General features: G+C 41.2%; 1 protein-coding gene across 1 annotated transcript; it reads left to right on the top strand.

Annotated features, from left to right (window-relative positions):
• Positions 1–19,483: 19,483 nt before the first annotated feature.
• On the top strand, positions 19,484–227,574 carry Col14a1 (collagen type XIV alpha 1 chain). Its single transcript, XM_052747825.1, is given in 49 exon segments — positions 19,484–19,652; positions 39,736–39,872; positions 48,667–48,783; positions 53,368–53,511; positions 58,846–58,935; positions 78,371–78,526; positions 79,362–79,481; positions 82,438–82,602; positions 88,199–88,360; positions 95,043–95,194; positions 96,462–96,591; positions 98,183–98,328; positions 102,692–102,821; positions 105,103–105,242; positions 111,864–111,908; positions 111,910–111,991; positions 113,148–113,287; positions 114,216–114,348; positions 115,617–115,676; positions 117,099–117,250; positions 123,608–123,737; positions 125,561–125,683; positions 128,022–128,171; positions 131,114–131,230; positions 139,058–139,204; positions 142,840–142,896; positions 146,507–146,646; positions 147,950–148,073; positions 148,348–148,491; positions 149,657–149,821; positions 150,446–150,484; positions 152,989–153,127; positions 153,626–153,768; positions 155,617–155,726; positions 159,033–159,191; positions 167,393–167,470; positions 170,536–170,622; positions 172,382–172,435; positions 176,782–176,877; positions 178,102–178,155; positions 178,456–178,509; positions 191,827–191,880; positions 192,308–192,379; positions 199,920–199,955; positions 200,896–200,962; positions 204,051–204,239; positions 220,332–220,409; positions 222,563–222,718; positions 224,239–227,574. Coding segments are annotated over 48 exon segments (5,394 nt in total). The 5' UTR covers positions 19,484–19,652; positions 39,736–39,784; the 3' UTR covers positions 224,319–227,574.
• Positions 227,575–244,269: the final 16,695 nt, after the last annotated feature.

Here is a 244,269-nt window from a genome sequence, read left to right on the forward strand (position 1 = left end):
GTTTTGTGCCTTTCCTGGAACTCACTCTGTTGACCAGGCTGGCCTCGAACTCACAGAGATCCTCCTGTCTCTGCCTCCTGAGTGCTGGGATTAAAGACATACGCCACCACCGCCCGGCTGTGTTTTAGAATTTATGTGAGAGTATAGGAAGTAATGTCATAAATTGTGTATGTGTGTGCGCATGTGTTTCACAAAAGATGTAAAAACACTGATATATTTGGTGACAGGAGCACATTTTTTTAAACATAAACAAGGAAAGACATATTTTTGGAGACTGAGACAGCCAAGTTCCTTGCCAAATTGTTATTCTTGTGAGAGTCCAGAGCATGCTGGCTTGCTCATCTGCTGCTCTTTAGTGGGAAGAAAGACCTGGGAAAGCTCAGAGAATCATGTTTTCTGTTAGAAGAAAGCTTGTGTCTCCTAAAGCTTAGAACTGTGCATTTCAGCTGCTCCCTCCCACGGTGGAGCGGTCTCTGCTGACCTGCTCAGCCGTTTCTCACATTCTACCCGTTATGGTGCCTTTCTCATCTCTCCATACCTAGGAAATGGGAGAGCTCTTGTGGAAAGAGAACAAATGTGCTTGACTTGGAGTTGTGACACTTGGAGTATGTAGAAGATGCCGTTTTCCCCCCATATGGTTCATACTTGACATGTGACGAAGGACCTATGTATCAGGGAGACTCCTGGGAAGAAGACAAGGGTGTCATCTGGTCACTGTGAAATGGAAAAAGATTAAACCCCGAAAGAATGTAGTATCAACTCCCTCTGGCAAGGATCTTCCACTTTCCCAGGCTTGCTGCCCAAACATAGAATGAGCCTGCCCCTTGCAGGTGTCCGTGTATCTCGGAGGGAGTCATCTCATGGCGGCGGAACAGCAGAACAAGCTGGCTCAGTATCAGAACAGAGAGGGGGAGGATGGAGAGAAACTGCTATTCACTGTTTCTCCAACCCTATCGTTTGCAACTAGACTCTTGTTTCCTGGAACTTCAACTTTCGCTTGTGGAGCAGAGAAAGTTTGAAACTGCTTTTAAACTCGGAAACAACACAAAACGAAACTAGAAGTTGTAAAACTAATTTGGCTGATGGGATGGCTCAGTGGGTAAAGGCAATTGTTGACAAGCGTGAATAACTGAGTTCAATTCCTGGAACCCACATGGTGGGGTGGGGGAAGAGAACGTGTTATCGCAGGCTTGGCAGCCAGGGCCTCTCACAAGGGTTCCAAGGAAGAGTCCCTCTTCAAGTTGTCTGGCAGAGAGAATGGTGTGTGTGTGCGTTAGAGTCTATCATCATTTTGCCTTGTGTTTGTAATTATTTTTTTATTTGTTTGTTTAGTGTGGGGGCGGGGTAATGTACTTGTGTGTTCATAAATAGTGGATAATTTTTTAAAAAGTTATAATGGTGTTTCTGCATATTTGAGGATCTAATAGAAATATCTATCTCCTTCATCTCTTCAATGTGTGTGTGTGTGTGTGTGTGTGTGTGAGAGAGAGAGAGAGAGAGAGAGAGAGAGGAGAGAGAGAGAGAGAGAGAGAGAGAGAGAGGAGGGAGGAGAGAGAGAGATAGAAACACGCACAGAGAGAGAGAGAGAGAGAGAGAGAGAGAGAGAGAGAGAGACCGAGAGAGAGAGAGAGAGACCGAGAGAGAGAGAGAGAGAGAGAGAGAGAGAGAGAGAGAGAGAGAGAGAGACAGACAGACAGACACACACACACACACACACACACACACACACAGACAAGCAGACAGGCAGACAGATAGACCTTACACCCTATGTAGTCCATACTAGCTTGGAACTCACAATCCTCCTGTCTCAGATTCCTGAATGCACCACCATGCCCATTTCTGGATAGCCTTATTTTCAATATTTCCCTGAGTATTTTCTCATTTTGTTGTTGTTTTAAGACAAGGATTCATGTAGCCTAGGTTGGTGTCAAACTCCTGTTACAGTTAGTACTAGCCTTGAACTCCTGATCCTCTCTCTAGCCTCTATTTCTTGAGTGTTGGGATAGTAAGTGTGTGCCATCAGATGTGGTTTCTTCACCACACACTAAAAAAAAACCCCTACATTTTAATGTGATTTTGTTTTGGTTTTTGAGACAGGGTCTCTCAACATAGTCCTTGCTGTCCTGGAACTCACTAGTACACGAAGCTGAACTTGAACTCAAGAGACTGGCCTGCCTCTGCCTCCGGAGTACTGGGATTAAAGGCGTGTACCACCATGCTAGGTTTTATGTGATTTTTATTCATTCGTTCATTCATCCATCTATCTATCTATCTATCTATCTATCTATCTATCTATCTATCTATCTATCTATCTATCTATTTTCTTTTTTGATACAGGGTTTCCTGGAACTCACTCTGTATACCATGCTGGCATTGGACTCAGATTCACCTGCCTTTGCCTCCCAAGTGCTGGGATTAAAGGCGTGTGCCACCACCACCCAGCTTTATGTGATTTTTATCATTGTCTTATTTTAAGATATAAATTAGCTGAGGGAGAATTGTGCAACAAGGATGTTAGTTTAAGTCCACAAGTTAAATTCTCTAGGATTATTTTTAACATTTTCTTCATGCAAATTGAAAAGTTTCACGTGGTTTGTTTCTAGTAATCTGATCTTTTTTTCTGTGTCTACAGTAAAATGACACTTTCTTTTCCATAAATGTGTGCACATGAAGGATATTGATTTTACATTCTAATTTTATATCCTACTATTTTTCTGTATTGAACAATTTCATAGTCTTGTAACAAAATACCCAAGACACATAACTTATAAAGAAGAAAAAGCAGATTTAGTTGAGGTTTTGGAGGTTCGAGTTTGGGGAAATGCAGCCTCATAGTTTTTGGCCACTTGTGACAGCAGCATATTATGATGGGAGTGTGTGTTGTAGTGAACACTCACATCAATGCTATGGTAGCGGTAGGATGTGGGAGACTCGGAGACTCAGAGACCCAGAGACCCAGAGACCCAGAGACCCAGAGACCCAGAGACCCAGAGACCCAGAGACCCAGATTGGGTTTCACAATTTCCTTTGGTGACATCCACAAAGATCTGCTGCTGTGCCAGGAGTCCTCACTTCTGAAAGGTCTGTGGCAATTCCTAGTACCCCCATCTGAGTCCAAATCTATCTATATCTATATCTATATCTATATCTATATCTATATCTATATCTATATCTATATCTATATCTATATCTATATCTATATGAACCCTTGAAGGACACTCATCAGACTATACTATTTTATAACTTTAAAGATAGTGTATGCATGCATCATCATTCATTTTGTTTGTTCTAAAAGTCCATTTCATTTAGCTAATGAAAGGTTCCCCCCTCCCATTTCTTTCCTTTAAAGAAACGAATCTCTTTTATGAATATGGGTGTTTTGTCTGTGTGGGTGTCTGTGCATCACGGGCCTGGTGCCTCTAATGAGGCATCAGATCCCTGGAACTGGCATTATAAATGGTTGTGAGCCACCTTGAGAATGCTGGGAATTGAACTGGGTCTTCTGCGAGAGCTGTCATCTCTTCAGCATCAAGATTTTTCTCCGTAGCCCAGGCTGAGCATAAACACCAGCCCTTCCTGCTTCTACCTTCCCAGTATGGGGAACTCAGGCCTGGAGCACTACACCTGGAAGGGTATCTTTTTTAAAGTGTCAGACTTTTCTTTGCTGGAAGCTCCATTTTTTTTTTTTTTTTTTACTTCCAAAGTTACTTCAATATTTTTATTATCGCTTTACTTGCTCATATTTTGTTAAAGTTTTAGTTCACTTTGTATGCTCATTAATCTTACTGTGCAAAGTCTTTGCAGATGTAGTGCTATTGTCCTCTTGTTTTATTTCTGCTGGCTTCGTCTCCTTCTTTTTTTCCCTATGGAGATTGAACTCAGCCTTGGGTGTGCTAGAGAAGCACGTTACTATTCAGCTGCAGCCCCAGCCCTCTGTTGACTGTTGTTCAGTCTTTTGTGTCCTTATATGGTACATAATTCTTTTAAACCATGTATTTAATATACTTACAACCCTGAAAGTATCTGAAGTCTGCATTTTTAAAGTCAGTTCTCCCAGAAAGGCCGTTTACTTCTGCTAGGTGTTGAGGGTCGCCATCAAGCAGAGATCAGTTTAACAGAACTCAGCCTTTCACGTGTATGTGTCTGAGTGCATTGTATATGGGTAGGTGTGCACGCCTTGTGTGCACACACATGTGGAGGTTACAGATCAGCGTCAGGTGCCTTCCTCGTTTGCTCTTTATCGTATTAGCTGAGGTAGTGTTTCTTATTGCACTCAGGCCAGCAAACCCCAGAGGTCCTCCCAACTTCACCTGTTCAGTGCTGCGACCACAGACACCCTTACGGGGCTGTGGCCAGCTCTTGTATATGGACCTAAAGATTGAACTCAGGTCCTCATGCTCACACTTTATCGACTGAGCCATTACTGTTAGGATTCTGCCACCCGAGTTATATGACCGCACATGCGCAGTTCAGTAGCTAAGTAAGGGGGTCTTACGGTCATCAGTGCACTGCGTGATTGTGCAAAGGTGTGCAGTACGGTCATGCAATAAGCTCCGTAAGCCCACTTGCGCACGTGCAGGGAAATCCCTAAAAAAGTCGGACACAGACTCCTCCCCTCTCTTCCACTCTCTCCTCCTCCCCTTCTGCACTGTCTTCCACAGGCCTGGTCACTCTCTTCTGTCCCCTCCCCCTCCTTGTAATAAAGCTCTGACTGATACTGGGTTTTGTCGTGCCTCGTGGTCTTTCTCGAATGGTAAAAGCACCGCTTAATTTTTAAAACCAACAAATACCCCAACCTCTAATGGTTATACATTTCCTGGGAGGAATCTCCCATCACTCGTTCAGTCCTTATGGGTGTGTGTGTGTGTGTGTGTGTGTGTGTGTGTGTGTGTGTGTGTGTGTGTGTGTGTGTTATGCTCAGAGCAGCCCTATGCAGCGTCTGTCTTTCATGGGTGGAGCTTCTCAGGTCGTCTGCACTCAGTGAAGGTCTCCTAGAATTCTTTCGTGGGGGTCCCTAGCCTTGAACTTGAAAAGCTGCCAAACAAGACTGCTTCCTCTCCAGGGTTTGGCAGGTGACTCTAGACCAAAGTGCTTGAGTGCTGATGTCCCTTTTATGCCTTCTGATTTTTATTACACCTAAGGTTTTTTTGTTTTTTGTTTTTCTTACCAGCTTAAAAAATGTTGAGGTTGTTTTAAAAAAAATCTATAGATTTTGGGTTGTTTTCAATGGGAAAGTTGTTAATTCTCATGTTATCCTATCGTGGTTATTTCAAAGTATAGTACATTTTAAAGATGGCATGGTAGCACATGCTCAGGACAAGGAAGCTTGTAGATCAGGAGTTCAAGGCCAACCTCAGCTATACAGTCAGTTTGACAAGGCCAGCCTGGGCTAAACAAGAATCTCCCATTCCATTTTATTCCCCTTCCTTCCTTCCTTCCTTCCTTCCTTCCCTCCCTCCCTCCCTCCCTCCCTCCCTCCCTTCCTCCCTCCCGCCTTCCTTCCTTCTTCTTTCCTTCCTCCCTTCCTCCTCCTTCTTCTCTCCCCCTCTCTTTTTCTTTCTTTCATTTTTTTGGTGGTCCTTGGCATTAAATCCAGAACTCTGTGCAGGCCAGGCAAGTGTTCTGCCACCACATCCTCAGCCTCTGAGGACCTATTTCAAAAAACAAAACAAGGGGCTGGAGAGATGGCTCAGAGGTTAGGAGCACTGGCTGCTCTTCCAGAGGTCCTGAGTTCAATTCCCAGCAACCACATGGTGGCTCACAACCATCTGTAATGAGATCTGGCGCCCTCTTCTGGCCTGCAGACATACATGCAGGCAGAACATTGTATGCATAATAAATAAATAAATCTTAAAAAAAAGAAAAAAAACAGCAAAATTAATTAAAATATATTTTAATTTATTTGTTTTTATTTTATGTGCATTGGTATTTTGCCATGGGTGTTGGGTCCCCTAGAACTGGAATTACAAACCAGTTGTGAGCTGCCATGTGGGTGCTGGGAATTGAACCCAGGTCCTCTGGAAGAGCAATCAGTGCTCTTAACCACTGAACCATCTCTCCAGCCCCTAAAATATATTTTAAGTTAGAAAAAAATATATAGAAAGTATGTTCTATATTTGATGATGTCATAATGAAAACCATCATCTTGTACAATTAATATATGCTGAATTTAAATGATGATATAGACATCTATTTATAAACAGATAAAATGATTCCATAATAGTCACTGGTAATAAAGAGTCATAAAATTGTTGAGGTATGAGTTCATCATCATAAAATATTTTGAGCTCCTTATATGCAGAGGAAATAGCTTTATGTAAGACTACTAATATCTGTTTAGGGGGTTGAATTCTGTGTGATTCTTTTATTTCTCCCTTTATAATTTCCCATAATAAACATATATTATTGGCTAAAATATTAAAATCTATTGAAATGTTGTATATTTGAAATGAAGCATTTAAATATTTCACAGAAATAGCGAGTCTCAATACTATTTTTTTGTAATTTATCAGCTTTGACATAAAACCCACTTTGTGTGCATAGAAAAGCATTAGTTTGCTTGTATGTTTGTTTTGGCCTTTGAGAAAAATTCAATTGGGTAGAGACTTAGTTTTCTGTAGAGCCATTTGATTTTTGGAAATGAGAAGCTTTTGCCAGTAAGGAGGCTGTGAGTGTGAACAAAGGCTGTAGCTCTCCTGGGATCCTTCAGTCTGAGGAGTTGAAATGCTTTAGATGATATCTTGCTTGGAGGCAGGAAATAGAGCTGATAATCTCCCCAGGGTTTTGCAGAGGATGGTCCTATAATGGTGTGGGTGTGTCCCCTGGCTGAAATACCTGGCTCTTCCCTCACTTACTTCCTTATAGAGAAATTTATTCCAGATGAAAAATAATTTTACAGCCTTCTCAAAATTTATCTTGTCAATGGGTTTTTCAAGAATTGGTCAGGAAACTGAAATTGAGTGTGGAAATAAAGATCGGAGGACACACAGACCCTTTCCTAGGTAGATGTGGGAATGGCGGTGGGGAACATTTTTGCCAGATGAACAGTACGTAAAAGCAGCCGCTGTAAGACAAGGAAGTTTGGGAAAACAGAATATGTCTGAGACTCCAGGGAAATTCCTTTTGTATACATCATCAATTTGTATTTAAAAAATAAGAAGGGGGGGCCGGGCGGTGGTGGCGCACGCCTTTAATCCCAGCACTCGGGAGGCAGAGCCAGGCGGATCTCTGTGAGTTCGAGGCCAGCCTGGGCTACAGCACGAGCTCCAGGAGAGGCGCAAAGCTACACAGAGAAACCCTGTCTCAAAAAACCAAAAAAAAAAAATAAGAAGGGAAGAATGTGTAAGGTCACCCGAGACGATTGCTTTTGTTCCGATAACCCACAGTGGTGATAACTGGCAGCCATTTTCATTGTGCAGTTCAATCATGTAAATATGTACACCATCTTCCTTCAGATACAGGTTTGGTAAAATTCACAACCATGGCAACAGAATTATTTACTTTTCTAAGATGCAGGTGGGGCTTGATTCTGAATAAAGCAGTTGGAAGTTCCTGTGGCCTTACTAATGGGTGTTAATTGCACTCGGTAGCTACATGGCTCGCTACATGTGCCCTTTTCAATCACGGACTTGAACTCTCTTGGTTAAAAATGAGTTTTTGATCTGTGTAGAAGGAAAAGATTTTCCAGTTTTGTTCAATTCCATCACCACAAGCTGTCATAAATTACTTCATTATCTCAAGTGCTGATGGATCAGACTTGGCAAGGGTGCTTCCTAGGAGGTTTGGAAAGGGATAGAGGATTGCAAGCATTTCTTCCTTAGTTTAGGGCTGGGTCCCTGGACAAGATGCTTCTGGGCAAGGAACATATTCAACCCTTAAAGGACCTGGGTCCTTCTCTGAGTTCTAAATGAAGTGTTTGTCTTGTTTGAGGACTCAATCAGAATCTTGAAAGTTGACTGTATAATTGTTGAGGTCTTACTTTTTGGGAGTCTGCCATGTGGTCATGAAATCCCAGTTTTTCTCTCTTTAAATTTATATTTAATTTTTGAAACGAGGTCTCACCATCTTACTCATGATGGCCTCACACTTGTGACCCTCTTACCCCTGCCTCCCAAGTAACTGGGATTGCTGGAATTCATCACCAGACCCACTTAATTCCTTTATGCTTCCATTTCCCCCAACCTTCTTATAAGCACATGTTTATGGATAGGATCATCCTCTAGAGTTTATTTCATGAAGCTTTGAGAGCAAAACAGTCATCACATAAAAACACTCTCAGTATCACGCTGAGAAATAAGGCTCCCACAGGGAGCACCCAAGAAGATCTGATCTGCATGCTTGAGAAGTCCTCCCGAGAGTGACAGCTGACCATGTCCTTGTTCTCTTGAGAGATCACCTTCTTACACAAACAAAACCCCAAGACCTCTCTAGTATTTGCAGCTAGCTATAGTACTGGAAGTGAGTGGAGCCAGCGGAGTCTCTCTGGCCTTTTCCCTTGACTTCCTCCAGGACTGTACCCGTTGGTCGTGTTCACTGTTCTGACGCATCACAGCCCTTGCTACTGCTCTCTCACTCCAAAGAGGTTTGCATTTGTGGTTTTCTTTGCTCAGCCAGGTTCCTTGCTTCATGCCACGTGCTTCCCTGGACCATCCTGGACAACAACAGCTTGTGTTTGTCTCCAATCCTTAATGTTATTCTTCTTTCCAGCTAAACTGTTACTTCTCTATTGTTTTCTGTTTGCCTCCACCATGGCTAAATTCCAAGTAGCAGGTGCTTCTTTACTCCCTGTCCCTGATAGCCAGAATCTCAATTGGTAGGACTGAGGTGGTAAATGAGTATTTGTTGGTTGAATGAATATCTCAATAAGCACTCTGTTCTTGAACTTTGGGCCACCTGTATTTTTAGACAGCCAAATGTGTGCCACACGTACGGTTAGATGGCTGATACATGAAGACAACCATGTGGGGCACAACTGACTGAATTTATTCAAATCAATGTGGCAAACACTTTGTGAAGAAAGCCTTATGCTGGAGTTGATATTGCCACATCTGGTTCCTTGAAGGAGGCTTATAATTGATAGTATTTGGAAAATGACAAAGCAGATTGACCTGCTCATCCAACTGGTACTTTCTCTTCTGGTTCCTGTTGAAATAAACTGAAGTTGACAAGTCTTTTGTGAGGCCCTACTATGAGTCATGTGCTGTGTTACTGGTGATCTCTGTTGACATGCTTCATTACAGTGTCTGTCTTCTACCTTTAAAGAATGACAAATCTGGGTTGGCAAGATGGCTCAGAGGTTAAGAGCACTGGCTGCTCTTCCAGAGGTCCTGAGTTCAATTCCCAGCAACCACATGGTGGCTCACAACCATCTGTAATGAGATCTGGTGTTCTGCACTGTATACATAATAAATAAATAAATCTTAAAAAAAAGAATGACAAATCTAATACACAGGGGAAAAGGCAACTTTGGAGGAAAGGGTTTATTTTGGCTTACATGTCCTGATCACAGTCCATTATGAAGGAAAGCCAGGAAAGAATTTAAGGCAGGAACCTGCAGGCAGGAACTGGAGCAGAGACCACAAGGAATGCTGCTTACTGGCTTGCTCCTCATGGCTTGCTCAGCCTGCTTATTTGCTTGCTTGATATTTTTAAAACATATTCTTTTATGATTTAAAACAAAACTTAAATTTAAATATATTTTGATCATGTTCTTCCCTTGCCCCAAGTTCATTCAGATCTTCTCCTCCTTCCTACTCACTCAACTTTAAGTTCTTTCTCAGAAAACAAACTAAAAACCCAATACACAACAAAGTGCCTCAAACTTAGAAATAAAATACATCACCCAAAAGAAAAAAAAACAAACAAAACAAACCCACCAAACTGTAAACAAATAAAAACACACAGAAAAAAAATCCTGTGAAGTTCATTATATGTTGGTCAACTCCTCCTGAACATGAGATCTGCCCTGGAGTGGTTGATACACCAGTATCATTCCAGTGGAGAAAACTGATTTGCCTTCTCCTAGCAGGTATAAACGACAGTTCTGTTGTTAATCTTTACCCTAGTGGCTAGGTTTATATTTATTTATTCATTCATTGATTTTTCTAAAAACATAACAAAATACAATATAATGAGATAAAATTGAAAATTCTCATTGAAGTGTGACAAGACAAAGCAACAGGAGTAACAGAGCCCTCAAGGAGGCAAAGAATCAGAGACCCACTCATTTACACACTCAGGAACCCCATAAAAACACTAAACTGGAAGCCATAACATATACACACAAAGAACTGGTGCAGATCCATGAAAACCCTGTGCATGCTGCTTCAGGTTCTGAGTTCAAATGAGCTTTGCTCATGTTGATTTAGAGGACCTTGTTTTCTTGGTCTCTCCCATCCCCTCTGGCTCTTATATTCTTTCCACCTCATTTTGTGCAGTGTTCACTGAGCTCTGAGGAGAGGAATTTGATGGAGACATCCCATTTAGGGCTGAGTGTTCCAAGACCTCTCTCTTCTCTCTGCATAATATCTGGCTGTGGGTCTCTGAATTGGTTCCCATCTTCTGCAGGAGGAAGCTTCTCTGATGATGGCTGAACAAGGTACTGATCATATTTGTCTTTCTAGGTCTGAGATATATCACTCAGGATGACTTTTTTTTTCTAGTTCCTTCCATTTGCTTGCATGAGCTGTTACCTGTTCTGTTGTTCTTATCTATTCTGACAGGTATAAGATAAAAATATCAAAGTAGTTTTGATTGGCATTTCCCTGATGCCAAGGATGTTGAACATTTTGTTAAGTGTTTGTCAGCCATTTGAGTTTTTTTCTGTTGAGAATTCGCTGTTTAGATCTGTACCCCATTGTTTAATTGAGTTGTTAGTTTTCTTGATATCTAGTTTCCCGAGTTCTCTATATATTTTGGATATTGACCTTCTACGATGTGTAATTGCTAAAAATCTTTTCCCATTCTGTAGTCTTCCTGCTTTCTTATACAACACTAGACCCCCTGCCATGATGGAACTGTGCCCTATGGAAAGTGCCCTATATGCTTGCCCACAGGCCAATCTGGTGGGGACATTTTCTCCATTGAGGTTCCCTCTACTAAAATGACCCTAGCTTGTGTCAAGTTGACAAAAAACAAAAACAAAAACAAAATCTAGTCATTATATGCATGTTATTTAGAAATGTAGAGACTTGAAAATGTCAGATGAAATGGAAGAGTAAAAGATGTTGTTTCAGTAGAGTAAGGTAGTATTATTTACACTTTACACATTTTCAGTATTGCTGACGTTAAAAGTTGAACACATGAATTGAACACTTGGAGACAGGGTCTCATGTAGCCCAGACTGGATTCAAACTTGCTATGAAGTCAAGACTAATTTTGAAGTGACCCTGTTTCTATCTTCCAAAGGCTGGGATTACAAATGTATGCCAGCTTGCCCGAGTTATTTGGTGTTAAGGATTGGACTCAGGTCTTTGTACCTGCTACATAAGTATTCTACCAACTGAGCAACATCCCCAGTCCTGAATTATTTTAATAAAATAATGATTAAATAAGCAAAAATAAGCCAAGTGAGCTCTTCTATCACGGCTAAAGTCAAAGGCACTAAGTAAGGCCCTTCTTCTTATGATAATATTGTTATAATTGCACAGAGCCTTGATTTTTGTTATATGGCATCGATCTAGCAATATCTGTCTGTCATCGGCTCTTTTGGAGGATGTGGACAGGGTAAATAATTCACTGTAAAATGAAGAGGGGTTGGCACATGCATAATTGCAGGCCTGCTCTAGCACAATTGTGCTATGAATAGAACCTTTTATGTAACATACACTCCCTGACAGCATGCTGTCACACATGAAAAGCTTGGCTGCTATTAACGTCATGACTTTGATCTGGGCCACGGGGTTGAAAAGATGAGGAATGTCTTAATCACTTGCTCAAGAGTATGAATGGCGATTGTGAGCAGAGGACTGTAGGACCACAGGACAGAATGAGTCAGCATCACTCAAACCTCGGGAGTGATTTTAATCTTGCAGAGCTAATGTATTAAACTAGGCTAATGAACTTGAACTTGAATGCATTTTGTAAAGCAAAGTAAAAACATGCAAGGTATCATTCATGTTACTTGGAAAGGGTCAGCACATCGCAATAATAAAAGCTCAGACCCAGGATTTAAGACAGTTAAAGTCTGGTGTTAACTTTCTGTTGACACTCTGGGTGAACCTGGGCAAGCTTTCTTATACTCTTGGTGCTCCTCAGGATTGGTCAACTAAAAGCAGCCTTCTTTGAAGTCCTCCTATTAGCAGGGAAAGAAATCCAATCCAGCATATGGAGGGTGGCTCATAGCAGAGACAGGATCTCCAGAAAGAGAGGGACAGGTGTTTGGGAGAGCTGGGCAAGGCTGTTATTCAAGGCATTGAACAACCACCACACCACAGGGGCAACTTAATCAGAATGGATGCCGGAAACTCAACTTGAGTAGGTATCTGGAGACCCTCGGCTCAGTTGCTGGGTCAAGGGGAGAACATGATCATGATTCCAGGAAGGCGGTGGAGAGGCCATTCCGGGCTCTGGAGCAGCAGTTACTCAGCAACCACATAGCAACATTATACTATCTCAACATGCAGGAAGTTACATTGGTAAACTCCTACAGGAAGTTGGAGGTACATCAGGGTATGAGGTTATTGTTCCTTCAGGCCTCAAAGTTTGGATTTAATGAGATAAAAAAATGAGCAAACAGTAAAACACTCATTAACAAATGAATGGATAAAGAAAATGTGTATGCTGGGTGGTGGTGCATGCTTTTAATCCCAGCACTCAGGAGGCAGATGCAGGTGGATCTCTGTGAGTTTGAGGCCAGCCTGGTCTACAGAGTGAGTTCCAGGACAGGCACCAAAACTACACAGAGAAACCCTGTCTTGAAAAAGCAAAAATAAAAAGAAAATGTGGTACATTTATACAATAGAATTTTATTTAGCTCTAAAGGAAAATCATACCCAGGAAAACAGAGCTGGAGTTCACAATGTTAAGTGAAATAAGCCTGAGTCAGAAGAAACAGAGCATGTTTTCTCTCCTGTGAAGAATGTAGATTCACATACATGCGCACACACACACACACACACACACACACACACACACACACACACACCACGTAGGACATAAAAGTAGGAAGGGTAATGTGGGAGGGAAGAAGAGCTCTAAAGGAAGGGAAGGGGTACAAGAAGGTCATGGGATATGAAGGGCACTCATGAAAAGAGAAGGAGCTATTGAGATAAGGAAGTGGAACAGCAGGGGTCGGGGGCAAGAGAGAGCATTGTGTGTAAGTGAATAAAAACAAAGTACAATTAATGATAAATATACATGGCGATGTCACACATCTCTTTCTATGCTAACCAAACAATTGATTTAAAATGTCAGCATTTTCTTCTCATTTCTGTATCCCATCATATATGTGCTGGGTAGTCTTACGTTAGCTTGATACACAAACTAGAGTTATCTGAAAGGAGGAAATCTCAGTTAGAAAGATGCCTCCATGAGATCAAACTGCAAGGCATTTTCTTAACTAGTGATTGATGGGGAGGGCCCAGCCCATTGTGGGTGGTGCCATCCCTGGGCTGGTGGTCCTGGGTTCTATAAGAAAGCAGGCTGAGCAAGCCACAGGAAGCAAGTCAGTAAGCAGCACCCCTCCGTGGCCTCTGCATCAGCTTCTGCCTCCAGGATTTTGTTTGAGTTCCTGTCCTGACTTCCTTTGATGGTGAACAGCAATATGAAAGTGTGAGTCAAATAAACTCTTTCCTCTTCAATGTCCTTTTTGGTTGTGGTGTTTCATCACAGCAATAGAAACCCTTACTAAGACAGTATAATAATCACATTTGAGGCAAAGACTACCCACTTGGTTTTATTTGGAGCTCATATCCACCTTTGGCTAGGGGAAAACAAGGATCCCTGAATAACAGTGTACACTCTAATTGCATCCAAGGCAGTTGAAGCAATCTACCAAAGGGGCTCAGGACTCCATTATTCTAGGGTGAGATGCAAAAAGTATTTAACAGCTGGTATAGCATGAGTCAATTAGAAGGAACATGGTCCCTTCGATGTGGGCAGGGTCTGGAAATATGCTATCATTAGCTATATATTAGCAACTGCGCCCATGCAAGATTTTAGCAAATGCCAGAGGCTCTGGAGAAGGAATGAGCTAGTCAGTATGGAGAGTGGATATGGAAACAGGGACTGGGGACTTGTGCCGTGGCTATTTATGGCAGGCATGGTATGTTATTAGCAGCTGGTGCCCATCTACAGCTTGCATATGAAGGGGAAGTGGAGGCTGGGCTTAGGGGAAGAGTTATAGCTGGCTGTCATAGACGGGCTATGTTGTGGGATGTTCTGTATGGCAAATGTGTTGCTGATTGGTCAATAAATAAAACACTGATTGGCCATTGGCTAGGCAGGAAGTATAGGTGGGACAAGGAGGAGAATAAAGCTGGGAAGTGGAAGGCTGAGACAGAGAGACACTGCCAGCCGCCATGATGAGAAACAGCATGTGAAGATGCCGGTAAGCCACGAGCCATGTGGCAAGGTATAGATTAATGGAAATGGATTAATTTAAACTGTAAGAACAGTAAGCAAGAAGCCTGCCACGGCCATACAGTTTGTAAGCAATATAAGTCTCTGTGTTTACTTGGTTGGGTCTGAGCGGCTGTGGGACTGGCGGGTGACAGAGATTTGTCCTGACTGTGGGCCAGGCAGGAAAACTCTAGCTACAAATGGCATCCAACGTGGTGGCGAGAGTTTCCACCTAAAAACCTGAAAAAAGATTCTAAAACGGAGCTAAAAACAGCTTCCTAATTGTCTCTCTCAAATGAGCGGCAGCTGCCGGTTTGAGCTACTGGCGGGTTCCTAGTGTGCGCGCTGGACCTGAAGTATGGCAGGAATGAGGCCTCTGCAAGTGGCACATTAAGCTGCATGGTGGATTTAGACTTTGCTAGTACAAAAAAAAAAAAAAAAAAAAAAGAGGTTTCTGGGCTACATGCTGCTTGGCTAAAAGCATAGACCCACGATAGCTCCCAGAGCTGGTGGTAAAGTACTACCGCCATGTTGGGAAGCTGAGGTGGGCGGAGCCAGCAGCCACAGCTGCTGCAGTTTAAAGCAATAGATTCACAATAAGACAGATTCAGATGTAATAGTTTACAATGTGTGTAAAATATACGTAGGCTTGAAAGAGACAAAAAAAGGTGATATATACAGTTATATAAACAAATACATAGTTTTAAAAAATAAAGTCTTTAAAGAGACAGTAAAATTAATATAAAAAATAAGCCACATAAAGATGAATATTACACAGAGAATTGGAATTGTGTTGTCTTTGGGATTTTTAACTGCAGAAAAACATTTGATTGTAAAAGCTGTTGAGTTATGCCAAAATGTATATTTTAAAGGTATCTTGACTTCAAAATTTGGATATAAGGATATGTTGCTTTGGAAAAGAGTCTCTGCTTTTGTTCCCACAGAAAGCCAAAGGCTATGGATTTGTTCCAGATTAAGACACATCAGGTTTGACCAGCCAAGACCCCCTGAAAGGTCTCCGATGGCACCATGGCCCAGATGATCCAACATCCAGAACTGTTTCAAGGTGACTGGCTCAAACGATACACCCTCACGGACTACTCCATAATCCTAAAATTTTCTTTGTGTCCCCATAAGATACAGCGCCCCCCTCCAGCAGGAAGTAGTAAGAGAAGCTACGCCCAAATTCCCAAATTATATGTAATTTTACTTTGTTAAGGTTAAAACCTTCCTTTCTGGAAAAAAAAGAAGGGGGGAAGTGCTGTGGGATGTTCTGTATGGCAAATGTGTTGCTGATTGGTCAATAAATAAAACACTGATTGGCCATTGGCTAGGCAGGAAGTATAGGTGGGACAAGGAGGAGAATAAAGCTGGGAAGTGGAAGACTGAGACAGAGAGACACTGCCAGCCGCCATGATGAGAAACAGCATGTGAAGATGCCGGTAAGCCACGAGCCATGTGGCAAGGTATAGATTAATGGAAATGGATTAATTTAAGCTATAAGAACAGTTAGCAAGAAGCCTGTCACGGTCATACAGTTTGTAAGCAATATGTCTCTGTGTTTACTTGGTTGGGTCTGAGCGGCTGTGGGACTGGCGGGTGACAGAGATTTGTCCTGACTGTGGGCCAGGCAGGAAAACTCTAGCTACAGGGTTATGGTAGAACACAAGAAATTCATTCAGCCAGGAACAGGTTTTATGCGACATGCAGGAAGTGTGGTGGTATTATTGGCCTTTGTAATGACTAGGAGATATAGCAGTGCTGGGGATGTCTTTCTGTATGCTGTGAATGTGTTGCTCTGATTGAATGATAAGTGAAGTGCTGATTGGCCAGTAGCCAGGCAGGAAGTATAGGCGGGACAAAGAGAGAGGAGAATTCTGGGAACAGGAAGGCTGAGTCAGGAGACACTGACAGCCACCTCCATGAGAAGCAAGATGTAAAAGTACCGGTAAGCCATAAGCCATGTGGCAACTTATAGATTAATAGGGATGGGTTAATTTAAGATATAAGAACTAGATAGCAAGAAACCTGCTGTGGCCATACAGTTTATAAGTAATATAAGCCTCTGTGTGTTTACTTGGGTCTGAGCAGCTGCAGGAGCCAGGTGGACACAGGAAAACTCCAGCTACATAGCAGGATTTTCTTTGGACTGCCAGCTCTGAAATAATGACACAGAGACCTCTTATTAAATTATGAAAGCTTGGCCGGGCGGTGGTGGTGCACGCCTTTAATCCCAGCACTCAGGAGGCAGAGCCAGGCAGATCTCTGTGAGTTCGAGGCCAGCCTGGGCTACCAAGTGAGTTCCAGGAGAGGTGCAAAGCTACACAGAGAAACCCTGTCTCGAAAAACCAAAAAAAAAAAAAAAAAAAAAAAAAAAAAATTATGAAAGCTTGGCTTTGTTCCCAGTTAGCTCTTACAACTTAAATTAACCTGTTTATATTAACCTACGTTCTGTTTGTTACCTCTGCTCAGTACCATGCCTCCTGCTTCCTCTGTGTCTAGCTGGTGAATTCCTCGCCTCTTAAACCTGCTTCTCAGGTTCTGTTCTGTCCTGGGAAGTCCCACCTACGGCTGTTCAGCTCCTTATTAAACCAATCAGAAGATGCCTTGGCAGAGACACATCTTCACAGTGGATAAAAAGATTATCTCACCACAAGGAGATGAGGTGGGTGATGCTGGAATTTGGTTGATGCCAGCCTGTCCTGCCCCAAATGCCAGCAACATTTCTATGGAGACACATGGAAATGACAATCTCTGGGACTTGAGCGATGGCTCAGCAGTTAGGAGCATTGGCTGCTTTTCCAGAGGACTGGAGTTGGATTCCTGGCACCCACATGGTGGCTAGCAATGGTCTCTAACTCCAGTTCCAGGGGATCCAGCACTCTTTCCTGGCCTCCACAGGCACAGACATACTCTAGGCAAAGCATCAGTACACAGAAGAATAAAAATAAATCTTAAAAAAAAGGAAATGACAATCCCAGTGTGGAAATGTAACTTCTATTGATTATAGGTTAGATCCACAAGTGCATGTCACTTAATTACATGACAGAACCCTAAACTATATAAAGACTTTCCTTACACAGGAGTAGTAAGCTCAGAAAAAAGAGATTTGCCAAGGCCGTGGGTACAGAGCTTTTCAATTCAGGTTTAAAATCAAAGTCTTTTCTTGCAAAGTGCAACGCTTCAGGAGGCTTCAGGAGGAGGGCCACTCTGTGTGTGCACATGTGTGTGTAAGTGCGTGCGTGTGTGTGTGTGTGTGTGTGTGTGTGTGTGTGTGTGTGTGTGTGTGTGAGCACAGTTCTAAGAGAGAAATAGGATTACAGTCAAGTTAGGCAAGGCCATGTTCCCAAAGTTCCCAAGTGCATTGGGAAGCTAGAATGTTGGATATCTTTGAAAAAGTCACAGATATTCCTAGATAGTATTTTCTAGAGCGGAGGAGTCTTGAAGTGGGGGTCTTCTTGCTTTGTTGCCATGACTCAGCTCTCAATGGTCCATCAGAATCTGACTGCTGGCCTTAAGATAGATATACTCTGAATTCCACTTGTCAGTCTTAGGTCTGTTTCCAGGTCCCAAACCCGGTTCAGACACCAGGTGGCGCTCTGACCCCAGCAATCCCGCGTGCAGGTCCTTGGCGTTGATGCGGGTCTACTGGAAGTTGTAGCCGCCGCGGGAATTACACTCCCTGAAGCGCAGAAGCAACTTCGCTCAGCAGCCGCCTCACCCTGAGGCGTGAACTGAAGCCAAGGCTGATCCTCACCCAGGGTCTCAGGTGAAGATCAGAAACTAGGCAGAGAGGCCAACAGCACGCAAATTCGAAGAAAGCATAGGTGACTTACAGCAGCTCGAAAGGCTGGAATGTCTCAGAAACCACCTTGAAAGGTGTCGAGCATCCCCCGCGTGCGCTCCCAGCAGGACGTTCCGGAAGCAGTTCGGGAGCTTATGAGAAGACTTCTTACTTTTCTCTACCTCCTGCGCCGGCAACTGATGAAATTACACTCGTTTTGGTCTTTTCTCACAAAGTATGGTATTGCTAAATGGTCGGCATGTATGCAACTCCCGCTCTCCCATTTGAGCCAACAACTTCTAGTATGAAGGTGAATACCTGGGCTTTTTTTAGCCTCACACAAAAATGGGAAGATGACCTTTTAAAGAGCACTCAGAAGGCCGGAACTCAGGCCCAGGTCCCCAGAAACCCAGGGCTCTGGAGTGCTTGTCCCAGGGCAGGACTTCTCAAAGGGCGTGGCCTGCATGGATCAGGACCCCCAGGGTTTTGATAGAGGCTGAGTCCCTGGGATCCGCCCAAATCTACTGACTACAGTTTGTGCATGGGGAAAGGAAATCTGCAGGTCCAACCGCACGAAACTGTCCACATGTAGTTTTTACGACGAAGAAAACCCTCCAATTTAACATTCCTTCAGTTGATTCCCCTGCACATAAAAGTCTACCTGCGGCGGCGGCCTTGCTGTGCTGGCCTCTTGGACTTAAGGGACAAGGGAGAGGAGACCCTGTGGGACGACAAGGCTCATCTTTGGGGATGGGACCTTTTGGAGCTTGGGATGAAATCAGGAGTGCTGGAGATCTCTCAAAGGGACCTGGGCTCTGGTTTAGGATCTGGGAGCACAGGCCACTTGCAGGGGACCAAGCGGCTGGTCATCCACGCTCTGCAGCCGGCTGCCACGCGCACCTGGGTCGGCTGCCAGGCCTTGGGGGGAACTTGGGAAGCGTGGGGCGGGCTCCTCTGCAACTGGAGCGGGGCGGGGATGCTGGAGAGGAGGAGGGAAAATGGGGTCTGTCTCCCCCACCTCCCGCCCCCGAGGCCACCTTCGGCTTTATAATTGGCTCGCTCAGCGGTTCCTTTCCTCTTATCTGATCCTGGGCGAGAGGCGAGGAGGGGAAGCTCTGCAAGGGAGGAGGCGGCGGGAGAGGGACAAGGAGAGGACAGAGTGAACGACAGGGAAGAGAAGCTAATTAAGAAAGGGTACTCCGAGGGAAGCGAGCTAGGGCAGTGGTCCGCTAAGAACCAACCGGCGGCGGCAAACCTTCCCTAGGCGCCAGGCGGTCCCCAACCTGGGCTGGAAAGTTGCCCTGCACAGGTCAGTCTGTCTTTCGCTACTGTTCTTTGGTTCGGCTTTGCATCATCTATAGGTGAAGAAAGAAAGCCGGAGAGAGTGAGCCACCTGCAGACGAAAGCGATTTCCAGGATCGTCCACAGCACGTGTGCCCGCAGGATGGCCTGGGGGACCTTAGGGGTGAGATAGGAGATCGTGCACACAGATGCCTCTCCGGGGACCACAGGGCAGAGAGATTGCAGGCGCTGAGTGACCGATATGGGGACAGCAAAGCAGCCCTCCGTTTCTCTCTGGGGATTTCCCCATGGTGTCCGGGTGCGGTGGGCGCCGGGCAGGAACTGGCTGCCTTTGGCTGCCCTACAGTGGTAGCTCCAAGCGTGTTCTTCTGGCAGGGACTTAGGGATTTGTGTGGAAGCGCTGTGTAGGCATAGAGCGCAACGCTGTTTAGATTCTCCTTTGCTGGTGCCTTGGGAGACTTGTTCATGGAGACAATTCATCCAGACATTCATTGTACTGCTGCACATCCTGGCAGCTGTGGACCAGGCTCTGAACGGAAAGAGGAGCAGCTAGGCAGAGCTCATAGAGCGTAGAATGCTACCACGCTCCTCCTGTTGCTGCTTTGAGAGGAGCCGCCGGGCTAAGATGCTGCCAGAACCCTCTTCACTTAATTTCCCTTTTATCTTTCCGAACTCGTCTCTGAGTTTCCTTACACTCAAGCCTCTGGGCATCCAAGGCGTCTGCAGAAGCTGGGCTTTGTGCACAGTGTGCACAGGCAGGGGCAGGGCGAGTTTAGGTCAGTAGAGTACCCTTGTTACTGAGTGGCAAAATTTGGAGTTCTGCAGACTTGGTGCTCTGTGGGAAGCTAGTCTTGCGGCTGGAGAGCTCAGGGATGCTTAGCCTAGGTCCAGGAGAGCTTTCAACTTGCCCAAAAGAGCGCCCCTGAAGACCCTTGCATGCAATTCTCACAGTAGCCCGGATCCCCACCCTCATGCCCTCATCCCTCCCCATCAGTCCAAAAATGGCTTCTAGAACTGCCTGAAGTCCCAAGAAAGATTTTCTTGTTAGGCAGGGTCATATGTAGTCTAGGCTGGTCTAAAACTTTCTTTGTAACTGAGGGAGGCCTTGAGCTCCCAATCCTCCTGTCTCCACCTCTCAAGAGCTGGGATGACAGGTGTGTGCCAACACCTGCCTTTAGACTCTGCCGGAAGGTTTGGGGAGTTCCTGGCTGGTGGCAGCTGGAGAGGTGGAGTGGGAACAGGAAGAAGGGAAGTAGGAGTCAGCCTCCTGTTGCATCACAGTAAGGAGAAAGGAAAACGAAAACGAGTTTTCTCCATCCTCATTTGCTGGAGGCCCTGGCACGCAGCTTCTACCAAGGGCCAAGAGGGCACTTCTTTATTGGGTGAAGTAGCAAGCAGGCTCAGGGCGGTTGGAATGAGGAGACTGGGTGTTCTGTCACTGATGAAGGATTCCAGCTCTGCATGTAGCCTCACTGTTACATTAGAGATGTGTGGGTGGGTGGACGGATGGACCGATGGATGGATGGATGAGATTTAGATTGGCGGTTAAGAGAATAATGTGAATGGGCTTTGGTTGAATCTAGGCTCAATGCCATATTTTGGACTTTCTTTGGTGGGTTTTTTTTTTGTTTTGTTATTTGTTTTATTGGGACAGGTTGTCACTCTGTGGCTCTGGCTGGCCTGAAACTCATCATGTAGCCCTGATTAGCTAGGACCGTCTTGCCTTAGTTCCCTAAGTGCTGGAATTACAGGCTTACACCACCATGTCTGGTTCCTTATTTGTATTTTTTTTTTTTTTTTTTTTTTTTTGGTTTTTCGAGACAGGGTTTCTCTGTGTAGCTTTGCGCCTTTCCTGGGACTCACTTGGTAGCCCAGGCTGGCCTCGAATTCACAGAGATCCGCCGGCCTCTGCCTCCCGAGTGCTGGGATTAAAGGCGTGCGCCACCACCGCCCGGCCCTTATTTGTATTTTAAACAGTTTACTTGACAATCATTCCACACCGGATACAACCCACACATTCGGAATGTATAATTCAAAGGCTTTTAGTATATTAGAGTGGGCAGTCAACATCACAAATTAAGAATGATTTTAGGTGCCTGGAGACTTGGCTTAGTGATTAAGAACACCCATTGTTCTAGAGGGTCTGAGTTTGGCTCCTAGCAGGGGCATCTGGTGGCTCACAACCACCTGTAACTCCTACTTCAGGGGATCAGACAGCCTCTCTCTCTCTCTCTCTCTCTCTCTCTCTCTCTCTCACTCACACACGCACATACACACACACACACACACACACACACACACACACACACACATCCCCAACACACTACATACATACTCACACATCCCCCCACAGACATCCGTAAACACATCCTCACACACCCACATGCCCCCCCCCACTCACACACAAATACACACTCACACACACTCAAACACACACACACATCTCCACGTATCACATATACACACACATCCCCCCTGCACACACACACACACACACACACACACACACACACACACATTCCCAACATACCACATATACACTTACATATACACACACACTCACACACACATACATCCCTCTACACATCCACACATCCCCACACACCATATACACATATTTTAAAAATTTTAAAAAGAAACAAATGTTTTTAGTATTTCCAAAAGAAAACCTTCACATGTGGACAGTAACTTCCCAATTCTTTCTGGACTGTCACTTAGTCTCTGGGGATTTCATATGAATGGAACTATACTACATATGGCCCTTTGTGGTTGATCTTTTCCACCTACTAAGATATCTTTAGGTTTTATCTGTGGTACACAGGGTATCTTTTTTTGTCTTTTAATAAACATGGGACACTCTCTCTTTCTTGAGGAGCCCTGAACCAGAACAATCCTGAATCTCCATTGCAGCCCTGACCTCCTACAGGTCCCTTGGAAAGGACAGGAGCCACCCTTGTGAGGCCTCTTAATAATTAATTCTCTGGGCAGGGTTCCTTGGAACCTGTCAGTGTTCCTGGAGTAGTTTTGGATGCCTCCCAGGCTTCAGGATGGATGGGAGGAGCTCTTTGGCCCTGATCCTGGTGCTCTAGCAGTCCAGCTGAAGATTTGAGAGAAGTCTCTAGCCTTCCATGCTGTTCAGAACCCTCGGGGGCTGGCCTCCAGAACAGGCTGAGCAAACTAGAGCGACTAATGTGCGAGTCAGGGAAGCCCCTCACTTACTAGAAAGACCCCACAGGGCACGTTCCCTTCAGATCTTACTTCCCACTGCCCCCTATGAAGACACAAAGATCCTTTTCCTTTTTCTTTTTTTTTTTGGAGCTGAGGACCGAACCCAGGGCCTTGTGCTTGCTAGGCAAGCGCTCTACCACTGAGCTAAATCCCCAACCCCTTTTCCTTTTTTCTTCTCGCCTGGTTGTAGTTGACATCGTCTGTAGAGATGCGACTTCTGCTACTTTGCAATCACTCTCAGTTAAATTCAGCCCAATGACCGCTGTTTTCCTGGACCACAGAGTATAATCATCGACAGCTTCTTTAAGTCTTCATGAATCGCTGCACACTGGGGCTGTGCTGTGTGAGCACCACCGAGCTAACACACGATCTGCGACTATGGCGTGCGTGCAGGACTCACGAGATGATCACTCCAGGGACTGGCCGTGGAGGGCGGGGGAGGGAGGCAGGAAGAAAGTGTGAAGGGAAGTGACAAAAGTTTACTTTTGTCTTAGAAAATATGCCCTTGATAGTGTTGGATGTCCAGAAAGCAATCATTCTCTTTTACTCCTCATAAGTAAATAAACGGTGGCAGGGGTCCTGTTACTCTTTTATACATTAAACTTTGAGTGTAGGCTGCTTCCTGTTCTCATGGGGATACTTACCCGTGTGTGTGTGTGTGTGTGTGTGTGTGTGTGTGTGTGTGTGTGTGTGTGTGTCTGTCTGTCTGTCTGTCTCTCTGCTGTTTGTCTGTCTGTGTTAGAAGCTGCGCTACTCAGCTTTCTGTCACCATAACAAAATACTTGAGATAATTATAATGAGCGAAGATGTGCTCTGGCTCATGGTTTAGGAAGTCTTGTCCGTGGTGAGTTGGCTCTGATGATGCTCTGGGCCTGTGGCAGGGCAGTACATCAAGTTGAAGTGCACAGTGGAACAAAGCCATTTACTTTGTGACCCAGGGAGTGAAGGGAGGGAAGGGGAAAAGTCCTGTCTGAGACAGCCTTCTGGAGACCCCTCTTACATTCTACCCCCTCCCAGAGGGTCAAGCCTTTAATACGTTGGTCCTCTGGGTGACATTCATAACCCAAACTGGAGCAGAAATACTGGCACATTCCGAGTGTTTATTCCTTTCTCTGTGAAAAAAAACACAGTATCTTCTCATTACTTCGGGACATAAATGCTATTTCCCGAAAAAGCCACCAAACTCCAGGGAAATACGGTATCTCCTCTGGGGTCACAAATCTAGCAAGCGACAGGGAGATGATTAGACAAAAGGCGCATGGAGTCTGACGGGTCCACACAGCTTTGGCACTTTATCTACCAGTTTCTCTGCTGAGGGATGCAGTAGGGAATGTGTCTGGAACTGGAGTGGATGGCGTAAGCTGAGGTCACATGCTCTGGTCACTGAGGCAGAGGGATCTAGGGACCGCTTAGAACCAAGCTGACTTCTAAGAGTCTGGTTGATGAAAGCAGTTTCTTTATTCTCCCACTTCGTTCTCTTCTTCTTTCCTCTTAAAAAGTTCTATAATTTTTTTCTTTTCTTTTCTCTCTTTTTTTGGATCCTTTATTTTGTGGGAATGCGACGGGAAAGGAACATCTGTGGGTCGTTATGAGAGCCAAGAGTACAAGCCGGAGTGTGGGGCTTAGAGACCCAAATTCTACCAAGGTTGAAAAATGTAAACCCCAGCATCCCTGCGAGGCTTCCTCTCTTCTCCCTATGTGTTGTGTATGTATGGGCTTGTATGTGTGCATGTTGTGTATGCAAGAGTGTGTGGGTGTGTATGTCTGTCATGTACCCATGTGGAGGTCAGAGGACAACTTTCTGGAGTTAGACCTCTCCTTCTACTGTCGGTGCTGGGGCTTGATCTCAGGTCACCAGGTTGGCACAACACACAACGCACACTTTTACCTGTTGGGCAATCTTGCTTCCCCTCGCCTGCCTCCTTTTAAGACTGTGTAACCCCTCTGCTGCTGCCTATGCAGCTATTGTTAGCCTCGAACTCACAGCAGCCTTCTCCTCTCAGCCTCCTGTGGGCTGGCAATACAGGCATAAGCCACCATGCCTGGTTCTAAATCAGTTGTCATCTCGCATTTTTTCTGTTAGTGGCTGCTGAAATTACCCTGACAGATGTCCCTAACTTGAAATGTTTAGGGAGTTGCATTCCGATTCTTCTCCCAGATTTTACTTGAGCTGCTGGTGGGAATTACTGCTAGCCGTTGCTAGGTCCATCAGAATGACTTAGGGCAGGTCTGTGTGGGCAGTCAGGGGACACTTTATTGAATAAAGAGATGCTCCTGGATGGCTTTCTGTCTCTGCTTTGGGGTGAGGAGCACACTGAATTGAGGTTAAAAAAAAAAAAAAGAATTTGATTGTCTTCCTCTCCAGCTCAGCATCTTGCTGTGTATAGTCACTATGCTAAATATTCAAAAACATTATTGCATAACGCATTTTTGAAAAGAGAAATGCAGCAGATAACTACAGTTCAGCGACAGCACATAAAGTGGAAAACAAAGGTTAGCCTCATAGGCACCAGGGGAAAGCCTTCTGGCTTTCGGTGGGAGGACCAGGGAAGCCTTTCTGCATGGAGATGTCCGAGGTGAGGAGTGAGCTAATCTTCTGCTGAGGATAGTCACAGGCTTTGATGAAGGTAAGCTCCCATTTCTTTGGTGGCGGAGCTCTGTCCTTAAAAAAGCAAGATGAGAGGAAAGACAAAAGCCAGATGATGGGACATTCTTGTGTCAAGTAGCTGCCACTAATTTGCTGTGCTTCTGGAATGGCTCTGGCTTCTATCTCAAAATTTACACATCTAGTTTAAGAATGTCGAGGCAGCTGTAGCTCTCTCTCTCTCTCTCTCTCTCTCTCTCTCTCTCTCTCTCTCTCTGTCTCTCTCTCTCTCTGTGTGTGTGTGTGTGTGTGTGTGTGTGTGTGTGTGTGTGTGTGTGTGTGTGTGTGTATGTGTGTACGTGCTTGTATGAATGAGTATATGCTCAGGAGTGAATGAGCGTGGAGGTCAGAGGTCAGCCTTAGGTGTTATTCCTCTGGAGCCATCTACGTTTACTTTTGTTTGAGATGAGGTCTCTCATTGGCCCAGAGCTCACCAATTGCATTAGTTTGGCTGGCTAGACATCCTCCACGCTCTGCCTCCCCAGCACGATTACAAGCACATGCTACCATGCTTGACGTTCTTATGTGGATTCTGGGGCAGGAACTGAGATCCTTTACCTAATTAGCTATTTCTCCGACCCACAGAATGGCTGCACTTCTGATTTGTATCTGCTCTTGTACAACTGACTAGCTCACAAAGCTGTTGCTAACCTCGTAGGACAAATTAGCAAAAAGTGACAACCCTGGAAAGTCCTATGTTATTGAAGAAGAAAACTGAGCTTTCCTCTGGGTCATCTGGCCCTGAGGCTCACAATTGGCGGGTGCCTGCTAGTTTCAAGCACTGTTTACCTGAAGCCAATTGTAAGTCGTGCAGCATATACATGCATTATTCCCTAATCACTCATTGATAATTAATCAGTATTTATTGATTGCTTATTGTATGTATTGAATTTGCTAGATTATATTTTAAAATGTCATCCAGAGGTCTCCCTGTGCCAACATCCAGAAAGGTAAAGAATTTCTAAGGCCACCAAACTAGTTGAGGAGCTGCTGTTTCTTGGCGAGCTGGTTGATGGTGCCACCCATAAAACTGTTGTCAGCCCCAGATGAGATTAGTTTTTCTTGGTAAGGCATCCCTCATGAAGAAATCAGGGCAGTTCTTTGACATTTTGGAAGCAGTACTGTGAAAGTGAGCTTTAATTGTCAACTCAACACAGCCTAGAGTCAGAGGGACTTACCGAGGGATTCCTGGATCAGGTCAGCCTGTGTGCATGTGAGGGTTTGTTTTCTTCTTCTTCTTCTTCTTCTTCTTCTTCTTCTTCTTCTTCTTCTTCTTCTTCTTCTTCTTCTTCTTCTTCTTCTTCTTCCTCCTTCTCTTCCTCTTCCTCTTCTTCTTCTTCTCCTCCTCCTTCTTCTTCTTGTTCTTCTTTTTAATGTGTATAATTGTATAACATGCCTGTTTATGTATGTATCCATATTTATATATATGTGGGCACCTGTGTGCATGCATGTGTGTATACAGGTCTGATGTTGACCTAAGGCATTTTCTTGATCATTCTCTGCCTGGTATATTGAAGTAGGGTCTCTAACTTGAACACAGATCTTGTGGCTTTAGCTACTCACTCTTTTCATCTTACTTTGGGGTTCCACTGTCTCTCGTTCTCCCCAAGATGGGATTGAAGGCCACTGTCATACCCTCTTAGCCCTTATGTGGGCGCCGGAACTGTAGTCCTTATATTTGCCAATGCTTTGCCCCACAAGCCATCTCCTCAGCTTGAGGTCCATATCTCAAACAAACTAACTAACTAACTAACTAACTAACTAACTAACTAACTAACTAACTAACTGACAAACAACAACCAAACAACACCACACAAACCACAAAGGAACCCCTACAACAATCAAACAGAAAACGATGAACAAATAATATTGGAAAGGTGGAGTTGAGGCAGACATTTTAAAAATCATTTTGTCACGCTCCCCCAAGTAGGAAAACTCACTCGGATTGTAATCCCAGTCTTCTAACAGAGAAAAGTAAGCTGTTCTCATTGTTGGACTTTGGATTTGCATCAGTTCAAACCTTCTCTTTTTAGAAGGTGTGCCAAAGAATCCAGTTTTAGCTTCTGCATGAAGGCTCTTTAAATATAACAATGAAGACATCTGTTACACACCTCTTATTCTTAGCTCTCTGGGGCCTGAAACATGCTCACATATGCCCGTTCCTTCAAAGGTTCTTTGCACAAACTTGTCCACCACTGCAAAGCCTTTTTTTCTTAAGAAACCTGTGAATGGCTCTCGGGTCAGGTGGCCACATCATCAGAAAGCTGATCATTTTAACCTGCATAGAGCTCTATCCAGAGAGAGATTAAAAAAAAAATGGATAGGAATGTGTTCCGAACCGTCTACAGTAGTTCACATGATTGGTAATGGCTGCCTTTGTAATTATCTGCATCCTCAGTTTTGGCTTCAACCTGTCTGCCAAGTTGGCCTTACACCCTTAGTCTGAGGGAGATAGAAGTTTCTTTGTTTGCCTTCTTCCTTTAGCGTCTGCCGAGGTAGCGAAATCACTGCTTATCACCACTTCCGTTTCCTCTCCGTTAACCTGCTGCCCAGGGGCCAGAATGAGAACTCTCTGAGTGCTATCTGTGTAGTGCGGTGATCATCTTTCTTTTGACATTAGTTTTTAAAAAGGAGTGTGCCAGGCAATGGTTTTCAGGCCAGCATTTTCCTCCCTTTATGCAGTCCCCCTCCCCCACCCCATACTCCTGCTGGTCCCCTTCTTCCCCCGTCCCCTCCTGCCTTCATGTCATATATATTCTATTACCATTTTTCTCTCCTCTTACTTACCCTTTTTCTAAAGATTTATTTTATTCAGATGAGTGCTTTGCCTTCACGTATGTCTGTACCACGTGTGGGTGCTAGGAACTGAGTCTGGTTCTTCCCAAGAACAAGGGCTCTTAACCACTGAGCCAACTCTCCAGCCCGAATGTTCTCATTTCCTTTTCCTTTTTTTTTTTTTTCTGAGACAGGGTGTCTCTGTGTAGCCTTGATTGTCCTGGATCCCACTTTGTCAACCTGGCTGTCCTCAAACTCAGAGATCTGCCTGCCTCTGCCTCCTGAGTGCTGGGATTAACGACATGAGCCACCACACCGCCCGGCTCTTACGTACCATTCTTAAGACATTATTTCCCATTTCATGGTTCCCTCTCTGGTTTTATGATCCATACTCCACCCTCCACACACATATATGAAAATTAAAATCTAGTCTTCGCATGTAATTATGCAGTATCTGTCTTTCTGAGTCTAAGGTGCTTGTTGGATGGAGTATTTTCCAAGTCCTTTGATTTTCCTGCAAATGTCATGATTTCATTTTCAGAGACAGACATTGTCTTACATATATCATTGACAAAGAAACACGGAATGGCTGACATGCTGCCCATCTTGTGCTAATGTTCCTTTCATCCCATTTCATGCTTCTGTTAGCTTTGCATTTAGCTTGCAATCTTGCTTCTTAATGGAATTGTAAGTGAGCTCCCTAAGGGCAACACATGGTATGATGTTTTGTACCTTCTTTAGCACCAAGAATTCCACTTTGGTTATATAGTAGGACTCTCAATAAGTGCTGGAATGATAATTCCAGTACCATAAATAGCTGTCTCTCTCAGAGCCTGGGTCACAAGCATCTGTGTATACCAGGTGGCTAAGAGCAATTCTGTTTAAGTTTGTAGGGTTTATAAACAATGGCTGGTGGGAATGCTCTTCAAGATTTGGTTGTGTATATGTATAAGTTGTGGCAAGAGATGTAACCGTTGAATAAACATATGAAGGACTTTTGATAAAACCGGCTGTATGCTAAGCTGAGAATTCTTTGAGAGCCTGTAAGCACTGGTTAACAGCTTCACTTGGGTCTTTGCTCTGTATTAAACCTCACTACACAAATGAGATCTGATAAAACAAATACACAAACTAGAAGCATGCTAAATTAGCACTGATAGGGCTGGTTTAAGGCTGTTTGTAAGGTTATGACAATGTTTTGACCACACTTATGCTATGCAATATCAGCTCTCCCCCATTTTGATCTGTACCTTCTGCTTTCAGAATTAAGTAGCCATTTCTGACATGGTGTGTTTAAGAAGAAGAAGAAAGAGAAAAAAATAAAAGTAGAGTTACTTGTTTATTCAGACTCTCGGGCAAAGTTTCAACAAATGAAGATTTGACATTTTTTGGTAAATGTTAAAATATCTCATGGCATTTAAACAGAAATTGAGACTTTTCTTGCTCTACTTCTCTGTCCAGAAGTTTGGCAACTTGGCAGAAAAGCTTGGGAAAATTAAGATGCTCTTGCTAATCCTAATTTAAAGTAAACAACAAAAAGAATTTAAAGACAGGCTCTGCATACAAGCTTTATTTCCACTCTTATAAATAAAACCATTTACCCTCAAACTGATAAAAGGAGTGCAGTAGGTACTTAATTAGCTAAAATGTTTGAAATATATTCACTTACAAAGCTACATGTTAATTATTGTCAGTCAGCACCAGGACACAGGAACTTCAATGCTTTGATAAAAACAGACAAAAGGCTCTTGCCCTGATATGGCTGGAGAAGGGACCTTTTTTTCCTGGGTAAGAACAGTCTCACATGATCTTATGCGCATAACCTAGTGTGAAAGAGCCTATGGGACAGATGTGGTCTCTTTCCTTGACTTATTTACTTGAAACCTAGGGTTACCATGCTTGGGGAAGGAATTATTAGAATGAATACTTCATCTGAGAAAGAAATTTTGTGGCTATATTTTTCTTTGCATCTGATGGGCAGATCCATGGATGATTAGCTGATTGAGGACATATTAAACTGAGTAGGCTGGGGCTGCCTATTGGAATCTTCTCAAGTCCTGTACACAAGGGCTGCTCAGTCCCTTTGGATTATTTAGCTAACCTGTAATAAATTAATTCAAATGCTGTACAGATAATACCACTGAATATTCCACCTCTTCTATGATTTCTTTATGAATGAATTGCACAAAGAAAATAGTTATATATTCTTCCAGATACACTATATCATTCTGACATAAAACCAGAATAGTGAGGCCGAAGTGTAGATGAGTTATACTACTTTAACAGTTTATAGAATTATGGTATTTTATGATTCTGAAGACACAGCCTCATATAGCTCAGACTACCCTCAAACCTGCTCTCTAGCAGAGGTCAGCCTTGAACACTTGATTCTGCAGCCTCTGCTTCCCAAGTGATGAGATTGCGGGCTTGCACCACCACTCCAAGGAAGATTTATATTTTATTGCATTCACCAAAGTAACTCTCGGGTTAAAAGGGAAATAAAAGCTTATGTAATGCTGTCAAAACATGTTCAGTGGCAAAGAAAGAATAATGTTGAATTAATGAAGGATTAAGCAAAACAATAAATGAACATAAAAAAAGAACATTTTGCTATCAACCAGAAGTTAAAACAGAAAACAGCCATTACTGATAAATGCAGAAATAAACTGAAAAAAAAAAAGCAATAGATTTGACAACTTATCAGACTCTTGTTCTTAAAAATTGCAAATTGGACATATCCTTAGCCTGTATATTTTTTTTGTCAGAAACATACTGATTTAGAGCTTATAAACAGAAAAGAAACAGTTGGAGCTGAGATAATGTGACAGTGTGTGAGCAAACATGAAAATCCATATACGAAGAAAAAAAATCCGGGGAGATATCAAGACCAGAGCCAAGAAGTGTAAAATTTAACTAGATCTAAGACAAAAGATAAGGAAAGCAGGGGAAAGGTTATGTATAAATCAGCATCAAGAAGGGAAGCAAGATCACTGGACAGGAAAAAGATGACAATAGACACTCTCCAGTTTTTCTTAAGAAGCTGGAATCATCTTGACACCAAGATTTCTCAAGGAAACTATAAGTCAACCTTAGCTATCGACATAATTTAGCTGCACACATTGGAATTAGTGTAAAAATGATCTTAAGGTAGCGCAAGAAGATACGTGAGTCTGGAAGGAAGCTCCTCAAGGAGGCTTTGCACTGCGGATGCTTGATTGGCAGCTGTTGAAAGAGGTCCTGTGGTAAGCCAATGCACAGATGGGCGGCACAAATTCAGTCCAGGTCTAGACGCTGGCGCCAGAACTCTGTGCAGGAGGCTCACACAGATGGACAGAATCTTAGGATCCTGAAGATGAATCATTGCCCAAGTCTTGCCTCATGCGGACCTGGTTTTGTCTTCAAAACCTTGGATGCTAAGTCACTGTTATGGGAATTTGGATAAAGCAATTAGTGAGCAAAGGGCTAGTTCCCGAGCGGTGGTGCAAGCCGAGACCTTCTCCTGGATCTCCTTTTGTGTGTTGTGAAATCCTAAGAGAAGCCACTCTGGCAGCATGTAACACTGCTTCAGGAGAGCAGAGGGCCCTTGGGATGAGTGATCGCTAAAGTATTCATTCATTGTGGGAAGTGTGCAAAAAGCAGTTGCCTCCCCCAGCGGCATTTTCAATGGGATAAGGACCCCAATATTAGCATCGCAGCCTATCTCTCCCCCCGGAACTGGAGAAGTGGATGTTCACTCTAAAGCTCTTCTGAGACAGTGCTGCAAGCAGGATGTCTCCTCCTTTATCTTCAGTCCCATGATGAAAAGGCATTCATCTGTAAGGTTCCGGAGTAGATCACAAAGGAGAATGACCCTGGAGGGTCTGGAAGAAGCCAGAAAAGCAAGATGAGATCTATGCCTCTAAAATGGGAAGAAAATCCCTAGGTTAGTCCTGACTCAGATCCAATTGACCCTGACATTCCTTATCCAGCAAAACTCAGCAGAGCCTTGAGACCATTTGTGGCCGCCACTAACAAGGCCATGTCCCAGGTGTCCCCACAAATGAGGCAGGAGTCTAACCTTAGGAAGCTCCTCTAAGGAGGTCGTGGGGCTTTATTGTCAATAGTCGCTACCTGATGACTGCACTGATTTCTTCCCTATCTATGGCATTTATAGACTTGGAGAGGGCTAAGACTTCTAAGGACCTTCTCCCTCACTTAATGAAGTCTTTCCACAGTTGATGAAAAATTATCTTCCATCCCTGCCTCTAGCCTAAAGCTTGGTTGCTATGTGTCTTGCTAGATTAGATCTGTTCCAAAGATAGAGCTAGCATCTTTCAGAAGAACATTCAGGCTGGACGGTGGTGGCACACGCCTTTAATACCAGCACTTGGGAGGCAGAGGCAGGTGGATCTCTGTGAGTTCGAGGCCAGCCTGGTCTACAGAGTGGGTTCCAGGACAGGCTCCAAAGCTACACAGAGAAACGTTGTCTTAAAAAAAAAAAACCAAAATAAAATAAAAGAAAAGAAGAACATTCAGGCCTGGAAGAAGTATCATGAGAGCCATTTAAAACATTTTTGACTGAATAAGCAACATGTGTTTGATTAAACACTCACACTCCAGAGTCTCTTGTCAAGCTTTGTAACCCAGGAGACATAAAGGGCAACTCTTAGTATATTCCAGCTACACCAGGGATTTTATCCAGACGTCCCACTATCAAAGACCTCAAAGTAGAAATAACAGAGAAATTTATATAAACCTGGCATGGTGACTCACACCTGTATTACTGGCATTCGGGAAGTTGAAGAAAGAGAACTAAGGTCAGCCTGGGCTTCATAAGGAGAATTGAAAAAAGAATTAAAAAACATCTATGTCAAAACCAAAAAAGCAACCAAACTCATGCTTTTCATTTGAAGACGAAGGACACTTAAGATAGGCTAGAGATTTGGTTCAGAGGTTAGGTGCACTTACTGCTCTTGCAGATTTTCGAACCCAGCACACACATGGGACCTCTCCCAACCACCTGTAACTTCAGCTTCAGGGGATCCAATGCCCTCTTCTGGTCTTTGAGGGCAATGGCACACATGTGGCATATGCGCACACACACACACACACACACACACACACACACACACACACACACACATAATATTTTAAAAAGTCTTAGAAAATAGCAGTTTTGCTCTTCAAGAAAAGTTATAGCAACTGTTACTAATGAACCATCTTTTAATTTATAAGTTGCAATTAGGTGACTTTAATTGATTTGATGTTATTTTTGTCTTTTTTTGTTTTTTGAGACAGGGTTTCTCTGTGTAGTTTTGGTGCCTGTCCTGGATCTCGCTCTGTAGACCAGGCTGGCCTTGAACTCACAGAGATCCGCCTGGCTCTGCCTCCCGAGTGCTGGGATTAAAGGCATGTACCACCACTGCCCAGCTTATTTTTTTTTTTTTTTTTGTCTTTTTTGGCCATACATCTACAATAGAGAACATGCAAGCACTTTAAAGCTTAAGACATTTAGCAATTCATTGGCGTTATAGCAGCTGACTTGTATTTAACTAGTCTCCTAGGACCTGGAGGGATGGCGATTTCAGCTGCTCTCATTCTCAAGAACGTAAATGACTAAGAGATCAAATGAGGAGTCACTAAGTGTAAGTTTGTGAAATCTTTTTCAAGGATGGAGCAGGATCTGTCATTTCTACTTCAAAATGGCCTGGTCCAAAAGCCAGGGCTACTATAGTTATGTGGATATTTAAAAAACAAGAATTGTCTTTTGTAGGTCTAGACTGCAAGGGTAAGTTAGTAGTATCAAAAGAATTCATGGCAGTGAAAGATCAAGAAGGAGAACATAAGGAAGTGTCATAAAGGAGTTGGCACTGATCTCTTTTTAAACCATATTTAAGTACAATTTGCATATCATGTTTTAGTTGGACAGTTTGTCAAGTTTTAGTAGAGCCATGTAATTATGAAGACATCACCACAAATACATTTTAAAGTAGCATCTATTTTTTAAATTAATTTTTTTAACCTAGAATATGGAATTACGGGCCTCATTGTACAGTTTCATTCATAAATATGTACTCTGCTTGTATTTATACCCCTACTCCCATGTTTTTCTCACCTTTTCATGATGCTCTTCCCTGCTCCCACGTCTTGAGTAGGCTAGTTTTTGAGGGAGGATCTCACGTAGCCTCTCCTCCTGATCTATTTCCACTTTCCAAGTGCTGGGATTACAGCTGTGAGCTACCACTGCTGCCTAAGAACTTCAACACCACCACCAAAACCTGAAAACAAACTACACCTCACCCCAGCTAACTACCAGCAATACACTTAAGGGGAAATTTTGAAGTTTTACTGTTAAAAAAAAAAACCTTAGTCATGCAATATGAAAAAAAAGCATTAGTTACAAGTGTGTTTAGCACAAGAAATGAGATTGGAAAAGATGTAAAGGTATGTATCATTATAAAGCAATGTATTTTTGTGTTGCAAATCGCCCATTAGACATCACAGCACTGAAAAGAGTCCATTCTTACCTGGAATTAGAAAGTTAAGATAACTAGATATAAAATTTGGGTTGAGACAGGTCATTTTCCCTGTACCATAAGACAGCAGGATGAAAAACATTTGGTTAGGTTATTTAATTGAACAAACAAACAAACCCTAAACTTAGTAAATAAAATTTAAAGGTTAAAAAATAAACTAGAAAAATGGTGCAAATAATATCAGTTAAAATAAATAGATAGTATATAAAGATTCTCACAATTCAGAAAAAATGGATATGACACAGATTTTGTTTAAAAAAATTAAATAGCCAAAGAATACCAAAGACTGCATTAAAATGATAGTCAAGCTTTAAAAATTTTTTGAATTTAATTATTTTGTTTTATGGGTACGAGTGCTTCTTGCCTGCGTGTAAAATGGTGTTTTGCCACCATGCGCACAAAGAGGTTGGAAGAGAGTATCCAAAGCCTTCGAACTGGAGTTACTTACAGATGTTTGTGACCCACTGTGTGGGTTCTGGGATTGAACCCAGGTCTTCTACAAGATCAACAAGTTCTCTAAACCACTGAGCCATCTCTCCTGCCCCTAAGATAGCCAATCTTAATTTTTTTTAAAGATTTATTTATCTTATTATATATACAGTATTTTGCCTGTATGCATGTATGCCTGCACACCAGAAGAGGGCACAAGATCTCATTACAGATGGTTGTGAGCCACCATGTGGGTGCTGGGAATTGAACTCAGGCCCTCTGGAAGAGCAGCCAATGCTCTTAACCTCTGAGCCATCTCTCCAGCCCCTAAGATAGCCAATCTTAATTGTTAGATGTCAATCTGTATTGAGACATGCCCAGGAGACCATAAAACAACCTTCGGGTGTGTCTGAGTGTGTTTTCAGACATAATCCCATCAGTGGTTTAATACATTCCAGCATTTAAAATTTAAATAGATTGCTGGGAGATGGTGGGACTTCCTGCTTGGTAGGAGGAAGTGGGTCACTGGGGTGTGTGCTTAGGTGCCGCATCTTTCCCTGGCCTTTCCAGTAGTCCCCTTAACTAGGTCTTTGTTTCCATGATCAAGCTGCTCTGATTTGCCAGCCTCTCCCTGTGATGGCTGACTGACACCTCTGAAACTTAGTAGAAAGAAACAATTCCTTTCTCTAAGTTATTCTGTCAGGTGATTTAGTTATAGCTGTGCAAAATAACTAATCCACTGGCTATGGAGGAAATCAAATTAAAACAAGAGTCATAATCCCATTTACTTCTCAAATCAGGTTATGCATTAACCCTCTGATGGTAGGAGTGATACAGCGTGGTACTTAGGTGCTGGTGGGAGCAAAAATCAGCGTAACTGTCCACACTACCTTGTGTAATTAGTTAAAAAAAAACCTCTTATCTTAGAGGGGCAAAGTGGCACATGCCTGCAATCCCACTGTCTGGGGCCTGAAAGCAGGAAGGTTATTAGTTCAAAGCCAGCCTGGATGACCTATTGAGACCCTGTCTCAAAAGACAAAACAAAATGTATATCTTGTTTTACCCAGCAGTTCCATATCTTGTATCTAGTGAAAGTCCGTAAGTATCAGTAAGGATGTCTATTGCAGTGTTTATATTAAGAACTTTGGAAATAACCTAAAATTTTCAAATACTGACAAATAGTTTATATTCTTAGGTTTTCTTATAGTAAAAACATTGTTTTTAGGATCTGTGATGGCTATTTTTTTGTACTTAAAATCCTGATTTTTATTTGTTTATTTTTATTGAAAAATATTTTCATATAACATTGATGTTTTTCTCCTACCCCAGTTCCTCTCAGATCATCCCCATTTCCCTATCCACCAAAGCTTATGTTCTTTTTTCTGTCTTTAAAAACAAACAAACAACAAAAACAAAAGAAATACATGTACACTCCCTGCTACAAAATAAAAATACAAACAGAAGACCAATAAAATTAAAAAAAAAAGTCCAAAGCAAAATGAGACAAAAAGTCCACAAAAAATGCCATTGAGTTTGTTTTGTGTTGCTCAACCACTCTTGAACTTGGGACCTGTTCTGAAAGTGTGATCAATATACCCAGTGTGACTCCACTGGAGAAAACTGATTTCCCTTTGCCAATGGTATCAGTTGGTTAGGCCTGGAAGCCTGTGTCTACAACGTAGAACCACTTAAGAAGACAGCTTCAATTGAGGGACTACCTAGGTCAGGTCCATCTTTTGGGGAATGTCTTGACTGCTAATGGTTGTTGGAAGACCTAGCTCTTGTGGGCATCAATGTTCTCTAGGCAGACAGAGGTCCTGAGCTAGACAGGGCAGGAGAAAGGTAGACAAGAGCATGCAGGCAGCAAGAGTGCATCCTTTTCTCTCTGCTCTTAGGTGAGGAAATGATGTGAATTAGCTGCCTGAGTTCCTGCCTAGACCTGCCTCCAAATGCTCAACTGTAACCCAGAACTGTAAGCTAAATAAACTCTTTCTTCCTAACCTGATTTTGGTCAGGATATTTTATCACCAAATTAGAGATGTAGCCAGAAAACAGGACCAGCAAGGAGGGATATTTTAAGAGATAAGCACATTGACATGAAGGGTTTCTCTGTGTAGCTTTGGAGCCTGTTCTGGAGTTCGCTCTGTAGACCAGGCTGGCCTTGAACTCACAGAGATCTGCCTACCTCTGCCTCCCAAGTGCTGGGATTAAAGGTGTGCACCAATACCGCCCAGCTATATATTCATGCATCGGATACTCTATGATATTGTTAAGTTGCCTTTGCTCTTATGAAGAACAATTTTATATAATAAATGGAGGAGGGAATAAGTGAGTGGATAGATGATTGAAGATGTCCAGTAGGAGAAGGCTTTTGAGACATCTTCTTATAGTTTTTAAAAGTACATTTAAATTACATATAAAAAGATTTTGTTAGGATGTTTTCATAACTATACCTATTTCCATCACATTTATATCCCCATTATGCTCTCTTATCCCTTCAACACTCTAACTGATCACCTTCTTCTACCCAATCAGTCCCCTTCTACATTCCTGTCTTATGAATATTTAAACAATGAGTTTAATTATGGCTACTTCCAGGAGCATAGGGGGGGTTATTATAGGAGCATAGACATCTTACCAATGGCTATGGAAATGTCGCCTTAATCTCTAAGAATTCAGAATTTCTCCAATGTAATGATTTAAAATAGGATTGTGGTCAGCAGACTGACCTTTTCTATTAATACCAAGCATAGTTCCTTTCTCCCCTCCCCCCATCCCTTCTCTCTATTTTTTTCTGCCCTTTATTTTTCCTGTCGTCTTCCTGTCTCTACATTCCTTTCTCACTCTGTTCTTGTTCCTCATCTTTCACTAACATTAAAAGAAATATATCTGGAAGAGTTTCTGATTCATATATATCAGAAACAAAAAGAGCTGTGAGAAAAGATCAAAGGATTGGAGATTATTCAACCTATGAGGAGAAAATGGAGCAATGACTTCACACTAGCAAGCTCTCTTTGATCACCAGTATAAAGGCTGTACTCATTTGTGGCCTGTGAGTAATGTAAGGCGGCAGGCGAGGTTTCACCTTAGTGTGATAGGTAGAGGACAGACGCACAACTGGAAAAGACAGTTTCAAGCAGACTATTCAGTTTATATTTGTCCTTACAGAAGAGACTCACAGTCCAGCCTGAATATCTCGCCCTGTTCTAATGCCCCCTATCCTCTTTCTTTTTTTTTTAAGCTTTATTTTATTGAAAAAAGTTTTTTTCTTGTTCATAAAATATATTTTAATCATGTTTTACCTTCTCCCAATTCATCCCAGGTCCTCCCCACCTCCCTCTCCACCTCCTTCCCCACCTCCCTCCCTACCAAACTTTATGTTCTTTTCCTCTTTCTCTCTTTACAAAAAACAGACAAAGACAGAACAACAACAAAAGCCAACACACACACACACACACACACACACACACACACACACACACACACACAGACACACACAGACACAGACACACACACAGACACACATACAGACACACACACAGACACATGCACATAGACACACACACAGACACACACACATAGACACAAACACACACAGACACACTCTCATAGACACACACACAGACACACTCATAGACACATAGACACAGACACAGACACATAGACACACACAGACACACACACACACACACACACACACACACACACACACACACACACACACGGCTCCACAAAAAACAAAAATCAAAATAAACAAAAGCAAAAGATTGAAAAGACAAGAAGTACCCAAAGCAATAGGAAGCAAAACGTCTACAAAAATAGCAGTTTGAGGTCCTTTTTGTGTTGGCCGACTACTTCTGGGCATGGGACCTGCCCTGAAACTCCACTGGAGAAAACTGATCTTCCTTAGTCAGCAGGTGTCAATAACAAATAGCTTCTTGGTAATGGGAAGGACTCTGTGTCCACCAGCCCCTCTGAGAGCTGCGACGCCATCTGGCTTGAACCTGGGCAGGCCTTGTACATGTTGCTATATTCTCTGTGAGAGTTCATATGTGCTTTAGTATGTTGTGTCTTGAAGACATTATTTGCTTGGAGTCATCCATCACTCATCACCTCTGGTTCTTACAATCTTAATGCCTCCTCTTTTTTTTTTTCTTTTTTCTTTTTTTTTTTTTTAAGGCAGGGTCTCACTATGTATCTCTGTTTGGTCCAGAACTCACTATGTCGACCAGGCTATCCTTGAACCTGTAGAGATGCACCTGCCTTTGACTCCTGAGTCCTGGAATTAAAGGTGTATGTCACCACACCCAGCTCTCCCAATTGTCTACAATACAGATTTTTCCAGAGGAAAAGAACTTTCTTCTGCAGTTCGTGTTGGAGAAGGAAGTCCCCAACGCTGTAGGGAGTTAATTCTTCCTGACAGCGCTACACCACAGTGGTCCTTGTGCTTCTCCTGGATGACAGCATAGACTGATTTTCCACCCTCTCTCTGTTTCCAGGCAGCTGTTGCACCTCATGTAAAAGGTCAAAGATACAAAAAAAAAAAAAATGAAGATTTTTCAGCACAAGATGCGGTACAGGCTGATTCTGGCTTTTTTGGCGGTTGCTTATTTCTGCACCATCGTCCGGGGTCAAGGTAATTGAAAAACCTGGGAGTCTAGTCTTTTGGGGTCTTCATTTTCACAATCTTTGGTTGGTACGACTGTGTTTCCAGACAGGAAATCCATTAGCTTTTATTTATTTTATCAACTGTAGCAATGGAACACACCACTTACAGGGTAACTATGTCACCAGAGACTGGGCATAGTCATTTTGGAGGAGTTGATTAAAGAGGGTGCTGAAAAGCTATCAGAGTTTAATCTGTGAAAACCAAGTCTGCATTTTGCCAGATCAGATATGTTAATAAATAGCAACAGCATATATGCATGTGTATCTTATTCCTGTCTTATTTCTCATAGAGTCTATAATACATTTATTTTATTTTAGTTTTTGGAGACCTAGTCTCTCTGTGTATCCTTGTCTGGCCTTGAACTCTCTATGTAGACCCACCTTCCTCTGTCTTCTGAGTGCTGGGCTTAAAGTTGTATGCTGTCATACCTGGGGCCTATAGTTATTTATATCACTTTAAACTTGGTTCCTTTTTTTTAAGTCCTTTTCTTAAAACTGAGCACAGTTTAAGATTGTTAAGCGTCTAGTAGAGGTTCCAGTTCTCTGGAAAAAAGAGTTTGTGAAACTCCTCTTTGCATTAGCAAGGTCTGCACTGTCTTAAACCCCTTTCTTATAAGTCTGTAGTTGACAAACTACCATCCATGGGCTTAATCTGGCCCACTGTCTGTTTGGATAAACTTTTATTACACATGGATTTGTTTACATATTGCGGGTGGCTGCTTTTATGCTACAGTGGCAAAAGATAGTAGTCGTGACAGAGTCTGTGGCTCTTCAAAGCCAAACATATCTACTGTCTGGCCTTCTACATAGGATTGTGCTATCCATGTAGTCAGTGCATATCACACACAGTGTGTCCACACACCACTATAACTAGACAAATGCATGATAATACAGAAATATGACTGCTGCTGTTGAAATATCACTAGAGCAGAAAGTACAGACGTGACGAGGTGATTTTAGGAATGTTAGTGTCTCATATCTGGAACTGGGGACTGCAAAAGTCAAATGAATGAACCACCACATCCTGCTTCTTCAAAGCAAGGCACACCTGTTTAAAAAGGCATGGAACTTGACTTCTTGCAAGTTGAAATAGTTGTGCACCTGGGACTGATGGCCATATTTTCAACCACTTCATTGAACACGTAGTGAGCAGTTAAGGAGGCAGAGTCTGCTCGTCTTATTTTCATTGGTGAAAGAATGTTTTTAGAGGCACCTTACTCCCTAAACTCCATGATACAAGACACAGATCCCTAGGAACATTAAAATGTTCAGCCATGCCACCTCAGTCTGGATTAATTGAGAACCTTCATTTGTGGATTGGAATAACTGGTTGCAGACATCTCTATGCAATATCTTCAAAGGCACACTACCAGATTCACCTTGTCAGCCAGATTCTGTCTCAAATGAACAGTTGAGGGGCACATTTTGTGTGTCTGTGGTTCAAGAACTAAGCTGAGAAGCTGAGTAAGGCTTTGTTTTGTTTTGTTTTGTTTTTTCCTCATCAAGAAGTATACTGGCCACTAGGTAGATAGAAGTATAACAGATAATCACAGTGCATATTCCATGGGGCTGTGGCAAAAAGCAAAAGCTGGAGACTAAATGGACCTTTGAACTGTGGCTAATTTTCAGATAATTTTATTTTGCAGAGATGGTAATATTGAGAACGACACAACCTGTGCTCGTGCCTAGTATGTTTCAGGCATAGGCAGGGCTGTCAGGCTGCCAAAATACCAAATGGTTCATAGACTGAGCATTGATGGCTGAAGGAGGCAATGTGGCTGGGGAGAAAAGTGTGGACGCAGGAATGAGAGGGAGAAGAGATGCAGCGTGTTTGCCGATTAGGTGTGCAGGCAGGCAGAAGAGAGGGAATGTAAGAGGTGACTCTGAGGCTCCTAGACTGAGACTTGAGAGGAGGGGACATTTGGTTCTGTCCCTTGTGTTGTTATTACTTCCATATGTTTGCACCCCAACTGCTTGGTCACCAGAGTTCACTAAAAGCAGTGCTCTGTGTCTCTGCTACGAGAGAAGGTTTCAGTCTTAGAAGGCATTGGTTGGCCAGAATAGACGAAGGAGGAATGGTAAGTGGAAGATACTGAGTTCAGTCTTAGACAAATATGTGGGACTTTAGGGTTTGGGGAGACATGCAGGTGGGTTTGGTAGGTGTGCAGCTGATGGAGTTTATAGGGAAAAGATTAGGACAGAAGAGTTTGTATTGAGTTGTACTGTACTTTGCAATTAGGACTAGAGAGCTTTGGGGCACTAGAGGTGTTGTTGGAGAGGGCTAGCTCCATGGAAGGATGGCCATGAGGCCTGCAGAACACTCTCAGACAAGAGTTCAGTAGAAGAAAAATGGCTGATCGAAAGCGTCCAAGGTAGAAGAAAGAAGAAGAGGAAGAGGAGGAGGAGGAGATCAAGGAAACTATAAGAAGAGTCAGGGACCTGAGGTGTCTGGAAGTGAGGGATGGAAGACTGTGGCTCCACGCTAAGCAGTCCAAGTTAGAAAAATGTTAGATGTCACTGGCTCTGGTGTCTGAAAATACACGAGAACTTCCAGAAAGCTTGTATTATTTCCACTCGGTTACATGCTTGAGTTTGAGCAAGGAAAAAACATACAAATCGCTTTACTGTATTGATTTTATATTTTTATGAGCTATATTGTAGTGAGCGCCTATGAGTTGGTCATTTTTTTTTTTTTTTGATATGACCCTGAAAAGCCATGTAGACATTGTGACACTGGCTTGGAACAAAATAGGAGAGATAGTCACTGTGGTCAAAAATAATGTACCACAAATGTGTTCACTTCCTGATTTCCAGAACTCATGAACGAGTTACATGCAAATGGGAATTAGGATGTCTGCTTACCTTGTAATGATAGAAGGGTGGTATTCACACTTTGTCAGAATTTCACAGTAATTATGCACTGCTTTCTAGCAATATTTGCTTAGGATGGTTAAAAGAAAGACTCATGGAGGTAAACTAACTGCCACTTAAAGCTCCAAGGCAAGGCTGGACACGGTGGCATTTGTAATCCCCGCCTTGTTATTTTCAGCCCGTACATTCATGCAGTTTGCAGCAGTAACAGGGAACTGATACAGTTGATATTAAAAGGGATATGGGAGGGTACGTGGAGGCAGGAGGATCAAGAATTCATCATCTTGACCTGCAGTCTTGTGCTATGTAAGACCCTATCTCAAAATAAAACAAATCCTTCAAGGCATATTAAATGGAAGATTTCTCATGGAGACTTGATAGAACTTTATGGAGACCCCCACATTAGCTCATGAGCACAGACGTTTTTGTGTTATGAGTAGTCTAACATATTTGGGAATTGAAAATATTTGCCATATTGTTGTCTTCATCATCTTTATAATGGACCATGAAATTATAACATATTGTATTATAAGTGAGGTTAAAAAGAACTACTAGCATGTTCCACAGTGAAATGTTCCTCAAATTTAATTATCCCTATACATAAAACAATAGTAATGGGTGATACATTTAATGGAAAACAATAAATGACATAAGAAAATTTGAATTTTTTCAGATATTTTAGAAAAACAGCCAAAATACTTCTCTACTTTTTAAGTTTTTTTTTTAAAGAATAAAAATCATGTTATCTCATCAATTTAGCATCATAAATTATATTTTTGAGACAGGATCTTGTTATGTCGCCCAGGTTGGCCTAGACCCCATAATTCTCCCACCTTAGCTTCCCAAGGGCTAGGAATTAAGTCATGTGTCACACCATGAATGCCTCTAGACTATGTTTTAAGAGAAAACTATTCACTTATGAATTCTACTTGCAGCATCTCTATCAGATGATATTTTTGATTGCAAAAAAATTAATTTTTCTTTGGCCAACTTAAAATGTATTTACTAGTAGATAACATGGTAGCTCATTTAAGCAAAATAGAAGTTAGACTCTCAAGCTCGGAAGAGAGACTTGCTGAAATCTAGCAATGTCTCACTTAGGGACCAGCTATTTTTTCCTATCAATCATGCCACTGAGATGAAACCAGCAGGCTACTGTTCTTCCTTTCCTCACTGGACTCCTGGGGCAAGTTTTGGATTCCTGGGGGAAGCCTGCTTGACCTGCCTTCAGGTGCTCTTGCATTTCTAAGCCTGGGGAGTGCGGCTGATTGACAGTTTATCTCGTTCAGTGGGAGGGGTGATGGTGCTCTGTGGAAGAAAACCAGAGTTCTGTTAGGTAAGAAGATGGGGTGTGGTCCTGGGCATTGACACACACACATACACACACACACACACACACACACACACACACACACACACACACACACATTATCTGTGGCTGTTTCCCAGTGTAAAATACAGTGTTAGAAACAACTGATGAAAATATATCATTAGCCATAAATCTTGCATAAATCATCACTTGTCAAAACAGCCATATTGCAACTGAGTTGAGAAAGAGGGGAAGAGAGAGAGAGAGAGAGAGAGAGAGAGAGAGAGAGACAGAGACAGAGACAGAGACAGAGACAGAGACAGAGACAGAGAAAGACAGAGAGAGACAGAGGCAGAGAGAAACAGAGAGAGAGAGACAGAGGTGAGGAGAGTCCTGTGAGAAGAAAGAGAAGAAAGAGCAGAAAATTATCCATTGAATAAGCAGGTAGATTATGGAATAATATAAAAATGCCTTTCCTCCCATAGATTCCTATGGAAAAACCGGCACACTGTTCCCTTCAAACAAAGCACAGAGCAACACAGCAGGACAAAGGCCTCCATGCTTTTAGTAACAAACCTCAGTAAAGAGAAGAAAAAAGTGGATAGCCCTCCTCATTCCCCTTTGGGGTGACGTTCATGTACACACAAGTATTTTCTGTTGAGCCTAATCTCATATCACCATGGAAGAGTTTGTTGGCTTCCTCTGCGCTCCAAGTGTGTGCCCCAAACAAAACTTTACACTTGAACTTGTCTTTTTGGGAAGATTAGTATTTGAATTGACACAGATGAACTTTTTAATGAAGCTCACTCAAGCGTTTGCTGGAAGTTAAGGACAGCATATATGAAATAGAAAGCACGTCCTTTGTGCTTGCAGAGGGAAAAAAAAATCCACACAGAGATTCTTGCTGTGTGAGATAAGGGCAATTATTTTTCTATGACTCTTCACAGAGTTTCTGTCAATTTTGCTTGCCCTTGCTTTGGCTCAAGTCCCAGTGCCTTCCAAAGGCAGGGGGTGGGGGTAGGAGGGAGCTGACTTTGAAATCTAGAACTGCTTCTTAATTAGCATTTAGTCTTTGCATGGTGTTTCTCCCCAAAGGCAAAAGTGTGTGCTTCATGTCTATCCAAGGATTTTTGTCTTAGTAATTGTCAGAATATTTATGCTTCTGTTGGCATTAGATGTGATCTGGCTTTTCACGGTCATCATGGGATGGTGGTCATATGATCTATTTGTAAGTTAAAGAGTTGACCTTGGCTGGACTTCGCTGTGTCACTTGCCTCACACTTTGTGCCCTTGAGGTCAGTGGAAGATATGTCGCTTTGAGTTCTAGATGAGCATCTGCATTTCATAAATGGAAACAGCCCAGGCTGTTTCCATTGTTTTCTGCTGGCAGCTTAGAAAGTTAGCTGTTGTCTAAAGAGATGCTGAGGCCCATGGACTCACACAGCATTCAAAGAATAGTGGCCTACGCAGGAAATCTTCTGCAGATGTCTACTGTCTAGCCTAGCAATCCTGAGCGCTATTAGCGTCTTGGCTCTCCTTGAGATTTCAGCACACCTGGCATGCCAGCCGAGTCCCCTGCATCTCTTAGAGTTGGCTTAGATCAAAGCCTCCGTCTGTGGCTGTCCTTTCTTATTTCATGGGTCCCAGGTAGGTCAGGTTGTCCTCACCAGTGCATTCATGCGAAAGTTTGTTGGTGATAAATGCCAACCCACTGATGTGATTGAACTCAGCAAGGCTTTCTCAAATTTTTAATTCATATTTGTAATGTTTCCCACAGGTAAGAAAAATGCAGGTACACAGAGATTTTTGATTTTGAGTTGAAGACTTAGGAAAAAATACCTTCTTTGTTCATTAAAATACTGGGTACTAAAATAGTTGTTCTTGTGAGAAATTTGTATTTTCCCATTAGCCAGAAAAATGTAAACTCTTTTTTCCCCATTGTATCAAGTTGAAACTATAAAACTAATGCTTTTGTTGTGCTGGGAACGGCCCTCTCTACTTACACATGGTTAAGGGCAAGTCTAAAGAGATACTGTTCTTGAGCAGGATCCTGTCAGGGCTCACTGATTTCACATGTCTGGATAGTTAAGATAAGTGTCTCAGTTTGGGTTTCTATTGCTGTGGTAAACACCACAGCCAAAAGCAACTTGGAGAGGAAAGGGTTCATTTCAGCTTAGAACTCTCAGGTCATGCCTCCATCACTGAGGGAAGTCAGGGCAGGTACCAGAGTGTTGCACGAATCCTAAATGGTTATTATAATAAAAACCTGGAGCCAGATATTGGGATAAATGCTGAAAGATCAGTGGAAACAAGCCATAGCCACTTCTCACCTTGCCAACTTCTCAGCCAATCCTGTCTCCACGAATCCTTAGACTGAATGTCTTTGAGTCCTCAGCCGAAAGGCTCTCTAGTTCCTGTCTCTTCACACCTTATATGCCTTTCTCTGCTCAGCCATTTCACTTCCTATCTCAACCTTCCTAGTGCTGGGATTAATGGCCTATGTGCTTTCCAAATACTGATAGCAAAGGCATGAGATCTCAAGTGCTGGGATTAAAGGTGTGTGACTCCCAAGTACTGGGGTTAAAGGTGTGTGCCACCACTGCCTGGCTCTGTTTCTCTCCTAGACTGGATTAATCTCGTGTAGTCCAGGGTGGCTTTGAACTCATAGATATCCAGTCAGATCTCTGCCTCCTGAGTGCTAGGAATAAGGGTGTGTGTCACCGCTTCCTGACCTCTATGTTTAATCTAGTGGCTAGTTCTGTCATCTGATCTTCAGGCAAATTTTATTAGAGTACAACAAAATATCACCACACCCCAGGCAGGAACTTGGAGGAGGAACCAAAGCAGAAGCCATGGACGGATGCTGTTTACTGGCTTGCTCCTTATGACTTGCTTAGTCTGCTTTCTTATAGAACTCAGGACTACCAACCAGCTCATGGGTGGTACACAGTGAGTTGGGCCCTTTCATATCAATCATTGATCAAGAAAATGCCTGATAGACCTTCCTATAGGCCAGTCTCATGGAGGCATTTTCTCAATTGAGAATCCCCCCTTCCTAAATGACTCTAGCTTGTATCAAGTGAATCAAAACACTGACCAGGACAAGTAGTAAGTTCTTTGTTTATCTAGCTCAGTGCAGGGCGGTTTTTTTTTTAAACCAAGAAACAGTGCATAGATTTCACTTGGCCAGAGACTGTCCTTTCCCAGTGTGTGAACTTGAATAAGGTTTTCAGCAGCTATTCCTTGGTTCCTTTATCCTAAAGTCAGCCTAGTGACATATTTTTGTGGGCATTTAAATGAGTTTTTAAACTCCATCATTAGCTAAAGGGAGAGGAAGGGGAAGAAATTTTTATTGGCCGTCTATTGTATTATATCAATTAATCTATTTAAAGTTATGATCTAGGCTTTGTAGAAAGCATCATTTTTTCTAAGTGTAAGGAAATTGACTTTGGAAGAATTGACCACCAGATTCAGGCTGTTTAGCTGATCAATGACAGAACTGGAAATCAAACTCATGTCCGAGCTTGTATTATGCCTCATGCCTTTTATGAATGTCTGGTTCCTTCCTCAACGCTGGGTCCCAAAGTAGAGAAAAGAAGACTGGCACAAAGTGGGTGATGAGTCCTGACATTCTGCTAATGAATAACTTTATTTAGATATTATAGAGTAAAAATGTCCGCGCCAAAGGACTTCTTTTGAAACCCTGGGGCATTTGCAGAAGGGTCTGAAATATATTTTGAAGTTTTAATGACTTACATGAAAGTAAAGAGATCTGAACCCTTTTGTGAAATTTCAAAAGATCAAATACTGTGGCCTGAATCATTATCATGTGCAACACACCCGATCTGCATAAATCAGCTTCTCCTGAAGAGTAGATCAGAGCTTAAAAAAACACAATTATCTTGCATTGACCCTGAATTTATGATCACTATCTCTAATATTTTATTTATTTACTATTTTAAAATTGTGTGTGTGTGTGTGTGTGTGTGTGTGTGTGTGTGTGCACATGAGTGCAAGTTCCTGTCAAGGTCAAAAGATGCCTGCAGATCCCCTGGAGCTGGAGTTATAGGTAGTTGTGAACCACCCGACACAGGTGGGAACTGAACTTGGGTCATCTGCAAAAGCAGTGTCGACTCTTAACCGCTGAGCCATGTCTCTAGCCCCTCTCAAATGTTTTAGAATGAATATTGTATTACTGTAATATGCCTCAAATAGTTTCCTCAACTATATCATCCAAAACATTTGATTGCCACAGTGGAAAACTTGAAGTTCATACATTTGATGATCCCAGTAAGATAGAGAAGTTTTCATGTCCCAAGTAGGAAAATACATCCTTGACACATCATGAAATCAGTTTGCAAGACTGACTGTCTCAGGTTGGTGCTGTCTGACAAATGGGTGTCCCTTGGGAGGAAAGCACACTCTCGAATCTGTCTTATCTTGTACACTGATTAATTCATGACTGGGGTTGTAGAAAGAACACCTTTCAAGGCTGATGAACTCTTGTATAGTTTGGCCATGCTGCTTTGACTTTTCAATTTAACTGTTCTCATGTTTAAGCCATTTTGTTTTTCCTTTTCAGTGGCTCCACCCACAAGGTTAAGATACAATGTAATATCCCATGACAGTATACAGATTTCATGGAAAGCTCCAAGAGGGAAATTTGGTGGCTACAAACTGCTTGTGGCTCCAGCTTCAGGTAAAGACAATCTACTATATTATCTGCAGCTTTAGGAACTTTTTACACATGGATGGTTAAAAATATGTAGTGCTGAACGTTGCTTTAGGATTGTGTGAAAGACTTGGTTTAATTTAATTTTTGAACTTGATAAATTCTCTTCTCATCGAGGAAATAATGTTTCCTGAAGTGTAAGGTCTGACTCTTGGGCTCAACCATGATTGATTCTACTTATGCCAAAATTTCCAGAATATCAAAACCCCCTACTACTCATGTTTCAATATATAATAAATGCTTTTGATCCATGGATGCTGTAAAGATACAATATGCCTGAGTGTACAATAGTTGTGCCTGTTGGAATAAGTTATAATTAATGAACTTTATAAAATGATACTTAGCAATTACACATCAAAATGTCAACTAGACATTGTGAAAATAAACTGTAACAAGTGAAACACAAATTGAATAGATTTATTGGTCATTACATAAAGGTGTGGTATAAAATTGTGGGTGAAATTTTCATTCACATGTTTTATATTTCTACTATACAGATAAAGTTAATCAAGGCAGGGCATGTAGGGGAATTGAATGGTTGTCATGGAGACACAGAGAATCAACACTGGATTTCTTGAGCACTAATTCTACTTCTGTTACAAGTAATGAGGTCTGGGCAGGTTATTTAGCCTCTTAGGGCCTCAGTTTCTTTTTCTGTAGAATGTATGAAACCATTACCACCTTTCCCATGAAAGCTTCCTGAGCATGCACATGGCATTTTCCAGAAGCTTATTTAAAATACAAAATATGAGATCCCAGTCCCATACTTCTGAATCAGTCTGAACTGTGAAAACATACCAAAAGAATTCCTGTAAAATTGGAGTTTGGGAAGTACTGATTGTGATGACCAAAGGAAGTAAAGAACACACGTAGAGCAGGGGTGCCATAGAGTGATTGCTAAGGGACTGTTACCACAGGGATGCTCTTCAGGATGACTCTCAGCTCCCATCCTCACACACAAGTACACAATAACTATCTGGTAAATCATGACCTCAAAAGATCAGTTACTCACTACTGTGATAGAATGCCAGACACAAGCAATTCAAGGGAGAAAAGGTTTATTTTGTCTCCTGGTTTCAGAGGTTGAGTCCGTGGTTACTTTGTCCATCCCCGCAGTGAGCATGTGTGGCAAAGGAGAACTGTTTGCTTCACAGCTGACCTGGAAACAGAGTGGGAGAGAAAGGCAATGTTGCCACTCAGCTGCTTTCTCTTTTTTTCTCCTTTTATTCTGACCTGGATCCCCAGCTCATAGAATGCTCCTGCCCATATTTAAAGTTTTTTTTCCTACTCAGTTAATTGTCTAGAGATACATCTGCACAGATGTCTACAGAGCTGTGCCTCACCTAGCTCTTTTGTGATCTAGTCATCTTGACAATGATTAACCATGACACCTGTAATACATTTTTTTTTTTTTTTTGGAGCTGAGGACCAAACCCAGGGCCTTGCATTTGCTAGGGTAGTGCTCTACCACTGAGCTAAACCCCCAACACCTATTTTTTGTTTTTTGTTTTTTTCAAGACAGGGTTTCTCTGTGTAGCTTTGGTGCCTGTCCTGGATCTCACGCTATAGATCAGGCTAGCCTCGAACTCACAGAGATCTGCTTGGCTCTGCCTCCTGAGTGCTGGGATTAAATGCGTGCATCACCACTGCCCAGCTAATACAAGTTTTTATAAATAGAATTCAAATAGGTGATGAAGATGGGTATATAAAGCTCGACTTCTTTCTGTTAAAGACTATTTCTCAACTGATTTTGTGTTCACAAGTGTGTAATCTGCCGGGCGGTGGTGGCACACGCCTTTAATCCCAGCACTCGGGAGGCAGAGGCAGGCGGATCTCTGTGAGTTCGAGGCCAGCCTGGACTACCAAGTGAGTTCCAGGAAAGGCGCAAAGCTACACAGAGAAACCCTGTCTCGAAAAACCAAAAAAAAAAAAAATAAATAAATAAAAAAATAAAAAAAACAAGTGTGTAATCTTTTACCCATTATTTGATTTAGAATTCTCAAAAAAATATAGGTACATGAAACACCTAGTTTCTAGCTTGGTCACTAATATTAAGCATTATAGACTCATTCCAAGTTATTAACTTAAAGAATTGAGGGATTCCCTATGTCAGGTCTTGAAAATACATTCTTAGTCAGTACTTTAATCTTTATAGATTAATTGCTAATTATACTAACTTTTTAAGCACCCCAACCAAACATACATCACTGAGGAATCACAGATCTTAGAACTGACTCAAGTGCCTTATGAGCCAAACCTCAACATGATCCCCCAATCCCCCCGAGACAGTGTGCTCAAAAGCTAGATGCCTAACTTCTGTTTAAATATCTCTAATAATAAAAATTATGAGTTAAAATATTTCTTAATGAATATTAGGTTTACTTATTCACTGTCCTTATTACAATGGCCAAACCCAACCAGTCCATTTAGATACACAAGAATCTACTTGATTAAACACAGCAAATAAAGAAGTTTAATAAATACATTTAACTACAAAGCATTCATGGACATTTTAGCACTGTGAACCACTGTCCAAGTCTTTTTATGCCAATCTTTTCCAAAGAATGCTCCATGGTGTTCTTCAGGGTACTAATAGCAGTTACATGTTGTAGAATATTATTTTAAGGTGTGTTACTTTTGTTTATGTTGCATTTGTTTAACTCTGTGAAGCTGTGTTACTGTGCCTGTGTAAAATACCTGATGGTCTAATAAAGAACTGAACAGCCAATAGTGAAGCAGGAGAAAGGATAGGTGGGGCTGGCAGGCAAAGAGAATATATAGAAGGAGAAATCTGGGAGGAAAAAAAGAAGTAGCCAGATAAGGAGGAGGACTCTAGGGCCCAGCCACCCAGCTACACAGCAAGCCACTGAGTAAGAGTAAGATTTACAGAAGTAAGAGAAGGAGAAAAACCCAGAGGCATAAAGACAGACGAGATAACTTATAGTCAAAACGTTGTTAGTGGTTTTTGCTCTTTTGGGGGGCCTGCCACCCAGCTCCCAAATAAATCACACACAGAGGCTTATTCTTAATTTAAAATGCCTGGCCTTAGCTTGGCTTATTTCTAGCCAGCTTTCCTTAACTTAAATTAGCTTGTCTACCTTTGGCCTCAGTGGTTTTTTTTTTTTTCTTTCTCTATTCCTGCATACCATTTCTCTCCTTCTTACTCTGTGTCTGGCTGTGTCACTGAGTGGCTGGACCCTGAAGTCCTCCTCCTTCCTAGTTCCTTCTTTGATCTTTTTTCCTCCCAGATTTCCTCCTTCTATATGTCCTCTCTGTCTGCCAGCCTCGCCTATCCTTTCTCCTGCCTTGCTATCGGCCATTCAGTTCTTTATTAGACCATCAGGTGTTTTAGACAGGGACAGTAACACAGCTTCACAGAGTTAAACAATATACCATGAACAAAAGTAACACACCTTAAAATAATATTCTCTAACAGATGAGTTTCAAATGATAAGGGTTTATGAAACAAAACAACTTAACATCTGGAACACTTAAGGAATTGGCTTTGGTAAGAGAAAACTCAGTTTTGTCCTTCAGCAGCAGGCAGCATGGATAATAGCAAAAACCATTTCAGATCCAGATATTAATTTTATTGGAATTCAATTAAAATTTAAAAATAATATATGCTACATTTGATTAATTAATACCTTTCTGAGGGCTGTTAGAGGGACAGAAGTTTTGAATTAATTTCCCCTTCATTTCAGATTAATTACTGCCAGAAATTCTAGGGAAAAAAAAGGTGTTTTGAAGCTTTGTATAGACACTCAGTATTTAACCAAAAGCATTTTAAAGAAAGTGTTAGATGTCTGTATAGTTTGATGGGGATTTTGAAATTTTTTTTTAATGAATCAATCTGACTTAAGTAGCCAGGCAATAAGTACTTCCTTCAGCACCTTGAGGCAGTGATGGCCAGATTTAAGATAATTAAGTTGTTTATGATTCAAGGATGCTTTGTATTACTCCAGGGAGCAGAGGCAAACAATATCAGCATGGCTAACAGCATTCAGTCAGCTCCTTGTGCCCTGTCCATGTCCATCCCCCCGCCCGCCCTGCACTTTCAAGAGGCGTTCCTCTTCTCTTTGAAGACTATCTGATGTTGAGCTTTGAAGACTATCTCATGTTGAGCTTTGAAGACTATCTCATGTTGAGCATCTGCTTTCTAATCTTATACTGTGGTTTCCCTTAGATAATCAACGAGATAGAGTGCTATGATGAAAGTCTTTTGTAACTGGGTTTTTTTTTTTTTTTTTAATATAACCTGGGCAAACATTTGTTATCTGAAGCAGAAAGGATATGCTGAACATGAGAATGAAAATTCCATTCCAGTTAAGCTCTGGGCACGCATATATTAGGTGTGTGTCTTTCAAGTGGCGTTACCTACCGTCTGATACCTATCAAAGTGTGTTGTGCACTGTAAATATATACAACCAAAATTTTAAAAAAATGTAATGCCTTTGCCTTTTAAAAGTCTTGAATTGTGGTTAATAAAAGTTCTCAGAGCATGCAGCTCCTTACAGCTGCGAATGGACTTACCTTTCTGTTTTATTACAGGGGGGAAAACCAATCAGCTGAACCTGCAGAACTCCGCGACAAAAGCCATCATTCAAGGCCTTCTGCCGGAGCAGAATTACACAGTTCAACTTATTGCCTACAATAAAGACAAAGAGAGCAAGCCGGCTCAAGGCCAGTTCAGAAGTGTGTATTGACAGTCTCTAAGTACCACCGGGGGCTCTCAGCTTAAAATACTATATGTGTGAGGGAGGCTTTTGAGATATTTTGCCTTTTTGACTTCCGAACAAAGACATTTCGTGAGTCTACCTGTCCTCAGGTTCAGATGACATGTTACACTGTTTGAGATTCTCCCATAGTCCGAAAGCTACCAAGAGGTTTTCAGTTTAAGTCAGTCCTGCCTCCCTTGTGATGGCACTCCAGCCTCCCGCATCCTAAATTGTTACAGCAGTACCGGAAATGATGTCCCTTAAAGTTGATGAGAAACAGGAAATGAGAGGAGCAGAAGCGGTCCATTGCTTTTGAGTGTCAAAGCTTTGTGATTGATAATTTCAAGAATTGTTCCTGCTGAACAGTAGAGGAAACCCCGGGGCTGTGGGACGCTTCCCCATTGGCTTTTCCCTCAGAGCATGTGAAGAAAAGCTGTTTATGCTCCGCTTGCTCCTCTCTGTGGGCCAGTCGCTGTGGCCCGCCAGCCTTCTTGTAGACAAACTGTAGGAGTGCATTCTGTGATTTAGCTCTTACTGTCACGGGTGAGATATGGGGGCATTTGTTCTGCTCATATAGAAATAATTTGTTTGCAGGACCTTCTTTCCCCTTTTGTATTTCGCTGATATTCTTGCTCCCTTATGCGATGGAGCTAAATCTCGTTTGGTTTTCCTCCCTTGAAAACTTCCATGGTTACATGCTGGAAAGTGGTGGTCATGATAAAGTCTTGGGAGATCTGGATTCTTTTTGAACAAAACTTTTTGATGCGTAAACAATTGTTTGGACTTTAAGAGCAGGGAGAACCCTTGTGCTGGTGAATTGATTTCTACAGTACCGCTTTGTTGTGGGGCCTTTATCCTCTCTGCCCCCTTCCCCTTTCCCTCCCTCCTTCCCTCTCTTCTATCTCTCTCCTCTTCCCTCCCTATTTTTTTTCTTCTTTTGAGACAGGGTCTTGTGTTGTAGATCAGGCTAGCCTGGAACCCACAATGTAGCCTAGGCTGTCCTGGAACTTGTGAGCCTCCTGCTTTTTTTTTTTTTTTAAATCTCCAATCCTGGGATTACAGGATTGTAATTTTGACACTCAAAAGAAATGGACCACTTCTCTCATTTCCTGTTTCTCACTGACCTTAAGAGATGTCATTTCCGGTTCTTCTGTAACGATTTAGGAGGCAGGAGACTGTGTGCCACTACACCAGGCAGGACAATTTGTTTCTAACTGATTTTGTTCCTACATGAAGGTAGCATCATTTATTGACTTTCTGTGTGACCTTCGGGCCCAACTTCCACTGAGACTTGTTTTTCAAAATTCAAATGTAAGCTGGTGCTGTGGTCTGTTTTGGAACACTTCTAAGCCACCAACTTTTCTCCTTGGAAGTATGTTCTGCTGGCCTCTGCTTGAATCAGCCTGCCCATCTTAACAGTGGTACCGAAGTGTTCCCCTTCCAGGAACAGATCTGCAGATGCCCGTGTTTGAACTATTCTCATTATTTCCTGGAATTCTTTATACCTCTAGCATTTCTTAACACGTTTTTTCCCTCATATTAAACCGACAGATGCATTTTGTTTTAGAAAATGTAAGTGGCCTGGGTCATAGCCCAAGTGTGGGTGGAGTAAAAGATGTAGATTTGGAAATAATCCATAAAGGATAAGATTTTAAATTGTTGGATGACAAAATTATAGGCAGAGATGCAAGGCAATTTTAGTATAGGTCATGTTTCAGGAATGGAAGGAGAAAAGGAATCCAAAGATGAGAATATAAAAGGTAGGGTAGTGGAATAGGAAAAAAATTGCAATTATATCTGCAAAAACTGTGAACAAAGATTTTTTAAAGAGACAGAATGATGATTAAGAATTCATGGAATGGGGTCTAAAGATGGATATAAAATTCGATTATTGAACCTAGTAAGAAGAAAGTATCTTAAAATTTTAATTATTATTCCTAGCTCGGAATGAAATTTCTTGGTTCAGAAAGACAAGGAGGGTTTTAAAGACTGGATTGCTAGAACTGAGGTGATAAGCTCTGGGCAGATGACAAATCTAGAATCCTTTTAGCAAAGGCTTACAAGCCAGTGGAAAGGCAGAGGAGGGGTGCTACTGAGACAGGACTGATGGGACCATCTTCTGGGCAGGATGGCAAGGATGGCTGGAGAAATCATCTCCCCTATGGAGCTGACCTGCCAATACATCTGCTCACTTCCTTCAAGTAAAACAGTTAAATGACATATCTTGCCATTGACTTTTTTTTTTTTTTTTTGCATTTTCACAGGGAATTTTATATGTACAGAAGTTTGACATTTGGTGATGACCTTGAAATCTTGGGAAACTTTAGAAGCCAAGCAATGGCAGGCAGAGTGTCAAGCATAGAGTACAGTGGGATGTAGCAGGAATCTTAAAAGTTCTTATTAATAAAATCAAACCTGAGTCAAGTATTGGGGTGAACGCTGGAAGATCAGAGAGGCAGAACAAGCCACAGCTACCTCACCTTGCCAGTTCCTCAGTTGATTCTGTTTCCTCAGACTGGAAGCCTCTGAGTCCTTATCCAGAATGAATCTCAGCTGAACTGTTGCTTAAAAGCCTAAATGCTTAACCAGCCAAATGCTTCTAGTTCCTGGTTTTCATGCTTTATATATCTTTCTGCTTTCTGCCATCACTCCCTGGGATTAAAGGCTCACTTCTTGGGATTAAAGGCATGTGTCACCATGCCTGGCTATTTCAAATGTGGCCTTGAACTCACAGAGATCCAGAGGGATTTCTGCCTCTGGAATGCTAGGATTAAAGGTGTGAGTGCCACCATTTTCTAGCCTTTGTATCTAGTGGCTATTCTGTCTCTGACCCCAGATAAGTTTATTAGGGCGCACAATACTTTTGGGAACACAATACCACCACAGTGGGAAATTAAGCTAATGATGCAGGTGGCCATGAGTGTACCAAAGGAGTAGGGGTAGTTTTTAGCCTCTGAATATTGTCTCATTAAAGTGACAAGCACTACCATCTATCTGTGGGAGACTGTGAGAGTCCAGCTCCCACCTTTCCCACATTTTCTAGGGTTCTTAGGAGGAAGAGAGAGGAATAAGAAAATACCAGATAGAAAGAGAGACCTAGTGGACAAGAAGAAAGACAGAAACATAGGACAGCTTTGGGAGGGTCTGGATCAATACCCAACAGCCTCATCCTTTATTGAAAAGTTTTTTTTTTTTTAATAATATGCCAACGGGCGAGGCAAAAGATCTCTTCCTTGCAAGATCAAAGCACACTGTACAGCCTAGTGTAGACCCTTCCAAACACCTGGTGACCACGCCCATGGTTAATCATTCATTATGCAGCCCTGCTTGGGTAAAGCAAGCTCAGATACTCTGACCCTGAGTAATTTGGGCCTCTACAACTATCAAAACTATTTTTGTCATTTGTATTAGTAATGATTGATTATATATAATAAGTTTCATTATGACATTTTCATACATGTTCATAATTTTTGTCATATTCTCATTCCATTACCTTTTAATGTCCCACCCTACTCCCACTGATTGCCTTCCTTATCCCTACTAGACCCAGTCTACTTTGCTGTCTTCTTTTCTTTTTCTTCACTTGCAAGTGTTCATTGAAAGAGTCATTGGTTTGGTTCAGGACCTCTGGTTTCTGCTACACTATTGGTGCTGGGCCCTCACTGGGGCTCCTCTTGGTTATCCTGCTGTTGCCCTGTGTTGTGGAGATCCTGCAGCTTTGGGTCTGCAGGACAGGTCCCTCCATGTGCTCCAGCAGATCACAGATGGGGTGGATGTTGGGGTGGGCTAACAAATAACCCTGGTTCTGGACCTGGGTTTGTTCAAGGTTGGTCAGCCTGCCACCCCTCTCTTGTCCTCACCACAAGGGTGAGTTCTTCTGCATTGCCTTGGTGAGTTCACCCCTTGCAGCCATGAGCATAGGACATGGCCCGTTTTCCTTTCATGTCCTCAAGGTAGGCGCTCCCACACCTACACCTTCAGGGCCACCTCTACTGTGTTGCCCAGGCTAGTGTAGGGGCCACTCTCCCAAGTGCTGCAGCTGATCAGGGGCAGGACCAGCTCTTCCTCTCTTATGACCTCAGAGCAGCTCTCCCACCTGTCTACGGCATTGATGGAGTGGGGAGGGCAGCTCTCCCCCGTCCATTCCCCCACAAGACAGATGAGTAATGGGGACAGCTCTCCCATGCCCACAACATCGGGCTGGCTCACCCACATCTCTGCCAACGGGGTTGACTCTATTGTGCTGCCCACTTGAGGTGCAGGGCCTGCTATCCCAAGTGTTGCAGCTGGTGGTGGGCTAGGGCAGCTCTATGGGTTTTCTTGAGGTGGCCTTGACCCCACTGGCTCCTACAAGCTTTTATCCCCCTCTTCCACAGGATTCCTCAAACTCTGCCTAATGTTTGGCTGTGGGTCTCTGCATCTGTTTTCATCAGTTTCTGGGTAAAACCTCTCTGATGGCAGTTGGGATAGACACCAGTCTATGAGTATAGCAGAATAGCATCAGGAATCATTTCATTGACTTTTCTTTTTCAGTAGTGTTTGGTTCTATCCTAGGTCTCTGGGGTATTCTGCTTCTGGGTCCTGGCCCTCATGGGTGAGACTCTCTCTGGGTCTCAAGGTGGGCCAGTCATTGGTTGATTACTCCCATAATTTCTTTGCCATCTTTACCCCAGTACATCTTATAGGCAAGACAAATTGTAAGTCTAAGAGTTTGTGGAGGGTTGGTGTCTCCCAATCTCTCCACTGGAAGTCTTGTCAGGGTACAGGAGATGGCCAGTTCAGGCTCCGTATCCCCTATTGCTAGGAGTCTTAGCTAGGGCTACCCTCATAGGTTCCTGGGAGTTTCCATTGCTCTAGGTTTCTAGCTCATCCAAGAGCTGTCCCTAGATTCCAGTTGCCTCTCCCAGTACTCTCTCCCTCCATCCTTTCCTCCCCTGATCCCTCCTGTTCCCATCCTCACCCCACATCCACACTCTTCCCCAAGTCCACCAGGGATGCCTATTCTACTTTCCCTTCCCAAGGAGATCCCCATACATTTCCTCCTCTAGCCCTCCTGTCACTCTGCTCCTGAGTCTGTGGATTGTAGCATGGCTTTCTTTTCCTTTCCAGCTAACAGTCACTTATGAGTGAGGACATTAGTCTTTCTGGGTCTGGGTTACCTCACTCAGGATGATAGTTCCATCCATTTGCCAGCAAAGTTCATGATGTCATTGTTTTTAATAGCTTAGTAATACTCCATTGGGTAAATGCACTGCATTTTCTTTTCTTTTCAAATTAAAACATTAACACTAATGTCTTTCTTTTGTTCCAGTTAAAGATTTAGAGAAAAGAAAGGATCCAACAAAGCCCAGAGTGAAGGCTGTGGACAAAGGAAATGGAAGTAAACCAACTTCACCAGAAGGTTAGTTATTTATGTGTTGAACTCACTTTGGGCGTGGCTGGCTTAATTGTACAGACAAAACATACATAGTTTTGGGCGTATCAGCAGAGCCATACAATCTGTTATGAAAATCGCCATTGGCTGTTTCCTTTGCCCCTTCCCAATGGTTGTCAGCATTCGGGTGGGTGTTCTTCCATTCACCTTTCTACAACTAAACAAGCATACACATGAAAGCTGTCCTGTCATATTCCTCATTGTGTCTGTCGATTCTTCACATTAGGGGCTTCCCTTGTGGATCCTTAGGGCAGGCAGGAGTCCATAGCAAACTGTCTATTCCGCTTTGTTCTCATTTGGGCCCCGCCTCCACTGTGCTATGTATTTTTAAAACTATCCAAATACTGCTCACACTGTAGCCCGTATTTTGATGTATAGCATTAATAGTTTATAATTTCCACTGGGTTGTCTTCTTTAATCCATGACTTACTTCAAATAAGTTATTAATTTTAAACATGTGGTGATCTTAAACATAGTCATTTATTATTAGTGTCTGACTTTATTGCACTATGTTCAGAGCATGTGGGATGCAGGGATATTTTTAAAAATCTGTTGAGATATTTTATTACTTAAATATGGCCAATGGTTAGATTCATTCCACATGTCCTTGAGAAAAATGTGTTTTAATTTCCCTCACTAATATTTGTCCACTTCTGTTTAAAACTGGCTATTTTAAATATTTGTAATTCTGGTGACATATAAATAAGAGTTAAATTTTCTAGGGAAAATTTACTTTTGTTATTCATAATGACCCCTTTTATCACTAGTCATTCAATATTTGTCTCAAAGCCCAAGTGTCTAAAATAATGTAGTTATACCCTCTTTATTGGGGATAGTGTTCACAAAACAATCCATTCTTGCTGTCACTGTATTTGTGCTCCCAGGTTTATACTGAGGAATCTTATGGAGAGGATTGAGTGGCATTTGAATATCCTATCTTATAATTGTTATATGTATTTATAACTGTGATGACATAAATTTGCTGAAATTACTGACAATTTTGGACTCATCGCTTATTCCTTTGCTTTGTATTACTTCACATTTTTCATCTTCTTTTCCCTCTATTTATGGTTTCTGTTCTCTTTATAATTGTTTTACCCTTCTACTGGCCTGGAAAGTGTTCATTCTTTTGTATTTCTTTGATACGATTGTATTAAGATTTAACATGCATATGAAACTTAACAACGTCTACAAGTATATGATAGCTTTAGCATATCTCAATAATCCTTATAATGCGTTCAGGGTACCACACTGTTTTCTGTCTACCAGTTATGGCTCCTACTTTGCTTTGTTACATCTTGTATTTTATCTCATGCCAATTTCACACAGCTCATGTTAGCCTGCATTTTTATGTCTATAACTTCCAAGTGAGAAACATGAGTCTTAGTATCCTAAATTTTTCTGTTTATGTGTGCAACCATAGAAATCATTTTAGAGTTGCCCATCTGTGCATACTACAAGACAGTCAGAGTAGACACACAGTCTGTTAACTGATGTTTGATATTTACTTTTTTTAGCGAATGGTATAGAAATGTAGATTCGAAAAGATCTGGGAACCAGGCCTGATTTCACAGATCAGTAATTCCAGATACTCTGGAAGCTGAGGCAGGAGGATTGCAAGCTCAAGGCTTGCCTGGGTTGCATCATGAGTAAAGGCATACCTGGGTAATGTAGTGAGACATTGTCTCAAAATAAAGAGCTATAACACAAAGCAGGGGTGGGTGGGATGTAGCTCAGGGACAGTGTGCTTGCCCAGGATGAGGTAAAGCTTGGAATAGTGCTTTTATTCACTATTCACTATGTTTTGTCATTCATTTTTAACATAGGTTAACTTGATTTTTTATGAAAAATATTGATGTGCTTCATTATTAAAAGCCAAAAGTTAAATAAAGGGCAATAAAAAAGTATCCTTCCTTCCAGCTTTACTCAGGCTAAGGAACCAAAGTCTTTCTTTTCCTTGTGTTTTTTGGGGTGGGGTGGGGACAGAGCTGGGAACTGAACCCACCCAGGACCTTGAGCATACCTGGTATATATTTTACTACTAAGTGACATCCTGAACTCCTAGTCCATTAGTTTCTGACTTATTTGTTTCTGTTTCTTTTTGTTAAAGTACATTCACTAGCATTTTAATGTGGTATTTTTTAAGTTCTCAGTTAATATTTGGATCGGCATTCTTTGCTTGTTTATGCTTAGAGAATATATGAGATAAAAATCTATGGATTCATGTGGCTTCAGAATTTATTATTTTTAGCTGTATATTACTAAATAGTCCTACTTTCTCTATTCTTTGCCTTAAATACCTTCCTCTTGACCTTCAAAAACCTAGGACAGAGTGACGTGAATGAAAAACAAAGAAGACAATAATACAGAATTGAAGGTGATAGGGTCATATGTTCTGAGGATGTACAGTCCACAGTGCGTGTACTCTCTTGGGGATATATTCATGGGGGACTTTCCTGAATCCATGGTCGGGGAGGTTTGTTGCAGTGATCAGGACCTATGTGGGGGGCTAGGACTCAGGGGAGACTTGGAGGGAGGAGGATGGAATTATTTTCAAGTGAGGTGTGTACAGGGGCTGTGAGGATCTCTGAAGGCACAGACTATAGGAGAGAACTGACTTATGAACTCCGGCTGGGTGTGGAATGGATGCCAGAGACCTAGAGGTCCCAGTGCTTCAGGGAGGTGGAGGCAGAAAGAGCTGAAAGTCTGAGACCACCTTAGGTTACATAATGAGTTCCAGGTCAGCGTGGGCTTATGGGGTGAGAAAAATAAAAGTGGGGCTTAGGAAGAAGAGGAAAAGGAAGTAGGTTATAACAGTGCAGGCCAGCTTTAGGACTCCCAGGAAGAAAAATGTGAGGGGAGGCCACTAACCACTCAGAGTCCCTCCCAGGACTTAGCATACACCCCTCCCAGGGTGAGATAGTCCTATGATTCACATCAAACTATGTTGTTCATTGTTTTCCCTACAATCTATAGTCTTCTGCTATGAGCATTTATACTAAGAGTAGCGCAGAAACAGTCAGTCCTACTTCACATATTTCAAAATTGTAACTTAAATGAGAGGAGCTCCAGTGTTCAGCTGAAACTTCTGGGCTGTGAAATAGTGACTTATTTTTAATACACTGTACATGTTTCTTCAATACTCAAAAGCTAGCTTGCAAACAAAAGTGGTATTTGCCTTTGAGCACAGCGCTGGCACGTTGACATGAATGGTTATTTCCCTACTGGCTGTCCAAACAGCTTTCTCTAGTTATTTTTGGCATTTTGCATAAAAACGCAGAACCAGATTGGAAAAGATTATGGGCCAGATAGGAAAAGAAGCATAAGGTTTCTTTCTTTTCTGCTAATGGGTTTTTTTTTTTTTCACTTAAGCCCATCAAGCCCCTCTTTTTCTACCCATGTACTAATGGGACTTGACCTGTTAGCTTCTGGTATCAGGTGAAGTCAGGTACTTTCACACGGAATTGCCTTAGACTGCCCTCTATTTTTCTTGTTCTCTGCTGTAAGGAGACTAGACATGTATTAATTTTTTCTTCCATACAACAGAGCTCTGATTTTCCAAGGAAAAAAACCCCTAAAAACATAAGATGGGTTTGTTCTTCTTTCCAAATTAACAATACTCCGTGGGCCAGCTCAGCCCTCTGCTATTTTTCTTAAGTGTTTTATTGGGGCACAGCTTCGCTCCTTCCTGACATATTGTCTGTGGCTGCTCTCCCACAATATCAGAGTTGAAGTGCTCCAGAAGAGATCATATGGCCGGCAAAGACTCAAGTATTTTGGCCTCTTCAGAATACAGTTGTTGATTTTTGTCTTAGAATGTTTAAAACTCTCAGATGTGTTGGGACCGAATCCTCCAATAAATTGGTTCCTTTTCTGTGGACATTTGGTCTGTTCTGTTATTTCCAATCAGAACTGCTTAGGATGTAATCTCCTTTATGAATCTGCAAAAGATTCCATTTCTTCTATGTCCACATTTTCTTTTCTTTTAAACTGGAAACGTGAGAACTCCTGTGTTAGTTGTGAAGATTGAATGAATTAATGTAAGTTAAATACTTAGAACACAGTGAGTACTATTAAAGCATTTATTATTAATATTTGAATGCTTGAAGCTGAGCACGGTGCTACAAGCCTATAATCCCAACACACAGAAAGGATAAATTGGAGGCCAGTCTGGTTTACACAGTGAATTCCAGGGCAACCTGGACTATAAGTTGAGACATCTTGTTTAAACAAACAAACAAACACAATAATAAAATAAAATAAACAAGACCCTCCCAATACTAGAAAGTATACTTATAGGTAAATCAATCAATCAATCAATCTATCTGTCTGTCTATCTATCTCTGACAAAGTCTTGTACACTTGAGGCTAGTCTCAAACTTGCTGAAACTGGTCTTGAACTCCTGATCTTCCTACCTCTAACTCCCCAGGGCTGGGATTATAAGTGTTTCATATTTGACTAAGAGGCCTATCTTTTATGTCGATTTGACAGTGATTGCACAGATAAGATTTGATATTTATCCCCTAGTGGGGCAAGTACTGAGTTAGCTATGGGATTAACTGATGAACATGATTGGTAGATGTCTACCCTCATGGAGTGTATGTAGCTCAGTGCAGCTCAGCACAGGTATCAAATGGCATCTCTAGACAAGGAGTCAACTCCGAATTATGCATAATGATTATGTTTGGGTGTAGTTAGGTCTTATGATGGTACTCAGGGCATATTTTCCCTCCTCCTCCTCCTTCTCCTCTCTCTTCCTTTTCCTCTTCCTCCTTCATCTTCCTCCTCCTTCTCTGTCTTCATCTTCTTCCTCCTCTTCCTTCATTTTTTTTTGAGACAGGGTTTCTGTGTAGCTCTGGCTGTCTTGGAGCTCACTTTGTAGACCAGGCTAGCCTTGAAATCAGAGATCCACCTGCCTCTGTCTCCCGAGTGCTGGGATTAAAGGCATGTACGACAAGCACCCTGCCATATTTTCGTTTCTTAGCATCACTTTTTGACACCTTTATGGTTCTTAACTTATAACAAAGAGACTGATTTAAAAATTACTACCTTTCCCACTAGTTTTCCAGGACTTACACAAGCCAGATTCAAGATCGTGGATTCATGTTGGAAACAGTGGGACTATTTGGGATTGAAACGTCAGATAGAGGTCAGAGGACTAGTTAAAACACAGGGATAAAGGTGGATTTTTAGGCCAGTTCTGGCTAAATCCTGACTCCATTCCTATAAGTGAGGGGAAAAGTTGGGGGCTGGTCAAAAGTGCGGTATTGGGGTTTAGAAGTGGACTAGACCATCACATGCAGCAGCAGCAAATACCTTCAGAAATTCTTCAGTGGGCAATTTCATCACTTTTTGAACAGGATAAAATATATTCACACATATCTTTGTATGTGTATATATTTGTATCGTGTAAGTACATATATGTATGAGCATAACCTCCACGGCTTACATAGGGAGGTTAGAGGACAGCCTCGTGTACCACTTTTCACCTTGTTTGAGACAGGGTTTCTTGTTCATGTCCGTGTATGCCAGGCTAGGTAGCCAGTGAGCTTCCATGGGTCATTCTGTCTCTGTCTCTTATCTTGGTATGTGAGAGCTGGGGTAACAGATGTGTGCTGTCTACCATGGTGGCTTTACCCGGGTTCTAGGGATTAGAACTCAGGTTCTCTTGCTTGTCTGGCAATGCTGTACCCTCTGGGCTGGTTCCCCACTGCTGCTTATGCAAACTTTGGAGGCAGAGTCTGTTACTCACCCTAGTTCTCGATACAATTGATGAGTGCAGTTAACAGGAGACACAAGAGGTGGCGGCTAGCACGACCCTGCAAACTGTTTTGTGGTAAACGTATCCGAATAGGAATACGCTGTCAGTTACTTATACATTTCATAGTAAACACAAACCAGCAACATCATCATCAATCAACATTTTCAAATATTATGTCCAGGACTTAAGTATGTGCTGTATTTTGTAAGACTGGCCATGTAGTAGGTTTGCATCCACCGGCATCATCACCAACAGATGATTCATGTGTGGGGCGTTTCCCCACCAACCCCACAGCTCCCCAGAGTTTTCTTGAGTGCGAGCAGCAGGAAATATTAGATAGAAGGATTTATTGCAGAGAATCTTGTGGAGATAAACAGAAAATAAAGGATAGCCTTGAGAAGACCTGGAACCTTTTCCAACGGGCCCCAACTGTCTCTGCCCCAGGGTTTTTATAGAGACGCCAAGGGGTGGAGCAAAAGACCTGCCCGCCCCCCCCCCCCCCCCCAGCACAGCCAAGTGCAGACCATCTCAGACACCTGCACTCAGGCCCGTGGTCCTAATCATCCTCTATGCGGACCTGCTGGGTAAAGCCACGAGGAACCGGAGAACGGGCTCCCACATTCATGCATGGCACTCACATTCTGATGGTTGTGACCTCACCAGGCAACAGGAATGCTGTCGGCACCATTAGAGCTGTAGGGCTGTTGTTGCATATATGGTCTGGTGTGGACTGAATTGTCACCGTGCAGCGCATGCCTGTGTTTCGGTCACTGTGACATCTCAGTCCAGCTTCAGTTGCCCTCTCTTGCTTCCTCGTCTGATTTCGCTTTTTTCTGGGATGGATTTATTCATGGGCAAGTTTCCCAGGTTAATAACAAAGGGCCTTGGGGGTGCTCTTCAAAGAGTTACATGGTAGCAAGACATTCCAGTGTCATGTGGGAGAAGGCCTGGTTAATGCTTTATTTACTCACTTACTCTCATTCATTCATTCATTTTATTACTAAGGATCAGACCCAGGGACTCATGGACACTAGATAAGCACTCAGTTACTGAACTACACCTTTAGCCCTAGTTATTTCAGAAGCTGTCTCAAGGGGAGTTGTAATGGTCTGCTCAATTCATATGCTCATTCCTGAATGGAGTACCATGAGCAAGGAGACATGAGAATCTGATTGGTCGGGATATACAAAGATTGGCTCAAGGTGAACTGAAAAGGAGATGCAGATGTAGCCCAGTGGGTAGAGTGCTTGCTTAGAATGCACGAAGCCCAGGGTTCAATCCTTAGCACCTCATAAAACTGAGCATGGGAGTCATGTCTGTATCCTGGCACTTCAGAGACAGGGTGATTAGAACTTTGAGGCTCTTCCTATCTATATGAGTTCAAGGCCAGACTGTGTTACATGAGACTCTATCAAAAAAAAAAAAAAAAAGAATAACTGAAATAAATGGCCTCAGAATGGACTTGGGAACACACACACACACACACACACACACACACACACACACACACACACACACACGTTCACTACAGAAAGCTGTATTCTATGATTGTCTGGATTGTCTCATAAATGTGCCCTCTTAAATTGCTTCTTTTACTGTGTTAGTTGCTTTTCCTTGTTCTGACTAAATACTTGACAAGCAGACATTTGAGGGAGGAGGACTCAGTTTGACTCACTGTCTGAGGGGATACAGGCCATCGTGGTGGTGATGCCATGGTGGGAAGTGGCCTTACGGCAGTGGGGATATGCAGTAGTTTACTTCTCACACTGTAGTGGATCTGGACACCGAGAAAGGAGAGGAAGCAAGATCAAGCTCTGGTCCTCCGAGCTCACTCCCAGTGACTCCCTTTCTCCATTACATTGCTGCCTCCTAAAGTTCCTGAAACTTCCCCAAACTGCATGGATAGTTAGGGACCAAGGAGTCAAAGTCAAACAAGTCTTTGGCGGACATTTCATACGCAAATCTTAACAGTCACCTCATGGAAGAACTGAAGATTAAAAACAACAGTGTAAACTCCTACACGGTGTTAAGCTGCCCACTTAGAGCTGCTTTTGCCTTAGATGCCCCTGGCTTCAGGGGAGTGACATTTTCTTTGCAAAACAGTGGATTAACACGTGCATCTTCAGTGGGAATGAGGTAGTCTCCAAAGGGGCAAAATTGGTTTTTGGGGTAGAGGTTGAAAACATGTTTTATTCCTTTTATGTCCATAGCTTAGATCTACATAAGCATACAAACAGAGACATAGGGCATGACATCAACATTCCATGAGGAGTCAATTAGGCGAAAGTGTGTCTGGAAGGTCTTCTTATGGGAAGATGATTTTAAAAGGTTAGGAGACACTGACCTAGTACAACCAGTGTGCAGTAGAGAGGCTCTCCTGACATGTCAGTCCCTCTGTTTCCCGTTTGCTCTCTGTGCTCTCCACAATGTGCTGTTGAAATACAGAGCAAAAGCAAAGCGTGTGAGTCCGACACAAGACAGTCAATGCTTCTCACACTTCCTGGAGTCTGAGTAGCCAGGCTCAGTAAGACATCAGACGACCAGCAGTTTGCCAGCCTGGATTCTGAGAGAGTAAATAGGAACATTATTGCATAGGTAGTTTTCTTAAAATTTATTTTTTTTCTTTCTCACTGTCTTTGTTATTGGTGCCAGTATGGCTTAGATAGCATGCAAGGCTTAAGGTCAAATAGTCCCTGAAATATCATCTTCCCCTGCTTCCTAGTTATGCAGTCTTAACTAACCAGCTAAACTCCAACTTCCCTGTTTCACAAAGGAGCACAATACTCACTATTAGCGTGTAGGACTGCAGAGGACAGTCTGTTCTATCACGCCTGCCATGTCTGGCTCATATTAGGCTCCTAAAGGAATTGTGTTTCCATTCGTGTCCCCTCTCCTCTCTCCACTCCTCTCTCTCTGTGTGTGTTCTTTTTCAAAAGAAAATATAGTCATCCCTCTGTATCCATGAAGACAGACAGACTCTTAAGAGCCCTTACGAATATCCAAACTTGAGGGTGCTAAAGTCCCTTACATAAATAAGTTTTTAAACATTTTTAAAAATGATCTTGCATGGGCACATAATACACATCTCCTCCCATGTTCTTCAGCTCTGAATTCTTCACAGTACCTAATGGACTAATGTGATAGAAATAGTTGTTATATTCTACTATCAAGGGAAAAGGAGAAAGGTGTACATGTTCAGTACAGATGCAATTTTTAAAGTACTTTCAATGCACGGTTGGTTGAATCTGTAGCTGCAGATTTGTGTCTTTAGGAGGCTGAGCATGTCAGCAACAGTGACTGTATTAGTGTCTCATGGATCTTCAAGAACTGTCTGTGGCATAGTTATCTTGTTTTGGACTTAGGGAAGAGGTTCTGAATCCTTGGAAGAAGATTGAGAGAGACCATGCTTATTAAAAGATCTTTAAATGTACCCGAAAGAAAAAAATTCCTTTCCCCATCTGTGCCAGGGGTTATAGGTTTTAGGCTTTTGAAAAAAAGGAGGCACAATACGCCAGTCAGAAAGTAACCACCGAGCCCCCACAAAGCACGCTCTATTTAGTTGTTCCTTAGATAGATCCTAAGGCACCAAGACCACATGGGACTGGACTTCTCCTAGTGCTAGACCTCCAGTTTTCTCATTCCTCCTTTACTGTCCTTGATAACACCTTTTTTTCCTCTTGTTCTCCAGTAAAAGTTATCATTTCCAACCTGTGACTTCTACAGTAGTAAGAATTCTTAGCTGCATCCAAAGTAAAGTTTCAGATTTCCACATTTGAAAAGTAAGTTGTAGTATTTAAATACATTAGCTATTTTGTTGCTATGAGTACTGTTAGTGACTCTGGCAGTGTCTGTCTCTCTCTCCAGAACTGTGGAGCCCTGTAGATGTAACCAACTTTCTTATTAAATAAGAAACACAGAACCAATGCAAAGAAGAAAGCCAAGAGGTCAGAGCTAAGAGCTAAAACCTTACCCTTCCTCCTGCGGTGGTCCTACCTCTCCGAACCAGAGCTACCCCTGTGTTAAAGTCTTTATATAGAGTTCCTGTTCTGCTTTCTCATTGGTTGTAAACCCAACCACATGACTGCCTCGTCACGGCCTGTCTGTATAGACCTCCAGGTTTTCTATGATTGGTATTGAAATTAAAGGCATGTGTATCCAATACTGGCTGTATCCCTGAACACACAGAGACTTACCTAGCTCTGCCTACCAAGTGCTGGGATTACAAGTGTACGCCACCACTGCCCTGCTTTCCTATGGCTTGCTAATAGCTCTGACCCCCGGGCAACTTTATTAACATACAAATAACATTTTAATACAAATAAAATATCACCATAGAGCCCCTCTGATCAGTAACTAAATTCTTGTCTAAGCGTGAATCTAATTAATCTTCAATAAAAACCAGGAGTCGGATATCTGGATAAAAGCCTGAAAGATCAGAGAAGCAGGAGAGCAGCCACAGTCACTTCCTTGTTTTTCTGATCCTCCAGTTCAAAATGGCCCTAATCCTGTCTCGGTCTTGCCTTATCACTTCCTCTTTCCTCTCTGTACAGTCTTCCAGACCTCTATGATTAACTGGTGGCTAGCTCTGCCCTTTGACTCCAAGCAAGCTTTATTTGTCAGAACACAAAATATCACACAACACTTGTCTAAGAATATTCTAGAACTCCTTGTCTTTGTCCCTGTGGAGCTAATTGTTGCTATCAAAAGGAGCAGGTGCTTTGGACTTAAAGTTGTTGGGGACTATTTTTTATTAGTGAATTAATCACAGAGGTGGCTGAGTTGCTGAGTTCATAAGCATTCACCTAGAACAACTAAGGTAAGCCTACAGCCAGATATTGAGCAAAAAAAATCTGTACAATTACATACTTTAGGAAGAGCTGAAAACAAATACGACTGTTATACATTGGCTCTAATGAGAAAATTTTATCTGAAAACAGAGCTGATAAGACAAAATGAGTCACTGTTGAGAAAACCAGGAAGTAACCAGGGATCTATACAAACAAAACTTCAAAACTGACTTCGTACAAAAGTTGTTAGGAAGTGCCATGTGTTTTCACAGGAATTCTAATCTATTTTAGATATCTTGATTTTGGCAGGTTCACTTTGGAGAAGGCAGATAAGGGGTGTGTGTGTGTGTGTGTGTGTGTGTGTGTGTGTGCATATGAAAAGTAAGTGGGTAAAATATGGGAATTGTTTAGGGGAAGAATAATAAGTGTGTTGGCATGAGGTGAGGACTAAATACAGACAGGTCAAGAGTAGTAGAGTTAAGTAAAGCTTTGAAAACCACAATGAACAGTTCAGCTCAGTTTTGTGGGCTGGAGAGGAAGCGGCAATCTTAGAATTTATCACTGGAAATTATTGGACAATCAGGTAGTTAGGCCACAGAGAAGGTGTTTGAGGCTCCTCACGTATTCCATCTGTTTTCTTTTCTAGAAAAAAATTTTAGACACGATTTTACTATGTAAGCCAGGCTGGTCTTCAACTGATGAGACTACTCCTGCTTCAGTTTCTTAAGTTCTATGGTGACAGCTATGTATCACCATGCCTAGTTCATCTGCTTTAGTTCACAGAGATTTTGCTGCTCCCCTAAGCAGACATCCTGTCTATAATTGAGTTGAAATCCGTCACCCATAGACCCCTGTGGGCATACAGAAACTTCTAATCCCCCTTCCAGGTTGACAGCCCTTTAAATATGGAAGCAGCTGTCTTCTCCCAGGCCCTTGGAGCAGGGGAGAAATGTGACGACGGCGTTGTTTATAGGTCTGTCAGTTATTGTTATGATTCAGAGCTCTGAGTGACAGCTGAAATGTTCTCTTGGCTGGTGTGCAGCGACTGGGCTTCACATTCCTGGAAGCTGTTGTGGTGTTCTGCACTGCAGGTCGACTGTAGGACAAACGCCTATGGATTTGATTTCTTGCTATGTGCAATTCCACAGCTTGGCAATCTTCGCCTCTTTCCTTTCCTCCATCCCTCTCTGTCTCTCTCCATTTTTTCTTTTGTGGTAGTATTTGAAGTGCATTTGGCTAAGCAGCCCAGCTTTGTAGTCAGCTCTACCTTTGGATTTAGACTTTGCATTTTCTCAGTGTATGGGGAGTAGGCAGAGTTCCTGCCCTCTCTAATTACTCAATCTCTTTTCTATGAAGTGGGAAGAACACTTCTCATATAGGATTGATATTGGTCTTTAATTGAAAAGATGTTTGTAAGGGAGGAGGTTTATAAGGAATGGACTTACAAAATCTTGGAGGCAATCAGCAAGCTGGAAACTCAGGAGATAAGAACGGTGTAGATTTAGTTCAAATCAGAAGACTGGAGCTTGTGGCGTCATTTCCAGACCCAAACCCAGCAAGCTCAAGGTGAGAAAAACTGCTGTCCTGGGGGTCTAAGCAGCTGGCAGGAATTCCCTCTTCTGCTGTCTCTGACTTTATTCAGGTACTGACATTCAGTTGATGTTCAGGTGAGGCCACCCTCAGAGACAGAGCAATCCACTTTAGTGTCTTACCGAGAACACTTTCATAGACACATTGAAACTAATGTTTGATCAAATGTGTAGGCACACATAGCTCAGTCAGAATTAATGGCGTAAAACATAATGGACATAAAGCAATCACTTCTCATTTCTGCACAGTTTTTCTAAGAAGTAAGACATTCCAGGAAGAACTAAGACCAGGCTAGGAAGAGAATACTGGGGTGTGCTGTGCTAGACCACCCATTAAGGATGCTGTGGTGGCTAAATTAATTGTCTATTGATTGGATGGAGAAGCACCTAAGAGCTTACTATAGCATGTTATTGGGGACGTCTATGACAATGATTTCAGAGGATATTAGATAAGGAGAGGGCTCTGACTTCATCAATAGATAAATTCCCTGATAGATTTGCAGTATGACGGCATGGTTGGGAGGAGATGGAAGGTAGAAAGTAGAGACAGTGTTGCCTTAAAGAATGCAGGTCACTGGCGCCATCTTGTTCTGGGTTATGTCATGTGTTGACTCTTTCCTACACTCCTATCCTGGCCTTCATGATGTGAATGACTCGGCCCTGCCATGTCCTCCCCACACAGTCAACTGAGACAGTTAAAACCATATTTCTCTTTTTCTCAAAGTCCTTTATGTCAGGTATTTTGTTCAAGCAATGAAAAAAGTAACTAGTGCAGATGCCTTAAAAGGGACACCTTCACCAAGACTGGAGAAAATGAGAACTGACTTTATTCTGGCTTAAATGAATGCCAACTAGAGCTGAAACATCCTTGCTCCATCCACACAAATGGGCAATTTCCAAAGTTGTCTCCTGTGCATTCACAAACACAATGTCTATGGAAACCGTAGCCTTGTGCATTGGAAAAGGTCAATTAGAAATTCTGGAATCCAGTCCTGCCTCTGATAATAACTATGGAGCCAGTCACTTGTCCTTTATGAACGTCAGCTTGGATTTTTGAACAGTGACGATAATCCTTCCTCTTGGGCATAATGTAAGAATCAAAATGGGCCAATATGCTTAAAAAAACTTATTGAACTTTGGGGAAATAATAAGATGTTTTTATTCTTTTCGAAAGATATCTCTTCTATGATATAGTTGGAGCCAGTGCCTGCTTGGTGACAGTTTTTAAGAGTTCCTTATCCATTTGGTAAGGATTTTCTTTCCCATTGTCCTGGGAAATTTGAACATCATCTCACAGGAGACTTAAGTAAAAAAAAAAAAAAAAAAATTCTGTAGCCACAGCTTTTTGGATGCTTCAGACACTGAATGACCTAGCTAGATATTTTTCTAGTGGAGTAAAAGAAAATAATTCAAAGCCACTAAATTAATCCTGGATCCTGATGAAATGATTATGAGGTTTTTTTCTGGCTCTCTAGTAAGTCAGGGTGAGTAAGAATAGCACATACTCCCCTTTTATGTGGAAGTAATTCTGCAACAGCCTCCCAGATCGCTGAGTGACTGCAGCCCAGTTTCCTAGTGTCTCTAGTGCTGAAAGTATAGGTTTTGTGAAAAAAGAGTCTTTTATTATTGTTGTTGTTTGAAACAGGGTCTCACAATGCACACCAGTTAGCCTTGAACTCATGATTTTTCTCATCTTAGTCTTCTGAGTGCTGGGGTTACAGATGTCTACCCTGAAGCCTAGCAAAGCAGTTAGTTTTAGGAACAAGATTTCATACTGTTCACAGTCATTCAGGAATATAGGCCCAGAACTGATCAGGAAGGGTCTAAAGAGAGAACCGTCGAATCTCTCCTCCTTCAAGGTATTATTCACAGTGTAGACAGGCAGACAGACGGGAATGTGAGAAGATATAGCAGTTCATTGTAAAGAGTCCAGTGAACAAATGCAGAGGACCTGAAGAGGGAGGAGATGAGTCTCACCTAAGGGCTGTGGGGAAACTTTTGCAGAGTTGGAATGGCTGCTGCTTGGAATTTGAAGGGTGAACAGGGGTTTACCTAGCAAAATGTCTCCCAGCAGATTTCTTGTTTCTATTTTGATCGACTTGTGTTGATCAATACTTGTCTTCATAAGCACATAAACATTTCTGTTTAAACTATAATTAGACTTTTAATTTAAAGACAATCAGAACAAAAAGAATTTTGTTATCCTTTATGAAAGGATTATGAAATCACCAGGATCTTCTAAACATCTTCTTGCTTGGTTATTCTGTGGTCACTTTACTCAAAATTATTTTACTTCTTTTTCTACTTATTAATTATTTCCAGTTCGCATACACAGACATGAGTTTCTAGAAAACAGGACATGAGTTTGAAATTCAAAATGTGCTGAGTTAGAGTCTGGAGGCTTGTACCACATGCTTGTATGGCATAGACACTGAAATTATTCTTCCTACATGCTAGCTAGGATTCTTTCTTTTTTTTCAAGCTGCTGCTTGATTCATTATTTTTAATGTCTACCCCCTTGTCTCCCAAAATCTTAGACCTACAGCCTTACCCATGATATATGGTACTGCCGCCATCCCAATCGCAGCTTTTCCTTCTCCCAGAATTTCATCATCTTGGCTCTATTGCTATTTATATCTTTTATTCGGGCTTTGAAACCTCATTGCACCACACTGAGGCATACTTTTGTGATAGCATGCTAAATGGAATCTCCTGTGGCTTATTGTACTTGTAATAGATGATAGTATCACCAGCCAGCAGTACCTGCTGAGGTTCATCCAGACCTCTGCCTTCCTGTGAAGTAGCTCACTTAGTTTTGTCGTCTACCATTCCACTATGTGTCAGGTACTCTTCCTCTGGCTTAATGGGTGTCTGTGCAATTCCCAGAAGTTTGCTTTTATGAACCATGTTACTGGTTGACTCTTGTCTCCTGTCTCGATTGTGCAAGAACTATGCAAGAGTCACAGACTTGCTAACAGGGTGACGGAGCATCAAAATCAGCAACTGTCTCGCTGTGGAAGGAACTGGAAGAGATGTGCTTCAAAGAGCTTGCAGCAATTTATTTTTTCGTTAGGGTTACATAAGAAGCCCCGAGGGCTCACATTGCTTATATTGGACCTACTAGTTTATATTTATTGTAATCATGACTAATTAATAATACTTGTTACTATTTGTCTTGTAATACCTAATTTTTGTAAACGTGACACAATTTGACATACCTGGGAAGAAGGAATCTCAATAGAGGAATTGCTTCTTTGTGTGTCATTTTTGCTGGTCATTTGTTTTCTTGATTCCTGACTGACGTGGGAGGGCCAAGTTCTCTGTTGGCAGTGCCGTCCCTGGGCAGGTGGGCCTGGACTATAGAAGAAAGGTAGTTGAGCAAGCCAAGGCCGAAAGCCAGTGAACAGTGTTCTTCCCTGGTCTCTGCTTCAGGTTCCTGGCCCAAGTTTATGCCTTGCCTTCCCTCAATGATGGACTGGAACTGATTATCTGAAATAAACCTTTTCCCCCTCAAGTTGGTTCTGGTCAGTGTTTTACCTCCGCACCAAAAAGCAAACCAGGATGTGTATTAACTGGATTTTATTAGGGATAAAATTAAATCTTCAGATCAACTTCAGCATAATTTATATCATTATTATGTTGAGTTTTCTAACTTATGAACACAGGAGTCTCTGTACATATGTGAGTGGCAGTTTTCCTTCAGTGTTTTCTGACTTGAACCAGTGTTTCTATGTACGTTTTGGTAAATATACATTTAAGCATTTTTCATCTTTAGAGCGTTAGTAAGTGGCAATGTATCTATTAATTTTTTGCCGGCTGAATGAACATATATTATATTTTACTATGATCTTGTTTTGACCACTAAAATAATTAAATATTTCTTTGTTCACTCATTGACCATTATTTCTTGTCCTCTAGAGTGTCTGCTCATGATTCTTTACTCTTCAAAGGAATGCTTTTCAGTTTTCCCGATTGTATAATGTTTCTTCTTAGCGTAATCTATCATTTTCTTCTTATTCTGTTTGTTTGTTTGAGATAGTCTCCCCATACAGCCCCAAATCTTGGTGATCCTCTTGCCTCAGACTTTCTAGTGATGTAGTTATAGGTGTCAACCACCATGCATGGCTTTAAAGAATTTTTTTAAAGTGTTTTTGTTATGTGAACAACTTTTCAAGCTTGAGTATCATTAAAGTTATCAATATTTTGACTTACAGTCAATTAATTTTATTTTATACTTTGGGCCTAGATATAATTTGTTTATGAGTGAGCTTAATCAAGAGCATATTTTCATTGGAAATCATTTTGAAAATAGAAAAGTTAAGTTTCCTCACTCTTCTGGATAAGAAGAAGGGATTTTCACTCTATCATCTTTCCTAAGCCTGGGAGGATAGTTCAGTGAGAGAGTGCTTGCCTCAGATGAGTGTGGCCCCTGGTTCAATCCCTAGCTCAGCAAAAACAGGCAGCCATGAAACCCAAGAAAGTGTAAGCCAAAAGAAAAATTCTAAAAAAATATTCTGTACATTTTCCAATTATCTAATAATATTTCTAGACGTTTTGAAAGAAACAAACCCACACCATTTGTGAGTAGGTGTTCTTCATTTAAAAACTAATAAAAAATGAGTTCTTGAAGCATAATAAGATAACGACTTCCCCAGATTATGACCAAAAGCTAAGGAATTTCTGTCCCATGGACTGTGGCAGTATCTGGTTTAGACTGTTTAAAGTTACAGTAGGGCTGAGTCCAGTGCAAAGCTGGTGTCTTTCTTCTATTAAATAAGGGGAATTTAGGGCCAAAAATGTAAGTAATCGCTCTGAATTGAGTTGTACTATTGAGCTTCCACAATGAAGACTGGAGTATTCCCTTGGCAAGCACATTTCCCAGCATCTGGTAAAAGGATCTGGGTCTTCCATGCATCTGTATGTCTGGAAAAAAGAAATCAAGCTCCTTTAAGTAAATGTGGTGTGGTAGATGCAAAGGCAAATTTGTTAAGCTGCCTGTCTCCTTTGCCAGCCACAGTAGTTCAGCTGTCTCTTTATGTTGGAAGCATTTTGTTTTTTCAGTTTTTGAAAATGTCATACACATATGACGTGTCTTGGTCATAGCCACCTCCCTCCCTCTTCAGCCTCCACCCTCCCCAGTACATCTCTCTCCCAAATTCATTTTTTTTGTCATGACCCACTGAATCCAATTAGTGCTGCCCATCTGCACATGGATGTAGTGTTACCCACTTGGAGCATGGGCAACCTACCAGGGGCCACCCACCCATTCAAGGTGACTCTACCTTCCTCAACAGTCATCAACAAACTGCCAGGAATTCCCCAGCTAGTGACAGGTATCAGAAGCCTCTCCTCACTTAATGCTGGAATTTTTTATTGGCTTGATCTTGCATAGGCAATCATAACCACTATTAGTTTATGTATATAACTGCCATGACATCTCCAGAAGAAGCATTCACAGTATATACCTCCATCATTTACATTCTGCGTTCTCTTCCATGATCTTCCCTGAGTCTTGGAGAGGGTGGTTGATATAGATGTCCATCTGTGACCATGCACTCATAGGCATTTATTTTCAGCATTTTGAACTGTTAAGTGTTTCTGGGCAGTGGTGGGCATACACCTTTAATCCCAGCACTCGGGGTGCAGAACCAAGTGGATCTCTGTGAGTACGAGGCCAGCCTGGTCTACAGAGTGAGATCCAGGACAGGCACCAAAACTACATAGAAGAAACCCTGTCTCGAAAAAGTCAAAAAAAAAAAAAAAAAAAAAAAAAGAGTTTCTGCATTAGCCATTCCCCACTGCCATAAAGAGCATCTCTGACCAACTTTGAGAGAGCACAAATCTGGGAATATAAACATGAATATTTAGAAGGCAGTTTGACACCATGACTGTTTAGCAAAACAGCAATAGGTTCTCTTCCAGGGCTGATGACTTTCCTAACCATGGGTTTTGACCATGCTCACAGTACTGCATATGAATTCCCTCCTTTGTAGCAGACCTGAAAAATTCAATCAAGATAGCCATTGCCCCCCACCCCCCAGCCCCCCACATGGTCTTGTCACTGTGGTACCAATGAGCACAATCTTGCCTATGGCTCATGTTCTTTCTGATTGTGATTTTCTGCATTTTGATTTTCAATATGCAATTATTTTTCAAATATTGTTATGTTGTCATTTTAATGTTAAGGCATAAACCAAGTAGGGATTTTCTGGATTGTCAAAAATTAAAATCAATAAGAGCATGTATCTGCATGCACGCATGGGCACACATACATAATTACTTCTATTTTATTATGAAAATCCAGCAAGGATGAGCAGTTATGGGTAGGATAACCCGTAGTATGAAACAATGCCAGATAAGACACTAAAAGTGCCATAATATTTTCAAGGATTTAGAAACCACTTTAGGAATATCCCACCATCTTGGCTCTGTGTGAATGACGATGGCTTTCACTTTTTCAACCACAGACCTGTGCTTTCTTAGATAACTATCTATGGTTGTGAAAACAGCTTTCTTCTCTTTCCCAGCATTCCTGCAGTGGGTGGGCACCATCCCTGATGGTCAGGCACTGGTAGTACCATGCCAACAACATGCTATCCTTATGGATCATTATGTGAAGTGCTCACTGAACTATTGAAAACACCAGTTACCTAGCCCATCTACATGGGTAAAATCTTACTGTCACAATGAAGCAATATGAAAATCTACAACAATAGCAACAAAAACACAAAATAGACTTGGGAGGTCCTTGAACCCTTCCTCCATTTTCTTTTTTCCAAAGGAGCATCTTACTTTAGCAAAGGTCTCCGTGCCATTTTTAGATTAAACACCTAGCCTAGGTTTATCTAGTATAGGCTCTTCAGGGCCTTTGCGCTTCCTGGCCATTCGCCCAACCCAGGAGGATGGCCCTACCTGACACTGGTGAGACCTTTCCTGGAAGAATCTACAGGCTGAAGCCCAAGGCTGGAAGATTTTGTACAGACACCACTTTCTAAAGCACACAGCAGGGTGAGTTGCCAGGTTGGCCTGAACCTGACAGCACTTTGCTAATGCTTTCCAGAACCCTCCATTCTGCTGCCAACCATTACTACAAATTTTTCCTTGGAAGAATGCATTTAAGGGAAGAGTTACAAAAAAGATGGCAGCGTTGATGGGAACTTTATTGTGTTCTTAGCACTAAGTTATCTGAGTGACACTGAAATTGACTCCCACTTCTAAAAGTTCCGACAGTAACACATGTGCTTTTGTGGTTTGCACTTTGCAGAAATAAAATTCTTCTGTGAGACTCCAGCCATTGCTGACATTGTCATCCTGGTGGATGGGTCATGGAGCATTGGGAGATTCAACTTCAGGCTGGTGCGGAATTTCTTGGAAAACCTGGTCACAGCATTCAACGTGGGCTCAGAGAAGACACGAATTGGTATACCTTATGGACCAGAGAAGCTAGTTGATATTGCAAAATTTCTGGGAAGATTCTTAAGAAATTCAGAAACCCTTTACGAAGCTACTTTCAAAGTTATTGAAGGATCAACTACGCTGTTGTTCCTGAACACACATATTCAGATCAATAAATATTTATTCCTAAAAATTTTACATTGTCCCTACAAATTTTCCAATTCATGCTGCCATTCACTTGACTATTGAAAACATTAATTCTCTGTGTTTATCCCTCTTTTTACTATTAATTATAATGAAGCTTTAGAACAGAGCTTGCATAAGAATTCTTCACACAGCCATCTGTGTTTAAAAGAAGCAGCCAAGTCCAGGGAAATGTTGCATTGAAAAGCTGGAAATAATATCTTGGCATTATAATCTTTGTCAAGGTAATTCTAGTTAAGATAAAAAGAAAAAAAACTCTTGTAAGTCTTTGTGTCATATTCTAAGCAATAAAATAATATACTTTCTATAAAAAGTCATAACTTTTAAGTAATTATTAAAGAATATCATTCCTTTGAGAATGAAAGGACACAAATCTGAAACTTTCATCTACACATGACCGGCCTTTTTGCATTTAAGTGCCAAATACCTTGTTATTCGATAACTTCTAAATAACTAGAAAATATGTGAACTCCCTCCACTCCTAGATACATCCATCTAGACTCCTTTAGCTGATGCCAGGATTTCTCTTTGAAAGCACATTGCCAGGCAAAGAAAAGGACGGTAGACAGATTATGCCTTGAGTCATCACGCTTTTGAGAGTGGTCATGTGATCTTGAGCAGCATGTAACTTCCAGTTTTCTCTTCCTTCTCTCCAGGATTGGCACAGTACAGTGGGGACCCCAGAATAGAGTGGCACTTGAATGCCTTTAACACCAAAGATGAAGTGATTGATGCTGTCCGAAGCCTTCCCTACAAAGGAGGGAACACTCTAACAGGTATGTTTTCTTCAATGCTCATTCTTAGCTAAATATTTTGCTGAAGAGCAATTATATTACTTTATTTTGCTCTTTTTTAAGAGGTGGCATAGTGTTTTTTTTTAACCATGTAACATCAAAAGCTCTTAGATGGCCTTTTTTTTTAATCAAACAGATTATTAAGACTTAATCTAATCCAATCCAAGATATACTGATTTTATACTTAGATTCTGAGGAGTGATGACGGAAAAATATTAAAAATGTTGGTTTTCCACAAACAACTACATTTTCTTTCTTTTTTTTAAGATTTATTTATTTATTTATTTATTATGTATACAGTGTTCTTCCTGCACGCCAGAAGAGGGCACCAGATCTCATTACAGATAGTTGTGAGCCACCATGTGGTTGCTGGGAATTGAACTCAGGACCTCTGGAAGAACAGCCAGTGCTCCTAACCTCTGAGCCATCTCTCTAGCCCCACAACTACATTTTCTATACAAGTAGGAAACTTGCTATGGTCAGTAAAACACTGCAATTCATAGCACACAATAGCCTTGAATCTGGACCCAGGTGTTGGCAGTGTTCATTGGCATGGTAGGGCATGATGGTACACACAGTGCTGTGTGCATATTACACATCCAGAAGTAAGGCTGCAGCGATACATTGTGTGATGCGATATGGATGAGTGCACCCAGAAACACCTCAGATTCATTACATATCATTTATTTATCCATCTATCTATATATCTAGTTATTTGTATTTTCTTGAGACAGTGTCTCACTATGTGGTCCTGGCTGGCCAGGAACTCTTTGTGTAGACCAGGCTGACCTCAGACTCATAGAGGTCATCCTGCCTCTGCCTCCCCAGTGCTGGGATTTAAGACGTGTGCCCTCTTGCCTGACTCATTGCATATTTGATTTTGAGTTAATTTGTGGTCCAGTGTATTCGGAAATCTTAACTGTTGGTGGACTTTTTTTTTTTTTTTTGGCCAGCCTCATGATCCCAGATATCTAGGGGTTCATGTGACCCACAGTTTAGGAAGCTAGGCTCTAGAAGAAAATGAAGCCATCATGGAAGCCATAACTGTCAGCAGCTGCCTGGTGTTTGCCATCTTGGTAGCCTCTCCTTTCTCTTTCTGGAGACAGGGTTGGAACTCAACAATCCCTTGCCTCTGCCTCCTGAGTGGTGGGATTCTGAGTGTGCATCCTCACACTCAATGTTACCTTATTTTTAATTAATGATTTTTCTTTATCCTTATTTAAAACTTCAATTACTAATTATCATGAAAATATTTGAAGACTTTTAACCCACTAGTATTTTTAATAAGTGATTAATATAGCAATATTTATATTAAAATTATGTGTGGCCTGAGCATAAGTGGTTTGTGTAGATGTGATTTATTTCGGATTATTTTAGTTTTTTAGTGCACTAATGAGTTTAATGGATAAAGTAGATGACATACAACAACAAAGGAACAGTACAAGGAGAAAGATGGAATTCAATTAAAAGATCCAAAAGAAATACTAGCTGTAGGAGGGGGAAAAAAACCAAATAAACATCCACTATAAAACAAATGAAGAACATATTTGATGGGTTTAGTAGACTGGCCATGACTCACGAAGAATCTCTAAGCTTGACGAGCTCTGTAACAGAAAAGAGGAAAAAAAAAACCCAAACTAGAAATCCAAGGACTATAGAACAGCTGCATAGACACACGGATAACAGGAATTCCAGAAGAGAAGGGAGAAGGATGAAGACATAATACTTGAGATAATAATAATATTCCCCAAATTAATGTCAAGCACCAAATTCTAAATTCAAGTTCCCCTTTCTTTCTTTCTTTCTTTCTTTCTTTCTTTCTTTCTTTCTTTCTTTCTTTCTTTCTTTCTTTCTTTCTCTCCCCCCCCCCCCCCCCCCCCCCCGCTTCCTTCTTCCCTCCCTCTCTCCCTCCCTTCCTTCCTTCCTTTCTTTTTTTTTTGATTCTGGGATTGAACCCAGGACTTTGTACAGTTTAGACATGGGTTCTACCATGGAGCCACATCTCCAGCACCATTTGAACAGATTTTAACCTTAGAAAAGCTGTTGCCTTCCACTAGCATATAGTTTGGATGCTCAGCTTTAGCCATGAAGATCTTAGTATGGACTTTTAGGCAAACTGTTGGCAATTTGATAATTAATCTCCTTGCCAATTGGAAGCATACCCTAGTGGAATTGTTAATACCTGTGTAGAATTATTAAACACAGATACAATATTGCATGTTTTCTTACTCCTTTCCAGGTGAAAATTGACCCAGAAAGTAGTGGCATGAGTTTAGACCTCAGTTGGGCATGTAGATTCATGGTTAATTCAGTGAAGCATGTGTGAGGCTCTAGAGTCAGTCTTGGTCCCCAAATAAAGGAAATGAATAAATAAGATCTATGACAAAGAAAAAGGGAGCAGTTTTATCATCTAACCTAATTCTTGATACTTAACAAGACTGCAGTAAATGTTTGTTGAGTGATTTGGTGGCCTAAACGATTTCTTGCAATAAAGAAGGTTGTTGTTTTATATATTAATTTTAAAAGAAGAAAAAGAAAAATGAAGAAAATATTTATTAAATAGCTTTGTGAGAGACAAAAATGCTTGTTAAAGATTGATCCACAGAAGTGTGTTTATTGTTAAGATGGATGAAATGTGTTATTCTGCAGTAATTAGACTGTTATTGCTATGTTTTCCATTCTCTGAAGAAAAGAAGTCTAAGGAAGAATCCAGACTGTGTTATCATCTATGTTGTATACTCCAATGCAATAGCAGGCTCTCTTTTTTATTACCTTTATTCTAGTGGATTTGGGTTTTTCATTAGCTCCTATCGAATTATTGTGGAAATGAAGGCTCACATCTAATAAAAACCCTTTTAGCTCTACTCATCACGGGGATACGATTTCCAAACCAGAATACTCTAATTAGAAATGTTTGGTTTGTGTTTATTTCTCCTAGGTCTTGCTCTGAACTTCATTTTTGAGAATAGCTTTAAACCAGAAGCAGGATCAAGGAGTGGGGTTTCCAAGATCGGCATTTTAATCACAGATGGAAAATCCCAAGATGATATTATCCCACCCTCTAGAAACCTCCGTGAATCTGGTGTAGAGCTGTTTGCGATAGGTATGCTTTCCTTTTAAAATCTCATTTAATTATGTATGTGTTTACTGCTTGTTTATTTAGCATGTATCAGTGGAAGTGTGTGTGTGTGTGTGTGTGTGTGTGTGTGTGTGTGTGTGTGTGTGTGTTCAGAGGATAACTTGTGATGATTGGTTCTCTGCTTCCACCGTGTGAGTCCCAAGAATGGAATTCATTGGGCTTGGCAGGAAGTGCCTTTCCCCTCCAAGCCATCTAACCAATTGTTTGTTTTTAAGACAGGTTTGGCTAGTAGCTGACATTGCTCTTGAACTTGTGATCCTCTTTCTGTTTGAGTGTTGGGATTACAGGTGCCAACACACCCAACTGCAGGATGTTGCTATGTGTCTCGAATGGTCCAGCTTCCGTTGTGGATATAGGTATATACCATTAGTGCAACATGCACTACTTCAAAAGCCAGAGGCTAGAGCACTTTCTGTATCAGGCTTTCTATCTGAGTCCAGCTTCCTTGCATTTAAAAGAAGAGTGATTCTGTCACGCACACCACAGTGTTTGGAACTTTTAAGACAAACACTGAGCACCAAACTTTTGAAAAGGCATATAGTGATGTGCTAAAGTTAGGTTCACATTTGTTTCCATTTAGTCAGTGAGGATTTGCTCTTCAGGGTCAGTTTATAGCTCTCTGCTAGTTGTACCAGAAGAAATCACTTCCCACATACTCAAGGACTTAAGAGGCCTGTAGTTATTAAAGACATGTGGTGTTGCCGACTTGCATCAAGCACTCTCAAAGCTATCATTTTATGAAAGAGGATATATACAACAGATCCAGAATAATTACAAAATATTTATATGATAAGCTTTGCCTTCAATCAAAATGTTTACAATTTCTCTGGCAAGAGGAAGGTCTTCTGTTTAACAGAGACCAATAAACTCTGGCAGAAAACAAAACAAAACAACAGCCTGATTCCCAAGGACACCGAAACATTAATCAAAATGGTGTAGCAAATCCCTCATCAGGGCTCTGAAGACACTTACAGTCTCTTGATATGAATGACCCACTTAGTTATATTTTACACAGTTAATTATTCTGCTGTCAATCTTTAGTCTCATTAGGATGTTCTTATCAAGAACCTGCTTCAGTCTTTTCATGGACTTTCTGTATTCTTCATCAGCAGAGAATACTTTCAGGTTCTACAGAGGTCAGAAAAGAACAGTGGATACAGTACTGAAATGGACTCCAGGCTTCTGTTCCAATCCTGCTTTCTTAGTTAGGGTTTCTATTGCTATGAAGAGACACTGTGACCATGGCAACTCTTATGATGTTTAATTGGAGCTGGCTTATGGTTCAGCGGTTTAGTCCATTATCAGCATGGCGGGAAGCATGGCAGCATGCAGACAGACATGGTGCTGGAGAGGTTACTGAGAGTTCTACATCTGGATCCTTAGGCAGCAGGAATGTAGAGTGAGCCACTGGGCCTAGGTTGAACTTCTGAAATCTCAAAGCCCACTTCCAGTGATACACTTCCTCCCACAATGCCACACCTACTCCAACAAGGCCATACCTCCTAATAATGCCACTCCCTATTGGCATATGGCTTCCACTTTATTCAAACTACCACACTACTAAATTGAAATAGCTAAGGAGAAGGTGTCTGGAAAGCTATACTTTAAAAATATACCCAGATCAGGCTACATATAGTGGTGTATGCCTTTAATTACAGCCCATGGGAGGTAAAGGTAGGCAGATCTCTTTAAGTTCCATGCCAGCCTGGTCCACACAGAGAGTTCTATACCAGCCAGGGCTATCTGTGAGACTCAGTACTTTGAAAATGCTATTCAGGATTGAGAACTACTGAAAGACCCATTAGAGTACCCTCTCCATGATGGCTGATCCATTTTTCTCCTCAGAGAAAGATCTTAAAAGATTCCTGTTTACACATTTTATTTTATTCTTTTTTTTTTTTTAATAGTAGAGCAGGTTGCTGCTTGGTCAATATTTTTTAGGACTTTTTTTTTAAAGAAAGTAAAACATTTAATTGGGGCTTGCTTACAGGTTCAGAGGTTTAGTCCATTGTCATGATGGTGGGAAGAATGGCAGCATGCAGGTAGACATGGTGCAGGAGAAGGAACTGAGAGTTCTACATCTGGATCAGCAGGCAGCAAGAAGAGAGCTTTTTTGTTTGTTTTGTTTTTATGAGACAGGGTTTCTCTGTGTAGTTCTGGAACTCACTCTGTAGACCAGGCTGGCCTTGAACTCAGAGATCCACCTGCCTCTGAGTACTGAGACTAAAGGTGTGCACCACCATTGCTGGCATAGGACTTAGTTCCTACAGTGTTTGACATGTCTGACAATAGTTGCAGAAACCATTGACACTGTATTCTTCCCTTCTTTTCCAACTCGCTGCTCCCTCTCTAAACAGTGAGTCACTGGAGGGTAAGATGGTACCTTCATCTCTCCTTCCCATACCCCACCCAGTGTCGACACTTGCCAAGTGCTCTGTAAAGGACCGGGTGGTCTAAAATATTTCAAAGATAGCATTCTTACTCTTTGCATTGAAAATCAAGATGCTCATAAATGGTGCATCTAAGAGAAGTATATTATTTTTGTTCAAGTAAGCAGGGGATATTGTTTTGAACTATACAACTGTTACCGCTGCATTTTCCCATTCATAGAAGAGGGAATAAAAGAGGTCCAAGGGAAAAAATTAAGAATGGATCATATTCAAACTTTGCTTTAGTTATTTTTATATCCCTGTTATTTTGCTTGCATGTGGTTGTGGAAGACAAGGTGAGTATTGTATCCTAGCGGTATGGAGGAGCCATCTCATACCAGTTTTCAAGAGCCAGCTGTCCAGCTGTGCACACTGCAGCCCTCATCTGCAACTTTTGACCTGGCATAGGTGCTTGACATAAGGCTTAGGTATCTATATTATAGAAAATGGTAGATACCGGAAATGAGGGCAGACAGATGACTGTTGAGTATTTAGCAGCATACTCCTGGAACACAGAAGGGCAATAAACCATGCTATCATTTTCGTCTTGGGAACTGATTCAGTTGCTTTTACTAGGCATTAACATTTATTACTCTGAAGTTGAACAGTGCATCTTTCAGAGCTGCCAGTGAGAGAAAAAAAATGCCTATACTCCATTCTTAGACTTGCTGTTCAGATTGTGGGTTATAGAATGCTTTATTCAAGACTCACTCACTTCACTGTGTGCCAGGCATTGTGGTGAACTCTGGGACGCAAAGATGAGTGGCGCAAAACTCCTGACTGCATAAATTCCTTCCAAGTCATCGCCACCATTTCCTTTATTTTCCATGCAGTTGCAACAGTCCAACTATTTTATTCATGAAGACAGGGAAGCAAAAATATGGGAAGGGAGAGAGACAAAATCTTTTCTGTCAAGTGTAGACTTGCAGGACATGAGAAAACATTCTCTCCATTAAGTTTTAGCACACACTCAACGTTATATTGACTTGGTTGTGTATTCTAGAAGTCCTTTGGCAAGAAACTTCAGATAGCATTTCTGTAAGTCCGTCATCCAGTAAAGAAAGCCTCTGCAGAAGAGCAGAGCAAATGGAGGATTATTTTGTGTATTTATCCTGAATTTTATGCTTTTGTTACTAATCCTTAGAAGAGTGTTTAAACACAACTTAGTGAATTCATCTAGATGTTATTTGAACTTCTCTGGAAACTTCCTGGAAATGAGCAATATTCTTGCTCGACTACTAAAGCTTTCTTACTTAGCATGCTGAGTGTGAAAGAAGTGTTCTTGGCCCAGCCAGGCATATAAGAAGTCACCTGTGCTGCTCCAGGTATCTCTAACGGGCATCTAAAGTGCCCCTCTGTAATACCCTCAGATGGTTGACACTGCAGGAATTTCTAAAGAAATCCTCCTTGTTTGCTGACGCTTGGAGAAATCTCCCCTCACTCCCATGAAACCTAGTCATGTGCCTCTCCTTTTCCATCTCCAAGTTCCTTTGCTCTTTGTGATGTACCATTGGAGAGGCAGTGCGGTGTCATGGAACCACCCCACGCTTTCCAGTCGCGTGTCCTTCAGACAAGTTCGTGAACTGTGCATGTGTAGAGCAGCACAAACAACAGTGGTTGTTGTGGGGATTGAGTGTATCGATGAAATGGACAACGTGGTGCTAGGGGCAGAGTAAACATACTGCAAGTGTCTCCAGCCACTGCCTTTTGTCCTATGATTTTGCACTGTCTTCCAGACACTCAGCATTCTGCTTTACCTGTGGTGATGGAATTCAATAGAGACAGTAGAAGGAACAGAACTTCCTTATGTGATCCATCAAAATTTGTAGAGATCACTGGGCAGTAAATTGTGTTTGAGTCCATTAAAAAATATCTTCACCCGTATTTCCCTGTAGTTTAGTACTGTATAAAATAATTATGTATATAAAGTTTTCATTCTAGCAGTATTTCTCAGTTTTATTTTTTTGAGGTGCACCATCTCACATTATAGATCAGGCTCGCCTGGAACTCACGATGTAGCCCAAGCTAGCCTTGAACTCATGACAGTCCTCCTGCCTCCAGAGTGCTGAGATTATAAGCATGCTTCTGAATGTAAATAAACTTATTTTGCAGAAGTTTAAACCTGAAGATGGATAGTTTTGGTACTAGTTTAGTTATTCTTGATTCTGCAATACTTGTGTGAGATAGAAGTTATGGTGCTAGAGAGATGGCTCAGTGGTTAAGAACACTGGCTGCTCTTCTAAAGGTCCTGAGTTCAATTCCCAGTAACCACATGGTGGCTCACAGCCATCTGTAATGGGATCTAATGTCCTCTTCTGGCTTGCAGGCGTACACGCAGGCAGAACACTGTAGACATGATAAATAAATAAACCTTTAAAAAAAAAGATAGAAGTTATATCCAGTTATCTTCCTGTTGGGGTGTATTGAGCAAAATCACTACCTAATTACTTAGGAAACAACTCACATGAAACATTCCCTTTTTCATTTCCTTTGGTTTTTAAGTAGAGCCTCACTATGTAGTACTACTTTTTGGTCTAGGATTCGCTCTGTAGACCAAGCTGGTCATGGATTCACAGAAATCTGCCTGCCTTCGCCTCCCAAGTGCTGGGAGTCAAGGTGTGTGCCATCACACTCCACCATATGCTTTCTTCTGGAATTAAAACTAAACACTCAAATGAATAAATACCGTGCATTCAGTATATCCCCTCAACCCTCCCACCCTGCCTTTTCTTTCACCTTCTCCTTTTGAGAGTCCCCCTCCTTCCCCTAAAAAGTTTGTTTTGTATTTTCATGTCATATTTATGAACAAGATTTTATATATGTACCTAAAATCTAGGACAATAAATGAGAAAAATGCAGTATTTGCCTTTCAGAGACTTGCTTAATTAATATGATTATCTCCATTTACATCCACTTTCCTGTAAATGACATACTTCCTCCCTGTGGCTGAAAAATATTGTCATGTATATATACCACATTTTCTTCAATGTTATTGGACCCATAATTCGATCCAACCATCCAAGTAGAGGACACTTTGGTTGTGGTAAAGACCGATTGGGTGAACTCCACTACAGTTGCTCTTTCTAATGGGACATCGAGATCATCCTCCTCCCTCTCATTCTCAATGGCAGGGGTTAAAAATGCTGACCTGAATGAGCTGCAGGAGATCGCCTCTGAGCCGGACAGCACTCACGTATACAATGTTGCTGAATTCGACCTGATGCACACGGTAGTGGAGAGCCTGACCAGGACTGTGTGCTCCAGAGTAGAAGAGCAAGACAAGGAGATTAAAGGTAAGGAAGACAGAGAGGTCCTATGGACGTGGGCAGCACAATGTGCACAGGTTTGCATCGTCTTCACAGGTCTCTAAGCACACACACATATCTAGCACTGTGCATACAGCCCTATCACTGTGGACACTGGACCGCACATGAGAGAAAGCACATCCACAGGTTTACCATGCTCACAGGTCTGTGACCGTGCACATAGGTCGGTCACCATGCACATACGTCGATCATGGTGGGCACATGGACTACAAAAACTCCTATTTTGTTTTTCAAATTGACTTTCTTAATACTCCATTTCTTTCTGGTGCCTGAGTCATCAGTCAAAAGGAGACATACTCATTGGCAGTCTTGTGAGGGTAAGGGACACCTGCTTCGACCATTAGGGACGTTTCTCTGATGGGTTAACATTTAAAACATTCTGTTCTTTAAATAAAATGCTTGATTTCGAGATAATTATATGATCACATAAGTTGTAAGGAACAGCACATAAAGAGCTAGCATCTTCTTTTCCAGCTTTCTCCTAATGGCAGCACCTTGTAGCACCACCATAGCTTCAGTGTGCAATGAGTAGCAATAGATTCAGTATGGAAAACATTTCCATTACAGGAATACTCCTGCCGCTGTTCCCAAACAGTCTCACATCCTTTTAGCACCCTCTTGCTAAATCTTGACAGTCAATAGAGTGGTCTCCATTTCTATTCTTTTTTTTTTTTTCATTTCAAGACTATGATACAAATTAAATTATTGAATATTCAGCCTTTGGGGATTGGATTTTTTTTTCATGCAGAATAATTCCCTGGAGATTTAGCCACAGTATATGTGTATCAATAGCTCTTTGTTTTCATTGTAGGGCTATCTTCTGTAGCATGGATAGGCCACCATTTGTTTAAGCATCTGCACATTCTGGATGCTTTCCAGTTTGAGGCTACTATGATAAAGCTGCTGTGAATATTTGTTTATTGATTTTTGTGTAAATATATATTTTAATTTCTCTGGAATAATGCCCAGGAATGCAGTGACTGAACAGTATCTTGAGTGCATGTTTAGTTCAGTTTGGTTCTCATTAAGAAACTGCCAGACTATTTGTAGAGTCTACAATTTATTTTCCAGTGGCAACATGTAAGCGATCCAGTTGCTATGCATTGACACTGATATTCATGTTCTTTTTGGTTTTCTTTTAATTTATGCCATCCTGGAAGGTTTATAGTCATACAACATTGTGGATTTTGATTTTGATTTTCATTTCTCTTATGGATGGTAATATTTGCTTGTCTTCTCTTCGGTTTGTCCTCTGAGGTGAAACACCTCTAAAGACACATCCATTACAAAGACATGAGGCATTTCCTAGTTGAACGTTGTGTACCACCATCAATTCGGTATAATTCTGTAGTTTCATTTCAGGCTCTTTGTCTGTTCCTTTAGGTCATCTTGACAAACTTTCTTCCAATAACAATTTTTAATTTACTGTAGCTATATAATGTCTTTAAATTGTGTAGAACTTGAGTTCTTCCATTTCATTATTATTTATTTATTTATAGATTTCCGTGACTTCTATGTAGACATTAGGTTACAGCCTTTGGGAGTTGATTCTCTCCTCTCCTCCCACTTTATAGAGACAGTGTCTCTCTTGTTTCTGCTGCTGTGCTATTTGAGGCTGGCTGGGCAAGACATTCCAGCCTAGTCTGCTCTCTCTCTCTCCCATGTCCCTGCAGGAATGGTGGGGTTGCAGATGCAGACCACCACACCCTTGGGTTCTGGGGAACCTAACCTAGGATGTGACTTGGGAAGCTTGTGCTTTTACCCATTGGGTCATCTTCTCAGCCCTTGATTACTCTTTTTACGTTCTTAAAAACTCTTTCCAATTCTTTTATTTATTTATTTATTTATTTATTTATTTATTTATTTATTTATTTATATTCATTTTACATACCAACCACAGATCCCCCTTTCATCCCTTCTCCTGCTCCTCCCGGGCCTTCCCCTCTGACCCACCCTCCCATCCCATTTCTTTATTAATCTACTAAATACTAGGATATCTTTATTCCATAAAAACTGTACTTGGATTTTTGATTAGAAATGCATCATATAAATTATCAGTTACCAAATATCCACTTGGGTGAAAGAATCATTTTTTTTTTGGTATCTGGTCCATGAATATAGTACACCTGTCCGTATAGTTAGATATGATTTTATTTCTTTCATTAGCATTTTATAGTTTTCAGGACTTATGAGTCCTATCCGCTTGTTTACTATAAAGACTTTGTTAGAATTGTACAAATTATTTAACTTTATATGAATGATTTTAATTGCATTTTTAATTTCAGTGTCCACATGTTTATTTCTTGCAAACAGAAATAAATTTGATTTTTGCTTATTTATCATGTATACCATATATATGATTTGAAATTACTAATTAGGTTAGAGGTTTTCTTCTGGATTTAAAATACTTTTTTTATATAGAAAAATCATATAATTTACAAATGCAAATCATTTGTTTTTTCTTTTTTTATTTCTGCAACTTTTATTTCATATTCTTACCTTACTGCATTTGCTATAATTTTCCACACAAAGTTGCATGTAACTATTGCATAGGGATATTGTTGCCTAATCCCCTGCTGTAGAAAGAACATTTTGGTTTTCAAGTAACTGGCCCATTTTATAAATGTTGGAGAATTGTGTAGAGTTCTTCACACTCTACCATTATATATACTCTTTTGATATCTGTAGGGTCTATAGTAATAGCTTCAAATTTCTCTCTGATTGGTGAGTGACATGTACAAAATTCTCTTACCTTCAGCCATTTTTTTCTTTACTACAACTGTGTGTCATAAACTGTGTTATTCCCTATTTCTCTGTATATGGTAGAATTATACTAGAAATTTTATAACTCCTGCTTCAATCATCAAACAGAGTATCCCAGGACAATGTCTCCAATAGCTCGGGGTACTTTTTGTACTTGCTGTGTTTCTGAGGATGACCTTGAACTTTTAACCCTTCTGCTTCCACTTTGCAGTACTGGGATTACAGGTGTGTGCCAGTTTGCCCAGTTTATGGGGTTCTGGAGATTAGTTAGACCCAGGACTTCATGCATGATAGACAAGTACTCTGTCAACTGGGCTGCATCCCCAGCTCATCTGTCTCCCTCCCTTCCTCCCTTCTTCCTTCCCTCCCTCCCTCCCTCCCTGCCTCCCTTCCTCCTTCCCTCCCTTCCTCTCTCCCTTCTTTTATTTTACATCCTGTCTGCAGTTTCCCCACCCTCCTCTCCTTCCAGTCCCTCCCCCAACCTCCCCTCTGCTCCCTGATCCACTCCTTCATTTCTATTCCGAAAAGGGCAAGCCTCTGCAGCTCACATTAAACGTAATTTGGAAAACTTAAGAGAATACATTTTATTATGTTTTCTTTATTTTGTGTTTTCTGATCCTTCTTTTTAAATAATTTTATTTCTAGTGAGAGAGCAATGTCCCTTTAGCCCCTTTAGAAAGATAGTCTGTTGGTGACAAAGTTTCTTCTTTTTTTTTTTTCTGAGAGTATCTTGGTTTTCCCTACATTGCTGACACATGTCTTTGCTGGATGTTGAGATCTTGTTAAACAATTTCATTTCTGAACATTTAGAGTATGTCTCTTCCTCTTGGTTTCCAGGGTTTTAGAAATAGTTTTCCTTCTCCAGGTAAGGGGTATTTCTTTATTTTAAAGATTTTTTCCCCCTCATATTTAATGTTCAGAAATTTGAGTGTGGTTGGCTTAGTGTGAATTCTTGTGTCTCTATCTTGTACAGAGTAAATTTTGTTTCTTCATATACTGCTTGAGTCCTAACTTCTTTTTCATCCTCCTTTAAGATTCTGATGTTATGAATTAAAGATTTTTTTTGTATTCCCACGTGTGGTTGAGTCTCTGTTATTATCACTTGTAGCTCTTTAAAAAAATGTTCTGAGACAGGTTATGTACCACAGACTGGCTTTGAACTAACTGTAGCTCACTTTGGCTTTGAACCCATCCTGTAACCAGGATCTAAGGACCTTGAATTCCTAATCTGCTGTATCCACCTCCTGATGTGCTGGGAGTGGTGGACCTCCACACCCAGTTCTACTGAGTTTTGAGTCTGATTGTTCTTTCTCGTTTTGACCATGCCGTTTCTGTTCCAGCAAATAAGCTTGTTGATTCTTCCCTCTGTCCACACTGATGCTGTTGAGCCCATTCATTAATTTTACTAATGACTTTTTATTTTCTGGGAGTTTTATGTTGTTTTTGGTTTCAATCGTGTTTTTCATTGTCCATTTGCACGAAAGCATTCCATGGTGGCTGCACTTTCTCTGATAGTACCCTGCCAAGAGTGGAGAGTGATACTGCATTTTTGCTAGTTGGATTAGAAGTCTGGATTACTTATTTTACCTACTTTAGTTTCTTAGGAGAAAAGGGCTACTTACTGGCCTGCTGTTAATCTACACCTTATTAGAGAAGCAGAAATCTCTCATTTTTGTTCTGAGGTGACCTCTACTGACAGTAGAGTGGGAGTGGCCTCCATATTGTAGGAAAGTTGTGAAAGACCTGACATACTACTATATCTCCCCATTTGAAGGGGGCTTATATCATGATTAACAGCCTGGGCGGAGCTTAAGCAGGCCCTTTCTGTGATCAATACTGCTGTCACAGATAGGGAGGATGGGATAGGAAGGCTTTCCTTACTCTCCATCCCACCCCGGCTTGGATGGAGGGATGGGGATGGATGTTGTGATACACTATGAAAACCAAATCAGAGTAGAATTTGGGGACCCATTCAGCCTTTGGATGCCATGGTAACAGTGTCAAAGAAGTAGAGTGCAGCTCTTTTCCTTAGTGCATGCCTGGAGTTACTGTCTGAAAGCTGTCCGTCTTTGTGTGCTAGCTTTTTCCTGGTCCTTTGGTAAGAGAGAACAGTCTTTGTTGGAATGGCTTTTGTCTGAATACATTGATGTTTCTATGTTGCCTGATGCTTTTACCTTTCTGTTAGGGACATTTGAGTGCTAAAGAGGAAGGAAAATCACTTCTGTGATGTTCCTTGGGTCCTGCAGTGCCTCTGGCCTCTACTTTTTTTTTTCTCTGACTTCAGTGTCTTTTTATGCTCGTCTTGTACATGATGTCCAGAATTTTTAGTTATACTTCAGTGAGGGTAGAGGAAAGTACACATACTCTGTCTTCTTGGGGATAAATTCATCATCGTTGTTCACTCCTTGCCCCTCACTGGTCAGCAGGTAACACCTGGTTCATAAGATCTAGGAAGAGGGGCAGGATCAAGGTCTTTATTTTGATAAAATAAGGAGTTTGTTTTTTATTTCTTGCCGTTGTTGTATCAAGGAGAGTTTCATTGTTATGTTTGGTTCATCATCATCTCTCTATTATTCTGCTTTCCATGGACCAGAGTTCTTGGGGAGGAGTTGGGTACCCAAGCTGTAGGATTGTAAACAAAGTTTTCTGACCTTCAGAGGGAGGCTATTTTACATCTGAGCTTTTCCCACATATCCCAGGCTATACAGACAGATCACACACACACACACACACACACACACACATACACACACACACACACACACACACACACACACAGATATACACACACACAGACACAGATACACACACAGACATATACACAGACAGATACACAGACACACACACAGACAGACAGATACACAGACACACAGTCAGACAGACACACACACAGATACACAGACACACACACAGACATACACACACACACACAGGCAGACAGATACACACACACACAGATACACACGCACACAGACACAGACACACAGACAGACAGGCAGATATACAGACACACACACAGACACACACACAGATACACATACAGACACACACACACACACACAGACATACACACAGAATCCTGTATATGTACTTGATAAGAAAGCATGTAATACTTAATTGTTCAAAACAATGCAAAATAGTTTTCCCATTGCCGTGGTTATTAAAATCCTTTTGAGTTCCCTAGAACTCTGAGTAATCTTAGCAATCAATTTCTTTATTCTCATTTACAAGTTGTGTTCCCTCTCTACTGAGATTTTACATGCCCCAAAAGCTTTATAAAACCATTTTCTCTATTTAACATGAACAAGTCACACACACATGTGACACAGAGTGGGTGTTCAGTATGTGTCAGTTTTTTTCTCTATTTTTATGTTTAGATATCGACCACTTGTTGACTGGACATCTTCAGTATAAATTATGTCCTTGTATCTGTGAGAAGCCAGATACAGTCTCAACTCTGAGAGCTACTTCTTGTTAATGTTGGTCTGTTTATTACCTGTATTGTGTCTTGATTTTCTCATCTACAAAACATGGGCAGTAATAGTAACGGTTGAGAATTAAATGACGCCTCCAAAATACTCAGAAGAGTGTCTTCTGATATGTGCACGTTCACTTAAATGCTTGTTTTCATTGTTTATTAACAGTTCTTGTCAAAGTCTCTGAGAATTAAAAACGGTTTTATTTCAGTTTGTATCCTAAGAATATGCCTTAGAACAGTTTCTAATGGACACTAAAATGTTTGAATGAATGAATACAAGACTTAATATGTCCACAGTGGCTCTGAGGGGCACCATAGCATGGGTAGTCACTCCTAACTATGGCATTTCTTAGGCTCATAGGAATGACTTGGGAAATCAGATTTACCTGGTGTATTTCTTTTATTTAGCCTCAGCCCTTGCTACTATTGGGCCACCTACCGAGCTGATTACTTCCGAAGTCACTGCCAGGAGCTTTATGGTTAACTGGACTCACACCTCAGGAAAAGTGCAAAAATACCGGGTTGTGTATTACCCGACCCGAGGTGGAAAACCAGAGGAGGTACTGTGGCAGTCTTTCCAAACTTCTCAATCCCTGATGTCTCTATAGTGGGCATGAAATACAAATGTATGTGCAGGACATTATCTGCTTAAATATTGTGAGTGATTTGAAATTCATCTCTACATGTCGGTAATATTCTCCATCTCTCCAAGTTGTGGAACCCACACCTTCTCTCATCCCATTATACAGTCATCCTCAGAATGGATCAAGTATTCACTTATAGCCTAGTTTACTTTTCTTCTCCAAATTAGCAAGTTCTAAATTGACTAAGATTTAAATCTACCCTTTTATATCTGGGAGTGATCAGGTGTTTCTGCGATAGTGAAGACCGTGCATTTCAAACTATGTGGTCATATGATGAGCTAGTCTTCTGGGATTTGGAATTTCCTGAGCGTTTGTAGACATTAGGACAATGGGAAGCCATCATGAAGCAGCTGTGGCCAGTGTTTTCCATCATGGCTAGTTGTAGGAGAAATAGGAGAAAACTATTGCCAATGGCTGTGCTCTTTCCCTTCCCTGCCTGGATGTAGTGATTCCCTCCCCTGCCTGAATGAAGTGATTCCCTCCCCTGCCTGGATGAAGTGATTCCCTTCCCTGCCTGGATGTAGTGATTCCCTCCCCTGCCTGGATGAAGTGATTCCCTCCCCTACCTGGATGCAGTGATTCCCTTCCTTCCCTGGATGCAGTGATTTCCTTCCCTGCCTGGATGCAGTGATTCCATTCCCAAGTTAAGACATGATGAAATCTCTGCTTCCTTTTGTTGTTCTAACCTCTGATTGACCTCAGAATGTTTCACAATATTCTTCTGTACCAAGAGTCTGTGGTTCCTTTTTACTTTCAAGAGTTACAGAAATTGATCCTGGAGTTTCAAGTCCTCTGGTCCAAAGAGAAAAATAAAGCCAAATCCTCCGAGTGGCTCCACTTTTCTCATGACTAACAAACCTTTGAAATGCTTCCCAAAGTTCCGAGGGGCGGGAAATTATATCTACTGTTATCGTGTAGATATGACTAGGAGAATAATTATCCCAGGAATGACACAATTAGCATTACATATGAATTAAAAAAAATGACTTTGGATGCATTCCATAAACGTGCATCCATTTATGTACAAAGACAAGGAGAATTGATCTCTATAGTGAAAATGAAGACACGGCACCAATAATAAAATATTTAATGAGATGCTCTTGCTGGAAATATTTTTTTGCTTTTTGGTCCCAATTCTGCATATAAGGTAGTTCATCTTTTCCTCACACTGTTCTTTCAACAGGTGGTGGTGGATGGAAGTGTATCTTCGATTGTGTTGAAAAACCTGATGTCTTCAACCGAATACCAGATAGCAGTGTTTGCGGTATCTGCGCACACAGCTAGTGAAGGCCTGCGGGGAACAGAAACCACACGTGTGTATTGAATTCCCCTCTGCTTTCAACATGCGCAGCCATGCTTAGGTGGCTGGTTCCTAAGTTGGGCTGTTCAGGGTGGCTAGACACCCTGATTGAAAGCCACAGGAAGGGGCTGTCATGATGTGTGTGGGAGAGGACGGTACTGAGGCTTCAGCTTTGCAGCCGTGTGTATGGAATGGATTTGACCAATCTCTAGCATGTTTTAGAGAGGACAGCAGGTGGTGAGGGAGGCAGACTCATTCATTCATTCACCAAACATATTTTTAGTAAACGTCTACTGTGAGCCAAGAATGGTGCCAAAACTTGTTCGTTAGAATCGAGAAGAAGTTCAGGACTTCTTTTCCCCAGGGGAGTATTGAGGGAATGACATCACATTTCCCTCACTATTCATCTCATCATAATTAAAAGGAACTGCTGAATCGTGATAGTCCCTTCATTGGCCGTGGTCACAACTACACATATGCATACTACATGCGCACACATACATACATGCATACATTACAGGTACACACTCAGAGGATCATAAAAAGGTAATCTTAAAACGATCATTTTTTAGTCATATTAAAGATTGTGTTCTTAATACATGCTGGGCACTGTGCCAAACTGGCCTAAGTAACTTGCATCTTATAGAACAATAGCTATGTATAACAACATTAAAAATAATGTTCCCAGACCATGGTGCTTTCCCCCTGTGCAGTGATGGGCTTTTGAATAACAGTAACCTGGAAGGCCAGTGTTGATGCTTCTGCTTTGTGGAAATACGTTTTCTCTTCTCTCAATGAGTTTTAAGTTAGCATACGAAGCCATGGTTTCCATTGTGGTATTTCAGACATATGCATCACATTTTGTCCTAAATTGTCCCCTTCCTCCGATGGCTTTCCCCATCCTGCCAGCCCCAGCTGCTTTCCTCCCACTCCTGAAAGTAGTCTCCCTTTGCAGAAATAGTCTGAGGGCCACTTTTCCTCTCATCGATGTTTCCAGTCTGGGGCAAGCTGAGTCTGCAAACCAGGGACATTTGAATATGTTAGTGCCGTGAAGTGTTGCAGGCACTCCAAAAGAAACCTGTGCAGATGGTCACAAGTGTAAGCAAAGTGCCGAACCTGACAGTGTGGTTAGAGAAACAAGTGCGGTCGTATGTGAGGGATCTCCAGTTGTGTGGTCATATGTGAGGGATCTCCAGTTGTGTGGTCATATGTGAGGGATCTCCAGTTGTGTGGTCATATGTGAGGGATCTCCAGTTGTGTGGTCATATGTGAGGGATCTCCAGTTACGCTTGGAAAGAATAAAGTTATGCTTCCACTAGTGTTGTTCAAGCCTTGAACTAGAGGTTTATCCCAATTTCTTTCTCCCAACTCTTGAAATATGATTGGCATTGTTGTTTTTATTACTTTTTTTTTCTTTTTCTTTTTGAGAAAGGTGTCACTCAGCAGCCCAGGCTGGTCTTGAACTCGAAGCAATCTTCCCGCCTTCTTCTGAGTGCTGGATCATAAGCATGGCCCAGCAGGCCCGGCCTCTTGTTTCTTTATTGCTCCATTTTTTTTCTCGAGGGCAGTTGTACATGAATCTTACACAGAGCCTCTTCTTGCAGTGGCCTTACCCATGGCTTCCGACCTGGAGCTGTACGATGTGACTGAGAACAGCATGCGAGTCAGGTGGGATGCGGTGCCAGGCGCCACGGGATATCTGATCCTCTACGCCCCTCTCACTGAAGGTCTGGCGGGAGATGAGAAAGAGGTAAGTCCCTGCTCTCAATTGCAGCCCCAGGACCTTGGACGCCCAGATAAAATTTTTATTGTAAAAATTGATCGTGTAAAATTCAGAAGATTCAAGCTCTCAACATAAAGACATAGGTGTAATCTTACTACTGATACATAGCCATAGTTTTAAAAACAGCTATTCATAAGCCGGGCGGTGGTGGCGCACGCCTTTAATCCCAGCACTCGGGAGGCAGAGCCAGGCGGATCTCTGTGAGTTCGAGGCCAGCCTGGGCTACCAAGTGAGTTCCAGGAAAAGGCGCAAAGCTACACAGAGAAACCCTGTCTCGAAAAACCAAAAAAAAAAAAAACCACCAAAAAAAAACAGCTATTCGTTATTTTGTAATGCTAAGGACTAAACTCAGGACCTCACACATGCTGGCCAAGTTGGACTGCTGAGACATATCCACATTCCTTTTGATGAGGTTTTATTGACAGTCGTTTTAATGCGTTCTGTTTTCTTTGATTTCCCTTCCATTTTCTTTGCCTGCCTTCCTCCTCCTTTCCTTCCTTCCTTTTATAGTTCTGGGAATCAAATCCAGGACGTTATACACAGTAGGCAAGCATCCTACCACAGAGCTATATCCTCTTATCGCTTTAGGATAATTTTAAAGGATTGTTTTATATTTTTAATTACATATATGTATGTGTATATGTGTGTATGTACATGTGTGTAGATGCCTGAAGAGGTCAGAAGAGGGCGTCAGATCCCCTGGAGCTGGAGTTAGAGGTAGTTGTAAACCCCCCCTGTGTGGGTGCTGGGACCCAACCAGGTCCTCTGTAAGAACAGGATGTACTCTAACCACTGAGCAACCTCTCCAGGCTCCCTTCAGTGCATTTTAATCTGCCAAGTGAAGAAAATTTTTTTAGCCCATCGTTTTAATTTAATTTTTTTGTGAATAGCTTTCCATATTATTAAGGAATATTTCTCACAGTAATTTTATACATAGCATTTTATTATTGGTTTGTACAAGTTGTTTTTAATTAATTTCATGTTATAGGACATAGAGATAACTTATCTGGTATACAGTGCTTGAGATTAACATTCCTACCTTGTGTTTTTGCATGACTGCCCCACAGTTTCCTTAGAGTTTATTCTGAAAAGTGGTTTTGTTTTTTTTTAAATACTAGATGATTACCAGATGGCTCTAGAGAAAGTTTATATATTTTACCACATATAGTTCATAAGTGACTATGTGCTATCTACTGAATCAAATTTTTGTCTATGGTTTGAGAGGTAGAGAAACATATTTCCTTGATAAGAATGTGTGTGTGCGTGCATTCGTACGTGTGTGCATGTGTGTATGTGTGCGTGTGTGTGTATGTGTGTATGTATGTGTGTGCATATGTGTGTATGTGTGTATGCATGTGTGTGTGTGTGTGTGTGTGTGTGTGTGTGTGTGTGTGTGTGTGTGTGTAGGCCAGAGGTTGACTTTGCATGGCTTCTTCATTCACCTCCCACCTTGCTTATTTGAGACAGTGTTTCACATGGAACTTGGAGCAGAGCTCCTAAACTAGGCTAGACTGGTTGGCTAGTGCATGCCAGGGATCCTCTTGTGTGGCCTCTCCAGAGCTAGGGGTTACATGTGTGTGCCGTTCCATTCAGTTCTCACATGGGTGCTGGGGACCTGAAATCAGGTCCTCTTGCTTATGCAGCAGGTGGCACTTTACTGTCTGGGGCACCTCTCCACCCCAATAGGATTTTTGCTCGTTTCCATTCTACTTTATGAATATTTGATTTTCACTGGTTTATTATAAGCTTTTTAATTTACAGGGAGCAACTGCTATAATGCAGCCACTGAAGGGAAAAGAGAATAATCTCTCTATGCCACTCAGAGGTGCCTTGCTTCTGTGTTTGGATAAGAGAGGCAGTTTGGAACTTGATTCTCTAACACCCTCAAAGGATTGCCTCAGATAACTGAGTTCCCTAAAAGCCAAAGTGGGGCAACTCTGAGTATCAAGCATTGGTTACATGTGTTCTCTTGTTTTTATGGTTTAGGCTGTTTCTCTCCACTTGCATTTAAAGTTGCTCTGAGTTTTATTTTGGCAGAAGAATGATTTAAATTTTGTGCTGGAAAGATGCTAACTCAAGAGAAAATAAAAATGAAAGGAAACTTACTCAGAACCAACAGATTAGAAAAAAAAATGAACGTATAAAAACACCAAGCATAGTGAGCATGTAAGAACATGACCAATACTCGACTGTTCAGGCATGCCATTTTCCTGATAATAAACTGCTTTTGATGATATTTTGAGATGTTGAATATATGTAGTATGTTAGATGTGTGGTGAGAGGGTAGCATCTTGCAAGTGTTCTCTCTCTCTCTCTCTCTCTCTCTCTCTCTCTCTCTCACACACACACACACACACACACACACACACACACACACACACACAAACTCACATGGTCTTCTTTATTGAGGCTGAATGTAAGGTAGTCCAGGCTGGCCTCCAGTAGGCTGTATAGCCATGAATGACCTTGAACTCCTGATCTTCCTGCCTCTACCCCTCAAATGTGTGTCACCAAACTCAGCTTGCAAGAATATTCAATGAAATTTTGCTTGTTGTAATAGAATAGAACACTGCCAACAACAACCATGGTCATCCCTAGAGGTGGTATATTTATATTAAAGAATACCGTAAAGGAATTGATGTCCCCATGTATCAACATGATAAATCTTGAAACATATTGATAGAGGAAAAATTATATTATTATGGATTTGTTTATGTCTATTGCTAGATGGTATACAACTAAACATTGATAAGAGATGGTGTCTTAGTTAAGTCTCTATTGCTGTGATAAACACCATGACCAGAAGCAACTTGCAGAGAAAAGGGTTTATGTGGCTCATGTTTCCACATCATAGCACATCATAAAAGCAAGTCAGGGCCGGGCGGTGGTGGCGCACGCCTTTAATCCCAGCACTCGGGAGGCAGAGCCAGGCGGATCTCTGTGAGTTCGAGGCCAGCCTGGTCTCCAAAGCAAGTACCAGGAAAGGCGCAAAGCTACACAGAGAAACCCTGTCTCGAAAAACCAAAAAAAAAAAAAAAAAAAAAGCAAGTCAGGGCAGTATCTTAAGGCAGGTCCCTCGAGGCAGGACCTGAAGTAGAAGCCATGAAGGAGTGCTGCTTAATGGCTTACTCCCCATAACTTATCTACTCTGCTTTCTTTTACAACCTGGGCCACCTGCCCAAGAGTAGCACAGCCCATGGTGGGATGGACCCTCCCACATCAATCATTAATTAAGAAAATGCCCCACAGATTTGCCTACAGGCCAGTCTGCTGAGGGACATTTTCTCAGTTGAGATTCCCTCTTCCCAGATATGGATAGGTTTGTGTCAAGTTGACAAAACCCAGCATAGATGGATAAATATTAACACAGAAGCTAAGCAAGAACTGTTAGTTACACATTAGTGTTAGGACAGAGGTGGCAGGCAGCGGTGAGGCTACAGAGAAACTTCTTGATTATTGGTATATATTAGACCTTTCAAAAAGTAGAATCTGAACTCTATAGGGCAACTTTTTAACAGTTATTGAAATTGAGTAAGACTTCCATCAGATTTATTGTTATTTATGTACATTCGTTGCATGTGTTCAGATGGTTTAGCATTTAGAAGCTTAACTTGAATGGTGTGACTGGAGGTTATAGAGATTTTTTTCCTCCTAAAATTTAAAACTGCCCTGTCACATATTTGACGTCCAGTTGTCATACAAGTCATTTGACAAACTCCAAAGGTCAAAAAAATTACCCCCGCATCGAGAGACAAATTGGCAAGTTGGGTGTCATGCCGAGCCTCTCTCTCTTCTGAGTACCTGAAGGGATGTGCGCTTCTTCCAGATGGCCTTCTTGCTAAATGGGGTGACAAAACTGGCCTGGTGCAATCGAGCTTGAAGCAGAATTTGGGCATCTGGCCAGAGGCCTGGTTAGAATTAGCAAGCAGTGACAAATGCCCAGTTTGGCCTTGCCTCCAGCTTGCTGCTCTGAGGCGCACATCTAGAGAATATGTCTAATTCACTCCCACCCCCACCTTCCTGGGGACCAGACAACAGTGTTGTTCTGGCTGTGGTTGCTGTTTGTCCAGCTGTAAAGCATTATCCCAACACAGCCTGTGCCGGGGGTGGGGTGGGGCGGACACTCAGTTTTATATGGATCTATATTATCAGCTTCTAATGTAAAACAACTTGAGACAGACACAAATTTCTGACTGAGGCTTGCTCGATGTAGGTGCTGTGAGAGGTCACACAATCTCATTCTAGGAAGTGTCGTCTGTGTTCAGTCCCACTCCGATGAGCAGGGATACCACACATTGGGACATGATCTAATGACATGTGTTCTTTTCAGATGAAAATCGGAGAGACCCACACAGACATTGAACTGAGTGGGCTGTTCCCCAATACAGAATACACGGTCACTGTATACGCCATGTTTGGAGAAGAGGCCAGCGATCCCGCTACAGGACAAGAGACAACCTGTGAGTGGGGCAGCAGATTCACACGAAGTACTATCCCCAAAGCCCAGATACATGTTTCAGATTCTCAATCCAAAAACCCCAGTTTTGATTAAAACCTCTCAAGAGGCCATTGGGACTTAGGAAAATATGTATTTTAGTTAGGAAGAGAAATGTATTTCTTTTTATCTTGAGCTGACAAGAGAAGCATGGGTGTTAGCACTGAACTTTAGCATCCTTCCGTGAAGTCCATCCATCTCTGTCTCTAAATCTAAGTGTGCTAGGTATTAGATCCGAATAGAAAGGGAGAGCTTTGGAAAGTTCTGGAATCACAGCAGCTGAGGTAGGGAGCTCACCTCAGGTCCGGCTGGGTGACAATGACAATTTTATCAGTTCTGTCTGTAAAGGAAGGAACAATTTCTTATCTATCATGTGGTTGATATAAGATTAAATCCATGTGAAAATATGTAATTACTCAATATCTGTTTTTATACTCATTGAAATTAATATTTTTTTCTAAAAATGTTTGCTGTCCTTCTTACATGGGCCCCTTATTATTGGGCTTGATTTTTAATTGAAATTTTATTAAGAAGGCTAACTTTGACTTTTTTGGTGTAATACCTCATATATGCTGGACAAGTGGTCTACTGTTGAGATATGCCTCTATCTATGAGGCTAATTTTGACTAAATTACTCTTAATGTTTTAAGAAAATGTATGTATTTAACTGTTCTGAAAATATGATAAGAGATTAAGTATGATGGTGTGCTAACAAGGTTTGCCACAGGCCATTATAAACATGGCTCCGTTCGTGATCTTTTGAATTTCATGAAAGTGCAGGAAGCACCACTCTGCTCCTTGGAAAGAGATGAGTAGCACAATATCAATAGTTCTTTGTCTTTACGATTCAACTTGAGGCAACCACATAAAAGAAGTTTAACGATAAAGACGTTTTGCACGTCCATTCTTTGTTAGTTCGAGGCATACTGTTCTTGCTCTTCAGAATTGTAATTAAAACATCAAATCTGGAGAAGAAGCAAAAAATAAATCTCATCGGAAAGTATCTCTATGTAACTTGAGGGGTTTGGGGAAGCTAGCTGTTAAAAAAAAGCCCAACTGTCTGTCAGAAAGAATGCTCATTTATCTGTGTGCTTAAACTATATACAGCTCTTTCCTGTGATTAGTAGCTGGAGGAGGGAAGGAAGGAGGCAAGATCAATTCAAAATGTCCCCAAGTGACATTTCTATGTCCTAAGGAAAACAGACTTTTTCCTGCCATGTCACCAAAATATAATTGGATTCTGGAATGATGTAAACCTAAGTATACATCATGCCTGATTCTCTCACTTTACTTTACTTCCTACACTTTGTTTGTAGCCCCTTAAGTATTAAAATGATCACTAGCTCCTGAGAGCTCCATAATGTCAAGAAGCAGTATGCATGAAGGCAATGAAAACTGGAGTTGACCACTGGAGTAGAAAGTGTTATCCCTCGTGACTGAGAAAAGTGGTAGAATTTGTCCCCAAGGCTTTTATTCTGTTGGTTTCAGCAGAGCAACAGCTGAGTTCTTGTTGTGTGTGTGCATGGGCACATGTGCCTCTGTGTGGATGTGTGTAAGCTGCATACAGGTTAATACTGCTGTTTCTGCAATCAGTTAACTGAGCTACACTCCCAGTGCCTTGTAACAGTGACTTTGGCAAAGTTAATTCTGTCTTGTCACCAGAACAATAGGGATAACTGCCATTCTTGCAGTCTAACATTGTGGTTTAATGAGATAGTATGGTTCTTGTTCAACTCGTAAGGGTCACCTAATCGATGGCTGTTATTGTTGCTGTGGATGGGTGGGAGCTTGAGAAAGTCTCAAAAGCTACAATCAACATGTAGATAGAAGACAGCATCTTCCTCCTTTTACACACGGCAACTTGTGGCTTTTCTAGAGTCACATGACAGCTTAGTGGACTGGCTCAGACTTGGTTTTAGGTGTCTTGTTTTTGAGTCACTGGTTTCTTATTAATATCATTTTCTAGTGTAAAAAAAGGCACAGGGAGTTATCAAAACCCTGCTTCGTTCTAAGCATGTGTAATTTTCTGCTGCTATTCATTCTCTACAAGAAAAAATTCCCTTTTAATCAGGCAACTTTATTGATCTTTATGAGACAATTCACTGAGTATTTAGAAATTATATTATCGAAATGACCTTTTTCCCCCATAACAAGTCCTTGAAGATCAAGGGTACAGTTTCTTATGTTTTCATGTATTTTAAATGATTTTGGTCATTTCAAATTTTAATTATGCTCTATTCCCTTAGTACCCTTAACCCCACCAAGAAATTTGAGAATCTCCAATGTTGGCTCCAATAGTGCTCGGTTAACCTGGGATCCCACATCAAGAAAGATCAACGGTTACAGAATTGTGTATACCAGTGCAGATGGGACAGAAATCAATGAGGTAAGTTGTGGGACATGCTATTTTTGGTGGTGTTGTGGAGTTGTTGATTATGACCTCATAGTCAAAGCCTCGTGGGTTGAGACCATGTTAATGTTTCTTCTCCTGGTGCAATTCATACAAGCTTTAGCCATCTCGAAGGTCTGCTGGGTCTGCCCCCTTTCTAACTCCGAAAGGCCCAACTTTTCCTTTTCTTTCTTTCTGTCTCTTTCTTTTGGATGCTGGCTGGGATGTAAGTATGCTCTTGTCTGCTACTTTGGGTTCTCTTACTCTTTGTCTAATGCCCCACTCTTTGCCATGTGGGTGCCTGCTGTCATGTTGCTGACCTCCATGTAGGTAGCCCAAATGACTTTCTTTTTTTTAATCTTCTCCCCTCCCCCACTTCCTCCAAGCAGCTGCTGAGATGTACACCTTGTCTGCCTTGGAGGTTTTTTCTTTTAAACTAATAAAATTGTCCTTGTGCTTTAGGCAAACAAATAATACTAAGGACATAATATATAATTATTACATATAATACTTATTTCCTTTCATAGCTTGTGGGGCTCAGGAGGTGGGAATTGTATATACTTCTGGCCAGACATGTAAATGGCCTGAGCTAACATGATCTCAGTGACTTTTTACATGTCCAGTGCATGGTCTAGGGAGGTTGGTGCAGTTGACGGCTAGCACTGATGTCTACATCTCTGAGTTTCCTCTTCATGTGAGGTTTTCAGCACACAGCTTCGGGAGGGTTGGTTCAAGAGTCCCATGACACATGTCCAAAGGAGAGAGAAAGTACTAAATGGAATGATATTACTTTAGTAATCTAGACTCAGAAGTCATTTAAAGTCAGGCATGCTCACACACACATGATCACAGCACTCAAGAACTGAGGCAGGAGATACAGTATGGACTCCATAAGAAGCCCACATCTTAAAGCTTTTTTTTTTTAGAAGAGATATCTGATATCATTGCTACCACCTTCCATGGATAGAAACTGTCAGAAGTTTCTGATTGTGGGGAGAAACACAGATTTCAGCTGCTCTGGGCAGTCATGTAGGAGGAGCCTGGGAGATGTACACCAGTGTAGTTATCTCTGAAGAGCACAACATGTCCAGGTGAATGGGAGTGAGGACGTGTGAGTCTTTATGTTTTAACAAACTGACCCCAAATTTGGTTTCTTTCTCTGTTCTTGAGTAAATGGACACTTCAAAGACTCTAGGTAGATGAATTTAAAACTAAGTTCTGATTTAGAAAAGAATTTAGCTTTTGTAGACAGATACTCAAATAATGGAACTTGCTAACACTCAAGAAAATATAGTGTCTTGCATGGGGTGACTAATACTTTTAGGAATTCTTTCCTTAGAAATATGTTTTAGCAAGATAGCAAGGTTATTTTTGTTTTATTTTTCCTTATCTTGGTCCAGGAAGCTAAGAAAAAGAGGGAAATATGTCGGATTACATCATTTCTATTTTCTGACCAAATAAAATAAGTGTTTTCATATGTTGGGACAAACTTTTTTCCTACAATTAAACTCAAGCAATATTCTGCAGCGTGCACTCTCATCAGAATCATTGTGTAATGGAATGTCATCAAGAAAGATTTTCTAACCTGGACAAATTAACGTTCAATCACTCTCTTCAACATTCATAAATCTGAAGAGTAAATAATTCTGATGAGTCTGGGGTCATTGGTTGAAAGTTGCTTTGTTTTTGAAGATAATAGCCCAGAGCAGTAAAGCAATTAAAATAAAAATCCCTGAGCTATAGGTGTTTTGTTATTACTAGTAATAAATAAGTTATTCTCCCAAGAGTTGCACTCTTAGCTGTATAAGAGGATCAGGCAGATAATATACACAAGAGGAGTATGGCAATTAAAGTGTAGGGATGTGTGGCCACCTAAGATACCTCCCATGATGGGGATGTGTGGCCACCTAAGACATCTCCCATGATGGGGATGTGTGGCCATCTAAGACACCTTCTGTTCTAGCAGAAGAGACAGAGGGAAGAAGGGTTTTTTTTTTTTTTGTCAGATTGTGGGACTTCTGAGCAGACACTCATGATCTCTATTTTTACATGTAATTCATCAAGTTAAAAATTGAAGTATATTGCTTAGAGGCCTTTGTGCCTTTGTAGTCAGTTGAACTGTAGCAATCTAGAAAATTATTGCTGCTCTCCAGAAAACCCACAGACTGCAGCCCCTGAGCCAACTGGATACATTTGGAATGGAACGATAGAATCTTCAGTAATACAGAATTATAAGCAACTTAGGATATGTGGAGGAAATGGGCCTACTGAGTTCTTGAGAATGAAGAGCTTTGAACTATTGACCAGTGTCGGCATGAAACTTCAAAGACTTTGAAATAACATCACGTTGCAGCTAATGTCAATAGAGGATTTCCTTGGGTATCGATAATGGAGTGAATGCAGAATAACCTCCTACCTCGTGAAAATCACCAGTTCAAAATGATTAAGCCATGTCTGCACTGGAAGAAAGGAACTTCAAAATACACCCCCCCCCCAGGGAAATGGTTGCACGTAATCAGATTCCTTCTCCCTTTTTTGAGTGGCAGGATATTGAGGGTTGAACCTAAGGTCTCACACGTGCTCCACCACTGAGATCATATGTGTCCCATCACTGAGATTTCTTTTTCTTTTCTTTTCCTTTTTTCTTTTCTTCTTTCCTTTTCTTTTCCTTCTTTCCTTCCTCCCTCCCTTCCCATCCTCCTCTTCCTCCTCCTTCTCCTCGTCCTGTTCTCTTTTTAGCTTCACTGAAATGTATTATTATTATTATTATTTTTAGCAATGTTTGATGGTTATTAGCAGGGTGGAGACATGTATTTCTTTGTCTGGAGTGGAGTGCATCTGCAGCTTGATGCAGTTGTGGAGGTCCTAGGTTCCTAGGCAGTGTTAGAAGAGGGTTATATGGACAGCTCAAGACAAGCTGAGTTCCAGGTTGCTATCTCCTAGGATTACCTGCCTCAGAGTACACCTCAGTGCTTCAACTGAGCCATCAGGTCACCCAGACATTCAAGATAAAGGGAAAACATGGCCACTGTTTTCCTTTATTTGGAGGATCATTCCAGGAATCGTGTGTGGATATAAAACTCATGTTGGAAGAAAGACATGAGGCACTGATGTGCATGTGGTGTGGTGGCTTCATGGAAAAGGAGATAATATGTCTCCTCTCTGGTCCTGAGACTTGAGTACTCAACTATATCATGACAGCTTTGCTAGACTACTGAGGAAGATTACTGAGTTTATGTTCTGACTGCTTTAATCTCCAGAACGGAGCCTTCTTCCTAACCCCCTGTGGGGCTCAATGACTATGGAAGATGGGGATGGTGATGATGCTAAGGGATCTTGTAGCTAGAGTTTTCCTGCCTGGCCCACAGTCAGGACAAATCTTTGTCACCCGCCAGTCCCACAGTCGCTCAGACCCAACCAAGTAAACACAGAGACTTATATTGCCTACAAACTGTATGGCCGTGGCAGGCTTCTTGCTAACTGTTCTTATAGCTTAAATAAATCCATTTCCATAAATCTGTACCTTGCCACGTGGCTTTTGGCTTACGGGCATCTTCACATGCTTCTTGTCATGGTGGTGGCTGGCAGTGACTCTCCCTGCCTTCCTGTTCCTCAATTCTCCTCTCTGTTAGTCCTGCCTATACTTCCTGCCTGGCCACTGGCCAATCAGTGTTTTATTTATTGACCAATCAGAGCAATTTGACATACAGACCATCCCACAGCAGGATCTAACACATCTTGAGTCCCTAGTGCAAGCCAGACACTGTTTTGAGTTTTCTACAGAGAAAATTTCATACAATCTTTACACAGCCAAATGCTAGCAAAGTATTGGTTGTCCATCAAAGGACAGGCTCCATCTCACTACTTACTGTGAAAGCATTTAAGGAGGGGAAAGGAATTAAATTCTGCCCCTGAGTTTTATAAAAGTAAAGCCACCATTTTTAGACTGTGGGATGTCAGTTTCCAGCAGCCATGATTCAGTGACATAGCCCACATCTCTCATTCCTCAGTAGTGCTCTTTCTTCATACCCCCAAAATTATACTGAAGGGAAGTATTTAACTAGACTGTTAATAAAGTTCTTCTCAAATTAGTTGCAAAACAATGAGATCATGGTCATTGTTGTCTTTTCTTATGTCTTATGTCCTATGGTGCTACCAGTAAAATCAGTTTCAAAGCTAATAGTTAAAAATGTATGGCTGTACAGGCTGGTGTGGGAGGTAGACCAGTTGTCAAATGCTTGACTAGCATGCAGGCAACCTTTCATTCAAGTTCCAGCACAGCATAAACCAGTCATGATGGCACATACCTGTAATCTAAGAGGCAGAAAGATCTGAAGGTGATCCTTATCTATATAACACCCCCCAACAAAAGCAACATAAGAAAAGTAACTGATAAAAAATGACACCTAAAGCTTTTTATTTGGTGAAATAATTTAATCAATTCATCAGTTGTATAAAATGTCTGCTAAGTTGTAAATAAAATACTTTAGCAAGTGAGCAGAATCCTTTTTTAATAGATACATATACTACTTATACAATAGATGGTTTTATGCTTAATTCTTTTTTCCCTTTAGACTCTCAGTGAACCTAACAAATTGGGTTTTGTTTCTGTGTAGGTCTAATATCTGTACAAGATTCCCATTTGTCACAGATCTGAGACTTAAAAAGAAAGTTAAGGTGACGCCAACCTACCATTTAAAAGTTTTATGGCTCAAAACAAATTAGATAGACTCCTTAGCCTCAGGTTCTTCTTTGGAAATCCATTTTTATAAGTACCTAGAGTGTGGTCAGGGAAGTCAGGGGCAGGGGCTCTGAATAAATAATATGTGTTGATTCCTGGATTTACCTACAACAGTTAACAACACCAGGAAACAATTCATAGACACCATTTTGGAAGATTTATATTGAATTAATATTTTAAATATGAATTTGTGGGTTTTGTGCACTTAAATAATGAAACATATGGTAAAAATGCATTTAAGACAATAGGGTTCAGAATCTGAACATCTGGGTTGAAGTCGTAGGTCCTAGTTTGTATACTCTTGGGCAAGATCCTTAACTAATTTTTTTCATCTTCAAATTGAGCAGAGAAATTCACATCCCTAGAGATTTGGGGAGGGTCAAATGATTTCTTAATATAGTGGACATAGACAATGGCCAGGCAATACTAAACACTAAGCTCTAAGAACCATCTAGAATATTGCTGATCCTTCAGGAGGGTATAATCCTTATTTTCAGTGACTCTTGCCACGCAGCTCAGCAGCCTGTGGTTATGCAGTGCGGCTGGCCTTGCTTCTCTGTCCTGTGGTGTCAGTGTACAGTGTATCCCTCCAGGAGCTTGGCTGGGGCGGAGCTGCCAAAATGACCTCACTGCTGCTGGGTATCTCAGTCCACTTAATAAAAGTGAAAAGGGAACCAAGTCACAGGCCATCCCACAGTTAGAGTGGGGGGGGGGGGGGAAGGGGAGGGTCCTTCCCCCAGGGGCTCACACTGAATGCAGAAGAGAGATGGAGTGCACGGAGTTGAAGGCCAGTTGACAGCTAATGAACAGTTAAGTGGGGAAGGGACATCTCCTATTTTGGGAAAGGTCACATTGGCTATTGTGAGCAAACATGTCGTTATTTATCTTTGCTTAACATTAGGCATCAAGATTACTTATTGATAATACTTAAAATAAGAGATGGTGTTGTATTGCTTTAAAACACCTCTTGAAATTACTCTAAGTGGCCTCTAATTTGAGAAAGCCTGATTTTAGGTAAATATTTATTTATGGTTATTTCTTCAGTTTTCTAGAATACCACCAGGACTAAGTAAGGCATTTTACTTTATGACACTATATATTGTCATGAGGATTAGTTAAGACATATGTTAAGCTCACAGCTGTGGGTACCATAACCACGATCTATAATTTGATCTCCAAACTATGCAGCGTGGCAGCCCAGCACCAACCTCTCAATGCTAGAGCCATGTCCATTCTTTGTCTTACCTTCAGGGTGATCTGTCTGGGGATTTGTGGTCTAGATCCTGCCCTTATCTCCTCTTTGTACTTTCTTTCTTCAAAGCCTTTTTATATAATATGCCCCTCGTTTCTTTCTTCAGGACTTAATCATATTCTTACTCTCTCTCTCTCTCTCTCTCTCTCTCTCTCTCTCTCTCTCTCTCTCTCTCTCTCTTTTTCCCATAATTACGTCTTTCTGTGAAATATAAAGGAACATTTGAGTGTTGACTCTTTCCTCTGGTGATAATATTTCTCTGCATGGTGGTTACTGTGCGATTAAGACAGAGCTTGTCGTCTATGACACAGCTATGGAGTTGGTTGGAAGAGCCCAGGCCATGAAGCCCAAACTGTCTGCTCTTAGCGGACTTAGCTAGAATCTCTGTACAGCGTTCCGTCAGCCTCCTAAGTTGCACTCACTTTACATACTGCCCGAGAAACAGCTGATAAGCAATGCCAGGAAGGCTAGAACGTGTGCGCTTTGGCCCCTCTCTGGCTCTGTGATTCAGTGCTGTGCTTTACAGTAGTGAAGGCCCTTTCGGCAGCCAAACTGCAGATAATAATAAGATGATTTGTGTAGGTTGAGAGCATTGGGTATAGACTGTGGCGACTCTGTTTTGCAGGTTGAAGTTGACCCCATCACTACGTTCCCTCTGAAAGGCTTGACCCCCCCTCACGGACTACTCTGTTGCCATTTTCTCCATCTATGAGGAGGGGCAGTCCCTGCCTCTCGTTGGAGAGTTTACTACAGGTAAGCCTCATTCTGGATTGAGAGGGTCTCAAACGCAGCTGGTTAGCGAACCTGCGGCAACCTCCTCAACTGTGACTTTGAGTCCATACTAATGTTTAAGACATAAAATGAAAATAAACCCAAATCTCCTTATGGAGACTCTGCTTGGATTTCTCATGGCGTCCTAACAGAGTTTTAAAATCACTGATTTCAAATAAACATCAATGACTTGAGTAGTTATTTTGGGTACATTGGATGTTATGCTTTCTGAGGTAAACCCCCAAAGTGTGTATGGTGTGAGGAGGTGGAATGAACAATCAGTGATATTTTGTCTCTGGTGCTGCCCACACCTCTAGTTAAAAAGGTGGAGGTTCTTCCCCAGGACTCCACTCATGACTGCAGAGCGATTTGATACACAATGTAGAGATCGTTTCTCTAGGCTTTAAGGTGCCCTTTCCTCAAAATTCTTGGAATATAAGGTCTCTCCAAAATAATGAATATGACATTTTTACTTTAAAATAATATTTGTGTGTGTCCACATGTGTGCTCATGCATGCGTGTGTGTGTGTGTGTGTGTGTGTGTGTGTGTGTGTGTGTGTGTGTGTGTAGGGCAGAGGACAATCTTGCATGTCAGCCTCAAGAGTATCATTCACTTTCTTTGAGACTGTGGCTCTCATTGGCCTGGAGCTCATCTATTAGACTAGACTAGCTGACCGGCAAACTTCAGGATCTTCAGTTTCTGTCTCTCCAGAGCTGTTGTTTACAATCACCGGCCACTGCACACAGCGCTTTTACAAGGGTTCTGGGGTGGGGGTGGGGTGAGAACTCAGGTCCTCGTGTTTTTGAAACAAGCGCTTCATGAACTATCTTCTCAGCACCATTTTTTTTTTATACTTTATGAAAATGGCCCAATATAAACAATGTAAGAGTTCTGGAGTTACTGGAAACGTTTTAGAGAACATTATTTCTGTGGTTTCCCTAATTTATGCTGTTGGAAGGCGCTAGAAACAGACGTTCAAGCCACACTGATGGATTGAGGCTGGTCCCCACTCTTCCATGGTTTTCCAAAACCAAAAGCTCTCTCAGTCTTCCCATCCTATGGGCCCCCCGGGAACTCCTTGAATTTTGGTTTCTTGCCTTCCCATTTTTCAAACTCGATCTCCTCCATGGTTCACAGAGGAAGTTCCCGCCCAGCAATACTTGGAAATTGATGAGGTGAAGACAGACAGTTTTCGAGTCACCTGGCACCCACTCTCGGCTGAGGAAGGGCAGCACAAGCTGATGTGGATTCCAGTCTATGGCGGGAAGACCCAGGAGGTGAGTTGACTGGACCACAGCAAAAATTGATGCCGAGCATGTTCCCTGGGAGTGAATGCTTACCACTCCAACCGGGTTGGTCTTCATCTTGCAGGGCATGGTGTTAGGCATTTCATAAGCCTCAAATAATACTATAGTTCAAAGATTAAAATTATATCATTACCAGGGCTTCAATTATATATCTCAGATTCCTTGACCCTCACAAATAACATCTAATAAAACTTTGCAATGCTACTTTTACAGCATTAATAATAAATTTGTTGAGGGAAGTGAAGGCAATAAGGTCCATAGTTTGCTTTTGAAAATGATTTCAGTATTTCACTATTTTATTCAGTTAGTTCTTGCTTATATACAGATTTTTTCCTATTTATTTTTCTTTTAACTTTCATTTCCCCCTTTTAAAAAATATTTCTTTTATTTTTGAGTTTATAATATAATTACATAATTTCCCTTTTCTCTCCCCTTTCCAAACCCTCCCATACACTCCTTCTTGCCATCTTGCAAATTCATGGCCTCTTTTTTCATTAATTGTTGTTACGTACATATATGTCCGTGCACATATGTTGTACCTAAGGCTCAGGGATATTGCAGGAGATGGGATGGGAAGATCTTGAGAAGCAGATCAGGGAGTTTGCTGTAAGACTGTGTCTCCTAGTAATGTTAGAGGCTACACCCAGAAAGTCTCACCAACATGGCTACCTAAACACGAGCAGAATAAGGAAGATAATAATAGACATACCAGAGTAGACAGAGGAAGGACAGTGAGTTGTCAACCCTGCACAAAGAACTACAGGCGACTAAGGATTGCTGAGTTCAGGAGAAATAGTCTTCCCCAGGGAAGAGCACACCCATTTGTTTTCCAATATCAAGTGGCCAATCTCCTCTTTTCTTAAGTAACCCTAGTTACTAAGCATCATGCGCTTTTCAGGTTGCCCTAAAGGAAGAGCAGGACTCCTACGTGATTGAAGGCCTGGATCCTGGAACTGAGTATGAAGTCTCACTGTTAGCTGTCCTCGATGATGGGAGTGAGAGTGAGGTGGTGACTGCTGTTGGGACCACACGTAAGTCCTGTTTGCCCATGTTGAGCTCCCGTGTCCATCATCCATCCACACAGCCAGCCTCTCTTCCCCTATTAGACTTCAACTTTTCTTTGATCCTCCCGAATTTGTTTCATGTGTTATAGTCAGTAACATTCATATGTGAAGCATCATAAATTCTCAGACTGTTATCGCAGTCAAGGCACTGAGCATTTCTGTCCTGTCCACTGTTTTATTCTCCAGCACTGAGCACTGTATTTGACATACCTTAATTGTGCCACAAGCACTCACGGAATGGAAAGATAGATGAATAGATGGATATAATTATAAATGATCAAATTGGAAAATAAGTCAGATATTAATGTAGCCAAGAGTTTCTGGAATTTTCCAAGTTGGTTTTTGTTATAAGAAATTTTTGCAAAATTTACTCACTGATTAATATTCCCCTCTTCTTTTTCCTTTTTGAAATCATATATTAACTATATCCTTCTTTTTAAAAAGTGAAGTATAACTATACATTACATTTTCTTAAATGGCATTTGGAAGACTTATTGGCGAGCGCAGTTGGGAGACTCTTATAAACTGAAGAAAGTATGGTCCTGCACAGGGGAATCCGAAAGAGCACTGTTAGTCCTGTCAGTATCCTGGAGCTAGAATCAGCCTTCTGAATCGTATTGAAGTGAGACAGAGGCTGGGTCCAGTACCCCTGTGTCTTCAGTTGGTGTGGAAAGACTCTATTAAAGAGACTGTGTCTTCAGAGAAGGCAATTCCCAAAGCTAGTTAGTATTTGATGACCTGCTAGATGGATGTGTTGATCGGCAAGTGAACGCAGCACACCACACAGCCAGTCCATTCCAGCATCCACCCATGGTAGATCCAGGACACAGATGATATACACTGCCTGCTTGAGCATGTTACCTTCTTGGGTGGTCTTTTTTGGGGTAACCGTTTTTTACATCTTGGTCTGCAATTTAATTGTCTTTAATTATCATGGTTATGCCCCTATTTTAAAAATAATTGTGAGATTTCATAATTTTGTAGATGTAATTCAAGCACTTATCTGAGGTCTCTAGATGAGACAATAATGTCTTTTCAGTTCATCATCCTTATCTGTTGAAACAACAGATATGATTGCCTTATAGCTCACCTTTTCTTCCTTGCAAGAAGTCATTTGTTGTGGGAAGAAAGTAGGGTAATATTGGTGCAAGTCCCTTCAGAAGTTATTCAATAGTTTATACGAATGTGGAGAACATTGTCTTTACATAATTTGTAAGTAATGAATTTTCTTTCAGTTGATGATTTTTGGACAGAAACACCCTCAACTGTAGAACCTACCAGCCCTGTGACTTCAGGTGAGGACCCACAGGGGCCTGTTTATCCTCAATAAGCTTGATTTAAACAGAAGTTATGTTTCCAGGTTTTATTTAGGTTTTGTTATTGATTAGAAAAGAGATGTTCTTTCCTTGTTTTCTTGCAGACAGTTCACGTGTCACCAACCTGGAGCTTTACATCTTCTCTTGCACAGAGCGCCACTCAGTCTCCTAGTTCACCATCATTACAGCGCTCCACCTTTTCCTCTTCCATCTTCGATTCTCATTCACCTTCCTGAGGCTGTTAACCTTGCAACAGCCACAGGGGTCTTCGTCTCCTTGGCTTCTGTTGCTCTCTGTGGAGAATTAACTATTCACACCACTTTCGCTCATTTCTGTTGGGACCTGAGGCTTGACTTTCATAGTGTTATTCCCTCACCAGTAGTTTCTTTTCTCCTCTAAGCTTTCCTCTACGGCAGTACACCTCCCAGCTATCTGTCTGAGTTAAATAAGTGAAACACACCTTTATCTCCACATCTAAAACACTTCAGTGGCTCTTCATTACCCTTCACCCACTCATTCATTTATTTATTCTTCAGCTAATCTTTATTTGGGCCTTAAGCTCTCTTTGTCGGAACACACAAGTTCTCTCTTGATAGTTTCTGTTTTCATTCTTGGCAACCAAATTCTGAAACTCTGCCTTGAACTGAGAATTTCCCACAATTCCCCTGTCAGGTAGTATACCATGGTTATACCAGTTAAGACTCCTAGCGACTCTGTGTGCTTTTTGCAATTTTTTTTCTCAAGACTTAATCATGCATGTGTCAAAGATCTACATAATATGGCATTGAAGACAGGTTCCATGAATGTTTTTATGAGTAAATGAATGAGGAGAAAGGAAACGTGAAGTGGAGATGGACAGGAGGGGAGGAAGTCAGTGTAGACGGGAGAATTTAGAAAATGAAACATATGAGGGAAGAGACACCCTGACAGATGAAGATGAATGTTCCAGTGAACACAGGTGAAGAAATATGGGCAAATATCCCAGAAAAAAATAACGTGTGTGGGGAAAGATGACTTGTGTGGGCCAAAAAGATAAAGGCAGCTTGTGCTGGGGAGCTGCTCTTGAGTGAGTAGGGTTAAAACAGGCAGAGGTGGGGGAGTTGGTGGATGTGTGTTAGATGCTGTATCACACTGGAGAGTGGTGAGATCTGGTACCCCAAACCCACTTCTCTAAGAGATAACCAGTATGAGGTCCTCAGAACCATGCTCCCTCTTGAGTTTAGTTCGGTGGCTTTCCTTCAGTTCTCTGTCAGCCACGAACATGGAGCGCTGCTTCACGTGGGTGTCCCTCACAGGGCTGCACTGAATGATGCTGGAGGCTACCCCACAGATAGTATCTGTGTCTCATTTTGGGTTATGATGGGCTCCAAGTTCTTTAATGTGTGGTTGTATTTATTCCAGTTCTCCAGACAGGAATCAGAAACCTGGTTGTAGATGACGAAACTGCTACTAGCCTGCGGGTCACGTGGGACATTTCTGACAGCAATGTGGAGCAGTTTAGGGTGACCTACCTGACAGCCCAAGGGGACCCTATGGAAGAAGTGGTAGGAACGGTCTGTATAACTATGCCTGGCCAGGAGTCCCACAGCCTTTGTTGGTGGATCTACCATGGCTGCGGAGTTTAATAAGCTTTCTTACTCATTGCTTGCTGACTCCATGTCTGCAGAAACTAATGTTTTTGCTTAATCCAAACTTCACTGTTGGTTCTGTCACATCCTTTCTAACTCTAAAACCTGCCCCACATGGTTTGCTTCAAGCTAATCAAGCCTCTGCAGCTTTCTCCTAGTATTGCCTTTGCTAACCTAAATAGGATTATAATAGAGCCATTAGGCCAGGCATGGTGACATGTGCCTATAGTTCCTAGGGAGGCTGATGCAGGAGGATCATTCGAACCCAGGAGTTGGAGACTAGCTGGCAACACAGCTAGACCCTGTCTATTTCAAAAGCAAATGAAATCAAGATAAGACAAAGAACCATTGGACACTTATATTTGTATACATGAATGTAGATATGTAGATGCATACGTAAAAGTTCAAGATTAAACTTTTTTTTTTTTGCTTTTGGGAGTCAACTCTAAAGCTTTTAAGCAAAGCACACAAGAACAGTCTAACAGTTTACCAATTTTTCACTGATGTCAACTCATTTTGAGCATATTCTTAACTAATTTTCATTTATTCTTAATCATGGGCATCTTTTCTCAGGGATGTGTAACACATTTTCTTCAAGTTATTTTGCATACATCTCTATGTGGCAAACCTGGTACACTCTTAATCATGGCTTCCCCAGGTTTCCTTAGTTTATAACTTATTGTCCCCTTAGGAATTAATTCTTATACATGTGTCCAGACCAAGGAGAATGCTCCAGTTATCAGCGGAAGGTGTTTGACTTCTTACTCACAGCATCCGCTCTATTTATTACTATAATATGTCATTACTAAACTTTTTTTTTCTGGTGCTGTGTCATTTTTAATGCTCTATGGAGGAAGTCTCCAAAACTCATCATTGCTCAAGAATAACATTGCCCACCCCTTGGCTTTTTAACTTATGAAGACTTTGTTGAAGAAAAGCAATTGTTTGAGTCCAACATTATTTATTTCCAGGTGATGGGAGAAACATTGCAGGGCAGAGTGACAGCCTCCAGGGCCTTGTGCATGATGGATCGCCAGCAGGTTCATGCTGTTGGTCTGAGAGTGTTTCTGGAAAGTTAATGGACACTTAATTCAGATTGCATTGTAATTTCACTCTGACAACAAAAACATTCCAAGTGATTCATGATTGGCAAATTTAAAAAATTATACTTAGGTGTGGCAATTAAACATGATATTTGGGCACTTTATTTTCCCTGTTATTATTCCACTACTATAATTTCATTCCTAAAAATAAGGACCCACAGAGACCTCTCAGCATGAGACACTTTTCTTTGAGGTTTCAGTAAGCACATTTAGCTTCTTGGTGCTAATTCCTGCTGATTTGGAAAAAGTAACAATTTAATCTCACACGTTCACTTGTAAACTCTGCAAAGTCAAATAATAATAACATTTACTTTGGGTGGCTTCTAGATTGTGGTCCTTCTGAGAGTTTCTTTTGTTTAGCACTATTTATATTTGAAACACTTGGATACCTAAATGAAGGGAAACAGATAAAGAGTCTTAGTCTGCCCCAGCTAAACAAAGCTTTAAAGAAAATGAGAAAATATTGACAAGTTTACTGTGCAGTGGAGTGCTTGCTTTCTACTATGTGAAAGGAATCCTAGTGGGAGTCTTCAAATTCCAAGCTCCTTCAGTGAACTTTAATTAAATTAGACTCCTGCATGCAACTTACAGGTGCTTTATGAATTAATAGGCTGGCCTGAGGACTGAGAATTTATAGATGTATTTTATCAAATGCTACTGCAGTATAAATCCAGTGATGTATTATTTTAATTCTTCAGCTAATTAGATAATTGTATGTGTGAGTGAGAGAGACACACAAAGAGAGCCAGAGACAGAGAGATGGAGAGAGAGGGGGGAGGGACAGAGGGAGAAAGAGAGAGAGCCACGCACATTTCCTGTGTCGACTCTAGTATCTTCTTCTATCATTTACCTCATTTTTGAGACAGGGTCTCCTGTTGAATCTGCTGCTTGATATTTTACTAGACTGGATGGCAAGGAAGTCTCCGGGGTCTGCTAGTCTCCACTCCTCTAGTGCTGGGGTTACAGACATGTGCTGCCATGTCCAGATGTTTGTGTGGTTGTAGGGTTCTAAAGCCAGATCCTCATGCTTGGGTTGTGAGTGTTGACCTCCCCAACCTGCATTATTAGTGAGATAGGAAGTAGGATGAATCTGAGTTTAGGATATGAAAGTAAGGTAGGACAGTGAGATGTGGGCCAATGACTAAGTCCAAAGGCCATGAAATCGTGTGGACTAAATGGTATCTTAATGGTGTCTGGGCTAGTTTAGTCAATAAAGTGCTTGCCTTGCAAGCATGAGGAATGAGTTACTGTAGATGTAACCAACCATCTTATTAAATAAGAAACACAGAGCCGATTCAGAGAAGAAAGCCAAGAGGTCAGAGCTAAGAGCCTCACCCTTCCTGCTTCAGCATTCCTCTTCAGCCAAGAGAGCTCTCCGAAGGGGCCTACTTCCTGTGTGTATGTCTTTATATAGTCTAGCTGTTCTGCCTTCTCATTGGTTGTAAACCCAAACACGTGACTGCCTCATCACTGCCTGTATGTACCGCCCTCCAGGTCCTTAAAGGCGTGCGCTACTGCCGCCACGCACTTGCTATGGCTCTAATAGCTCTGACCCCCAGGCAACTTTATTTATTAACATACAATTAAAATCACATTTCAGTACAAATAAAATACCACCACAAGTTACGTTCTCCAAACCCATGTTTAAAAAAATAGTAACACGGGGGTGTGGTGGTGCTCTTGTCTTCCTAGCCCTGGGGAGGCAGAGATAGGTGGATCTCTGGGCTTGGTGGCTATCCTAAACTGTTCAATAAGTGACAGGCTAAAGAGAGACCCATCTCAAAAGTAAAAAAGTAGATATGCCTGAGGAATGACACCCTTAATTGTCTTCTGGCCTCCACATACACACTCACACACATACAAGGTGCATCCATGCACATACATACCTACACACATATGACCTTGCATACAATCTCTCTCTCTCTCTCTCTCTCTCTCTCTCTCTCTCTCTCTCTCTCTCTCTCTCTCACACACACACACACACACACACACGTGTACACTCTCTGCTTGCCCAGGAAAGATGGATGGCTAAGATATACCATGAAAGCAAAGAAGAAAATGTAACCTGATAATAGACATATTTTCTCTTACCATGTTTCCAAGTTTTCTTTCACTGTTACTGATTGTATTTGCATGGGCAAAGGATGGGACAATACTTAGGTTGGAGAACTGTGAACCCCATATAGCATTTGTAAACCAAAGAGGGGCTGAATTTACCAGTTAGGGTATGTGAATTACTTCCGTACTTTTAGGCATAATCAAGTCTAACAAATACTTCAAAGCAAAAAAAAAATTGAACTCTAACATATAAAAGTAGCTGTCAATATTCACAAGGATTGACTTTCACAGTGCTTTGAACCATGAAGAGGCAACAATGGCAGTGACCTCAAGGTTGTTGTCAGAGTAGAGGTGTCTCTCTATAAAAGGCTGGTTGGGGTTCCAGCATCCTATAGCCTGTGTGTCATTGTTAATCACAAACTGAATTCTGATTGGTGAACATTGTCCAAAGAGGGGCTACTTAAAGTGTGCCTTAGTCTCCTACAGGGTGAGTCCAGAGATTAAGGTTGACATTCATTTACTATTGCTGCAATAAGCTTGGTGCTAAAGTTTTCCTGGTCCTGCCTGGCCCATTGTCAGGACAAATCTCTCTCATCCACCAGTCCCACAGCTGCTCAGACCCAACCAAGTAAACACACAGAGACTTAGATTATTTGTAAACTGTATGGCCATGGCAGGCTTCCTGCTATCTGTTCTTATATCTTAAATTAACCCATTTCTATAAATCTATACCTTGCCTCCTGGTTTGTGGCTTACCGGCGCTTTACATCCTGCTCCTCATGGTGGAGGCTGGCAGCATCTCTCTGCCTCAGCCTTCCACTTCCCAGAATTCTCCTCTCTCCTTGTCCCGCCTATACTTCCTGCCTGGCTACTGGCCAATCAGCACTTTATTTATCAATCAATCATCCACAGCGTAAGCAAAGCTTTATTGTATTTGATATAGATCCAACAATGGATTGGAATTAAAACAGGGCCACCAGAACCACTCTGCATCATTCTTCATGACCGGATGGAGATCATGGTCTAAAAACAGAATTTTGTAAGCGGGAAACACAGCAAAATGCAGCGACTCTAGTTTCTTCTACAGGTCACAGCTTCTTGTGTGTGTGATCCAGACAGCTCTGATAGAACCAGACAGAAGAGTTACATGCCAGAAAAAATTAAAAACATGACGCTCCCTAGGGGGGTTTGCATCCCATTTAATCACGGACATCTTTCATAGATGTGTCTTAAAAATGAAAAGCCCCATGTGCCAGGACTGCAGCATTTGTTTTCAAGTAGGAGCTTCTATTAATAAACATAATTTTATTCCCTTCTACTTAAACAAGCGGAGACCGAACAAAATGAAATTTGCATAGCCTAGAGGGAATTTCTGTTTCACCCTTGGGAATGAATATCAGGGTGGAAAAGGTTCGTCCTTCATACTTGTGTGGCATGAACCCCCAGGTTAAGCAAGGCCTAGGTCAGATCTCTGAGGTTTCAATATGGTTCCTGTACTGGGCCTTGTGGGTCTGTTTCCACATCGACAAAATGAGTGTGGTAGCTCTACTTTAAAAAGTTTTGGCTACGATGAAGTAACTTAATGGATTCATATTCTTCTAGTAGCACCTGGCACGAGCTATTTGGTGCTTAATGAGGGCTGTTGTTATAAACTGCAGCAACTACTTTCTGGCAAGCAGTGGGAATCTTCCAGAGTGCTCACACTGCCTTACAGTATTTGACAGGTTAAATTTGATTGGCAACAAGGCCACATGCTTCTCAGTGTGAGACCTGACCCTACTTAAAGAGTATCTACATGGGTGGTTTGCCAGGCAGCTTGGAATGAAAGCCTGGGCTCTGCTCCAGCATTCTGCTGAAGAGAGACACCCCTAAGGAAGCTACCCTGATGGGGCCATACATGTTGGGGCATCCACAGCTGTCTTTCAGCTCCTTCATGCCGGGGTCGACTAACTCATTCTAGATTAAAACAGAGCTGCTATTTTTATAATTGCTTCCCAAGATCCCACACGATGCAACCTGAACATTCCAGTGTCCCCTTTAATGCTGAGCAGAAGCACGGTCACCTAAGGCAGACTTCCTTTATCATATACAAGACTATGGCATGTTGAAGCTTAATTGTATCATGGCAATAGCTGCTTCTGGGTTCACCACATGGTTCTCTAGGACTTATTCCATGATGGATGGGTTCCTTCCTTCACTCAGAAGGAGACAGCATGGCCTCAGCCTGCTGGCATCTCACCCAGCCGTGGAATGGAAAACCTTTCTGGCTGTCCCGGTCTTGTGACTCTTTTAAGCCCCCTTGGGTCAGTTCCTACATCCTCACATTTTTCCCCAGTGATTATTAAGTTCCCAACAGCCCAGGGAAGTGCCAGAATTTAACTGCTGGAGCACAAGCACAATATTTTGTAGTGGAGATGTGGTCCGGAACAGTCTCTTAGAAACACCAAAATCATACTGTGTGCCACGTGGCACATGGCGCACCAGCTGGTGTGGGGTCCCCATCGCCTCTGGATTTCTTTTTCTGGCATCTTTAGTGACAGAAGGATAGTGGATCCAGATGGAGCAAGGACATCTCCTTTCAGATGTAAGAAAGCTGCCGCAGTTTTTAGTGTTGCTGCTAAATATGTTTCAACTCAAAACACTTGGCTCACAGTGCTTGACTCTGTTGCTCTTGGCTGCCATCCATCCCTTCTAATTGAAAGAATAAAATGTTGGGGTCAGGTTATCACTGAGGAAGGAAAGTCAGGGAGGGTGGATTCACAAGAGGATGCTCAAGTCATTTCAGAACAGATAAGCAACAGTCTGTGTTGTAGAATGAGTATGTTAACCATAAGCACCTGCTGGCTGTGCAGATGGTCGTGCAGTCTCCTCCATAAATGTTGAGAAGACATCGAGAGGAGATATCCTGTGGAGTTAATCCTCCTGTATTAGAGATTATAGACTAATGCTTTGGTGAGGCACATGACGGGGAAATGCTCTTGCATGAATGCCTTTCCCTTTCTCGCCACTCTCAAAGCCTATGTCACTCCTGATGCTTTCACAGTGTCTATAGTCCCAGTTCTTTGATAGTCAGTGGGAACAGGAAGTCTTACAAGGTCATGGTACTTTACTTTCTGCTCAGATTATGGTGCCTGGAATGCAAAACAATATCCTGCTGAAGACTCTAATTCCAGACACTGAATACAAAGTCACAGTGACTCCCATCTACACCACGGGAGAAGGTGTCAGCGTCTCTGCCCCTGGGAGAACTTGTAAGTGAATCTTTATCTCCTTCACCTATGCTGGGTAAAGTATAGTGCAATGTAAGGGCAATGTAAGTTTAGGGACCAGAAAATCTGTCTGAATCTTGACTCCACACCCAGAAACAGTGCAATTTGGGCAAGCTATTTAGCATGAATAGGCTCCAGTTTTACTTTCTGTAAAAGCTGAAATGAGCGACATCTCATAACTCATCACAAGTCCTGGAGATTCACCAAGGTGGAGTCTTCAGGCCCTTGAACTTTCTCCATGTTTTGTGGGACCACAACAATCTAAGTCTCTCGGTGGTGCCCCCCCTTCTTCTTTTCCTTTTGTAGGCATAGTTTTATTTTTTTAAATAAGCATATGGCAAATGCGCTTTCTTTTTATTACAGTTCTGTGAGTTTTAACACATGGATGGGATGGGTTCATGTAGCCATCACCACTACAGTAGAAAAACAGAAAGCAATTATGTAATTCCCCGGCACTTCTTATGCTGCTAATACTCTTTGTAGCACTGTCTTGCTCATAGACCCACCCCCTAGCAACCTCTGTTGTTTCAAATTAGTCAGTTTTGTTGTTGTTGTTGTGATACACTAACTGAGACAATCAACTAAAAAGAGGGAAGATTTCTTTCCTTCCACAGTTTCAGAGGTTCTAATTTCTGGGAGCCCATCTATACACTTCACTTTTATATGCCAATCTCTGACAGTACCATGTGGTCCCAGGAGGCATCCTAAAACTTTTAAGATGCATTGACCACAGTTAAATGAGGAATCAGCACCACTAACTCTTTTCTGCCATTATTAATGCCTATTCTTACATAGACCGCCCCAGAATTTAGTGGCTTCAAACAGTGACTATGCTTATTATATTATATTTTCTGACACTGTGGGTTAGGAAATCAGGCCTTGCTATTAAATTCTTTTGCATCAAATAATGATACAAATTATGTATATTCATATATATTACATATATATGCACACATATGTATAAAATGATATAAATTATCATTACTTACTGGTATTGACATTGTTGGTGGGTTGGTCTATATGCCTGACATCTTGGTGAGGACAGCTGCAGGGTCCATCTGTCTCTATCCATTCACCTCAGAGGCTCTCCATATTTATCACAGGGTGATCCTGCACTGTAAGAGGAAGATTTCCAAGAGATGCCACTGCCACATAATCTATGGCTAAAATAGTAGTCAGAGAATCCATCCAGATTCAAACAGAGACTCATTGCTTCCAGTTCTTAATGGAAAGAGGGTCTAAAAAAATCTGTGACCATTTTAGTCCATCACTATTGACAAATAGTTACATGGGATTGAGTGCAGAATAATGTCAGTGATTAAGTTCTGTGCCTTACTCTTGTATGTGGGTTTTCACCTAAGTCAATATAAAGAAGGAAGCAGAAATTCCTCTGACTCTCACCACCAAGGATAATCACCAGTCACATTGTGTGAGTAGCATCCTCAATACGGACAGACATGTGTATTCTGGTGTATGTGGACCACATTGGTGCAAAGATAGAGTTTTTTAATAAGCACCATTCAATTTTATTTTTGGTTAAAATTAATTGAAAAGAGAACCATCATAGTTTGAATGAACCTCTAGATCTCAGATGAAACTCATTCATCACAAGAGCAATTTTTCACATAATGTAGTTTAAAAACACACACACAGACCCCCCCCCCCCACTGTGAGCATTATTGCTTGTCCCTTGCAAACATGTTTAACTCTGTAGGGAAAGGACTTAAATTTCATTGGCAACAAGAGAAGGTCCCCAAGAAGGAAACTATACTGAACCTCTTCCTTCCCCTATTGTGTTTGCACAGTGCCATCCTCTGGTCCTCAGAACTTACAGGTCTCAGAAGAATGGTACAACAGATTGCGCATCACATGGGACCCACCATCTGCCCCCGTGAAGGGCTATAGGATTGTCTACAAACCTGTGAGCGGTAAGTTCCTCTCAGAACCACGAGTAGATATCTCAAGTATATATTTTTTTTAAAAAAATTTAATTACATTTCAAAAAATTGTGTGTGTGTGTGTGTGTGTGTGTGTGTGTGTGTGTGTGTGTGTGTGTGTGTGGTTTCCTTTGCCACAGCATGCAAGTAGAGACCAGAGGACAACTTGGAGTCAGTTCTCTCCTTCCATCATGTGGGTACTAGGTGTCCGACTCAAGTGGCCAGGCTTGACAGCACTCACTGCCACCAAGTATATTTTAAGATCATTTTGGACACTGTTTCCATCCGTGTTTGCTTTTATAAATTAAACAGCTAAGACTTGCTTCCTGTCTTTTCTGAGGAGAAGAGGTTTTTAGTATGGTCCTTGTTGGGTAGACATCATTAGAAGGATGAAACGATGACCTCATGTGGTACACTAGCAGGCATACCAACTAACAGAATAGAACATCTACTTGGTGTGCATCTCCCTGACCTAATCTCACCCTAGGCCAGGAACAAGTCTAAGGAAAGCTGGGCTCCCCAGGAGTAGGAGGGTTTATAGCTCAACGGATGCTCAAGCTCTAGACATTTAAAATTTGTACGTTGGACTTCTTCTTTTGTTTCTTCTTGCATAAGCTGGATAAATTCCATCAATAGACTTTTCTTTGTCTTCATTTTAAAAGTATGTTGTGGGGTAAAACCCATCAAAGTGAAAAACTGCTTCATGAGAGACTCTCTTTTCTACCTCCAGATCACTGTATACTCTGTGTCTTTATTCTCTGACAATATATGTATGCAGTGTATCTTGACCATATCTACACTTAGCTCCCTCTTCCCACTCTCTTTGCCCCCATGTATATCCCCTACATCATTATATTTTAAAGGCAGACGAACAGTTAAAATAGGGAGTGCCTTTACCCTAGGTCTGTAGGCTGTGAAGGGGAACTTCGGTAGCAGAACTCATTACAATTCTGCCTCTCTAATAGCTTCACACTCTCATGGGAGTTTAAACAGGAAAACTATGTATTATAAATACGTTTTCAATTTTCTAGACCTGATCTTCAGAACTCTGGCTGTTCAGCAGAGATCAGAAATCCAGTTTTTCTTAATTTGGCAGGAAAAAACAGTTAAAAGCTATTTGGAGGGCCATGAAAAACTTTTTTTTTCTCTCAAAAACTTCAATGGTCTCAATCTGTCATCTTAGGCTTTGCTAAAGTCCTTGTTTCAATCTTCATTTTTATTCTTCTGATAATTATCCATCCCGCATGACTACAGTAGCTCCACTCCAATTTCTCCAAGAAAATAAAGTAGTGGGCATAGACAATGGCCTGCTCCACACTGACTTCTTCAGACTCATCACTGATTTAAATTTTTTGTCTCTTTGTTGTAGGTCTAAGGTGTATACTAGTTTGTAGAAATCGTTATAGATGTTTTCTGGATCTTTTGAAAAATATGTATCATATTATCTGAGTACAAATATTTGCCTTGTATTAAACTTGTCAATTGCTATAGTTTGCCCTCAGTAGAGACAGGTTTGACTGCCACACCCTGGGGTCTGAAGCTTTCATCTAGTAGACACTGGTAACTATTTTCCAATTCCCAGTACTCTTCTTCCTTAGAATAATTGTCTGCAGTGTCCAGCATGTCGGTAGTCTTGTGGTTATCCTGGACAGGTGATCTTTGTAGCATAGGAAAATACTACTGCTTACAACACATACATCCAGAAACACATAAATATGCTGTTAGAAGGAGGTTTCTGGAGGAAAGTGATGAGTGTTTAGAAATTATCACTAACTCAAAGCTCTTAGAAGAATAGACACATAAAAGACAGCTAGGTAAAAATTATAATGGGACACAGCACAGAATGCTCTTAAATATGTAAGACTCCAGTGGGTTGAATCCAGTCGAAGACACAAATGCCTCAAAATCCAGCTGAGCTAAGGCCATGGTATAGGAGTAGATGGAACTACAGTGGTGACCTCTACACAGATCTTCCTGTGACAAGATGTGGTCTGGTGTCCAGGATAGAGCTTTCTGTCCTTAACATGTGCTGTGAACAAAGCAGCTCTGTAAATAGAGACAGTTGGGAATTAACTAGGCAAGTGCTGATTGCTTTTTAAAATATAGACGTCAGAATAAGGTGATGGGTGGATTAGTGAGGTGCACCAACTTTTGGACTAAGTACATGGGGTAAAACATTGCTGGAAGAAGGACTAAGTTTTAGAGATACTAGCTTCAGCCTACTTGTTTGATGCTGGGTCATCCTGGGCAACTGCCAAGAGTTGGTTGAGTAGTTTTCTCTGAGGACGCATGCATGTTGTGACTGTAGTATGTACTCCGTCTCTTTTAGGTCACGGTCAAACTCTGGAGACTTTCGTGGGTGCTGACATTAACACCATTGTTATCACAAACCTCCTCAGTGGAATGGACTACAACGTGAAGATATTTGCTTCCCAGGCCACAGGCTTCAGCGATGCTCTGACTGGCCTCGTGAGAACACGTAAGCCTGATTGATGTCTGCTCGCTCCAGCCCCGTCGGTGACTTTGTGCTTGGTTTTTCCTGTGACTCATCGCTCGATTTCATTTTTAGTGCAACCATTGGCTTTTCTTCCTTCCTCATTACCCTTTCTGGAGGGCACTTTGTGGAAAGAAAGGTGTGGTAGTTTCTCAGGGCTGTCCAGAGACCTAGTTGGCAAGCAGATGCCAGCAACTGCTTTTTCCAATCGGCTTGATGGTTGCAGATAGGATTTCCCTCTGGAAAATCTGTTGGCACTTTTCAAATTAGGTGAATTTTTCCAAGCAGCCTATATTCTGACATGGCCAATGCCAGCCAAAGCTGGGCCAAGGAGAAGTTTGCCTTTTCTCAAAGTATTGCCACTCACCACCCACACAATGATCTCTCCTCTCTGTCTCTGTCTCTGTCTCTGTCTCTGTCTCTGTCTCTGTCTCTGTCTCTCTCTCTCTCTCTCTCTCTCTCTCTCTCACACACACACACACACACACACACACACACACACCCCACCCCACATCATCTATTGAAAGTACATGTCATACCACTCTAAGGACTTCGCATAGTCTTTTATGGATTTTCAAGTTGGGATTTCTCATTGGCATCAGAACCCTAGACACATATGGAATTATGTAGGGCTTGCTTTCCAACTTTCAATAGATGTGTTCTGTTGTTCTGAAATTTGTTATATACTTCCACACCATCTGTTGTATGCATTTCTTTAGGTCAACTTATATTTTTAGATCCAAATACTTAAAAAAAACCCATATACCTGTGATACACACTATTGGTACTTTTTATACAGAGTGATTATACATCCCAGCACTCAGGAGGTAGGGGTAGGCAGATCTCTGGGAGTTCCAGGACAGCCACAGCTACATAATACAGGGATCCTGTCTCAAAAACAGAACAAAATTAAGCACCCATAAACACACACACACACACACACACACACACACACACACACACACACACACACACACCACACAAATGTGCTCTCTGTGTTGGAGTACTCTAGGATGCCTGTAGCTTCTGTCTCTCCCTTGACCATTGAGGCGGCACTGTTTTGGGTACTAGCACTGTCTCTCAGTACGTTCCCCCACTTTGCTGTGACAGTGACCCACAACCTCCCCCATTACCACACCCAAGTCCCGTGTGCACGTCACATCTTCAGCCTCTCTGTCTTCTGTTCACCCCCTCTGGTTCACCCTTATGTCTCTGCCACTTGTTGTGTCTCCAGAGTAACTTTTATTGCCAGCTTTTTTGTGTGCTTATTTCCCCCCTTCTGTAGTTCTTTTTTTCTTTTCCATTTCTCTTCATTAGTAAGTATGTTGAACATTCCAAACACATTTTTGAAAACAGAGAACATTAAATTATTTTATACTCCTATCCATTAAGTAAAATTTAAACAATTTTTGCTTGTTCTCTTTCTCCCAAGCAAAATACAACTACACACAATGGCAGATAATTCAGTTTTTAGCATGGTTGTTCTAATTCTTCTTGTTCTTTTCTTGTGTGGGGAAGGGGTATTTCAAATGACTTTAGGAAGTGAGACTTCTCTTGCTGCTCCAACAGATAGGAGTCATATAAGGATGTAAATTGTGCTTAGGTAAGATTATTTTACTATCTTAAAAACAATAATTATGAAGTATCTTTTTTATGAGTTAGCTAAGAGACAGGTGACATAAGAGAAAAATCATATGGAAGGAAGAGATCATTTGGGAAAACAAATGTGAATTTTTTGCTTTTGATTCTAAATGATAAACACCAAATGCTTACTTTTATATTATCCTGGAGAAATCTTTCCATGGCTTCCCCACATTATCTTCCTTGTAGACCAGCATTCTAAGATGAAAAGGAATTCAAGGGTGTTAAATTATTTGTTACATGTGCATATTCTACATTTGAAAGTTTCAAAAAAGTTCATTTTTATTCAATTTGTATTTTGTTTTATTTTTATTTTGATTGAACATTAATTACTGCACATATTTGTAGGGTATGTTGTGGATTTTTAATACTTGCATACATCACAAGATCCAATTGGGATCATTAGCATATGCCACCTTAAATGTTTATCCTTTCTTTCTTGGTGGGACTACTCAAAATCTGCTGTTCTTTTGATTCCCAAACCTGCAGTGCACTGGTAGATGCTATAGCAGCCCCACTGTGTGGCTAGCCCAACTGTGTGATGGGACTCTTGACTTCATTCCTCTCTCAGTGACTCAGAACAGCTAAGGAGCCTCTCTCTGTCATTTCCCAGCCTCCCTACTGTCCCCGGTGGCTGGTAGCAACCCTCTGTCTCTAATTCTATGAGGTCACAATGGCGCATCTATTGATATTTAAAATAATGAATCCTGTCATTTTCAAAAAAGCGTATGAGCCTAGAAGACATTGGGCCAATACTGGACACAAAAGGACCAATGTCACAAAACCGTCCACACAGTGCCTAGGCTTTGCAAAGCCACTTTTGATTGTGTAACAGGCCCATGTCTACCTGCTCTTCCTTTTGATTTAAGCCACGGCTGTTCTCATTCCCCTGTGAGTCCATCCTGTATTACTCTGGGTTATATGGTCATTGTGGAACAGGCAAAGGTACACCTCATAAAGGGGAAGCTTAGGTATCCCCCATTCCTTCAGGACCCGTTGCTCTTACCTTTTCCTATGAATATATGTGTCCTTTTCATTATGACTATCAGACACTCTGCTTCATAGGTCTTGTTTTGCACACATTTATTTAAATGATAAAATAATTATCTTCTCTTCTTCAGTTTTTTTTTTTTTTTGTGTGTGTGTGTGTGTGTGAGTTGATAAATTTCCCACTTCTGAGTCTGGTGCTCTGAATGAAAATTTTTATCATAAATGACTTCCAGAACTGGGTATCATGTGTGGCATTATCCGCAGTGTGACAAAGTTTTGTTTCTGTTTTGTTACAGTGTTCCTGGGTGTGACAGATCTCCAAGCCAATCAGGTTGAAACAACAAGCTTGTGTGCTCGGTGGCAAATACATCGCCATGCCACAGCCTATAGGATAGTTCTAGAATCCCTTCAGGGTAAGAACAATTTTGTGAAGTACTTGCATGCTTGGTTCTATGCAAAACATGGTGGACAAGTCAAATCAGGCCAGAGTCCTCTTTTGGAAGCTTCATGTTCAGGGCTCAGAGATGCAGCATGTGACATCAGACCAGTTGACTTTAATTCCTGAACTTTTCCCTCATCTGTTAACAAATATTACCATAGCATTAGTTTTTTTTGGGGGGGGCGGGTTGTGAGGTATAACCTGAAAAAAATGCATGTAGAAGCTCATCCATTGATGCTCTGCACCCAGCAAGCTCGTAAATGGTGTGAACTGCCATTGGTCATACATACATACATACATACATACATTCAAGTTTCATGCTGTTAGCATCTTGTTACCTGCTCCATGGTGACCAGCTTGAAATGGCATGTTTTCCTGAGCATTTCTTCATCTTAGTGGTAACTGGTGAACATATCCTAATTCAGGAGGAGGCCTCATGTATCAATATCAGCCTGAGCAAGTTGCAGAAATTTCTTCAGAACATCTATGATTTGAAACTTTGCTCTCAAATTTTAACACTAAAAACCTCTCCTTGTCCTCTTTAAAAACATCAAAGACAACAAGAAGCCAATCATTCCCAGGATCAGTGGTCATTTCAGTATCAGCATGGACACTATTTGGCAAATGAAATCAAAATGAGAATTACTATGATTAAGCTAATAGAAAAGTATAAAATCCTGGGGATTACATGAGACAATGGAAAAATCACAAATGAAAAGTTTTAGGTTCCAAACTTGAAACAAAAATTATTTAAAAATGTAACCTGTTTTTTTTTTTCTGAATAAGTGTTTTCCCCCATTTATTAAGATAAGAGAGAAAGAAACAGAAAGTTGAAGGAACCTTTGTTTTTCAGTTCATTCAAAATAAAATAAAATAAAAACATTCAAAATAAAGAAATATCACTTTTATCTCAATCCATAAGGTAGAAATGTGGCTTAATAGGCTGGTGGGACCATTTGGAAACATGTCTCCTGTAGATCATGAGCTGCAGTAGAAGGAACTTTCTAGAACAATTTTTTGGTCAGCTCCAGTCAAGATAGTGTCTCCATAGACTTATGCCACCGTGTCCTTGATGCTCTCGTGTAATAGAAGCCCGACATTGTCTTCTTATACAGGAGTGGTTTAAAATAGAATAAACAGTGAAGGCAAGGAAAACTTTGAAAAGAGTTACAAATTTTGCGGTTGTATGAAATATGAATTATGGATGCTTAAGCCAAAGGATATGAAAGATATGCGTGGAGAAACAGCTGCAGAATTTGAGTTATATTTCCTATCTCTTTATAATAACCATATTTAATATAGCAAGGTTGATATTTACTGGCATTTATTAGGTTTAAATAAAAGCTTAATAACTACCCTCCCAGACTGGCCCACAATAATCGTATCCTTTTGTGTAGCTTAAGAACTCACAAAGATAATGTGAGTTCTTGTAGGTAGTCATTATATTTTATAAAAAAAATACTTTATCATTTGGGTTGATGAAAATTAGCTTAATTACTGGAATTAATACCATTTAGAGGTAATTTTTGTTCAAGATTTTAGGACAATGTATTTGCAGAGAAGCACTGGGATTCTTTAGCAGAAGGTATGATTAGTGTGTATAACTATTGATCTGGTGACTTCTCGCTGAAGCTAGGGCCTTTGGTGGCCACAAAATGAGTCAGTTCCACACTCCCTCAGAATTATTTTCAGGCTGCCAGAAACCTTCCACACTGGATCACTCTAGCCGTCAGAATGTACAGAAGTGTTTCTTTACTTACCATCAATGTTTGTAGCTGAGGGATTTAGGAGCTGAATTAGCTCAGTTGCCTCTCATCCAATGGCATTTATCACACCAGATATCAATCAAGAGCTGCCAAAAAGATGTTTGGTGAGGTGAGTGTGGGGGTAGCTGGAGGGAATGCAAGTCTGATGTTTTAGCTGATAGAACTTAGTTCAAAGAATTGGGTTTCTTCTTTGGAGGGGGAGAGAATAGGGTGGAGCATCTTCATCTTACAGAGAAATGTTGCCCTGGCTCATTGTCTGTGAAGGACTTGTGGGAAGATGCCCTTCATTCCAGAGGGAGAATAAATCCCAGGTTTTGACCATGTAACATATTTTATTGGCTACATATATTGCCTCTGCAGAACTTTCTCTCGCTCTGCCCCAGTCAGAGGAGCTAGCAGGGAGAAATGGGGCCGATACCTCCTGTGGTAGGCCCACTTACTGCTGAACGCCTCAGTCACGTTTCTAGGGTTGCGTGAGTAAATATTATTTTTGCCCTCATATATTCCCCATGGTGTGATCATGTACACCTTTATTCTGATGTGACATCAGTAGAGATGTCTCTGCTGGGACCTCAGATTCTTGTCAGCTTTCTTCTCCAAGCTTCAGTTTCTCAAAAATCACCTCATTTGAAATTATTAACTGTGACAGTTACCCACACATTCCCAAGGATCTGTAAGCAAACTTACAGGCTGGACCATTCAAACGTGTTTATTACATTTACAGAAACCTAAATAAAGGGAGTTAAGCAAAGGATCCGTTCACAGGCTTATACATTGAGAGACTTGGACGAGTTTAGCTTCAGGCACATCTGGATCAGGTGTTTGAACCGTATCCTTGAGCTGGAGTCTTGCTCCCTCCGACTCTGCTTTTCATTCTCAACCAGGCTCTGTGAGTGGGCTCCAGTCACATCCACTGTGACATCCTTGCAGTTTCTAGCTTCACAGGCTTGGTGAAAAGAGAAATTTCTTTCTCAATATTTCCAACAGAAGTCCAGAAACTGAGTCATACTGGTCTGGTGTGATCACATGCCCCTAAATCTGTCATTGAGTGCACAGGGATGAAATAAACAGACTGGTTGGCCCTGGTTGCTTTCCCTGACTGTGTCTGGTGGCAATGGCCAGGAGTCGCAGGGTGGTATTTAATGCTGTCCAGATTATAAGTATGAAGAGGGGGAGGGATGGATCCAGAGAAGGAAGGATGCCATTCAAGGCTGGCAAACACAATACATCTGCTTGGGTAAACATTATGTCATTTTTATGGTTAGGAGGGGGAAAAAGATCACCAGAAGGACAAGGCCCCTCCGGGAAAACACTGAAAGAAAAGTTGCCAGTTATCCATTTGCCAAATTCAGGAATAGGCTTTGGTTAATTCTGGCATAGATGGAAGTGAGAAACTTTCAGTTGGTAACTCAGACCCCTGTGAGAGCCCCATTACATTCACTGTTGCTCTCCTTTTCTATTTGTTTACAAGTTGTCATGGCAGCTAAGGTTAGATACACCATTTCTCTTTGAGTTCCAGCCACAGAGGCCCCAATGCTGTGTCTTCTCGCTAATTTGTATAACTTGGTGAATTCCTACAGACTGCTTAGGAAAGAGTTCAGAGGGCAGATCCCCTCTTTTCTCCCTTTAGGTGCTCAGATGCCAACTGCGTGGGAGTATCTGCTATCTGGGATAGAGGATGGCAGAGTATTGGAGTATCTACCTTACCAAAGGCCAAGGTTCCAAAGAAATGTGCACAGAACCTACTTCAAAATCAAATTGTCTAATGCAGAGGCACGGTGATTGGAGGTCAGGTATTTGAGAGACCCAGGAAAAGGAAGTATTCATGTCATAAAATTCTCACATGGTCCTTGTCCCAGTCCTTAGTAGCCTCTGCATATAGCTCTCAGTAGCCACTCAAGACATTTTGGGTGTGGGGTTGGGGAGTCAAGGTGGTGATGTCATTACCAACGTGATAACAATCCAGAGAATTTAGATTACCTTGCTTCTTAGAAATAAATATACAAAACCTGAACATCGTATCCTGTTCCAAAAAGTAAACCAAATTAACTTTCTACTTTGGGCAGAAGGATCGAGAGGATTAGTCATCCTCCGATCGGTTTAGATTTTGTTTTCCTTTAAGACACAGCCATTAGGCTTGAATGGCACATGCCAAAAGCGATATGTGTACACCCCAACTCATGGAACCCCTCTTTGTTAGTGTTGGGAGTCAAACTAATACTGTTTGCCATTAATTTTAATGTGCCCATTCTAATTTTCCAAGAGTTTATAGATTTATTATTTTTTGCGGTAAAGTCCATTAATATTCTATTTTCAAGGGTCTTTAAACTACACAGATATCCATGATAAATAGGAAATGGCAGAAATAGAGCATTTCTAGAGATGATTCCCTGGAGAATCCATGGAAAACTTTTGTGGTCATAGATCTTTATGCTCCATGAATAAGATTCAGGAACTGCTTGTATTAGGGGCAGCTTACAGAGACCTCCAGGCAGTTGCGAAGGATGCTAGGAGCTCAGAAAGAAATAGGTATTGGGGGTTTCTGAACCTTGGAACCACAGAGCGAGCTTGGAAATTAGCAAAGCCAAGCACTGGGTTTCCTAAGTCTGTTTCATTCACAGTGAAACATAATCCTATAAAATGTAACGATTTTTAAATTTAGTGTTATTATCACAGAGGGAGGCCATGTGGAGGTCAGAGGGCAGCTTTTGGAATTGGTTCTCTCTTTCCACGTCTACATGAGTACTAGGGATCAAACTCAGGTCAGCCGGTGTGCTGGGCCAGCATCTTCCAGCTGAGCCATCTTGCTGGCTCAGTAACCATGCTTTTTACTTCATCATTACATGTGATATATGAGAAATAACTAAGGTAGGCAGTATTTAATTGTGAACAAATATATTCGGCTTTCTTTCTTGTAGTGCTGAGGATCAACCCCAGGCCTCATTCATGCTAGAGAAGCCCTGAGCTATACTCTCAGGACAGTGCAAGTATATTAATAAATATTACTTTATAAAGTTCACTTCTGAAATTATTTAATATTCACAATATACAAAAATGAATTTCCAAAGTCATTTACCAAATGACTTTAATTTCCAGTCAAGATTTGTCCATAGCCAAAATTCAAAATAATGTTCATTATGATAAATAAATATTGATACAGATTAAAATATAAGATCAAAGTTTATCTAGATGACATACGTTCTAAAAGACAAAAGTTCTCTGATGTTTTGACTTAATAATTAATTCATCAAAATAGATAGATTTTGAACATATATTTTGTATATATTCTTTTAAAAAATAAACTTCTAAAGTGATATATTTGGAGAAGTAGATGGCTCTTATTAACCATTAAACAAAATATGTAGTAAATTGAATCCATGAAGCCTTTGACAGTAGTTTCTAAATTCCTAGCAATAAGCAGTTGTAAGACTTTGATTAAGCAAATGCAATTTTGAGTTGGAGAGATGGCTCAGCAGTTAAGAGCACTTGCTGCTCTTGCAGAGGACCTGAGCTAGTTCCCAGAACATTTGTGAGCATGGCTCACAACTTCTTATCACTCTAGCTCTAAAGGGCTTCAACACCTTCTTCTGGCCTCTTCAAGCACCCACACACACATGACATACTCTCCCACAGACATACACACATACACATAAATAAAAAAAAATCTTTAGGAAAAAACAAAGACACGATTTATGGAATGGAATCTAGAATTAATCCTAAGGGAAGTTTTGAAAGCTACATTTTATTTGTGTATTTGGTGGCAGAGGAGTGGGGAGGTGGGACACATGCATGCCACAGCAAGTGTGGAGGACCATTGTGGGAGCTGACTCTACTCTTCTACCATGTGGATTCCAAGGGTCAAACTCAAGTCCTTGGACTTGGTGGTAAATACCTTAACCCACTGAGCCATTGTGCTGGTCCCTAGAGGGGAATTTTAATAATTGTTGTTTTTTAGGTAATAGTGATTCTTCCTTCCAGTCTGTTATCCATTATGGCAAAAAGTGAATATTATGACTAATTCTGAAACTTTTCAGTAATTTAAAACCAACAAAAGCCAGCATGGAATTATTAGGATCCTTTACCTGGTCTCTAGTTAGTGAGCACTACACAACTCTCAAATTGTTCATTTTGAAGAATGGAGTCTTTAATTTACATTGTTTTATGATGTAGTAGTGGATCGTAGAGTGACTCCTTCTGAGACCCAAATTTAGAGTTTCAATTCAAATTTCAGTTCTATGGCTGAGCCAGGGACTATAGTAACTGGTCAATGTTTCTGGCCTCCATTTCTTGTCTTTAGATTGACAATAATTACAAGTGGTATAAGAATAGAGTGGACTAAATATACATAAAAATTTTTATGCTAGTTCTTGGCACATGGTAAACATTTCATTCAAATTTTTGACCATTATCATTTGTAATGGTGGTCATCACTGAAGAAAAAACATGGAACCTGGAATAAAATAGGCTGTCAATAAATGATACAGCTGATTAATCCAACTCCTCTGGTTCTGGACCTCAGGGCCAGCATTAATTCTTCCAGAGAAGTATAGCAATTTTACTGTGGATATGGGCAAAGAGAAGGGGACCAACAGTTACTCTTCCACTATTCTTTATGCCTTCAACATGGTGAAGACAGATATGATGATGTGCAGCTGGTGTATGCAACACAACTCTTTGGTAGAATAGAATGGGCCTGATTACCAATGACTGGGAGACAATACTCCTGGCTCTGTGGCCTTAAACCACTTAAATGCCATGTCCATGTTGAAAGAATAGAAAGGGGTTCATAGTGCAGTCAGGGAGTTTAGGAGGGCACATTAAGCTTGCTGAGTCTTCTTCATGATAGACATGACAAGCTAGACATGGCGTGACATGATAGACATGACACAGGTGTCAGCTAAAAATCACGACTGGAGATGGGGGATGTTGCTTGGGGATAGAATGCTCCCCTAGTCTGCACAAGGCCCAGGGTTCAATCCCTAGCACCCAATAAAAGTGTGCATGGTTGCACACATCTGTTATCAGGATCAGAAATTCAAGGTTGCTTTTAGCTACATAATGAGTTCAAGATCAAACTAAGCTTGGGGTATGGGTAGGGGGTAATGAGAGAGGAAGAAGAGAAGTCTTCAGTGGGATAAAGGGGGAAAAAGAGGGTGATAAAATATGTGTGACATGAAAGCAAAGGGGGGGGGATCTATTTGAGGAGACAAAGGGGACCACAAGGAGAACAGGGAAGGACAGTAGGGAAGGGGAATGATTTAAAACAAAGTATAATCACACATATTCATGAAAATGCTGCGATGAAACCCATCATTTAAATACTAATTGAAAAAGTATGAGTGACAGAGAAGAAACTAGGCTCTCTGGAACTCCTACATTATTCTGGTAATTCCCCAAACTTTTGTGCGTGCTTTTTTTGAGAACAAATTCCAATTACAGTGTCTTATATGATGCTAAATTGCAAGGAGTTAAAGATCTGTCCTTCTATGTCATTTTGTGACCATGTGACTATGTTCTGGTGAATCAAGCTGAATAAAAGGAAGTTTAGTGCAACAAATGGGCTAAGATGCATGCATAAAATTATGTGCAGCAATAGTTCTTCATTTATTAAAGGCTTGACGTTGGCAATTTTAAAAATAATAAGCCTTATTTTGTCCATACTAAATGTAATGTTTAACAGGAAAAAAATTCAGTGGATATATAAAACCTTTTTTTTTCTTTTCAGTTTTTTTTTAAGACAGGGTTTCTTTGTTTAGCTTTTTGGAGTCTGTCCTGAAACTCGCTCTGTAGACCAGAACTCACAGAGATCCATCTGCCTCTGCCTCTCCAATGCTGGGATTAAGGGTGTGTGCCACCACTGCCCAGCTGGATATATAAAATCTTTACCTGGAGATACAATACTACCAATGAACATGAATGCTGGGGTTGAATGATAAAAGACAATTCCTATTACGCATTTTAGAAACTAATAATTGAAATAATGACTGTTTCTTTTTTAGCCATTATATGTATGTTTTGTTTTGTTTTAATTGTAGATACACAAACACAAGAATCCACCTTAGGAGGAGGTGTAAACAGGCATTGCTTCTATGGACTTCAGCCAGATTCCGAATATAAAATCAGTGTTTACACAAAGCTCCAGGAGATTGAGGGACCAAGTGTGAGCATCCTGCAAAGAACACGTAAGTCAAATGTCTTCTGCTGATCCCCCTCATTAGGAGCGAATAGCGTATTGATAAGGCTCCACATCTTTGCTCTGTTTAGAAAAGTAATAGCTACTGCTGCCCAGGAGTATGGGCAATTCCCCTTTCTTTCTTTTATTACCCCAAAGTCTTTGCAATGCCCCTATACCGTCATCAGTATGTTTTTATTTCCATTCTCTATACATTGCACAAGAGACCACAAGGCCATCTGATGGCAAAAGGCTTGAAACAATGATTTACATTATGATCCAAATGCATAAGAAGCATTCATGGTATGTGGTGTGTGAAATTGAATTTGAGGACAATACCATCTTACCACAGCGATGAGGCTATGCTCAAAGCCAACATGTTCCAACTGGGTGACCCTGGAGTCATTGCCTCTTTAAGAGGCCCTTGTGCTCTTTTTCAACTTGGAACCCAGATTTGATGCATGGAATGGAAAAGCAAAGTATAAAATTAAAACAAAGCACTTTTTGCATGTTCTGAAGAATGGAGGGTATCAGCTTCTTGGGATGGCCTTTAATCTGAAGTTCTGACCTGCAGGCCACAGCTGTTAAGATGGATAAAATAGATTTAATAGTAACGGGCTGGGAGCAGTGGTGTTTGTATGCCTAACTGAATATCCTTAATTTAAATTCAAATTCCTGAGGATGAGCATCTGAACAGGTGATGGGCGATAGGCTTTCCTTCCTTTTTTGCATGGCATTTAGAAGGAACTCCCACCTTGTATAGATCTTCCAGCCTCCAGGACCATGGAGAAAGAAATCACAATCAGCACATTCCCTGAAAACACATTGGGTGAGCTGATGTGAAATAGCTCATGCTTTTAATTGCAGCACTCAGGAGGAAGAGGCAGGGGGATCTCAGTGAGTTCCAGGCTGTCCAGTGCGACACAATGAGATGCTTTCAAAAAAAAGTTGGTTAAAATATAATAAGTAGAATCATCTAAAATTTTTATATAGAAAATTTATTTCACAATAAATATATTTAACATTTTATACATGTGTTTTGACATATAATTTATGTATCATAAAACCTAATAGTCATTTTATGTGGCAACTCAGTTATTGTCAGTACATTTGAAGAATCATATAGACATCACTACCATTCCATCTTAAAGCATTTCCATCAACTCAAAGAAATCTTATCCATCTCTCTCCCATTTCTGTCTGTATGTAAGTCCTTTATTTTTCATTTTCCTTTCGTGGACACTTCATATGAATAAAAACATATAACATACAATACTCTGTATATGTCACATTTTGATTAGCATGTCTTTGAAATTTACCAAGGCCATAAAATGTATCCAGTGTTTATTTCTCTTATTGTTGATTATAATTCTGTTTTATGGATATGTATCATATAATTTTTGAAGTTCACAGGTCTTGGAGTCAAGCATGTATTATTGGATCTCTGTGAGGCCACTTTCTACTATCATAGTCTTGGGCTGCTCAACGCCTCTGAGATTCTTTTTGCTCTTCAGTAGAACTAACTATCTCTTTTCTTACCACCAATGTTGACAGGAGAGATTCAACATCTTTGAGCATCTGTTGAGCTTTTCAACTTATGTTTTATTGGACACATACTTTCATCTTCTCCCTTATTTTCTTGGGAGTCACAACCTATAGCCAAAGAACTAGATCTCACTAACATGTATTTTCTCTAGACCTTTACTTTGAAAGAAATTAAAATGTATTTTGAACACTTTGGACATCTTTCAAATACAGTCCATGTACCCTCCTGGTGCCAATCTGCTGGAAGCTGTTAATTGCTATGCTCTCAGGTTTATAGGCTAAGTTCTTTCTTCACACTCAGTGTTTGACTGTTAAAAACAATTGAGCCTGGGACCTCTGGTCTATTTTAGTATCCCCTAACCTTAATCTCAACAACTGTTAGCTACCATCTCAGGGTTAATTCCAATTGGGATCTCTTAGTTTGATGTAAATATTTCCCTGATGTGGAAGACATCTGTCTTCTTGTAGCTTCCTTCCATTGGCTTGAATTCAACTTTCTGAAGCAATGCAGATCAGGACTGTTTGTCAGCTCTGGGGCAGCCCCTCATATGGTTGAAGATAGGGACCATCTGTGTGCCACGTAAAGAGGATAAACACGTGGCACCAGCGTGTGTGCTCTTGATACCCAAGAGATTCTTTGGCCAGATGTTCTGCTCAAACAAACTGCCCCTTGATTTGACTCTGAGTGTATTGATGAAACTGAGGATATGTCTCAATCTTCTGTTAAAGAAAATGCTTAACAGTAAAGATGACCCATTACTCCCAAGTTATTTAAAGTTCATAAGCCAGGCTTTGGAAGCATTTTTAGTGATCTAATGAAAATTTTGCAATCATAGTTTTAGTATTAAAAACTCTCCCTTTCTCTTCTCTCTCTCCTTTTTAATTTTAGAATTCTCAAATAAGCAACAAAAACCTTAAAAGAAAAAAACAACAGTGATTCATGTATCCACAACAGAACAGCAGCAATGTACAAAGTGTCTCTTCCCTCATGCTTTCTTCCAGAAAGACATATTTCTACCATTGTGGTTTCTTCAACAAAAAGCTTTTTATTTTACGCACAAATGGGATCCTGCCATGGTGTTCCATGACTTGCTTTGTTTCACATAATTAGTTCATGGACATTTTTTTCTTTATCAGTAATATACAGTTACCTCATTCTTTCATACTGACTCATGCCACCTAGATCATTTAATTTCATTGAATCCCAGATTAGAAGAGACTACAAAAATTCATCTCTTCTAATGAAGGAATTCTCTTTATAACATCTGTCAGAGCTTGAACTCTTCCAGCTGCTGGCTGCTTGAAGCTGGACTTCCCCTTTGTGAATGGCCATTATGAGTAGAGGGACTTCCCAAATATTAAACTGGGATGGTCAGATTTTTCTGTTTTTTTTTTTTCCCCTAAGTCTTCAGTGTCAAGTCTTAATAAAAATGAAAAATAAAATATTACTTTATCTTTACCTAATGATACTGCAGCTCCTTGGTGCTTTACCATGTGAGTTGGCATAAGAATCACTCCTCTTTCTAACTTTCCCCGGGTCATCTTCATGGCAGGTTGAAAGTATCTGAACGCACTAAGTTTTTATTCTTGCTCCTCAGAACCGAAAGACTTTTTCCAGATGCACACTGAACAGAATAGACAGTGAATCACATTTCATTCGCAACTGGTATCCTTAGGGACACAGGGTGGGAAGGGTTAGAAGTGCCAGGGACCAAGGATTGATGGTCAGTACTTAGGCAGAATGGAAATGAAGTTCACTGTGTATGTGAAAACAGCCAGAACCTACATCTCAAAAGAAGGCTGGGCTTTCTGCCTTAAATCAACATCAGAACCACTTTGTAGTTGGCAGTTTGATTACGCGGACTCCTGCTGGGCAGACTGAATGGGGGCAGAATGGCATTTCAAGCCTTTGGTGTGCAATGAAAGGATGGATAAAACCACTTTTCACAGGCGGCGGCTAGTTTATAGCAGTCATTAAATTCTCAAAGAAGTCAGTTATCAACATCCTTGATAACCTTGAATAAAGATTTACTATATTGCTTCCCTCTGTTCCCTACAATGAGATCACTAATGGGGACTCTTTGTCCTTTTCCTTCCCAGAACCACCTCCCACGGAACCACCGACATTCCCTCCAACCATTCCACCAGCAAAGGAAGGTAAGAGAACAGTGAGGACAGTGTGAGTCTGCAGTCAAGATTTCTATTGCTTTTGTTTGTTCATTCAGTGAAAACCAGAGTGGCTGCTGGAGAGACGGCTCAGCAGGAAAGAGCACTAACTGCTTTTGCAGAGGACCTGAGTTGAGTTCCCAGCACCTCCATCAAGCAGCTCATAACCCTGTAACTCCAGTGATCCAAAGCCCCTGACTTTCTTGGGTATTGCACTTACATATGCAAACTCATATGTACAAATACACATCATTAAAAGAATAATAAAAATAAAAATTTTAGAAAAAAACCAAGGTATTAATACAAAATATTTATTGCCCCTACATAGTATAAGTGAAAAGCTAGTATATAATTTTGAATTCAAGGGGAATGGTCTCCAATTTTCCCCCTAAATGCCTCTGCAGGTTCTATTCTCATCTCAACACTTGGAGCTGCCAAGGTAATTATTAGAGGTTAAGCCTCTAAACAATGTAGTACTCATTAATTTTTCATCCCATTAACAAGCGTTTGTTACCTCTACTAGTAATTTTCAAAGTTCTTATGTGTGGTGGTATTGTGTTCCCCAAAATATTGTGTACCCTAATAAACTTATCTGGGGTCAGAGAACAGAAAAGCCACTAGATACTTAGGATAGGCAGTGGTAGCAAACGCCTTTAATCCTAGCATTCCAGAGGCAGAAATCCATCTGTTCAAGGATACAGCCAAGCATGGTGACTCACACCTTTAATCCCAGGGAGTGATGGTAGAAATCAGAAAGGTATATAAGGCATGAGGACCAGATACTAGAAGCATTTGGCTGGTTAAGCTTTCAGACTTCTAGCAGCAGTTCAGCTGAGATTCATTTGGATAAGGACTCAGAGGCTTCCAGTCTGAGGAAACAGGATCAGCTGAGGAACTGGTGGGGTGAGGTTAGCTGTGGCCGGTTCTGCTTCTCTGATCTTCCAGCATTCACCCCAATAAGTGGCCTCAGGTTTGATTTTATTAATAAGAACTTTTAAGATTCCTGCTACACTTATGTTAGGCACAAGGAATGCCATAATAGTACCCAACTGCTGCCGTTTGCTTACTTTCAGTATTATAAGAGAAATACGTACTAATGCAGATAGTAATGTCACTGGTAGGAGTGATAAAAGAGAAATTGGGTTATGATAGCCCAGGAGTAAGAATAATCAATGCCGCAGTTGATTAGTGACTGATAAACAGGGGAAATTTCATCTATAACTGAACCAGCTTGAGAGAGAAATAACAGAATAAATAATGCTCAGTGTCATAGAGTGATGTAAGTCCATCATGTGTTTTGGGGAACCATCAATGCTTTAATGAGACACACAGAAGAGAGTAAAGAGAGTGATGAAGGGAATTGTGTGCCAACATCAAGGATTTGTCCTTCAAAAATATGGTGCACAAGAAGTTCCCTTAAGGTGAGGATGACCTAATAAAATCTCTGCTTAGGAAAGATAACTCTGGGCCAGGGAGACGGCTCAGTTGGTAAAGTTCTCACTGCACAAGCATGGAAGACCTGAGTTCACACCCTACCATCAACATAAACGTTGGGTAAGATATATGTAACCTTGGGCAGATTATTGGAGCTTATGGCCCAGGCAGTCTAGCAAAAATGGCAAGCTCAAGTTCCAGATTCAGTGAGATACCCTGTGGGAAAAACACCTGGCATCAACCTTAGGCCTCCATTATGCATGCATGCACATATACACACATGAACACATGTACACACAAATGTTACGGTTCATAGTATTCACAGCTGGGTAAAAATGTGGGTGGTTTTCCCCGGATGCAGCCTACATAGTGTCTTCTGGATCTATGAAAGCTAGCCAGCAGGAAGGAAGCTTCCTGGCAGTACAGATATGATTTCTCCATAACCTGTGGCAAAGTGTGTGGTGTCCTTAGCAACAGGGTCTTACCATCTAGTTCTGGAGGGCAGCCGAGAGCAATAGGAATACCCTGTATTGTTTTGGAAATGTCTAGGACACCCTTGACCAGCAACCTTGAGGAGAGGTATTCCACATCTGGAATTTGGCTTTTTATTTGAAAACCTAGAATATAGGGTTTTTTTTCAATTATCAAAGTTATACTGGATACTTATTAGACAAGTATTTAAAATTAGAAAAAAAGGCTTAAAGAAGAAAATTAAAAACACAATTTTATATCCTAAATGTAATTTTTTCATGCATGTTGATGAATTTTCTTTTATTCTAAGCAAATGTTTCATTAGTAAAATTTAAAATACATTTTGAAGATGAAACTTAATGTTTGTTTCATCTTTCTTTTTAAACAGAGGACATGACTTCCTTTCTTGTTTATCATTAGGAGGCTTATTATAATCTTTTTCAACTCTACAGTCAGACTATGAATCTATGAAATTGTGCAAGTCACAGAGTTCACAAAAGCAAGCTTGCCAGATCCCCACTGTCCCCGAGTGTAAACCCACTTGAAGACGATTTGTCTTACCTTATAGGCAGCTGACAGGAGTGAAGTTACTATAACAGTAACCAGGCTGTTGTTTCTAAGGGAGAAATGCCGATTATCTCCTAGAGTGCTTGTATGAGACCGAACTAAGATGAAAAAATTGAGATTACTGAAGAACAAATTATGCGCATCATCATAAAACACAGTTAATCTCAATGATCCACATTAACAGAGGGTTGCATCCTGAGAAACAGCTTAGAGGACTTTGAAAGGGGGCTTTCACTGGAGAAGGGCCTTTTGGTTATATTATTGTGTGGGCTTTTTATTATGTTGGTATCCATAGTAACTACTGTTGATGGCTTCCTTCTAGTATTATTGTACTTTTTTGGGGTCCCTGTGTCAGTGGATGGTAAAAGGAGATAGGAAGAATTTTTGAGCAATGCAGTAATTAAAGTTTGCTTCTGTTTATTCCCAACGAATTGTAGATTTTTTTTTTAAAGACAGAGTCTCATGTAGCTTAGGCTGGCATCAAACTTGTCATTAGCCAAGAATGACCACGAACCTGTGAACCTCCTGCTCTACTTTGTCAATGCCAGGTATACAGGCATGGGTCACCTTCTCAGTTTTATGCCATGCTAGGGATCAAACTGAGCTCAAAGGTTTTGAGCATTCTGGGTGGGCACTCTGGCTCTGGCACCATATCCCCAACCCAAATTGTAGTTCATCTGATTCCATCATATCACACGTCTTCCTCCCGAGCTCGACTCCTCTGCTATTACTTCAGACTCACCAAGCAGATGACTGGGTGCACAGTGTGACTGCATAGACTTCTTCCCTGTCGGTAGCCATTAGACAGTGCCTGCTGTTTGCTTCTGACTCTACATCACATTCACCTCCATTTCTCCTATTCCTCATTTTCATTCTCTGTGGTGATTGTTGGATTTATTCTCCTCCCTATTCTCACATGTTCAGTAGAAGCTTTTCAGTCATCAATGGGCATGAAAGGGAAATAGTGGTGGTAAAGTTTTAGGAGCGTGGATGGTGATTCTTAATAGTTGAAGCTTTTTCTTTGGGAAAGAGCTTTAGTTACCAGAAGGCATCTGCTACCTGTCTTCTGGCTTGATAAAAATGTTATTTTCCTCTTACCTCTGACTCCAAATGTATTCTTTGTCTTCAGTATGTAAAGCTGCCAAGGCAGACCTAGTATTCATGGTGGATGGATCCTGGAGTATTGGAGATGACAATTTCAATAAGATCATCAATTTTCTGTATAGCACTGTGGGAGCCCTGGACAAGATTGGTGCAGATGGAACTCAGGTAAGGTTAACCAGCCAATCATTACATTATCCTATCAGGTAAGGCTAACCAGTCAATCATTACACTATACTATCAGGTAAAGTTAACCAGCCAATCATTACACTATCCTATCGGGTAAGGTAAACAAGCCAATCATTACACTATACTATGCATCCAGGAATTATTTCTTAGTCTCTTACTGTTTCCACTTGTCAGGGAATGTAATCAAAGAAATGCGATGAAGGAATGCTAATCCTTATAGGCATGTCCAGCCTGTTGCTAATGGATATATGCATCCAGGATTGCTATGATATTGCAAATGATAGCCTCATACTGTAACTTCAAAAGGTTGGACATCACTGCAAAAGCTATTGAGATTAGCAAATTAAAGATAGTACAAAGGACATTAGGGAGTATTTATTTTATATTAAGGCAGAGTATTTCCTTTACACATACTGTTGTCCCTGCCCTAAAGTACATGGAAGTCTTGAAAATCAGAGGCCAGGCCATGGTCACACATTTCTTTTTATTTTTTCCCTTTTCATTTTTCAAGACAGGGTTCCTCTGTGTAGCCTTGGCTGTTCTGGAACTCCCTCTGCATACCAGGTCAACCTCAAACTCACAGAGATCCACCTGCATCTGCCTCCCAAGTGCTGGGATTTAAGGTGTGCACCACCACTGGCTGGCGGTCACACATTTCTGAGGATCATGCAGAATATGAAACTATTTCATTCATCCAACAGATATCCATAGTTCATTGTTCCAAAAAAATAAAGCAGTCAACTGAAAACTGTCCCATAGTGTCACAGGAATAGAAGTAAATTGTAGGAAATTAAGGTAGAAAGATTTGGGCAGCAATGAACGAGATCACAGATTTTGAAATAGAATGTACTTGGCTTCAGCTGTTTGCCTTTGATCTTGACCCTATTACTTGATTTCATGTATCTCAGTTTCCTCCTTTGTACAGTGGGTGGAATCATAGTGGCTACTTTCTATTTGTGTCATAGGAAGCTCTTATAGAGAATACAACCCTGACTCTGTGGCACATCCATTTACCAGATTTAGGTCAACTTTTACTTGTTAAATGAAGTGGCAAAAGTATTTTAACCATTAGAAAGAATTTTTAAAAATCCTACTTCTTAATATGTATCTAGAACTTGAAACTTGGTTTGCCTTCAAATCTGATAGGTAACCTTTACGAAAATTTAATGTGAGGATTGGGTTAAGGAAGAAATGTAAATGATGGGTGATACTGTGCTACTGTGTTGTGTTTTCTGTGGAAAGTCCCTACCTGTGTAAAAGTGGATGTACCCTCTCTCTCCAGGTGGCGATGGTCCAGTTCACTGATGACCCCAGAACAGAATTCAAACTCGATGCTTACAAAACCAAGGAGACACTTCTTGATGCAATCAGACACATTTCCTACAAAGGAGGAAATACTAAAACAGGTAAGACCTAAACAGACAAATGATGCCCAGTGAAAGCTCACTGGAATCATTAGAAACTTCAGGATGACTTTTGTTATGTGACTTGTTGGTTTGTTTTGGTGCTGTGTATGGAATCCAGGGCCTTACATGTCCTCACTGGTATTTTCCCCTTGTGTGGCTGCCTCAGCTCTCAGGGCACAATAATTTTTCACTGATGTAACATCTCTGTCCTGCCCTTTGCTGTCTGTGAAAGCATGCGGAGGAGTGAAATGGAACTGTTGATTCTCTGTTTCAGGGAAAGCTATCAAGCACGTTCGAGATACCTTATTCACTGTAGAGTCAGGCACGAGGAGAGGCATCCCGAAAGTTATCGTGGTTATAACTGATGGGAGATCACAAGATGACGTCAACAAAATCTCCAGGGAGATGCAGGCCGATGGTAAGGTTCCCTTATGTGCACCATCATGGCTACTGAGAACAATGTTGGCACCAAGCCAATCAGCTTAATTAAATATCCCCCAGTGGATAATATGGGCTTTAAAAATCGCATACACTTATAATTCTGTAATTAGATGCTTTTATTAGAGACAAATATATGATTTGTTACAGCAGGGTTTCCTGTCTAAGGAACACCAGCAATGATTTACAATACTACTGAGAGGACCACTCTATAGGGTTAGGGAGAGGAAGGAGCTCATTATAGAAACTTCCCTGTCTTCTGATCTATAAAATAAAGGTTCTCTCGGGATGGCTGTGAAGATTCAGCTATATGAAATATGTATGATGATTTGTGTGACATCATCTAGACTCACCTGGAAAGGAAGTCTCAATGAGAGAATATAGAGATCAGGTTGGCACATGGGCATGCCTGTGAGGGGTTTTCTTAGTTAGATTAATGGAGGTGGGAAGGCCCATGCTGCATATGGGTGATGCCATTTCATGGGCTGAGCCCTGATCTGAAAGAGGAGAGGGTGAACTGAGCATTAGCTTGTGTGTGTTCTTTACTCTCCATTCCTGATGATGGATGCTATGTGACCAGTTGCCTCAAGTCCCTGCTGCTGTGACATCCCTGCTGGGATGGACTGTGACCTGGAACTGTGAGCCAAAGCAAACCCCTTCTCCCTGAAGTTGCTTTTGTCAGGGTGTTTTGCCATAGGAAAGAAACTAAGATGACATGCTTAGCATGTTTTTACATGGTGACCCAGTTTAGGCTGCTAAGCCTTAAGTTGTGCTTCAGAAGGGGGGAAAAGAAACCATTACTATTTAAATAGTACCTCATGCCACAGATGTCAAAGTAACTGTTAAGAATATGCAACTGTGAATATGTTACTCAAATGAGAAACATTTCTGGCTTATGCACCAACTGGGGCTTTAGTTTTGCTGAGTCTATTTTAAAATGGAAAATTTCTTCAGGGTATGATGGAGTAATTCTCACATAATGTAATATGCACATGAGGAATTCTGATGAATGGTAAGAAATGAATTAGCCAATCCTACTGGGCTTCCTAAATGAGTACATTTTAAACATCTGGGCATTCAGCATCTTGCATTGTTTGTATTTTGTGAAGCTTAAGTAATTGAACACCTGCTGTGTGTCATCATAGGATACAACATCTTTGCCATTGGTGTGGCCGACGCCGATTACTCAGAGTTGGTTCGGATCGGCAGCAAACCCAGCTCACGTCACGTCTTCTTTGTGGATGACTTCGATGCCTTCAAGAAAATTGAGGATGAACTGATTACTTTTGTCTGCGAAACCGCATCAGCAAGTTAGTTCTTCAGAAATTGCATTCCTGAGCATTGTTTAAAACCTGAAATATCGAATACTGGTTAAGTACAGAGTCCCATCTAGAACTGAGAAAGAACTGTTGATTCCCATGGGGTATTTATCGTGCAGGTGTTAAGTCCTATGGTTTTGTGCATATGAGGTAAACGTCTTCTCTGTTTAAGTTGATGAAGATGGTCCCAAGTTGATGACAATTTGTATTAAACACAGGAATGTGAGACAGGATGATGGCACCAAGGTTGAGGCCAGCTTGGAATGCTTAGTATCAGACAAGGTTACATAGGAAGACCCTGTCTTAAAGCAAACCAAAAATAAACAAATGTAGGAAGTAGTTTTCAAAGATGTCTTAATCAAAACATCTCTCAACTTGGGCTTTCAAGTAACAACCATTGATTTAATGGATCCGGGAGAGTGGTTAGAAGCTATGGCCCTTTAGTTCTAGATGGAACACTAGATAACCACAGCCACATTGTCTTAGAGTTACTCCACAGTTCAGGTGTGGGAAGCTTAGGGAAGGTTGTGTTAATTGCCTGTGCCCACAACAATGAAACCATATATTTGGGAGATACATAAGATGGGCTTTTACATTGCTTGCCTTGTTTTTCAGCCTGCCCAATGGTGCACAAGGATGGAGTCGATCTTGCAGGTATGCACTGTCACAATTTTTTTCTGTTTTCTTTTATTGAAATAATTTTTTTCATATGATATATTTTGATTATGGTTTTCCATCCCCCAACTCCATGAGATTTTCCCTCCTCCCCTCCCATCCGAAATCCACACTATTTCTGTCTCTTGTCAGAAAACAAATAGGCATCTAAAGAATGATAATAAAATAAGATATAACAAAAACAAACAAATAAGGACAAATAGGACAAAACAAGCAAACAAACATGAGAAAGAAGAGCCAAAGAAAAAGCACAAGAAACATATACAGATGCCAAGACACACACGTTAGCACACACAGGAATCCCATAAAAACAGAAGCCTTAATGTCTATGCAAACGACTTGTACGGTGTTTAACCCCAACAAGGCATTATGAGACGAAGAACCGCCAGTGATGCCTTTGAGTTAGTTTTGTGTTAGCATCTACTGTTGAGCACTGGACCTGGCTTTCCTAGTGTCCCCAGTGAGACTCCATTGGAGAAATTGAATTTTTCACTTGTGAGTGGTTATAAATTAGAGAGAGCTTCTGCGTTAGGGATAGAGGCTTGTGTCCACTTCTCTTAGTGCTGGGACCCCATCTGGTGAAGTCCTGTATGGGCCTTGTGCTTGGTGCCACAGTCTCTGTGAATTCATATGTGTGTTGGTCCTGCTGTGTTTAGAAGTCCTTATTTCCTTGATGTCCTCCATCCCCTCTGGCTCTTAGAATCTCTCCTCCTCCTTTTCTACAGGGTTCCCTGAGCCTGGGAAGTATTTGATAGAGATATCCCATTTAGGACTGAGTCCTAAGGTCTTTCACCTTCTGTACATTGTTTGACTGTGGGTCTCTGCATCTGTTCCCATCTACTCTAAGAGGAAGCTTCTCTGGTAATGGTTGAGCAAGGCATGGATCTATGAGTATAGCAGAATGTTGTTAGGAGTCATTTTATGACTGTATTCCTTTAGCAGAGCAGTAGTATTTTGCTTTATCCTAAGTCCCTGACCTATCTAGTTTCAGGTTCTTGGCTACCCAAGTAATATCAGGTAGTGAGCCTTAAATCCAAGCATATTGGTTGGTTACTCCCACAAGCCTTGCACCACTGTTGCACTAACGCATCTTTCAGGCAGGTCATCCCTGTAGACCAAAGGTTTTGTAGCTGGGTAGGTGTTTACCTTTCTTCTTTGGTAGCATGCAAAGTATGTTCCATGAATATTGGCCCATAGGAGTGAAGGCTCTAGGTAGGCACCAGCTCCATATTCAGTGATCTGTGTAGGTGTTGTCTTCAACAATTCGGCCTTATTGTCAGTTTGTACAGAGCAACCAACAGTCTTGACAATAGTCTAGGTTGTTTTGGAGTTTTCCATGGGGCCTCTTTGGCCGACAGTTCAATTAGATGCAACCCATTCCTGATACTGGAAGCTTGATTCAGTGATAAGAGATGCCCAGTTGGGACTCCGTCTTCCCTGTTATTTAGTGATATTATTTAGATCACCTTCATACACAGATATTTTAGGAAGCTTCTACTGCATTAAGTTTCCACATGACTCCTCAAATGGCCCTTACTTTTAGCTGTTCCTCTCCATATTCACTCCCTTGCTCCCTTCTTCCCTCCTCATTCCCATTCAGTCCTTCCATTTCTGTCCTCCTCATCCATCCAACTATTCTATTTTTCCTTCTTAGAGAGATCCATTTCTACCCCATAGTCCCTTGCTCTATACCTAACCTCTGTTGTTAGAAGGATTGTAACTTGCTCATTGAGCACTTAAGCAGATCAAAGGGATACAAATAGGAAGGGAAGAAGTCATATTATCTTTATTTGTAGATGATATCATTGCATATATAAGTGACCCAAAAAATTCCACCAGGAAACTCCTGCAACTGATAAACATTTTTATCAAAATAGTTGGATACAAAATTAACTCAAAAAATCAGTAGCCTTCCTCTAGACAAATGACAAATGTACTAAGAAAAAATAATGGAAACAACACCTTTCACAATAGCCTATAAAAATATCTTGGGGTAGCCGGGCGGTGGTGGCGCACGCCTTTAATTCCAGCACTCGGGAGGCAGAGCCAGGCAGATCTCTGTGAGTTTGAGGCCAGCCTGGGCTACCAAGTGAGTTCCAGGAAAGGCGCAAAGCTACACAGAGAAACCCTGTCTCGAAAAACCAAAAAAAAAAAAAAAAAAAAAAAAAAAAAATCTTGATCAAACAAGTGAACACTTGTATGATAAAAATTTGAAGACACTGCAAAATGAAAGTGAAGAAGATATCAGAAGATGGAATGATCCCCCATGCTCATGAATCAGTAGAATTAATGTAGTTAACATGACCATCCTACCAAAAGCAATCTATAGATTCAACACAATCCCCATCATTATCACAACATTTTAAATATAAATATTAATCAATACTTGTTTGGGGTCCAACTGTCGGTGTTTAAATATTTAGTAGAAAATTAAAAATCATTTAATTTCCTGTTTGTTCTTATATCCTCTCCCACCACCTCAGGATTTAAGATGATGGAAATGTTCGGTTTGGTTGAAAAGGATTTTTCTGCAGTAGAAGGAGTTTCTATGGAACCTGGCACCTTCAATTTGTTCCCGTGTTACCAAATCCACAAAGATGCTCTGGTTTCCCAACCAACCAAGTAGGTTTTCCTTGCAAGATGCTAAAGTTAATCATGTGTTTATTATATCTCAATATAAAAATGATGTCAATTTGTCCACTGGCAGTGGGACAAGGATTTATCCCTGGGTCATGAACTGGCTTTTTGGAGCCCATTCCCTGTGGTGGGATACCTTGCTCAGCCTTGATGCAGGGGGAAGGGGCTTGGCCCTGCCTCAGCTTGATGTGCCAGACTTTGTTGATTCCCCTTGGGAGGCCTTACCCTCTCTGAGGAGTGGGTGGGGGAGGGGCAGGGGAGGGGTAGAGGGAAGAGGAGAGGGAGGGGTACTGTGGTTGGTATGTAAAATGAAAACTTCCCAAAGCTGGAGAGAAGGACAGTCTAAAACAGTGATCTAACAGGGATTCATGGCAATCTCCTTTTGTTTTTTCAAAGTGTCTATAATGAAAATACATTACTTATGGTCATAGGATGACTTTCTCAAGAAAGATACAATAAGGCATTATTTTATTCCATCATCAGATATCTGCATCCAGAAGGACTGCCTTCTGACTATACAATGACTTTCCTGTTCCGGATTCTTCCTGACACTCCACAGGAGCCATTTGCTCTCTGGGAGATTTTAAATAAAAATTCTGACCCACTGGTTGGCATCATTTTAGACAGTAAGTATATTTATGTGTATAGCATTTGTTATATACATGATAATGCATGTGGCATCCCATCTTGCCATTTCCTGTTGCAACGTAACTTATGCAGTGTATAAACAACAAGCAGTGGATTATGAAATCATTGATTCATTCTCTTGTTAACCAATACTTTCAAGAAATGCTCATTGAGCTCCTGCTTTGTGCCAGCATTAGGCTCAGATGGATGGTAAAGCAAGGTGAAGCAAGACAAGCAGTTTCTACCAGAGAGTGAAGACTACAGGCAGAGCAAAATTAGGGGGTCATGGTTGCTTGGAGAAATGGGATCAGAAGTTCATTGATTGTACATGGATATGATAAATACATATGCCTATTTGATATTCTATAGAGGATGCCAATTTGTCAGCATTGTATTTGGAAAGAATTTTGGGATAGATTTAAATTTGTAAGTTGTGTATGTGCTACCAAATCCTATCCTTGAGAAAGTGAAGAGAAGCGCAAGTGTTCAGATGCTGGGAATCTACAGTGCTCTGAGGCTGGAAACTGAGGAGGAACCAGCCAGGGAAACTTTCCCCTGTCCTGCTTGGAAGCGTAGCACACGACGCACAGTTCTTCATTCATGTCATGGAGTTTAGTGAGTCCCATAATTAGAATGAATCCGTAAAAGGTATCTTTACTTAACTGACTCAAACATTTGGGTAAGGAGATTAGTTTGGTCTTATTTCCAAATCATGGAAAATGTATGGGAGTCAATTAACAATCACACATAGTATAGGGGAAATCCTTTTGCATTGATATTGAAACTAAGGAGCATCTACAGATTGGAAGGGATTAAATCATTAACTCCATATGCACTCTGGGCTTAAAGATAAAGAAATCTTAAAATGACTAAAATGAATTTGATCCTTTTCCTAGTTAGCTATAACAGTCAATTTGACATAGCATAGAGTCACATGGGAAGGGAATCTCTAATAAGGGACTTCCCAGATTGGACTGGCCTGTGGGCATGCCTATAGGGGAGTGTCTTGACTGTTAATTGATGTAGGAAGGTCCAGCCCACTGTGGGTGGCACCTTGCTGGCAGATGGTCCTATGCTACATAAGAAGGATAGGTAAGCATGAGTTTGCTAATGAATCACTAAGCAGCATCTTCCATGGTTCCTGCTGTATCTTTTTGGTTGTGTGGAATAACAGACAGGCTCGGCTGTAGGTTCTTGCCTTGAGTTTAATGATGGACTACAAGATTAAACAAACTCTTTCTTCCCATAGATTGCTTTTGGTCAGAATGTTCACTTAAGAGCAAAGTGAAAATTAAATTTTAGTGTAACAAAGCTCTGTTGAGGAAAAAAAAGCATTTTTATTTTTAATAATGAAAATTCATTGTAAGACAAAAGATCAAAGATTAGGAAGCCTATGTTTGTCTGTGCATAACAAAAGAGACATCAGTGTGGGAGAGCATCATGTCCTGGGAAAGTTGATGTCTGTAGTGGGCTAGTAGTCAAAGTGCCTAGTTTTCCTTTCCTAATATTTGTTGATAATGTCCTCTCTCATTATCTTCTTTTACTCTAAGCTTTGATGACCTCTCTCCAGAGATGATGTGGATAAGAGTTTAGGTAGAAAGGTGTAAGGGAAGGAGACATGTAGGTTCCTGGTCTCTCCATCATCACATGTCATTAAATCGAGTACTTTAGCCCTGAAAGCTTGTAACAACCTGAGGAGTGTTCGGTGTCTCATCCCCCTCATTTTGTTTTAGACATGGTTTCAAAATGATGGATTCACTGTTTTCTGTCAAGCTGAATTTTAGAAAAAAGTTATTCACCAATTTAAGTTATTTCTGAAGTATTTTGCCTTTTCTTTACTTGACTAGATGGTGGGAAAACTCTAACTTATTTCAACTATGACTATACTGGAGATTTTCAAACTGTCACTTTTGAAGGACCTGACATCAGGAAAATGTTCTATGGGAGCTTTCACAAGGTTTGTGAGGATCTCTGTATAATGTATAATTCCATTTTCTGTTAGGAGGAGGAACAGAAATAAGTGTGTGCAATTGTTTTTGTTTGTTCATTTTTTGTTTTGTTTGTTTGTTTGTTTGTTTTGCTCTGTTTTTTTGAGACAGGGTCTGTCTACATAGCCCTGGCTGTCCTGGAACTCAAACACTCAGCTCCAACAGGCTCTGCCTCCTAATCCTCCTGGGATTAAAGGAATGCTCCACTATGCCCAGCTCAGAAATATATTTCTTAAAATTCATGGAGCTTTGGATTTCAGAATTTAACTGGAGTAAGAATTAATTCCTTCAGGACTTGATAATGACACTTAGGTTCTGAGTTGGGACATTGAAATGTGCATTCATTGCAGGCACTCCAAGAGACATTGACAGATTTGGTCCAGGTTCCCCCTTTGAGTAGAAAATTCCGCATTACTAATTAGCCAGTGCCCATTTGCTGCGTTATGTGTAATGTAGTAAAGATTGCTGGCTGTGTTGGTGACATAACCTAGTGGGTAAATGCACTTAGCACCAGATATTACAGGCTGAATGACCTGACTTTGATCCCTGCGATTCATTTGAAAGATGGAAGGAGAAAACCAACTCCACAAAGTTGTTCTCTGACATTACACATGTTATGGAACATGTACAGACACACACACACACACACACACACACACACACACACACACACACACGCACTTAGAAAGGATTACAGGTCTTCCGAGTCAATTGGAATTTTCTTTCTTTCTTTTTTCTTTCTTTTTTTGGGGGGTATCTTTACTGCACACTGTATAATTAAGAATGATTATATATGAAAACTTATTTTTCATGTTTGATAGGATTACATACCTATCTTAAAAGTGTGGGTGTGGGTGTGGGGGGTACAAGTGGAGGTTTACTAATTAAAAGTTCCATTGACAGCTCTTTGAATTTCATTAGAATAGTGGTGGGATGCTTTTCCTGGTTGTGTAGAGTGTATCGCAAGGCTGCCAGGGAAAACTGTAGGGGAGATGAAAAGCATATCCATCTGTGTTGAAAGATGTGTTATTGTCATCACAACCTGTGGCTTAGGTATGGGCTTGTGTTCTCACTTCAAGGAACTCTTCATGTGTCTTAGGCGGTGTAAGACTTGATTTACCTTACCAGAACTCAAGGAGCTAGAAGTGTGGTTAATGATTGGCTTTACATGTATAAACCTTTAAATTAGTTAAAGCTGCATAATGAAATACTTGCCTCTAGCTTATGTGTTAGTAAAGCTAAACAAGAAACAAAATAAAAGGAGAGGCCTACTATGTAATGAACAGATGCAGCATATGACTATTGATGGAAGATGTCAATGAAAGTCCAATTCTCACAGACCAGATTTTATCTGTTCAAAGCATTACAATTGAATAAATATCCTCACTCTTTATTGATTATGAGTTAGCTCCATCTTTTACATTTTTGGATATAAAATACAGTCCCCAAACCTTTTTCAAATTGTTAGTAATTATATAAGTGGAATAACCACTTGTATGTGTAACCAAAGAAGCTAAATATTTTTGAAAATGTTTCAATGTCCTTTGTAAAGCAAGATACTGTTTTAAACATGAGAACAATCTCCCCAGAACTCACAGAAGTCAATTTCTACTCTTGTAAATGACAATGTTAGCAAGAAGCAAGTGATGTGGTGGGATTTCTCCAGGGATGGTCTCTGTTTGAGTAATGGTTAGTTTCTTTTTGAGAGAAAAATTTCTAATGAACTGCCCTGCTGACTGGAATTTCTTTTACCTTGATGTATCTTAAATAAAACATTAAATAATAATAGGTAGGAATACATGTGCTTTCATCTTTATATAACCTTGGGACAAAACAATATTGAACAAAATCTGGAAAGTTAAACTATCTTAACATAAAAGATGTTACATTATTGACGTTCTGAGTCAGCTCATGATTTGAACACGGTGTTAGCTGATTTAGCTCTTAAAAGCTTGATTCACATTGCCTAATCCTCTTCATGGAGTTGCCATGGTTGTCTTACTTTGGGAGTGCAATCATTATTGGAGTATGGATTTTACTTTCCTTTCACTAGCCTGCCACAAAGAACTAGCATTCCTGAAGCAAACAGTCCAAATCAAAATGTGTAGTGGGCACAGACAATTTTATGTGAGAACTTGGTTACAGTGTGGTTACCTGGTTTACCTACAATATACTTACCCTTGATGGTTACTTAGAGGATAGAAATATCTGCCTTTTCCAAATCCTCACGAAGAACTGGTAACTGCTGAAACAGTGTCCTCCGTGTCTTGTGGTTTGAGAAAACTGCATCAGACACTATCTAAGCTGAAGGGCTTCTCACATGTGTTCCACTGCTTCCCTTCCCCTCCCTTAAGAACATGTCATTCATTCACTCTCATGACTCCTTTCAGCTTCAGGGAGGTGAGGAAGAAGGGGGAAGGCAATGGAGCAAGGGAACAAATTAGAACTAACTATAATGACACCTATAAAATTTTATAATAACACACAATACTTTGTGTGCTGAAGCTTGTTGCTAATTAGTATTAACAATAAAAACCCGGAGTCAGACATTGAGGGTGAAAGCTGAAAGGTCAGAGAAGCAGAGCAGCTGCCGCTAGAAACTTCTAACCTCTACGAATCCTCAGACCAAATGAGGGGGCTGAGATCCTGTCTCCACCTGCCTTATATCCCTATCTCCACCTCCCTAGTGCTGGCATTAAAGGCATTAGCCTCCCATGTGCTGGGATCAATGGTGCGAGCCTCCCAGGTACTGGAATCAAAGGCATGAGATCCCAAGTGCTGGGATTAAAGGTGTGCACCATCACTGCCTGGCTGTTTCTCTTTTACACTGGTTCAATCTCATGTAGCCCAGGGTAGCCTTGAACTCCTGATCTTCCTGCTTCCTCTTCCCAAGTACCAGGATTAAAGGAGTGTACCACCACTTCCTGGCCTCTATGGCTAACTAGTGGCCAGCTCTGCCCTCTGGTCTCCAGGCAAGCTTTCTTTGTCAGAACACAAACAAACTATCACACAATAGCATGCTAACTTAAAACACCATTAAAAGTAAACTAAAATTTCTAGTAAAAAGTGACTCATTTTAAAGTCATGTCAGAGAGAGGTATTTTATAGAGCTTATTTTTGAATGTTGAACAGTTTCAGAAAAGGTCTAGCAAAGTACATAGAGACAGAATTCCTTCCTTTCTCGGTACTTTTTAATGATGAGTTATACAATTACACAAATTGGTTGACAGTTCTCCCTGCATAGGACTTCCTAAAACATCTTTTCTTTTACTTAGCTCCATGTTGTTATCAGCAAGACTTTGGCCAAAGTGGTTGTTGACTGTAAGGAAGTGGGCCAGAAGGCAATCAACGCATCGGCGAATATCACATCGGATGGTGTGGAAGTACTGGGGAGAATGGTCAGATCAAGAGGACCCAACGGAAACTCTGCACCAGTAAGTAGATAAGGAAGTGAAGCTGTGTGTCTATTACAGGAAAAACCCATTTAATATACAGTTAGCTGTTTTCAAGGGAAGGAATTTGGTAATGAGATAGATGGACAGATGATGGATGGATTGATAAATAGACAGACAGACAGACAGACAGATAGATGGTGACTCTTTAAACAAACCTGGATGTTCAAGACAGTAGGCTGCTGGTATATGATAAAGAGAATGCTTCAGGTACTAGGCTAGTTAATTATCTAAATGCACTTTAAGATCTGAAGATTAGGGGGATGTGGGGATGTTGGGTGGCTTGGGAGGGAGGGTTAGGGGTGGGAGGAGGGAGGAGGTGGGATCTGTGGGTGGTATGTAGAGTGAGTAGAAAATTTCTTAATAAAGAAAATTGAAAAAAATTAATATTATAATATTCAGCACTTAGTTTGTGACGTAAGTGGTTTGTTGTTGGAATTCAAAACTCTACATGTATAAATTTATGCAAGAAAATACAAATCCATACAAAGTTTCTCAATATTATACCTAGGGAAGTGGCATTTGCCTCTGATTTGGGTTAGATTTGTATATTTTAAAACTGTTTGTGCTATCACTAATGTGAGATTTACCCTTTAATTATTAGTCTTTGCTTATGTAAAAATCCTTCTAAAATAACTTTTATAGCACTAAATGAAATTTAAGTCTGGGAGACTTTCAATTGGCACAGAAATCACATTCCTTTCACTCACTATCCACAAAAAAAGAATAGTGTGTACAGGGTTTTGTTTTAACAGCATGCATTCACAGCTAATTAGTAGCACACTCTAATTTGAGTCATTCTAGAACTAGTAACTTTCTTTTTAAAGAACTCTGACTATTCTTATCTGTATTTCTTCTTTATATAACACTAGAAACTGTTGGCCAGAGTGTGTAAAAATACAGAATTAACAAACTAAGAATATGCAGGATCAACACATTCAAGGATGAATAGATGGACTCATTTAAGAGAGGTGGGGGTGGGAGGCTTGGGGAGGGACTCTAGGCCCAAATCACTTAGTACTACTATGATTGTCTTAATTTTAGGCACGGGGCATCTAATATCCCTGACAGTGTAGTACTCAAAGGTGATCAGCTGTGTTACTGGAGAAATGAAATTTTTCGCAACAATAAATTTTCTGTCTTCCACCCCACATTTTACAGACAACTAAATACTCATTTACAAGTTGATTATTGACAGTCACGGCTTTTTGCTTTTTCATTTATTCATATTTTACCTCTCTAGACAATATAAATTCCCTAAAATAAAACAACAGCATGGGCTTCCTTTAAAAACCACCCCAGTGTCTAATATATTTCTACAAGCAGAATTAGTACCCAAGAAACACTTACTAGAATGTGAACAGAAATGGACTATTTCTCACATATAGGGTTTTGTTTGTGGTTCAGAGGCTTGATCATAGGACCTTGTGACTGTCAGGCAAAGGCCTCCAACTGAACTACATGCCTAGTACCAGACTATTTGACTTGCATAATCTCTTTCCTTCAAAGGTAGTAGACCCCACATGTGGCATCGACTGCAATCTCTTAAACATATCCTACTCTCCCCTACTTGTATTTTATAATTATAACTTTACAGTCATTATGTTTCAAATTACACCATGGGTAATAATGTACTCCATGTACATAACTAATGAAATATCAAAAAATTGATTTCGAAACCTAAAAGTGCCTGTACATTTCAGGTGCACTGATGGTAACTTTTCTCTTTGGGACACCAAAGAAATGCAGTTAAACAGAGGGCCCTTTGTGGCAACTTGTAGCCAGAAGCAGACAAAGGGGAATTTATAGATGTCAATAACTAAAGAGTTCTTTGTAAGGCTACTAAGAAAAAAAGCCATGGCTTCCCTTATAATCTAGAAGTCTACATAGGGCTACTAAATAGATTTCCAGTCTTCCCACTTACTAAAGAATTTGCTTACACTGAATTGGATAATATTAGGTTAGGTCATAAAAATGCGATTGAGTAGTCCTAGTCTTGCTTCGGGAGGCATTGCTTACTGGTATCAGTGCCTCATGAGAGAAGTCCTGGCCTTTGGGTTTCATTTTTAAAAAATATCCATCTCAGTGTTCGTCTTCCTCTGATAACCAGCAAAAGGGGACATGTAAGGAGCATAGTTCAGATAATCTCAGGAGGGGGTATGAGCAATGGGCATGGTTCAGTTAATTCCGGGAAGGAGTACGTGTAAAGGCTTGTGGTTCAGATAATTCAGGAGGAATAATTATAATAGTATCTCCCAGGTCAGCATCATCTGCCAAATCTAGCAATAATTCAAAATGTTAGAGGACTGCAAATACTCTATCTCTGAAGGAAACGTATCCTTTCAAACCATAGTCAGAGAAGGAGAAAGAATTTAGGGACATAGTAACTACTGTATAGAAATTGCTCACATTCTTAACAAAAACAACTTGTGCTCAGAAATGCAAGATTCTACAGGCAGTGGCAGCCCCTGGGGAGACTAAACTAAATAAGCAGGCCTCACTTAGCTGTCAAAACACATGTGGAAAGAAAGTAACTGCCTCTCCCTTCCAGTTTTTCCTCTAAGAGGTCTGTTACCTTTTTTTTTTTTGGATGATTCTAGAAAAAGTTTGAGTTTCTGGCATGGAACTATGTTTCTTAAAGTTTCTCTTCTACTTTTTTGAATCTAACACTTAGGCAGTTATTCAATTGGCATGTATTCAGGCTCCTGCTATTGATATAAAAGAGAAATATGTCAGGGAGCCACCTATAATTTTATTCACTGAGTAGACTTTTTGGTGTAGAATTCAACAGTAGACTAGTTGATGATTCTTTAATAGCCAAGTGTCAATTTTTTTCTGTATGGAAAACAGACTTCCCTTCACATTATATATTCTGATCACAGTTTCCTCTCTCCCAACCCCCACCCGCAGATCTTCCCTACTTCTCCACCCACCCATATCCACATCCTTTCTTTCTCTTACCCATTAGAATACAAACAGGTATCCAAAAACAATAATAAAATAAGACAAAATAAGCAAGGCAAACAAGACTAGGACAAACCAAAAAAATCAACACAAAAAGAGCCAAAGACTCAAGAAACAGATACAGATGCACACACACACACACACACACACACACACACACACACACACACACACACACACTCACACAGAAAACCCATAAAAACAAAATCAAAAACCATTATTTATAAGCAAACCATTATTTGAGCAAAATGGCAAGGTACAGAACGGGAAAATATTTTTTTAACCAGCTACACACTCAATAGAGGACCAATATCTAAAACATAAAAATAACTGAAAAAGCAGGACATTAAGAAAACAAGTGCTGGGGCTGGAGAGGTGGCTCAGAGGTTAAAAGCATTGACTGCTCTTCCAGAGGTCCTGAGTTCAATTCCCAGCACCCACATCGTGGCTCACAGCCATCTGTAATGAGATCTGGCACCCTCTTCTGTGTACATAATAAATAAATAAATCTTTAGAAAACAAGTGCTGGGCTGGAGAGATGGCTCAGAGGTAGGTTAAAATCCCTGACTGTTCTTCCAGAGGACCAATTCCCAGCACCCACAGGACAGCTCATACCTGTCTGTAACTCCGGTTCCAGGGGATCTGACACTTTTACATAGACATACATAGAGGCAAAATATGAATGCACATGAAATAAAAATAAATTATGTATTTAAAAAAGAGAATAAGTGCTAAATTTTAAAAAAGGAGCTTTCCATGTGTTGCTTTTTTAAATCCATAAGCTGTAACAGTAGCTAATACATATGTCTGCTGTGGTCTAGGAAACATGATTACCCTGAAATATCAATTTAATCTTCTAAAATCACAAAAAGAGATATTCATATTGCCTTCACTCTATTGATGCTAAAACTGAGGCTTGAAGAAGTTATTGAGAGTTCCTCTTTCAAAAAATGAACTTGAGATTTGAGATTCTGTCTGCCCTCCCCAGGATTGTGTGCCTTCTATTCCAGCGCTGTCTTCCACTAGCGCACACTTTGATTCTATAGATCTTAAGGCAGAGAAGTTAGTCTCGTCCGATCCAGTGACCATGTGCCCCATCTAATCTTTCACAGCTTCAAAGACTCGTTATTTGAGTTACAAGCTTGCAAATACTGTGGTCAAATCTTATTTTCAAAATGCTTCTATACTTCAGCGTTTAAATTTCTCGCAACAGCTATAAAAGTTGTTAACTTTCATTTCTGAATTTAATTAGAATACCCATGGTTTTTCTAAAGTTTAATAATTTAAAAGCAAGTCAAATCTCCAAGCTCTACCATGACAAGGGCTAAGTAATTTTTGATTTGTTAATGAGGTAAATGAAAAGTTGGACACCCAATGAGAAGTGGAAGATGGCTTAGGTCTCTGCAGCTCTACATATGGAACATTCTTATACACAGAACTCTTTCTATTTGTACAAATACATGAATGTACTTGCATTATTCAAGAAAAAGTTAGAGGAGAAAATTTGGTACTCAGTGGAAAGTGGAGCCAAGAGAACTTTGAAATTCCCATTCATAGATCAAAATGACTCAATGGGCAAGAAATATTTTAATCTTATTTTCTTGCTAACATTTGACCCCAAATGACTTGTCTTTTGAGTTACACCCAGACAAAGTGTCCAGTGATGGAAAATGAGCATTTGTAATTGGCTAAATATTCCACTTAGAGAAATTACAAAGTATAAATGTGGAAGGTTATGTGTCCTTTCTTGTGTTTTTAAAATTGATCTTTTATGTTTTGGGGGTTAGTTAAGTAAAGGGGAGCTGTCTCTTGTATTAACTGCCTGAGGTATGACTTCTTTTGAACCATGTCGTTTTGCATTCTAAGGCACTCAAGTATGAGATGCTTTAATATAGCATTGCTGTGTGATCTCCTGTGTAAGTTGTACAATTCTGCATACCATTGCTTTTGGAATAAAAGCCAGAAGCCTTTTTTATTTTGTTGTTGTGGTTTAATCTGTCTGCAGAAATGTGCCTTGGAAAAGAAGTCCTAAGTACAGGCTAAGGAATCTAAGCTATCACAAACGCAAAATGACTATGAATAAATTGGTTGTACTCAAAGAAAAAGCTGTTGATTCCATCTAACTTGCGAAAGAAAAGGCAGCCCACGTAGTAGCATTCCACAAATGATAATATTGGCTTCATTAAGTACTTAGTGGATGTTTGATCCCTTCAGGAGATAAATTGAGCTCAAACAAATCCTAATCACTCCACAGGGCAGAGAGCTAGGCAAAGGTTTATAGGTAGACATTATGCAGCTCTAGTGGCTGAGTGTTGAATGTTTATTGGAAAAACTTCAAGAAAGCTTGATGCATACTAGGGGTGGTGAAGGGCTTTTGCTTTAAGTAAATCTTTCCATTCACTGAAATATTTTGACATAAAGACTTTATCCAGGAATGTTAAATTTCTTAATGCACGAATGATTTCCAGACATAACTGACTGTAGCTGATGCTGTCATCACGAGACCCACTGAATAAATGTTCTCAGATGCAATGACATTAAAAAGTCAGGCTGCACTATCTTTAAGTGTTTACCCAAAGATCCATTTATTACAAAATAAACCACACTGGTTTAGACCACACATTGGTTGTACTGTTCAAATCTCAACTGGAATTGAACTTTCACAATGTACTTCAATTACTTAGGCTTTCCTCACTCCAGGACCTAACTACAGACCTGGACTACAGAATGGGCATTCCAATCACTGTGCTCCACAGTGATGATCTGAGGAAAAATGATAGCCATAGAGTGCTTAGAATAATACCTGGTACAGAGCAAATTTTCAAAACCTGTTGGTTGATATTGCTTGTTGCTAAGATTTTTTTCAAACAAAATGTTAAAAGTCAATAATAATTTAGAAGAAAACTATTTTGTCTCTGCCCTTGCTACTATCACTTTTATTTTGATTTTTACAGTTTTAGTGCCTATACTTGAAAAGTAAATCATGAGAGAGTTGCGTATAGAATTTTAAAATAATATTTATTTTTTATTGCAGTTGTGTTTCAAGCACTGTTCTAAATAATATTATCTCCATATTAACTCATTTGGTCTTCACAACAAACATATGACTAGCTCATAGAATGGACAGTCCCTTATCTGCAGTACTTGGAATCAAAGAATTTGGAATTTTGGAGTATTCAAATACACACAATGAGATATTTTGAGGATGGAATCCGAGTCTACACACTAGATCTATTTATGTTTGTGTATACCCTTTACACACACTCAGCAGGAACCTTAGATATCTTTAATGTGCTTGTATTTTATATGTAACCCACCCAGCAAGGCCAGATGTAGAATTTCTCATTCATGGCATCATTTCAACATTTAATAAGCTGCGTATATTCAGATTAAGGGTGTTCAACCCGTGTCAGGGCAAACTTTTACAGATGAGAAAAAATGAGAGTTTAAGACAGAAACAAATGCCTTCAAATAACTCAACTCACTAGGGTTGGAGTCAGGACCCTCACCCCAGCAGTCTGGCTCCATAGGCGCTAATATTTGTACTCTCTGAACTAATTCTTGCTATCTGTATTTACAAAAGTCTGCTGTAGCATGCTTTTGGAAATGTTTTCATTTTTCAGTTTTTTTTAGTTGCTCATTATTTGTTGTATGGCTTCCCTGTTCTGGTTCATATATTGTACGTTTGGGGCCTGAGTGTTAAAATATCTAGGAGAACAAAAGTTATGTGCTCTGCTGTTATTTCAGCAAATAATATGTTGCTATGCATAAGTTCAAGAAAGTATGGACTACCAAGAGAGTTCCAGGAAAGGCGCAAAGCTACACAGAGAAACCCTGTCTCGAAAAACCAAAAAAAAAAAAAAAAAAAAAAAAAAGAAAGTATGATATTTTGAATAACCAGTCTCTTTTCAAAACCCAAGGTTATTCTGTTGACTTGTTAGAATAAATGTTCCAATAATGCACACAGTTGTTCTTAGCATGAGGACAGAAAGCTTGGTTTCATTTCCTTTCTGTTAGAAGTGGCTCTTTGGTGATGCTTCCCAAACTTCCGGTAGCCGGTTTCAATAGTCGTAGCTACTTGAGCGCTGTCATTTGCACCCTGGAGGCTCTTGGCCAAGGATGAGTAGCATTCTTTGGACAACATATTTATGGCCCTTCTTGAAAACATTACTTGCTGAAGGAAGGTTGAACATTAAAATGGAAATATTACCATCTTCCCAGTTCTGCTATTAATGGCATGCTTAAATATTTTAAAATAATGTAGAAAGAAATAAGTAGAAGTAATCAGATCATTAAGTTAGTGTTCGTCCTCACGAATGTTATAGAGATATTTATGTATGTTTCACCTTGTACCTTGAGTTATACCAACACATGTAGGTGAAACAAGACTATATATTTACAGTGTGACAAGTGGCTTAAATAAAAATACACCAAGTCCATGTACTCACTGTGAATCTCTCACAATACCTCTTTATATAGAATATTAATATTAATATAGTAACATAATATATTGATTTTATCATATGCTAATATAATTAATTAAATCAATTAAATTAAATATAATTAAAATCAATATGATAATAATTATTATATAAGAATAGTATAATTTTATATTACTATTAATATTCCCTATAAGTTTTTCCAGCAGAGGAATGTTTTGTTTTCTGATTTTACTACTATCTCAGAAAAGGCTATACAATATCTTGCTTACAGAACAATAACTGCACAAAGGGATGAACTAAGAGTTCATTCCTTTGATAGCCTACATGTTTATTATGTGTTGCATACTGTGCTAAGTGACTCAGAGAGGAGCATGTCTCCTTACCTTGAGGAATTTAAGGAACTGATAATACAAATAACTGAACTGTGGATGGGAAGTAATCTATGAAGTCATCTAGAGTGCTCTATGATTACAGGGGCTTCCAAGGAAGGCTTTGACCACAGAACTAAGCTTATTGCAGTAGATCTGAGAAGGGGGAGTTATGATTCGGGGAGGATTTGGATAGTAGACAGAGCAACTGTAGACAGAAAGTTAGAACACTGTGTGTTTCAGGGACAAAATTAGCTTGAGTTTATTTTTAAATTTACATGCTGGAATCTTACGTTACATATACTTTGGTATTTTATCTTTGTATTTTATCTTGGATAAAATAATTATAACTATGAACACCTTTTTTCTATATCCCCCTTATTGAATGATGACTATCTTTTTAAATCAGTTCCAGTTACAGATGTTTGATATCATTTGCTCTACATCATGGGCCAGTAAAGACAGATGCTGTGAACTTCCCGGCCTGGTAAGAATTCTTTCACCTCTATCAGAATTAAAATCTATGATTTCTTTGGAATTGAGGGACTGTTTCTCAATATTCATACCATAGGCAATTCCTTTTGTGTTGATAACTAAAGTCAGGAAGTTTTAATAAATAGACAGAAAAGAAGAAATCAATGAGGCCATCACATATGATCCCACATGGTTTGGTATCACAGATGTCATTGACACACACTCCAGATGCTTTTAAACTTTCTGCTTCACAAAGCTTCCTAGGCCAAAGGAAATACTTAAAAGTTCCGCTTATGAAATGTTTAGCTGTAAGCCTCCTCCTTATCCTAACCACTCAGTAGCCATAGGAAAATATTATGCAGGCATTGAAAGGAAAATATGACATTTCTGTTTGATTCTTGATTAATGATGATTATTTATTAGTGAGAAGTGTATGTCTACTGAACGTGGCAATGTTTCCATGTCTTGAGGTTAGATTATGCCTGTTCCTCACTTCCTTTTACACACTGATTTGCCCCCTGGTCTTGCTTTTCATCATAGCAACTACTGAAAATCTAGGATTATAAAGATAGAACACCAAAAAGATGTTTCAAAATATGCTGTTGAAATTGTAGACTGCTTTTGTTTATCCATTTTGTTCTATGAGGAGGGTGTCATGTCATCCAGGCTGTACTCAAATTAACTATCTAGCCTAGTGTCCTATTTAGATTTGATTGTCAGTTTGACACAGCCCACAATCTCCTGAGAGAGGAATCCTCTGGTTATTATTAGCCTGAGGACCTATCTATAGGGAGTTGTCTTGACTGTTCATTGTGGGAGAACCAAGCTCACGAAAGGAAGTACTATCACTAGTCAGCAAGTCCTTAACACTGTAAGTTAGGTTACCTTAACTCCAGGTGAGCATGGGCCTGTGAATGAACCAATGAACAGACTCAATGCATGGTTTCTGAGTCAGGTTCCTGCTCTGACTTCTCTCAAAGTCAGCTGACATAGACCCTCTCCTCCTCTAAGTTGATTTCTTCAGAATGTTTGATCACAACAGCAGAGAGGAAACTAAAACAAGGATGACCTTGAACTCTGTCCCTCCTGACTTTACCTCCCAAGTCCCGGGATTTCAAGGTAGCATCCCTATGCCCAGAATGACGCTCTGAACTGTCTTGATCTAGTTATGCACATGAAGTCCAATGGATACCAAGTGTTGCTTTATTTTCCTTGATTTTTTTGAAACATTCACAGTGTCTATAGGAATTTAATAGACTGCCCCAGGCTATCTTGTCACACAGATTTGGAACTGTAGTCATCATCTGTATAATTTGACACTATTAGAAAACTAAGCATTTCCCATTATTCTCTCATAAAGTTGTATTTGTAAGTCTACATATAAGCAGAAAAAGAGATCTATATCTTAGATCCTCATGGAAAGCAAGCTAATGTAGGAGGCTGTGCTGCGGCTGGGCAGTTAGCATATCTTAATAACTAAACCCGCACGATAAGAACAGTCAAGTCGTTATGAAGTCCAGAGGATTTGATGTTAGAACCAGATTAAAACATTTATTACAGGCAGTAAATTCCTGGAGGCCTGTTTAGGGAAGCAAGTAACTCATTCTTTCTTCATCCAGATAAATTTCTAAACTAATGGTGAATTAAACAAGACGTCTTAGTGTTAGCCATAAAGGAAGATAGGTTGGGAAATAGAAGAAGAAACAGAATCTCACGTTGTATCCAGCAAAAATGTGGTCCCCAGTGCCCCTAAGAAGGACCTAATTCCTTTTCAGTACTTTTCTCCTTGCTTTATTCATTGAAGGCTTATAATGTCATACCTGGACCACATACTATCAGCAGTAGCAAAAACACCCCTGAGTCTTGAAACAGGAAGCCTGGTGCCAAATTCATTTGAGGGAGCGAGGTCTTTTGGAATATTTAAATTTATGTTTTAATCTAGCCTACAAAATATTAGAACAGATGAAATATGTTAGCAGGAGATTTGAATGGAAATCTTCCTTTATTGTCCATCATTTAAAGAAAAGGATGTAAAGATTATTTAGGTTGTTGGTTCAGCTGTTTTGGGGTTTTTAGTTTGAATATTTGAGAGACTTACTTTCATCTTGGTAATTTATTGTCTGTGCTCTGTTACATCTCACCTCACTGTCCTGTGAGGTCTTTTTTTTTTTTTTTTTTTTTTTTTGGTTTTTTCGAGACAGGGTTTCTCTGTGTAGCTTTGCGCCTCTCCTGGAACTCACTTGGTAGCCCAGGCTGGCCTCGAACTCACAGAGATCCGCCTGGCTCTGCCTCCCGAGTGCTGGGATTAAAGGCGTGCGCCACCACCGCCCGGCTTTCTGTGAGGTCTTAAATGATGAAGCCCCTTTCCATCTACTCAAAGGGACTGGTGGATGCTAAGTCCTATAGTGCCGAGGTCCTTTTGGCATCTGCTCCAAATGGGATATTTAAAAATGGTACAAGATGGTTACCAGGAGTGCTGCTTTGCTCTACATTGGAGTAACTCACTTGGATTTATTCAGCCTGACATTACCAATCATTTTCTAACCTCACCTGTCAGTAAATATCCCAAGAGAGGAGAAGAAGGACCCCTACCATAAAGCTTCAGGCCCACAGTGTTTTCTTAGTTTCAGCTACAAACCCTGATAGCATTGTCACAGGACACAGATGTGCTTAAGCAGTTTTAGTTCTTTGTTTTAATTCCTATACAGTAGTTTTGACTGAGCCTTTCAACAAAGTTTCTTTCATTCTTCAAAACAGAAAAACGATGTAGCATAATGAAAGTGTTTAAGGCCTTTAGTTCAAAGAGCATTGCTATTCTAGATGAATTAGATAGAAACGAAAAATGTCCTCTGCTCTCTTTTTTCTTTGTTTCTCCATTTGGATTTCTAAGCCAGTTTCAGCAAATCCCTCTACAGCTGGGATAATGGATGATACATATGGCCCATGTGCAGCTGGGAACTTTATAGTATAATGTCCACTTAAAATTTTAAAACACCTCCTAAAGTATTTTTCTTACAGTTAATAAAGCAATTTATATAGACTGTCTTGTTCACAACTACCCTTTATTTCCCTACTCAGAGGGATGAAGAGTCCTGCCCAGACCTTCCACGTTCCTGCTCTTGCTCAGAAGCTAACGAAGTGGCTCTAGGACCAGCTGGTCCCCCAGTAAGTCTTGCTAGCTCAGCCTTGAATGTTCTTCAATAGCGTTAATGCCATCACCTTGGGTCTCACATGCGCTGCCTACTGAACTAAGGGGGTGCTACCCACTTCATCTTGAGTAAACTTAGACACATCTACAAGATGATCCTCTTCCGACTATGCCATCCACCTTCCATTGCTTTATGTGCAAAGTCCTCCCTTTAAGCCACCGTGGTTTATCTTCAGTATGAGTTTCAGTCATTGGCCCCCTGCTTATAAGATTAGCATATTGGCCTGGTGATGGTGGCACATGCCTTTAATCCTAGCAGAGCCAGGCAGATCTCTGTGAGTTCGAGGCCAGCCTGGTCTACAGAGCAGGACAGGCACCAAAACTACACAGAGAAACCCTGTCTCAAAAAAACAAACAAAAAAAAGATTAGCATATCCTCTTGCTGCCCACTCTGTATAAAAATGTATATGTGAGCCGGGCGGTGGTGGCGCACGCCTTTAATCCCAGCACTCGGGAGGCAGAGCCAGGCGGATCTCTGTGAGTTCGAGGCCAGCCTGGGCTACCAAGTGAGTCCCAGGAAAGGCGCAAAGCTACACAGAGAAACCCTGTCTCGAAAAACCAAAAAAAAAAAAAAAAAAAAAAAAATGTATATGTGTTCTGTTGATGCTGGTCAGCCATTTTTAAGTAAACCAGTGCACCTCTTGAAATAAATTGGAATTACACAGGGGGAATGTTAAGTTTCAGTGATCTTCAGTCCTTTTGTTCAACTGAAGAAGTTGTCTGGTGTCACCCACACTCACACTGTTCACCTCTCCATTTATAGAGCACGTTTTTCTATACAGACTTTAGTAGGAGCAAAACCTAGGTAAATTGAATGACATCATCTATACTGTATTCATTTTTTTTTTCTTTTTTTTTTTCGAGACAGGGTTTCTCTGTGTAGCTTTGCGCCTTTCCTGGAACTCGCTTTGGAGACCAGGCTGGCCACGAACTCACAGAGATCCGCCTGCCTCTGCCTCCCGAGTGCTGGGATTAAAGGCGTGTGCCACCATCGCCCGGCCTGTATTCATTTTTAAGGTGATCTAGCAGTACTCTTTTCTATTTATTATAATTCTTTATTTGCTTTGACAGATTTATTTAAATGCATTAGCCAATTAAAATATTCAGAGGATACACACATTGTATGTAGATGTGTGTTTACAAATGTGAACAAATACATAAAGAATGTATTCACATGTTTGTTGTGTAAATAGATATGTCTAATAAAGGAAACTTCCACTAAAAATGGCACAGTTGGTGTACTGATATGTCAGAACATCTTAGGAAGAAATACAAATGATTGTAATTTCAGAAACACTAAATTACTTTTACTTCTGTATAAATAGTTGGAGTTGAATTGTTGCTTTTTCATTGGCTTTCATTTATAAGTTATGGTATAAAACACACATAATCCCATGCCAACTGAGTATTTTATTTTTTTATATGTGAACCAAAGTAGCATTATATAAAGCTCTAAATAAACAAATCATATAAGAATTTTTAAGGTTTAAAAGGACCTGGCAGCAAAGGTTTTCTGAGGCTATGAAATGATCTGCAGGAAGGGCCAGAACTGGGTGGGGAGTTTCCAGTTGAAGATCATGATGAACATTTACTGGTACACAATGTGTGGGCTTCATATAAAATAGCAATGACCTAATCCCATATTATGAAGGCAGATGAATAAAGTATGCTGTTTTGAGATTTGTTCTTGAGTTAATACTTAACATCTGTTTGCAGGGTGGTCCAGGACTCCGAGGACCCAAAGGCCAACAAGGTGAACAGGGTCCGAAGGTAAAGTGTTCCCTCTTTGTCTCAACTAGTTATCACTTTGGAGTTAGATGTGACTGCCTTGTGACTTATAGCATCTTATGCGTTTGTGACACTCAATTTTGACTTCTAATGCAAATGTGTTATTAAGTACTTAATAACTCAGTCAAATGGAAGACTTTTGGGACAGACAAGAATGCCAGTGTTCTGTATGGCTTAGTCTACAAGGTGGCCCTACAAGTCTGCAAGGTGCTTCTCTTTTTGCATCTATAACAGAAATATCTTAAGCAGGATCACACAGTCACAATTCAGCCTCAGTCCCTCCCAGGAAATTTCCCACATTTTGGATTGCTTTTCCAGTTTTGCACTATATATAATCAAACACCTAGCTTTGCATTTTATTCTCAGTACCCAAGGCAACCAAGTATGATGCTCCAGGTCATGCATTGCAGAGGCATCAGCCAGCCAAACTGACCAGGCCATGCCAGCCCACATCAAAACACACATTTTTCTCCTTTGCACAAAGCCATCCTAAGGACTGGCAGAAGCCCAGCTACTAATGGAGTTCAGGCCTCATCTTCTTCACTTTGGATCCTGGAAAATCTTTAACTGATCTATGTCCAGTGCCTTGACTTTCTGACTGATTCTACACATCTGTTCTGAGATTAATTTCCTGAGCCTCTATGCTGGATTTATGCTTATTTAAAACTTTCAGCCATGGACCATGGTTTGGCCATTGTTGGCATCATATTCATGGCTCTTCCTTCATTCCTTCCTAAAAGATTTATTTTATGTGTATGGGTGTTTTGCATGTATGTCTGCACCAGTGTGTAGTCCCTGTGAAGTCCAGAATAAGGCATTGGATCCCCTAGAACTGAAGTTATAGGTGGTTATGAGCCATCATGTGAGTACTGGGAATCGAATCCAGGTCCTCTGCAAGAGCAGCCAGTGCTCTTAACCACTGACTCATCTTTCCAGCCCCTCTAGGTCTGTTCTAACTCAATTCTCCATCTCATTCTTGTGACATTGCTTCTCATGATTTCCACAGCACCTGTCTTACTGATTTAGTGCTTCAAATATATTATCTCTACATACTATTTATTCATATAGAAGAGACTGTTGCACTAAAAAGGAGTTTCACTTTAGAAATGGAAACAGATGATGCAAAGTAGGACAAGATGTGAGCATGAAAAAGAAGTAAATGAAAGAAAGCTGAAGATAATCAATCAAGTATTATCCAATTCAAAGACCATGGGATGTATCCTTTGTGGTTTATCTGTTCCATTTTCTGAGACAGGCTCGCTGTTCCTTACTTGGCCCCATCTCTTACCATGCCGTAAGAAAGGCTAGAACCGAATACCTCCTCTCAACAGGGCTGCTTTAGCTCTTTCTCTCCGTCACCCATGGTGGAGCCCAGGAGCTCCTATGCTTTCTGGCTTCTTCCTCTCAGGGCCTCCCTCAGCAAGACTTCAATAATTTCCCCAACATTCTCAGTGGACAATGAATTAATTCTGATATTTGGTGACTGTAAGGCAACCCATTTTCTCTAATTATCCACTCCCACAGGATTGTCACTAGTATGGTTATTTCTGTGTGGCAGTTTTGACAAACAAAGGATACTGCTATGTAGTAGATTTTGGACAGCAGAGTATTGTGTAGCTACCTTTGTGGACAGTATGAGAGCAGATAAACTATATCATACACACACACACACACACACACACACACACACGCACGTATATATACATGTAGGGAAATTCCCAACATGTAATCTTTTTTCATTTTTTTTTTTTTTTTTTTTTTTTTTTTTTTTTTTTTTTTTTTGGTTTTTTTCGAGACAGGGTTTCTCTGTGTAGCTTTGCGCCTTTCCTGGAACTCGCTCTGGAGCCCAGGCTGGCCTCGAACTCACAGAGATCCGCCTGGCTCTGCCTCCCGAGTGCTGGGATTAAAGGCGTGCGCCACCACCGCCCGGCCTTTTTTCATTTTTAACGCCAAGTAGATAATAAGAATTTGGATCAAAAAGCAGTGGTCACTGGTCTCTTCTAGTCTATTTGTTTTATATTTTAAAGAATAAAATTGGCCACTTAACCTTCTGCCCTACTCATCAATAGTACTCGACTATTACTGTTCAACATTCTAAGTGGTATTTGTAAGTTGCCCCTTCTCAAGCACATTGCAATTTTAATGCTCTAGCCCTCTTCCACATAAGCCTTGCATGCTTCTTATAAGGAGAGTTATCATTCGGTGGTCTACAGTCTCATTTTCTACACACTTCTCAAATCACGTGTGATTTCTCATCCCCTCCGAGTCCTGTGTGGCTGTTCTCACTAAAGTCACCGCATGTGACCAGTTCCACGGGCTATTGTTTAATGTTTATCTTCCTTGCGATCTCTGCAATAGTTGACTCATTTGGCTAGCTCTCCGTTGGAATTTGTTTCTTCTTTGCCTTTCTCTCCTTGTTCTGGCACTAACATTCTGACTTTTTCAGATTCTTTCCCAGGATTTCTCCCTCTCCATTCTAATTGTCACGTCAATTTAATCAATTTCTACTTTCATTGTGGAGTTTAAAAAGTATTTAATTTTAATTTTATTGTATTTGTGTATGGGTGGTTTGCCTACATACACTTCTATGCACCATGTGCATGTCTTATGCCCATGGACAGCAGAAGAGGCCATTGGGTCCTCTGGAACTAGAGTTACAGACAGTTGTGAGCTACTATGTAGGGACTGGGAACCAAGCCTGAGTTCCCTGAAAGAGCAGACAGTGCCTTCAGCACTGAGCTGTCTTTCCAGCCTCTTTCAACATGATATTTACGACCTCATCTACAAGCATGTCATCAGCACTCTGTGGTCTGGACAGGTCAGACTTTGCCAGCATCCTCAGCTTCTGGACTTTTCCATGTGATTTTTGCCCATACACTAAATCTTAAGGAAACTTAGTCTGTCCTGATCACCTATCTGCAGTTGACCCTATTAGGATTTTTTTTCCTATTCTTTGTCTCAAGAAATCCACTGGGCAATTTCACATTTGAGATGATTTACAAATTATACACTTGAAATTATACACACAAAAGAAATCAGTATTTTGAAGAGATATCTGTACTGTTGTGTTTATTGCAACAGAACTCACTATAGATAAAAAGTGGAAACAACCCAACTGTCCATCAAAAGATGAGTGGGTAAGAAAAGGTGATGCCTGTACTATTTAACCATTTAAGAAGGTCAAATCTGGTCAATTGTGAAAACATGGATGGACCTAGAGATAATTATGTTAAATGAAATAAACCAGGCAGAGAAAGCCATGAATGATTTTATTCATATATGGAATCTAAACATTTTGTAAAAAATTAAGAATAAAATAGTGGTTACCCAAGGCTCAAGGGTGGGGATGAAGAATGAGGCAGAATTAGCAAATATGTAAGTTATAGGGGAAATAACTCCTAACATTCCACTGCATAATAAGGTCTGTAGGTAACAATAACATACTTTCTATTTCAAAAAGCTAGCAGAAAGGATTTTCAATGTTTTCAACACACGCACACATTTGAGGAGTTAGATGTTCTTACCATGGATTGATATATTGCACATGCATGTGTGGAGAAGTACCATGTGGAGAAGTACTGCATTGATATGCACAGTTGTAGCATGTCCACTACACAGAATAGGATGCTACCCAGGCACAGCGGATCATAATTTAATATAGGAATAGTTTTTGTTGTCATCAAGAAATTTGACAGGAACGAAGACATTGAGAAAAAATAGGTATTTGGAGTCTAAGATTGTTCATTGAGTTGTTTAAAACCCAATAGGGTCTGAAAGAAGTGGGAGCTACTGATGTGAAAGGGATGTCTGACCCTGGATAAAAGGGAAGATGGTTTGGAGCTGAGGTGCTTGGTGGCTGCAGAACTGCACTTTGGTGTTGCAGGGAGGTTGGGGAGGAAACAGGCGTGTGGGAAGTTCTCAGAGAGAGGCTGGGGCTCCCCACCAAGGTGGGAGCTGACAGCAGGGAGGATGGGGAAGAGCCTGTTCATCCAGATTCCTTCCTGAACCAGGAGGGTGGTCCTGTAGTGCTTCCTCTTGGGGAAGTGTTGGGCAGTTGTGGTAGATTACTTGCTCACATAATTGGCACAGCATTCTTATTTGCAGAAACAAAATAAATATAGTTAATGAAGTCCTGGTGTGTTTGTTCTGATGGCTTACTAATGACATTTTACCTGGGAAGTAAATCATTTGAAGCTTTTGGTGTCTTGCTACCCTCTGAGCATTTCATATTTTAGAAGTTGTAGTAAGAAATAAGTGTTGTACGCAAAGATGTCTTTCAGATTTTAGAGAATCTAACTTCTAGAGTAACATTTCTCTCTTGCTTCTAGGGACCAGAGGGCCCTCGGGGAGAAACAGGTCCTGCAGGACCCCAGGGCCCCCCTGGACCTCAAGGACCCAGTGGTCTGTCCATTCAAGGCATGCCTGTGAGTTGTGTGCACATATTCAGATGGGTTTTTATTATTATCTGTTCTCCATGAAAGCATAAAGAATGAACTTTTATATTCTGTGTCCTACCAATGAGTCCCAGTCCCCAAGGAAGTCATGACTGACTGACCATTCATTAACTCAACTCACAATCCGTTATTTGCTCAGTGATGGTGGTCTTTTGACAAACAGGTACATGGGAAGGGCGTAAACATACCCAGAGCATTGCACCTAAGGAGGATGGCAGGGCCAACATGGACAGCCTTTGCTTGTCCATCTAAATTCTTTTGTAAAATCGTTATTTGTGTTTGTGCACGCATGCACCTGTGCATGCACTGTGCACAAGGACATGTTTTTTTGTTTTTTTTTTTTGTGGGTTTACTGAATCCAGGTGCACATGTGCGTGTATGCAAGTGGAGGCCAGGGTCAATCTTGGGTGTCATCCTCAGGAGTCACCTACTTTGGTTTTGAAAGACAGTGCCTTCATTGGCCTAAAACGTGATGAGTAGGCTAGGCTACCTGTCCGGGGAGCCCCAGGGACCCACCTGTCTCCAGTGTCCCACCCCAGTGCGGGGATTACAAGCATGTGATACCATGCTCAGGTTTTTATTTTTAATATGGGCGCTGGGGATCAAACGTGGGAAGTCCTCATGTGCTTTACCCACTGACCTACATCCCCAGCCCTTGACTAAACTTTTAACGTCTAGAAGGTAACAACTGTTATACCAATTTATTATTGCTGTGTAGCCATTGTGAACATAGAAGAATAAAAGCCATCCTGTGATCCCCTATTTCGACTTTCCGTTAGAATATAGTTCGCTGAGTGGATTTTAGAGTTTGGATTGTGGGCATTAAATGGCTACTTTGAAATATTGGATATCTTTGAAAAGAAATGTAATTTAATTCATTGAAATGTATGTGATTTTTAAATCGCAAACTATAAATGACATTTAAATATTCAACTCGTCCCCACATGTGTTAGTATTATCAGCTTGGCCATCTGGGACTGCACATGATGGGTCGGAATTGTTCTGGGACATAAACATCCAGCTCTGTAGGAATCTTTACACGGATGGCTTAGCATATGTGAGAAGTGAAATACGACATGCGGGTGTTAGTGCCAAGGCAGTGGACTTTTGAAACACTCTAACAGTGTTTTGTCAGTGGATGGATGAACTGAGAACTTACAGCTGTGAACTAACTCTGTACTTCTGGACACTCAGGGTATGCCAGGTGACAAAGGAGATAAAGGAGATGCTGGCCTTCCTGGCCCACAGGTACTATTTTTGCTGTTAGTCTTTTGCCAAGGACAGAAGCTTGCAGCTTCTGACATCAGCTGTGACCTTGCCAGGGGCGTCTGTTAATGACATTTGCCCATGTTCGTTGACTGGTCTGAAAGTCACACTGATTGAGACTGGGGACATTTATTTCTCAGTAGGAACTTCTGGGTCGCAGTTTTGTGTCCCAAGGGGGTTCCCATTGTGCCAATGGCTTTGGTTGGAGGCTGTGGTCTGTCCCAGGGAAGCAGACCAGCTGTTTCTGTAACTCTGACTCTTTTCTGTTTTTGTCCACCCTAGGGTGTCCCTGGAGGTGTGGGTTCACCAGGACGTGATGGCTCTCCAGGCCAGAGGGTAAGAATTTGCCAAATATCGGTTGTTGGCAAGGTAGACTTCCTGCCTAGTCACTTTGCTGCAGACAGGTTTTTATATATGGGCACCAAGTTAGGGTTTGTATATTATCTTTTGTCAGTCTAATTTCTGTCTATTACATATTTATTTTCATTCAGCCATGTCTTCTATGTCCATTTCTTTCATCAAACTTACCCCACTTGGCAGCATCCAGCTCTGAGTGCTCCCAAGCCTGATTCTTATTTGCACTGAATTGGATCTATTGGCTTAGTAGGTTTTTCTAGGTTTTTGTTGTCTCTGTTTAATCCTTGAAGTATAGACCTAAAAGAAAGTAACAGCCACATAAGTAGAAAATTAAGTAGTGTGGCTTATAAAGGACTCTCCATTGGTTTAGTATATCTCAGTTATCTGTTGTTTTTACCAGCTCAAATAGCCACAAAGTAACATACAAAAATCATCAAGCAAGGTGTACGTTGAAATAATGACATTTGTTTCATTGACAAGTTTTCACTAAGGCAAGTTTGGAGGGTTATAATTTATTGGGGGAAATTGAAATTTAAAACTTTGTCACATGTTATGATGGGGTCAGAATCCTGTTAGGACAAAAGAATGGAAAAATCAAGACAGGCTTGCAGGACCTGAGGGTTCTCTGAGGAGGGGCTGCTTGATTGAAAGACAGAGGTGGCCAGGTGGATAAGGAGAAGAAAACAGTTGCAAACAGGGAGAATGGTTTATATAAAGGAGGAAAATGGGAACAGTGGGGTGTCTTTAACAGGGTATGTTTGGCTAGAGATCATAAATCAGGGTGTGTGTGAATATGGGCACACATGTGTACATGCCTGTGTAATGTATAGGAATGCAAGTTTATTGTGAAATGCAGTTGGAGTTACTTAATACATCAATTTTTTTTATCTAAAATTTTGAACTTTAACATGAAGGAAATGAAAATTCACTGTTTTCAAGGGAAAGAAAAGCTATCTGATTTTTTAAAATGTCTTTATTTTTAAAAATGTTTTTATTTATTCTTTGATAATTTCATATATGTATACAATATATTTTGGTCGTATCATTTTCCCACTTCACCCCCTTCAACTCCTCCCAGATACTCACCACCAATTCTCCATCCCAACTTCATAGCCTCCTGTTTGAATCTACTGAGTTCAATTAGTGTGTCCTGGATATGCATGGGTATAGGACCATTCACTGGATCATGGGCAACCTACCAGAGGCCACATCCCTAAAGAAAACTGTCTCTTCCCCAGCATCCGTCAACTCCCAGTAGCCCCTCAGCTAGGAGTGGGGCTCTGTAAGCCCCTCCACCAAACATGTTGGCATTCTGACTGGCTTGATAATGTGTAAGTCTTATGCATGCAACTGCAGCTTCTGTGAGTTAATATGTACCGCAGCCCTGGCATGTCGAGAAAACATTGTTTTATAACAGTCTTCCCCAATGTCTGACTATCCCAATCTTTCTGTTCCCTCTTCCATGATGTCCTCTGAGCCTTGAGGGGAAGGAGTGTGATACAGATGTTCAGTTTAAATCTGAACACTACAATCATTTGTTCTCTGCATTTTGACCAGTTGTACCTCTGTATTAATTGATATTTACTGCAAAATGAAACTTGTTTGATGAATGTTAAAAGCTGAAGTAATCTATGGGCATAGAGATTAATATTTATAAAACACTTTGATACTGAGTCTATTTAGCAAAATATATAGTAGTAGGTTCTCCCCTAGGGTCTATGACCTACCCACCATAGGATCTTGGTCCAGTTTACAAAACCAGGCATGAGTTCCATCCTGTTGAGTGGGATTGAATCCAAACAGAAAATAGTTGGTTACCCTAATAACATTCATGCTACTATTGCATGAATAAAGGCCAGTCTTTAATGTAGCTTGCAGAGTTCACAGCTGGATTAGACTGTTGATGACTTTTCTTCCCTAGAGCCCACACAGCACCTTCTAGCACTCTGAAAGCTAGACACTAGGGAGGGAGCTTCTAAGTCTGTACCAGCTTGATTTCTCCATGTCTTGTGACCTGAGCATGTGTCTCTTCAGGGGTCTATCTTCCTAAATGAATGCTGGTTTGGGCTTGGGAGGAACCCTACATTTCTCTAATCCCTGAATTAGAGGCAATGGCAAGCACTTACATCTTGTCCAATGAAGACCAACACGTATAGCATCCCCTGGGAGTTGATACACTTTAGGAGGCTAACACTGGACTAGTAAGTACACTTACTTCTCTCATCTGTCAGGCCTGACTGTGGCTTCCTCTCACTAGACTGCTCAAAAACATGGAAATGGGGAAACAGGCCTGCAATCCTAGGAGGTTGAGACAGGGGGACTGCAAGTTGAAGGCCTGCTTGGGCTGTGCTACAGTGAGCTCAAGGCCAATCTGGACAACTTAGTGATTCCTTCTCACAAAATGGAGAGTAAAAGTACATTCCAGTGGCAGAGTACTTGGCTGGTTTGCATGGAGCCCTACTTTCCCCAATACTGAAAAAAAAAAAAGAAAAGAAAAAGAAAAGAAATTAATTTTTCTTTGGGTGCATAGGTATTGGATTTGAAATCTCTTCTTAACCTCGTTTAGCAACATATTTCGATTTCTTTAAAATCTCAGTGCAGTCTCTGTTTACCAAATGGACTAGGCTATAGAACATGTTTAGGCTAGTGCATCTGAAGAAGGCCTTCTCCGAGAGTTAGATTTATGTAGGGATCTTGTGCATGTGGGAGGAGTGTCTAGAAGTATTTATATGTTTTGGCCAAGTGCATAGGCTAAGAGCCTGTGTGGTTACACAGCTAGATTCCTTCAGGAAGCCCTGAAAACAGCATGTCTGAAGATTTGGTTGGGTGAGTTTATTTGATTTATCTACGCATAGAGCCCAGTCTTGGCGAAGAGCTCGGAACCAAACCTGGTAGGCTAGTGTTTGAGTCCTTTGGTTTTATAATTATTTCTCTTAAAATCCATATCTGAAATCAGACTTTTAATAAGTATTTTTCTATTCACATGTGTTCATCTTTGACAATAAAAGTTTAGAGCTGTCATAAAATGATAAGCTATCTACACTTGGCTTTTGTTTCCCCCTCTCCCTCCATTTGGAAATAAAGTTTGAGGATATATCTGATGCTGATTATGAAATCCTCTTGGATGGGGATGGAGTTCTTTTAAAAATCTGATTGTCAGGGATATTCATCCAGTATGAAACCACATGTCCTTTAAAGAAGTGGATTCAGTGATTATTACCTTAGGAGAGGTATTTGAAGATAGTATCATCTGGCACAAAATTAAGGAGATACCATTCACATGAAATAAAACAGTGGTGCCGTGGAACTGTGATGTAGCTGCTCTGCATGAAGGAAGAACAAGTCACACTTTTCTCAATCAGCCATAACTGAGCACCTGCACCATGCCATTAACCACCCTCAGCGTGAAAAGAGTTTCCCATTACCGTCTGCAGAGAAGATTATGAAAGCAGGAATACTTTTAGTCGCTAAAGAGCGCAATCTGCAGACCACTTACAGGAGGCAAAAGCAGGACAGGATCTCCTGGGCATGGAAAACAATGAGTCTTTTAGAGGCCGTGGAGGAGGCAGGAAGAAGGGTTGGTTAAAGAAGAGGCACTTGGGGGACTCTGATATATTTAGTCAGGTGATCTGAAGGCTGGAGGGTGGTCAAGGTCTAAAAGAATTACTTTGCAGGGACTAATTTTGAAAGAAGTAGACAGACATAGGTTGAAAACCCTCGTCAGGAGACATGGAGTACCAGGTCCGTCTGGTTAGGCAGTGGAAGATATGGGGATACTTAAAGAATACTGAGAACAAATACTTCATGATTATCCTGTTCTGCTGTAGGATGCTATCAACAATAGCAACAATCGTGGCACTCTGCTGACTGAGAGTGAACAGAAAGTTGGGATTCACAACCAAAGTGACTGGAAAGCCCCCTTTAGAACATTCTGCAGTTCTTGTCTTTACAGCACAAACCTCACACCATCACCTGGTGGATAACTTAGGAAAAAGGGTAACCTCTTTTATGAATCTGGTGCCAGTGTTACTTCTGAATTTACTGAGAGGGTAGGAGGTCTTGAGAAATAAAAAAGAAAATATAACCTCTCCTCATATTTCCAGCTTATTCTGGCTTTTCCCAAGGGGAATCTTGGACTCTTGGAGACAACTCTTATTCAGCTCTGGGCCTGAGGCCATAAGCAAGTCTAGCTAGACTTCCCAGAGTAAGTTTCCGCCTCGACCTTGGGAGCCAACACACTAGCTTGTTGAAAGTGGTGGTTCAAGCTTACATTTGCAGCTAATTCAGTCAGGCATCCAGGTTTCACTCTAAGCCATTCCAACCAAAATATTCTGGGCCTTTCCTCCCTTTTCCTGTAAATCTTGCACCCCTGCCCATTATCCCCTCCACCCCCTGCCTACTTTCTTCTTTTCTTGGTATCTGAGTACATAGCCTTTCAAGAGATCTTCAAATTCCTCTGGTGTGTGGTAGATTTCTCAGTCTCCACCCTACACATTCATATGGTCCTTAGGAAATCAGATAGAAGAGGGATGTAAGGCAGATAGGTGGGTAGGTAGGTAGTAGGTAGGTAGGTAGGTAGCTATCTAGCTAGATACATACATACATACATACATACATACATACATACATACATACATACATACTTAGAGATACAGGGGTAGATAAATACAAGGATAGAAAGAGATAGATTATAGAGAGAAAATATAGAAATATTAGAAAGAAAATTATAGAAATATAGAAAGATAATCGGTAAAGAATAAAGATATAGAGACAGATGATAAAGATAGACATATAGAGAGAGCTAGATTATTGATAAATGAGAGCTAGATATGTTGATGACAGATAGATATGTTATGGAAGAATTAAAAATAGTACAGAGAAAAGAAAAATGAAAGACAACCTTTTTCCTACTTCTGAGTTTCATTTCCTCCAAGTTCAATTTTCCGGCCAGCACCCAAAGAAAAATTTTAGAATTATGCCTATCTTTTAACTTGTTTTTACCAAAAATTGAGAGGAAAAAATACAGATGATGAGGGAACACTTTTATGGCCCGTTGGGAAGCAGTTCCTCAATGTGCAGGGTGTGTTAGTTTTTTAATGAAGGCAAACCTATGTGGGAGTCCTTTTTCTCCACTGCTCCCCTCATCCTCATGGTTCAGCAGTAGCTGCCCTTCCTGATTGATAAAGGATGAACTGTTGTAGAGTGTGCTCTGCCCCTGGATGCTGGTGAACTTGGGTGTTGATGAAAAGGTCTGTGGGGAAGGGCACACACAACCATTGGTAACCAGGTTTAAACCCAGGCTGTATGGTGTGGGCCCAGTTACTCCATGTCGCCATGACTCACCTTTGTCATCTGTCAGTTAAAGACATAATCTTGCACTATATGGAGTTGTCGTGGAGATTTATTCATATGAAGCATTTCTAATGATAGGATTTTAAGGTAATATTATTGGCATCCACTGTTTTTGAGGCCGGCCTAATGAGTAAGGACTTTTTGTAATGCCTGTGCTTAGTAAATTAAGATGTCTTAGAAGATGGTGAAGAAATACAAAAAGTCAAGAAAATGTATTTTTTTAAAATACTTGGATTCTACCTTGAAAGGACCCTTGAAGCATGCTTCTTGATTTTGTGGTTTTTATGTACACAAAGACCATATTGTATGGAATGTTCCGTTTCATCAAAAATGAGTTGGACTTAAAATGTGCTTGAGACATTGAACTTGAGTCAACTATTTGGATGGATTTCATTCCTGTCATGAATATTAGGCAGTGATGAGAGAGTCATCTAAAAAATACTTTGGAAAATACTAGGTTCATCATAATGAGCCCCCTGGGCATCTTTCACTCTCAGAAAAAGCAAAGTAAGCTATTACCACAAAACTGGTAGCCAGAATGATTGGATTTTCTTCTTTGTGGGTCCAACTCTAGATGGATTTTTATAAAGTCTCAGGAAAACATTTGCACCGTCAGCCACAGTGAGGACAGTTTATGCAATCGGGACTTGGCTGTTTATTTTAATTAAAATGTCAGTAGGCTACATCATCAAGTATGGATGATATGCAGATGTCTGTGTTTGATTCTTTAACTCCAGGATATCTATGTATGACAGGCAATGCCACCTCCATTGTTCTAGACAGAGAAGCAGAAGGTCTAAATGTTGGAGGAACTAAACAATGGTCAGAACTAGATAGTGCTGGAGCCAAGAGTTTAGCTCATCTCTCTGTCTCCAGAATTGTTCTTTATCTTTCTATGAAATTATGAAAGTAAAGATTACTGTGGAGTTTCGTGACTGGGAAAATCTTCCAAGAAGACATTCAAGTAGTAGGACTCTTAACCACGAAGATGTCACACCCTGTACTTTGGGGTCAGGAATCCAATTTGGGTTATTGTCTTAATAAAGTAGGAATTGATCATTCATAAAGCCGTGATTCTAACCTCTTAGCCTTTTACTTGGATAATGGTTCATCTGTTCACATCTGAGAGGGAGGAGCTTCTGGGGCATTTAGTTTCCTGCTTTTAGCTGCTCTGATGAAGCCCATTTTTGGACATCAACTTTGCCTTCCTCTTGGAATGTTGTCATTCAGGGCAGGGCCAGATGTTTAAATTTTTGTAAACCAACAGATCTACCACCTCACTCATCAGGTGGTTTTTGTTTGTTTATTTGTTTTGTTCAAGGCACAGATCCTGCTCTTTAACTCTAGACATTCAGATGCAGAAAGCTCTTTAGGCAAGACCTAGGAATGTTTAGATTTAGACAATTTAATGATTCTATACCTAAGTTTTGGAAGCACTAAATAGTCTATTATACAAGGTCTATTGTATGCCCAATTCAGTTCTTTGACACAATATTGCTGATGTGTTTTTTTTTTAAATTATCTCAAGTTGTAAGTGTAAAATATTAAAAATCTATACAATTATATTTTCCTAAATTGCATTACATATGATATTAAATAGTGTATATATGTACATTTATCAATACACAGACATATACTATGCATACACACATAATTTTAATGTGTGGATGTTACTGAAAACTCTCCAATGAGACCTAGCATGGTACCATGCATAAAGACTGGTCTTTAGTCTCTACCCCAGGCCAGTGTTTGCATAGCCTGCAGCTTTGGCTGCTTGGCTTTTTTTTCTGGTAGTTACTAGCAGAACTTATTTCTGGTGGCCAGTAGCATCCTTATTTCTGGTGGCCAGCACTAGTCTTGGCAATCCAGAACCAGAGCACAGGGTTGAAATCATGCATCACAGGGTTGTCTAGCCCTCGCTTCTTGACAACTAACTCATTAAATCCAGGTGGCCCATAGACCCTACTTGAGCAATCAAGAGATCTTAACAATCACCCATATTACAGAATCTTACACTTATGTCGGTGATCTGCCATTGCAGGCTTCAGAAAAGTGATGCAAATATTACTAGTGAGACAGTTAGTTCTGAAAGATGTTTCTGAGAGCTTCATAAACACGTATTCCTTAGAGTCTGACTTTAACATCAGTTACAAGTCTAGGTGTGGGTAGGTGGGTTTCATCCTACAGGTACTGCAGGCTCTGGGCTAGAAACTATAAACTTAGTAGACATCTATATTTGCTCTAATGTATGCAAAAGAAAAGTATAATGGAAATTCATAAATATCCAATGAAGTTGCCTGCAATGCTTATGCAAAAGTGCATTTAATGTTCATTGGAATATTAGTGATGATGAAAGTAAATTGTAAATTAGATTTTTTTGTTGCTAATAAATCAAAGCAAATCATAACTCAGTAATTTGCTCATATCCAAATATTTCCAAAATAAATTATAAAAATCCTTTTAAGTTTTTAATAGCAAGAATTATTTGAATGTGGGCTATGGGTGTATATTAGTATTTTGAGGTAGTAATATCAAAAAGGCAAAAAGGCTTGAAGCCATGTCAACAAACATGTCTGTTTATGGAAGGCTGACTTCACGTACTTTAAAAAATACATTTTATAAAGGGTACACATTTTCCAAAATTTCATTTCACCAAGTTTCTTGCTTTCCTGAGATAGAGAGGTGAGAAGGGGGGCCTGAGTTCTGTCCTAATAAGAAAGAGTGAATAGGTTTTCTCAGGGTGAGCCACCTCAGGGAGTACAGTGGAACCTGGAGAGGGAAACGATGCACTGAGTGTACCTGTTGATTCTGAAGGTACTGTAACAGAATATTTAAGGCTAGATAATTTATATAAACAGATTTATTGGGTCATGGATCTCAAAGCTTGGAAGTCCAAGATCTAGAGGATCACATCTCATGAGGCCTTCTTGCCTGAGGCGTAACATGGCAGAAGTCACTGAGCAGTGAACAGTGATAGGGAAAGAGTGACTCATTGTTGTCACAGGACCACTTCCATAATGACCATGTGTATCATTCACACTGGCAGACCGCCCATGGCCTAACTACCCTAATAGGCCCTACCTTTCAATAGGGCTGCAAAGAGAATTTGGTTTCTAAGACCTGTGTTTTGGGGACACATTCAAACCAGAGCAAGGTCCAACCATTTTGAGTTTGTTGGCCTAGATGTTTGCTCTTCTGTAAATGCTGCCCTGTGTCCCCCCAAGCCAGGGTCAGCGGCTTGTCCTGCATGTCCCCTTGGAACTCCCTTGTGTATTAGCATAGATGCTGCTGATATCATTCCATTATTTGATAATTCACAAAACTTTGAACTTATTCTCTCGGTTGACCATCTAAACCTCGTAGAATGTCTAGCACATCATAACTGTGCAAGTATTTCTAAATGTGTGGTAAGTCGGAAGCTTACCAAATACAAAACTATTGTAGAGATAAATTTACTGGTGATGATTATATATTTTTAGTTATGAAATCAAAATTGTGAATACTTTTTATTTTCTATCTAGGACTAAGAAGATGTTTGAGGAAAATTTCTTTGACTTTGTCTCTGATGTAATGTTAAGGCTAACATTCTTTCATCTCATATGTAAAATTTCATGGGGGTGGTGATGGAAATAGGAAATTCACAGGAGCCTTAAGAATGAATGGTCAATTGTTCCTTTGTTCAAATGTTGTAGTCCATGAAAGAAAATGTCAGACTGAAGTCCACTGTGACACCTCTTGGCCTTATGTCTAAGATTCTAAGATCAGATATAAAACCCGCTGTATTGGGCATTATGGGTACCCTGGCCAGATCCGCTTCACCTGGCAAATGGGCTACATCCCACAGCTGCCCAAAGTTGTTCATTTCTCTAGAAATTTATCCTTGGAAATGGCATGTTAGCCTCTGAGCCATAGCCGACTAATATGGGTATGTAAAAATCTTAGCCTGGGTTGACTCTGATGTGTAACTCACACTCCAGAGCTCCCCCATTGGCTCAGACAGACCAAACTTAAGATGACCTACTTTTCTACCTGTCCCCCCTGTTCTACTTCCCTCTCTCCCCGACTTTTCAGATTTTCCTCAAGGTCGATTCAGGAAGAAATCAGCCACACATAGATGCAGGTCTGCTTCTCAGAAACTGCCCCCAAGAACTTAGTGAAATGGAATTTTGGCTTCTGAAGTTAGACGAGTCCATATCTGAGAATAATAAGGACTGGAAATGCAGCTCAGTCATTGGATGACTGAGCATGTGCAAAGCCCTGAGTTGACCCCCAGCACCATTAAAAAAAAAAAAAAAAAAAAAAAAAAGACTATGAAGGAATGACACCAGCATTTCCTTCTACCCTATACGTTGCCAGACTCAGAGTAACCCCAATCAACATTTACTTGTTGAATGAACGTGAGCAGAGCACTTCTGGAAGCATTTATCAGTGGCTCTTCTGTGCGTCAGAAAGGTATTAGGAATGTGACACCAAACAGCATATACTTTCTGCCCTAAACATAGAACTCAGCTATGTCTGCCCCTGAACACATTGTCTAGGCATAGAACACGGAGCTGACAAGCATCTTTCTCACTCACTGCGTACCCAGCTAAGCCCCTGAGTAAGAACCACGTTTCACTGTGCTCCCTCCCAGATGGAGCATGTTGCGCATGTCTATAAATCAGGCAAATGCAAGCTCGTGTCAGCAGGGAGCAGAACACAGGCAGACCACTGCTTTTTCACACTCCTCTCCCTGTGGTGAGGAGCCGAATCGGGTGTAAAGGCATTATTTCCTGCCAATCTTCTGGGGGATAATGCAATTTTATGTTGTTTCCCTCTTAGAAAATACGTCATGGCTCAACTCTCCTTTTGAATAAGCCTGTCTCGGTTTGAATTAGAAGTCTTCTTCTTCTGGGCATTGTTAGAGCTGAGGCTGGGAAGGCTCTTGCAGCAAGACCGCTGTTCTGGCCCAGGCTGTTTCTCCTTTTTGTGGGTGCTAGAAGACATTGCAGGCAGGAACTAAAAGGAATGCTTTAAAAAAATGTTTTCATACGTGCCCAGAGTCCACCTTGGCCATATGAAAATTTCATCTAAAAAAAAAAAAAAAAAAAAAAAAGTAGCCGGGCGGTGGTGGCGCACGCCTTTAATCCCAGCACTCGGGAGGCAGAGCCAGGCGGATCTCTGTGAGTTCGAGGCCAGCCTGGGCTACCAAGTGAGTTCCAGGAGAGGCGCAAAGCTACACAGAGAAACCCTGTCTCAAAAAACCAAAAAAAAAAAAAAAAAAAAAGTATGTATTTTCAAATTCTCTTAAACATTTTACTTTTTACCGAGAACTTCACATATCCATACAATGTGTTTTGATCAAATCTCTCCCCTTTGCCCCTCCAGTTCCTCTGTATCCCCTGCAGTTTTTCTCTTCCAATTTCATGACCTCCCTCTGTTCTCTGCCCCTCCCCCACTGGGTACGCTTAACTGTTGCTTTTTGTGAATGGCACAGACCGGACCCTCTGCTGGAGGACGGGTAGCCTCTCAGGGGTTGCATCCCTGAGGAAATGTGCTCTCTCTGCCCAGGCAGCCATCTCAGTTAGGGGCGGGACTTCATAAGCTCCTCCCCCATCCATGCTGTTATTCCAGCTCCAGGAGGTCTGATGATATCCTCTGACCCTCCAAGGGCACCGCCACACCGATAGCACACACACAAACACACACACACACACATACACGCACACGCACACGCACATGCACATAAATAAAATTAAAATAAAATATATATTTTAACTTTTTTACATGAAGATTTTTTTCTGTCCTTTCTTACATTCAAGCTTTCTCACTTATGAAATGAGGCTATTGGGTTGCAAGGTCATGGTTATCTCTCAAATATTCTGGTTTATGTATGTCCTTTTCCCAGGAAATGCTGCATTTAAAACCGGTTTAAGGTAATTCATTCATGACAAGGCCTCATTGGGCAACCATGTATCTAAGACTGGTCTCACACTTTCATGCAGTCTTCCTGCCTCTCCTCCTGAGTACTGAGAGAGGCATGAACAATATCGCATGCTGCTAAAATAAGTTGTTACCCCTATATCACAATGAGTTTTTGTTGTTTAACTATCAGATCCAATGAAGGTCTATGTGCATGTGTGTGCGTGTATGTGTGTGTGTGTGTGTGTGTGTGTGTGTAAAACTTGTCTGTGTCAGGACTTACCCTTAGAGCTTTCTCAGACTTTTTCCCCCAAAACAAAGCCTCACCATATAGCCCAGGCTAGCCTCAAACTCATAATGCCCTTTAAGTGCAGAGATTGTAGATGCAGACGGTCATGCCCAGTTCTAACAATTTTCACTAAAGTGAAAAACCAGAAATATTATAAAATGACAACAAGAATACCATATGTATCAGTCTTGGATAGTGGCCATAATGACCCTAATGTATAAGTGGCCTTATGCAGTGCAGCACAATAAAATAAATAATGACTATTTCTTGTCCACAACCCAGAGCAACCAGCAAGGGTAGGTGGAGGAGCAGAAGGAGTCTTTGTCTCATAATCCTTTCATAGTCTTTATGCCTTGGAGTACTCATTAACATTCAGCCTCTAAAGTTGCGGTAGGAGTGGGCTAGAAAGTGGAGGATCACTCTCAGGAAATGCTCATGAGCCAAGGCTGGAACTGGCCCCCTTTCCTGGCCAGTACTCAGGCATGAGGCTCCAACTGGATTGTGAGGAGGCTGCAAAGTGAAGCCAAGCAATGTGCCAGGCAGAAAAGGGAAACCAGAAATAGAGGTGAGCTTTAACCTTGCTGGCTGCCGTTTGTGTGAAGACTCATTGGCATGGTGAGGGCTGAGAGCATGCTGAAAGGGCCTGGTTCACCTACGGTTCTCCTATGTGCTCACCCTACGCCATCTCTTTGTGGCCGACTGGACTCCCTCTTCACACCGGTCCACAGCAGTATTTGGTACTTTGTGGTGGAAGAAGAGGTGATGCTGAAGAAGATTCCTTGTGCTGATAAGATAGATGCTTGTGAGCTAGGCTAGGGGAAGGACAGCCTACTGCAAAAGTGGTGGGAATTGTCAGAAAGGGAGTTGTGGGATACGGTGGCTTGGGCTGGGACTGAGGGTTCCATATAAAAATCTCATGGTGAAAAGTTTATTTGTCCCTGAAGCAGGAGGTGATATTTTGAAGACTTTTATGAACTTATAAAATTTAGATTGAAGATTCCCTCTCATGCCAACTGTATCAGAAAGGCCAGCATTCACAGCTGTGCTAAGAGTAAGCCATCCCAACTGTTACATATTTTTTTACACTCATAAAAATATCACAAATACACTTGTCTTGGAGGGAGGATTTTTCAAGGGAAATCATTTGTTTTGGGGGGACTGTTTTAGTTAGTTAGTTAGTTAGCTAGTTTGTTTTATACACTTAAGAACTGGAATGGGAAGCCAGTATGTACCCAGTGGTGAGCCTCAGCGAAACTTTCCCAGATCAAAACTGTCACCACAGCAGGCCACCCTGCCCACATTCTCCTCCAATCTGCTTCTCAAGAGCTAAGAATTGCAAATAATTGCACTTCTCTTACTGCAATATAGACTCCCTATAGGGGATACTCCTCACCCAAGATTTGTGGGTCCCAAATGACACTAATCCACTTTTTTGGTCTAGACATTAATTAAAAAGAATTGAACTTATTTATTAGTTATGTTTAGTCTAATAAACTTTCTGAAAATAAGCTCCTATTTTCATTTGTAAGTGGCATTTCTCACACCTACAATCCTTACACTTGGGCCACTTCTTGGGGCCAACAGACACAAAACACCTGCCAAGAGCAAGTCCCAGGAGAGTTTCACAGCAGCACATCCTTGGTAGTCCAGAGCAGGTGGCAGGATTTGCGCCTTAGATGTTGAAAGAAATTTGATGAGCCTCTTCTGAAAGCCATGTAGCAAACACTTGGGTGACACGCCTTTCTTTTCCTCAGGGATTTCCTGGAAAGGACGGTTCCGCTGGTCCGCCAGGGCCACCTGGTCCAATCGTGAGTATTTCTAGAAACTTCGGAGATCCATTCTGCTTTAAAGTATTATTTTCTTTGTAGAAATTTTCTTCTGCTGGGTTTTCTAGCTGCTATTCTTTGCTATTGTGTAACAATAGTTTGTCTGTTGGTACAGACCTGTAACACCCTTTAAAAATGACAAATCCAGAGGGTTTGATTATTCACTGAGTCAGTTTCTGTAAGATCCTCTGCATTCATGTAGTCGTTATTATCTGTAAATAAGACTAATCCTATGGAGATTTCAAAACAGCTTTATAGTTGGTCATTGGGCACAGGAATGAGCAATGACTCCTGAAACATCGGTGGGGAGGGAAGCTCTTGGGGGCATGCATTATTATCCTTGTTCAAGGCTATGATCCATCATATATATGAATCTTCACCTTAGTCCTATTTCTTGCTTCTATTTTAGGGCATTCCTGGAGCTCCTGGTGTCCCAGGGATCACGGGCAGCATGGGACCACAAGGATCCTTGGGGCCACCTGTGAGTACTCAGTGATAGCTGCTCAGGATCTATGTCCTGTCATCATTTATATGTCTGAATTTACCAGCATCTCCGTGGATCAGAAATGCTTACTCAGATTCCAAGCATGGTGATGCACACCTTTAATCCCAGCACTTAGGAGACAGAGGCAGGCAGATCTCGGTGAGGTTAGGCCAGTCTGGTCTACCCTACCATAGCAAGTTCTAGGATATCAAGGGCTGCATAGAGAGACTCTGTCTCAAAAAAAAATTATATCAATAATGTTTATTCAGGATTGGACTTTACAGGATTCCATGAATGACAGTGGACGGAGTTTTAAGATTGGGTTGTCCATATGCCACGGTAAAGGTGAAATGGTCCCTGATGGAATAGCCAGCCATGCTGATGCTCAAATGTGTCCCCATGGCTTGTTCTGGATTTGCCTAAGTGAACTCAGTACCACCTGTCAATGTTGGGTGCAACAGCTCAGTGTCAATCAAGCTGGACTCGCAGGAAGGGAAAATACAAAATTGGAGAAATTCAAAGTTTTAATGAAAATGGGAAATGTTTTCATACCTTACACTCCATCAGAAAGCACACGCACACATAAGTAAACAGTGTGAAATGGAAGTGCGTTTTTCCCTGTTTCCCTTTTTTTTTTGCATTCCTAATCTCTTCACTGTCATTTAAATGTGACCAGTGGGAGAGGGTAAGGAACCAAGGGATGCAATGTCACTCTCACCAAAGCCATACTTCATGTCTGTGACTTGCAAGATGCTCACTGTAGGCTTAGATATCAGCGCTCTGACAGCATCTGTGCTGGACTGAGCCACCAGTAAGCTCAAGGTGCTGCAAACCTGGGGAGTGTGATGTGTGATGGAAGGGTGCAGAGGCGGGTATGAATTAGAATTCCGTCGCTGCCTAAAAAATTACCGCTACCTCAGTGGCTTAGAGCAGTACACCGCTATTATCCTACAGTTCTGCAGGATGGAAGTCTGCTGCTGATCTCAATGGGTTAAGAGCAAGGTTCTGGGGTCATCCTTAGGGATTCCTGGGGGTTTCCCTGGTGCCAGGTTTCTCTCTAACCCCAAAATGCGCCCCCCGCATCAAGACATCACTTTTGTTACTCTCCCCTACCATCCTGCCCCCAACGCACCTCCTGCACCCAGCCCACCCAACCGCTCCCTCAAGTTCCGATCCCGACATTCCCCATGCTGCTGCCCCCAGTTTACCCAGGAGATCTCTTCTATTTCCCCTTCAAGGGGAGGAGCTCGGTCCTACCTCAACTTGACTGTGTCATTCTTTGTTCTAGCCCTGGGAGGCCTGCCCCTTTCTGAATGGAGACAGAGGAGGTGTGGATAGGGAGGGGGGTAGATGGGAAGTGGGGGCAACGAGAGGAGAGGAGAGAGGGGAAACTGCAGTTGGTATGTAAAATAAATGAAAAAAAAGTTATTTAAATAAAATTAAAAGAAAAAAGAAAGAAAAGAAAAGACCAAGGTTCTGGAATTTCCCTTCTGGAGGCTCTTGGGAAGAATCTAGTTCCTTGACTTTTCTAGCTTCTAAACATTGGCCACATGCCTTGGTTTGTGGCCACTTCCATCTTCAATTCCAGTAATGTGCCTTCTTTTTGTCCCATTTTCCATGGCCATGTCTCTTGCATAGGCGGGAAAGATTCTTTTCTTTAAGGACCTCCCTCCCTAGATAATTCCCAAGTCCTTAACTAAATTCTCTTTGCAAAGTCCCTTTGGCTTCATAAAGTGACATACTCACACGTTCTGGGATACGACTTGGACATGTAGGGAAGGTGGGGAGCCTTTTCCACTTGTCGTAGGGGAAAAGGCTCAACAGAATACTGGGGCAGATTAGAAAGGACACTATGGTGCACACAGCACATACCTAGATGTACCTGGGATGTGCCCAGAAAGATGAATATGGGGTTCAGCAAACACACGTGGTTTGCACATCCTCATAGTCACTTTACAAAGCTATGTACTTACCCTAACCACCTTCTCATTGCTCAAAACATTCTTGACTCTCCTGTTTTCAAATCAAATTAGTATTAGGTCACAGAAGAAAACTGAATAATTTTGTCTTCAGACATATATCAAAAAGACATTGCCACATTTGATCCTGTGTGTGTAAACACACACACACACACACACACACACACACACACACACACATACACACACACACTTGAGTCCTTACAAGTAAGCACACAGACTGCTTCTTTTTTTCTTTCCTCTCTCTCTCTCCTTCCTTCCCCCCTCTCTTCCTCTACCTCATCTTTCCACGTCAATCTTATCTACTCATCTACTCATCCATTCCACACTAGAAAGCCTTAGAAACCTTCTGCTACTAGGTTTCAGTCTGTTCCTCAAGATGTGGTTTAGGGGACTGGAATCCCAGAATTCATCATTGAGACTTAGGGTCAAAGAAGTCTCAGAGGTAGTGCATGCTCCATGCAGCAGAACCATGGCAGCACTTCAGGCATCCCACATACAGTAAGAAAACAGGATGAGGTTACTTTACCATGGTTACATACACTAAGCAAACCTGTGTGTGCAGGAGAAGGGAACCCTTTTCTTACCAACATCTCCCAGAATTAATTTTTCTTGCCCAGGCTATAAAAATACAAGCCACGGTTGGTCCTGAGCCAAGGGGTTTAAGATGAAAAGACAGAAGGGGAGGGCACCAAGGTCTCTGGAGAATTTAAATGGGGTAGAGGGGGGCAGAGTAAGGCCAGAATGTATTGGTAAGAATGATACTTTTTCACTTCCCCGACTTGCCTAGTGTACATCTGGGACATACTAATAAATCACTTCATGTTAGTTTTATCATCCATCAGCAGAGGATCATGTTTGGTGCAAGCCTTATGCCACGGACACTTTTATCAGAAGTAGAAATCAGCCTGTAGCTGCTGGGTAGGGATACGACAGTCAGCTCATCTATTTCCCCATCCAAAGCAAGTTGTTCTCTGCACTAGAGTCCAAGATTTTCCCTGTGTCCAGGCTGCCAGCTCCCACATGCCTGCTGGCTGCCGGGCTGGTATGATTATTAAAGCAGGCTCCATGTGGTGCTCTTAAGGCCTTGATTGATTTCCCATAGATAACTGTCTAGGAAAGTGAGGGAACCGAGAGGGACAGACTGTGCCGCAGAAAATGGCAGTGTGTTTCCTACAGTGGATGCCAGCAACGCTTACTCTCCCGCGGCCCAGCTTCTGCACCCACTCTTCCAGGCAGATGAGCATGGCCGCTGCCAAGCTTCTAATTCCTCCCTAGGCGGTGGCTTAAATGTAGTGCCTCCCTGACGTGGGTCACATGCATAATGAAGGGTCTTCTTGCTGCTGAGGCCACGTGTTTCAGTAGGTAAGCCCATTATTTAAAGAGCCCTATATAAAATGTCCAAAAGCCCCATGTCTAGGTGGGGCTCTGGTACAAACCAGCCTCACTATAGGAGCCACAAACTGAACTAAATCATTTAGCTTACATCTTAGGTAAGTCCCCCCGCCACCCACCCACCCACCCAGCTCAGGCAGTCAGCTGTATCTTCTGGCCCCTGATGTCTGGGGATTTTATTGTTGTGCTCATATACCGCCTTATCATATGAGACAGAGAGTACTTCTTACATATTTGTAAGAAGAGAAGGAGAAAGAGAGGGGAAGAGAAAAGGATAAGGTGGGGATGGAGGTAGGAAAAGAGACGACCAGGTATTCAGGTCCTCGGGGAGGAGGGGCTGCTGTTCAAGGAGACTAAGTTACTGTTACTGGTTCGAGGTCAGGTCATTGAAGATCTGTGAAGCCTGATGAGGGTTGGATTTTGTATAACAGGCTTCTTCAACATGTGGGACTTGGACCATGGGCTCATTCTCTCCCTTTCGGCCCCAAACTTCTGTGAATCTATGAATGTAGCTACTGTGTTTCTTTACATTTCAAGGGTTCCTAAAGTTAAAGGAAAAATTCACGACTTTTTCCTGCCTCCATCTACAGGGGCTACGTGTTTTCCCTCAAAGCATACTTTGGTGGAGTTATGGGCCTTCATGTGCTCAGGAATTTTTATTTTGTGTTTTTGTTTTGCTTTGCAAAAATCAAAGGGAATATGTCAGAGAAGTTGGAATCAAAAATAATGACTTGCTGTACTAATATTTCACTAAAAAGATCTTTCATTGAGACTGCATTGAGACTGCGGAGCTGTGCCTTTTAACTACTTAATAACAAGCATCATGAGACTGAGTTTGGGGAATTTCAGGCCTAATTAAACACATCCATCTCTTTAGACCAGAAAGTGCCAATGGCTAATACTGTCTGTTTCCTTCACTAATCAAGTTTGCTCTCTAATTCCTTTCTTTAAATGTGAAATAGTTTCAAACGTGCTAATAGAACAAATGACACAAAAGGAAATGTGGAAAGGCATGTTGGTGTTGAAATTGAAGTGTTCAAGACAAAATAATTTTTTAAAACACAAGATCTCACTGTGGGGCCAAGTTGGGCTTGAACTCAGTGCAACACTTCTGCCTCAGCACTATGTAACACTATTGATGACAAATGTGTGCGCCACCACACCTGGCTCACAATCAATTGTTTAAATGGCTCAAGTTGGGACTTCATTCTGCATTCCTAGAATGAAGTGTGTGGGGAGGGGAGTGGTATGCCTGCTTGCTTCTGTTTGTATTAGGAAAAATGTTTTCTTAATTGGAATTGAAGATTCTGGATCATGGTTGTTGTGAACAGCATCCTCTTCTAGCCAAGCAACAGAGAGGACCAGGTCCAGAAGTCCACAAGTTGGCCTCAGGTTCCAGCTCTTCTATGTTCCTTATTGTGTGATCTCGGGCAAATGGGATTTGAATTTTCCATGTGTGATTTTCCTAATCTGTAAACTGGGACTGTAGCTTGCAGTTGTTACAAGGACTGCATGAATTAAATCTTATAGAAATATTTATTATAGGGATAAAAAGAGCTACCTTACAAAGCTATTGGAAGGGCTAACTGAGGGAATACATAAGAAGTACCCAGAACAGTGGCTGGTAAAAGCAAACCAAATATTCATTATTAAAATTTACAATTCTGAATATATTAAAATGTCAGGTCAGGGTCTTTCTTTCTTTCTCTCTTTCTTTCTTTCTTTCTTTCTTTCTTTCTTTCTTTCTTTCTTTCTTTCTTTCTTTCTTTCTTCGGCTGGTTTTTGATTTGTATCTAATGCCCCCAAAGGTGTTTTTTTTTTTTTTTTTTGACCCAATGGTGTCATAAGTGTCTGGTCTCCATTAGGACCTGTCAGTGGACACTGCCTTCTCTGGGGTTTTGTCCTCTTGAAAGCAGGGGTGACAGGTGTTAAGGGAAGAAGGAATAGCTTGTGAATTGATTTACGAAATGAATTTAGGCTGTTATACACAGACACACACACAGAGAGTGAGTGTGTGTGTGTTTGCGTGCGTGCGTGCGTGTGTGTGTGTGTGTGTGTGTGTGTGTGTGTGTGTGTGTGTGAGAGAGAGAGAGAGAGAGAGAGAGAGAGAGAGAGAGAGAGAGAGAGGAGGGGGAGGAAAGGAGGATGGGAGGGAGAGAGAGAATTGCATACATCTTATTTTTGCAAGCAAGTTTTTCTTGTGGAAGTTGGGTATTTTTAAACAGAACTAACACTTTCTCTAACCCTCTAACAATGCCCTGTAGTGTGTCTTAACTATTTTGCTTCTGTCTCTTTCCTATCCAGGCTGTTGAGGCAAAGTGTAGATTGGCTAGTAATGCAGACTTGAAATGAAACCCAACCACTCAATCATCCAGTTAACACGTATGTGTGAGCGCCTGCCATGTCCCAGGCACTCTCTGGAGATGGGCATATGGAAATCCCTTAGCTAGACACAGACCCAGCCTTGTGGAGCTCACATGCCAAGCAGGAGCTGCTTGCTTTCTGGAATCTGGGATCCTCTTACAAGCTCTTTGGCCACTTATTTCCAAATCACCAGCATGCCCTGAGGTTCTAAGCGGTGGGTCTTCTACTCTCGAGAGTCCCTGCCTTATGAAGAAACGCAGAGACTTTAAATGGATCGAAGAGCCAAAGACTTGCATTTTCCCCAAAATATCTGTTGTTCTTAAAACTTTTTATTTATTTAATTTCATTAGTTTTTTTGAGAATTTAATATGTGTTTTGATCATATTTCCCTCCTCCTCCAGCTCTTCCCGGATCCACTCTCGCTTTCCTACCCACCCAACTTTGTGTCTTTAAAAACAATAAACCCACCAATTTGCATTGCCCTTATATTGTTAGATGTGGGGCCTTCTGCTGGAGTGCAGTCAACTTACCAGAGGCTACACTTTTAAAGAAAATTGACTCTTTCTCTCTCAGGAGCTCCTTGGCTAGGGATGTGACTTTGTGCCCACCTACCCTTCCTCTTCTTATTTAAAAAGATATTTTAAGATGTGTGTGTGTGTGTGTGTGTGTGTGTGTGTGTGTGTGTGTGTGTGTGTGTGTGTGTGTTTTAAATACATTAGGAAGGGCACACATGGAAAAGAGACGAAAAAAACAGTGGGTTGCTGTTACCTGCTTAGGAAGGGTCCCTGTTGGTCCCCTTCCCCTGCCAACCCCAACTATGACTATGTGTGTAGCTTGAAATCAACCCGGGAAGAAGTCCTTCTGCTGCCAACATCTGCACACACTGTGCGTCATGGCGTTCTCTTTCCCTGGGTCCTGTGAAGTAAACGGAGAATTTTGAGCTTGGGTAACCTACAAAGCTGAGTTTGGACTCCACACTGCATTTGTTTTGAGACCTGATGAGATTGAAGAAACAAGAGGAAATAATCTGACAATGTGGCATATTCCATTCATGGATTCTGTTCACCTGCCTAGGAGTAATTACAGAAATGTTGCATCCATATTGCCTGTGAGTTGACACAGAAATATGACAGCCTTCTGAGGACACCTGCTTCCCATTATAAGCATAATTTCATTGCAGAAACACTGAAAACATTGTGTTTTTTTCAGTACATATTTTACAGTAATAGCAAGGTTTCTTATTGTCAAAAGTAGCCAAGCTGTGGTTTTAAATAAGATTTCAGCTGAGAAAGCATGCACACATGAGCTCTGATGTTGTAGAGACTCTTACTATCATTGCAGAGGAAGCAGGCTGAGGCTGTGGGGTTTCATAGATCTCATCAATTCCTTTAACTGCTAGATTGAGAGGAGTTCTTTACCTTTCTTATAGAAAGAAACTTTTCAGAAGGGGTTTGTGGAATCATTATGACGTACTCTATACAGTTCAGCATACTGCGTGGAGTTTGGTGTAGGAAGTTGTGATGATACCATTGATGAAAACAGATTACTCCACAGTACTGCTGCACCATTTCACTTCCATGGCTCCAAACGGCCACCTCTCTGTATGAAAGATCCAGAGGACTAAAGTGCATAAATAAGCTGTTTTGCTCGGTGGGACTACAGGTTGCTACCTGTTTTATTCCTGATGCCTGTTTTCACCCAAGTTTGGGGGGGAAAATGCCTTTGTCAGCTATGAAAAGTTGACTCATAGTTCAGCACAGCATCCCAAGTAACTTGAAATTTATTCTTCACGTTTACAGGGTGTCCCTGGACCAAAGGGAGAGCGAGGTGAACGAGTAAGTGTTCCCAGGATGCTTCTGGCCATAGGTGGTTGCACGCAGCCCTTGCCTAAGCCGGATGAACAATGGTCATTGCCAACTGTGGTATTCATTGCAGTCCCAGCAGTCCTTCACTTAGAAGCACATTTCCCAGGGAAAACATCTGGCTGGGTTGGGGGCCAGGAGAGGATTTCCAGTTGTATGCTCCCGCCGTCTGGCTCCTTGAACTTGGGCTCCACTCCTTAAAGATAAACACAGGGAGAACCACACTCACCTAACCCACAAAGTGGAGCTGAGATGGAAATAACATAATAGATGTAGAAGGGTGTCCTAATGGATGTGGATGGCTTTACACTAATGCCAGCCTGTGGCACAGGACTCCCATTTTCCTGATGGCATAGTTTTGGCATGAAGCAAGACCGTGGTTGGATAGACTCAAAGAAAAGGCCCTGAAATTCAAGTCACTTCAATTTCAGTGCCCACTTTCTCTTTGCAGAAATTGTGAGGCTCCTAATGTAGTTGCATTCTTGGCTGGGGTAGAAACAGCCCAGTCTCAGGTTCAACAGGTTATTTCTGTGAAAACTTTGGCAATGTATTTAATGCTAGTTAGCCGTAGCACGGGCTTAACTGTTTTCCTATGAGTTGTTATTAATATTAAATGAGCCACCACTTGAGAAGGCATTAACTATTTATGAGCATATTTACATATTGTTAACAATTTTTTAGAATCTGGGATCAAAAAATATTTACTTGAGCATATGAATCTAATCAGCAAAGTCTTTCAGAAACCCTGAATCCTGGGTGCAATATGCCTCTTCTGCATTAACCACAGTAGTTAGCCTGCCCTGCCGCTAGGATCCTAGAGTCTTGCTGGAAACAGTGGGTCAGGTCAGCTATGTCCCAGCTGTATGGCTGCGCTTATGGCCATGCTTGAAGAATACACTTTCTTCCCATCCAGGGAGACCTGCAGTCCCAAGCCATGGTGAGGGCAGTGGCACGTCAAGTATGCGAGCAGCTCATCCAGAGTAAGTGTACATGCTGGTCATCCAGGCCATGTCTCATTCCTGTTCAAAGGAAGTCTCCATTCCCAGGACTAGGGAGACCAAGGAAGCCCTCTGAAGCTATGTACTGCTGAATACACATAGTTTTTCAGGCCCTGTCTCTGAACCACCTACCATCCTAACAGATTGCTCTAGAGCTCTACAATCATGGCCCAGGAGCCAGACTCCCATGTCCTCCCTCCAAGAGCCATTTGCAAATTAATATTTAATTTAACTGCTCTGATTGGATCTTCCATTTCTCCTTCTCCCACCAAGTGCATAGGTACTTTCTCAAGTGTTAAAACCAGACTCTGTCAGAATCAAAATGACCATGGTGTTGGTTTCTACTGGCTCACAGATTTTAATCATTTTCCCTTTCTTATCCGGTTTATACCCATTACCTTTGGTTAGCCCAAGGCCCCTCCTTTGATTCCTTAGGCTGTATGCCAAAATATACATATATTCATAGGGTTGATGCGACATCTGATATGACAGTTGGGCATCATTCCTAAAATCACACCAGAACATACTTGTTATAATATTTATTCCATTTATTTATTTTCAAACCTGAATGTTTCAACAGCATTTATTTCAACAACAGATTCCTGTACTCACCCATTTTGTACACATGCCCACTTATTTTATATATTTTGTCTCAAAAATCTAACCACAAGGTTACTAGGGTGGGCCCTTCTCTTTTCCATGAATGTGTTTCATTTCAGAATATTTGAGGCCAAGTAAAAACAAAAATTCCTGTCAGACCCACCCAACTTGAGCGGAGCACTCATGCCCACACTCCCCACACTGATGGCAACCTCCTCCTCTAGGCATGGCATTTTCAGGATAGTTGCCTTATCTGTCTCAGGGTTATATTTACTTTAAGCTGGAGAGGTGCGGGCATCAGGCCAGTGGAGTCCAGTAAGTGCCAAGGTCTGTGGGCAAGATCCAAAATTCCACCTGTTCCTTGGGGATAAGCCCAGGTCCTGCTCTGGGGATGTGTGGATGGAGGAATGAGGTTTTCACTCAGGCAAAATTATCAGTAGCAGAAGGAGGACAAAGCTGCTACTTTCAAGTACAGTTTTGCGCTGTGTGTTGTATTCAACCGGAATTCAATTCTACTCAATCCTAGAGTGCCCACAGCCAGTGTGTGTGGAAGAGAAAATTTACCAATGAAACTAAACAGTTCCAATTAGTGGCAAGGCAAGGTCTTTAGAAACGGTACATTCAACAAGGGAAACTGGACTTTAGTCTCTTTTAGAGTAGGATGCACCGAAAGTTCATACAAGCTCTGTGTTATTTCATGGGTTTCTTAATCTCCAATGGACAATGTAAATGAGTAGGAAATAAAACTTGTATGAAAATTGACTGGGCTGAATCTTCATATGGCTTCCTACACACAACAGGAAGAGTGATTCACAGTATTTGCTGCCTGGTTTTCTATAGGATGAAAACTTTGGCTATGTAACTTCTTAAAACGTACTCTAAAAGTCGAGGGCCCGATGTCGTTTTTTTCCTTAGAAGTCCTCAGACTTTGATAAATGACTTCCAGGAACAGAGTCGGAAATGAGACAAGAGCTGAAAGGAGTCTATGCAATAGGGAGAGCCTGTCTGTCAGTGCAGCTGTAGGTGGAGGAAATGGTAGCATCTGCCACACCCTGGCTGTCTTGCTAAACACAGCTCTGCTCTCCTCTGTGCTACTTAAACTCTCACTCAGAACCCTATTTTGGGGTTTGCATATACTTCCACACAAGCCCAGTCATCTGGTTTTAGTTCTTACTTGATGGCAAGAATTATGCTAAGAAGAGTTACTTGGGAAACGGAGGGAGGGCAGAGTGACACCAGCTGCGGAAGTGATGAATGACAGCTCCTGTCAAAGTGGGAAGTGGAGAAGACAGATGCCTCACCTGCCCAAACAGCAGTGGACATGCCTGCTGATTGAATCAGAAGAGCATCCCGGATCACAGTCATAGTTTAAGGAAAGAATACATTGGATGTATTTATATGTGCTTCCTAAAATACGATTACTGTTTTTATTTAGATTTAAGTATTTAGGTATTTAAAAGGAGATAAATATGTCTGAGGATGTAGACCAGTTGGTAGAGTGCTGGCCTTACATGTGTGAGATCCTCGGTTTGATCCCCAGCACTACATGAACAAGGCTTAGAGATGCCTGCCTGAATCTCAGCACTGTGGACGTGGAGGCAGGAAGATGACAAGTTCAAGGTCATCCTCAGCTGCATAGCTAGTGAAGGCCAGCATGAGAGACGTGAGACCTCCTTATCTCACAGAAACAAAGAAGCCCAAAAAAAGTCACGAAAAAGAGTGGGTGCCCCTATACACTGAAATAATAATAAATGAACTGCTCATTTCTTAAAAGAAGATGAATAACAATCACCTAGGTGGGGAAATCTCACCCTTAAAGATGCTGGAAAATGAAGTATTTATGGTATTAAGGCTTTATATGTCATTATTAAAATGTGTTCTTCCAAACATAACTAAGTTAAGAGGTTACAAGAGAGAGCAACAGGTTTTTGTTTGTTTTGTTTTCTCTTTTGTTTTTAACCCAGGGCAGGGGCAGCTTGCAGCTAGGACACAGCAGAGGTTCTCGAAAAAACTGTCTTGGAACCAGAGTTGAGTGCAGACATGGGACTTGTCTGGGGATTTGAGAGCAGGAGGGTGGAGCAGGCTTTGTGGGTTGGAACAAAGACAAGTAACTAACGTGAAGGGAAATTGCTGGGGAGAAAGGCAGCCGGGTGAGGGTTCAGGGGTCAGATAAATGTTGGGGTGAGTATAAAATTTATGACTTCTGTTCAATGATGTTTATGGCAATGCTGACGTGAGCTGTGGAATTCCAAACACATGAGATATGACTTGAATGCAGCCCAGCTGTTAATATCATCTAGGATAAAATGCAAAACATCCTAAGTTACAAATGAGCCCATTTCAGAAGGGTGTGCCTTTTCCTCAGTGGACATCTGACAGAGTTATTTGGAGGTTTGAAGAATGATTTACCCCCCCCCCCCCCCGTTTCTCCTTTAAATGTGTGACAGTTCATTTATTTGTTGTTGCTCAGGTCATATGGCCAGGTACACAGCCATCCTCAACCAGATCCCCAGCCATTCCACATCCATCCGGACCATCCAGGGTCCACCTGGGGAGCCTGGGAGACCAGGTTCACCTGGGACCCCTGGAGACCAAGGACCTCCAGGTGCTCCAGGCTTCCCAGGAAATGCAGGTGTGCCAGGGACCCCAGGAGAACGAGGTAAGCTGGGCCACTTCTTTCACAGGCTATCCCCAGGGAAGGGGACAGTGAATCAGAATGTGACTGGGGTGCTTATACAGTGACAGAGACCGAAACAACAGAACAAAATTAATTCTCTCTCTGTTACTAAATTTCTTATATGTCCTGAGATTGAGTATATCTTAATATACTCAATCTTAATCAGAGTATATCTACTTGTGTGACAGAGTAGGACCAGGAGCCCCAACTTACCGCTAAGAGGCTTTTGTTTTAATTATTTGAGAATTGTATATGTGAATACACTGTTTATGTCTTTTCCATAACTCCCTTTTCTCCCTTGTCCCTTGTCCCCCCATTATGCCCTCTCAAATTTATTACTTCTTCTACAATTACTCTTATATCTGCATACAGATACACAGATATATCCAACTTACTGAGTCCAGTTAGGTTTGACCATGTGGACATATGCTTAGAGCGGACAGTCTAGGACTGGGGCACCTACCACGGGACTCATCAGTGAAGAACCTGATTTTCCTTCTCTCGGCAGCCACTTACTTCTTGTAGCTTTCATTTAGGGGTAGGGCCTTGTCAACTTTTCCCTCATCCATATTGGTATGTTGGCTGGTGTGGTCTTGTGCAGGCAACCATACTGTTGAGATTTCATGGCTGCAACATCCTTATCATGTCCAGAGAAGACTATCTTGCAACAGTTGTCTCAGTCCTCAGGCTTTTTTGTGATTGTCCCTGAGCTTTGCCTGTAGGGGTTGTGGCATCACCTAAAAGGACTTAAGAACAAAAATCACATGGCCACCTGAATAGATGCATTTCTGCCTCTGCACATACATATATTATTTATTTGTCTAGCTTTAGAAAAATCCACTTTCCCTTGTGTTATGCATCTTATTCTTAGTGCAAGGTTCAGGTTAATCCTGTCCTGTGCATGAACCTCATCCTCATCACCCCAGACCAGAAAGTAGAGCCACCCATGGACATGTGGTACGCTTATTGACTCTTCCTCTTGGTTTTGTGTGCCTCTGACATCAGTTGACAGCTAGGCTCCTGAGAATGATAGTCAGCATGTTGTGATTGGCAGTGCACAATGCTTTTAACCTTGCTTCCTACAAGGTTGTCACATTGATTATGATCTGATGGTGATTATCATGCAGGACACAAAGTCAGAAAGAAGGGCGTAATGCCCTTCCAATGCACCAAAGATCTGGACACCCTGAGGGAGTCTACTTCTGGCAGCAGGGTGCCCTTCAGTGGTGTTGGGGATAGGGAAACAGTGACTCACAGAGTATAGAGCCAGTGCCTGAGTCACTCCCAGCAAGCTCCAAGTTGCCTTTGCTCAGTATGGAAATCCTTACTCTGCTCTTGCCAAACCGAGTCTTTCCTATATGGCAAGATAATTGAGTGATTAGATGAAAGAAAAATTACCCAGGAGTTCTCAAAGGGTAGCTAGATAACTGTTGGGTACGTGAATTTCCACATCATCATTCCTCTGTGTGTGTGTGTGTGTGTGTGTGTGTGTGTGTGTGTGTGTGTGTGTGTGTATGTGTGTGTGTGTGTGTGTGTAGTGGGATTGAAATTGAAGCCCTCATCCATCTGTTCTCTGGTCCTCCAGTTTTATATAAAAGGAAGCATATAAAGGCACTGAGGCCAAACAGGGTTCAAAGTCAGCCAACATCAGGACTGGTAATAAGAAACAAAGGAGGCATTTTTTCACTGTTGCATCAATTGTGATTATCATGATGCTTAAGACAACACCATTTCATAATGAGGAACAATAAATATTGCTAGTCGGCAATATAATAAACTATGAAAGCAATATAAAAGGAAATGTGCCTGACAAATATTTTCTGGCATAGGACTCAAATGTAGCCCACTCTCTGCTGAGTCCGAAGACTCACGGCTTTCTTCATCTGGCCAGTTTTTCAGCAGAAGTCCTTCATTTGGTTTCTCTGTTGAAGTTTTTCAAGCTTCTAAAAAACACACTGTACAGGAAAATATATAGAAATATATGTGAGTGGATGGGGTATGGTGGCACACACTTTTAATCCCAGAACTTGGAGGTAGGGGCAGGTGAATCTCTGAGCTCTAGGACAGCCAGGGTGGGAGAGGTGTAATGTGGAATGCTGGTCCAGTAGCCTTGCAAACAGATGATGCTGGGGTAAGTGGAGCAGCACCCTAACTCTGTTTTCCACTTTCATTTAAAGCCCCCCTTCCCTGGGGGTGATTTAGTCTCATTTCTGATGGTGTGATAAAATATTCTATCACTGAGTCATTTAGCGGAGAAAGGCTTCTTATTTTAGCTCACACTTGTGGGGAAGTCAAAGAAATGGGAAGTTAAAACAGCTAGTCACTCCACATCCACAGCCAAGTGCAGAGAGGAAAGAATGCACGCACACATGCTTGGTGCTCAGCTAGCTTTCTACACTGTTACATAGTCAAGAACCTAAACCAGGGAACAGGGACGGCCTACTTTCAGGCTGAGTCTTTCCACGTCAGTCAAAGCAATCAAGGCAGTCCCCATAGACACGCCCATAGGTGGAGCTGCTCTAGACAGTCCCCCATAGACACGCCCATAGGTGGAGCTTCTTTAGACAATCCCCCATAGATGTCCTCCATAGGCAGAGCTGCTCTAGACAGTCCCCCATAGACATGCCCATAGGTGGAGCTTCTTTAGAAAATCCCCCATAGATATCCTCCATAGGCAGAGCTGCTCTAGACAGTCCCCATAGACACGCCCATAGGTGGAGCTTCTTTAGACAGTCCCCCATAGATGTCCTCCATAGGCAGAGCTGCTCTAGACAGTCCCCATAGACACGCCCATAGGTGGAGCTTCTTTAGACAGTCCCCCATAGATATCCTCCATAGGCAGAGCTGCTCTAGACAGTCCCCATAGACACGCCCATAGGTGGAGCTTCTTTAGACAGTCCCCCATAGATATCCTCCATAGGCAGAGCTGCTCTAGACAGTCCCCCATAGACACGCCCATAGGTGGAGCTTCTTTAGACAGTCCCCCCATAGATATCCTCCATAGGCAGAGCTGCTCTAGACAGTCCCCATAGACACGCCCATAGGTGGAGCTTCTTTAGACAGTCCCCCATAGATATCCTCCATAGGCAGGGCTGCTCTAGACAGTCCCCCATAGACATGCCCATAGGTTGAGCTGATCTAGACAGTTCTCCATAGACATGCCCATAGGTTGAGCTGATCTAGACAGTTCCCCATAGACCTGCCCATAGGTTGAGCTGATCTAGACAGTTCTCCATAGACATGCCCATAGGTTGAGCTGATCTAGACAGTTCTCCATAGACATGCCCATAGGTGGAGCTTGTTGACATTCTCTTCTCAGGTGATTCTGGGTTGTGTCCAATTCACACACTAACCATGGCAGGGGATCTTGGATTTGATTATCTCCGTTTGAAAAGTACTGTCTTAGAATGGCATCTTTGCTTAACTCCTTCCTTTGAGAACTGGCCAAACCTTCCTTGGTTCAGAGAACAGAAGAAAATGACAGACATTGCCTTGGTCTAATGGCTCTCTGCAGCTCTCCTTCCCTCAGATGATTTTTGCTCATTCTGCTTGTCTGTTTCCCTCCTCCTGGACTCTTTGTCTCATTTCACGTCAGAAAGCCACACTCAGAACTTACGAGGAACAGTATCCCGTCAGCTCTCTTCTCTCTTAGATTGTAATGTACAGAGACTCCTCAGAATGGGAGGATTCAAAGAGACCATGCAGCTGCTGTTTCCTTCACACACTCCACTGCTGAGTTCTCCACTTGCTGGCTCTCAGAACTTCAGGGCCTCCATTCGGCACAACATCATGCTTTTGTTATCTAGCCTGCTTTCTCACCTGCCTTTTCTTACCTTATGACAAAGAAAACTCTTTTTCTGTGGAACCACATTTTCTTTGCTTGCTTAGTCCCTCTCATTACAGTCTACACTGCCCTGGGGTACAGGGCTCTTTATACCAGGATCAACCTTCACCTTCCTCCCAGATTCTCTGAGCTGCCACACTCATGTGCTGGCTCTTCTGACCCTCCTCTGCCTCTCTGGTCATTGGCTTGGGTGATCCCAACTAGATCCCCTTGATCATCCATTCATCTACCATTTCCTTTCTCTAGTTGTTGAAATGTTCATATCCACACCGGGATCTTGGTCAACAATGAGTTTCTTCGTTTACTTGAAATGAGTTATTTACTTGGAATGAGGTGTTTTTAATTTACTCAGAAAGAATCAATAAACTCTCCCAACTTCAGTCTTCTTGATAATTCCTCCAATTCCTATGACTCTTCAAAAAATAGTTGGATCAGAGGCACCGTCCAACTCAATAGTTTCATTTTTTTATTTTCCATCAGTGACAGCTGAATTTCATATTTGGTATGTTTTCCACAATAAATCAGCAAAATTTTATTCAGGACAGGGATTGTGTAAGGTTTTGTGGCTTCTCCATGTGAGAGATAATACTATTATTTGTGGCTATAACTTATTCAGCATCAAATACCTCTACTGACTGTTGTCATAGACCAGCACACACACTACCTCATTCAAAAGGTTGGGAAATGTTTCAGAGAGGGAAGAGGGTGAACCTACTACTGAGTTTTTAGGCTGGGGTGTCCAGTACCTTGAGATTGTAGACAGTAAACAGTTTCAGAATTTAGAGGAAGATGTAACTGTGGACTTTGATAAGAAAGAGTGCGGGTGTATATGGAGCAAATACCATGTGTTATTTGTTAGCATGATATCCATTAAAAATAAAAACTTTATGAGATCTGAATTAGCCCCATTATTTTTGTGATGCTGAAGGTCAAATCCAGGGTCTTCCATATACTAGAAAGATGTTTAACCATGGAGTACATTTTAGGCCCGGATTAGCCCTTACTGTTCTCTCTCTGTCTCTCTGTCTCTCTCTGTATCTCTGTCTTTCTGTCTCTCTGTCTCTCTGTCTCTGTCTCTGTCTCTGTCTCTCTCTCTCTCTCTCTCTCTCTCTCTTTCTCTCTCTGTGTGTGTGTGTGTGTGTGTATGTGTGTGTGTGTGTGTGTACCTTCATGTGTGTGCATTCCAGCCCTGGATCAGACCCTCCTTTTGTGTGTGCATATGTGTTCATGTATTTGTGTGTACATGCATGTGCTAATCAGGTGCCACCTCCATCACCTTTGAGACATCTCACTGGCCTTACCAGTTGGTCTAAGCTGGCTGATCAGTGAACTCCAGGGATCCTCTTGTTTCTGCCTCTCCAGTACTAGGACTATAAGTACACCACACCACTTACTACTACTGCTGCTGCTGCTGTTACTACTACTACTTTCTCCTCCTCCTCCTTCTCTTCCTCCTCCTCTTCCTCCTCCTCTTCCTCCTCCTCCTCTTCCTCCTCCTCTTCCTCCTCCTCTTCCTCCTCCTCCTTGTCTTCCTCTTCCTCCTCTTCCTTCTCCTCCTCCTTGTCTTCCTCTTCCTCTTCCTTCTCTTTCTCTTTCTTGTCCTCCTTCTTCCTCTTCCTTGTTCTTCCATGACTTCTGTGAATCCAACTGAGATCTTTGTGTTTACAAAGCAAGCATTCTACTGGCTGAGCTGTTCTCCAAGCCATTTTGGGTTTTCTTTTTTTTCTTTTTCTTTTCTTTTTTTTTTTTTTTTTTTTGAGACAGGGTCTCGTGTTGCCTTGGTTGGCTTTAACTTACTATTTACCTGGGGCTAGTTTTGAACTCTTGATCTTCCTAAGTGCTGAAATAATAGGTGTACATCACTACACCTAGCCAAGCTCTATCTTAGATGATAAAACTGCAGTAAATATGAATTTCTAATTGTTCAAAGTCACTAGGAAGAAAAACGGGGGACCAGGACCTGGGATCTATATTTCACTGAAATGATGTTTTCCTAGATGCAAATATACCCTGTACTTATATCATCTCATCAAATAGAAATTTTCCTAAAATATCAGGGCCATCTGCTAAGGGTGGCACTTCTGAGACTCACTGCTTCTGGTGACTAGCATAGGTAGCACTCTGAGTGAAGAGACAGAAGCCAGCTGAAAGTGTGGATGGGAAGGGAGTTATATGATCAATGCTTGTTCGCTGGGTTTGGAGGAGGAATCTGAACTACATCCTAGGAACAAAGTAAACTTTCTAAAGTTCCTCTTCAGGATGTCATTATTGCGCATTTGTTCATAGTGAAGATCTGCTAAGACTCCAAATACGAGATTGCCATGCATATGAACATCAGTGATCCAACCAAGAGAATGTCCCTAATCAAACACAAATTTGACCTGACCTTGCTCAGATACCATAAATAAATGACAGTCTGTCTAAGAGACCAAGAAAAGGCATGAAGGCAGGGATTGCTGCCCCATACTAAGAGAGCCTACATCTATAACATATTGGATAAACTTAGAAAATGGAGTCCTAGATCTGATGCTAGGGAGGTTTCTTGTGTTCAGTATTCCTATAATTTAAAAGTTAGCTGTGAGAGCTGCAGATAATTTGACAGATGGTCTGATTATTAGTCAGAATCAAGGCACAACAGTAACTCCTAGCCAAGACTGTAGCAATGGGAAGGATCATTGTGAAAATTCTTAATGTCCCATGTATCCTGGCTTGGGTCTGGAATAAAGGGGACACATCAACTTGATTAGAGAAAGTGTGTAAACAGTTTTCACTATGATTTGCCAAACTGCTGTTTGGCAGTTGAATATTTATGTCTTACTGTGGTTATTTTTTGTGTTACTATTGATATTCAGTTGCATGGCACGTGTTATTTATATCCATTGCTATTAAGAATCAACTGATCATGGTGTCTCCTCTGCCATAGCCAAACATTAGGCAGAGCTCAGGGAATCCTGAGGAAGAGGGGAGGAAGGATTGTGGAGCCAGAGGGGTCAAGGACACCACAAGAACATGGCCCACATAATCAATTAAGCCAGGCTCATAGGGGCTCACAGAGATTGAAGTGATAATCAGGGAGCCTGTATGTGTCTGTCCTAGTCTCCTCTACATAGATGTCATGCTTGTGTGGCTTGGTGTAATTGTGGGACTCCTAACAGTGGGAGTGGGGGTGTCTTTGACTCTTGTGCCTGCTTTTGGAACCCTTTTTGGGTTGCCTTGTTCAGCCTTGATATGAGAGGATGTGCCTAGTCTTATTGTAACTTGTCATGTCTTGTTTGACTGATATCCCTGGGAGGCCTGCTCTTTTGTGAAGGGACATGGAGGAGCAGTGGATCTGGGCGAGAAGGGAGGTGGGATAGGGAGGGACTGGAAGGAGAGGAAGGAGGGGAAACTGTCGTCAAGATGTAATATATGAGAGAAGAACAAATACATTTATTAATTTAAAAAATAAAAGAAATAAAAACTGCAAAAAAGAAAAGAATCAACTGAAATATATTTTTCTTTCTTTTCCCACTTCGTATTTCTTGAGAGGTGAATACAGGTACCCTCTTCTCATACAATGATCAAAGGAAATCTAACTGGGACTCCCTTTAGAACAAGGCCCCTCTCTTCAAGTCTGACAGATCAGTTTCCTAATTATGATCTCCTCCAAGTGTTGCCAATGGTTGTTCTTTCCACTTTCTTTCCTTCTTTCCTTCTTTCTTTCTTTCTTTCTTTCTTTCTTTCTTTCTTTCTGTCTGTCTGTCTTTCTTTCTTTCTTTCTTTCTTTCTTTCTTTCTTTCTTTCTTTCTTTCTTTCTTCCTTCCTTTCTCTCTGTTTCTCTCTCTCTCTCTTCCTTCCTTCCTTCCTTTCTTTTGTTTTTTTTTTTTTTTGCATTTCACTTTTTTTCTCCAAAGGATTGGGGTTCAGAATTGAGCCCACAGTGCCTTTTGAAGTGGAAGTTATGATGTCATCCAGGCTTGTAGGCAACCAGAGGCTCAACTGAGCTAGGAGACCTGCTCAAGACAACATCCTCACAGGGCAGGAGGCAGGCATCTGGGGCCCAGGATGGCTATGGGAGCTCAGTTCCTCAACATGGAACTCTCCATGGACTCTTACTTTCCTCAGAGCCAGTGGTGAACAGTAGAAAACAAGGAAGTTCACAGTGTCTTTCTGGACTTAGTCTCAGAAATTCAAGCTTTATTTCTACCATCCTCTATTGGTCAAAACCAGTGGTGGGAGTCAGAAAACACAGTTCATGTTCAAGAACAGGGAGAATATGCAGTCTGTTTTGGAGCAAGGCAAGTAACAAAATTATGAGCCATGATTTAGTTCTTCACCCTCCCAGATCAAACCTAGGCAAAATGCTTCTACCCAATAGTGTGACCGAGTCCCCTCTCCTTCACAGGGTGTGACTTCTGGGACACTTAGGAATGAATGGGCTGCGAAAGGTCTGTCCAGGGTGCCAACTTTCACCCTTCATGTGTGTTTTTCTCTCTTGTGGCTTTTCAAATCATTTAATAGTTGATGTAACTTTTTGGAAGCAGATAGAATATGTAGGTTTAAGCACCTCAAGGAAGTATATGTATGACAGGATAGAAAAACATTTTCTATAGATATCACTATCTTTTATAATCCTGTTCCTGAGATACACTGTAATCAAGACAAAACTATTCTCCAAACACAAGAAGGTTAAACAAAGCCACTGTCAAACTGAAATCAGATTAACTTATGTCTTTACTACCAGAACGAAAGCTATGAAACAGTATATATAAAAGCCTCTCTTTTTTTCCCCCCATGGAAGCCAATATAATTATTTCTTTATTTAAACAAAAATTTAAAAAACTTAGCATCTACAGAGCAGTTCCAAACAAATATTTAATAAATCAACAGACTGATGCCTACCTCATTAATGTGTGGTACGCACCATTTAGCACCCTGGTGGGATACACTGTCTTGAAATGGATTTTAGTGATTTCACTTTTGTTAATTCTGTCTCACCAAGGAGACTACATTCTCATCAAAGGCCAAATAGAATGTTTGTTTCAGTTCCTCATACTACCTGAAATACAGTAGTTCTTTCATTAATCATAAATGAAGTATGGCATTGATTGCCTGTTGGCTAGCTTTGTGACGGCCATTTCTCAATCACTCTAGCATCATGATAAAAGTGGAAAAAGCCCATGTTGTTATATGTAATGAGTATTTTTCTGACCCACCACCCAGCTCCCAAATAATGACATGGAGATTTCTAATTAATTATGAAAGCTCAGCCTATAGCTTAGGTTTGTTCCTAACTATCTCTTATAACTTAAATTAACCCATTTATATTAATCTACATTCTATCACATGGTGTTACCTCTCTTCCATCTTGCACCTCCTGTTTCTTCTCTGTCTCTTGGCTTCTCCTTTGCCCCTAGATTCCTCTTCCTTTCTCTCCCTAGAAATCTTGCCTATACCTCCTGCCTAGCTGTTGGCTGTTTGGCTTTTTGTTACACCAATCACAGCAATACATCTTCACACAGTATACAAATATCTCACATCAGTGTGTGTGTGTGTGTGTGTGTGTGTGTGTGTGTGTGTGTGTGTGTGTCTGAGACACCATGTTAATGGAACATTATTATAGGTGAGTGATATGAGCATCACGTCTCTGGTTGTTATAGTTTTAAAGATTTTATTACACTGGATGGTAGCAGTGGGTTGTACAACAGGAGGAAGGGAAGGAAAGGAGGAGAAACAGAGGCCGGGACAAAGGAATTCCTTTTTATTAAGCTATACCTTTCCATCTTCTAGATTTTCAGGGCTTGAACATAATAAATAAGTGCACTAGAAATATAACAAATCCAAACTTATATGATATAACCAAGGTTATTTATCTATAATCAACTATTTTTTGTGGGTTTTTGAATATGGGGTCTCAAAAATAAATACAATAATGATGAAATAAGTGTATTCCAAAGTGTACTTTTTAAAAATGGGGTAAAACATACATAGAGAAGGCACATGCATTGGCCGTTCCAATTTTGCTTGGTTTTAGATTTCATATTGGCATGGGATTACTAGGTAAATACAGCAAAGAGCTTGATGTTTCTGAAGTTCGTTGAAAATGGAAAACATAATGAGAGTCCTTATACACAAAGTATGCTTATTCAAAAAGTTCTGTTGATTTTAAAAGCGCTTTTATTTAAAATTCTGCAGACTTTGATCTTATCCCAGTTCCCTTCAATCACAGGGCTAGAGACCATTGCATCATTTTTCAGTTCAATATTATAAGGCATGGAGACCAAACTATCATTTTAATGTCACTGATGGGTTGAATATTCATGCTGAGCCTAAAATATTCATTTTCTAAGCTTTCATATTTGGTTCAATTTTTCCCACTAATTATAAATAACATGAGTTCTTAATGATCTGTGCTGTAGTTGATGTAATATCGTTTAAGGAAGGATGCTGATGTTTTGGAGATGAAAGTGACAAAAATGACCTTTGCACTGACATTCATATGTACTGTGGGGGTCACAATGTGAGTAACAAAAAGTCATGAGTAAAAAAACTGGGATTCCTGGTGCCTGACATGACCTGTGTTCCCTTTGGCCGTCCATGTAGCTGTAACTGTGACCAGGTACTCTACAGCGCTGTAGTAGACGGGTGTGTGGTAACCACTGTCGACCTGACCTTCCTCTCTGTCTCCTCCTCTTGCTCCATCTCCCCTCATATCAGCTTCTCCTATTGTCCCTGCACTTCAAGGGTTGATAGTGACTTCCTGCTCTTGTTCATTTATAGGCTGCATCTCTATGTAGCTTTGAAGACCTTCTAATATCATCTCATCTTTGAAATTCTGTCTCTGTGAAATTCGCTTTCCCAAAAAGGTCTAGAGTGGTTTGTATGTCCCTGGCAGGGTTCTGAATTATAACAGCATTGTAACTAGCCAGCTGCTAACATCAAAATTCAACAGGAAGAACTTTTGCTGGGCTTATTTACACCTAAAACAACTCCGTATTTTTTTCATCCTTGGCCACTTTCTCACCAAGTATAGAGCTCTGTATGATCTTAACTAGTCCTGTCAACCAAACACATAGAAGCATGAGAGCTTAGGAAAATGCATCAGACACTCAGGGAACTGATCAGTCACACTGCCCTCTTGAAAGTGGTACTAAGTACCTTGTACCTTTCAGGCATTGGAACCCACATCACATGAAGCAGACTATACTTAGATCTCATTGCCAACATTTCCCAGGCAACAGACAAATATAACACAGCTGAAGCCTTGCTTCACAGTCTCTGGCTTTTAGTATAATGACATGGAAAGCATTCCCCAGGCCTTGCATATCTGCCTAGGCAGCAATCCCAGGAGTTTCTCCGAATGTCTCGGCTCAGGAAGAAGTGATTCTGCTCCTTAGAGTTGCATGAGATTCCTGCCTGGAGTGCTTGGGGTGGCCAAGGGCACAGAACTGAATAAAACGTTCCAAGCTGAAGGCCAATGGGCCAAAGAAAATAGGAAACAGACAACAAAGGCCAGACACAGGACATGTAGTCAGTGTAAGTAAGAGAAATCCTTTTAAATTCGGCCCTGAGTCTCACTAAGAGCAGAGGGCAAGTGAGCAAGAGGAAACATGCTAATAAACTCAAGGGTGATTGCTGATTTGATGGGAGAGGGAACATGCAGACCATCTGGCAGGCTTGAGAAAGCACAACCTATCAAGAACAGACATAGGCTACAGGACCAGCATCGGTTGGAGAGGTGGTAATGCATTGCTTTTGCGTTCTCTTGCCCTACTTAAGGACAGGTAACTTGGCCTCGGTTTTACAGCCCCCTTTCAGGGATAGTAGTAACAACAGCCTTATTGGTTCTTGTGAAGACTAAAAGTGAGCTTACATACATAAACTACCTGGCATTTATGACCTAGTGAAATAGTCTAGAAGAATACCTGATAAACTGCCAGCCACATTTTTTCCTTTACAAAGCCTACAATGGGACTTGGCATGTCAATCATTCACCCAGTAGTTCAACAATCATTTAAAAATATGATGGATATTAATTACACAGAATAATTTTCTTTTGAGACTGTGTCACTGAGGCTGCCCTTAAATTATGATCACTGCCTATAACACCGAGTGCTAGGATTACAGGCACATAGGGGACTAGATATTTTTTTTCAAGACAAGGCTTCTCTGTGTAACAATCCTGGCTGTCCTGGAACTCACTTTGTAGACCAGATTGTCCTTAAATTCACAGAGATCTGCCTTCCTCTGCCTCCCAAGTGCAGGGATTACAGGCGTGTGCCACCATCACCCATGAGGCACTAAATTTTTAAAAATCAGTTTTACAAAATTTAAGAGTGAGAAGATCAGAGCTAAAGCCTCAACCTAAGGAATTGTGACTATCCATCCTTCAGAGATCATGCTTGCTTGTTATACATATTTAAGTGTTGATCTAAACATACATTCACTTAGGTTTCATCCTGTATATACTATATATCCTGTATATACTGGAGTGCTTGGGGTGGCCAAGGGCACAGAACTGAATAAAACGTTCCAGTATATATAGTCTCACCTATTCATTGTGAGACTCTCATTTGGTCTGAGTCAAGAGAGCTCAATATGTATGATGCCAGCAGTCAAAAGGCTCTAGTTTGGGGGCAAGATGGAAATGAGAATAAACAATATGATGGGTCAGAGTTAGCAAAGGCTGTGGGGAAGCCATGCAAGCAGAAAATTCATCCATTCATTTGTTAGTTCATGCAACAAACTTTTCTTAATTTACATATTGTGTGGAAGACACCAATAAAATGTCACCACAAATAAGATAGGTAACCCTTGATCTCTTGGACTCATGGCGACTCTGCTTATTACAATTATGAAGACGGGTTGAGTTGATAATTTAAGAAAGAGGACTATCTAGGCATGCTGATGCACACCTTTAATCCCAGCACTTGGGAAGTAGAGACATGTAGATCTCTGTGAGTTTGAGGCCAGCCTGGTCTACAGAGTGAATTTCCAGCCAGCCAATGCTATACAGTGAGACCCTGTCTCAACAAAAGGAAAAAGAGTGAGGAATAAATCGCAATAGAGGCAAACAAGGGAAATGGTTACTGAGGAGGGAATATCTCCTGTACTAAGGAATCCCAGCATCTCCCTAGAAAGGGCACTGGCACCTAGCTTGGGTGGCCCCATCTCATTATCAAGTGGCCTCATCTTGGGTCCTTGCAAAAATCTTTGTTATGAACTGTGACTGTGTTTTTTCTGTAAAGAATTTATTCACACCCAGCTCTGGGGACTTAACCACCTTATGAGCTGCTGTGGACACATGTTTTAGGACACTTGGTTCTCCTGCTTTTTAACCAGGTCTACAAGGTGTACAAAAGCATCTCCAGGTCCATCTGCAGATCTGTGTAAACTTGCACTTTGATTTCAATCCTAGAGAGGGGAGGGAGAGAAAGAAAGGGAGAGAGAGAGAGAGAGAGAGAGAGAGAGAGAGAGAGAGAGAGAGAGAGAGAGAATGAATGAATGAATGAATGAATGAATGAGACCTACAGTCAAGCACAGGTATGGTGGGCATGAATACTCTCCATTATGGGAATCACATATGTACACAAAAAAATTGAGTATGGATTATACAATAACTTCAAGGACAATAAAACCCGAATTTCCCTAACAATATGGACTTGTATCTTCACAGTCTTCATCTTTTCTGAGACATTTCAATGGGCTGGATATTTTTGTGAGGTTTTCTATCAGTTGCTATTATTTGCATTGCAGATAGCGCCGAATTATATCTACTTTTCTCTGTAGATTTACAAAATCAAAACAACCAAATTTGTTACTTTTAACCCCCCTTGCCCCTTTCTTTCTAATGAATAAGTCAGGGAATTGGGGAGCTGTTCCCGAGGGCACTTTCCTGGAGTTCCCTTTAAGCTAATCTGTCTTCTGCTGAGAGCAAGTCAAGTTGCGCTTGTAGCATAAGGTCATGAGAGGTCTCTGAGTCATGGGAGATGATAATGAGGAGCAGCTTAGCATTTAGTCATCAGCATTTTATTATGTTTTAATTCCTTCACAATTAGAGGATCCCTGTAGGGAAAGTCGTGTAACTTCTGACAGAAGAAGAGGGATTGTCACTAAATACCAAAATACATTTTAGGACACAGACATTGACAAGTGGGGACCCCATCCAATCGAAAGAACTAACTGTAGTTAGCTTCTAAACTAACGTGCAGTAGATGGTCTACAAGTGGGTTGGATCTGAAATGTCTTGAGAGGCTCATGGTTTTTGTGTTTGGCCGCCACTTACAGGGCAGTTTTGAAGACAGTAGAGACTTTAGGAGTCAAGTAGGGCTTTGGAGGTTATGTCTACCCCGAGTTCTGGCCACCCCACTTCACTTCCTGGTTCATCACAGTGTGAGCAGACCCTGCTCCACACTGCTGCCACCTTGAATTCTGTCATACCTTTCCACCTTGAAGGACCCACACTCCCGAAACCATGAGCCTCAATGATCCTTCTCTCCTTTAACATGCTTCTGTCCGATATTTTGGTCACTGTGACACCAAAGTAACTAACCACACTTGTGTAGGGTGGTTTCCTGTCTGGCAACTTGGTTAGCTGAGTACGAAATGAAGACTACTGAAACTCAGAGACGACAGGTTTACCTTTGAGAAATCTTTACCTCCCTGTGGACTTCCAAAAGGCTAGTCAGATCTCAACTGGATGTGGACAGATAGGGAGAGCATGGTGGTTCTACCCGCGTTGGTGAGAGAAGGACTGATCTTTCGTGGATTCACTTAGCACCACCAAGGTCATGGGCAGCAGGAATGGGTGTTGGGAAGTGCTGGTGTAGTTGGCTCACTGGATGACTGTTGCCCAGAAAGAAGAGATTTTTATTTCAGAGATGCCATGGTATTTTGATCCTAAGAGATAATGACTAGGATTACAGAATCTATCCAAACTGCATAGCCAGTCATTCTATATGCATTGTTTAAAAACTTCATCATTAACTACCTTCATCCTTCCTCATTATTTCTAGAACAAATACTATACTGACACTTTTCTTTTTAAAGCTTAGAAACTAACATGTGAAAACATTATTTTCAGCTGTCAGAATTCTTGATTATTATGATTTCAAATTTGTCTACAGTGAATATTCATGATCAGGAAAAAGTTATTGTAATTTGAACTTATAAATCCTTTATATTACTACTACCTATCAAGCTTACCATTCTGATTTATTGACATTTTCTTCTGCTCTCAATTAGACATTATTTCTCAGTAAATTTGGTCCAAGAGAGATGCTGTCCTTCACTCCAATCTTTCAAAGCATTGTTGCACCTGAACACTGTGTAGCTGAAACACAGAGTCATGTGAGCCATGGGTCCTAATTCTAACGTAATGCTAACCTGTCTTGGTTTGAGGCTGGGACACCTAAAGGTGCTATCACCCATCCAGTGGTCTTGCTGTAGAATATGATTGCATAATGATGTGTCAGAGTATGTGTCTCTGTGTTTTGTTTTGTTTTTAACCTGTAAAAATGTGAAGAATACTGAAATTTGAGCCAGGTGCTGTGGTGTACACCTTTAACACCAGCACTCAGGAGGCAGAAACAATCAGATCTCTGTGAGTTCAAGGCTAGCCTGGTCTACAGAGTAAGTTCCAGCCCAGTCAGGGGTACATAGTGAGAACTTAACTCAAAAGGGGGAAAAAACCCTGTAAATTATTTGGAATAAGAGGTCTACCCAGTGGAAAAGAAACTCAAATACATTTAGATTTTTTTATGGGACTGAATCAGCCAAATCAAACACAGGCTTTCCTGAGGCTTCCAACTTCTTACTGGAAAGTCACACTCTTCAGAAGTTTGTTGTTTAATTACAGTTCATGCCTTTTGCAGATTATATTATGAGGCGGACCAAAAGGAAAATGTTAGACATGTCCTCTTGTGATTCCTATTGTGCTATTTGTGGACTGCCAAGTGCGTACACTGAGTGGTCTGGTATATGCAATGACAGGGCCAGTTCCTGGCAGCCTGAGCCACTTTGGTGGGAAGGAGAAAGAGCAACAGAGCAGATTGCAGTGCAGATCTTCTATAACGTGCCTTTGCACAAACTCACCATGTTAGAATCTAACCGAAAAATCCTATGATACCTGTAACCCTAACGCAACTTCACTGCCCTCCCCAGAAAAGAACTGTTGTAACACATAAAAATGGAACTTCCAAGACTTAATTCTTAAGAGAACTTCTGTCCTCACCCCTTTTTTTTTGAAACAGGTCTAACTGGTCTCAAAGGAGAAAAAGGAAATCCAGGCATTGGAACTCAAGGCCCAAGAGGTCCCCCTGGTCCAGCAGGTAAATCTTTCTACCTAACAGAAATTATAAGATGTAACTCTTTATGGTCACTTCCTAGGTGAAGAAAATAGCCATATTTCACCCTGGTGTCAACAGGAATAACTGTGTTTCTTATTTATTTTATTGCAAGGCTAATGCACTGGTCACAATCCACCCATGATGTCAGTCTAAAAAGTGACAGCACATTTGGGTTCATTTTGGCTGAATGAGTTAGATAAGGCTACAGGAACACATACATCCTAGGAGCTTGTTGATACGATGAAACTTTACTTCACATTTGCATATTTTCATGTGTTTGAGGTAAATCCTCCCCTGTGTTGAACCATGTGATGTCCATCATGAGTTATGCATTCTCCAAGAAAAAGGTGAAAAAAGCCCATCAATCTCCTACACATTCACACACCTCTGGCTGGAACTAGTCACACAGCCTCAGCTGAACTGGAAGGGAGGCATGAAATCTAGAGAAACACAAGGGAATTTGGAGAATACTGGTGGTTCCTGCTGTGGTTGTCTTGCCAAATGAGCTTTGTGGAAGTTTTGAGTTGAGTACAATATCATGCTTTTCAAATTATCTCCAGATGAGCTGAGTTGTCACCGGAAACATGAGCTCGTGTTCTATTGTATTTACAACCCTAGTCTTAGCCATATTGAGTCAAACGAGTACAGATTTTCCTTTTCAGTGTAACAGTGGTTTTGGAACATGTCTTTAAGTGATAACACAGAATCAATAGGTCCCTCTTAATTGTAAGTACTTTTAGTACCAGAGGTTGTGTGAGGAACTGATGTCATGTGTTCCACAGTTTCGGTGGTTTATGAGAACTGGTGGACTGAAACTGAATGTACTTGTAGACTTTCTCATCCTTCAAACAGCAAGCTGTACTTTTGTCTATATCTCATTTCAATGTTAGTTGAGTGGGATTTTAATTTTCATAGCTTTAATGTTTCATATATACACATAATTTGTTTTGATTAAATCCATCTCCATTCCCTCTCAGATTCCTGCCCTATCTGCCTCCTATACATCACTTTTCCTTCCAACTTCATGTGCTCTTAAAAAAAAAAACCCGCCGGGCGGTGGTGGCGCACGCCTTTAATCCCAGCACTTGGGAGGCAGAGCCAGGCGGATCTCTGTGAGTTCGAGGCCAGCCTGGGCTACCAAGTGAGTTCCAGGAAAGGCGCAAAGCTACACAGAGAAACCCTGTCTCAAAAAACAAAAAAAAAAACAAAAAAAAAAAAAAAAAAGAAAAAGAAAAAAAAACCCACTGAGTCCACTGAGTACTGCCTACATGTATACAGAAGCAAGAAAACCTACTCAAGTGTGGGTAGCCTCTTAGGCGTCACTTCCTGGAAGAAAACTGACTTATCTCACAGCAGCCTTCAATTTCCAATAGCTCCTCAGTTAGGGGTGGGACTTCTAAAGCCCCTTCCTCTCTCTATGTAGTTGAATGCTTTTATTTCTAGTTGGAGAATGCTTTTTAAACTAAGGAACACCAGGCCTAAAATTCAATAGGCATGAAAAACCAAACAACCAAACCCAACAAATTTCTTGAACTCAAAAAAAAATTTTAATCATCCCTTATTTCCATTCAAAGTTCTTAATTGATGTAAGATGGCCTAAGGAAATTTAGACTAATGTACTGGGTCCAATTTTAAACTACTTTCCATTTGTGTTTTCCAGGATGATGTTTTTAGACCTAGACTAATTTAATTAGCTGAAAATGTAAGCCAGTACTAATTTACACAACAATTTTAGCTTTATGAGACTGTGATTTGAATGTATTCATGTGTGTACATATGTGCATGCCTACACATTGGATTCATGAGGGGCTGTATTGGAAAACAAGAGCTCCATTGAGAAAATGAGGTTTTTGAGAATGGCCTACTCCTTTCCCTTGAATGCCCAAGAGGACACAGAGAAGAATACATTTTGCTCCCCAGTGTTGGAGCTGATTGCAAGCATTGTCTTTGAGGAGAACATGTGATTATGATATGATCCTTTGCTCAGGGACTCAACTTTAGGAAAAAGTACACAATGAGTAGAATGGCTGGTCCCCTCATTGTTACATCTTTTAAAGTTAATTTACTTCATGGTGGTCTCAAAACTCACTCTGCTGTTGTAAATGACAAACTCTTCATCATTGCTTGCTTCAAAGGACCTTCAGGAGAAAGTCGTCCTGGCAGTCCAGGGCCACCTGGCTCTCCTGGACCAAGGGGTCCCCCAGGCCACCTCGGAGTACCTGGACCACAGGGTCCTTCTGGCCAGCCTGGATATTGTGACCCCTCATCATGTTCTGCCTACGGTGTTGGAGGTAAGTACCAGCCTCTTGTGGGCTTTGCAGAGTTATACAGTGGTTACTACTAACCTGTGGAGGGGTTGAAAATCAACAGTTAGGAGAGGGTAGCAGAGCCTGGACTCCTCACTCCCTTGCGTTATCTTCTGTAGACTGCAATTTTCTGTCTAGTCTATGTAAATCCCCCAGGGCTGGGGATATAGCATAGTGGTAGAATATTTGCCAAATGGTGACCCACATAGACTTGGCCTCCTACTGGGTCATTTGTCACATATAGTTGAACATTTTATTATCCTCCATGCTGTTCCTGTCATGGTGTGGCCATGACATCCTGTGAAATTTCACTTTTCACTTTAGACCTTCCCCATAATGAGTAAGGCCACCACGATTCTTTTAGAGGACATCCTGCCCACCAGATGACAAGGGAGATCTTAAGAATCAAAGTAGCCATGTTGTCTTTGCTTCATCACTAAGGGCTAGACTGAGAATCTGAGAGATGAAACAATCTTCCTGCTCACCCTAGGGCCTTTTTGAACCACGATGCGAGAGGTCCAAAGAGAGCTATAGGTCAGTGCATAGATTAGTCAGTGGATGGAAATTTTTCTGCTTTTAGAGAAATTTAACCTTAGTTGCCCAAGAAATTGGTCAAAGTTGTGTTGATGTATTTTTCTCTGTTCATCTTTTCCCTCCTTGTCCTCGTCCTCTCAAATCTGTCCCCTGTCCCCTAAGATCTCATCCCATACAATGATTACCAACACTGAGGTGCCAGTCTTGCACTTTGGTTGCATTGACCTGGGCATCTGGCTATGGATACAGAACCAGTTCACCACCACTACTAAGCTCCTGCCTGTAACCCTGTCACCTCTTTCTTGCCTCAACTGCTTCCCCACCTCACCATGTTCAAGTCCTCTGCCTACCTTGCACCAAACGTGTTGTAGTGATAGCATCAAAACATAACAAAGAAATATAGGTCAACTGTGATAGAAACTGACTTCCCGAGTCAGTCTGAATGGAGTTCTGTGTGTACCAAGACTTGATCCCAACCTCCTCTATACCAAGGCTCTGTAACAGTTCCTTAACTGTATGTCTCTCTTTCCTATCCCACACAAGATGATGAGCACCTTCCCTCCTGGCTCTTCTGCTTCTCCTTCTTCTCTTGATCACCCTCTTCCCACTCTCCCCTGGTGAAGGGCTTGTAACACAAGATTGGGTTTTTAATTTTATACTTTCTCTTACGATTCTACTTCATTTCAGGGTTTCTTTTGTAAATGAAACGTACAATATTTAAGCAAGTGGCCACGATTCTAGTTTTCCGACATTATTTTTTTTTTTCTAGTTTGTCTTTCCTTTCCTCCTTTTACTAACTATGAAGCCTCACGGGGAAGGAGCATAGTGGGCTAGGCAGTGAGTGCTTTCTCCTCACACAGGGCACCTTTGTGGTTTACTGACCAAATCTGTGTCTCTAAGGACTCAGGAGAGATTATCCATTTCTGGTTCCTGGGTCCCATCAGGCCCCCACCCCCACTTTTCCTCTCTAGTGTCCCATCCGGATCAGCCTGAGTTCACACCGGTCCAGGATGAGCAGGAGGCCATGGATCTGTGGAGCTTGAGCATCTGATGGCCTCAGGAGACATTTGAAGAGCAGTGGCGGGCCCTCTTCTGGAGCTTTACTTACAAAATGTTGTCATGTGGTTTGTATGCTACTTTGCAGGGGGAGGCAAGGCTCATGTCATCAGCCGATATTTCCTCTATAGATATCATTAATTATTGTTTTAAAAAACTGTATTTTTAAACCATCCCTTTTTTTGTGACACTGTTGAAATTTTGTCCCTTTGCTGTTTTAATTGCATGCCAGATAATTCGGCCTTTTTCCAAAGAAGGGTGCTGAGAGAAGAATTGAAAAGGAGAAGTTGAACCCCAGAATCTCTTCTCTGTTAGATCATTTCAATTTACAAAATATATAAGAGATGTGTGGCTGCATTGGAGGGAATTGGGGCCCCAGTCATGAAAGAGTGACTATGGAGATTCATGGTTAATGTCACTTACCCCATACCCAGGGCAATGACCTTGCTGATAATTAAAATACCACCATCATTGAGGAAACTACCTCTTTTTTTTGTTTAAAATAATTGGTTCAATTCTTAGATCACTCAGTAACTGGTTTCGCGGGTATTCAGAAATAAAAGCTAGAATATAGCCTTTTTGGATTTGATAATTTAAAAAAATAGATTGTTTTCCAATAGTTTTTGATCCATGTAAAATAATGACTTCCTACCAACTCCAATACAAAAGAGACCCTTTTTATTAAATGAATAATTTGTCCAGCAGTGTGTTTCGGGGCTTGCCTCCCCTTGACTACAGGGATTGCTTTGTAAATGCAGATATGTTTTTGAAGACTTGTTTTTATTCTTTTTTATAAGCAAATAAAAAACTTAAAACAATATGTGTGGATTCTTTTTATTGTACTTCTGAATGGCACCTTCAACTTTGGTAGTTTTAGTTGAGTGTCCACCTGAAAAGGAACAGCTCTGGTCCTATAGGTAAGCTTCTAACTGTCACTCCTTCATCCCTTCATCTTCAGTGGAGTAGAAAGCTTGAATTCAAAGTAGAAAGTCCACCAGAACTGATGGACTTCACACAGAGTGCCTGGCATCATTTTAATATCATATAATTTACCAGGCAGCGAAAGCACCATAAATGTACCAGTTCTGCTCAATAACATAGTGATTGACCAAAGAACTCTTCTGTCTTCTAGTATTAAGACATTCCTAAAAACCTCTAGAATAGTGGTTCTCAACCTTCCTAATGTTGCAACCCTTTAATACACTTTCTCATGTTGTGCTGACCCCCATCTATAAAATTATTTTCATTGCTACTTCATAACCATAATTTTGCTACTATTATATTCACTTCTGATAGTCTTAGGTGACCCCTGTGAAAAGTTTATTCAACTCCCCCTCCCCAAAAAGGGGGTTGCAACCCACTGGTTGAGAACATCTGCTCTAGATGGTAAAGAAGAAATTAAACTGAATCCCACATACTCTAGCCCTTAAATTAGAACTTCTCTTTTCTTCTTTTGAAGGAAAATCAAAGTATTAAAAAATATTTGATTTTTGTCTTAGTAAGAGTTTCACATCAGGACCACAGCAACTCTTACAAAGGAAAACATTCAATTGGACGGCTTGCAGTTTCAGAGGTTTAGTCCATTATGTTCATTGTGGGGAGCATGGCAGGGGGCAGGCAGACATGGTGCTGTAGAAGGAGTTGAGAGTAGAGAAGGAGCTACATCTTGATCCCACAGGCAGCAGGGAGTGGTCTGAGATGATGGATGTGGTTTGAGCATATATGAGATCTCAAAGCTCACCTCCACAGCGACACATTTCCTCCAACAAGGCCACACCTACTGCAGCAAGGCCACGCCTCCTAATAGTGCTACTCCTTTTGGGGACCATTTTCTTTCAAACCACCACAAGTTCTACTATTTGCTGGTTGAAATTAGGAAAGAAAACCATATCTTTCTGTGAGTTGCCTGACCCTGCTAACAACCATTTTAAGAAAGCTGGATGTCTTTGCTGTGGGATGTCTTTCTGTACACTGTGAGATGTCTTTCTGTAAGCTGTGAATATATGTGTTGCTCCCACTGGCTAATAAAGAAAGCAGCTTTGGCCTGTGGCAAGGAAGCTTAGAGGCAGGTAGAAAATCCAAGCAGAGACGAGAGAGAGAAGAAGGGCGGAGTCAGGGAAGACACCAGCCTGCCACCTAAGGAGTGACATGTAACAGGTAAAGCCATGGAACACATGTCAATACATAGATTAATAGAGATGGGTTGAATTCAGTTATAAGAGCTAGCTAGCAAGAAGCTTGAGCCATAAGCCATAAAGTTTGTAATTAATATCATGCCTCAGAATAATTATTTTATAAGCAGCTGCGGGACCACCAGTGGAAGATATTCATCCCAACCTTGGGGCTGAGTGGGACCGGAGAAATTTCCGGCTACGTGTCTTCATTTACAACCAAATGTAGGTTCTGTCTGGATCAGGAAAAAGCTCGTGAGAAGCAGAGTGTTTGTTCGGTCACAACATTTTCTTACCCTCTGTCCTCCTGAGAACCCCATCACTTCCTTTGGTTTCTGTCACTAGAGAGAAGAAATCTCCTTAATAACAAAGGATTCAACAGCAGCTTTATGTGTGTGCCTCTGAGGACCCAGGCAAATAGCTTTCTGGTATAAAGGAAGATGTTAAGTGAGCAAGTAGCCTATATCCATCTTTAAGCCCTAGCTGAAATTTACTGCAGAAAAATAGGACCAGTGAGGAAGAGGAATGCTTGATAGCACACAGTAAATCCACATAGTCTGACCTAGAATCCCGTGGGAGAACTCCTCCAACTTATGTAACTGGGAAGGTGACACATTGCTCCATGACAGTTCTCTTTCAGGTTTCTCAGTCTGGGACATTAAATGGCAACTATCAAGATGGATGTTCTGTATGTTTTAGATGAGTTAGGTGAGAACAAATGTCTAATACAGTGTCACTGCAAAGACCCAGTTTTTATGGATGATGAAACCATTAGAGGCTCCAATCCATTCTCGCCATTCTTGGCTTTGATTTTGCTTGGTGATCTGAATCCGCTTATGTAAGCAACAGCAAGTCTCATTTGCTTAGCGTGTGTCACCGCTTGGACCCAGTATATCAGCTTTATATTGAGTGAAATGTTCAGAATAAAATGTGTAACTCGCCGGGCGGTGGTGGCGCACGCCTTTAATCCCAGCACTCGGGAGGCAGAGCCAGGCGGATCTCTGTGAGTTCGAGGCCAGCCTGGGCTACCAAGTGAGTTCCAGGAAAAGGCGCAAAGCTACACAGAGAAACCCTGTCTCGAAAAACCAAAAAAAAAAAAAAAAAAAAAAAAAAAAAAAAAAAAAAAAATGTGTAACTCAGATTCGGGATTTGTGTGTTTATAATACATTGCCTGTAATATAAGCTGATGCTCAAGAGCATTTTTACTGACTAACTTGTCTTGGCAGGAATGTACTTCTCTCTGTATAGATGGAGGGCATTTTCTGAAAGTAATAGAACAGCCATCCTATCACGAGAAGAAACATTACTCCTCAGAATTTTCATCACGTTTATTAGAATTTCTGTTTCTTTTGAGAATAGTCATTTTAGGATATACTATTTTTATCTCAGAAAGACTCTAATTCTAGGATGACCTCGTTCCCTCTTTCTTCTTTGCCTTTTCTTTCTGGTTTGTTTTTCCATGCCTAACATTGCTGTTTTAGTTGAGGATGAAAACAAGAACACGAGAGATGTACACTATGTCCTCATGAAGCTTCCGTTCCTTCCTTATGGAGAAAGAACAAAAATGCACGAGTAGACCAGCAAATTAATTAAAACTCCTAAGTGACATGGAGACAGAAAAAGTGCCGAGACAGGAGTAAGAAAGGGAGTAATGTAGAAGCAAATGCTTCCAATTGGGTGGACCTAAGATGCCTCTGACCATTTAGTGGAGAAATGCAGACAAGCTGAATGCTGGAGGAGCATGGAAGCCCAGAGCTCAGTGCCCTGCCGGGAAGCCATTGTTACACGAGAGGAGGCCAGTTGATAGGAGAGTGAATGGAAGAAGGAACAAGATAAACCTGGAGACCAAAGTATGCAATTAATGACTTAGATTTGAAATTGAATCCCACTAGAATCAGTCAAGACATTGCCAAAGGCAAAACTACATGGTCTTCTGTGTGTTTTAAGTTGATATAAGGCAAATAGCTCCTCCATTGGCCACGTTGCTGGACTTTAGTTCTGAAGCTGTCATTAAGATTGTGTTCTGAGCTGTCAGTAAAGGCCTACCCCAAGAACATTGTATGCACTGTGAAGTTAAGTTGGGTTAGGCGCAAAGAAATTAGTTAAAAACCCAACACACACAGTGTCAGTTCAAATCTTGGCATTCTGCCAGCAGATATACACTTTTACTCTACTACTGTATTTTGTGTGATGATATATTTTAATGGCAAAGAAGGAAAGTAGTGTGGGAGCTTAGAACGATAAACAGTTATTTCTTTCTTACATATTCAGGGCAGCTGCTTGGCATATCTTGATCTAGGATTCTGCACTGCTTCTATATTAGACATTCCTAGTCTCAACATGCCCTTCTGCGGTTGTTGTGGCAGCAGAAAAGAGGGCATTTAGACTCCTCTTTCTAAGCTTCTGTTGGAAGTGATGCACATTGTTTGTGCTTGTGTGCCATTGACTTAAAACAATCAGGTGATCATTTTTCAGTGATGGGGTGAAGTACAACTATTGGCCAACAAAGCAGAAGAGAACCAGGATGGTTGGTAAGGTGTGCTAAAGGCTGCCACTTCAACTGTAGTTTATTTGAACCTCATGGAAACCTGAAAGCTAGTTCACATGCATCTTGGTTTTCCCAATGAAGATGCAGAGCACATAAAAACTAACTTAATTACCCAAAGACCCACAGATAGAATTTAAATGCAAGCATTCTCCAGAAGATATGATGCCCTTGTAACTTGCAGACATTACTTGGCTTTGTGGGTTGATAATTCTTAAAATGGCAAAGAAGAGTGGAAGTGGAACCCAGTAATTCAAAGATTCCAAGACTCTGGAGAGTTCCCAAAGAGTCCCATTCAGCTGTCTGAGTCGAGAACTGATGTGTGCTCTGCCCTCCCTGCCCCCCCCCACCCACCCCACAGTCAAGGACCACAGGCATTGAGTAGGCAACCACTTGAGATGTATCAGTTTGAAACTATCCTGTGGTGAAGAATGGATTGGAGGGGATCAGAGCAAACAAGAAAACAATACTTCAAACATGGTAGTGGCCACTGACAGACAACAGAGGGCCATTCAAGCTGTTGGAATCAGTGGCTCACTAATCAACATGAGTGGAGATGAAGAAAGTCAGTGTATCCTAGCCCAATACTGGCATAAACAACAAAGTAAGTGAGATAACTTTGTCCATCTGAGAATTAAAGATTTGAAGCAGAGAAACGGAAGAGTTCATTTTAGGAGACAAATTTGAGTTGTCAGGTGTTAAGTAAGCAAGTTTAAGCTTGGGACAGAAATCAAGATCAGAGATAAACATTTAAGATTTATCAGCATGCAGGCTGAAAGCTATGTGGAAAGATAGGAAGAATACACGTTATCACTTAGGGGAATTTCTCACTTTCATTTTTGCTGACACAAATTATCCAACTTTGATTATTCATAATTATTCTTGCTTATATTGAAATGCAACTCTCTATCACCATCCCCCATTTCAAGCTCTACTACAGAGCTATAGTAATAAAAACCAAATGGTATTGGCATAGAAACAGACAGGTGGATCAATGGAATTAAATTGAAGACCCAGACATAACTCCAGAAACCACACAATGAAAAATAAAAGCATTTTCAGCAAATGGTGCTGGTCTAATTGGGTGTTGGCATGTAGAAGAATGCAAATAGATCCATATTTATCACCCTGTACAAAACTCAAATCCAAGTGGATCAAGGACCTCCACATGAATCTAGATACAATGAACCTGACAGAAGAGAAAGTGGAAAATAGCCTTGAATGCATTGGCACAGGAGACAACTTCCCAAACAGAACACTGGCACTAGCACTGGCACTAAGATCAACAATTAATAAATGGGACCTCAGGAAACTGAAAACCTTCTGTAAGGTGAAGGACACTGTCAATAGGACAAACAGCAGCCTACACCTTCACCAACCTGCATCTGACAGGGCTGATTTCCAAAATATATAAAGAAATTAAACTAGACATCAAAAACCAAATAAGTCAATTAAAAAATGGGGTGTAGATATAAACAGAATTCTCAACACAGGAATCTCAAATGGCCAAGAAACACTTCAAGGAATGTTCAACACCCTTAGCCATCAGGGAAATGCAAATCAAAGGGACTCTGAGATTCCATCTTACACCTGTCAGAATGGCCAAGATCAAAAACACAAGTGATAGCTCATGCTGGAGAGGATGTGGAGCAAGCAGAATACTCCATTGCTGGTGGGAGTGCAAACTTGTACAGCTACTTTGGAAATTAATATGGTGGTTTCTCAGAAAATTGGGAATCAATCCACCTCAAGATCCAATCGATACCACTCTTGGGCATATAACCAAAGGATGCTCCATCATACCACAAAGACACTTGCTCATTTATGTTCATACCAGCTTTATTCATAATAGAAATAGAAACTGGAAACAACCTAGATGTCCCTCAATCAAAGAATGGATACAGAAAGTGTGGCATATTTACACAATGGAGTATTACTCAACTGTTGAAAACAATGACATTATGAAAATTTCAGGCAAATGAATGGAACTAGAAAAAAATCATCTCAAATGAGGTAACCCAGACCAAGCAAGACAAATATAATATGTATTCACTTATAAGTGGATATTAGCTGTAAAATAAAGGCTAACCATGCTATAATCCACAGATCTAGAGAAGCCAAGTAACAAGCAGGGCTCAGAGAGATGCTTGGAACCCCCCTGAGAAGGAAGAAGAATAGATTTCATGGGTAGACTGGGGGTGGGTGGGGATGGGAGCAGGAGAGATCACATGTGGGGAGTATGGAGGCGGGCAGTATTGGAAGAGTAGACTGGGAAAGGGGAATATTTCAAGGTGAGGTAGAAACCCAGTGCAATGGAAACTCACAGGAATCTACAAGGGTGACCCCAGCTAAGATTCCTAGCAATAGAGGATATGTAACCTGGACTGGACATCTCCTGTAACCAGTGGAGGGACTGGGACATCAACCCAACCAACCACCTAACTGTTGACCTAAAATTTGTCCTGCCTACAAGATGTGCTGGAGTAAATGTGGTGCAGAAATTATGGGAGTGGCCAACCAATGACTGGTCCAGCCTGAGACCTATGCTATGGGAGAGAGCCCACCTCTGATATTGCCTGGAGTGCCAGGACCCAGAGGCTGGATAGCCCAGAGACCTAGGATAGAACCAAGCATGACTGGGTAAAAAATTAATGAAAAAACTGTTCACTGTAATGGTGCCTAATGACATGCTGCTGTACTCATAGATTGGTGCCTAGTCTCATTGTCATCAGACAGGCTTCATCCAGCAACTGATGGAAACAGATACAGAGACCCACAGCCAAACCAGGCTGAGCTCAGAGAATCCTGTGGAAGAAGGGGTGGACAGATTGTAGGTATGCCAGAGGAGTCAAGGACACCACAGAAACCCATAGTATCAACTAACCTGTGCTCATAGGGGCTCAAAGACACCGAACTGATAACCATGGAGCCTGCAGGGGACTGACCTGGGGACTTTGCACGTATGTTATAGTTGTATAGCTTGGTCTTCTTGTGGGAATCCTAACAGTGGGAGCAGGGGCTGTCTCTTACTCTTTTGTTGGCTTTTGGGACCCTATTCCTCATACTGGGTTCCTTTGTCCAACCTTGGTAAAGAGGGGAGGTGCTTAGTCTTACTGCAACTTGATAGGTCATGTTTGGTTGATAACCACGGAAGGGATGCCCTTTTATGAAGAGAAATGGAGAAGAGTGGATGGGTAGGGGGCAGAGGGAAGGTGGTGGTGGTGGTGGGAACTGGGAGCAGACAGGGAGGGGAAACTTTGGTTGGGATATAAATAATAATAATAATAATGAAATCATTTAAAAGCAACAGGAATGTGCCTCTCAATCAAAGATTTTGCAATAACAGCTACAGTGAAACCATTGCAAATTCTTCATCCATTTTCTCCCTTTATTCTGTATCTTTCACATACTATGCTTGCCATTAGGAAGCCCTCTGGCCTCACCTGAGGGATAAATGACCTGCATAGACCCACACTCAATGCCCACCTGAGGTTCTCTTTCTCATACGAAGGTATCTCTGAACCTTCTTTGTATTCACAGTAACAGATTCCCATTTTCTAGGCAACTTTTAACATCTGATCTCCCATACCGTGTACAACCGTTAACACATCTCAGACTATTTGTCACCTGAAAACGGCTCCATAAATATGTGGAATATTTCTCAGAAGCATCTCATTCTGGGATACATTCGTCCAAAATATGAGCCAGACCACACCCTCTACTTAAAGCGGGAAAATTTTTCTTTAGACATAAGGCAGAAAATATAGGGAGGAGACAAGAAATGAAAGGTCAGCTTCTATAGCAGCTTGCAAATTCAGATTTATTAAACATGTCAGGATGTGAGGGAAACATTTGAATCTTACCTTCCCTCAAGTTTATTCAGTCACCTGTGCATGTATTCCTCTCTTCACGCATGCAAATTCCAGCCACCAAACTTTTCATTAACATCTGCCATGGGTTCGGGCATGTTAGGGTGCTAAGGAACAAGACAAGAATTACGTCACAGGAAGCCTTTGATTTGTTATTCTAAGGGAAGTAGAGAAGACAGCTTGGACCAGTGTCTTAGAGTTTCTATTGCTGTGAAGAGACACCATGGCTACAGCAACTCTTATAAAGGAAAACATTTAATTGGGGGCTGGCTTACATTTCAGAGTTTTAGTCCACTATTGTCATGACAGGAAGTATGGCGGCGTGAAGGCAGACATGGTGCTGGAGAGTTGGCTGAGAGTTCTACATCTGGATCTGCAAGCAGAAGGAAGTGACAGAGATACACTCTCCAGACTTGAGCTCCTGAGACCTCAAAGCCCACCTCCAAGAAACACACTTCCTCCAACAAAGCCACACCTACTCCAACAAGGACACTCCTAATAGTGCCACTCCCTATGGGCCTATGGAGCCATTTTTAGTCAAACCACCACAACCAGATTCTGGAAGGTGTTCTAGTCTATGCTAAAATGTTCAGATTTTTACCTAAGGGCAACAAGAATTCTGTCAATGGGTGATTTTAAGCCAAGGAGTGAACTGACTAATTGGAACTATTACTTTGGAGCAGTTTTGACACATGTATAAGATGGACTTGGGTGGGGAGGAACATTCAGTGAAGAACTCCAAAGTGAACTTAGATTGTGGGCACATTGCAGTAGGTTGATTTCCAGATATCAAGGTAAGCATTCCCTTCATTTAAAGTGTTAGGATACAGAAAGCAAGGAGCGCAGGTGAATCTATGTAGAAACAAGAGGCAAAGTGGGGATTTTAATTGTGATTGATTTATTTCCACAGTTTATGAGTCCTTCTCTCTATACACTATGCTGCCTGCTACTATAGTTCACTGATAAGGGAGTAGACAGCAGCAGTGCAGGGCTGAGGCCACAAGCAGACAATAGAAGAGGGATTATGGGTAGAACGAGATACCTGATGGGATATGGGGTAGAGATATGCAAAAGGCAAGCATGGATTCCGGATTTCAAGTCTGAGAAACTGGGTGACTGGTAATTTCAGAAAGAGACAGTAATGTGAGGAAGGGGAGGAAATCCGTTCAATCACAATGCTATCCGTGAGTTCCTGCTTTCTCCAGAGAAGGTACATGATTGTTAGCAGAGGGTGAAAGGGATGACTCCTTTAGGCTCTGACAGCCAGCCCGAGCTTAATCTCTTGGGGCCTGTCCTCACCAAGAAGTGACATTCAAATGAAGAGTGGAGGTTTCCAAGATACGACCAAAATATTTGGTTTAAGAAAGCATAGCTGTCGATTCAAATTTGGTGTGGTACTGAAAACACTAAGGGAAGGAAGGGTTCAAACTCAACTTAGAGAATTGCTATCCTTTTTAGGACATCCCGAGAATTGCTATCCTTTTTAGGACATCCCGAGCAAAAAATAAGTCAATGAATATACTTATAATGGTTTTCCTTTATCTGGCTGGATAATTTCATTAGAGAAATATGTTATTTCTTATTCTTTTCACCTATTCATATTGAAAAATTAATACTAAAAAATGCCATATGTTCAGCACTGCTTATTTCTTGAATGGCTGTGATTACCTCTTGAGTTTGGGATTGTGAGTGAAATACTTTTTTAAAAAATGCTTTATGTATTATATTTAGTTATTTCCGTATTGCTTGAAAAATATGTTGCAAAAGATTTGTGCTCTCAGAACCTTAGGCATTCTTGAAAAAAAAAACCATGAAAGATGACATAATGCAACCCAACTTCACAAGAGAATGTATTCTTTTTAGTATCGTTATAATAGGAACTAAGTAAAGAAAAAAATGACCCACTGATATTCAGAAAGATGCTGGACAACAATATCTTTAACACAGAGAGGGGCGGCAGGCTCAGGACTCTGCCAGGACTGGTGGGATAGTTAGCTTTGGCAATGCCTACGAATGTCCTGATGGTTTGATTTTTCTTTGTATTTTATTGTGTAATAAAAAACATATGGTAGTATGAGTAACTGTGCTTTGGTGTTCTTGTTAATTCCTTTTCTTTTCTTGTTGATTAAAAAAAAAACATGACCAATATAGTAATAGTGCATGTTATTCACCTAACTTAAAATATTTATAATGAAACTTACACAATAAAAATATTCTAAAATATTTTCTAATATTTTCAAAATTGAGTACTGAGTGTTTTTTTAAAGTATAGCTAACAAGTAAGTTAGAAAGAGAAGTATAAATAATAAACATATTTGTCTTCAGTTTTCACCAGTCAACTGACCCCAAATGAGTGAATTTTAATAAGATTATATCCTGGTTTTGTTCTAAAATTGATGTCCTATACATTAGTAACCAAATCATCTTTCATTATAAAAAAAATTGCTGGTATTTGAATGTGTTTTATTGCCTAGTCAAGAAAATCAGGCTTTTCAAATATTCACACATATCGTCTTTTCCTATCTTTTTTTTTTTTTTCATATATACCTTTCCATCGGGCCTATGAACCGGGAAGTTTTGAGGCAGACAGAATTGAACTTCACATATAAAGTTCCTTTTATAAATCCTCTGGTTACCAAATTCGGGCAGGACAAGTTGAAGCGCGGCTACCGCAGCCTCCCTGTCACTGTGTGCCTGCTCTACTTCTGGAGTCTAGCCACAGTATCTATGGCCATTCCACTTGAGTGTATCTCCCATCTAACAGGGCCAGCCCTGGAGACTGGGAGCCACAGAAGAGCTCCAAAGCTGGATACAGTTCAAATGCTCACTCTGCAAATAGCAATGCTATTCCACAGCATTGGGGAAGTTCGCTTTTCTGAGACAGCTACCGTCCACATCCAAGGGTGATTTCAGAGGGAACTGCATCTACACCTGCTAACGATGGCTTTCAAGGCTGGAGAGGGAAAACAGTTGGCAGTTCACTGGGCAGCCTATTCTCCCGGCACGTTGGCAGTGTGGAAACAGGCTAGTGCTTTTGGCTACCACTTTTCCAGACAACTGAAAAAGGACATTGCTGGCTGATAGAAAGGCTGCCGCTCGTACATTCATGTTATTTCTGTGATGTCAGAGACTGAACCCAGGGCCTCACATACTCTAGACTGGTGAGGCCAAGCTACCACTGAGCTACATTTCCAGCCCCAAATTTACACTTGCGCTACACAGATAGGCACTGACTGTGGCTCACACAGACGTGCTTGGAAACCATCCCCTGCTCTGTTCTAGAAACACGCCAGCTTTACAGCTGGTGTCCTTGCGTTCTTTCCTCAACTCGATGTATCTGGAGTTCTCATCACCCTAACTTCTCACAGAGACTCCCATGTCTAGGTCGTAAAGCACAACCTAGTGGTTACATGTCTGAGACTAGCTGGACACAGCTAAACCTATTTTCTCTGCCTTTGGGATACAAATTAGGTTCTCACTTCCCAGGCTGCTTCTCTTTGGCTGCAAGACGCGTTCTTACTAACAAAGTAGTTTCAAAATGAAGTTAAAAAGTGTGGCATGGTTTTCACCTGTCTGTCACTTTTTCATTTGCAATGAACACAGAGGACTCCAAAAACATGTAGAAGAGTGGAATCATAGCATAGAATGTTTGTGCTCCAGAATGATTTTATAATCAACCAGAATGAGCTTACGTGGGTCCTACAACCATCACTCGGCTGATACTCTGCCCCCAAAGAATAACTTTTTCATAGACTCTTAAAGGACTCTGATAACCACATTCAGGCACCTGCCCACAATGGAGAGATAGTAAATGTGTGTTGCTTTAAGATGCTAAGCTCATGGCGACTTGTTATCAGCAACAGACGACTTTTAACTTTGGACACGGCAAATTCTACATGAAGAGTCAATTTAATAAGTATTCCACATTTCTGACTGCTGCAAATGATAAACAGAAGACACAGATGGAGGCAAATTTCTCATACAATACTTTATTTGAGAGGCTCAAGAAATATTCGGCTAGAAAAGTCTGGTAGAGAGGCAAGCCTGCATCTCAGGAGAGTAGGCTTGTACAGATCTGAAGGTACAGACTTCATGACATGCTAAGAGCAGATCATGTCTATGTAGAGGTGACTGACCAAGGAGAGTCTATGGAGGTACCAGAGCAGAACCTCAGAGAGCATGGCATTTAAGGGACAAGAAGAGGAGAAGAGCTTGTGACAGGGACTGAGACGTCCCTCTCAGTGAAACAAGAGAACATCAGAAGGCAGAGGACTTGGCTGAGTTTCCCAGGGGTCCTCCACCTACTATGTAACAGATTGACCCATGGACATGTTTGTGTATGCTGTGACATCAGGAACTGAGAATCTCCAAAATAGCTTATGAACTAAGCTTGACTTGTCATTAATAAACATTCAAAACCAAAGGGCACAGTTTTAGTTTTTCTAGCACTTTAAAAAGTACTCTAAAATGAGGCCCCAGCACTTTATCTTGTAAATCTGAGGCAGACAGGGCCTCAGAGACCTTCCTCAGCATTTCTGTTCATTCCATTTTTCCCACCCTCAATTTTCTTCCATAATAATTCACATAATGCTGTTGTTAAAGTTTTCCTACCTGGCCCACAGTCAGGACAAATCTCTCTCACCCGCCAGTCCCAAGCCGCTCAAACCCGATCAAGTAAACACAGAGACTTATATTGGTTACAAACTGTATGGCCGTGGCAGGCTTCTTGCTAACTGTTCTTATAGCTTAAATTAATCCATTTCTATTAATCTATACCTTGCCACGTGGCTTGTGGCTTACCGGTACTTTACATCTTCCTTGTCCTGATGGCGGCTGGCAGTGTCTCCCCCTCAGCCTTCCACTTCCCAGCTCTATTCTCCTCCTTGTCCCGCCTATACTTCCTGCCTAGCCAATGGCCAATCAGTGATTTATTTATTGACCAATCAGCAACACATTTGACATACAGACCATCCCACAGTATAATGCCTTACAAATTCTTTCAATAGAGCTCTCATTGTCACCACACAGTATCAGGTTCTTTCAGCAGTGGTGGATCTGGGTCACAGAACTGCTGCTAATATTCGTTCTCATAATCCAGTGGTGCTTACTTTAAACTTTGACACTTTGTTTTCAAGTCATTAGTCCTATGTGCATTGGGAACCCTCTTTGAGGGCAGAAGTTTCTCTTCTTCTATTCCCTGTAGTACTTATAGAAGAATGTGTGCATTGGAGAAGTGCAGACAATATTTCTGCTGTTTACTTTGTTAGGACTGGCAACACGGATAGATTTGTATTGGTATACTACACACACACACACACACACACACACACACACGCCATACACAGACCACACAGATACAGACACCACACAGAGACACACATACATACCACATAGAAACACACACACACACACCACATAGACACAAACACACATACACACATCTTTATTAAGTTGCAGTATACAGTCCATCTCTGTATGGTGCCAACTCAAAGCTGATAATATTCACAGGCCACTTTCAGGTAAGTGGCTAAGGCTGTGGCCTTTGACCTCTGGCTGCACCTGATGCTGCCCAGCTTTCTCCAGGATTTGGAGTGGGAAAGACTTCAAACTCAGGTACAGTACACAGTGTGCAAGGCCGGACGTGGGGAGATCCTGCTTTACCTCGCTTGGCTCTCTGTGAGTATGGCCTGACCCAGCTGCTTCCTCCTCTTCCTTCTTTCCTCTTAATGGTATATGGTGGCAAGGAAAGCTCTAGGTGAGCTTTGGGTTACTGAGAGGGTGAATGTACATCGACGTGGAGTCGTTTTATCTTCCCTATTACCAAATCGTACTGGGCTAACCTAACATAGACAATCCAGCCTCTTCTCCCCTACCTCTGCTGTTACCTCAGCCCAAGTCCTTTCATGTGACTAGTCCCTCTGCTTCTGTCTTTGCCTTCCTATAGTCAATTATTGATCCTTCAGCCATTATAATCTTTCCAAGATGAGTCCTGTCTTGTCCTTTCAAAGCCTCAAAGCTCTTACAGCGCTTTCCAACACTCCTTATCTAAACTCTGCTCCGTTACTTGCCTCGTGGCTGGTCATTTTAACCCCTGTTCTCGGAAGACGTTGGGTGCTTGCATTAGCCATTCCTGTACGCCTCCGATCTTCTTTTCCCAGATAATGTCCTTCCTTAAATGGTTTCCTGTATTGCAATATGCCCTACTTGTGACACTTCTGATGCCTCTTAGCCCTCTTCTCATTTCATTTTAGGTAAATTAAATATAAAAATATCCACCCCTCTGCATCCCTTTCATCCTATGAGAAGACCTCCCAAGCCCATGACTTTGACTCACAGCAGCCAATGGGTGTTAGTACACACAACACAGCAGAGATCTGATAAGCTTGTCCACCAAGCTTGCACATTTCCCTTCCTGCCTTCCCTGAGACTGATGCACGTGGACAAGACTTGGATCTAAATGGTGCAGGAGTGCCCCACTAAGCCTAGCTGCAATCAGTAGAACTCCATCTGTCTCTCATGTATACATAAATAAAAAAAAATTTGTTTTGGGTTATTGTTTTGGGTTGTGTAGGGTTACAGTGGTAACAGCTGAGGGAATCTCACATTGAAAGTCTACTATGTAACTGTGTATAACTTAGGTTTAACTTCCATATTAAGATTTTATTTTAACTGCCTTTCTTCATTGGAGTGAGGTCCACAGCAGAAATTATTTCACTTACATATGCATTTCAGGCAGTTACAAACTGCCCTGGGTACCGAGTGCTGGGACACAAATGTTGCCTAAATGACTGAGTGGCAAGGTAGCACAGTTAGTACAGACTGGAAAGGCGCTGCTTACTCAGCACTTCCCGAGTTCAGACTTCTAGGTCAGCTTTCCGAATACGTGCATTCACATTTCTCCATGGTTCACTGGCTCTGCCTACACAGCATGCGGCTAACAGTGCACTAATGGGAAAAATCGCTGGTAATATTGTTTTAACAAGTTATCCAAATATTTGATTTGGATTATGTGAATTTGAATTCCCTCTGAAGAGCTGCACAGACTCCTTTCAGTTTTGTGATTGCTGCAGAAGAAGCCAAGTGGCATCACAATCTCAAAGCATCCATTTGCAAGGATCTAAAGCAGTCTGAGGTGCTGGAGCACAGTTCCAGCGGCCTGGAAAGCACAGGTGTACCCCCACAACACAACCATCTTCTCAAAGCCGCTGTCTGTGAGGGTTTGGTAGGAATTCACTTTGGAAGTGAAGCTTGAAGGGAGCCAAGGCAGAGTTAAATCAGGGTCGTTGGAAATCAAAGAGCTCCTTGTCATCCAAATGGCCTGGTTACAAATGCTTGTCTCTTCAGGGGCCCTACTAATGCTTCCTTCACGTAAAAAACACACAGTGAAACTTGCTGGCTGTGAGCCTACTAAAAACTGGCCCTCAGCTGGAGCTGACCATCTGCTTTACTGTGCCCATCTCAGATTCACATTCTTCCAAGGTGAAGCCCCAAACAGCAGCAAGGCTGCAAAACTACTTGGCCCTCTCTGTCCAGATGTCTTGGGCAGACTAGAGAAATGCTATCTTTCTGCAAATGCTCATACTTACGTTGACATGAAGCCTTAATGTCTGTCTTGGAAAGCTGATACTCTCTTAAATAAGGGTTCTATCCAGTTCAGATTCCACTCTGCACAGCTTGGCTGAAAATCCCTCTGTGTCTTCTAAGCTCTGCAGGTCTCGATCTCACTACTTGTTCCACAGAGGGGATTTTTGCCTTGGGAGTCCTGACACTTAGCATTGCTCCTGGCTGAATGTGGTTCTAAGCCCCTCTTCTACGGAGAAGGTGGTTAAACAATTCGGTCAACTGTAGCATAGAGAGAAGAGGCACATGCAGAATGAGAGTCTAGCTCCAGCTCGGAAGGGCAGAGATGAAGGGCAGAAAGCGCTGTAGGGATTTTGTTGTTTTGTTTTGTTTTAAACTTAGTTCATCTGTTATATCTTACAAAACAAAACCCAAACAAACAAAACCCCAACTCTACTCTCCAACCACCTTTAAAGATGGCAGCATTACTCTATGGCTAGCATTCTCTAGGCCACCATGTGCTACAGTTCACCTAGAGCAGGAAAGGTTACTTTGCAGCTTCTCCAGCTGTAGTTCCAAGCAGTTATCTCATTAGAGTAAGAATTAGAAAAGCAAGGCCACGGGACAATTATCTACAAGGGGCTGCTTTGTGATGGAGCATTTTCTGGAGTTTCCTGCTAAGTCTTGGTTGAAGCCGAGACAGTGGGATGACCGGCTGACAGCAGTCACTCTGTTCATTTAGGAGGCACAGAGTGAGGTCCTCCTGCTCCAACCCAGCTTTATCCAGCACCTTCCAGGTGGCTGAGTCTGTTGGGGCCAGGTAAGTGGGACTCTTTCAGGAACTGGCCTGAATGCCAGGACTTGAATTCCAGTCCTAGAGCAGAAAGTGCTCTTAACTGCTGGGCCATCTGTCCAACCAGTTTTAGGAACTGGCAGAAGAGGGGAATACTCTTACAAGTGGACATTTCTAATGGAAGTCATAGATAGTGCTTTGTACATAAAGTAGAGTGATTTCAATTGATTTAGTAAATTCCATAGGGTCTTGGTTAACTCAGGAAACCTCAATCAAGTTTTGACCCAGTTTTTGTTTATAAGTACAGAGGCAATAGCAGGATCAGTAGAGTCTTAAGATAAAGGTTTCACTACACAATGACTTCTAATGTTACATACACAGATCTTGATAAGGATTCTTTTCCAAAATAGGTTCTAAGTTAAACATAATACATATATATTAATTAAATTTTATTTCATATGTTTTCATTTAAAATTATCTTTGACATGTCTTCTACGTTCTATAAAAGTAGCAATAATAAAGATAAGGAAAAAACTAATGAGTTAAAAAAGATACGAAATTCAGAGTTACGCAATATAACTTTGGTAAAAGAAAGACGAAGAAAGGGAAAATGCTTCTGACTGCAAAAAGACCTTGGATGCTAAGAGAAATTATTCCAAAATGGAGCTGGATGCAAACGTTAGGGGATCAAAATGCCATAGAAAGAGTGTAAGCACTAAACATAAGGGAAGTGGGTAGGATTATAACTGATAAATTGTTTATAATACAAAAGTTATTAAAAATTTTAAGGCCAAAATTCTGTATCTTGAGATAAAACTGCTTGATTCTGTTTATAATAAAGTTTTTTAAAATACTGATACTTAGTAATATATTAAAAATGGCTTAGAAAAACAAGGGCGTTTTCCTCTTATTAAATGAGACATTTCAAACTTGTGATTAGGTTTTTATATATCTTATATGTGTTTTCCATTAAGAAAATCCTTGCTTGTTAGATACCCACTGCCTTACCATTAGGGATAATGTTCTAATGAGAATTTTTCCTACTTGGAACATTCCTACCAAATTAAATAATGATCATGGAACTAATTTTAATGGATAAATATTTAAATCTATTTAAAATATTGACAATTAACTACAGCTTTGGCTTTCTTCTAAGATTTAGCCCCTTTGGAAAACATCCTTTATCTCCTTATAAAAAAAATACTTGGCATCCCAAAAAAATATAAAATAAGGACTTGGCAACCAAAAAAGTAAATAAGAAGTATATAAGCCATCTCCATTACAGGAAAACTCACCAGTATAAAGGTCTTTCAAATATGATAACTAAAATCTCAGAATTAGGTAGTCTTCCTTGAAGGATAAGGAACACCAGATGGTTTCATCAACTAAAGGGAAAAGGATATCACACGGAAGACTGTTCTGAGGGGAGGAAAGTACTCTCTCTAGGTACTTCCAACCACTCCTAACTCTATCCAGGTACTTCCAACCACTCCTGTCTACGCAAGTGGAGCGGAGCTTTCAATTCACATTTCTCACATCAAATGTGCCGACTTTGTCTGAGAACACATCACCTAGACTCAAAGATGCTGGTGACCATCAGCTCCACTGACTACTGACCACCCGGCTAAGTAACTCAACATTTCCTGCATTGTGTTTCTTAAATCCTTTCGTAATTAGGAATTTTAATCACGTTTATATTTGGTATTTCACTTGGTATATTCCTGAGTGATGATAATGCTAATCTTGAGGCATTACACCCTTCCAACTCTCATGGTTTTGCTGCGACTGTCAGAAGGCCGCTGTCCTAAGAGGGAAGCTTCTGTTAGATCAATCCTTCTTTCCTGTAGCATTTTTGCTAAATTACACAGTGATGTAAAACTCATCTTAGTGAACACATACTTAAATCTATTTGTAAAATCTGGCTTTTTGAGCTGGGCAGTGGTGGTGGTGCACACCTTTAATCCCAGCACTCGGGAGGCAGAGCCAGGTGGATCTCTGTGAGTTCAAGGCCAGCCTGGTCTACAGAACGAGATCCAGGACAGGCACCAAAACTACACAGAGAAACCCTGTCTCGAAAAACCAAGAAAAAAAAATCTGGCTTTTTGTTGCAGAATTTTCCTTGTGCATATGATTGTCGATCTTCTGGATTGAGGATTAATAGATAAATTGAAGTATAAAAAAATCAATTGTATAAATGACTAAAGCACTTGGCTTTCTCATCCAAAGAAAGATAAGAAAGATATTTCCATTAGTTCTAATCTATGGTCTATTTGGGAAAAATAAAATCGATTATCACCTTATAAAATGATGGCTGGGCAAAGAGCTATCTGAGGTCTCTCTGCTACAAAAAAGCATCACACATGATTAAAGAATCATACAAATGATAACAAAATTCAGAATAAGGTAGTCTTTCAATAGTGAGTTCTTGGGCAATAAAGAACTAAATGAATGAAAGATAAAACCAGGTGCTATTATCAATGGAAAAGATATCACATCATAGACTTCCTTCAGCTGGATGGAAAGACCCTTATAGGTGCTTCTAATGACCTCCTGTACTAAAACCTTAACAAGACAAATTCTCAGATTCCTATATTTTACCTCAAACTCAAGCCAGCTCCTTCTGAGGACACATCCATGCAGACTTCAGAACTGGCCAATACTCACTTTCAACTGCACCAGTAATTGAGTACACCAGGTAACTGAAACCAAACCCTTTTGACATTTCTTCTAACTCTCACTCATACATTTCTTAAATCGTTTAGTATTTAATTTTTTAAAAATTGTCTGAGACTTTTAGTGTTTGCCATGGTATATTTTCCTAAATGATTGAAATAATGCTGAGCCTGGTTTCAACAAAACTACAAATGAGATATTATGTGCTCTCACTAATCATACTCATGACTGCTTGCTACTTAGCTGTAAGACTTCCGGTATGTGTTCTCATAAATGTTATGGCACATGCAGTATGTGGCTGAGAATATTATCAAGGGTGTCTTCCTCACTGGCTT

Source organism: Peromyscus californicus, unplaced genomic scaffold (assembly GCF_007827085.1).
Source record: "Peromyscus californicus insignis strain IS unplaced genomic scaffold, ASM782708v3 Scaffold_20__1_contigs__length_68692818, whole genome shotgun sequence".
In the NCBI taxonomy this organism is placed as follows: domain Eukaryota; kingdom Metazoa; phylum Chordata; class Mammalia; order Rodentia; family Cricetidae; genus Peromyscus; species Peromyscus californicus.